At 36.9% G+C, this 256662-nt stretch overlaps 2 protein-coding genes and 1 non-coding gene across 10 annotated transcripts in view; 2 read left to right on the top strand and 1 right to left on the bottom strand.

The window, feature by feature from the left end:
• Nucleotides 1-13128: 13128 nt before the first annotated feature.
• Nucleotides 13129-144625, top strand: FNIP1 (folliculin interacting protein 1). 4 transcript variants are annotated; one of them, XM_029219192.1, is made up of 18 exons: nucleotides 13129-13310; nucleotides 66855-66981; nucleotides 77167-77301; nucleotides 80902-81002; nucleotides 81266-81340; nucleotides 82671-82762; nucleotides 88699-88782; nucleotides 89994-90065; nucleotides 93122-93257; nucleotides 95485-95686; nucleotides 99363-99448; nucleotides 117173-117319; nucleotides 118205-118374; nucleotides 121192-122608; nucleotides 123445-123613; nucleotides 128410-128607; nucleotides 139331-139446; nucleotides 141869-144625. In XM_029219192.1, the coding sequence occupies exons 1-18, from the start codon at nucleotides 13219-13221 to the stop codon at nucleotides 141945-141947; spliced, it is 3498 nt and encodes a 1165-aa protein (XP_029075025.1). In that variant the 5' UTR covers nucleotides 13129-13218; the 3' UTR covers nucleotides 141948-144625. The 4 variants fall into 4 exon arrangements, with proteins under 4 accessions (XP_029075025.1, XP_029075027.1, XP_029075023.1 ...); XM_029219190.1 differs by lacking the exon at nucleotides 13129-13310 and adding an exon at nucleotides 34553-35378; XM_029219194.1 differs by lacking the exon at nucleotides 88699-88782 and having other exon boundaries at nucleotides 13150-13310.
• LOC114893558 lies at nucleotides 110996-111102 on the bottom strand. The gene has a single exon (XR_003792975.1). It is a non-coding gene; the product is annotated as a U6 spliceosomal RNA (small nuclear RNA).
• A 6153-nt stretch (nucleotides 144626-150778) lies between the features above and the next one.
• Nucleotides 150779-256662, top strand: part of RAPGEF6 (Rap guanine nucleotide exchange factor 6) — a 221043-nt gene continuing 115159 nt past the window's right edge. The window contains exons 1-6 of one of the 5 annotated variants that reach the window (XM_029219185.1): nucleotides 150779-151061; nucleotides 176805-176875; nucleotides 177825-177881; nucleotides 183635-183718; nucleotides 208011-208080; nucleotides 230694-230837. In XM_029219185.1, the coding sequence (XP_029075018.1) occupies nucleotides 150993-151061; nucleotides 176805-176875; nucleotides 177825-177881; nucleotides 183635-183718; nucleotides 208011-208080; nucleotides 230694-230837 (495 nt within the window). In that variant the 5' untranslated portion in view covers nucleotides 150779-150992. Of the gene's footprint in view, nucleotides 151062-176804; nucleotides 176876-177824; nucleotides 177882-183634; nucleotides 183719-208010; nucleotides 208081-230693; nucleotides 230838-255836; nucleotides 256160-256662 lie in introns of those variants that run through there. The other 4 variants (XM_029219189.1, XM_029219186.1, XM_029219187.1 and 1 more) reach the window with 4 other exon arrangements.

Genomic DNA, 256662 nt, shown 5'->3' with positions numbered 1-256662 from the left:
CCTTTCATGCTACCATTAAGACCATGTCAAATTCATAAGCAGATTCTTTGGTACAGTTGAAAAGCGGAATTGTATGGATTTGTGGTGTGGAACTGAAATATAGAATTATGTTTCTCATCTGCGGTAATCCTCACCCCCAATTCTCAAGTACCACCCAATTTTCTTTGCATTTTTACAGAATTCTGGGGAAAAAAAAAAGGGAGGAAAAAGACGCTGGCATTGTAACACTTCCTCCCCTCACAGGAGGTCTTCACGCTCTCAGATGAGGTCTCCTAAGACTCTCTGTATGGTCACTGGCTCTCAGATGGCCTTTGACAATGACTTGGACACTTTCCAAATCAAATCCCAGATGTTGCCTAACCTTTCCTACTCTTATCTCTGTCATTGCTGGTAAAATTTCCATGAGCGCGTTTTTCCCTTATGGAGAAATCAGACCAAAATTTTTAGTTTAATTCACAGAGAGCCCCCTGATGCCTATTGAACTAGTTGTGCCACCTCCTGGCTTCTTCCTAGGCTCTCACCTCATATAGCAGCCTCCTTATTTAAGTAATTCCCTTTCAACCTCTGGGCACTTGTCTCTGTCTTTCCTTCAGTAAAAATAGCAAAGCCCCAAGCTAACCGTGAGCGTGTTATTTTAAACATGCAGCAGGCTATTTTTAGTCCTGGCATTTAACAGTTTAGCTAGTTTGGCAGTAATCTAATCAGGACTACAGAGAGAAGCTCACTTTTGATGGTCTAGGACCCTTGTTCAGTATGCTGCTTGTTCATTAATAACTGGCACTATGCTGATTAAAGAAAAAAAATTGGTGAAAGTAATCCACTAGAGGAGTCCAAAAGAGATGTGGTAGAGGAGGTGATGTGGGTAAGTAGAGATCTGAGAATGGTGACAGACAGACAGATAGAAGAGGCCTTAGAAAACATCCAGTCCAAGGTTTCTCATTGTGTGGTCCTCTGACCACCTGTAGCAGAATCACTGCAGACCTGGTAAATTACAATCTCTAGAGATATGGCACAAGAATCTACAATTTGATGAGCTTTCAGAGTGATCCCAATAAGCACTAAAATTTGAGAACCATATAATAATCTAGTTTATTTTGCTCATTTTGTGTATAAAAAAATGACCTGACCATATTGATAAGTGACTTGCCCAAGTTCACACAGCTAATTACTGGTAGAGTCAGAACTAGAACTTAGTTTTCCTGGTTCTGAGTTTGACTGGGTAGCTGTCAAATAGGGAATGTGGGGTAGAGTAGATAGGGCTCTGAGTTTCTCAGGTCATCCAGACTGAGCAGTTTTGATTCTCTTTGCTTTACACATTGGACTTCTATATCTATTTAAACAGAGACTATATTTTTTTTTTTTTGCCAAGAAGAAGGTTGGACAATCATTGCTTCTGTACCTCTTACAGTTACAGCAATGGATGTCTAATTTATTGGTACTTTAATTCAGCCAACAAGCATGCATTATGCTCTGCATTATTAGCTAGGGATAGGAGTATAGCCTTTGCTCTCTGGGGCTCACAAATTAGTGATGAAGTAGACCTCACAGTCTTCTCTATAAGGTGATCAGTTAGAAGTGGAGCAAAACACTCTAGGAGCCCAGGAGAGGATGCTTTTAACTTTGAAGTGTCAGAGAAGACTTCCAAGCTAACAGTACATTTTGGAAAATCAGACAAAACCTGTAGCTATCCTTATAGTAAGATTTTTATTTTCATCTCCAGAAGAGATGATAAATGGTGTGTTATAAATTCATATCTTAAGCTAGTAGAATAACAGCCTTTACCTGGATACATATATATCTTTAGTGAGAGTTTGAGTTTTTAGATAATAATAGCAGGCAGAAGTATCACACAGAAATATGATAAAGTGTGGTGCTCATACCACATGGGGAATGTATAAATAATGCAAATTCCAGGGTCATTGCTTCAGCAGTCTGATTCAGGATTTCTGGGGATTGAGAACCAGTGTAACCTAAAAATGTTTATCAGTATAATTGCCAGGGTTTAGTGACTGCTTAGGTACTGGTACAGGGTAGTGAGCGAGAAGGACAGTTAGAGGATGACTCCTAGGTCTCTAGTATTGTAAAGTTTTAGAAATGATGTGCTCTAGGTGATGTCAGGGGAAAATATAGGGCATGGCCCTGGATGTATATATGAAGGCAGAGGAGGGATAGGGGAGACTACATAGTTGGGTGGGTTGATTGCCACTTGGAAAGTTACTCAAAAATTGGTATGGGACTTCCCTGGTGGCGCAGTGGTTGGGAGTCCGCCTGCCGATGCAGGGGACACAGGTTCGTGCCCTGGTCCGGGAAGATCCCACATGCCGCAGAGCGGCTGGGCTCGTGAGCCATGACCGCTGAGCCTGCGCGTCCGGAGCCTGTGCTTTGCAGCCGGAGAGGCCACAACAGTGAGAGGCCGCGTACCGCAAAAAAAAAAAAAAAAAAAAAATTGGTATGGAGAAGATGGCTGTGGCCCAAAGTCTTTAATAAATGAGCAGATAGTATCTGAGGTCAGTGAAGACAACAATAAGGAGGAATAGAGGGTAGAATAGCCAGTACTTCCCAAACTTTAATTTATTTGTGAATTGCTTGAGGATCTTGTTTAAAATGGAGATTTTGATTCAATAGGTCTGGAATGGAGCCCAAGATTCTACATTTCTAATCAACTCCTAGGTGACATTGAAGTTACTGGTCCATGGACCACACTTTGAATATCAAAGATATAGGTCTCTGGTGTTCCAACAGCTGCACATCAGACTTTCCTGGATATTTGAGTCCCTTGTCCAGAGGTTCTGTTCTAATTGGTATGGAGTATAGCCTGGATATCAGGATTTGTAAAAGCTCAGATAACTCTATGGTACAGCAGAGTTTGAGAACCTATTGATATAGGCTGATTAGGCTAGCGGGTGAGGTATATCATAGTATGAAAGTGGCAAGGGGAATAGGTAAAGCTGACTCCACTCTGGATCTTGTGGTACAAGATATTGGGGGAGGGGAGAAGGCCCCAGAATCCTGTATTGGAAAGAACCTGGGTTCATCTACAACAAAGGGTAGGAGAATGAAAAGGAGAGATGGGTAGGAAAATGTGAGGAGGTTCTGACTAGGTGGTGGCTGAGGAGGACTGGGATGAGAAGCACAACTGGATCCATTCCACCAGGTTACAAGGCTGGAGTTAGCGACCTGTGATGGCCGCTAACAGCTGTCTTTGCTGGGCTTTCCATTGGAATGTTATTGAGCAGGTCTCTTTGTGTCTCCAAAGAGAAGAGAAGCATCTTCAGTATGTCCAGGAAGGAGTGAGCCAGCTATTCCATTTTTTTTTTTTTAAATGACCTCTGGATTTGTTTCCTAAGGCTCGATGGAGTGAAACTAGAGTTGCTTGGACATCAAGCGTTCTCTCCCCCAGGGACTGATTATTAATAACTATTGAACACCTGCTTGTGATGCATATGAAATAATCTATTGTTATTTTTTTCTCCAGATATTATAATAAAAACAAGTGGCAGGATGTAGCAGCTGTGGCTGAATTTTCACTACTTTGAAGACTTGAATGTGAAGTCAAAGTCCGTGAAGCAGAATGTCTGCCTAAAATTACATGAAATTCAAAAATCAAAATTCTCTGATTATTTGTGATATATCCTGATGTTGAAATTCTGTTGAGTCTTATAAATTACTTTTAATGAGCTGAGAAACAATCTTCTGCCTGCTTCTTAAATATATGTATTTGTATTATAAAATAACAAATCGCTTATATTAGAAGACTGTACACTAAATAGATGACTTCAGCTATTTATAAAGACCCAACACCAGGATACTAGGTAACTTCCTTTGATGGTTTTTTCCCAAGTTTATCCTTTGTATGGATTAAAGGTAGCAAAATTGTTGATGCTTATATTACGAGCTATTTTTAACAGAACTTAATTGAAACCACATGAGTGAGAGACCTAATTCCAGGTCTGACTGAAAGAAACTCTATACTTAAGGTTTGCTGAAGCAGGGAACGTATAATACGTACAATCAATCACACACTAAGTATTTAATATATTACCTCATCCCCAAACAACCTTTTTTAGCTAATGCTATCTATCTGTAGGATTTTTTTTTTGGGGGGGGGGTAATATAGCTTATTGTGGCATCTTGGAAATGCCCTTCCTAAAAAGGAACAATCCTGTTGTCAGTGAACACAGTGTATAACGGTGAGATTTTAACTCTGTTGGTTTTACTAATGTTATTAGACATAAAAGTAAATGAGGCCAATTTTCAAAGCTCCTTCAATATGAAAGAAAATTGTAAAATTGAAGAATTAACTGAGGTTACATAACCCATATAGTACTCATTTTTAAATAGGACTCCCATGAAAATATTCTTGTAAACGATTTGACAAGGTCTTAAGCCACTAACAAAACTATTTGTGATTTCAGTTCCACATTTTAATCTAGAGGTGAAATATGGGAAAGTTGTTAGGAAATGTAGAAGAGATCATTAATGCTGGATGTTAGAACCAAATTTAGACCTGAATTCTAAATCAGTACTCAGCTAAGTCAGCAACTCCTGTGGTAGTTTTAAAGCAGAAGTGTGATAAGCAGTGGGGGAAGAAGAAATGGAATAGAAGGCCTATTACCTGCCTTCAAGGAGTTTATAATCCAAGGGGGAGGAGTGAGAATGAGAACAAAGTATTTGATAATTTATAAACAGGTGGTAGGTTCTTGTGAGAAAAAATGACACCTGATTCTTAGACTGGGCCTAGTGGGGCTGGAGGAAATAACATTTGATCGTTCCATATTGCTGATAAGAAAAATATAGCTACCTTAGAAAGATAAATACTTGGCCAGGCTGATGTGATTTAGAAAGCGAGAGAGCCAGGATGTGAAAGTAGGACTATGTGAGTCCAATATTTTTATCAGCTTGAGCTCAGGGCAAGGTGGGAGGGAGGAAGGAGTTCCAATTGGAGTTGAAGGCTTAGTGGTAGAGGACATAACTTCGATTATGATTAAGAGGAAGGAAAGTAAAATAAGCCTGCTTACTGTCCGGTGGACATTAGAAGTTCCAAGAGGATTCCTGTTGGCAAATCCTAGAAGAAGGTTATACTCTTAACTTTACATTGGTGGGTAGGCCACAGACGTCTTTCAGTGAACCTGCCTGGAAGACCATCAGAAAGGACCATCTCTTTCTGGGGCGAGGGTCTCCATAGTTTTCATCATATTTTCTAAGTGGTCTGTGATTTTTAAAAAGTTAACAATGGGACTGGATCCCTTTACTTTAGCATATAACTAATTACATTTCATTTTTAAGCACTTAAAATTATATTTTCAAATTACACTTCGTGAAAAAAAATCTTAGGTCGTAAGTGTGACAATCCAGTTAAAAATTCATGAAAGGCCAGGCATGATGCCGTTTCCATTTTAAAAAATTTAACTCGAGTTTTTTTCGCCTTTCCCAGGTGTAATCCATCATGGTTTGTTCAGTTATGAATAGCCTCTTTATCTCATATTGTGTATACAGGATATGTGTTTATATGAAGGGTGTGGTGCCCAGACTTTCCAGATAGATGTTATCTTCAACCTCTCCTGCTCTACTCTTGCTTTCTAACCTGCATTTTAAAATGTTGAATCAGCTTATATCTTAAATACTCCCTTGATTCCATATGTTCTTCTACCTACCCAATAATTTTTTACCTGTTTACATCCATGCTTCCTAAAAAGAGTGCTTTCTGCTTTCTCACTGATTCCCTCACTATTCAGCCCTTTCTCCTCTTCCTTCCCCTGCCCCAATACACATAAAGTCTGGTTTTAGCTCTGATCCTTCACTGACACTGGTCCCCTCAAGGCTACAAGCAACTACTTTGATGCTAATCTAAGGAGTATTTTTCAGTTCTTGTCTTACCCAACCTTTCCCAGCTAATGATGTTGTAGACTATTACTCTCCTCTTGAAAGCCTCCAGTAAGGAATGACCTCTCTGAAACATTATTCTCCAGTCTTTCATCTCATGTATAGCTCTTTCTCTTGCATTTCTCCTGAAGGCTCATTTTCCTCTGTCCAGTCTTTAAATTTTGTTGTTTCTTCGGGTTCTATTCTAGGGCTTCTTCTTATGTTACACAGTCTCCCTGGGTGATGTCATCTACCACTGCCATCAGTTATCATCTCTGTTCAGTTGACCCCAAATCTTTGTCAGTAACTGCCATGGATATTGGTAGTGGAGATGTGTTGTGACTGGCCCTGTATCTGTCCCCCAAAATGTTTGCTGTCTTTCCTTGTATTCCCACAGCATCCTATACTTGCCCACGTCATAGCATTTATCACAATGTACTGTAATTGCCTTTCAAATTCTACTTTTTCTCCCTTAGATTGTAAGCTTCTTGAGTGCAGGAACTACATCTTGTTCATCACTGTATTTCTGTTCCCCTCTACCTCCATTGTAATTGGATTTTGAGTTTCCAGGTCACATGGTTTAGGTGGGATTGATCCCACCCTTAGTTCCAGGGGTGGGCCTTTAATGGTTTAAGTCAATTACCATGGCCCTCCTAACTCAGGCACAGTGATTGGTTCAGGAATGGGTGCAAGGCCTAAAATAATCTATTGGATTAAATCTCAGAGCTTTTTCTGGGAATGCTGGGATATAGACATTTTACTTTTCCTCTTGGATTTTTATCTGAAAGGATTTTTACCTGAGAGGAGAGCTTCTGGCAGCCATCTTGTGTCCACAAATGGAGGCCCTGCCTGGGAATGGAGTTCATACAGAGAAATTAGAGCTGGGATAGAGAAATTGGATTCTTGATATCATTGTTGCAGTCTCTGGATGCAGCTGTACCTGAACTGTGCTCTACTTGAGCTCCAGTTATGCGAACGAATCACTTTTTTTTTTTGCTTAGGCTAGTTTAATTTGGGTTTTCTATCATGTGCAACACAGAACATCCTAATTGATGGACTTACACAAGACCTTTCAAGAGTTCTAAGTCTGTGTAGCCAAAAGCTTACTTGTCATCACTACAGGGATTCTCATGGTATCTCATATTCAACATATCCCAAACTCAACTTATCTCCCCCTTGAAGCAGTTCTTTCTCCTATCATCTGTTTCAGTGTTATATATCTTCATCTATCCAAGTTACCTGAGCCAGAAATTTGCCGTCACCCATGACTCCTCTCTTTCTCTTACTTTCCCACAGGCAGTCAGTCATGAAGTCCTGTTGATTTTGAATCCTAAAAGCCCTCATTATTTTCCATACCCCTCCATTCCCATGGCTATTCTCTGAGTTCATGTCAGTACTTTCTTGCCTGGCTTAGAATGAGAGCCTCTTCACTAGTTTCTCAGTCATTATTCTTGTACCTTATAGTCAGCTTTCCACAACGTATCCAGAGAGCTTTCTAAAATTCTCATCTGATCATGTTTTCTGCTTAAAATTCCTCAATAGCTCCCCATATCCTCGGGATAAAGTCCTATCTTTTAAGTGATTTTTACAGTTTTTTTTAAAAGATTTATTTTATTATTTATTTATTTTATTTATTTTTGGCTGCATTGGGTCTTAGTTGCAGCACGTGGGCTCTTCGTTGTGGTGCACAGGCTTCTCTCCAATTGTGGCGTGGGGGTTTTCTCTCTGTAGTTGTGGCGTGCGGGCTCCAGAGCGCGTGGGCTCTGTAGTTGGAGGCACGTAAGCTCTCTAGTTGAGGCACGTGAGCTCAGTAGTTGTGGTGTGCAGGCTTAGTTGCTCCGCAGCATGTGGAATCTTAGTTCCCTGACCAGGGATCAAACCCGCGTCCCCTGCATTGTAAGGCGGATTCTTTACCACTGGACCACCAGGGAAGTCCCTTACATAGTTTTCTTAATCCAGTTCAATTTTACCATTAGATTATATTGTAGGTCACTGAATTTTTATATTCTCTTTTGCCTCCACCAGGCAGATGGTATGTGCTGCTCCATCTGCCTGAAACACTTTCCATGCCCACATCCTCTTTTCTTTAGCATATCCCGTTTTAATTCCTATTTATTTCACCCTTCAGAAAACTCCCTGTAATTCTCCCAAAAGGTTAGTTGCGTTTCCTTGTTTTCCCCTGGCATCCTGTACTTGCCACATCATAGCATTTATCATAATGTAACACCATGTAATTGCCTGTCAAATTCTGTTTTTTCTCTCTAGGCTGTAAGGTCCTTGAGTGCAGGAACTACATCTTGTCCATCATTGTATTTCCAGGTTCTAGCACAGCTCCCAGACACATAGTAAACATATTAAGTGTTTGAAAAATACTTGTTGAAAGAATGTTTGTCATTCTTTCCATTATTCTTGCATACTTCTAATAGAATTCAAGATGAGGATTTCAAGCCAATTTTATATTGAAGATAAAAGTTTGATTCTTTAAAAGCACTTATCACAATCTGTAATAACTTGTTTACTTGCTGGTTTCTTAAGGGTTAGGGCTGTACCTGTCTTGTACATTATTGCATTCTGGAACATAGCAGGTATTTGATTTCAGCATCTCTATTAGATTATTTCTCTTAGCATATGAAATTCTCTAATATCTTCCATCTCAAAAAAAAAAAAAAAAGAGGAGGACAATTTTCCCTCCTTCCGTCTCCTCTCAATCCTCATTTTTCTGCTCCTTATCTCAGCAAAACGGCGTAGTTGTCTATACTTGCTTTACCACTCCCTCCCTACTCTTTCTTTTTTAGTCCACTCCATTCAGGCTTTTGCTCACCCTTCCATTGAAAGAAACTGTTCTTGTCAAGATGTCCATGTTGACAAATCTAATGGACACTTAAATTTTCAGTAACATTCAACACAGTTGACCCCTTCGTCCGTTTTGGGTTATTTTCTTCTCTTGTCTTGCTACTACTGCTCATGCTCATCCTTCTTTCCTGGATCCTTCTCTTCAAGACTTGTAAGTGTTGCCTTCTTTGAATATTAGTGCTGGACTCTCTTCTGTATTATACATTCTTTCATTTAAAAATTAAAAAAAATTATTTTTGGCTGCATTGGGTCTTCGTTGCTGTGCGCGGGCTTTCTCTAGTTGTGGTGAGCGGGGGCTACTTTTCGTTGTGGTGCATGGGCTTCTCATTGCAGTGGCTTCTCTTGCTGCAGAGCATGGGCTCTAGGCACACGGGCTTCAGTAGTTGTGGCACATGGGCTCAGTAGTTGTGGCTTGCGGGCTCTAGAGTGCAGGCTCAGTAGTTGTGGCACACGGGCTTAGTTGCTCTGCGGCATGTGGGATCTTCCCGGACCAGGGCTCGAACCCATGTCCTTTGCAGTGGCAGGCGGATTCCTAACCACTACACCACCAGGGAAGTCCCATACACATTCTTTCTAGGTAAAGTCACTCATTCTATTATTTTAAATTCTGTGTATTAGCTGATGCCTACTGAATTTCTCTTCAATCCTGGATTCTCCTCATATATTCTCAGAATCTCCACATGGATATCTAATAGCCAATTCAAACTTAATATATCCAAACTTAATATGCTTGATTTTCCTCTTCAAACCTGTACTTTCCCTGGTCTTTCCATCAGGAAATGACTTCCATTTGGTTGCCCAAGGCAAAAACGTAGGAGTCAATCCTTAGTTTTCCTTTCTTTCACTCCTACTACAAATCGTGTTAGTTCTATCTTCAAAATAGTTAGCCAACATCAGCTCTTGCCTAAAATACATGGTAGACTCCTATATGGTTTCTCTCCTTCCATTCTTATTCTTTTATAATCCCTTCTCCACAGAGCAACCGATCTTCTAAAATCATAAATTCTATCACGTCCCTCTCCTGTTTTAAACTCCTACAATAGTTCCCATCACAATGTAACCTCCTTTGCATGATTTACAAGGTTCTACATAATCTGGCTCCTTGTACCTTTCTAGCCACATCTCAAACATCTTCCCCCTCCCACAGTGTGTTCAGCTGTTTTGGCCTCCTTTTTCTTCTTCAAACAGGAGAAAACCATTCCTGCCTCAGTCTTTGTACTTTTTCTTCTCTCTGCTACAATGTTCTTTACCATCATCTTCCCGTCACGGGTTCCTTTTCATTCTTTAGACCTCAGTTCAAATACCGCATCTTTGGAGAGGATATTCCTGACCACTCTATCTAAATTTGGCCCCACCAGTTGTACTATTAACTCTTTTTTTCCTAGCTTTTAGGACTACTTGCAAACATCTTGTTTACTTTGCCTCTTCCCACTAAGAACTAAGTTTCTGAGAGTAGGAATAGACTACCAGAACAGAGTCTGAGACCTTTGAGGGACTCAAGAAATATTTGTTGAATAAATGATTGTTTGTTTTCTGTTGCCTCAAACCACTGCCATTCCCTTATTATATAGCGGTAAATCATTGGTTGGCTTAAGAGTTTTTAAAACTGAGGTACCGTCATGAGTCCATCTAAGTGCCATTCAGGAAGTTTTACTTTATCATCTTGATTCTGACTATCTTGTTCTGAGATGTTATCAATGAAAATTTAACTTGTTTCAGGAAAATTTAGCACAACTGAGGTTGTGCTTACTAGCATGGTGGTTAAGGGAGCAAGATTCCAGTTTTATTGCCACCTTTTGCTATATTTGATAACTGGAAAATGGCTGTAGTGAGAAGTGCCCCTGTCTTCTATGTTACTGGAATCAGTTGGACAGAGCCCCAAAGGCTGTTGGGGTTTGTGGGGAGGCTAAATCTTCTACTCCTGAGTGAAAGTGTAGGCCTTATGTCTAATTTTCTAACCCAACAGTTCCACATTCATATAACATTGATGAATAATTATTTTCTTTCTTACATTTCCTCCTTGCTCCTAAACTTAAAGAGGCTACTTTAAGACACCTCAGCTTCTCTGTGGGAAGAGGTAGCGTTAAGTAAAAGGGGAAAAAAAGATAATATACAGTTATTGAAGTTGAAAATATTTTCATTTTAATCTGCATAATTATGTATATGTCCTCTTTTATGACAAACTTGTATCATTTCAGTGCTCTCTGAGTCTATAATTTGAGTATTACACAACAACATAAAGGAAATGTGATGAATGATAGTAAGTAAATTTTGTTTTTTTCTGTACCTTTCAAGTATAAGACCACAGAAATGAAACCTTTACATGATTAGAGAACACTAATACAAAGTATCTCTTATGCAAGTCCTAATGTTCTTTCCCTTACTATTAATATCTGTAATTATCCATGAAGTGACTTTTTGCCAAGATGAAAGCACACAAGATTATTGTATTTAGAAACTTCATTCTGAGGGGAACTGGAACTACTCTGTGCCAGCCACGGAGCGGCCATGATTCCTCCTTGTGTCTTTGGTCAAATATAGGCAGGCTTGAGCCCGTTTCCACTTGCACTCATTTAGTGATACTTGCTAGTGTCAAAACAAAACTTCCCCAAATGATCGCTTCATTAATTGACTTATAGGATGCGCGTTTTCTCACTTTAAAAAATTTCAGACTTCACTTTTTGTTTACAAAATTCCATTCCGCGTTCATATTTTGTGAGAGAAATATACATAGCTATTTTGCCTCATTAGAAATCTTTCAGCGTTTGGTGCCAGAGAATTATCTTAAGTTTATAGGGGATACAGTCTTGCTATTTTGACCTTGTATTGCTCAGTAATTCTGGAGCTTGGGCAATGTACGGAGCAACTCTGAATGACTCTTAACCTGAGCACCTCAAATGTCACCTCCTCAGAGAGACCTCCCCCACTCACTTCATTGTTTCTCATTCACAACACTGGCAATTTCAAATTACCTTTTTTACTTATTTACTGTTTCCTCATATAGAAAGTTAGCCCTATCTTTTTAATTTTGGATCCCCAGTGCCTAGACCAGGGACACTTAGACATTGTGGAAGGAATAAATTAATTTCTTAATCACCTATAAATAGTGCTTTAAAAATTCTTGTAACATTGAAACTGAACAACACGTTGTTACATGACCACTGAAATTCTCCAAGATATATACTCTGGCTATTACTTTTCTTGTTTCTATATAAGACCACTTATAGCATAAACTCTAGCTGCAAATCAGTGGGAGCTGGCAGCCACTTAGAGACAATTTGATTTGTATGCCTTATTAAGTGAAATTCTCAAAAAAGTATTTTAATCTAACCTTCCAAACCACATACCAGTAATTTCCAGACATTCATATCTGTCAGAGAATTGCGTCCCATGGTACAAAATTCCTCCTGCTGGAGGGGCAGTAGGGGAATGAGTAGGGGAACTGAAGATCTGTAAGACCAATTTGATCCAAACCCTGATAAATTTTGGTTCCCTGGGTTTAAGTAGACTGTACGGTCATTAATGAGCAATGTTTTTCTTTGGAAAGGGTTTTCCGCCTATTAAACTCATTTGTTCAGTTTCACAGTTCCTCTCTCTCTCTCCATACCCAGACATTGAGTGTAAATCCTGAGCCTCCTATGGCTAGCTCTTCCAAGGGGCTAATTCCCGGTGTGTCAGGGTTCGAGGCGCAAGTGATAAACACCTAGGGCCGCTGCCCTCAGTGCCTGGCCGAGGCCGTCTCTGCCGGGAGGCATGGCTGCGGGGAGCGTCTTGGCAGATCCTCCACCAGACCCGTGAGCCAGCGCCGCTCAGTCAAGCTCTGAGCCCAAACCTCTCGCGGCCCAGCGTGGGCGGGCCTGTGGTCCCGGGCTTAAAGTCCAGCATGTGCCGCGGCCCCACGGGTACCCTCGCGCACCTGGTCTGCTCCGGGGGCCGCCGGACTCCGCCAGGCGCGGACGGAGGCGCGAAGCCGCAGAGACTGAGGGGAGGACGACGGGGGAGGGGCGACTGCCAGTGGGGCCCTGAACTTCTTTGTCGTGGGTGCGGGAAGCGGAAGGTTTCTACACTCCAAAGTCCCTGGCGTCGTCCCCGCGGCACCCTGCTGTAGACTCAGGTAGCAACTAACACCGTCACGGAGAAGGACCGGGACCGGTGCATGTTCCTTCTTCACGTCCCCAGCCACCCCAGTTTCCCGCCCCTCCCCTCCGCGCATGCCCCGCCCCGTGAGCTGCCACGTGAGGACATCCACTGGCCAGCCTATGGGCGCCAGCTCCGCCCCACGGCCCCGCCTTGCACCCTGCTCCGCGCGCCACCACGTGATGCGGCTCACCGCCAGCCAATGGACGCCGGCCTTGCCTCGCGCCCCGCCCCGCGCGCCGTGGCCGTTTGAAGTGACTAATTTCTGTCATATGACTGAGGCGCCTATGGGGGTGGCGGGGCAGCTCTAAGAGCGGGGGCCTGGCGAGTGCCCTGTGGAGCGACCCCGGCCTGGCCGTGGCCATCATGGCCCCTACGCTGTTCCAGAAGCTCTTCAGCAAGAGGAGCGGTCTGGGCGCGCCCGGTCGGGACGCGAGGGACCCGGATTGCGCGTTCAGGTAGGTCGCTGCAGGGCGAGGGGCGAGCGGCGAGGGGCGCGGAGCCGATGGCCTAGTGGGCTTTGGCTTCCAGAGGCGCTGGGGCTTTCGGTGCTTACGCTTGAGCGGCAGCGTCGCCCCGGGACCGGGATCAGGGCCGCGGTCGGGAGGGGCCGGGCAGCTGTAGACCTGCGCTGGAGGGTTCGAGCGAGGTCCTGTCTCGCCTACCCCCCTCTCCCATGGTTGCCCCTTCCCCCTCGTCCGGGGCTGTTTGTTTACGTCCTGCTCGGCAGCCACGCGCTACTCTGCCCCTCCGGACCCAGCATCGCGGCCTGAGCTTAGGGTCCACACGCCTTCCTGGCGACGCGTAGAGTTGGGCGCGGGCTGGATTGGACCTCTGCCGCCGTCCTCCGGGCCGAAAAGTTCTCCCCTCCTCCCCGCGGCCAGTCGTCCTCTGGGTGCTCCGTTCCAGCTTGGTTGCTCTTGTGGAGAGAGCCGCACGTTTTGGCCAACCTTCGGAGTAGAGAACGCCGGAGGAGCGTGTAGGCAAGCTGCTGTTATTTCAGATTTGTAAACCTAAATTGGAGGTGTGCAGATACCGGACCCAGTGGCCTTAATGTTGCCGAAGGAGAAATGTGAAACCTAAGAGTTTGTGGTTTTTACTGACCAGAATGAAGCTGCGCTGAATCAAATGAAGCATGGCCGTAGAATTGACCATCCCCTTGGAACTGTTACTAAAAACGAGTTTTTAAAAATTGAGAACGGTAGCAACATATTTTGTGGTATTACAGGCTTTGTTAATTTTTGGTTACAGTACCTGTTGCTGATAGAAAAACTTTTTAAAATTGTAAGAAAATAGAATATAAACCTGAATTCTAGGTAAAATTTAGTTTCGAAACTTCATTTGAAGAAGAGATTATGTCTTTCAAACAGCCTTCATACTTGTTGCCGTGTGGAAACTTGTAAATGTAACTAGGCTAAATGTCAAATATCACTCAAACCTGGTAGGATAACATAGAGCCCAGTTGTACAGTAGTAGTAGGAAGAGATGAGTATCTGTTAAATTTTGCAGTAGCCAGAGTCTGAAATGAGTGTACCACACTGGTTGAAAAGGTTTTGATAATCTTAAAATTATCCACTCTCTCTTGCTAATGCAGGTCCCATTACTAAACATTCAGTAACTTGTGGAATTGAAGTATTAAATGGAAAGAAATTTGACTTTTAGAGGAAGAAAAATCTCAGTGGTGAACATCTTGGAACAGTACTTAGTAAAAGTTATCTAGCTTTTGGTCTTTTCTACTGGGAAATAAATGCCTTGCCATGCTTATCTAATGACTTTAAAGATTTCTTTAGTGTTTTTCTTTTGAAAAATGAAAGTGCAGTATAGATAGTACTACATTGAGCCATATAGTAAATCAAGGGTTAGTAGAAAGCAAGTTCAGGAGGGATATTAAAAAGGTGACATTTGAATAGGTTTTCTATTTCTGGGTAAAGATTTACTTTGGGGTACCCAAGTTTCCAAGCATCTCAAGTTATTCTTGGGAAAAAAAGTTTATTTTTTTAAAATGTAAACTCTACTATATGTTTGTGTAGTACTACTTTAGAGTTGCCAAAGCACTTTCTCATCAGTTATCTCATGTGATGTTTCACAACAACCTTGTGAGATAGGGCAAGTAGCAGTATAGATAACTACATGATCCTTTTTATGTGTAAGAATTATGTGTAAGCACAAAAACTGCAGTACAATATGGAAAAATGCGTAGAAGTGTACATGTGAGGAAATGAAAACTGGGTAATGTCACACACTTAGTAACTTGCAAATTTAATCAACCCAATCTTTTTTTTTTTAACACCTTCATTGAGCTATAATTTACATACAGTGAAATCGAGCCATTTGAAGTCTATAGTTATATGAATTTTGTTACATGTATACAGTCGTGTACCCACCGCCCCAATGAAGTTTTAGAACACTCCATCATCCAAAAAATTCCCTCATGCCCCTTTGCTATCATTTCTTAATGCCTTCTCACCCAGGGCAATCACTGACTTGCTTTTGGCTAATGACAGAGGTTTTGACTTTTCTGGAATTTCATATAAATGTAATCATACTGTTTATAGTCTTTTGTGTCTGGCTATTTTAACTCAGAGTGATGATTTTGAGATTCATCCATGTTGTTGCATTTATCTGTAGTTCGTTCCATTTTTTGCTGAATAGTGTTCCATTGTATGGGTATACCATGGTTTATCCATTCACTGGTTGGCAGACTTTTGGGTTGTTTTCAGATTTGGGCTGTAATAACAATGCTGCTGTGAACATTTGTGAACAAATCTTTATGCGGAAATACATTTTCATTTCTCTTGGAGTGGGATTGCTGGGTCATATGCTAAGTGTATGCTTAACTTTTCAAAAAAATTGCCAAACTTTTCTAAAGTAGTTGTACCATTTGTATTCCAACTAGTAGTGTATGAGGTTACAGTTGCTCCAGATTCTCTCCAAATCCAGATATTGTTAGTCTGATTTTTTAAATTAAAAAAATTTTTTGTATTGTAAAAAACACCTAACATAAAATATACTATGTTAACCATATTGGAGTCTCTTTAAAAATTTATTTTTATTATTTATTTATTTATTTAAAAATTTTAAAATTGAAGTATAGTTGACTTACAATGTTGTGTTAGTTTCAGGTATACAGCAAAGTGAATCTGTTATACATATATTAATACACATATCCACTCTTTTTTAGATTCTTTTCCCATACTAATGGGTATAGTGGTATCTTGTGTGGTTTTAATTTGCATTTTCCAAATAATAAACGGTGTTTCGCATCTTTTTATGTAACTCATGTTTTTGAGTAGACTAAAATTTAGTTTTTATTCCAGTATACCATGGTTTTCATTCTAGAATACTTTTTTGGTTTTGTTTGTTTTAGTCAGTGTAAGTTGTTAAATAAGGCTTGGACACAGCCATTGGCAACTAACTATAGCTCAGCCTGTGAGAGTCAGTTCCTAGAGTAAACAATATACGAGGCCCAATAGTCATAAGCCATAATAGGGCTCTTGGGTAGGAAAGACCTGAAATAGAGAAGTCTTAGGAGCTTTTCAGTATTGTTTTTCATGGTTACTCCACTGAAAAAGATAAGTCAGGGATTACCCCCTTCCATTCAGTCTGAACTCCCTTACCTTATAGGTTTCTGGTGTTTTGTCCTATCTAAGGTTCTTGAGCTGGAGGTAAGTGTGTAGGGTATCACAGGGAGAATATTATTTTAATCATATATAGAACTAAAACAGTAATTTGTTTTAATCTTTTAAAGAATTTGGGAAAGACAGGGAAGATACTGCTTTATGTTTTCTCCATCAGGCCACTTTCCAGGGGAAGTAAGATTTAAGTGTAAGTCTAATAACTGCAGTACATATAAAATGATTGCTTTAAAAATAAAATTCTCTTCATCTAAAAATGATGTTAATAATGGCAACTGTGCAGGGTTGTCATGAGGTATATTAGTGAAGGTAACACTAAACTGCATTGTGTTAATAAATAAGCTAAGTCTCAAAAAAAATTTCTTGAAAGAAGCCTAATTTGACGAAGAAGATTGTTTTAGAGTTATATATCTGTAGGACATAATTCATGTTTTGTTCAAAAAACAGTTTCTGTATTTATATTTTATTACTAATACATGAACGTTTGCTCTTTTTGTCTGTATCAGTTAACAACCTCTTAACTGGTCTTTCTGTCATCACTCTTGCCTTTCTCCAAACTATTCTCAACACTTCATCCTTTAAAAAAATGCTAATTCTGATCATGGTCAGCAGGCAAAATGGTATAGAATTTAAAATCTCCACAACACAGAGGTATTTTAAGGATTCAAAGAGATAAATCATGTTGAGCAGTTAATGCAGTGCTTTAGTGCATGGCTTTCACAACCAGAAGTTGTTTTTGCTGTGATGATCTCATGCTTATGTATAAAACCATTCAGTTTAGGACCAGACTCCTTAACATAGCCTGTGGTGGAGTAGCTTCTGTGAAGTCTCTAGTCTTGACCTTTTAATTTTTTTTAATAAGGTCATTTTTTAACATAGCCATTAATCTACTATTATCCCTTATATTATCTATTAATATTATATATCTAGGGACTTCCCTGGTGGCGCAGTGGTTAAGAATCCGCCTGCCAATGCAGGGGACACGGGTTCGATCCCTGGTCCGGGAAGATCCCACGTGCCGCGGAGCAACTAAGCCCGTGTGCCACAACTACTGAGCCTGCGCTCTAGAGCCCGCGAGTCACAATTACTGAGCCCGCGTACCACAACTACTGAAGCCCACGTGCCTGGAGCCCGTGCTCTGCAACAAGAGAAGCCCCCACAATGAGAAGCCCGCACACCACTACAAAAAATAGCCCCGGCTCGATGCAACTAGAGAAAGCCTGTGTGCAGCAACGAAGACCCAATGCAGTCAAAAAAAAAAAAAAAATATATATATATACATCTATTAATATTACCTACTAGTCTATATTCAAATTTTCTCAGTTGTCTCAGGATGTCTTTTTACAGTAGGTTTGTTTGAATCAGTCTGCATATTGAATTTGCCGTTATGTGTCTTAAGTAATTTTTATTCCACAACGGCCTCCCCCCCTCCCTTTAAAAAATAGCATTTGTTGTTTTTAAACTGGGTATTTTTCCTATGAAATTTCCCACATTGTCTATTTGCCTGTTTGCTCTCTAATGGTTTCCTTTAATTCACTGGTTCCCAGCAATCTTTTAACAAGACCCTCCAGGTGATTCTGAATGCTCAAGTTTGAGAACCACTGCTATAACTTATTCTCTCTTTCCTGAAAACTGGTGGTTAGATAGTTTACTAGATTCAGGTTCAGTTTTTTGTTTTTTTTTTCTTTTTTTTGCGGTACGTGGGCCTCTCACCGCTGTGGCTCCTCCCGGTGCGGAGCACAGGCTCCGGACGCGCAGGCCCGGTGGCCATGGCCCACGGGCCCAGCCGCTCCGCGGCACGCGGGATCCTCCCGGACCGGGGCACGAACCCGTGTCCCCTGCATCGGCAGGCGGACTCTCAACCACTGCGCCACCAGGGAAGACCCATTTTTTTTTTAAATTAAAATATTCCAAAGATTTTGCAGTGTACTTCGTATCCATACGTAATGTCTGGTTGTCCCATTTTTTAGTGCTGCTAAGATTGATTAGTGGTTTCAGGTGGTATCAGCTTTATTCTTCCATTATAAAGTTCACCCTTCACTAATGGTTTTAGCGTCTTTTGTTGGTTATTGCCTGAATCCATTATCTTGTTAGGGGATGCAAATGGTAATATTCTGATTCTTTAATTCTTTCTGCATTTATTTCCTGGAAGAACTTTCTCTTACTACTTATTTGGTTATTTGCTACAGGAAAGTCAGCATCAAAGTTTATCACTTTTGAGAATAATTTATGATGAGTTCAATGAAGGTTTTCATTTTAATTATCATTTTTTAGTATTACCATCACCTCTTGGATTTTAATGTGTTTTAATCCATTACCATCAAATTGTCCCGTATTTAGCCAGTGGAAGACTTTTCAAGTTGACTTCTGTGCCCTTTGACATGATCTGATCTCATTAATCTTTGATAACTTGTTGCTTTCTTCTGGCCTTGTCTTAATCTAATCACCTTGCTTTTCTATGATTTTATCACCTTGGATTTGTTTTAGGTTTTGGGATGTGCCATGCTGTGCTGTTCTTTGTTTTTGGCATAGTTTTATATACCTTTTTGTTTAGCTTTTTGTACTGATCATCTGGGCTTATCCTAATTATTCTTTCTCCAGGAAGCCATTTCTGATTTCTCCCTGAGTTTGGTTTCACTGTAATTTTCTTCCATAGGTTTCTGTATTTCCTGCTGTGACATCTATCACAGCTGTCATTACTTGTCCACACCTCTCTTCTTTGCTTGCTTGAGAGCCCTCTTCAACTTCAAGGTGTATTTTGGAGTTAGAACTTTGTAAGCCACATGATGGGTTGTTTGTGGGGAACAAATGCCTAGGTTTCTGTTTGGAGCAGCTAGGTAGACGCCGTTTTCGAAGGAGGGACTATGATACTGTGGAGGCCTATCTTGAACACCTCATCAAAAGTAGCAGCTCTCTCCCCTATTCTCTGTCAGAGCACACTGTTTATATACTTCATAGTTCTTTTTACAACTTAATCATCTCTCTCCCTCAAGTTCACGTTGTGAGTCAGTGTATACAGCACAGTGCCTGAGCTTGTGCTCAGTAAATATTTGTAGAATGAATATATTAAATAATTTTAAGGGCAGAAAGAGTCAGAAGTTCTGTTTTGGACATTTGGTCTAGTGTTAATTACTAATGAGATATTTATTTGTCAGTTTAATAAAGTAAATCTGGAGTTCACAGTAGAGCGTGGGCCTGGAGATAATGAACTTGGGCTTAGGGTCAATGGTCAATATTAAAACTAAGGGAATGGGTGAGATAATCTAGGAAAAGGGTGTATGTAGGTAGAGAATTGGAAAGAACAGGTTTTGTACTGAGGAAATCTAAAATGTACAGATGTGGGGGAGGAAAGTCTACAAAGAAAGAATGGCCAGAGAGATAGGGGGAAGGCCAGTAGTGTGTGGCGTTAGGAAAGCTCAGAAAGGGAAGTGTTTAAAAAATGATGGAGTGATAAATTATTTTGTATACTGGTTGCTGACAGGTCTTATGAGATCAAAAACAGAAAAGTATAGTTGGAGTTGTCAAGTTGGAGATAACTGGTGATCTTAATGTTTTTTTTTTTTTTTTTTCTGAGGGGGCATGTTTGGGGGAAAGTGAGATGTGTATTAAATGAAAAGGGAGGAAATGGTTTCACTGCTAAGGCTTTCTATTTCTGTAGGGGAAGCAATCTGTAGTGCTGCGTTATCTTTTCACTTTCAGTATTCTGATTTTATGTCACATTTTGAGCTTCTGAAGTTTTTAAAGGCTAGCTTCTCAATATTATCAATGTTTGTAAGAATCATACTTAAGAAGTTTTTATTTAATGTGATTTTTAAACATTTGTTCATTCACAAGTTGTTTTTTCTTTTTTTTGGGGTACGCGGGCCTCTCACTGCTGTGGCCTCTCCCGTTGCGGAGCACAGGCTTCGGATGTGCAGGCTCAGCGGCCATGGCTCACGGACCTAGCCGCTCCGCGGCATGTGGGATCTTCCTGGACCGGGGCACGAACCCGTGTCCCCTGCATCGGCAGGCAGACTCTCAACCACTGCGCCACCAGGGAAGCCCACAAGTTTTTTCAAATTAAAAAAAAAACACCCCTTCATAAACTGTACCTTTTAATCTTATATTAGAGATAGTTATAATATTCTTTACAGAGACTCCTGTGAGAGCGTATCTTATTAAAGTGAGAAGCTGAGAATTTTAAGTTAATTTCATGTTAATGAAATCAATATTTGGTTCTAAGAGTCTAATTTGGAATAAGAAATACAAATTTTTTTTGTTTTTTTAAAAACATCTTTATTGGAGTATAATTGCTTTACAATGGTGTGTTAGTTTCTGCTTTATAACCAAGTGAATCAGCTATACATATACATATATCCCCATATCTCCTCTCTCTTGCATCTCCCTCCCATCCTCCCTATCCCACCCATCTAGGTGGTCACAAAGCACCGAGCTGATCTCCCTGTGCTATGTGGCTGCTTCCCACTAGCTATCTATTTTACATTTGGTAGTGTATATATGTCCATGCCACTGTCTCACTTTGTTCCAGCTTTTTATTGTTAATTTGATTTGCTTTTCCATCTCTAAGTAGTGGTATTAGATTTGTTTTTTGGAACCATGTTTATTGAAAGAAAATAGCTTAGTAAAAAATGCAGCTTTAATATTCAACTTATAAAACTTGGACCTCATTTCTTACTAATATAATAACTATTGTCTTAAATCTTGATGAGTTTAAGTTATCTTTTAGGAGAGACTTGTTTAAAAAAAAACTCCCCCATGTAAAACATAACAATCTTCTTTATTTTTTTTAAATTAATTTTTATTTTTTTAACATTTTTATTGGAGTATAATTGCTTTACAATGGTGTGTTAGTTTCAGCTTTATAACAAAGTGAATTAATTATACATATACATATATTCCCACATCTCTTCCCTCTTGCGTCTCCCTCCCTTCCACCCTCTCTATCCAGCCCTTCTAGCTGGTCACAAAGCACTGAGCTGATCTCCCTGTGCTATGCTATGCGACTGCTTCCCACTAGCTAGCTATTTTACATTTGGTAGTGTATATATGTCCATATATACACTACCACTCTTTCACTTTGTCCCAGCTTATCCTTCCCCCTCCCCGTGTAGAATCTTCTTTATTAAAAGGAGTCCTAAACTAGTCTTACACAATCTTACTTCTGTTCCTGGCACTACCATTCTCTTAGTCTACCAAGTTGAAAGTCAGAGAATCATCTTTTACTCTTTCCTCTAATTGCCTCATTTGGTCATTTGTTAAGTCCTGTTGATTCAAATTCTGCAACATCTTAGTTCTTTTTCATTTTCCACTGCCATCATCTCATTTAGACCTTTAATGCTTTTCGTAAAAATTTGCCATAACTTTCGCACTTTGTGTGTGTTCCCCTCTATACTATCCTGCTAAATTACTTTCTTAAACCATAATTCTGGTCAATTCACTCAGAAATCTCCTTTGACTCCCTGTTGCTTAATAGAGGATTGCTCTGTGCCAAGCACTGCTCTAAGCGCTCTACACATATTAATTCATTTAATTCTCACAATAGCTTTATTATAAAGTAGGTCTGATTATCCCTATTTTGTAGATGAGAGAATAGAGGCACAGAGAAGTTAAGGACCTTGTCCCAGGTCACACATTTAGTAAGTGATATAATTAAGATATAAATTCAGACATTTGAGTTCCAGATCCTTTTTTTAAACGAAGTCCAAGCTCTTCAGCTTTTCATGTCAGCCTCCTTTAGAGTTGTAACTTACTGTAATGGACCTGGGTTCAAATCCCTGCCCCAGTGGTTCCTGTATATATAACCTTGGGAAGCAGTATCATGTCATCATTAAAGGTGCTGTGGTGTATGCATGTCACAGTGGGGGAGAGGATGCTGAAGAGATTGTCCGTTGTACCTACCATCTTAGAGTTGTTTTGAGGATTAAATGGCATGGTAGTCTCTCAAATGTTAAAGTTCTTTCCCACACTCCCTCATCCTTCAGTTTATTCTTTCCAGTCTTCCTTCTAATTTTTCCTCTAGCTGTGGGCTCTGAATCAGATTACTTGATGTTTCTTGAGAATATTCTGGTTCATGTTTGCACACTGCTTTAAATTACATGGCTACAACACATCTCCCTTAAGGCTACAATAGAAACCATGTTTTCGCATCAAGGCAGTTATTTTCTTGGGTTGTAATTGCTTCTTTATGGACCTATATACTTCACTAGACTGTAGGTTCCATAGGGCACAACCATGGCCTAACTTGTTTAGTGCTGTATTCCTGGTGTTTGACTCACAGAAGGCATTCAGTAAATATTTGATGAATGAGTGAATGAATAAAAATAGTCACTGATTGAAAAAATTTTAATTTCTTTAACCAAGGATGTTTCTGTTTTGGGTTATTTGTCTAAAGTAGTTATTTCTCTGTACTTTGAGCACATTTTTCTTTGACATCAGTGTTTACCAATTTAAAGGAAAATTCCATTGTTATTTTGATCTTTTTAAGATAGCGAGAATGGTCTGATTTTCCAGAAATAGGTTAGATTCTCTATTTATATCTCTTGTAACACCTCATACTTCCCCTTCGTACCATTTTTCACGTTCAGAATATGTGTGTGTATATGTGTGTGTACACAGAGTCTTCTCTGACGTACTCAGTATATGCTGAATGGATAAAAGAATGAGTAAATGAACTCATTCTTTTATCCACTGAGTAATGTATTCTTTCTGGTAGTGGGAGTTTATTTCAAGAACACAAGAGGTTTTGAGGTACCATGGAATTTCTTTTCCCCTTGAGCATACTAGGTCCTTAGACCTTCTGATTGTTAAGCAGAACTTATGGGGAAGTGGAGCAACAATTTAACCTGGCTCTTTGGGGACACAGCCAGAGCTCTAGGGATCTGCTTCCTTGTACTCACGTTGCCCAGTATATAGTATCCCTTGACACAACGGCATTTTATCCCAAGTCACCCCAGAGAGATTACACCCTAGTGTAATCCTAATAGAGTGGCAGAGTTGGTTTTAAGGGCATGTGGGTTTCAGTTTATACTGTTATGATCCCATTTGTAGGATGCAGCTGTCAGGCTCTTTGCAGCTTTTTGGCCTGCTTTCCCACCCTGTTGTGGTCTGTTACATAATTTTTAAAGTTTTCCATTTATATCAAGAAACTACAGATTGTGACGTTAATGAGAAGGTTAATGAAATCGAGTAGTGATATGATTCCCACAAATAGGGATTTTGTATTAAGTTTTATATTAATTTCTATTAATTCCTAATTACTTTAGAATATAAAACATATATACTATACATTTATTGAATGCAGAAATATAATAAATATTATTTGTGAATAATCAAAGAAATACCTGAACATAGTTTAAACATTAGACAGTAAAACCCCATGTTAATGCATCCGCTGTGACATAAGTGGCTCCTGGACCCATGGAACTTCTGACTGGCTGGCTCACAGGCCTAGCCGCTCCGCGGCATGTGGGATCTTCCCCGACCGGGGCACGAACCCACATCCCCTGCATCGGCAGGCGGACTCTCTACCACTGCGCCACCAGGGAAGCCCATAGACAAGCTTTTTACATGTGAATCTGACTCTAAATTTATGTGTTGAATTTTTTGCCCCCAGCCCAACAACATTATGGCAGGCATTTACTTAGAGTAAGTTCCTCCAACCCAGTCCTGAACCTAGATGCAACTGCTTTTTTAATTGTTTGGTGTTTGCTTAAATATTTGCTTTTATATTTATAAATTATATGAATAGACTGTTTTATAAAAAATTTATTCATCTTAGACATTAATTTCTTATATTGGTAAAGATTTAGGTCTTAAACATGCACACATATACACACACTCATGCATACCCTTCCCTTTCTTCTTCATTCTTCCAATATTACAATTTTTGGTTAGTTTAGATAATCAAGGTTAACTATATTATTGTATTATAAATGTTTACTGCTGAGCTAAATATATTTTATGTTTTATTGTTCTTTTTTTTACTTATCTCTTGGAGTTAATTGCCTTTTTTTCTTTTTCTTTTTTTGGTTTGCCCTGTTTTCTTTGAAATCTTTAGCTAAGTATTACAGCTCCATAAAATACCTCTCAAAACAACTTCTCTCTCTTAGTTAAACCTAGTCGATAATTGACTTTTTAAAAAATATTTATTTCTTTATTTGACTGTGCCAGGTCTTAGTTGTGGTCTGTGGGGTCTTTGGGGATCTTCAGTTGTGGCATGCAGGATCCTAAGTTGTGGCATGCGGACTCTTAGTTGCGGCATGTGGGATCTACTTCCCTGACCAGGGGTCGAACCTGGGCCCCCTGCATTGGGATCATGGAGTCTTAACCACTGGACCACAAGGGAAGTCCCTAGATAGTTGATAATTAATATTTTTTCCTCCTGGATATGTCCATCTTGGAACCATCTGCCCTTCTCTGGGTCTAGTTTGTACTTCTTGCCCTGTAGGTCTGCTCCACAGCAACATGATGAGCCTTCCTTTGCCTTCCTCCTGGAAATTCCTTTGACCTTTAAAAGTTAGGATCTTCTGTAGACTGGCTTTCATGACTTCTTCGTTTTTGGATTGTTCCCTTGTTTTGGTGCTGCCTATCCCTCTTGGAGCTTCCTGAGAATGATGGTTTGAGATAAATTTTTTGAGACTTCGCACGTGTGAAAAAGTGTTTATTCTATTTTTGTGTTTGGTTGGCAATCTAGTAGATGCACAGTTCTATGCTGAGAATCATTTTAATTCAGAAATTTGAAGGTATTGCTCCCTTGTCTTCTGTCTTCCAGTATTGATACTGAAAAGGCTGGAGCTATAACTCTCAGCCCCCAGGAAGCTTTTGGAATTTTCTGTTTTCTCTATTTTGTTCTGAAATTTCACAGTGATGAACCTGTACCTTTGTTTTTTAAAAAAATTCATTGGTTTATACTTGATGGGCCTTTCAATCTGGAGACGCCCTGAGGCTGGTGCAACTCTGACAAGTTTCCCAAGAACATAAATATTTGTTATGTATAAGGGGTGGGTTAAGAGAGAAGATGAAGGACATTTTGACATCCTGTGGAGGATATGCTTTTTGTTCCTTTGTCTCTCCTCTACCTTCCAAAGGGCCTTACGTTTCCAAGGCCTTTGCTTCTCAGGGACTCTGAGGAGATGAATCGTTCGGTTGCTCCTAGACATTTATTGACATTTAGGTTGTAGCTGCTTATGTTTTTGAAAAGTTAGTTGCTACTTTTCATCTTTCAAATGTTTATTGCGGTCTCTTTATGCTTGAAATTTTTCCTCTCATATTGTCTTTGTCTTAAATATGTACGTATATATGTATATATTTGTGTGCATGTGTGTATATATATGTATACACACACGCACACATACAAACACACACACTTCATTTACTGTCATTTGAATGGGATTTGAATGTATCAGTGTACCAGTGCTTAACCTGGATTTCCTAAAAAAGTTTTTAAACTTATGAAATATTTCGAACCAAAAAGTAAAGAGAATGTTATAACAGTACCCATCTTTAACAGTTATCAACATTTTGTTTCTTTTTGTTTGTTTCATTCTCTCTTCCCCCAACTTATTTTAAATATTAATACTATTATTTGTTGTTGTTGGACTATTTTAAAGTACACTCCAAAAATCCTGTCATTTCACTCATGAATACTTGAGTATGAATCTCTAAACGATTACTATCATTCCTGAAAATTAACAGTGATTCCTTAATATTTAATACTCAGTCCATGTTCAGTTTCCCCTGATTGTCTCAGAAATGTCTTTTTAGAGTTTGAAGTTGGATTCTAATTTGTCTGTAGAATATTGCATATTTGGATTTGGATCTGATTTCATCTTCACTGTGTCCTTTACCTTGTTCCTCTCTCCACCTTATTTTCTTTAAATTGGGAGTTAGATCTCAGACTTGATTGGATTTAGGTGCAGGGTTTTGTTCTGTTTCTGTTTCCTGTCTGTTTTGTATTGTTTCCTGAGACTACTTCCTAGGGGCGCTGTGTACTTCTTACTGCATTTTATCAGGAAGCACATAACCTCTGGTTGTCCCACTTTAAGTGGTGATAAGGTTGATCAGCAGGTTCAGGTGGTGTGAGCCTGATTCCTCCATTTTAAAGTTGCCCATCAACTGTTCACCTAATGGATTTAGCTTCTATTTATGCTGATTATTAGATAATTTCAGTGATTCTCAAACTTTAGTATGCATCAGAATCTCTTGGAGAGCGGGTGAAATTTTTGTAAACAATAGATGGTCCTTGGAAATTTGAGGACTGATGTTGATGTTTGAATGCCGAAGTGGTTCTTTGTACCACAACTGTAGCTGTGATCTTCAGTTTTACAAGCTTCTAATAAAGCTAGTTAATATAGGCTGTATCACTCATTTCTTGTGCTTGTATCTGGCAAATGTGTCTGCTATTTTTTAAAAAATATATAATAGCTTCATTAGATATAATTTACACTTTATATAAATTATAAATTTATAATTCACCCGCTTAAAGTGTGTAATTCAGTTGTTTTTAGTTTATTCACAAAGTTATGCCGCCATCACCACAATCAATATTAGAATTTTTTTTTTTTGGCTATGCTGCATGGCTTATGAGATCTTAGTTCCCTGACCAGTGATCAAACCCGGGCCTCCTATAGTGGAAGAGTGGAGTCCCAACCACTGGACTGCCAGGGACTTCCCAATATTAGAACGTTTTTATCACCAGAAAAGAAACCCTGTACCCATTAGCAGTAATTCTCAATTACCCTACCCACTACCACCCACATTCCCCCAGCCTTAGACAACCACTAATCTACTTTCTGTCTCTGTAGGTTTTCCTGTTCTGGACATTACATATAAATGAAAGTGTACAATATATGGTCTTTTGTGACTGGGTTCTTTTACTTAGCATATGTTTTTAAAGTTCATTCATGTTATAGCATGTATCAGTACTTTAGTCCTTTATATTGATGAATAATATCTCATTGTATGGGATATCATATTTGTCCGTTCATCAGTTAGTAGACATTTGGGTTGTTTCCACTTTTTGGCTGGCTATTATGAGTAATTCTGCTGTGAACTTTTGTGTACAAGTTTTTGTGTGAATGTGTTTTCACTTCTCTTGGGCATATATTAGGAATGAAATTGTTGGGTCATACGGTATGTGTAAAATTTTGAAGAACTGCCATTCTGTTTTCCAAAGAATCCACTGACATGGCTTTGTGCTGCTGAGACAAAATATCAACCTAGAATTGATATATAGTGAGACTTGTTTGAGAGTCTAACATACATATATATGTGACAAACAAAAGGTGAGGGAATTCCACTAATAGAAAAATGTTTGCAGTGCAAGAATAAATGGTTAAGATAAACAACAAGGTCCTACTGTATAGCACAAGGAACTATATCCAGTCTCCTGGGATAAACCATAATGGAAAAGAACATTAAAAAAAGAATGTATATATGTGTAAAGCTGAGTCACTTTGTTGTACAGCAGAGATTGGCACAACGTTGTAAATCAACTGTACTTCAATTAAAAAAAATAAATGGTAAGGAAAAAGAAACGGACAATATAAAATGAGACACGTGGGTAAATCTACACAGATATTGGTAGTATAAAAACAACAGACATGTCAAACAGAGCTTAAATATTGGAAAATAGTACCATGCTAGAGGGTAGTTGAGATGGAGAGAATGAAGTAGAATTAAAACATTCTTTGGCCATAAACAAGGCCAAAAGACAACCCTCAGAATGGGAGAAAATATTTGCAAATGAAGCAACTGACAAAGGATTAATCTCCAAAATTTATAAGCAGCTCATGCAGCTTAATAACAAAAAAACAAACAACCCAATCCAAAAATGGGCAGAAGACCTAAATAGACATTTTTCCAAAGAAGATATACAGACTGCCAACAAACACATGAAAGAATGCTCAACATCATTAATCATTAGAGAAATGCAAATCAAAACTACAATGAGATATCATCTCACACCGGTCAGAATAGCCATCATCAAAAAATCTACAAACAATAAATGCTGGAGAGGGTGTGGAGAAAAGGGAACACTCTTGCATTGCTGGCGGGAATGTGAATTGGTACAGCCACTATGGAGAACAGTATGGAGGTTCCTTAAAAAACTACAGATAGAACTACCATATGACCCAGCAATCCCACTACTGGGCATATACCCTGAGAAAACCATAATTCAAAAAGAGTCATGTACCAAAATGTTCATTGCAGCTCTATTTACAATAGCCAGGAGATGGAAACAACCTAAGTGTCCATCATCGGATGAATGGATAAAGAAGATGTGGCACATATATACAATGGAATATTACTCAGCCATAAAAAGAAACGAAATTGAACTATTTGTAATGAGGTGGATGGACCTAGAGTCTGTCATACAGAGTGAAGTAAGTCAGAAAGAGAAAGACAAATACCGTATGCTAACACATATTTATGGAATCTAAGAAAAAAAAATGTCATGAAGAACCTAGGGGTAAGACAGGAATAAAGACACAGACCTACAAGAGAATGGACTTGAGGATATGGGGAGGGGGAAAGGTAAGCTGTGACAAAGTGAGAGAGTGGCATGGACATATATACACTACCAAACGTAAGGTAGATAGCTAGTGGGAAGCAGCCGCATAGCACAGGGAGATCAGCTCGGTGCTTTGTGACCGCTTGGAGGGGTGGGATAGGGAGGGTGCGAGGGAGGGAGACGTAAGAGGGAAGAGCTATGGGAACATATGTATATGTATAACTGATTCACTTTGTTATAAAGCAGAAACTAACACACCATTGTAAAGCAATTATACTCCAATAAAGATGTAAAAAGCAAAAAACAAAAACATTCTGTGGTTCTAGGGGGCTTCCCTGGTGGCATAGTGGTTAGGAATCCGCCTGCCAATGCAGGGAACATGGGTTTGAGCCCTGGTCCAGGAAGATCGCACATGCCGCCGAACAACTGCGACCGTGCACCATAACTGCTGAGCCTGCACTCTGGAGCCTGTGATCCGCAACTGCTGAGCCTGTGTGCCACAGCTGCTGAAACCCGTGTGCCTGGAGCCCGTGCTCTGCAGCAGGACAAGCCACTGCAATGAGAGGCCCGTGCACCAAAGCGAAGAGTAGCCCCGCCTCGCCTCAAGTGAAGAGGGCCTGCGTGCAGCAACAAAGACCCAACGCAGCCAAAAATAAATACATTAATTAAAAAAAAAAATTCTATGGTTCTTTTATCTTTTGAGGATGAAGATAATAAAGTATGAAGTATGCATGTTAAAATTTCAAGGTTACATGGTAAATTGAAGTATGTAACTTCCAAATTAATAGAAGAAATGGAATGTAGAAAAAAATGTATGAAAGGATAGGAAAAGAAACAAGTCACAGGACAAGTGCAAAGAAAGAGAATAATGTACTAGTGGAAATAAATTCCAGCATATTATAAGGATCGTATTAAGTGAAGGCAGACTAAATAATGCAGTTAAGCAAAGATTTGATAGGCTGGAAAAAAATTAAATTCAGCTGTATGCTACTGTTTAAGATACATACCCTAGTACACCAATACAGAAAGATTGAAATCAAAAAGGTAGAAAAAGATATCTAGAAAACCAAAAGAAAGCTGGTGTAGCTCCAGTCATACCAGATAAAATAGAGTTTAAGACACAAAAATTATTAGTGATAAATACAATAATAAAAGGTTAATTTACCAAGAAGTTTTGATATGTTTTGATAATATGTAAGCAGAAATTGTCAAGGAGAAATGCATACACTTACTATAGTAGGTGAGTTTTAACATACCTGTCCTAATTATTGAAGGTGAAGTAGAAAAAAATTATTAAGAATAAAAAAGATTTTAAAAACACAGTCAACACTTGATTTAATGGACATACAGAAATCTGCAATTGGAAGTTGGAGATAACACATTCTTTTCTAACATTTATAGAACAGTTATGGAAACAACTTATGAGTCAAAGGAGAAGAAATCCTAAATGAAATTTTAAAATAATTAGAAGTGAATTGTAATAAATGCCATATTACAAAACTTGGGATGTAGCTAAAACCTCACTGACAGTAAATTTATAATTTTTACATAAGAGGGAAGGTTGAAAGTTTAATGAGTTGAACAACTGCCCCTTCTAGGGCTAGCTAATTCCTAGAGATAGCAAAGGACTCCTCCAGAAGTGTGCCTTTCATGTGCAAACCAACCAATCCTCCTTTGGTTGTACCCTCCACCTACCTCCTATATTGAGCTCTTACCCTCCTGGGCCACTACTTCCCTGCTCTAATCACCCCAGGGCCAGGTACCAACCAACTAGGGGCAGTTTCTGTACCATGGAGACCACTGAAATTATTCCAAGTAGCCAATCCTAAACCTGATTAGCTTGTTTACTTTGCCATTCTTTCCTGTGAAAACCACAATAAAGGTTCTTGCCTCATTTTCCTCCCATTCCTTCTGCCTCCTGACCCACCCTGGTGCTTCCCCATATGGCCTGTTGTGGTCTGGCATTCTTCCTAATTCCAGGGAATTGTGAGTATAAATTTCTTTCTTCATGGCAGTTATTTCCATGTCTGTGTCTTACCATACCTGATTAAAACAAATCCTGGGTTCATTTTAAAATCAGTATAGCTTTATGAGTTTGGACAAATGTATACAGCTGTGTAACAGCCACTACAGTCAAGATGTAGAACTTTGTATAACCCTCAAAAGTTCCCTTGTAGTCAGTAACCAATCCCTGCTCACCCTGCCCCCAGACAATTTCTGATCTGCTTTCTGTCACTACAGATTAATTTTGCATATTCTAAAATTTCATGTAAATGAAATCCTACCCTATGTACTCTTTTGTATCTGGTTTCTTTCACTCAGCAGAATGTTTTTGAGATTCATCCATGTTTCTGCTTATTTCAGTAGCTCATTGCTTTTTATTCCATTATAGTATTCCAGTATCCCATTATATAAATATACTAAAATTTGTTTATCCATGTACCAGTTGATGAATATTTAGATTACTTCTGGCTTGTGGGGCCTATTATGTATAAACCTGCTATGAACATTCATGTATAAGTCTTTGTATGAACACGTTTTTGTTTCTCTTGGGTAGATACCTAGGAGTGGAATTGCTGGTTTGTAAGCAAGTGTATACTTAATAAGAAATCACCAAACTGTTTTCCAAAGCACTTGCACAAGTTTACTTTCTCACTAAAAATGTGTATGATAATTCCAGTTATCATCAGCACTTGTGGGTGTGTAGTGGCATCTGACTGTAGTTTAATTTGCCTTTCCCTTATGCCTGGTGATGTTGAGCATATTTTTTGGTGTTTATTGGCTGTTCATATGTATTCTTTTGTAAAATGTCCAATTATTTTGTCCATTTAAAAATTGAAGTACTACTTATTATGGGTTGTAAGACTTCTTTATGTATTCTGGATAAAAATTCTTTGTTAGCTTATTTTCTCCAATCTCTGGTTTGCATCTGTTTTTTAGTGGTATCTTTCAAAGATCAGAAGCCTTAAATTTGGTGAAGTTTCTTAGTTTATTATATTTTAAAGATTTTATATATATGTTTTTGTGTGTGTGTTCTAAACAATTTTTGCCCTACTCTAAGGTCAAGAAGATTTTCTCCTGTTTTCTTTTATAAATTTTATAGTTTTTGAGGTTTTATGTTTAGGTCTATGACTTATTTTTAGTTAATTTTTACATATGGGGTGAGCTCAGTATTTTCCGTACGAGTATCTAGCTTATCCAGCACCATCTGTGGAGATGCTTGCTTTTTTTTTTTTTTTTTTTTTTTTTTTTTTTTGTGATACGCAGGCCTCTCACTGCTGTGGCTTCTCCTGTCGCGGAGCACAGGCTCTGGACGCGCAGGCCCAGCGGCCATGGCCCACAGGCCCAGCCTCTCCACGGCATGCGGGATCCTCCCAGACCGGGGCACGAACCCGTATCCGCTGCATCAGCAGGCGGACCCCCAACCACTGCGCCACCAGGGAAGCCCGAGATGCTTTCTTTTGATTTTTGCTTAATTACCATGTGTTAACATGTCTTTCTCTTGTATTGATGCATTCTGGTTCAGAAGAAATTTCCCAATAAACAATAATAAATGCCATCTATCATATACTTGAAATAGTGTAGTATAAGATTATGCATGTTTTTGAAATGTAGAAAAAGATAAATTATGAGGTTTTATTGTAATAATCAGCCAAAGTACAATGCACTTTTACATAATGAGTGTCGTAAATAAGAATGTTTACTTTGGGCCTTAGTCTTAGCTGCACATAAAAACTGAAAATATTTTTATTCAGCTATTCTAATCAGTCTAGGGAGTGAAAGTAGTAGAAGACTGCTTTTAGTAGAATTTCCAACTCCAAGAAATGTTGAATCCAGTGGTAGAGGTTCTGTGTATATCTAAAAACAGAACACATATTTGGTAACATGTCGGAAAAGGAATGACCTTTATTTATTATTTATTTATTATTATTTTTTTACATCTTTATTGGAGTGTAATTGCTTTACAATGGTGTGTTAGTTTCTGCTTTATAACAAAGTGAATCAGTTATACATATGACCTTTATTTTCTAATTTGCTGATGTGTACCTCAGAATCAACTGTGGATTTCTTTAAAAAGCCTTCAGGTTGCCCTACTTGGAATTAATTCTCAATCTTCTATGATTTTGGGCAGGTGATTGTTTTGGTTTGTTTTGAAGCTCTCCAACATGATTTTGATGTACAGCCCAACTTATCAATCCCTGATTATACTCCATTTTCTCATTTGACCTCTCAGTCATCCTGTGAGACAAGTAGTGTTAGCTCAGTTTTGCACATGAGGAAGATGAAGCTTAATGTGATTATATACCTTCCTCCACAAGGGATATAAACAAGAAACTTAACAGAAAACATTTAAAAAATGACCTTTAAACATTTTGAGTGATGCTTAACCTCAGTAATTAAAAAATACAAATCAAGATGTCATGCCTATAATTCACTAAGCTGTCTAACAAAGGTTAAAAAGAATGATATATTGTTATGGTAAAAGAGTGGTGAAGCAAGCCCTATTTTATGATTGTGGAGTGTAGGTACAACTATTTCGGAGAGCATCAGTTGTGTAAAAGTGATCATGTAAGCATATTCTGATGTTTATTAAAGCATTATTTGAAGTTGTTTCCAGTTTAAGTTGTTAACTGTGACCATAATTAGGAGATCGATTAAATAAGTTATGGTATATACATTGGAACACTGGGTAGCTCTGTAATAGAATATGGTAATTTTGTATTCCCTGGTAGAGATTTACACATATATTAAATTTTAAAAAGTTGCTGGGTAGTATGCAGTGTGATCTTGCTTTTATAAATGCATGAGAGTTAAACATTGAATTCTGTTAACGTGGCTATTTGTACATACTTATAGGAAAAAGTCTAGATGGAAACAGAAAAGTGTTGAGAGTGGTTAGGTCTGAGAAGAAGGATTGGTAGGGTGGGTTTTTCATATTTTATACCTGTTTGTTGTTTGTATTCACCTGGCTGTTGCAAATAAGGTCTGTTGTTTCTGTAATTTTAAAAAGATATAAATGTGAAAAATGTAACTTGGTCAAGATCAACACAACTGGCAAGTGGCATAGCTAAGACTTGGAATTCTCAGACTCCAAAGGAGAAATTTTTCAGAGAAATATTAACCCATGTGATAATGAATTTTAACTGATTTGTAGTAGGAAAGCATTAAAATTTTTTTGTTTTTAAAATTTACATACAATAAAATTCCCTTTTTGTGGTATAAAGTCCTATGAATTCTTTTTAAAACAAACTTTTTATGGAAGAATAGCATACTTAAGAAAAGTGTCCACCTTTTAACCATTCAGCTCAATGAATTTACACGTGTTGCCAGGTAACTGGTACCCAGTTCAAGAAACAGAACATTGCTTGTGTTTCTGAAGTCCTCCTCATGACCCTTTCAATCCCCACTCTCCTGACTTCAAACACCAGGATTAATTTAGCCTGATATTGAGCTTTATATAAATGGAACCATACATATGCTCTTTTCTTTGTCTGGCTTCTTTTTTGCTCAACATTATGTTTGTGTTTATCCATATAGTGTATGTAGTCTAGTTTGTTTTCATTGCTGTAGGCCAGGATTTCTCAGATGTGGCCCTATTGACATTCTTTGTTATAGGGGAGGCTCTTCTGTGCATCAAAGGATGTTTCCCAGCATCCCTGACCCCAATCACAAGATGCCAGTAGCACGCCCCCCAGTTATGACAACCTAAAATGTCTCCAGATGTTGCTGAATGTCCCCTGGGGAGGCGGGCAGAGTCTGGTTGAGAACTACTGAAGTACAGTATTCCTTTGAGTATGCCACAATTTATTTACCCAGGCTACTGTGTTGATGGATATTTGGATCATTTCCAGTTTGAAGCTGTAAAGAATAATGTTGCTATGAACATTTTTGTACAAGCTTTTTTGGGAGGGTATATCCACATTTCTGTTGAGCATGTATGTTGGATTGAATTTATAGGTTATAAGATATGTGTATGTTCAGCTTTGTTAGATTTTGCCACATTATTTTCCAAAGTGGTTGTACTAATTTTTACTTTACCAGTCATGTATGAGAATTTCGTTTTTCCACATTCTCATGAGGCTTAAATTTGAACTATGATATTTTGAAGTTTAGGGCCTGAGTTTTCTTCTTTTTTGTGTACCCACTGGTTGGCACAGTAAATGACACACAGAAGATTCCAGTTGCTGAGTGAATGAAGGCATGAGTTCTGGCCCTCTGCTCTAATGTCCTGTGATCTGGATGACATATAGCTCAGCTCTGGCATTTGGGAAGCAGTTACCCATCACAGTTGCTCTTTCCTATGTTGATGACAAGGTCTCCCTCCCCACCATCACCAACAGCTTATGGTCTCCAGACAAGGCCATGTTTTCACTTTCTTGGTGAGTTTCATGAACTGACAGCTGTCAAAGCCAAATGTCAGTAACTGTGATATCAAAGGTTTACTGTAATTGTTTTTAAGGTTTGTCATTTAAACAAGACTTTCTGGTCAAATGAGAATCTGTTTTTCCTTTTATACTGTAACTATATTTTCAGAGGGATGGAACTCTTTTTTTTTTTTTAAGTGATTGTGTTTAATGGTTACACATGTTCTGCATATACCGTAAATACTAAGTATGTTGAAGGCAGATACTATGCCCTCCCAGGTTTTTTGGAAGCACATATCGCTACCACTGTATCATCATCATCATTTTCATTAGCACCATCATTAGTGTCATCATGTTGCTTCTGTATGAAGCTTCATATATGTGTATATGTATATAATTTACTGAGGTGAAATTCATATAACATAAAATTAACCGTTTTAAAGTGAACAATTCAGTAGCATTTAGTGCATTCATAGTATTGTGCAATCATCACCTCTATCTGTCTACTTTTAAGTAGTTCCAAACATTTCCAAGACTCCAGAGCAAACCCTTTATCCATTAAACAGTTTCTGCTTCCCTTCCACCTTAACCCCTGGCAACCACCAATCTGTTATCTGTCTGTGTGGATTCATCTATGTTGGATATTTCATATCAGTAGAATCATATGATATGACCTTTAATGTCTGGCTTCTTTCACTTAGCATAATGTATTCAAGATTCATGCATGCTATAGCATGTTTCATTGCTTTTTATGGCTGAATAATATTGCATTGTATGTACATACCACAGTTTGTTTATCCATTCACTTGTTGATGGACATTTAGGCTTATTCCACTTCTTGGCGATTGTGAATAGTGCTGGTAAGAACATATACATATATTTATTTTCATTCCTAATACATGACTAGATTATTGCAACCACCACCACTGATACGGAACAATTCCAGTGCCCCAAAGAATTCCGTTGTGCTGCTCCCCTGCAGTCAGACCCTTCTTGCCTTCTAACTGTTGGCAACCACTGATAGTGGATTTATAGCAGCAAGAAATCTAAGTAATATCTCAACTATGTAGTCTGGCTTTCCTTAAGTATATAATGGATATCTGAAAAGTTAAATTTTTAGAATTAGAGACGATGTTTTAGAAGCTGGAGATTAGAAATACTTTTTATGTGTTTACTAAATTCAGTTTTTCCAACTTGTTAATTATGATGAGGAGTAAATAAAAATTACTAGCATAAAACTCTGCACTTACCTAGAGAGCAGAGCTAACTATAAAGAGTGCTATCTTAAAATGTTTTATAAATACAACATGAAATTATTAGATTAGATAGGTTTTTGTGTTGTTTTAGTGAACTGTTTCTTATCCTTAACCGTTTTGTTTTGTTTGTGTACAAAAGATGTCTTGGGATTTTATGTTTTATTCCCGTCAGATCTTCAGTTAAATATACACTGATATGTTTTATATGTTAATTTTAAAAGCTCAGAGGAAAGATTATTCAGCTTTCTGAAAACATAACATGCACAATAAAATAACTGTTTGCTGGGGGAGGGGGAAAAAGTCCTGTTGTCTTCTAGTACCAGTTGGTATTACGTAGGTTTGTTTGGTGTCTCATGTCTTATTTATAGTAGTTTGGAGCTGGAACTAAATACTAAACAAACACTAATGTTCCACTGTAGCTTAACTATGCATTAGAGTCTTTCTTTGATCATAATTATTTTTACTTGTGCATATACTTCTATGAAACTAGGAACTTCTGAGAAACTGGCAACTTGCTTGAATCCAGTCCATTTCTATATACCTTAATACAGAAGCAATATGTAGCACACTTAAATTTACTTACTTGTTTAGGTGATATTTATAAAAGCTTTATAATTCTATGAATAAGTTATGAATTAATAGAAGATACTTAATGATCTTCAGTAATTAACTGAGAGATTGTGAGGAAACATTTATCAGTACTGTTTGTCTGGCTGTAGAAGCTTCTCAGACTCCTCCTTCCTCTCAAGAGAAGAGCTTTTGTTGGATTGTGAAAATGACTATACTACCCAAAGCAATCTACAGATTCACTGCAATCCCTATCAAACTACCAACGGCATTTTTCACAGAACTAGAACAAAGAATTTAACAATTTGTATGGAAACACAGAAGATTCCAAATAGCCAAAGCAATCTTGAGAAAGAAAAATGGAGCAGGAGGAATCAGGCTCCCTGACTTCAGACTATACTACAAAGCTGCAGTAATCAAGACAGTATGTTACTGGCACAAAAGCAGAAATATAGATCAATGGAACAGGATAGGAAGCCCAGAGATAAGCCCATGCACATATGGTCACCTTATCTTTGATAAAAGAGGCAAGAATATACAGTGGAGAAAAGACAGCCTCTTCAATAAGTGGTGCTGGGAAAACTGGACAGCTACATGTAAAAGAATGAAATTAGAACACTCCCTAACACCATACACAAAAATAAACTCAAAATGGATTAAAGACCTAAATGTAAGACCAGACACTATAAAACTCTTAGAGGAAAACATAGGCAGAACACTCCATGACATAAATCACAGCAAGATCCTTTTGGACCCACCTCCTAGAGAATGGAAATAAAAACAAAATAAACAAATGGGACCTAATGAAACTTAAAAGATTTTGCACAGCAAAGGAAACCATAAAAAAGACTCAAAGACACCTCTCAGAATGGGAGAATGGGAGAAAATATTTGCAAACGAGGCAACTGACAAAGGATTAATCTCCAAAATATATATATTGAGCTCACGCAGCTCAATATCAAAAAAACAAAGAACCCAATCCAAAAATGGGTGGAAGACTTAAATAGACATTTCTCCAAAGAAGATATACAGATTGCCAACAAACACATGAAAGGATGCTCAATGTCGCTAATCATTAGAGAAATGCAAGTCAGAACTACAATGAGGTATCACCTCACACCGGTCAGAATGGCCATCATCAAAAAATATACAAACAATAAATGCTGGAAAGGGTGTGGAGAAAAGGGAACCGTCTTGCACTGTTGGTGGGAATGTAAATTGATACAGCCACTATGGAGAACAGTATGGAGGTTCCTTAAAAAACTTAGAACTACCATATGACCCAGCAATCCCACCACTGGGCATATACCCTGAGAAAACCATAATTCAAAAAGAGTCATGAACCACAATGTTCGTTGCAGATCTATTTATAGTAGTCAGGACATGGAAGCAACCTCACTGACACATAAATGGCTAAAGAAGATGTGGCACTTCTATACAATGGGTATTACTCAGCCGTAAGAAGAAATGGAGTTATTTGTAGTGAGGTAGGTGGACCTAGAGACTGTCATACAGAGTGAAGTAAGTCAGAAAGAGAAAAACAAATACCGTATGCTAACACATATATTTGGAATCTAAAAAAAAAAAAAAAGGTTCTGAAGAACCTAGGAGCAGGACAGGAACAAAGACGCAGACATAGAGAATGGACTTCAGGACACGGGGAGGGGGAAGGGGAAGCTGGGACGAAGCGAGAGAGTGACATGGACATATATCCACTGTGAAATGTAAAATAGATAGCTAGTGGGAAGTAGCCATATAGCACAGGGAGATCAGCTCGGTGCTTCGTGTCCACCTAGAGGGGTGGAATAGGGAGGGTGGGAGGGAGACGCAAGGGGGAGGAGATATGGGGATATATGTATATGTATAGCTGATTCACTATGTTATACTGCAGAAACTAACGCACCATTGTAAAGCAATTATACTCCAATAAAGATGTTTAAAAAAAAAACTGCTTTGTTGGGATAAATCACAAACCTGATGGCTGTATTTCTTAAAATTTTTCAAGTATTAAATTTTCTAGAGCTCTGAGAATTTGCAACTGTTTAAAAATCATATCACTAGATAATTTTAATTTTGCATTTATTCTTTCCTTGGTATTCTCTTTTTTTTTTTGTGGTACGCAGGCCTCTCACTGTTGTGGCCTCTCCCGTTGCGGAGCACAGGCTCCGGACGCGCAGGCTCAGCGGCCACGGCTCACGGGCCCAGCCGCTCCACGTCATGTGGGATCTTCCTGGACACGGGCACGAACCCGCGTCCCCTGCGTCGGCAGGTGGACTCTCAACCACTGTGCCACCAGGGAAGCCCTTTTCTTGGTATTTGTTATCTGACTTTGCTTACCTCCTTCAACATGCAGACCTATGCTTTGGGATGCTTTCATTTTATACTGGGAGTGACGTTTATTAGTTGGCTTCATTACTCCTTCACAGTAAAAAAAAAAAAAGTGTGAATGAATTTTACATAAAATTCTCATATAACATAATTTTACATAACAATGGAAAAGTAAGAAATTAAAAAAAAAGATATCAGGTGCGTGGCTTTCAAAGTTGATATTAGAGCTCTTAAAAGTCTATCACTCAAGACTTGTTCAATGTTGCTTTTTTAGAGGAAACATGAGTTGTCTCTGATAAACTGCTTTTGCACTATTTGTAAAATAAAGACTATCTTGACTTTGTTTTAAAAATGTAAAGGAGCTAAAAAATTGACTTCAAACATATACTGGGGTCTCCCTGGTGGTGCAGTGGTTAAGAATCCGCCTGCTAATGCAGGGGACACGGGTTCGAGCCCTGGTCTGGGAAGATTCCACATGCCGCAGAGCAACTAAGCCCATGTGCCACAACTACTGAGCCTGCGCTCTAGAGCCTGCAAGCCACAACAACTGAGCCTGCATGCCACAACTACTGAAGCCCGTGCGCCTAGAGCCTGTGCTCCACAACAAGAGAAACCACCGCAATGAGAAACCCGCGCACCTCAATGAAGAGGATCCCCCTTTCACGGCTACTAGAGAAAGCCCGCGTGCAGCAATGAAGACCCAACACAGCCATAAATAAATAAATAAATAAATACATACATACATACCAAAAACATATATTGGTGCATTCATTTGGTAAGCAAATTTTGTGCACTTTTTTTTTTTTTTTTTTTTGAAATGCCAGACATGGTGCTGGGCCTATGGAAAACAATGAGATTCTCTAGGGCAGGGATTCTTAATCATTTTTCCTGCCAAGTATCCCTTTGGCAGCTTGGGAAGGCGTATAGATCTCTTCTTAGAGAGATGTTTATAAACACATAAAACAAAAAACATAGGATTATAAAGGAAACTCACATTGAAGTCGTCAAAATGTTAAGTTTGTGAGATAGTAACATTCTGCATATTAACTCATTAAATACTGAGAGCTATTATCGGATCTAGTAAGTATGGTACTTTTGAAATAATGAGGGTAAACAATTTTTCTACGATATGTGCATCAACTGTAGTGCGTTGGGACTATCTGTGATTCCTCTTGATGATCAAAGTTATAGGAACTACTAATACCATTGAGGTTTGTTGCCTACATTTTAATGGAAGGAAATGTTAAATTGTGGTTAGAGTTAGTGAAAGTAAATATGCCATTTTTTCCTTTATCCAAGTTCCTTTTGCACACCGAACTACAGATCCCTTGTGGGTTAGTAAACTTGACTTTAAGACTCCTCCTTTAGGAGCTCTTAGTTTAGGCTGTGAAACTGATACTTGAATAGGTAGTAAAAGCTGAAATCTGAGCAGGGATTTTGTCTCATCCATCTTTGTATTTTCATAATCCCACAATGACAAGTAAGTGTTAATTAAGCAGATGACTATAATATGCTCTAATAGAGCTATGTAAATAATTCTGAGCGTGCATAAGGGGACGTTACCTCTGTTTAGAGATTGCCTCTGTTTTTGTTAGAGGAGGTGGCATTGAGCTGCATCCTAAATTTAGGATACCCTGAATTTTCAGGTTGAATGAAGTAAGGGGGGGTGCTTATAGTTGAGGCATGCTCATAGGCATAGCCTAAGGAAAGGCTATGGCAAATTTAGTGATTATTGAGTTTTGGGATATGCATATAAGGGAATAGCAGGGAATGAGAAGTTGGGATCATGCTGGAGCTCACATTATAAGCAGAGTTTTGTGTAATACTAGGCATCTGGGAACTAGCGGTGTGTATAATGTGATCAGCTTTGTGTTTTAGGATGTAATCTCAGATGGCATTGTGACAGACAGATGGGACAGAATGGAGAGAGACTGGAAGCAGATGCCAGTAAAGGCACTGTTATATTTGTTACAAGTTAGAGAAGGTAGGTCATAACAGTAGCAGAAGGATGGGAAAGGAGATGCTGTATATCTGGGAGAAAAGGATTCAGTGTTTGGATATGAAATGTGAAGGAGAAGTTGTGGCTGAATCTACTCTGTTGGGAGATTGGGACATGGGTGATGGTAGTGCCATTAACCAAGGTAAGGAATACAAGAGGGAATAGTACGCATGGTGGAGAAGATAAGGAAGTTCAGCTGTACTTAATAAGGTTGAGCTACCTTGAGATTCAGGTAGAGGTTTCTCAGGCAGATAGTTGGGGCTAGAAATAGAGATTTTGAAATCTTTAAATTAGTGCATTACAATCATCTGTGAATTTTTTTTAAGGTTTGTTTTATTGAGATACAATTTACATGTATTAAAATTCTGTTTTTTAGGTTTGTAGTTTTTTTTAGGTTTGACAAATGTATAGTCATATAATCACCACCACAATTGAGATATAGAACATTTCTGTCACATCAAAAAGTTCCCTTGTACCCCTTTTGTAGTTATTCTCCCCTCCTCCACATCCAGTTCCTGACAACCAACCATTCATCTGATTTTTGTCCCTGTAGTTTTGTTCTTTTCAGAATGTCATATAAATGAAACCATATATTATGTAGTCTTTTGTATCAGGCCCTTTCACTTAATATAAATGCTCTTGTGATTCATTTGTGTTATTGCATGTAGTAGTAGTTTGTTTTCGTTGCTGAGTAGTATTGCACTATGTGTGTGAAGTTTTTTAAAAAACACACATACCTGGGCTCCAAATACTGTGTCTGAATTCAGAAAGATAGCTAGAAAATGGTAATGTGTTGGAAACTGGATGAGATGAGAGTATCAGGGAATAGAGTGCAAGGAGGTGACAGTGTCAAATGTGCACATTCAGAGGTTGAAGAGGGCATTAAAGAGGCTGTGCTTAGGTAACTTTTTCAACATTCGTTTAGAAGGGAAGGAAATGTGGCAGTAACATAACATGGAGATTTTTAGAGATAAATGGTTGGAAGAAACAAACTAGAGTTATAAGAAAAAGGAAAGATTGAACAAGAGACCAGAAGGGGTGGAATCAACTCTGTAGACTTGGAGAGGAAGAGGAACATCTTTCCTTTTAAGGTAAAAGGGAAGGTGATAGGATTGGGCTCTGTTACGATGATGGGGGAATGGTTATTTTTGAAAATTTGTGACCATTGATATGAAAGGAAATAAAGAGTCATTAATAGTTTTGTAGTAATGGAATGACCTGATGAATCATTATACTCCTGCAAGGTGAGTCTGGGATGAATTGGAACAGGAGAGCCTACAGTTAACAAAATGGCTATATCTACGTATGACATCTTGAGGGCTTGGACTTTTAGGATTGTCATGAGAAATGAAAGTGATAGATACTAGAGATATTTAATTTTTTGTTTGTGTGGTTTAGAGGTTATTTTGAGAATTGTTAGCCATTTAAACTATTAGCTAAAAAAATATTTGAAGGAAGATTGAATGACCTAATGGAATTGGTGTCATTGAGATGATGCTTAATTTTCCAAGCATTTGCTTTTACTATATATGCCTGTAGAATCACCACTGTGATTCTAAATTAACTTGTTTTAGTTCTTATTTGTGAATAATCCATAGCACAGTGACTCTTCTAAAACCTGTTTCTGTATTTTAGACAACCTCTCAATTTTCAAGGATTAACTTTAGGCTGATAATGAAAAATGAATAGTTTTAATTTTTCCTGTTTGAGAATTCATAATGCTTTAATATGATGATTGAGTGATGTTTGCTTTCTTTTAGATAACCTCTTGATTCTCATAAGTCCAGAAGCATTTTGTGAAATAGAAGACCATTCAGAACAATGGCCTTCAGGTTGATTATTAAATATATAAAATTCCAGCAGGCTGGTTTTAACACTTCTGTTTCTTCTATAACTTGGAAGTTAAACTTACTGACAAGCTACTAGCTAAAAAAAGGATGGTACGAGGTTTATCTGTGTATTTTGTGCAGTTCTTCATATTCTCAAAAATGCTGAGATTTTCTCAACCTAAAAATAGATAAAAACCTGTTAGTGTGGAGATCATTTTAGAAGTGGAGGGGAAGACAGAGAAAGAAACAAAAAAAGACATTACTGTTTTTTACTGACAGTAGAAGCTGTCAGTTCTCTGCTGGTGATTTTCAAAATCGTACCTCTGTCCCTGACTTTCTAGCAGAGATACACCCAGACACACATTTTAGCTTCCTTTAGGACATCTTAATTTTGACATCCCACCAGTGCCTTAGGATAATTACAAAATCAAATTGTGTAGGCTTCTTATTTCTACCACTTATTTGAGTCAGGAATAGTTAACACTGTGTTAGTACCACATTTAATTATCCACTGAATGTTTTTGATTTTTGCTCTCTCAACTCCTTTTTTGACCATTGCCCTTACCATCATCCTTGGTCCAGTCCTGGTAATTTCAGGCTGGTTCTCTCTGTTACTATTATTATTTTTTAATTAATCAATTAATTTATTTTTGGCTGCGTTGGGTCTTCGTTGCTGCACGGGGGCTTTGTCTAGTTGCGGCGATCGGGGCTACTCTTCATTGCGGTGCGCGGGCTTCTCATTGCTGTGGCTTCTCTTGTTGCGGAGCACAGGCTCTAGGAACGTGGGCTTCAGTAGTTTCAGCACGTGGGCTCAGTAGTTGTGGCTCACAGGCTCTAGAGCGCAGGCTCGGTAGTTGTGGCGCACGGGCTTAGTTGCTTCTCGGCATGTGGGATCTTCCCAGACCAGGGCCAGAACCTGTGTCCCCTGCGTTGGCAGGCGGATTCTTAACTACTGCGCCACCAGGGAAGTCCTCAGTTATTTTTCAATAGCACCTATACTGTGTCACTCCCTTGCTAAAGAATATGTGATGTTTGTGGTTTTGGGGGTTTTGTTTTTTTGCGCATACCTGAAAGTTTTAGAATTCTTGTATGTGAAAATTTCATTGGGTGAATTTTACCTCTCCATTCCTATTTTCGAAATCTGTATACAACCTTTGGGTTTAGTAAGCCAGTGAAACTGCTGCATATATATTACTCTTACCTTACAAGGCCTAGTCAGTGCTGTGCCTGCCTCCTCATATCACAGTACCCCCTCAAGTGTAGAAATTTCTGAAGAATTTAGGATATATAATATATTGTAATACTTCATCATATAACAATTAATATTTTAGTACATACCCTATCTTCTTAGGTTATAGGCTTTTCCAGGGCTGGGCTGGCCATTTTTACCTCTGCAAAAGCCAGTTTTGACTTTTATGTATAATAATAATAAAGATAGATACTTGTAATGCTAATATTTCTGGAAGCATAGAATAAAGATAAGTATTTTTATATCTTAAGCTTATTTTTGTGCCTGGCACAAAATAGGTCCCTAGTTTAGGTGTGTTCAGTGAGTAAAATGCAATTAATTAATCAGTTAATAGTCACTTTTTATTGTATATTTATAATATGCCATGCATTGTGCTGTATGCTTCATACATATTAAATTTCTCTAAATCCTTACAACAATTGCATGACATAAGTATTGTTATTTACATTAATAGTTGTAGTATTTAACAATACAGCTAATAAATGACTGAGCTTGGACTTGTACCTTGGTCTTTCTGTTTTAAAACCACTTAATTGCTATACTCCTTCCCATAAAATGTGTTTATGTGAATTTATGTTTATAAGATTTCTAAATTTATGTTAGGCATCCTAAGACACTCTCATATTTAAGTGTTTGGTCGTAAATATGAAGCTTACTCTGTAAATTTACAGTCCTGAAATATAGCATAGTGATCTGTCCTGTACATTGCGCTCTTAAAAACTCTGAATTGACAAAAATTAGAGGGCAGGGTATACCCATTATAACTTCAAAATTGGAAGTGGTCTTCTAGGATTCTGATCGTAGAAAGGGAAAACAACTTGCCTAAGAAGTGAGGCTCAAACCCAGACTATGTAACTGTGTATTGGGGTGTAAGCAAAGGTTTATAACAGAGACTGCAAAGTACAGTAAAGTAAGATAAAATGATCTCTCTCTCTTATATATTAATTAAAAAAAAACAAGAAGTAGGTAGGTAATTCTTGGTCTGTAGACAGTGCAGTTGCATGAAGTCATTTAATGATCCAAACTAGTAGGTGTGCTAGGACAGCTCTGCCATGTTTATCATGTGGTTTCCCTTTCTGAGTCCAAGGGGGCTGCACTAATTGTTGCTGTTTCCCAGCTATCGGGAGGGGGCAAGGAGCGAAGAAGGAAAGCAGTTTGTATTTAGGGAGATGGCCTAGAAGTTGCACATGCTAGTTCCTCTTGTAGTCCATTAACTTGAATTTAGTAATATGGTCATGCTGAGATGCAAGGGAAGCTGGAAAATGTAGTCTCTAGCTAGGTAACCATGTGCCTCTGAAAACTCTAATAGTTCTATTATTAAAAGGAAAGGAGGACAAAACCCTAGGGAACAGTTGGTAGTCTTAACCTACAGTCTTAGTTTAGTTTTCAATATGAATGACTGTAGAGATTTTAGGATATAATGGTGAAACCTTAATAGTGTCCAATAACAATGATAGGGCTAAATATGGGGCATTCGCTAGATAATGAGTAAGAGGCAAATTAGAGGTGTGCCAGGCAGCAGCAGTGGTTCATTAGGCCACTCTGTGATGTTTCAGTTTTCTAATAGAAAGTCTTTTCAGTTGAAAAAGCAAGATTATGATGGGGAGATATGGTAGAAGTACGGATTCAAGATTGGAAAGCACAGCCAGGAGGTTGTCTTGAAGGTATGGGATCTAGGAAAATGTAGTTGGTAGTAAAGGGAACATTGAAGTGTCAGGCTGCAGAAAGTCTAGCTTAGCCAGAAGGCTTCTGCACTGGAATGAATGAACTAGAGAGCTTGAGTAACTGGAGGGACAGGGTAGGATGGAAACAGTTATTTATTCTACAACTGAACAGAAAGATTTTTTTTTTGGATTAATTAGTGTCTTTTTTTTTTTTTTTTTTTTTTTTTGCGATACGCGGGCCTCTCACTACTGCTGCCCCTCCCGCTGCGGAGCACAGGCTCCGGATGCGCAGGCCCAGCGGCCACGGCCCACGGGCCCAGCCGCTCCGCGGCACGCGGGATCCTCCCGGACCGGGGCATGAACCCGCGTCCCCTGCATCGGTAGGCGGACTCTCAACCACTGCGCCACCAGGGAAGCCCAATTAGTGTCTTTTTAAAAAAAATTTTATTTCTTTTTGGCTGCATTGGGTCTTTGTTGCTGCGCGCGGGCTTGCTCTAGTTGCAGCAAGCGGGGGCTACTCTTCATTGTGGTGCGCGGGCTTCTCATTGCGGTGGCTTCTCTTGTTGCGGAGCACAGGCTTTAGATGCGCAGGCTTCAGTAATTGCAGCACATGGGCTCAGTAATTGTGGCGCGTGGGCTTTAGGGTGCGCAGGCTTCAGTAGTTTTGCCTCGCAGGCTCTAGGGTGCTCAGGCTTCAGTAGTTGTGGCGTATGGGCTCAGTAGTTTTGGCTTGCAGGCTCTAGGGCGCTCAGGCTTCAGTAGTTGTGGCTCATGGGCTTCAGTAGTTGTGGCTTGCGGGCTCTAGAGTGCAGGCTCAGTAGTTGTGGTGCATAGGCTTAGTTGCTCCACAGCATGTGGGATCTTCCCCCACCAGGGATCAAACCCGTGTCCCCCGCATGTGCAGGCGGATTCTTAACCACTGCACCACGAGGGAAGTCCCAGTGTCTTTTTTTTAATTGAAGTATAGTTGGTTCATGATATTTTAGTTTTCGGTATAGAGCAGTGATACAGTATTTTTTATAGATTATACTCCATTTAAAGTTAATACAAAATAATGGCTATATTTCCCTGTGCTGTACAATATATCCTTATTGCTTATTTATTTTATACATAGTAGTTTGTATCTCTTAATCCCTTATCCCTATCTTGCCCTTCATCCTTTCCCTCTCCCCACTGGTAACCACTAGATTTTGCTCTAAATCTGTGAGTCTGTTTCTATTTTGTTATTTTCATTGTTTGTTTTATTTTTTATGTTGCACATATTAGTGGTAACAGAGTATTTGTCTTTCTCTGACTTATTTCACTATCCACATTGTTGCAAATGGCAGAAATCCATTATTTTTTATGGCTGAATAATATTCCTGTGTGTGTGTGTGTGTGTGTGTGTGTGTGTGTGTGTATCACATCTTTATCCATTCATCTTTTTTGATGAATACTTAGGTTGCTCCGTATTTTGGCTATTGTAAATGTTGCTGCTATAAACATTGGGACACATGTATCTTTTTGAATTAGTGTTTTTTATTTTCTTTGGATATATGCCCAGGAGTGGGATTGCTGGATCATATGGTAGTTTTTTTTTAATTTAAAAAAAAATTTTTTTTTGGGAACCACCATACTGTTTTCCATAGTGGCTGCACCAATTTACATTCCCCACTTTTCGCTTTTGTTTTTTAATGATACTGGACAAAAGAGGACTACTTCTGTCTTTGTATTGCAGGCTGTATCCCCATTCCAGACAGATAGACATTGTACTTTGTGAATACATTTTCTTTATTGTGTTGGGAGTGCCCAAGACCACCCCAGGTTCATTGATTCACTGGAAGAACTCACAGGACTCAGCATATAGTCAAACTCAGAGCTAAAGTTTATTACAGTGAAAGGATACAAAGCTTATACAAATCAGCAAAGGCACACGGAGCAGGGTCCAGAGAGAACCAGGTGCAAACTTCCAAGTACCTCTTCCCAGTGGAGTCTCACAGGATGCATTTAAATTCTTCAGCAATGACGTGCTATTTACTAGGGACTGATCAGATAGTGCCCAACGTTTTTATTAGATACTGGTCATGTAGAAATCTCTGACCAGCATGCACCAAAATCCAGACTCCCAGAAGAAACGCAGGTATTCAGCATAAACCATATTTTGTACAGTTGTTTAGTTATAGTAAACCACACTTATCACTTAGAGGAAGTTTCGTATGAGTGTAGAAAACTGTTTACCAGTCAAGTTCCCAGATGCCAGCTAAAGGCCAATCTTACAAGCAGGCCTTTCTCAGGATCGCAGACTTAGACTTGCCATGTTAACTCCTTTCTGCACGCTCTTCTCTGGCTTTATTCATGCTGGTTTTCTAGGTTTCTTGTAGAATGAATGCCATGTCCCCAAGTAGGCAAAGCCAGAAGTAATAGTTTATAGATTGCTTTCTTGTATATTATTTGATTCTCCCCACAACTCTTGATTGAGGTTGGTAGAGGAAAGAAATTTTATTAACCAATTTATGGGTAAGCACATAGGACCTTAAATAAGGAGCTTAAATGATGTCCAAAGCTGGTAAAAGTTGGAGGCCAGGTTATGTGAGTTCCAAATATTTTAAAAACTCTTTAAAAAAATATTTATGAATTTAAATTTGATCAGCACTGAAAGGGAAAGTTAAAGGAGAAAAAGGGACATTTAAAGTTAAACGTTCTGTTAGCTTCACATAAAATCCCCCTAATATTTATGTCTGGGACCCCTTTCCCCCAATTTTGGCAAAAGAAAAGAGGATTGTATAGTCAGTTTATATTATGTTTAGAATAATTATTCTCTCTTTTAAGGATAAAGAGTTGGGAGGGAATACTGAATGCATTACCCCCCTGAAATGACAAGTAGGTACTGAGATATTTTTTCATTCTCATTAAAAAAAAAAACTAAACCAAAATCCTATTTCATGTTTTGTTAACATTAATAATCTCAAGATAAAAAACATTTCATGAGAGTTCATTCAAACATTAGTTTTTAGTTTTGATCTATTGACAGGCTACTAAATGTCAACCATAGAATATAGCTATGCACAAGAGAAGTATGGTCCCATCCTCACAGAGCTTATGGTCCAGCAGAAATGGAGACAATAAATAGGCAATTACGACAGTAGTCTCTTCAACACCAGAATGGAGGATGTACAGAGTGTCAGTTTAGAGCTCTATTGAGGTAGAGAGAGGAATGCAGTGGAGGCACATGGGAAGGGAACCTATTCCAGATGTAGGGTGGAGGATTGGAATGACGAGGAAGGCTTCTTGTGGGAAGTAACATATAAGCTGAGACCTGAAAAATGAACCAGGCTAATAGGGGAGGACAGAAAAAAGTGTGCTAGACCAAAGAAAAAACACAGTGAAGAAGCTTGAAATGAAAACGTTGCATTTAAAGAACTGATTGAAGTGGATATGACAGGAGGTGGGAGGAGAGAATAGGTAAGAACCAAATCTATTAAGAAGTTAGATCTTTATCCAGAGAGCAATGAGGTATTAGCCAGGAATTTTTAAGTTAAGTGAGTGACATATTAAGGTTTTCCCACTTTAGGTACACTGTGGAGAATAAATTGGAGGAAAGCAGAAGAGACTGGGAGACTAATTTAAGCAGTGAGATAGTATGGTAGCTCACACTAAGATGGTGGCAGTGTGACAGTGGTTGTGATCTGACTCAAGACATTTAGGAGATAGAATAAACAGGACTTGGTGACCTCTGGATTTTTGGTTGAGCATCTAGGTGAATGGAGACTTTTGTAGGTTGACGTTAGAGAATTAAACTTTTAATCAATTCAGCTATTGGCTTTCCTCTTTTTTTTTTCCTGTTTTGGAACACGTCCTTTTTCTTCCATTGTTTCTTAGTGTTATGGTACTTTGCTGGTTTTTGAGCTAGTGGACATCAGACTTTTCTCTGGCTAGTTCTTTTCTATCCTGAAACTTTTCAGTGAAAAAACACATCATGTTCTGCCATAAGATTATGAAGGTTATCAAGTTATTTTGTATTCCTTGGAGGAGAGTCTGATGGTATACATGTTGTTTTGAACCTTGTTTTCTTCAAGGTTATATATATCCTCCAAGGTATATAAAGATCTTGGAGATCTTTATATACAGCTCTGTCTTACACTTTTAAAGGCTTACACAGTGTTGCACTGAATGAAGGTACTGCAATGTATTTATCAAGTCTCTTATTGATGGGCATTTTAGTTGTTTTTGTTTTTTCCCCTTAATACATTTAGTGCTGCAGCAAACATGCTTATATCTGATTATATTAAACCCAGATTTGTATCACAAGTCTGTCATGAATGAGCCCTGAAATGTTGGATCTGTAAATTTATTCAATTTACTTTTATGTCTTTATGCAGGCTTCTAACTTAAATAATCGAAGACGGATTCTTTTGGTTCTGAAGAAAGTAGGGGCAGGACAGGAATAAAGACACAGATGTAGAGAATGGACTTGAGGACATGGGGGGGGATGGGTAAGCTGGGACGAAGTGAGAGAGTGGCGTGGACATATGTACACCACCAGATGTAAAATAGATAGCTAGTGGGAAGCAGCCACGTAGTACAGGGAGATCAACTCGGTGCTTTGTGACCACCTAGAGGGATGGGATAGGGAGGGTGGGAGGGAGACGCAAGAGGGAAGAGATATGGGGATATATGTATATGTATAGCTGATTCACTTTGTTATAAAGCAGAAACTAACACACCATTGTAAAGCAATTATACTCCAATAAAGGTGTTAAAAAAAAAAGATAGATTTTTAAAAACAGACTTACGTTTTAAGTGAAATAAGTCAGACAGAAAAAGGCAGATACTGTATGATATCACTTCTGGGTGGAATCTCAAAAATAATACAAATTAATCTATTTACAAAACAGAAACAGACTCACAGACATAGAAAAACAAACTTATGGTTACCAAAGGGGAAGGGTCGGGAGGATAAATTAGGAGTATGGAATTAACAGATGCACACTACTGTAAAATAGATAAACAACAAGGATTTACTGTATAGCACAGGGAGCTATATTCAATATCTTATAATGACCTATAATGGAAAATAATTTGAAAAAATATATAAATATAACTGAAAAAAATAAACTTAAGTTTTTAGAGCAATTTTAGGTCCCAGCAAAATTGAATGGAAGGTACAGAAATTTCCCATATATCCCCTGTCCCCCACACATGAAAGATGGATTTTAAAAGTTTCTGCCTAATGAATTGTGGTGAAGCTCTAGAACCACTGTGGCAGATTTTATATATCTTTAACAAGTACCAGGACTATTAGAATTAATTATAAAGTATTACAATTAAAATAAAGTTATAGTTTTTATAACTAGGACAAGAAGGCATTGTACTTGGAAGAGATACTTCTAGTAACAGTGTCAGTAATTCACCAAATGTTTATTGAAATCTTGATCTGTGTGACAGTGTTTTAAGTGTTGAGATAAAACACTCTCCCTATACTAATCAAAGAGATAGTCCTGTCTTATAGATGAGGAATCTGAGGACTAGAGAAGTTAAGACACTTTTCTAAGCTCACAGTCAGTATGTGGCAGAGTTGGGATTTAAATCCAAGTTTGGCTTATTGAGAGCCCATTCTGTTTCTGTCATGTTGGATGTGGGGAATGATTCTTGGTTTTAGCATATTGTCTGTTAGGATTTGGTTTAATAGCTCATTATATTAAGGCATTTCTGTTACTTACTGCATTTGTCACATCAGCATAATACACAGATGCACCCTCCATGTTTTCTGGAAGAATATGCTGATATATGTTAAAATGCAAAAACCCAGAGAAAGACAGTGTTTTTAAAGCAAGCTGAAATGTTTCTTTTTCATGAACCAACCAAGTAATGTAACTTGATAGATGTATTGAAGTTTATAAATTCAAAGGTAGTATTTTGTGTTAGACTTGTCTATGTGAATTCAACGTAGAGTTCAGATTTGTGAACCAATTTTCATATTGACCTTTCTGGGTCCTGTGATCATTAGGGCCTGCTTTTTAGTTGTGTGTCATCTGGGTAGAACACAAACTTGTGGCTTTTAAGAATGTGTGTGTGTGTGTGTACTTGTTTGAAATGACAAGAGTTGGGACACAGGGAAGTTGACAAAGGCGCTATTCTGTTTTCTTGTTTATTAGATGACCCTGAGTTCCTCATAGATGGGGGTTGTTAAAGAGTTGGGTTCTAGCTATGGTTGCCTGAGTACTCTGCCTAGGACCTGCCCTTTTTGAGTTAAAGAACCCTTAAAACAAGTTGGCATTCCTAGTCTGTACCACTTGCCAGGACGGCACTTGGTTTATAGAATACTCAGGTTGATTTTCTTCATATATTTTTAGTAGAAGAGATAAAGGAATTGAAAAGTAGTCAGTCATAATTTGTTTCTGTAAAAATCCCAGATGCTTTGGTGAAACAAAAGAACAGGATGTCACTTAAGAAATGGTAGGACTGGATAGATGGACCTTTTGCAAAAAATAGATTTTGTTATTGGCAGTAGATTTCTTAAAAGCTCCCAGTGTCCCATGGTCTTGTTGCTAGGATTAAGCCTTTTTGCATTGCAGCATGGAGAGGCTTTTATTTGAGTTAAATTCAGGCTTGTTGGTATGTCACCTGACAGTCTTGTGGTTTCAGATGAATATGGTTCATTGCTATTATTAACCTGGGTTGGCAGTTGTACATAACTGGAGTTTTTAGGGATTTTGAAAAGCAGAATTGCTTAAGAGAAATAGAGATGCTACTAACATACAGCTTAAGATTTTATTTTCAAATGTTAATGTCAAAATCAGCCAAAATCTAGTTATAAATTTAGTGATATAACAATGTTAATGCTGCGATTTTAGATAGACTTATTTTATGAATAATTGATTAAAGTTATGGTTATAAATTTAATTAGAAGGGCTTGAGAATGTTTTGAGCAGGTGGTACTCATTATTTTAAAGTTTCTAATTTATAAATAGTACATTTTAGTCTGGGCGTTATGTGTGTCTTACTCTCTGTCATTTACTGCTCTTCTTTCTCATCTGTATGTAGGAACGCTCAATACAGCTATTTGAAGAGCAGTGTACTTTTGTTTATCTCATATACATATTTATAAATAAAATTTAAATTGAAAACTTGACATTGTATTAGCTTATTGATTATAATCCAGTTATTTTATAGTTGATGTTATTCTTTAATTTTACTGATATAGACCTGAATTTATCTGGTAGTTTTTTTGTTTTTTTTTTTTTGCGGTACGCGGGCCTCTCACTGTTGTGGCCTCTCCCGTTGCGGAGCACAGGCTCCGGACGCGCAGGCTCAGTGGCCATGGCTCACGGGCCCAGCCGCTCCGCGGCATGTGGGATCTTCCTGGACCGGGGCACAAACTCGCGTCCCCTGCATTGGCAGGCGGACTCTCAACCACTGCGCCACCAGGGAAGCCCTATCTGGTAGTATTTTTGATGCTCTTGTAAACATCTTAATTGTGTGTCGCCACACATTTATGACTAGAATTAAATGATTTGAATTAGTAGTGAATTTAGACTAAGCTACAGTGATTTTATATTTTAAATAAATCCTACTATGAAAGTAGGATTAAAAATACTTTTTCAATATGTGTAACCCAGTTGAACAACATGGATACTGGCTCTCTCAATTGTTTTAGCTCTTTTAAACATTCTTCCAGTGTTTCACTGCAGTTTAAGTTCTCAGGTATGTAGAATTAATGTCAGAAAGTTAAAAAACACATAGGTCAGGTGTATTTCAGTTGGGCCTAGGTGTTGCTGAAAAATACTAAGTAAAATATGATAGCAGATATGATAACATGGTATCCTTTCATGGTATGGAAATTTGCTGTTGCTGAGGTTCCATTTCACAAAGAATTCATGTTATACATTGTCACTTTTTCTTCTCTGAAATACTTTATGTAAATTTTATTTTGTGCATATTATACATGTTAGATTATGGGATAAGTATAAATGGATTTGGGGATTTTACCTAATGCTGGTAATAATTTATATTTTTATCTTACGGTATTTTTCACATGTATTACCTAATTTGATTAAATGAAGATAGTAATCCTATAGCCAAGTAGCTGACTATACTTGTCATAGAAATGTATTTTTTCACATGTATTACCTAATTTGATTAAATGAAGATAGTAATCCTATAGCCAAGTAGCTGACTATACTTGTCATAGAAATGTAAATGACAGTCATTAGGATTTCATTAATATTCTGGGTATAATTGAACTTAGTATGACTGAAAATAATTAAAATATTAAAGATTAACTAGTTTTGGGACTTCCCTGGTGGTCCAGTGGTTAAGACTCCACATTCCCAATATAGGGGGCCTGGGTTCGATCCCTGGTTGGGGAACTAAGAATCCCACATGCCACAGCTAGAGAGCCCATGCACTGCAACTGCTGAGCCCACATGCTCTAGAGCCTGGGTGCCACAACTAGGGAAGCCTGCATGCCACAACTAGAGAAGCCCGCGCACTGCAACGAAGACCCAGCATAGCCTAAATAAATAAATACAAATTTAAAAAATAAAGATTAACTAGTCTTATTATAATATTTAGTTTATTAAAATGTAGTTGGAGAAGAATCATTAGATGTTAGCAGCCTATATGAAAATCAAGATTTTTCTGAGAAGAAAAAGACCTAAATTGATACCTAAATTCTTTGGAACTGAGATTAATAAATAAATCATGGGATTATTTTTCAGTCAGGTTAGAGGATTATAATTCCTTAGATACAGAAATGATTACTCTACATATAGTCTATAATGTAGGCTTCCAGCATTAAAATGGTATCTCCTGAAATAGTCACTCATTCACTCATTTGTTCAGTGAATTAATTGAAGTTCTGTTATATTGCTATCTCTCTCAGCTTCTAACTATAGTATTCAGGAAGATATTGAAACATGAAAAGCCAAAACAAAATATAAACTAAAATGATTAGCAAGTTGTTAATCTGGGAGGAATTTCCACTGTTTACAAAATCAGTTAAATTATATTGAAAACAAAATTGGTGCAATAACAGCACCTTGTCACTGGTGATCCTATGTACCCAAGAAAATTAATTATTTTAAGCACTTCTTTAGTGTGTGACTCCTAGCAGAAATGCAGTAATACTCTGAATAGTGATCAATATTTTCCATTCTTTAAAAACTTTCTGTAATGTAATGTTTACATGTATTTTATGGTTCCTATTATTTTCTGTATATGGTTCCTCTAATTTTGTATATATTCTGACATTAGGTCTTTCAACCCTTGATTTGGGGTAGAGTTATCATATTGGGTCCTTAACTCTACAAAAACATTGAGTACTGTCTATAAACTGAGTAAGCAGTTGTCTGATGCATATGTAATTCACGTGTATTTATGTTCTTTTATTAATACTATATTGAATTTATAGTAGCTTTCAGTCATTTTCTCAGTTACTGGATGCTAAAATTTTTTTAACATTAAAAAGGTGTCCTTTTACTAGAATGATTGGAAATTGCTGATATAGACTATATGTTCACAATGATTATTTTTTTAAATGCACAGTAAATATATCAAAAGGAAAATAAGAAGCTCTCTTATCTGATACAATTGGGACTTAGAGTTTAGTGGAAAAGTCAGTTGAAGTGAGGAATTTATTGTATACATTGTAACATTTTATTTTCAGCTTAAAGCATGTAAATATGCATTCGTTTGCCAGTCCTTTGCTGGTCAGTGTGTTTTACAGAGGGAATAGTGAATGTTATTTCTCCATCATGGGACCAAAAAATTAAAATGTTATCTAAAGTAAAAAGCATTGTAAGACTTATATACTTTGCTTTCAGGAGATATATTTAAACATTGGCTAGTTAGCAGCAGAGTTTTCTAAAGCAAAATCTGTCTGCAGGTTTTAAAAAACTCAGATCACTTTCCCCATGTACAGAAAATGTTTCTCCAGTTGGCTCTGGTACTTTTGGCTCTGGTGCTTTGCGGTTCTGATGGTGACCAGTTCTTGGCTTGTCGGTGTTAGGTTTGGAAAGCTTTTTGCTTGTCACTTGTAGCCTAATTTAGCATTCTTCCTTCTCTTTCTTCCTCGCACCATTGTTTCCTTCCTTCCCCAGTAATTTATCCTTTATCAAATTCAAAATGTTTTCCAGTACTGAGGCAATTAATCTATCAATACATGCATAGCTTTTGAAACTGGGCTGCCCTCTCCATTTCTCGCAAGAGGACAGGTTGTTAATGTTTTCTCAGAGTTGGTCTTCATCATCTTGCATGTTTCCATTTCACTGAGACACCAGTGATGGATAAGGCTCAGGAGAGAACAACTAACATAGTGCCAGGTACATAGTAGGCACTGTACAAATAATTATTGAATGAATGAAGTTAAAATCCATAGGTTTGCTGAATATACTGTTTAGTAAGAGATTATTAAAGTTAAAGTGAAAATGTCTTATTTAGGTAATGTGTTGAGATACAAACTAGTGTTTAGTCTGGTGTTTCTCAGTCTTTTTTTTTTTTTAACATTATCATCCCGCTAGAGAGCTTTTTTTAGACATTTTTTCCCTTAATTGCCACCCTCCCCACTTGAACTTTTAATACCACAGATAGATATACTGTGTATTTTCTTACGTATTTTGGCCTTTTGGAGGGCCACACCCATTGTAACACCCAAGTTTGGTTTTGGTCTTCTTTCCCCCTTCTCCCCCCCATTAACCAAATTCGCTTCTTTGGAAGCCATCTTGCTCTCATTGAGAATGCATGATTTAGCTTTAATTTCATAGCCAGTAACATGTATTATAGAAATTCATATGGTCTTCTGAGTTGCTCTGTCATTGTGTAAAGGGAGATGTCTATTCTAGCATGTTTATTTTTCATTAACATTCTTTGAAGGTGTCAGATAAAAGGCATACAGAGCAGATAAGCTGACATAAATTATAAATAACATCTGTGTAAAGTCAAAATAATTTGTGGTTCATCACTGAACAGTCTTCTTACTAATGTTTAATATTATGCTGAGTACAATAGCTTAATACTGAAGATAACTTTGCTGTAGTATATAGACAGTTTTTGTGAATGGTTATAGTGTGCTTACCACTGTTAATGATTAGGCTTAATTATGTCTTCAGTTAAATTCTGATAAAAAGAGGCAATGCAATGAGGTGGAAAATACGGTGAATTAGATGTCAGAGTTTGGCTTCTAGTTAATAAAGGATCATTCTAAAGTCTTTGATTTTCCATGTCTTAGTTGTTGTAAATAGTGCTGCTGTGAATATTGGGGTGCATGTATCTTTTTGAATTAGAGTTTTGGGGTTTTCTTTCCAGATATGTACCCAGGAGAGTGGGATTGTTGGATTACATGGTAGCTCTATTTTTAGGTTTTTAAGGAACCTCCATAAATGTTTTCCATAGTGGCTGTACCAGTTGACATTGCCACCAACAGGGTAGGAGGGTTCCCTTTTCTCCACACCGTCTCCAGTGTTTATTTTTTGTAGGCTTTTTGATAATAGCCATTCTAACCTGCGTGAGGTGATACCTCATTGTTGTTTGATTTACATTTCTCTAATAATTAGCGAAGGTGAGCATCTTTTCATCTGTATGTCTTCTTTTTTTACATTTTCCCTGTAAATTAATTAATTAATTTATTTAATTTATTTTTTTTGCGATATGCGGGCCTCTCACTGTTGTGGCCTCTTCCGTTGCGGAGCACAGGCTCCGGACGCACAGGCTCAGCGGCCATGGCTCATGGGCCCAGCTGCTCCGCGGCATGTGGGATCCTCCCGGACCGGAGCACGAACCCGTGTCCCCTGCATCGGCAGGCGGACTCTCAACCACTGTGCCACCAGGGAAGCCCTATTTAATTTAATTTAAGTTTTATTTTTTTATTTTATTGGAGTATAGTTGATTTACAATGTTATGTTAGTTTCAAGTGTACAGCAAAGTGATTCAGTTATATATATACATGTATTCATTCTTTTTCAGATTCTTTTCTCATATAGGTTATCACAGAATATTGAGTAGCGTTCCCTGTGCTATACAGTAGGTCCTTGTTGCTTATCTGTCTTGTATATGGTAGTATGTGTATGTTAATCTCAAGCTCCTGATATTTCCCTCCCCCCCCATGTTTCGCCTTTGGTAACCGTAAGTTTGTTTTTGATATCTGTAAGTTTGCTTCTATTTTGTGAATAAGTTCACTTGTATCATTTTTAAAAATCAGATTCCAACATATGAGTGATATCATATGTTATTTGTCTTTCTTTGACTTAGATCACTTAGTATGGTAAGCTCTAGGTCCATCCATGTTGCTGCAATGTATGTCTTCCTTGGAGAAATGTCTATTTAGGTCTTCTGCCCATTTATTATTTATTTATTTTTATTTTTGGCTGAGTTGGGTATTTGTTGCTGTGTGCGGGCTTTCTCTAGTTGCGGTGAGCGGGGGCCACTCTTCGTTGCGGTGTGTGGGCTTCTCATTGCAGTGGCTTCTCTTGTTGCGGAGCATGGGCTCTAGGCACATGGGCTTCAGTAGTTGTGGCACATGGGCTTAGTTGCTCTGTGGCATGTGGGATCTTCCAGGACCAGGGCTTGAACCCGTGTCCCCTGCATTGGCAGGTGGATTCTTAACCACTGCGCCACCAGGGAAGCCCCTTCTGCCCATTTATTGATTGGGTTGTTTGGTTTTTTTCTGATACTGAGTTGATTGAGCTGTGTGTGTGATTTGGATATTAACCCCTTGTTAGTTGCATCGTTGGCAAATATTTTCTCTCAGTACATAGGTTGTCTTTTTGTTTAGTTGATGGTTTCCTTTGCAGTGCAAAAGCTTTTCAGTTTTATTAGGCTCCATTTGTTTATTTTTGCTTTGATTTCTTTTGCATTGGAAGACTGATTTAAGAAAACTTTGCTATAATTTATGTCAAAGAATGTTTAGCTTATGTTCTCTTTTAGGAGTTTTATGGTGTCATGTCTTATACTTAGGTCTTAAAGCATTTTGAGTTTATTTGTGTATATGGTATGAGGAAATGTTCTAATTTCATTGATCTACACATAGCTGTCCAGCTTTCCCAACACCACTTGTTGAAGAGACTGTGTATATTCTTGCCTGCTTTATTGTAGATTAATTTACCGTAGATGTGTGGGTTTATTTCTGGGCTCTCTATTCCGTTTCACTGATCTATGTTTTTGTGCCAGTACCATGCTGTTTTGATTATTGTAGCTTTGTAGTATAGTCAGAGGTCTGGAAGGGTTATACCTCCTGCTTTGCTCTTTTTCCCCAGGATTGCTTTGGCAATTCTGGGTCTTTTGTGGTTCCATGTAAATTTTAGGATTATTTCTTCCAGTTCTGTGAAAAATGTCATAAGTATTTTGATAGGGATTGTATTAAATCTGTAGATTGCTTGGGGTAGTATGGCCAAGACATGGAAACCACCCACGTGCCCATCAACAGACAATTGGCTTAAGAAGCCAGTGGTTTTCAACTCAGCTGGGCCCTCTCTATGGCTTGATAGTGCTTTTGCTTTTCTTAGGTTAGCACTTTTCCTAATTTTTTGATGACTTTGCCAGACCTTTATCTCTCAAACCCTGTACCCCAGTTCAGACCACCAATCTCATATATGCTTGTATACATTCTTGATTCTGCTTTTCAGAGAAAACAGAAATCAATGTAAATGCTCAATTTGTTGTCTCCTACTTGCACACCTATCTGCAGTAATTTTCATTTGTAGGTCTTTTTTTTTTTTTTCTGCCTTATTAAGTGCTTCTGTAGTTCATTAGCCTTGCATATAGTGCTGTGTCCTAACTTGTTTGGGATCTTAGTCCAACACTCCTCTCTGGTTACTTTTAGATGCTTTGTCTGATTTCTTCCATTCAGTTTGGAAATACATATCTTTAAGTATATACCTTTTCCCTTTAGATAGATAGATGCATACATACAAACAATAATATATATATATATGTTTTATATGTATATATCTTTTTCCTTTAAGAAACAGCCTTTTGTAGCGCCACCTCTTCTTTACTTATCTGGGGTGACCATAGATCTTGGTTGCCCAAGATAATCTCAGGTTTCTCTTGTGTGTTTAGGGCTGTCTTTTACTTTCAAAACTCTGCAGTTTGTTTTTTTTTTAATTATTATTATAACCTCATTAAAAAAAATATTTATTTATTTGGCTGCACTGGGTCTTAGTTGCAGCATGAGGGATCTTTAGTTGTGGTATGTGGGATCTTTAGTTGCGGTATGCAGGATCTAGTTCCCTGACCATGGATCAGACCCAGGCCCCCTGCATTGGGAGTGTGGAGTCTTAACCACTGGATCACCAGGGAAGTCCCCAAACTCTGCAGTTTAGATGGTCATTTGTATGGTCACATTATTTCTCTCCCCCTTTTAAAGGGAAACCGTTGTGAATAGTATATATAATACTTACCATCTTACTTTCTCAGCTCTTTTCTCTTCATCAATTGCTACTGCTGTGTAACTACCCCCACCCCCACCACAACTCTCCACTGAAATGGTTCTTGCAAGAGTACGAAAGACCACCAAATTGCTAAATCCCATGGACGCTTGTAGTCTTTATAAAAATTTTGGCTTTTTGCAGCCTTTGGCACTGCGCATTATTCCTTTTTCATCTTCGTCTTCCTTGACTTTTGAAATAATATTTTACCATTGGTTTTCTCTTTTCTCTTTTGTGGTCTGTCTTTACTGATCTTCCGTGACTTCTCTACTCTCTGTCCTTAAAATATTGCTATGTCTTAAAATTCTAGTTTATTGATCCTTTGTTTTCTTTTACCTTTTCTTTTTTTAAAATTTATTTTATTGAAGTATAATTGATTTACAATGTTGCATTAGTTGTTTCTGGTGTACAGCGAAGTGATTCAGTGTCTACACACACATGCACACACTTTTTCATATTCTTTTCCATTATGATTTATTACAGGATATTGAATGTAGTTCCCTGTGCTGTATAGTAGGGTCTTGTTGTTTATCCATATCTTTTCTCTTTTTGATTAATGTGTTCTTCCTGAATAATTTCACTACCAACTATGTGTGAATAACTCCTGTATCTAGAACTCTAGTCTAAGCCTTTCTCCTGAACTCCAGAGCATTTTTTCATCAAAATATCAGAGGTGTTTCTGCAGCTGTCTCACAGGCCCCTTGAACTCAATCTATAAACACTCTTATCCCAAACTTGCTTTCCCTCCTGTATTCTCTACCTCTCTCTTTTCATCAAATCTGAAACCTAAGAGTCAGGCATCCTCTTCCCTCGTTCCCCATATCCAGTCCCCAAGTCCTTTCTCTGTCTCCTAAATAACATCTAGCTCTGTCCCTTTCTATCTTCAGTGCTATTTTTTGGTTCAGGTTAGAACATTATTCTTAACCTCCAGGCCTCCTTCTCTAGTCATTTCTCTAAGTTTCTGTCAGTGTGATTTTCTAAAAGGCACAAAATGATCTTGTTACCTATTATTTCACACCCTGTTTACTCATTGCCTGAATGGTGAAGTCCTTACATGTTTGTGTGAAATGGTTCTGAGTGTTGATCTGGCGCCAGCCTGCCTTTGTAGCTTTTGTTGCTTCACTGCACACTCCAGAGCTAGGGTCACTAAGAATTACAGCCTATGATGTTTTCTTCTTGCAGGAAAGAGAATACCCTTCTTCCCAACTTGAAGCTGAGAGGCTTTAAGTACTTAATCGATAGTACAGAGTAATGGTTATGGTTGTGGACTCCAAAGACACACTGCCTGGAATCTAAACCCAGCTTTGCCGTTTACCATGTATTTGGCTGTGTTATTTTGGGCAGGTTACCTAATCTCTCTATGCCTTAGTTTTCTCGCGCATAAAATAGTAAAGTTGTGACGATGAATCAGTGGTGTGAAGGGTAAATGAATTAACATACGTAATGCCCTTAGAACAGTAGCTGGTATACAATAATGTATAACTGTTAGCTATTATTTATTATTCATTGTGTATCATTTATTATTGTTCTTCAGTGAGTCCATACCTGACCTCCCTATGCAGACCTCTTGTCTACATTATAAGTTTGCTCAGTCGTAGACTGTATCACAGTGATAAAATTATTTATATGTCTTCCTATTAGACTGTGAACGTTTTCACAGTCATGTTTTTCTTTTCATACTTAATGAATGCTTTTAAGTCAGTGAATGAATGCCCAGAAATATTCCCAGTGCCTGGCATTGTGCTTTGAGCATGGTAAATGCTCAATATCTCTGTTTTAGTGAGATCTCTGTAATGTGAATCCATGGTTTTGATGTCTATAATGTAAATAATGTAAATACACTATATATATACCATATATATAGTGTTTTCTCCCACAATCCTCTCCTTTTAAAAAATTGAGGTACAATTTACTTAAAAAGCACACTTTAAAAAAATTCATTCATTCATTCATTCATTTTTGGCTGTGTTGGGTCTTTGGTGCTGTGCGCAGGCTTTCTCTAGTTGTGGCAAGCGGGGACTACTCTTTGTTGTGGTGCGCAGGTTTCTCATTGTGGTGGCTTCTCTTGTTGCGGAGCACAGGCTCTAGGTGCGCAGGCTTCAGTAGTTGTGGCACATGGGCTCAGTTGTTGTGGCTTGCGGGCTCTAGAGCACAGGCTCAGTAGTTGTGGTGCACAGGCTTAGTTGCTCTGCAGCATGTGGGATCTTCCCGGGCCAGGGCTTGAACCCATGTGCCTTGCATTGGCAGGCAGATTCTTAACCACTGCGCCACCAGGGAAGCCCCAAAAGCACATATTTTTAAGTGTATAATTTGATTAATTTTGAAAAATGTATACATTTGTTTAACTACAACCCTAGTAGATATATAGAACATTTCAGTCACTCCAGAAAGTTCCTTCGTATACTTTTCTAGTCCTTTGCCTTCACACCCTGCCCCTGCCCAAGCACTGCTTTGGTTTCTATCACCATAGATTAGTTTTACCTGGTCTAGAACTACATATAAATGGAATAACCAATATGTATGCTTTTGTGTCGGGATTTTTTTCAACATTCTTTCAGAATTCACCTATGTTATGACTAGTAGTTCATTCCTTGTTATTTCTGCATAGTATTTCAATGTAAAATGTATCATAGCTTGTTTATCCATTCTCCCATTGATGGTCATTTGGGTGTTCCCAGTTTTTTGCTATTAGGAATAAAGCTGCAAGAAACATTTTTTTTTTTTTGCGGTACGCGGGCCTCTCACTGTTGTGGCGCACAGGCTCCAGGCGCACAGGCTCCAGATGCGCAGGCTCAGCAGCCATGGCCCACGGGCCCAGCCGCTCCGCGGCATGTGGGATCCTCCCAGACCGGGACACGAACCCATGTCCCCTGCATCGGCAGGCGGACTCTCAACCACTGCGCCACCAGGGAAGCCCTGCACGAAACACTTTTATGGAAGTCTTTGAACATATATTTTCATTTCTATTGGATATGTATCTATGAAAAGAATTGCTGGGTCATAGCTGCCAAATAATTTTCTAAAATGGTTGTACCCTTTTATATTCCTACCAACAATGTATAAGATTCCACATGCTTCATATTCTTACCAGCAACTAATGTTATTAGTCTTTTGTGGAAGGGTTTTAATTTGCATTTATCTGATGATTAATACTGTTAGCATCTTCTCCATGTGCTTTGTTCCTTCACCATTCATATATCTCTTTATGTGAAATGCCCAAGCCTTTCACCCATTTTAAAATTGGGTGAATGGTTTGTCTTATTGCTTTGTAGGAGTTCTTTGTGTAGGCTGTTTACAAGTCCTTCGTCATTTATATATATCGCAAATATTTTCTTCCAGTTTATGGCTTGCCTTTTAAAAAAATTTTGCCTTTTGATATGCAAGTTTTAAATTTTAATGAAGTCCAATTTATCAATTTTTCTTTTATGCTTAATAACTTTTGTGTCTTTTTAAAGAACTCTTTGTACTCTATGATTGTATAGATACTCTGTGTTTCTTTCTAGAAGCTTTATAATTTAAGCTTTTACATATAATCTTGTTTTGAGTTAACAGAGAATACTTTACAAATGCTTAGATAAGTTCAGGAGCAAAGCATTCTAACTTTTTCATTAATTGTTGAGATAAATTTCACATACTGTACAATTCACCTGTGTATAGTATACAGTTCAGTGGTTTTTTAGTATAGTCACAGAGTTATGCAGCCATAACTGCTATCTAATTCCAGAACATTTCATCACCCCACATGCTTATGAAGTAAGTCAGACAGAGAAGGACAAATATTGTATGATATCACTTATATGTGTAAATAAAACATACTAGTGAATATAACAAAAAGAAACAGACTCACAGATACAGAGAACAAACTAGTGGTTACCAGTGGGGAAAGGGAAGAATTTCCAAGAAATCTTACGTTTCCCAGTCAACATATTTTCTTTTGCCACAAAGACTGCTCTCTTTTTACTCTCTACTGTCCCCACATTTTACAACCTATCCTTTATTTTCCTTCACGTACTTTACAAAGAATATAGGACTCTTAGACATGAGTCCCCTCATCCTTACGTTCATATCTATAAATCTTTCTGTATCCATGTCCATGTTTGCTTCCTTTTTATACTAGCAAAGGGGTTATCATTTCTTCTGAGGTTAACCCTTTCATCTGTACTCTGTATCCTGTCCTCATCCGCTTCCTTAGATGCCTTACTTTGTCAATCACCATCTCCCTTCCACTTCACATTCTTTGTCATCAATATGTAAACATGTTCAGATGTGTCCTTTTTAATAACAAAATAGCTGTCACTCTACTTCATGATTCCTTTTCTTTTTCTCTTTCCTTGACATTTGTCTTAAACTCACTGTTTACTCTCATTTAGTCCTCAATTTTCTGCAGTTTGACCCCAGGACTCTGTCCTTAGAACTGTCCTTGCCATGGTCACCAATGACTTCTTTGTTTCTAAAGCTAGTGGATGCTTTTTAGTAACAACTGTGGTATTTCTTCTTCCTCTCTAAAGTGCTCCTCTTTCTTGGTTTCTTTGAGGCCAGCTTCCTGATTTTAATTCCAAAACAGTCTGTCCTTTTATAGTTTCCTTTGCATAACATCAAAGCACAGTTTAGTAAAAGCTGTTCAGGGGGATGCAAATCATTGTGGTCTAAGGATGAATCTCTGGTTTAGCTTGAATGTCTAGGATAAGTCTTTCATCAATTCATAGACATTTGCTAAGGATTAAATACAGGAAAACTAAAATTGTATTTGCTGTCAAGATTTCGGATGAAGATGTGTTATGTTGCCAGTTATGGATTTTTAAACATGCATCAATAGGGTTAGGGTTAAGGTTCTCTTAAGGAAATGAAGGAACGCAATCAAAAGCTGTGACTGATGAATTGTGAGGAATTGACCATTCAGCCTAACAACAGACAGCTCCTGGAACGACAGTTCTCTTCTTTCTTGGCAACTGTCCTACATGTTGTAGTGCCTTCAGTTCACCAGATTCTTATCTCCATCATACAATTCATTGTTTTCTCTCTCTCCCTCTCCTCCTCATCTCACTTACTCCATTAGTCTTTTTAATTGTGAAATATAATGTACACAAAACAAATGCAGTGGACTTTCTTTTTTTTTCCTTTGGGTACTGTATCTGTGTAAACATTATCAAGTCAAAAAATAGAACATCATCACTGCCCCAGTCCTCCTGGTATAACCCCCACCACCCTCACCTAACTCCCAGATATAGCCACTCTCCAAACTTTTGAAGCCATCATTTCCTTTGTTTTGCTTATAGTTTTAAAAACTAAATATTCATCCCTTGACAAAACTTTACCTGATTTAAATCTTTCTATAAATGGCAAAATACAGTAACTGTGTTTATGGGTGTCATTGTGTGTCATTGTCTAATTTCTTTTGTTTACAGTCCATTTATGTTTTTGCCTGTAGCTGAAGTTCATTCATTATGTTTGTTGTGTGGTGTTTTATAGTATGAATATTTACCCATTTGGTTGGTAAGTATATGAATAGTGTCCAGTTTTCAGCTATTATGAACAGTGCTGCTATGAACATTCTTGTATAATGGCATACTTTTCTGGAATGGAATTGCTGGGTCAACTTCATTTTTACTAGATTTGTCTAATTAGTGTACATATTTAAAAAACTATTCTCTAAAGAGATTATGCCATTTTCACTCACACCAACTATATATGAGGATTTCTACCCCATTTTGTTGTTCATCACTTTTTTACTTGTTTTTGTTTTATAAGGAATTAGCTACTGTTATTTAAACTGAAAGCTGTTTCTGTTTTTTCATTTTGATATTAAAGTAACAAAAGTATTTAAAAATCTGGGTTAGCCTTATGCCATCTGAGCCCATGCCAGGAAATTAATATGTATTTTCATTATATTAAATGTACTGACATATTTTTATTGTTAGCTATTTTTAGATTCATGTGGGATGACTATATTTTATATACACTGAGTGATACTTGCCACAGATTTTATTCTTTCTTTTTAATCTAAAATGTCATAGCTGTGTAAATTTTCAGTCCTAAACTAAATGGTGAAACTAAATGGTGGTATTTTATATAAAGTTCTTCTGTGTTATCTTGAGCAGTAGTACAACTTTGGGTTTCATTATATAGATTTTATTTCTAGGAGTTTATGTGGAATATTTATTAAAGTAATTCTAATGAATCTTTATTTTTCTTTAAAGTTGGCCTTTGCCAGAGTTTGATCCAAGCCAAATTCGACTAATTGTATATCAAGACTGTGAAAGACGAGGGAGAAATGTCTTGTTTGACTCCAGTGTTAAGAGAAAAAATGAGGACATATCAGTATCGGTGAGCATCATTATTGATTTGGTTCAAATTTAATGTCAGATATTCTAATTCAAGATGGAATGAGTAAGATTTCAGTTATGGTACTTTTATTTGTCAGTACAAAACATTTTTACCATGTTATTAAAATTTAGAACACTGGTTTTGAGAATTTTTAAAGGAAAAAACATTTGCCTTATTTGCATTGGTCTAGTACCAGAGAAAATTTTAGTTTGACATGTATTTACTTATATACTTGTATTATGAGATATGGCTAGAGCTACAGGGATTGTTAAAGTGGATCTGGTACAAACCTCTCACCTTATGACTGTGGAAAGTGTGACCTGGAGAGGTGAAATTATTTGTCTGAAGGTACAAAGCAAGTTAAATCTGTAGCCCTTAGTTCATCATATTTTCCCATACTATACAGCAGTAGCAAGAACATCTATCCTGTTGACTTTCAACATCATATTTTGAAATATTTTATGACTAGTTTAGCAGTAACAAATGGCCTTTCACTTGGTCATCCAAGAAAACCCAAGTGATTGCTGTTGTTTTGCTGCTGCTACTTCTATTAAACTTTCAGATGTAAAAACTGTCCATCGCCTGGATCTATAATCTGGAAATGGAAGCCTGGAATTGTGTTTTCTCTCCTTCCCTAAACTGACAATTTTCACTAACATTTCAGTAAACTAGAATTGACTCTTAATAGACAAAAAGTTATTTTTTAATAGGCAAACTATTTATTTTTCGAGACTTGGGAGTTTGTACTTGAGATTTTGTGTTCTTAGAAAAATTTGATACATTGCACGTGGTCTGTTGTCTTATAATAGCATCCTCATCATCTACTTAGGTGGCATATAATAAGTACTTGCCTAATTTTTGAGTTATTTTGATTGTCAGGTTTTATGATGTTCTTCTGATTAGTAACACATTTCTTAATTTTCTGGAGATTGTGGTTTGTTTAGATTTCTTAGCCATTCTCTGGACACTTTTTTCAATCTGACAAGAAAAAAACATTGCAAACTTTTCTTAAAGTATTGTTTGGTTGTGCAAATGACTAAGTATCTACAGAGCACTAGGCTCTTGGAGATTTAGCAGTCTCTACCCTCTTGGTGCCTGCAATTAGACATTCTTAGGGAGGTGAACACTGAACAAACAAACAAATAAATGAATATTTCCAAATTGTGATTGGGTACTGTGAAAGAAACACACAGAATTCTTATGAGATTCCACAGGAAGGAACCCATTTTTTTAATTTGTTTTGTTTTGTTCTGTTTTGCGGTACGCGGGCCTCTCACTGTTGTGGCCTCTCCCGTTGCGGAGCACAGGTTCCGGACGCACAGGCTCAGGGGCCATGGCTCACGGGCCTAACTGCTCCGCAGCATGTGGGATCTTCCCGGACCGGGGCACGAACCCGTGTCCCCTGCATCGGCAGGCGGACTCTCAACCACTGCGCCACAAGGGAAGCCCAGGAACCCATTTTTTATCAGTTTGGTTGTAGGGGTATTAGGAAGGTCTCACTGAGGTAGTGACATTCAACCTGAGATCTCAAGAAATTGAAGGCATGGTGTAGGGGATGGGTATTCCTTTAAGCAGGACCAGCAAATGCAGTCTACAGGGTGACTTAGGAGCTTAGTGAATTGCAGGATCTAAAAGAAGGCCAGTTTGGCTGGAATGATAGTAAAGTAGTATGTGAAGTAACTAGAGATGAAATTGGAGAGAGATGGAACAGGAGCCAGAATATTCAGGGCCTCATAGGTCTCTGGGTTAGAAGTGTAGATTATATTCTAAATGTAGTGGGAAGCCATTGAAGGGATCTGGTTTATGTTTCAAAAAATCACTTGGGTAGAGAGTCCAGAAATAAACTCACACATACGTGGTCAGTTAATTTACAACAAAGGAGCCAAGGAATATGCAACGGGATAGGACAGTCTCTTCAATAAATGGTGTTGGAAAAACTGGACAGCCACATGCAAAAGAATGAAACTAGACCGCTTTTTAACACCATACACAAAAACTAGCTCAAAATGGATTAAAGACTAGAACATAAGACTTGAAACCATAAAGCTCCTAGGCTAAAACATAGGCAGTAAACTACTTGACACTGGTCTTTGCAATGATTTTCTTGGATGTGAGACCAGAAGCAAAGGCAACAAAATAAAAAATTAACAAGTGAGACTACATCAAACTAAAATAGTTCTGCACAGCAAGGGAAACCATCAACAAAATGAAAAGGCAACCTACCAAGTTGAGAAAATATTTGTAAATCAGGTATTGGGTAAGGGGTTAATATCTGAAATATATGAAGAACTCATACAACTCAATAGCAAAAAAACAAACAATCTAATTGAAAAGTGGGCAGAAGATCTGAATGGACAGTTTCCAAAGAAGACATACAGTTGGCCAACAGGTACATGAAGAGGTGCTCAGCATCACTAATCATCAGGGAAATGCAAATCAGAACTGCAATTGTGTATCACCTTACAGTTGTTAGGATGGCTATTACCAAAAAGACAAGAAATGACGAATGTTGGTAAGGGTGTGGAGAAAAGAGAACCCTTGGGCACTATCTGTGGGAATGTAATTGATGTAGCCACAATGGAGTACAGTATGGAGAATCCTCAAAAAATTGAAAATAGAATTGCCATATGATCCAGCAGCTCCACTACTGAGTCTGAAGAAATAAAAACACTAACTTGAAAAGATCTATGCACTCCAGTGTTCACTGCAGCATTATTTATAATAGCCAAGACATGGATGCAACCTAAGTGCCCATTGATGAATGAATGGATAAAGAAAAAAATACATATAATTCAGCCATAAAAAAGAAGGGAACCTTCCTGTTTTTGACAACATGGATAGACCTTGAGGGCATTATGCTAAGTGAACTGAGTCAGACACAGAAAGACAAATACTGTATGATCTCACTTATACGTGGAATCTAAAAAAAACTGAACTCGTAGATACAGAGAACAGATAGGTGGTTGCCAGAGGCAGGTGTAGGGAGTGGGGAAAATGGGTGAAGGGGGTAAAAAGTATAGGTTTCCAGTTATAAAATAAATAAGTCATGGGAATGTAATGTACATATGGTCACTATAACTAATAATACTGTATTGTATATTTGAAAGTTGCTTAAAGAGTAGATCTTTTTTTCTTTTTTTTCCTTTTTTTTTTTTTTTTTTTTTTTGCGTTACGAGGGCCGCTCACTGTTGTGGCCTCTCCTGTTGCGGAGCACAGGCTCCGGACGCACAGCCTCAGTGGCCATGGCTCACGGGCCCAGCAGCTCCGTGGCATGTGGGATCTTCCTGGACCGGGGCATGAACCCGTGTCCCCTGCATCGGCAGGCGGACTCTCAACCACTGCGCCACCAGGGAAGCCCAAAAGAGTAGATCTTAAAAGATCTCATAACAAGGAAAAAATTTTTTTGTAACTATGCATAGTGATGGATGTTAAGTAAAGATTATGGAGATCATTTCATAATATATATTACAAATACTGCATCATTATGTCATACATCTGAAATGAATATAATGCTGTTGTCACTTATGTCAATTTTTAAAAAATAGTGAAAAAATCACCTTGTTACTTACAGAATGGTTGGATGTGGGGGGATGAGGGAGAAGGAAGCGTTTGGTGAATTCAGCGTTTTGGTTTGAATAGCTGAGTGGTGAGATGCCTAAGAGTCATAGAATTGTAGATGGTCAAGCAGACAGTTGAAATCTAAGGCTAGCTGCAAGTGTGATAAGCATGTTTTTTTTGTGTTTAGACTGCTAATAGCTCAGCAGAACTTGGCTAAGACTGACAAGTTGACAATCAATACTCTCTTGATGATTTCTTTAGCAAATATTTATTGAAGTTTTTTTGTGTGCTTGATGATGTTCCATTGAATTGCAGCATATAACTTCTCCTTTACTATTTCTCTTGATGCTATTCATTGTGTTTCTTTAGCATTCTTCCCTTTTGTCTTAAACAGCCTTGTGAGTGTCGTGTCATGCTGTTTCTTGAACCCTTTCTGCCCACCTTTTCTGAAATGATGCTTCATTAGTCTTATTAGTCTTCTCTCCATCTGATATCTCCTTCTTCCCTCTGTTAGCTTTTTTTCTTTGCCTGCAAATCTTCACAAAGCCTCTTTACCCAACACCAACAAAATAATTATCCTTTTACTTTCTCCTTTATTTATATGCCCTTCTGTCTTTTTCTGTCTCTGTCTTTTTTTGTCCTTCTCAGTGTTTGTTGATGTCTCTTAGTCTCTCTGCCTCACTCTCTCTCCGGCTCTCCTCAGTGTCTCAGCTCAATCTCTCCTTTGTATCTCTTAGTCTCTTCTCTGTGTCTCTTAGTCTCTCAGTAGTAATCTGTCTACCAGCTCGAAGCTCATACCATCCACTCATTGCTCAGTCTTCTGAAATTTTCCTGTAAGCCTGCTTCTTCTTTTTCAAACTTTCCTCTAGACTCATCAGTGACTAGAAATCAAACAGCTTTGAATATTTCCAGTCTCAGTTGTTTTATATATCCTCATGTTACGTGCTATCTCCCTAGATGAAGATTTATCTTCTTTCAAGGTTTATTGTATCACAACTTTATGAATCCTTTCTGATTGGTGAATTCAGCGTTTTCTGCTACATAAGAATTCTCATAGTCCTCTTTTCTGCTACATAAGAATTCTCATAGTCCTTTGTTTATAGTCTTTCACAGACTTCTATATTGGAGCTGTATTTGTATGTTTATTTGTTATTAAATTGCAAAAAAAAGTAAAAAATTTGTCTGTTATTCACCTTTGTTTCCTAAACGGCACACTGCCTCACACATGGTAAATACTCAGGACATATTTTGATCAACTTTAATTAAAAGTTAGGAAGTTTATTATCAAAATCCTGTAAATACTTTAATGAAGATTTTATATGTTCCTTTTGAACACTACAGAACACATGATTTTTTCCCAAATTGTGAGCTGTTGGAATCATTAAGTGATTTTTTTCATCGACTTTACTGTACTTATACCTTTGGAACATCAAATCATGTCAGTTCTATATAGGCAAAGAGGGACTGTGTGATGTAAATGATCATTTTAAACTTCCTACACAATATTTTGGGTCTATACATAATGATGCTTTCTCAGAACATTTATTTTTCCAACTCTATTATATTCTGTGAAAAATGACTCTTGACGATTCAGTGATTGTAATCAAGAAACTTCTCTTTTTTTTTTTTTTTTTTTTTTGGCGGTACGTGGGCCTCTCACTGCTGTGGCCTCTCCCGTTGCGGAGCACAGGCTCCGGACGCGCAGGCTCAGTGGCCATGGCTCATGGGCCCAGCCGCTCCACGGCATGTGGGATCTTCCCGGACCGGGGCAGGAACCTGTGTCCCCTGCATCGGCAGGCGGACTCTCAACCACTGCGCCACCAGGGAAGCCCAAGAAACTTCTCTCTTTTGTAAAAGTTTATTTTTTTACTTTTGATCCTCAGACCTTATTCAGCATCTAGCTGAAATGTAAAAATTATTGAGATGTGGTTTCTTTGAACACTGATATAGCCAAATGGATCAAGTGTGATTTGATCATATGATACTATCTTTATCTTGGACATTATTTCTGTGTTAACAATAATCCAGTGCATGTGTTCCCAGTGAAGTTACATCGTCACTCACATGTTTCAGCCTTCATTGGTTATATACAAGAATAAAGTTGTACATCAGCAGATTCAAATAACTTTGGAAAGGTGAATACAAATTTTAATGTGTTAGAGTTTTGTACACTCAGAAGCATTGTACAAGTGCTAGTAGTTGAATTGTAATTGTGATATCAGATTTGGAACATAAGATTTGGTTAGGTAATTGAAGCTATATAGAAGTTAATATACAGAAATCAGTAAACTCAGTATATACAAATAACTTCCAATTGGAAGTATGAAGGAAGCTAAGGCTCCATTTAAAATAGCAATTTTGTGGGATAGGGAGGGTGGGAGGGAGACGCAAGAGGGAGGAGATATGGGGATATATGTATATGTATAGCTCATTCACTATGTTATAAAGCAGAAACTAAGACACCATTGTAAAGCAATTATACTCCAATAAAGATGTTAAAAAAAAAAAAGAAGGAGCATGGGGGCTTCTAAGTAAAAAAGGACAAGTGCTTTAAGCATTTGGGAACTCAATAAAATTAATTTATTTTTTAGCACCTTAAAAAAGTAAAATAGCAATTAAAAAAATGCCTTTTCATAAACTTAACAAAATCTATATGTTTAGAACTTTAAAAATCTCCTGAGGTACATAAAAGCTTACTTGAGCAAATGAAAAGGCAAAATATATTTTTGGGTAATACTCAATGTCATAAAGTTGTCCATTCTCTCTAAGTTGCTTTGTAAAATAATGCTATCTCCATAAAAATGGCAACCTTATTGTTGTTGTTATTATTATTATTATTTTTGGTGGGTGGTGGTATCTGGAATTAGATAGCAGATTCTAAAGTTCAAATGGAAAGAAATTAGCAATAATAGGTTGGAAAACTGAAAAAGAAAGAGTAGTGAGGTTGAGTAAGTTCTACCAGATTTGAAAAATATATTGTAAAGTCTCAATAATTAAAAGAATATATTATTGGAACATAAATAGATCAATAGACTAATGGAATGAAATAGAGGATCAGAAGTAGATCTAAATACATGCAGGAATTTAATATATGATAAAGGCATCATCTTAAATCAGTAGGGTAAAGGTTAATAAATGGTATTAGATAATTAGCCAATTATAAGAAAGATAAACTTAGATTCATATCTCAAGTATATCAAACATTTAAATGTAAAAAAAATAAAACTGTGACATTACAAAAAGATAACATGAGTTCCTATGTATCCGTGGAGTGGAAAACACCTTTTAGCTATTGCTCAAAATGTAGAAGCCATAAAGTTAAAAGACTTACACATTTGACAACCAAATAAAAAAAGAAACGGAAATAACTTGGATGGTGAGCAAAACAAAGCAAAAGCAAACAAAAAAGAAAAAAACTACCATGAGGAAAATCAGAAGATAAACAGTATGGGAAAACATTTTTATAGGATATAAAACCAGCTGGTAATCTTTCTATATAAAAAATTCCTAGAAATCAAGACAGGAGAAACATTCAGTAGAAAATTAGGTGAAAGATAAGACCAGGGAGTTCACATACAGATGGCCATTACACATTTAATAAGATTCTTCTTCTCATTCATAATAAGGAAATTAAAATTAAAACTATGTTGTGATTTTAGTTCTTTCCTTTTATATTGGCAAAAACCCAAATGTTGCATGACAGTACTTTGCTGTTAAAGTGAGTGAGTGAAATGACATCCTTGGAGAGGTAGTCTGGCAGTATCTACCAAAATTATATGTATTTATGTTTTGACCCAGCAGTTCCACTGGCAGGGTTATTAACAGATGACTGGTTAAATAAGCTATAGTATATTCACACACTGGAATACTATGTAGCTGTATTTTTTTTTAAAAAAGCAATGAGGAAGATTTCTAAAGATAGATGAAAAGATTCTCTATGATATTAGTGGAAAATAAAGCAACGGCAGAACTGAATCACTTTTTCTGTAAGAGAAAAGGAAAGGGAATATGCTTATATTTGAAAAGAGATACTGGAAGGATAATAGTAAACCAATAAAAATGATTTTACTTATTAGCAATGTGTGGAGTGGGGAAAAGGGTAAAGAGTGGGATCTAGATTTCTTTGTGTCGATGAAAATTCAATTAACAATTAAGCTAAGAAGAAATAAAGATAATTTTATTTGAGCCAAATGAGGATTGTAACGTGAGAGACAGATTTTCAGAAGCTCTGAGAATTGTTCCACTGGTCAGGAGTTAGAGAGGCGTATGTTTTTGAGAGAAAGAATCATGTATCATATTGACAAGTTAAAATTATAAATAAAGTTCATCAGAGATTTTTTATAGTCAGGTATGCACATACAGAATGAGCCTTTAGTCAGTGTGATCCCCTGTACAGGATGGGAAAGGAACATTAATTTTAAAAATTACAATGCTGGCATTAGAAGAAAGAGACTGTTTTTCTCAAAGTTGATTACATCCTCCTACCTTGAGGGGATCTGGTTAATGTATAATGCAGATGCACATTGAACATTGGGAAAGGCATGTTATGTGTATTTCAGTTCTGACTTAGTTTGGTTGTCCTGTTGTAGAGATTTTAGATCTATAAGACATTGTGCATAGAAGTGTATGTAAAAGCTGTGAGACACACACACACACACACACACACACACGCACCCCTACCCCTTTCTCTGTACAGTGTCTTTTCTCTTTCCCATTCTTAAGTTATGGCTTTTTTGAAACCAAGCAGCAACAGGTTTGTTGGAAGATGGTCTAGTGAGGGGACATGGCACCGTAGATATTGGCCTTCTAGGAGCAGAAATTATGCTTCAGTCCTGGAATTGATATATGTTTGTCCCTTTCTTCCCTCTAGCAAATTGCTTCTTGTTTCAGAGATTGGACATGTATAGTTACCTCAGCCTGGAATGCCTTTCTAGCCCTCCCATTCTTCTTCTTTCACCTTAACTCCTATGCTTTTTTGTAGTTCCAGTTTAAATATCATTTCTGATCTGCCTAGACTAAGTTAAGTCTTTCTTGGACAGTTCACATAAACATCATTGCTCCTTAATCTCTTATCTGTAAAATGGGGATAATAATAGCACTTACTTCATAGAGTTGTTGTGAGGAATAAAAGAGTAAATATATGTAAAACAGAAGAGTACCTGACCAGATACTAGGTGCTATGTGAGTTAACTGTTGCTATCATTATTATTTTTATTAGACATATCTGAAATAGTGTATTTAATTATACTAATTTGTCTATTTGTTAAGTATCTCCTTCTCCTGTTAGATTGTTAGTTCCACGAGGAAAAGAACTGTTTTATTCACTTCTTTTCGCTAGTGCTTGGTACACATAGTATTCAGTTACTTTTGTTGACTGATCAATGGTGGTTTGCAATAGTAGATAAGTCAGGCCAGCTGGGTTTTGAAGAATGAACATACTGGTAACTGTGGTAAAGCATTGCAATGTTTTTAGGAGTATCAGAGAACTTGGTGGATTGCAATTTTGGTAGTTGTGAGCAGTGAAAGCTCTAGACCCTGTTCAGGAGGGAGAGGAGAACAAGAGGAATAAAGCAAAAAAAATTTTTTTTATTTATTAATTTTTATTGGCGTCTAGTTGCTTTACAATGTGTTAGCTTCTACTGCACAGCAAAATGAATCAGCCATGCATATACATATATCCCCTTCCTTTTGGTTTTCCCTGCCATTTAGGATACCACAGTGAACTAAGTAGACTTCCCTGTGCTATACAGTATGTTCTAATCAGCTGTCTATTTTATGCATAGTATCAATAATGCAGTAGTGTATATGTGTCAATCCCAATCTCCCAATTCCTCCCACCCCACCCCTTTCCCCCTTGGTATCCATACATCCATACATTTGTTCTCTATGTCTGTGTCTCTATTTCTAAAGCAAAAAATTGAAATACATTCTTCTTCCATGCTAGACAGTACAGCCTTCTGGTCCTAAGCTCAGCTATTATTAAAAATGTAACTGTCCAATACATGGATGCATTCTCATATCAAAAGATTAAACTTACATATATATGAACATACATTGAAATATGTCTTATTTGCATTTCTCTTCCTATTCCTACATCTCCCCAGTTTTTTTCCATTAAAATATGTTACTTACATTAGCTTGTAATGGGTATATTGTTATATTTAAATAAATTTATAAATATTTTAAAATTCCTCAATTTTAATTTCTAATATGGGAAAATATTGATACATACATCACACATAAACAAAATGCCTTTGGGATCCTAAATAATTTTTAAGAGCATGAATAGGTTTTTGAGATCAAATAATTTGAAAACTGCTGCAGTATATAATTAAGTCCCAACAATGAACATTGTGTAGACCATTGTAATATAGAAAAATTCCTGTGATTTAATAATTTTGGTGAGAAAAGTACAGTTAAAAAATGCCACAAATATTATTATAGCTATGAGACAAAGAATAGAAAACAGTACTGGAGAAAATACAGTAAAATGCAAATAGTCATTATATTAAGGTTATGTTATTTTGAATTATTTCATCCTTGGTTTTTCCAAAGGTTTTTATGCTATAATTTATATATGGTGGAAAATCTGTTAAAATATGAATGGGAATAATGTCTCCCTTTCAGAAGCTCTGTAGTGATGCTCAAGTTAAAGTCTTTGGGAAATGCTGCCAACTGAAACCTGGAGGAGACAGTTCTTCCTCTTTAGATAGTTCCATGACTTCATCTTCTGATGTAAAAGACCAGTGTCCTAAGTACCAGGTAAGATCACTGATGTCTTTTATTCATTCACAAGTATTTTTTTTTTTTTTTGCGGTACGCGGGCCTCTCACTGTTGTGGCCTGTTGCGGAGCACAGGCTCTGGACGCACAGGCTCAGCGGCCATGGCTCACAGGCCCAGCCGCTCCGCGTCATGTGGGATCTTCCCGGACCGGGGCACGAACCTGTGTCCCCTGCATCGGCAGGCGGACTCTCAACCACTGCGCCACCAGGGAAGCCCCACAAGTATTTTTGAGTGCCTACAACGTGTTGTATACCATCCTAGGGACTGAGGATGTAACAGGGACTAGTGCTTACCCTCCTGGAGCTTACAGTATAGCTGGGGAGACAGATAATTAAGTAGGTAAGTTTATGAACTTTGATAAATCTTAGGATAGGGGAAGCATAGAGAGCTTTGGGCACAGGTAGCAGGGGCATTTTCTCCTTTTTATTTCCCATTTCATATTTTTTAGGCTACCAGAATAATGTCTTATTTTATATACTTTTTAATTATTGAAATATGAAGATAAATATAATACAAGTCAGCTGTAGTATGAAATTAAAATATGGCTGAAGTATATGTTATCAGAAATGTACATTTTCATTTTTCAAAATTAATGTGGCTGTTCTTTTAAAATATGGAATTAACCAATCATTTGACTATATAGGAACTTCTCTGTAAACTTATGTTATGTTGTTATATTTTACATAGGATCAGTACTTGGTTTCAAATAAGCAAATGTCATCTAATATGAATTTGTGTCATTCAAGCTTGCATGAATGAATCACAGGTATTTTACATTTAGCAGTACCAAAATAGAATCCTGGACCTTTAAATTATTTATACTTAGGTAACTGTTTTTGGATAGAAACTAACCCTTATACCATATCAACATGACAATATATGTGGAACAGCTTCAAAGTTATAAAAGTCCAGATGTTAGGACTACCTACATAGTATGTAGTCCTAATATCTACATAGGTCTGCCTGCCCTCCTCTATTCCTCTTCCATCTTAAGCATGTTACCCTAACAGGTTCCTAATAGTGCTGTGCTATGTAGGATCATTATACTTATGCCAATGTACAAGTTTTCTAATTTGATCAACTGTACAAACTTGCCTTTCTTCCTAATGTTATGCAGTTAAATAGTATTAGCAAATGGATCCAGACTGTAGAAACCCTGAAACAGTGAGTGATTATAATTCTCATTTTGCATCAAAAATCCCTAGAGTGTTTTTTAAGTACAGGTTCCCAGGTTATATGTCTAGATATTCTAGTAGTAGGTTCATTATGGTCTTGGAAATCTGCTTTTTTAGCAAGAAGGCATTGAATTATTATAGCATATGGTTCACTACGCTTGATAAAGTGTTATTTCAGGTAACTAGAACATTATTTTTGATTTATGGGGTATTACAGATTATTGCTTTCAGCAATGAGTACTTACAAAGAATTGAACTTTTAAATAAGAGCCTTTTAAAAAAGCATTAAAGATAATAGCATTTTCTTAATTATATTCTTCATTATAGATTATGTCACATTAAAGTATATAACATGTCAGTGACATTCATGATAACTATTTGGTATGTATTAGAGCAGGCAGAGAGAACCTTTAATAGCAAAGTATGTGGTTTCATAAAATTTATACACCAATTTATTTTTACTGTATTTTGCCTTCTGAGAATTCTTTTTTAATTATAATATTAAAATGTTTAAATGACTTGATATTTAATATAAGCTTGTTTAATATAAGAAATATTATTTTTAGTCAAAATAAGAATGGAGTTAGATGCATTGTAACAAAAATGAGCTTGTAAGAGAAGGTTCTCATTTCTCTCATTATCCAGAAGCAGTTTAGTTTGCCAAGTAAGATTGGTATTGTTGATCTTAAAAGAAAAATAAACTACTTTATCATTTAAAAAATTATTCTACTCTGTTTCTAAAATGTTTGTAATACCTAGACTTCTGGAAATAAAAACTTTGTCTTAACCAAATCCCAAGAATAAATGAGTTGCTTCTTGTAGTAACCTAGGTATATCAGAAGTGATTTTTTCTTAAAAAATAACTTTGTGCCTTTATTAAAATTAAGACTATAGCACTGAGAAAGAAAAAACAATATGTCAATGAATGTATTAAAAAACGAATGTGAACATAGTATGTATAATGAAATGGATTGCTATTTGAAGATGTTCTTTTTAAGAAAGGTGACAAAATGTAAATATATAGATTTTTTTTTAACCCAAGGCAGGTAGTAAACAAGCAAACGAGTAAAAGAGAATCACATTATAAAAAGAAAAGTAGTATGTAGATGTATTCCCTGGCTTTCACTTGTAAAATGGGGGTCCTCATCACTTTATTGTTATCTTCAGAAGAATCTTTTAAGTATTTTTAAAAACTCCTAATTCTTGATTTCCCATGGTAGAATGGCATAGTGAAATTTGTGCATAATCCTTATTTACTATCTTAGATAGTTTTTTGGTCTTCTTTCTCATCAGTTTTATTATGTTAATTGTATTGGTTAGGAATTGCATTGGGATATGCTATGAAACAGTGGCTTAAACAAATCAGGGATTGGTTTCTTCACATGACAAGTCTGCAGAGAGGCCATCTAGGCACGATAATTTATGGGCTTCAAGATGGCCTCAGAGACCAAGGCTTCCTTATCTTTCTACTTAGCCAAAGTTACTGTGTACATACTTGTTGCCTTGTCGTCCTCTTATGGTGTCTTCATCTTCAATGATTTCCATTTATATTCCATTGACCAGGACTGTGTTGAATGCATGTAAATGGATAGTTCTGAAAGCTACCACTCCAACCATTGGTTTAACTCTTTGAATATAGAGACCAACTCGAAATCCCCTATCTGCAAGGGAGGCTCTGAAATGCAGTTTTTTTCATTTGGGCACATTGTTTCCTTGAAACAAATTGTACTTCAAAAAATAAGGAATAAGATATTTGGTGGTTAACTAGTTGTATTTGCCACAGTATATAAATGGTAACCAAATGGATGAGTCAATTTTTAGATTTTTTTGACTCCTATGAGGACAATTAAAGAATAATGGAAAAGAATAACTTTTTAAATCAGAATTCTTTGCAAACAAGACATTCTAATGCTTAAGATAAGTCTTTTAAAAAAAATGCAAAATATGTCCAAGTTACCCCTTTTGCGAATGCTTCTTTTTGCACAATAGGAGCGGTAAAATCTGTTCAGCATGTTCAGTGAATTCTACTTCTTGTTATCTGTCCTGGAGAAGCATTGCATATGCCTAAGATGTGGCTAAGAATGTTTATTTGAGCGTTATTTGTAATAGCAAAAAACAGGAAGTAAGTTAAATGCCTGTCATTAAGGGGAACAGGCTTGATAAACTGGTATTTTCATATAGGAGAATACTATGCAGCTCTTAAAAGGAATCTATGTATAACAATATGCTTAGATCTATAAGACATTGTGAAATGAAGAAAATCAAGCTGCAGAACAGTGTATACAACGTAAAATCATTTAAAAAACATTACGTAGAATACAGCAAAGGAATTATTAATAAAAATCAGTTTTTGAAATAGGTTTTAAATTCTGCAATTTTATTAATGTTATGCTTATTGTTTAGGGTTCTCGATGCTCTTCTGATGCCAATATGCTTGGAGAGATGATGTTTGGCTCAGTAGCAATGAGCTACAAAGGCTCCACCTTAAAGATTCATCAGATCCGGTGAGGGATTTTCTGATTTTTCTTAATGAATCCATTTTAGAATGTTTAGTTTTTTAAAGATGGGAGAATTTCATATAGTCTTCACTCAGATTGAGAATGTCAGATACTAAGTTTATGATGTTTTATGGGTTTAATGCTACTTCATGGCTGTTGTAACTATGCTGTGACATCTCTGTGACTTAAACATTTTTATTTGTAATAAATTGGAAAGGTCCTTGTGTTTCAGTTTCGATGTCTCTCTATCCCTCTCTTTTTCTTCATAGTTCCCCTCCACAGCTTATGCTCAGCAAAGTTTTTACTGCACGGACTGGCAGCAGCATCTGTGGAAGTCTCAATACGTAAGTAGTTATGGATCAAGGGAGAAATGAATTCTTTAAGATCTGCAAAGTATGAAAACGAATAAGCTGCTTTCAGGATTGCAGCATAAATTCAGATTTTATTCCATCCCTTCAGTTTGAAAGTTTATGGAGGCCAGATTTTTTCCCCCAGCTTTGTTGAGATATGATTGACATACACCACTATGTAAGTTTGAAGTATATGGCATGTTGATTTGATACATTTATATATTGCAAAGTGATTACCACCATAGCCTTAGCTGCTACCGTCCTGTCACATAATTACCATTTCTTTTTTGTGGTGAGAATATTTAAGATTTACTCAGTTAGCAACTTTCAAGATATAACGCAGTATTATTAGCTATAATTAGCTTGCTGTGTATTAGACACCCAGAACTTGTTAATCTTATAACTAGAAGTTTGTACCCTTTGACCATTTTATCTCCATTTCCCCTACTCCCAGTCCCTGGTAAGCATCACTCTGCTCTCTGCATCTCTGAGTTCGGCTTTTTTTTTTTTGCGGTACGCGGGCCTCTCACTGTTGTGGCCTCTCCTGTTGCGGAGCACAGTCTCCGGATGCGCAGGCTCAGCGGCCATGGCTCATGGGCCCAGCAGCTCCGTGGCATGTGGGATCTTCCTGGACTGGGGCACAAACCTGTGTCCCCTGCATCGGCAGGCGGACTCTCAACCACTGCGCCACCAGGGAAGCCCCTGAGTTCGGCTTTTTAATTTCTTTTTAATTAAACAAAATTTTTAAAGTTATTTATTTATTTATTTATTGGCCATGCCTTGCGGCTTGCAGGATCTTAGTTTGCCAATCAGGGATTGAACCCGTGCCCCCTGTAGTGGAAGCACAGAGTCCTAACCACTGGACTGCCAGGGAATTGACTTTGTTAGATTCCACATATAAGTGATATCATACAGCATTTGCCTTTCTCAGTCTGACTTATTTCACTTAGCATAATGCCCTGAGGGACCAAAGTTGTTGCAAACGGCAGGACTTCCTCTTTTTTTCTTTTCATGGCTGAATAATATCCACTGTCTATATATATACATGACAGTCTTTTTTTATCCATTCATCTGTTGACAGACACTTGGGTGTGGCTGTATTCCAGTAAAACTTTATTCACAGAAATAGGCAGCAGACTTAATTTAACCCTCAGGGTGTAGTTTGCTAACCGCTGATTTAAATGATTAGTTGGTTTATAGTACTAATAGGGAAGCTTAAAACTTAAAAAAAAAAAGTTTTACACTTAAAGTTTGAGGTATACAAAGAATTGCCATTAAGAGCATAAAACGAATTTGGAATTTATTTTTTTCTCCTCCCACTTAGGCTGCAAGACAGTCTTGAATTCATCAATCAGGACAACAGTACATTAAAGGCTGATAATAACACAGTTATTAATGGATTACTTGGAAATATAGGTAAAACGGTTTTATACATTTTAAAAATGTTAATAGTGTAGATAATAATGTTCTTAATAATGTTAGAAGACCAAAGAATTTCAAATACTAGAAGTGGAAAAGGGATTTAAATTGCAAGAATGTGTAATATTTATATTATTTGAAAAATTTAGTTTTCATATATTTGAACATAATGTTTATTTTGTACCTGATAAAAGAGAACTGCTGAAGAAATACCTAATTTGTTTTTTGGTTTTAATTTCGATGCATCTTTGAAAAGTACTTTTGTTGATGTAAAAAGCCCTTACTAACTCTCTTGAATATTTCAGCTGAGGGAGACAGGTATTATACTTTCTCCCTTTTCTTTTCCCTAACCATAGAGTAATTTTAAAATGGTGCTTGTTTTTTTGACCTGTAATTCAGATGAGCAGATATTCAAATTTGATGTTTCTTAAGAGATTTATTAAAATAGCAGCTTATTTAGTAATTTGGTTAGTTTATTGTTTGTTAAGTTCAACATTTTAAAGTGACAAACTGTTTCTAAAATTTCTGGTCCTTTGTTTTATCTTAGAAAGATCAAATAAATTACTGCTGACCATATTTCCAGTGCAAAACGAACTGTAGTGTATTAGAGAGTGGACAGCAGTTAGAATAGGATGAATGTATGCTAACACATATATATGGAATCTTAAAAAAAAAAAAAAATTGGTTCTGAAGAACCTAGGGGCAGGACAGGAATAAAGACGCAGACGTAGAGAATGGACTTGAGGACGTGGGGAGGGGGATGGGTAAACTGGGATGAAGTGAGAGAGTGGCATGGACATATATACACCACCAAATGTAAAATAGATAGCTAGTGGGAAGCAGCTGCATAGCACAGGGAGATCAGCTCGGTGCTTTGTGACCACCTAGAGGGGTGGGATAGGGAGGGTGGGAGGGAGGGAGACGCAGGAGGGAGGTGATATATGTATATGTATAGCTGATTCACTTTGTTATAAAGCAGAAACAAACACACCATTGTAAAGCAATTATACTCCAATAAAGATGTTAAAAAAAAAAAAAGAATAGGATGAATGTTTCACTCATTCCCTGTTTAGTAGAATTTTTTTTTTTTTTTTTTTTTTTTTGTGGTATGCGGGCCTCTCACTGTTGTGGCCTCTCCCTTTGCGGAGCACAGGCTCTGGACGCGCAGGCTCAGCGTCCATGGCTCTCGGGCCCAGCCGCTCCGTGGCATGTGGGATCTTCCTGGACCGGGCACGAACCCGCGTCCCCTGCATCGGCAGGCGGACTCTCAACCACTGAGCCACCAGGGAAGCCCTAGTGGAAATTTTTATTTGTAATTAATTTTAATAAATATCAGTTATACATATTAGTAGAAAACAGTTTTTTCTCCCACCTTTAACAGTATAGCATCCTATTATTTTTTATAATTCATGTTCATTCAAATAGCAGCTATTAATTAAGTACCTACTATGGGCTAGTTGCAGTGTCAGACACATGTTTTAGAAAGCATGCATTTCATAGAAAAATAGAAGTTCTACTTTTTCTTAACTTGATTAGTTCATTCATTTTAATAAAGCAAAAATGTGACAGAGAAATGTGTTTTTCTTTATAATTTGATACTTTTCAAAGCTAAAGGGGCTTATTAAAAGCTATTTTAATAATACAAATCCATTATGTATAAAGGTAAAGTACACTATAGTTGCTAGATATACTCAACTTCTGTTTTAACATGGAATAGGAAATTAATGCATTTAACAAAGCACAGACTTTGTTATGAACGGCTTTTTCTTGCACATCCTTAATTGTGAATCAAGGATATTTGAGCACCATTTCTTATTTTCTTTAAATTTCCAGTTAATCAACAGGTACTTATCAAGCACTTATTATATGCCAAGCACTCTGCTAGGCCCTGAGAATATAGTGGTGAACCAGACACAGTTCCTGCCTCAACAGATTTTTAGTTAGTGGAAGTCAGACAAGCAATACAATACAGTATACAATTACAGTATACTGTAGTTAATTTTTGGACAAGACTAAGAGCATGTTGTGATAGAAATGAGGAGGAACACCCAGTTCAGTCTTGGAGTATCCCAAAAGGCTTTTTTAAAGAAGTCAGCCTAAACTTGAAGAATTAGCCTGACAGTTGGGAAGAGAAATGTTCTAGGAAAAAACAGTAGCATGTGCACAGACCTAGTGCAAGAGATCATTGAGTGTGGAAAGAATATGAACAAATCAGTGTGGGTGGAGCACAGTGTGGATATAAGTAAAGGAAGTAAAAGGAAATAAAGAAGTGAGCAAGAGCCAGATCATGAAGGGCATTGTGGGTTACACTGAGGAATTTGGACTTATGCTTTGGATAAGCAGTTGGGTACCAGTGAGAGCGTGTTAGTTTGGGTCTTCCTCCTGGTTTTTAACAGGTGCCAAGACAGGTTTAAACATGCAAGGATTTTATTATTACTAGGTGAGAGAAATGAAGAGGGAGCTGGGAAGGGTTCAGAGAGCCCTCAGATTGTGGTGCAAGTTTGCCTTGAGTGAAAGAGAGGAATAAAAGCTTGAGTGGACATGTTCCAGCCTGCCATATAGTCCAAGGAAGGTTTGATAAGGCTGTGGATGAGTCTTTGAGTCAGAGTTGGTTGTCAGAAGTGACCCATGTCTTGCCAAAATGGGCCTGCCTTACTATAGCTACTGTGTTTAGTCATTGGCTAGGCGCAGCCTGTGGGATATGTGGCCCTGCACAAGCATGGCAGTGAATTTAAGAACACAGCAGTTGGGGTGCTTGGTCATTTGCAGTTCTTATAGCTGGAGAGTTTTGTGGTGCATTCTCAAGGCAACAACAGAAGAGTTTTCACAATATAGAAACATGATCAGATCAGATTTTTATCTGCAAAAGAATATTCCAATTGCTGTAGGAATAGATTCAGATGAGCCAGTGGGATTGAGAAAACACCCAAGTTAGAAGGCTGCTTATGATAGTCCAAGTGACAGATAATGGGGATGTAGAGTAAAATTGTGTCCATAAGGATAAAGAGTTGTTGAGAACTTTGTTGGGAGAAATAGAGTAGACGGGACTTGGTAATTAGGTAGAAGAGGTGAGGGGAGAGGGGGAGTCAGGGATGGCACTGAGCTATTGGGTTGTGTAATTGCATGGATATTGGTTCCATTCACTGGGAGGAACATGAGAAATTGGGAGTTGATGATTTTAGGTTTAGGCATGTCGAATTGGAATCATTGGTAGGATATCCAAGTGAAGATACCCATTGTAGTTAGAGAGAGAGAGAGATGTATTCTGGTGGTAGCTGCTGGAAGATAATGAATGTATAACAGTTTTAAAACAATAGAGGTTTTTTCTCACAATTTTCCTTAAAGCAGTGTTTTAGAGGTCCAGTCTCCTTCCTTCTTGGAGTTCTACCTTCTTTACAATATGGGCTCCAAGGTTGTGCTCACCTACACAAAGCCAGTGGAAAGATTGAGTATGGAGAAGGCACATTCCCTTCAAAACCACCTGAACCTGAAAGTGATATACATCACTTTTGCTCATATTCCATTGGTGGTAACTAATCATACAGCTTCACCTGTATATAAGGAGGTTTGAGAAATATGGTCCCTAGCTGGCCAGCTGCTTCCCACAGACTACTTGATGTTATGCAAGGGAGAACACAGTCCTTTTTTAGATTGTTAGCAGTTTCTACCATGGATTTGAGAATTATTATCATATAAATGATAATTGAAAGCATAAGAATGAATGAGAAGGAAATATTGTTGAGGATAGAACCCTGGGGATGCTGGCTTTAAAGATGGAGTAGGAGAAGAGAATCACATAAAGGAGACTAAGAAAAAAAAAACTTAGTGTGTGTTATCACGAGAACTGAGGGAAAAAAGTTCAAAGTGTAATGTAGTCAGCATCAAATATGATGTAAGGTAGTGTAAGATAGTATGGAGTGCATTAAGTAACAGGAAGGCTTTTGGTGGTGGCCTATGTGAGTAGTTTCAGTGGGGAGAATAGAAGCCAAAGTTGAGGAAAGACTCAGAGGTTAGTCTTCTTTTCTAAGATGTAAGCAGACATCCTCAAACTTCTTGGTTTCAGGACCCTTTTACACACATAGAAATTATTGAGGACCACAGAGAGCTTTTGTGTATGTAGGTTACGTTTATTGATATATACTGTATTAGAAATTAAAATTCAGAAAATTTTAAAAATATTTACTTAGTAACTCATTAAAAATAAAACTAATAACCCTTTTTATGTTAATATAAATAACATGTTTTGAAATAACTATACTTTCCAAGACAAGAAAACTTCGAGTGGCATTGTTTTACATTGTTGCAAAACTTTTTATTGTCTGGCTCAATAGAAACAGCTGGATTCTCATATCTTCTTCTGCATTCAGTCTTTTGTAATATGTTGTTTTGGTTGAAGTGTGTTAAGAGAGTATAGTTTCACATAGATATGTAGCTAGAAAAAGGAATGTCCTCAAGAATCCCTTGAAAGGGTTGCAGGGTCCCCTTAGGGGGTCCTTGGACCACATTTTAAGAACTACTGAACTATAGGATTAGATATAGGGGAGAAGGTAGAAGAGTTCTGACTGTATTTAAATGTTGATGGAAAAGGAGGTTATAAGGAGGATGAGGTTGGAGATAGAGGTGATACTGGTAAAGTGGAAGGGCCTAGCTGACTTAGAAGAATTAGCTTTGGAAGGGAGGAAGGGAGGTACCTCTCAGGATTTTTCACAGATAGTCCCTGCACATAAAGGGGACTTGAATAATGTTACTTGTTATTACTGCTCAGGCATGAAGGAGGCAGGGATGAAAGTTGATTAAGTTTGGAGATTACGTTTGGATATAGCATGGTAGGAGAAGGAGAGTTCCCTTATGGTGATTCTTCATGTGTACAAACGTATACATATGCATACTGTACGAGACAAAGTCATGTGCTGAGAGTAAGAAGAGGTGGTAGGGCAGGAGATTAAAGAGAGCAGGTAAGTTTTGAGGTAACTAGGAAAAAATTAAGAAGGAACTGAACAATGAAAATGGAAGGTTTGCTGCACATGCACTATAATTATAGAAACTCTTGTTATAGAAAAATACCTATTAGCAATTTGAAAAATACATTTGTCACTTTTTAAAACGGAAAAGTCCCCAGTTCTATCCTAGATAAACCTCCTAGATGGCTATTTAGGCCATCTTGATGAAGCATAACTAACAAGTAACTCAGCTGCTTGCTTCCAGGCTGGAATGTTACCCTCTCTGGGTCTTCAGACTCTTATATTCTCTTGGTCAAGTGTGTGACAGCTACTTATCTTGGGCAGCTGGGAGTCTGGCCCTGACAGGCTGCATTGGCTTTCTTGCTTCCGTAGTGGCTGACCCCTGCTCTAGGAACTTTGGTTTCTTCTGTTACTTTATAATTTACCACTAGTTTAGAAAAACCAATTTTATACTTATTTGTCAGTAGACCCCTTTTCTTTATTTGCTCTTTGTTTTATTTTGTGTTCTGTTTTTTCAGCCAAGTGCTTAGGTGGTTTTCTTCTTAACTGTAGTTGCACAATATTGTAATCTTAAAACTGACTTTTTAAAAGATAAATTTATTTGGCAAATGTCAAATTATATAGATAACATTACTGTGCTGTTTTGAATCTTTAAAAACATTGTTTTAGATGAGAAAGGATTGAACATTTTACCTTGTATAGTGGAAGCTTATTTTTATTATTTATGTTTTATTTTAATTATTATATGTGGACTTATTAGTAAACTGTTATGTTGACATAAGCCATGACCAGAGGGAAACCATCCTGTTTCAAAAATAGGAAGCCAGCTTGAATTATTCTTACTTGTTTAAAGGTTTCCATCCATATCTGTTGGTCTGCTTTTGTACTTCCTTAGCTCACCTTTTATTCCTGACGCATTGTGGCTTCTCTAACAGCCCTCTTTCATATGTATTTTACGTTTCTGCCATGTAGGTCTTTCACAGTTCTGCAGCCCCAGGCGGGCATTCTCTGAACAGGGTCCGCTCCGCCTGATCAGGAGCGCCTCTTTCTTTGCAGGTTTGCCATGTGCTGTGTGGGTAGACTAGTTGGTGTGCCCCAGCGTCTAGAATTCATAGTTAAGCTGTGGAAACAAGAGAGTAGAGAAACGCAGTTGGGGAAGGTGTAGTTGAGAAAACATTGCTTAGGAAGTTTAAGAACTTAATATCTTTCTACTGAATATGTTCTTAAAGTTTCCAGAAACTAAGTTATCAGTGGAATTGACATTTTCATGAAATTTCAGTTTGTCATTTCTTATTTTGTTATGTAATAATGATTTTAACTTTAGAATCCTAAACCAAAATATAGTATGAACGTTATTTCATATAATACCAGTGGAATTTCTAATGTGACACTATCTTGTTTCCATGGCTGAGTAGCTTCTGTATCATGGTTCATCAATCGCAGAAAATATCCTATCTTACTATTATTGTAAAATTTCTGATCTACACTATTCCATAAGAATGATTTCTCTTGGAGCTAAAATTTAGATGAACAAGCACCGTTATATTCTGTAAAAGGCATATATGACTATGTTTGTTTACATCATTAAATAGATGATTGTCGGGTGTGTTCATGCTTCTGTATCCAGGAAGCTGTATCCAACTTCTTGTTTTAATTAATATTTATTTTTCTTACAAATGTAAGATACAAACAATGTATATATATTATAGAAAATTTGGAAAATATGAAAAATAGGCAAAAAAATATATTAGCCATCTTGTCAACTGGAAATCACCTTCTTATTTTTTTTGTTTGTTTTAAAACAAAATTGGGGTTATACTGTTCAGCTTTCTTAAAATTTTTATTATGGAGAATTTTTAAACATACATTTTTATAGGCAGAATAGCAGACAACCATCATATACCAGTCACTTAGCCCCAGCAACCATCATTCTTACTGGTCAGTAGATTGCCTTTTTTTCATTTAGCAGTATATTGTGAATATATTCATATATCATTGAATATGCTTCTGAAATACTTATTTTAGTCATTCCTTGCTTCTTTAGGTATTATACCATAGATTATTTCATATTATATGTCAAATCTTCAGAGAGATCTCAAAGCTTGTTCAACTGAGTAATAGCTCTTGGTGTTGGGTTTGTGCCATGCTGTTGAAAAAAATAAAGGAATGCAATGAGATGAGCATGATTTAGTTTGCTACATAAAAGGAACAACATCAACCTGAACAGCACTGTATTTTATAAGTCACAGTTTTGTCTTGATTTGCAGTTCACAGCAACCCAATGGACATGCCTGGAAGAGAGCTGAATGAGGACAGAGACAGTGGCATAGCACGCTCTGGTAATGACAGGTTCATGTATTAATCCAATTTTTGATGAGATCACTGTTAGCTGACATTGATTTCCTTTTTTATCTTTGCTTTTATCATCCAGTTTTATGTGCACAGTTTGTTAGTATTGATATTAGCCTTACAAGAGGATGGTAGAAACAGCAGAGATAAATATTTTAAATTAAAAAATTTTCATGTTTAATAGTAAATGTGCCTGGTGGAACACGGCCTGGATGAATACACGCTGGCTTAGGCTTAGCCAGTATAAGAAAAATAATATTGCTCAAGAGACTGCTTAGATAGCATAGTAGAAAAAACACATTTGCTTATATCTGTTTTCTCCTAACTAGGGTTTAAAGTGTCAGACTGTCTCTTGCCCAGAGGAGCTTAGGCATTTTGAGCTAGTGTTATACATATTTCTTTGAAATACGTACTCTTCCAAAATTTGACAAAGTTTTATTGAAACATTGTGAGGATTAAAAAGAAAAAAACAAAAAAACCCCCAGATTCTATCCTTAACGAGCACAGCTTCTAATGAGAGAATAGCCAGGAAAATCATCTGTCATAGTTTATTGTTTGAGGTGTTCTGAGATAGACCTGTGCAGAGGTTCAGAAAAACGGCACCTAACTTAGCCTGGGCAAGGGGCAGGGTGTGAGTAAAGCTTTACAGAGTGTTGATACTTGAAATAAATAGGAGTTATCTGGCCAAAGGCATGAAAGAAGGACATTTCAGTTAAAAGGAAAAGTGTCAGGGCTCAGAGATCAGCATAAGAGAAAGGTGGAGTACTGTTAAGTTTGAATTATTGTTAGGTATGAGAAACTTTATCCACTGTGATTATCTGTATGTGTTGTCACATTGCATGGCTCTGCTATCTAAATTGTTCACAAGTCAGTTTTGAGTCTGGAGATTCCGAACTTCCCATATATTGTAATCCCTAGTTATGCATGAGAAATTTCAAGAAAATTTTTCAGATACCTGGGCTCTACTCTTGAAGATTCTTGATTTACCCTAGAGAAAGGCTTAGGCATCTGTATTTGAGGAACAAAAAATGAAAAACTCAACCACTGATTCTGATGGACAGCTCGAGTTAAGAACCACTACTCTAATAGGAGAAGTCTCATCTTTCAAATAATCTCACCCTTCTTTTCTAATTGAGTTATTTTTGTTCTTAGGAACTAATCTGGAGTGTATTTCTCTTAATACTGTTTGCATCTATGTAATCTAGAGATTTAGTTTTCTGTGGCAGGAATTTAGTTTTCATTATTTATCCAAGATTTCAGAAGTGATAAATTAATGTCTCTATACTTCATTTTCTTCATCTGTAAATTGAAGGGCCTGGCAAGACTGATCTGTAAAGCTTCTTCAAGCCATTGAATTCATATATGCTGTTTAAGTTAATTGTATATTTTCTTCCTTTTTCTGATTGTGTTATTTTTAATACCAGAATTTGATAAAACAGAGCTTTTCCAAATTTAGAGTAACATTTGATTTCTCACAGAAGCCATACCCAGATTAGTTATACATGCCTAATCTTAGACTACAAAGTTTTATACTACTAATTGATAAAATGTGGTATTTTCAAGAAAGTAGTCCAGAATTAATTCATTGGCGGCCCTGATGTTTGCATGGCACATAGAGCTCTCCCCTTTACCGTTGAATTTGTCAGAATTCAAATGAACATATTTTCATAATGATAATCTCTTAGTTTTCAGTCCCGGTATCCAAAATAATATATCATCTGGCATGTATCTTTTTCTAGATGATAACAATACTTCTCTTTTGATTATTTTACAAATTTTCAGTGTGTGTTTATAATGATGAAAATGGGAATCTATAATATTTTTAAACAAAAGCAAGCCCTTGAGGTCTTTTTCTCTCTAGATTAAGTGGAGAGAAGGAGAGAATCCCCCCATAAAAGAAAGGATTTTAGCTTTTAATACCCCAGGCAGGAAACAGAGCTTTTGGATTGCAGAGAAGGGTTTTCAGAAGAGAATAATTTCCATAGTTAGGGGATTGCAGCACTTATAATCAGAGTGGACTCTATTGGGATGTGTCTGTTCCAGAGAGCATTGTTCCAGAGAGCAGTGTTCCAGAGAGCATTGTTCCAGAGAGCAGTGTTCCAGAGAGCAATGTTCCAGAGAGCAATCTATAGGATTTACTCTTTCTTGGAGCTTGATAGGTATAGTCATGACTCTTGGTAAAAGTACCCAAGCATTCAGAGGTGGCTACCTATGCACAAGTGATCCATGAGTACTTCTTTTTTTTTTTTTTTTTTTTTTTTGGCTGCCACGCAGCATGTGGCATCTTAGTTCCCCGACCAGGGATCGAACCTGTGCCCCCTGCATTGGAATTGTGGAGTCTTAACCACTGGACCGCCCCGGAAGTCCCTCCATGAGTACTTTTTTTTTTTTTTTTTGTGGTACGCGGGCCTCTCACTGTTGTGGCCTCTCCCGTGGCAGAGCACAGGCTCCAGACGCGCAGGCTCAGTGGCCACAGCTCACAGGCCCAGCCGCTCCGCGGCATGTGGGATCTTCCCGGGCCAGGGCACGAACTCGTGTCCCCTGCATTGGCAGGTGGACTCTCAACCACTGTGCCACCAGAGAAGCCCCCCTCCATGAGTACTTTTAAATGACGTTTTAAATGGCATTCAAACACTTATTTTCAAATTAGCTTTTGTTCTTAAAATCCAGCTGCTGCATTGGAATTGAACTGCATCGTATTTAATTTAAGGACTAAGGATTCAGTTAAGCTAGGAGACAGTGTCATGGCCAAAGGAATAAAGCTTTATTTCAAAGTAGCATTTTCGTCTGGGGTGGGGGTGGGGAAGGTAAGGATGTCAAAAGGGGATTGTATCAGGGTCTCTTGCCAGCTCACTTTTAGTATGTGATATTTTTCTGGGACCTTGCTCCAACAATGATGTATTTTTTTAAATGGAAATTTTAGAGCCTCATTCAGCAAAATGGAAAATTTGAGTCACCACTCTTAAATTTGTTAAAAAGAAATCTGTTCTTGTTTTTAGTAATTATTAACTTATACATTATACTTGTTCTTACTCTGACTTGACAGCATCTCTCAGCAGCTTGCTTATTACACCATTTCCCTCTCCAAACTCCTCACTTACCCGAAGTTGTGCCAGCAGCTACCAGCGACGCTGGCGACGTAGCCAAACAACAAGTTTGGAGAATGGGGTGTTTCCTAGATGGTAAGTTGGGACTTTTTTTTTTTTTTTTGCGGTACGCAGGCCTCTCACTGTTGTGGCCTCTCCTGTTGCGGAGCACAGGCTCCGGATGCGCAGGCTCAGCGGCCATGACTCACGGGCCTAGCCGCTCCGCGGCATGTGGGATCTTCCTGGACTGGGGCACGAACCCGTGTCCCCTGCATCGGCAGGTGGACTCTCAACCACTGCACCACCAGGGAAGGCCGGGACTTTTAATTTACCACAAGATTGAATAGTTCCTTTAACACAATTGTGTATGTTAAGAGCCTGGACCTTGTATTTTGTATTTTTCAAGTCTGGAACTGGAAACTTTTAAAGTGTACTACATTTTTTAAAATTGTGGTAAGTTATGCATAACATACAATTTACTATTTTAACCATTATTAGCTGTATAGTTCAGTGGCATTAAGTACCTTCACATTGTTGTGCAGCCATAGCCATTCACGTCCAGAACTTTATCTCCACAAACTGAACCTTTATACACTTTAAGCAATAATTCCCCATTCCTCCCTCCCCTTAGCCCCTGGGAACTACTATGCTATTTTTTTTTCTCTGTAAATTTGATTGCTCTACATACCTCATATAAGTGGAATCATAGAATATTTATCCTTTTATGTCTGCCTTATTCCACTTTAGCATGCCTTCAGGGTTCACCCATATTGTAACATGTATCAGAATTTCATTTTTTTTATGACTAACATTCCATTGTATTCCATTGTATATACATATACATTCCATTGTATATACATTTTGTTTATCCACTCATCTGTCCTTGGACATTTGGATTGCTTCCACCTTTTGGCTGTTGTGAATATGCTGATATGAACGTGAGTCTACAAATACCTTTCAAGTCTCCACTTTCAATTCTTTTGGTTATATGCCCAGAAGTGGAATTTCTGGATCATATCATAATTCTCTATTGAAGTTTTTAAGGAACTGCCATACTCTTCACCACAGTGGCTGTACCATTTTACTTTCATTCGCCCTAGAAATGGCCAGGGTGTTTTTTTGTTTTTGGCCACGCTGCATATCTTAGTTCCCTGACCAGGGATTGAACACGTGTCCCCTGCACTGAAAGCGTGGAGTACTAACAACTGTACCGCTAAGAAATTTCCCTGACTAGAACTGCACAAGAGTTCTAATTTCTCCACATCCTCACCAGTAGTTAATTTCCTTTTTTTTTTTTTTTTTTTTTTAGTAATAACCATCCTTATGGGTGTGAAGTGGTATCTCCTTGTAGTTTCAATTTGCATTTACCTGATGGCTAGTGATGTTGAGCATGTTTTTGCTTTCTTATGGGCCATACGTATGTTTTCTTTGATAGTCTATTCAAGTGTTTTACCCATTTTTTAATCAGGTGTTTTTTTTGGTGGTTGTTGTTGAATTGTAGGAGTTCTTTATATATTTCTGGATATGAATTCCTTATCAGATATATGCTTTGCAAATATTTTGTCCCATTTGATTAGTTACCCATTCTGTTGATAATTTCTTTTGATACACAACAGTTTTTCATTTTTATGTAGCCCAATTTATTTATTTTTTTCTTCTGTTGCCTTTACCTTTGGTGTCATATCCAAGAAACCATTGCCATATCCAGTGTCATGAAGCTTTTACCCTATGTTTTCTTCTAAGGGTTTTATAGTTTTAACTCTTCTGTTTTGGTCTTTGATCCATTTAACTGCATGTTTCGATATTTCAGTTTTTCATGTTTCTATTTTGGCAAGTTAATTCATTCTTGATAGATTTTTTTTTTTAGTCTGTGTTAAGTACAGCTAAAGATGATGAAGCTTCTTGTTTCCTTTTTTATTCACTCCCTTTATTCCTTCACCTTTGATTTTATTCCTGGAATCTAAAGGGGAGATAAGTAGATTCTAGAACAGTGAAGAGATTATATCAGACTCATCTATAAACCTTAAAATTCAGGCTCTTTTAGGTTGGTTATACATTGGGATTATCTACTTTTTTAGTGACTTCTAATTGAACAAAAATATTTCCAATCTGACTCTCTATTAAAATTTCTTACAAAAATATGAGTATAAAGGAATAGCCAGTAGATTTCTCAAAGAGATACACAATTGGTATGGATTTTTAGATTTACTTGATAAAACACTGGAAGACCTTTAGCTTGCCTACATTTAATTAGCAAGGGGATTGAATTGTGAATTTAATTATTTTTATATTTTTTTAAAATGAAAAACCATTTATTTTTAAGGTCTATAGAAGAAAGCTTTAATCTGTCAGAGGAGAGCTGTGGCCCTAACCCAGGGATTGTGAGGAAAAAGAAGATTGCAATTGGGGTAATCTTTTCATTATCCAAAGATGAAGATGAAAGTAACAAATTTAATGAATTCTTTTTTTCACATTTTCCTCTGTTTGAAAGCCACATGAACAAATTAAAGAGTGCAATAGAACAGGTAAGCATAGTCATGTTTATGGTTTATTTATATTTTTTATTTTATTTTCCTTTGAATCTTATTCTCTTGTTTAAGCATTGTGTTTATTCATTTGGCAGAAAAATTAACAGAATCTGTGCAGGTACCCTACAAAGTGATCTGAGAGATGCAAAGTAGACTTCAGCTCCTTTTAAGAAGCCTACTACCTAAAAAAAAGATGTAATGTCATTTATCCATTCAATAAATAAGTATTTGAGGGCCTAGAATGTGGCAGGCACTATTCTAGCAACTGAGGATAAGATGTGAAAAAAAGCAACACTCCTGACCTCATGGCATAGAAAATAAACAAATGAATATATAAGATTTTAGATGGTAATAAGTGCTATGGAGAAAAATAAAACAGAGAAAGCTTTTTAAGGAATGCTGGATGGAAGGATTACAAATTTTTATAAGATAGTCAAGAAAGCTCCTGATAAAATGACATATGGTCCAGAGATATGGAGGAAGTCAGCTATAACCATCTGAAAGGAGTAAGCCTGATGCTTGAGCATCAGCAAGGAGGAGTAAGGATGCCAAAGTGGCTAAGTTAGAAATAGGACCAGATCATGTAGGAATTTATAGGATACCATGGTATGAGCATTGGCATTTACTCTTAAGAAAGATGGGAAACCGTTGGAGTGTTTTGAGCAGGGAAATGACATTATTCATGAGAATCACTCTTACTGCTGATGGAGAATAGATTTCAGGGGCAAAGGTGGATGCTTTGGGATCAGTTACAAGGCTGTTGAAGTAATTCAGGTGAGAGATGGTGGATACTTAAAGCACTTTCGTGATGGAATTGGTGACAAGTGGTTGGATTCTGGATATTTTTGAAAATAGAGCTAAGGAGATTAGCTGATGGACCGAATTGGGGTTAAGAGAAAGAATAATAGAGGTTGACTTGGGATTTTTCTTTTGAGCAGTAAGAAGGATGGAATTGCCAGTACTAAAATGGGAAAACTACAAATGGAACAGGTTTGGTGGAGGAAGATCAGCAGTTTGTTTGCAGTGCCTCCTGTACATCCAAGTTGTTGTGAGTCTAGAGTTTAGGGGAAAGGTCCAGGCTGGACAGTCACCAGTGTATATATGGTATTTTAAACCAAGAAACTGATTGAGAGAGAGAAGAGAGGAGAGGAGATCCTAGGCCTGATTTGTAGAGCATTTCAGTAGTTAAAATTTGAGGAATTGAGAACCAGCAGGGGAGACTGAGGATTGGCCATTCAAATAGGAGGAAAAACAAGAGAGAGTACTTTTAGGGGTGAGCCAGGTGAAGAAAGTAGTTTAAGAGGTTAGGAGTGATCAGTTGTGTCAAATGCTGCTGATAGTGCATGTAATAAATTGATGTAAAGTAAGAAAATTGTGAATATACGATAGAACATAAAGATAACTAAAAAAGAAGGAAAATCAAAGTTTTTTAGGAGTTCATAGGGAAGAAAAATGACTTCCTACTGGGAAGATGTTTCATTTGAACTGTATCTTAAAGGATGTGTAGGGTTTTTTAAACAAAGTTTTGAAAAATGGATATTGCAGAATAACAAGAAAAATTAATATCCTTGTTGCCCAAAGATAACTCATTAACATTTTGCTGAAAGTCTTACCCAGGCCTTTTCTATGTGTATTGTACTTTTACTTGATTGGGACTGTGCTGTGTTCATGCTGTTTTAATTATGTGCCCATTTTGAAAAATTCATCATTGTTAACATACACATTTCTCATTTTAAATGGTTCTTGAATATATTTTAGTGGCTTTCCTCCATTTAAATAACTTTTTTATTAGGTCATTTCTGCTTTTTCACAGTTATAGCTACACTGCAGTTAACATCTTGGTGAATTTTCCAGATTATATTTTATAAGAGATTCCTATAAGTTGAACTATCAGTGGGTGTAACTAAAGTTCTTAATCCCTGTGACAATATGCAGAAAGGAAAAGATACAAAGAGGAGTAGTGAGTGATACGGCTGGCAGAGTTAATGGTGACCAGATCACAGAGAGTCTAGAATGCTTGCCAGAATTTTTGACTTTGTTAGGCTGTCTTCAAATTGTACTATAGGAACATTATTTTGGCAGTATGTTTATAAGAGACTAGTAAAAGAGAGTAGAGATGCGAGACCAATTAGAATGTTCTAGAAAGCAGAGGATGCATTTCAGTAACTCATTAGTGTCTGAGGATCATCTGCCTCTAGAGAAGACACTATATTAGTTATTTACATTAAATCTGTTAAAAGACAAATAGATTATTAGCAGTACCATTTTACTGAGCAGATGAGTAAAGTACATTTTCATTTACTTTTTCAGAAGTTCAGCACTGGTGACATTTTCTGCAGTTTGCTGCTGTCTCTTTTTGTAGTCTGTTGTTGCCAAAGTCAATACATGGAATATTAAGCTGTGGTTGAACTGACATTTCAGTTACTTGAAGAAGTGTTTAAACTTTGTATAAAACTTGAAATATTCAGGCACTATAGAACTCATTAAACATTACTTTTTAAATGTTTTAATGTTTTGTTCATTCTATACCGAAAGTGCACATTGCAGTACTTAGAGTTGTGTGGATATTTGTTCAAGTTTAACATCTTATTTCTTAATAAAGCTGAAAGATAAAGCTGAGTGAATACTTTCATATACATGAATAGGACTTAGTTTAGAACGTTCTGTAGTTGGTAATTAATCATAGAATGTAGTAAACACTGAACCATCCAAATAAGTTATGTTCTAGGGCCAGTTTTCAAACTATCACTTACTTATTTTTTTAATGAAAATCTATGGATGCTGTTTCTGAGCACTGTGGGAATTATTTCAAAGTCTGTGCTACCTTTTGAGATCTATAATGTAAAATTTTTTATTGTTGGTAAAATTAAGGAAGAATACTGCTTGATTCTAGCTAAAGAATATTTCTTTATAAATTGGGGGTCTCTCAGCAGTTAGTGAAAACATAAAGTTAACTGTCACTTTTACCCTATTGAAGCTTTTGGATGAACGTGAACGATTCTGGCCTGAAGTAGTCTAACATTTTCTTAAATATATGTTTAAACATTTAAAAAATAGTGTGTAATTACATAAGTAATGCATAATTACATATTTTTGATAAAGTTTTAAAAATTTCAAAGTTCTTTCTGATCTCCATATTCTAATCCTGATCCCCTTTTTGTCTACCTAAAGCAGGACTTATCAACTTTGGCTAAATATGTTTTTAAGAAAGCAAATATTACTAATAACTTGATACATCTTTCAGTAGCATCTTTATATTTTAGATTTTAAAAAAGGATTTAGTTAACAGAACCATTGTTTATGAAATATTAGTGAAACCCAGGAGCTGTTGTTACTGACTTATCATTTTATGATCTGTTTGGGAGAAAAAAGTTTTACGTAACCCAGAAACTGTCAACATCATCCTCGTTGTGTGTTGACATTCTGTGGTTTGACAGTTAAGTAAGAGGCTTACCATTGGAGGAATTTGAATTTTATTATACTCATTAAATGACCAAAGGTGCAAAAAAAAAAAAAAGAAAGCCACTAGAAATATGTGTGCCTTCTTTATGTATATCTACTTAAGAATGATGGGTAGAATGTTGTGGAAATATGTGACTTTGTCTTTTACTTTTTTCCCCCCCATATTTTGCCCATGATCAGTATAAGAATTAACTATTTGATTGCTTTCAAGGCTATGAAAATGAGCCGGAGATCAGCTGATGCCAGTCAGAGGAGTTTGGCATATAATCGAATAGTTGATGCCCTAAATGAATTCAGGTACCTATTCTCCAGCTTTTCATAATATAGAATTGTTTCGCAGTGTACACTGGAAAATTTATTTATTTTTTTAACTTATTCTAATAAAATTTAATTCTTTAAATTTCTCTGTCCCATAGTCAAATGAGGGTGTAATTCAGTGGGCCATTGACTCCTTTGTTATTAAATATGAAAGTGCTTCGAATTCAAGCACACGTGGGAGGAATCAGTGGTATGGTTTCTAGCACTGGACCACTAGACAAGCAGATATGACCAGAAGAGACCCTTGTTTTAGCAGAAATGTGCTTTGTCCTTTGTTGGGCTCCTAGATGTAGGGACTGATTAAGTGTTATTTAACCAGTGATGGTAATCACATGTTCTTAGATACGTGGAATACAAAGATACATGGATATAGGGAATATGAACTTGATGTTCCATATTACTCTGTTGCTTAATCCTTTTTCTAGCAGTATTTTCTGACACAACAAAGCTTGGAGCCTGAAGCTCCAGCAAGTGCTGTAACTGCACTCTAATTATGGCAAGGAAACATATTACATATGAACTTATGTTGGGAATCACGCTAAGTGACTGATGTGTTTCTGTCTCAAAGAGATTCATTTCAGTTTTACTTCATCCTCTCATCCTCTCAGTCTTTCCTCCTTTAGACTGGAGAAATAGCATAACACTTAGCCCAAGAACTCAGACTTTAGTACCTGACAGACAGACCTGTGGGCTAACCCTGGCTCTGCCTTTGATTTGTTAGCATTTTTGACCCTTAGTTTTCTAATGTAATACCTGTGAATTCAATTTAGTAATAATCTAATAGATTGTTGTAAAGATAGAATTAGATAATGTATGTAAAGTACTTAGCAGAAGACCCAACATTAATGTGACCGCTGTTTTCTATGACAAATATAACCTACAGCAGTGCTTCTTAAAAGTCATTCACAGCTCACCTTCGCAGTATTGCCAAATCTGCATATCATCTATGCCATTTTAATTTGATGTTTCTCTTTAAATTGACCCTATTTTATACCTAAATAAGTGTATTTCAGAATGTGTGCATTGTTACCCTAGATGGGGAATCAACCTTCTTTGCTGTAATAAGCAAGCTGTAAAAATGAATGCATAATAATTAAAATTAAAAATATGTATCTGTGTACACATAAGGTTTATTATCACCAGTAGTCCATGTACCTCACTTTTATTCATTGGCTTGTGTTGTATGGTCCCTTATGGGTTAGGGGTCTTCTGAATTGTTTGTTTAAATGTGAACTGTTACATTTTGAAGTGAAAGCCTATTTTAGCCTGTGATATTGCAGGGTTGCTATTGTGAAACTGTAGGCATGTCATGTAATATACTTTTTTTTTTTAAATGGAAATGACTAAGGAGTTGTGTATTTAGTAAATTTGACAGTAAGAGAGAACTCATGTTTATTTTCAACTTTGATCCTTTTTTATTCTTCATTTTTCTCTTTTTGTGTTAAACCACAGTGAAAGTAAATCTGGTTTTTTAAACCTCTCTCAAAAGGAGAGATTTCATTGCCTCAGCCATATTCTAGAATCTTTGAATTTATGATAAAATAACTTATTTTCCTAAATAAAAGGTATGTTTTATAGAAGTGTTCTGTATGATTTTTGAGGTAGAATTATAGGTAAGCATTAAATAGCAATTGTATGGTAAAAATAACCTAAATTAATATGGAATATTTCATCATGTTTTTAATTTATTTCAATTGAAAATGTTTACTTGGCAATTCCCTGATGGTCCAGTGGTTAGGACTCTAAGCTTTCATTGCCGAGGGTGCGGGTTCGATCCCTGGTTGGGGAACTAAGATCCTGCAAGTCGCACGACGTGGCCAAAAAGTTTTGTAAAAAATTTTAAAAAAAGTTTGCTTTATGACTGTTGTGTAATATTCATTGGCTGGATTCAGTTATTGAGGAGGAGAAGATTTTCTAGTCATCTGTTATTCACCATAATTTTTAGGATAAAAGATGTTAAACGTGAGTTTTTAAATCTTTCTTGTGCAGTAAACACAGTGGTTAGAGGAAATGTACAGAAAAACACATTAGAGAATTAAATTTCAGGCTTTATTATTTCTTTTTTTGTCTTGCAAATAATTTGTACCGGTGAAAATTATGTTAGAGCTAATATTTTCTGCCATATATTTTTGTTAACATATTCATTTTAGGCCTTTCGTAAGTTATCAAATGAAGGATGCTAACAAACAATACAGTATTAAAAAAACTTTTTTTATTGTGGTAAAAGTAAAACAACATTAAATTTAACATTTAACCATTTTTAAGTGTACAGCTCAGCAGTGTTAAATACATTCACATTGTGTAACAAATCTCTATAACTTTTTCATCTTACAGTGTTAAAACTATAAACACTCAACACTAGTTTAGTAATATAGTATTTTTAATCCGTCTGTTTCTTTAGTTCATTGGCATCTTCACTCTTTATATATGAATTATGTGTGAAGTTATTCATAATTTCATTTGTTCATACCTTAAGAATTCAGGTTATTACATTTCTGGTGCCATTCATGATTAAATCAAGTTTTATATACATAAATGTTTCTTATAGATGAAGTATAGAGGAAATGAAGTACATTCCCTCAATATTTCTAGATGGAATTTCAAACAAATTTAATGAGCTGACTTTGCTTGGCTGTCTGTATTATCTTCATAACTTCTCAATTCATGTAGACCTCTTTGTATGTTTCTGAAAGCTTTCATGTGAAAGCTCAAAATTTGATCGTTTTATGAACATACGATTATATAAATAATTTTATGTCAGGATGTTTGCTTAAAATGAGAATTTCTTTGAGGTGTTTTGTTTTTTGGCCGCACCCTGCGCATGTGGGATCTTAGTTCCCCGACCAGGAATCAAACCCGCGCCCCCTGCATTGGAAGCATGGAGTCTTAACCACTGGACCACCAGGGACGTCCCAAGGTGTATTTTTTTGTTTTGTTTTGTTTTTTTGTTTTTTTTTGCGGTACGCGGGCCTCTCACTGTTGTGGCCTCCCCCGTTGCGGAGCACGGGCTCTGGACGCGCAGGCTCAGCGGCCATGGCTCACGGGCCCAGCCGCCCCACGGCATGTGGGATCTTCCCGGACCGGGGCATGAACCCGTGTCCCCTGCATCGGCAGGTGGACTCTCAACCACTGTGCCACCAGGGAAGACCCTCCAAGGTGTATTTTTAAAAATTAATATAAAGATACTTTTTGTATGATTCAAGAGGTAAATTATACTGAGTTGCTTAAAGCAAATGTTAATGATTTAGGCTGCATTGGATAAATTTTCTATCAATAGATTTGATATTTCAGTAAGTGTTCTACAGTTAAAGAAAAAGAGGGGCACATTAGGCTCAACATAAATGCTTTTCTATTTTATCTATGTTGAATAAAGTTACTGAGACCAGGTTAACAGGTAGGTGAGAGAACTCCAGCCAGCACACATTTTACTTGGCCTCCTTGTTTTTTACAAACATTTGAACCTTTAGGCCTTTAAGCCAGACAGGCTCTCTCTAGTTTGCCATAAGCTCTATCTCTGCCACTTGTATTAACCCATATATCGTATAATTTTGTAGCGTCCTGGCCACTGAGCATTATTAAAATTTAAACGTCTGTTTTAGGGGTTGGTGATTTATATCCACTAATCTAGACCCAATTCTCTTTTAGTCTGTAAATTCAGTCTGATTCTCTTCCATTTTCTGAAACTATCCATGTTTGTATCTTTGGAGCAAGCGCAATACAGGCTGAATAATGAACCCTCTTCTGGAGTGTTGGGAATGGGAATGAAAAACAACAAAACAAACCGTGAACAAAATGGTAGATTTGGAGACGTGGCTATCTGTTATATCCTCTATTTCTTGGCCACTCTGTATTATTAATTAAGAGTGTAAATAGCTTAATTTCACATATATATGTGTATGTACATATGTAGATATATATGTGTATATACACATGTAATTAATAGATTTAATTCTAACAGTGTCAGAGTTACAGAATAATTGAGCTAACAGTTCAGAAAGTTTTTGCATATAGCTCTCTCCCCACTACCCATAGTTTCACTGATTATTACCATATTTCATTAGTGAGGTATATTTGTTACAATTAATGAACCAATATTGATACATTATTGTTAACTAAAATCCGTAGTCTGCATTGAGTTCCATTCTTTGTATTGTACAGTTGGATGCGTTTTGAAAAATGCATAATGTCATGTTTCACTATTACAGTATCAGACAGAGTAGTTTCACCACTCTGAAAGTCGCCTATGCTTCACCTATCTATTCTTTCTCCCTTCCCACCAAACCCATTGACTACTGATCTCTGTCTATAATTTTGCCTGTTTCAGAATGTCATATTCTGGGAATCATATAGTATGTAGCCCTTTTAGACTGGTTCTTTGACTTAGCTATATGCAGTTAAGATTCTTCTATGTCTTTTTTGTGGCTTATGGCTCATTTATATAAAAAAATTCACTGTGTAATATCCCACTGTGTGGATGTACTGCAGTTTCTCCATTCACCTCAATTGAAGGACATCTTCTTGATTGCTAGTTTTTGGTGATCTTCTTGATTGCTAGTTTTTGGTGATTATAAATAATGTTTCTCTAAACATTCATGTGCGGGGTTTTGTATAGACTTAAGTTTTCAGTTCAACTGAGTCAGTACCTAGGAGCATAATTGCTAGATGTTCACAGAAGACTGTGTTTGGATTTGTAAGAAACTGCCAACTGTCTTCTAAAGTGACTGTATCATTTTGCATTCCCACTAGCAGTTCATTAGAGTTGCTGTTGTTCCATATCCTTGTCAGCATTTGATATGTCAGGTTTTGTTTTGTTTTTTTTTAACTGTACTAATAGATGTGTAACAGTATTTCATTGTTTTAATTTGCAGTTTCCTAATGACATATGAGGTTGAGCATCTTTTCAAATACTTACTTGCAATGTATATATCTTTGTAGGTGAGATATCTGTTCAATCTTTCGTCCATTTTTAACTTGGTTTGTTGCTTTTATTATTGTTCAGTTTTTAGGTTTTTTTGTGTATTTTGGATATCAATCCTTTATCAGATACATGTTTTGCAAATACTTCCTCCTAGTCTGTGGCTTGTCTTTTCATTCTTGTAATATTTTCACAGAGCAGAGTTTTAAATTTTAATGAAGTCCAACTTAACAATTTCTTTTTTTCCCTGAATAGTGCCTTTGGTGTTTTATCTAAAAATTCATTACCAAACACAAGATCATTAAGGTTTTTCACATGTTATGCTCTAGAAGTTTTATGATTTTGCATTTACATTTAGGTCTATTATCCATTTTGATTTTTTTTTTTTTTTGGTGAAAGCTGTAAAGTCTTTGTCTAGGTGCATATTTTTGCATATGAATGTCCACTTGTTCCAGCATCGTTTGTTGAAAAGACTATCTTTGCTCCATGTATTGCTTTTGCTCCTTTATCAAATATCAATTGAGTATATTTCTGGGGCTCTATTTTTGAGCTCTCTGTTTTGTTTCATTGATCTATTTGTCTATTCTTTCAGCAGTACCACACTGTCTTGATTACTGTATCTTTATAATAATTCTTTTTTAATATAAATTTATTTATTTTTGTCTACGCTGGGTGTTCATTGCTGTGCGTGGGCTTTCTCTAGTTGTGCAGAGCGGGGGCTACTCTGTGTTGCAGTGCACGGGCTTCTCATTGCAGTGGCTTCTCTTGTTGCGGAGCACAGGCTCTAGGTGCGTGGACTTCAGTAGTTGTGGCACACGGGCTCAGCAGTTGTGGCTTGTGGGCTCTAGCGTGCAGGCTCGGTAGTTGTGGCACATGGGCTTAGTTGTTCCACGGCATGTGGGATCTTCCTGGACCAGGACTCAAACCTGTGTCCCCTGCATTGGCAGGCGGATTCTTAACCACTGCACCACCAGGGAAGCCCCCATCTTTATAATAATTCTTCAAGTCAGATAATATGAGTCCTCCAAGTTTGTTCTTTTCCTTCAGTGTTGTGTTGACTATTCTGGATCATTTGCCTCTCCAAACTTTAAAATCAGTTTGTTGATATCCACAAAATAACTTATGGGATTTTGATTGAGATTGCATTGAATCTGTAGATTAAACTGGGAAAAATTGACATGTTAGCAATAGCAAGACTTCCTGTCCATGAACATGGAATAGCTTGCTGTTTATTTGTATCTTCTTTGATTTCTTTAATCAGAGTTTTGTAATTTTCCTCCTATAGATCTTGTACATTTTTAAAAGATTTATACCTAAATATTTCAGATTTTTCTCTTTTTTTTGGTTAATATTAATGATACTGTGTTTATAATTTCAAATTTGAACTGTTCATTGATGGTATATAAGAACGCAATTGACTTTTGTATATTAACCTTATATCCTGCAACCTTCTATAACTGCCTCTTTATTCCAGGAGTTTTTTGGTCACTTCTTTCAGATTTTCTGAATAAAGCAGTCATAAGCAATCATGGCATTTATGTCTTCTTTCCTAATCTGTATATCTTTTATTTCTTTTTCCTGCCTTGTTGCATTAGCAAGGGCTTCTAGTACGATGTAGGAAAGCAATGGTGAGAAGGTTCATCCTTGCCTTTTACCAGATCTGAGTGAGAAAGCTTCAAGTTTCTCACCATTAAGTATGAAGTTATGTTTCTTATAGATACACTTTATCAAGTTAAAGAAGTTCCCTCTTTATTCCTGGTTTGCTGAGAGTTATTGACTATTGATTCAATTTTTAAAATAGATATAGGACTATTCAGGTTATCTATTTCTTCTTGTGTGAGTTTTGGTAGTTTGTGTCTTTCAGGGAATTGGTCTGGTTCATCTAAGTCATCAAATTTGCAAGCATAGAGTTGTTCATATTACTTCTTAATTATCCTTTTAATGTCCGTAGATCAGTAGTGATGGATCCCTCTTTTATTCCTAATATTAGTAATTTTTGTCATTTCTCTTTTTTGCTTGGTTATCTTGGATAGAAATTTATCAATTTTCAAAGAATCTTTGATCTTTTCAAAGAACCAGATTTTGTTTTGTTTATCCATTGATTTTTGTCTTTAATTTCAATGATTTTTTAATCTTTTTATTTCTTTTCTCCTACTTGCTTTAGTTTTATGTTACTTATCTTTCTCTAGTTTCCTAAAGTTAAAGCTTAGATTATTGCTTTCAGATCTTTCTTTTTCCCTAATCTGTGCATTCAGTGCTATGAATTTCCCTCTAAGCACTACTTTTGCTGGATCCCACAAATTTTGTTAAGTTGAATGAAAATTTAATTCAAATTATTTTAAAATTTCTCTTGAGATTTCTTCTTTGACCCTTATGTTTTGCAGAAATGTATTGTTAAAATCTCCAAGTATTTGGGGCTTTCCCATGTATCTTCTTTTTCTTTTTTATTTATATTGGAGTAAAACAATGTTGTGTTAGTTTCAGGTGAACAGCAAAGTGATTCAGTTATACATATACATGTATCTGTTCTTTTTCAGGTTCTTCTTCCATTTAGGCTATTACAGAGTATTGAGCAGAGTTCCCTGTGCTATAGAATAGGTCCTTGTTGGTTATCTGTTTTAAATATAGCACTGTGTACATGTCAATCCCAAACTTTCACTCTGTCCTTCCCCCACACCCTTACCCTGTGCTAACCAGTTCATTCTCTAAGTCTGTGAGTCTGTTTCTGTTTTGTAAATAAGTTTTGTATCTCATGTATATATATTTTTTTAGATTCCGTATATAAGCAATATCATATGCTACTTGTCTTTCTCTGTCTGACTTACTTCACTTAGTATGATAATCTCCAGGTCCATCCATGTTGATGCAAATGGCATTATTTCATTCTTTTTTATGACTGAGTAATATTCCACTGTGTATATATACCTCATCTTTATCCATTCCTCTGTCGATGGACATTTAAGTTGTTTCCATGTCTTAACTATTGTAAATAGTGCTGTGATGGACATTGGGATCAATGTAACCTTTCAAACCATGTTTTTTTCCAGATATATGTCCAGGAGTGGGGTTGTTGGATCATATGATAGCTCTGTTTTTAGTTTCTTAAGGAACCTCCATAGCTGCACCAATTTACATTTGCACCAACAGTGTAGGAGGGTTCCCTTTTCTCCACACCCTCTCCAGCATTTATTGTTTGTAGGCTTTTTGATGATGGCCATTCTGACTGGTGTGAGGTTATACCTCATTGTAGTTTTGATTTGCATTTCTCTAATAATTAGCGATGTTGAGCAGCTTTTCATGTGCCTCTTGGCCATCTGTATGTCTTCTTTGGAGAAATGTCTGTTCAAGCCTTCTGCCCATTTTTTTATTGGGTTGTTTGTTTTTTGTGATATTGAGCTGCATGATCTGTTTGTAAATTTTGGAGATTAATCCCTTGTCAGTCACATCATTTGCAAATATTTTCTCCCATTCTGTGGGTTGTCTTTGTGTTTTGTTTATGGCTTCCTTTGCTGTGCAAAAGTTTTTGAGTTTGATTAGGTCCCATTTGTTTATTTTTGTTTTTATTTCTCTTAGTAGGGACAGATTGTAAAAATCATTGCTGTGATTTATGTCAAAGAGTGTTCTGCCTATATTTTCCTCTAAGAGTTTTATAGTGTCTGGTCTTACATCCATTTTGAGTTTATTTTTGTGTATAGTGTTAAATAATGTTCTAATTTCATCCTTTTACACATAGCTGTCCAGTTTTCCTGGCACCATTTATTGAAGAGACTGTCTTTTCTCCATTGTACAGTTTTGCCTCCTTTGTCATAGATTAATTGACCATAGGTGCATGGGTTTATTTCTGGGCTTTCTATTCTGTTCCATTGATCTATATTTCTGTTTTTGTGCCAGTACCATACTGTTTTGATTACTGTAGCTTTGTAGTATTGTCTGAAGTCAGGGAGCCTGATTCCTGCAGCTCTGTTTTTCTTTCTCAAATTTTCTTTGGCCTATTCAACATCTTTCATGTCTTCATACAGATTTTAAGATCTTTTGTTCTAGTCATGTGAAAAATGTCACTGGTAATTTGATAGGGATTACATTGAATCTGTAGATTGCCTTGGATAGTATAGTCATTTTGAAAATATTGATTCTTCCAATCCAAGAACATGGTATACCTTTCCATCTGTTTGTGTCATCTTCGATTTCTTTCGTCAGTGTCATAGTTTTCACAGTACAGGTCTTTTGTCTTCTCTGGTAGGTTTATTCCTAGGTATTTTATTCTTTTTGATGCAATGGTAAATGGGATTGTTTCCTTAATTTCTCTTTCTGATCTTTCGTTGTTAGTATATAGGAATGCAAAAGATTTCTGTGCATTAATTTTGTATCCTGCAGCTTTGCTAAATTCATTGATGAGCTCTGGTAGTTTTCTGGTAGCATCTTTAGGATTTTCTATGTGTAATATCACGCCATCTGCAGACAGTGACAGTTTTACTTCTTCTTTTCTAGTTTGGATTCCTTTTATTTCTTTTTCTTCTCTGATTGCCATGGCTAGGACTTCCAAAACTATGTTGAATAAAAGTGGCAACAGTTAGCATCCTTGTCTTGTTCCTGATCTTAGAGGAAATGCTTTCAGCTTTTCACCGTTGAGTATGATGTTAGCTGTAGGTTTGTCATATATGGCCTTTATTATGTTGAGGTATGCTCCATCTGTGCCCACTTTCTGGAGAGTTTTTATCATAAATGGGTGTTGAGTTTTGTCAAAAGCTTTTTCTGAATCTATTGAGATGATTATATCGTTTTTATTCTTCAATTTGTTGATGTGGTATATCACACTGATTGATTTGTGGAGATTGAAAAACTCTTGCATACTTGGGATAAATCCCACTTGATCATAGTGTATGATCCTTTTAATGTGTTGTTGTATCTGGTTTGCTAGTATTTTGTTGAGGATTTTTCCATCTATGTTAATTAGTGATATTGGCCTGTAATCTTCTTTTTTGGTGTTACCTTTTTCTGGCTTATGGCATCAGGGTGATGGTGGCCTAATGGAGTGAGTTTGGGAGTGTTCCTTCCTCTGAGATTTTTTGGAGTAGTTTCATAAGGATAGGTGTTACCTCTTCTCTAAATGTTTGATAGAATTCGCCTGTGAAACCATCTGGTCCTGTATTGTATATTTGAAAGTTGTTAAAATTGTAGATCTTAAAAGTTTTCATCATAAGAAAAAATTTTTTTTGTTACTCCGTGAAGTGCTGAATGTAAAAACTAAACTTACTGTGGTAATCATTTCACAAAGTATCCATATATCAAGTCATTGTGTTGTACATCTTAAAGTAATACCATATCGATGTCAATTATATCTCAGTAAAGCTGAAAAAAACTCACCTATATGTTAGTGATTTTCTTCCTGCTGGATATGTCATTTTCTGCTAGAGAAACCTGAATTTTCTAAGTATAATAGTGTATTTGCCTGTCAGTATTTTTTTCTCCCAGTTTTATTGAGATATAATTGGCATAAAGCACACTGTATAAGTTTACAGCATAATTATTTGACTTATATACATCATGAAATGAGAAAGTAAACAGTAAGTTTAGTGAACAACATCTTCTGTAGATAACAAAATTAAAGAAATTAAAAATATATTTTTCTTGCGATGAGAACTTAGGATTTACTCTCTTAACCGCTTTAATATATAACATACAGCAGTATTAATTATATTTGTCTTGTATGTTACATCTTCAGTATTTATTTATCTTGTAACTGGAAGTTTGTAGTACCTTTTTTTTTTTTTTTTTTGCTGTATGCGGGCCTCTCACTATTGTGGCCTCTCCCGTTGCGGAGCACAGGCTCCGGACGCACAGGCTTAGCGGCCATGGCTCACGGGCCCAGCCGCTCCGCGGCATGTGGGATCTTCCCAGACCGGGGCACGAACCCGTGTCCCCTGCATCGGCAGGTGGACTCTCAACCACTGCGCCACCAGGGAAGCCCTGTAGTACCTTTTGACTGCCTTCATTCAAGTCCCTCTCCTCCCCAACACCTTACGTTATGTCATTGCTCTCTTCTTAAGTGCATACGTGTTAAGGTTTGTTATCTTCAATTATTGCCAGGATGGATGTCAAGGAGCTCACCCCTTTGTTTTGTTCTAGGAGCTTTATGGTTTCAGGTCTTGCGTTCAAGTCTTTAATCCATTTTGAGTTGATTTTTGTTTGTGGTGTAAGATAAGGGGTCCAGTCATTTTTTACATGTGGTTGTCCAGTTTTCCTAGAACCATTTATTGAAGAGGCTATCCTATCTATATTGTATGTTCTTGGCTCCTCTGTCATAAATTAATTGACCATATGTATGCCTGCATTTATTTCTCTGCTCTCTATTCTGTTCCATTGATTTATATGTCTGTCTTTATTCCAATACCATACTGTTTTGATTATTATAGCTTTGTAATATAGTTTGAAATCAGGAGGCATGATGCCTCTTCTTTCTCAAGATTGCTGTGACCATTCAGAGTTTTATGTGGTTCCCTACAAGTTTTAGGATTGTTTGTTCTATTTTTGTGAAAAATGCCATTGGAATTTTGTTAGGGATTGCATTAAATCTGTAGATTGCTTTGGATAGTACGAATGTGGTTTTTTAAAAAAATATGGAATGCTTCACAAATTCACGTGTCATGCTTGAGCAGGGGCCATGCTAATCTTCTCTGTATCATTCTAATTTTATTATATGTGCTGCCGAAGTGAGCATGAACATGGTTTAATTCAAGTTGTTCAGTTGACTTTGGACTGGAATTATTATAAATATATGTTTTGAACAATTCTTTTTGTTTATTTGCCTAAAAGAGTCCTGCACCATTATTTTGCGTTTCACATTTCACAGTATTACAAGGCACTAAGTCTTTGCCCTTGCACTTTGAGCTGTGTCGTACATTATTGGATTAGTTTCTTTTCTGCGGTCACAAGCTTTGTGGCAAAAGGCCAAGAGTCTGTATTTGAGCTCTGAGGAAACACTGTTATCATAGATCCAGCTGAGGTTACCAGGATAGTAAACATTGTCATGAGACTCATCCTGGTAGAATACTGATCTTGCTGTTAGGTATACCCAGCATTTGTATTTATGAATTTTTTGAGTTAAATACCTATGAGGTAATTGCTATGATATAAGGTAGTATGAATGGCCTAGCCTTAAAATTTTAATATTGCCTGGAATTCACAACATGTATGAGTTATAAAATCATTGTAGGGAATTCCCTGGTGGTCCAGTGGTTAGGAGTCTGTGCTCCCACTGACAAGGGCCCAGGTTGGATCCCTGGTCAGGGTAAAAAGATCCCACATGCTGCAACGCACAGCCAAAAAAAAGAGAAGAAAACAACATTGTAAAAGTATATTCTGATTGTATACCTTCCTTTTTTGTATTAGTTTATTTTACTTCAGTCACTGTGCAAATCTGAGAGACTATATAAATTAGTTAGGCGTCCTTGCAATATTTTAAAAGTACTTTATAAACTTTTATAGTTTTTATTTAAGAAGTCTATTTGTAGAAGTACTTTAATATGTACAGTTGGTCCTCACTGTTTACAGATTCTGTATATGTGAATTCACCTGCTTGCTAAAATTTATTTATAAACCTAAAATATACTTACAGTGATTTTATGATCGTTTGTGGACATATGCAGAGAAGTGAAAATTGAGTGCTCTGACACACATTTGTAGATGAGGTCAAACAAGACAGTGCTCTGCCTTTTTGTTTCAGCTCTCATTCTGTACACAAGTGTCCTTGTCATGATCTATGTAGTGCCACTTTTTTTTAAGTGTTTTTTGCTTTTTGTTAGTGGGGTTTTTTTTGGTTTTTTTTTTTGCGGTACACGGGCCTCTCACTGTTGTGGCCTCTCCCGTTACGGAGCACAGGCTCCGGATGCGCAGGCTCAGCAGCCATGGCTCACGGGCCCGGCTGCTCTGTGGCATGTGGGATCTTCCCGGACCAGGGCACGAACCCGTGTCCCCTGCATCGGCAGGCGGACTCTCAACCACTGCACCACCAGGGAAGCCCCTTGTTAGTGGTTTTGCAATGAAAATTGGCCCTTGAAGACATTTTTCCAATGAAGACATACAGATGGACAAGGGCACATGAAAAGATGCTTAACATCCCTAATTATTAGAGAAATGCAAATTGAAAGGGCATGGAGGTAGTACTACCTCACACTGGTCAGAATGGCCATCATTAAAAAGTCTACAAATAACAAATGCTAGAGAGGATGTGGAGAAAAAGGAACCCTCCTACACTGTTGGTGGAATGTAAGTTGGTGCACCCACTATGGAAAACAGTATGAAGTTTCTTTGAAAAAGTCAAAATAGAATTGCCATATGATCCAGGAATCCCAATCCTGGGCACACATCCAGAGAAAACTCTAATTTTGAAAAGATACATGTACCCCAATGTTCATAGCTGCACTATTCACAATAGCCAAGACGTGGAAACACCTAAATGTCCATTGACAGATGAATGGATAAAGAAGATGTGGTACATATATATACAATGGAATACTACTCAGCCATAAAAAAGAATGAAATAATGTCATTTGCAGCAACATGGATGCAATATAGATTATCATACTGAGTGAAGTAAGTCAGAAAGAGAAAGACAAATACCATGTGATAATCACTTATATGTGGAGTCTGAAATATGACACAAATGAATTTATTTACAAAACAGAAACACACAGACATAGAAAACAAACTTATGGTTACCAAAGGGGAAAGGGGGAGGGGAGGGATAAAATTCAGAGTTTGGGATTAGTAGATACATACTACTATATAAAAAATAGGTAAACAACAAGGTCCTACTGTTATATCCCAGGAAACTGTATTCAATATTGTGTGCCAGAATGGAAAAGAATATATATATATATAAAATGGAACCACTTTGCTGTATACTAGAAACTAACACAACATTGTAAATCAAGTATACTTCAATTAAAAAAAAATTGTGCACAAGCATAGTGTTGAAATTCTGTCTAATGTTTCTAAGTGCAAGAAGGTTGTGATGTGCCTTACAGAGAAAAATACGTGTTAGGTGAGCTTTGTTAAGGCATGAGTCATAGTGCTGTTGGATGTGAATTCATTATTAACAAATTAACAGAATATTAAAGTGTCTTTAAACAAAAACTCACATAAAACAAGATTATGTATTGATGGATTGACAAAAATGTTATGACCAGAGACTCACAGGAACGTAACTCTGTATTTCTCTCAGGAACAGTGATTCACAGTCCACTAATTCAGTGTTTGTGTTGACTTTATAGAACATTACTGCAAATAATGAGAAGCTGTCATACTTAATTTTTAAATTAAGTGTTTATTTATATCTAGCAGTTAGGTAATTTTTAAACTATGTGATTATTTGAAACCAGATGATTAATGAATTTCGGGTAGTTGAGAAGAGGAAGGACATGTAGACGCAAATCCTGAAACCTAGAGAAGTAAAAAGTATGTTTAGTTAGCATTGGTGCCTGGCAGAGGTGAAGTACTTGGATTTTTACTTAGACTTCATGCATATCAGTGAAAGCTAAATCATGTCAACAGTTTCCTGCCAACTGAAGGAGTGTTCCATTCTGTAGGGACAGACCAAGAAAAATAAAGGGTCAGATGACTGAAAATACTTGCCCTTCTTACCATTCATGGGTAGGGAATAACCGTTAAAGGGGGAAGAGAGCAAGCATCATTATTTCTTCGTTGTTAATGACAGCACAGAGTTTGTATAGTGAGAAGCACTATTGCGTAATTAATTTTTTTGCCGCCTTTGCACTTGATACACTCCAAGGTCATGGTACTTTTTTTTTTTTTTTTTGCGGTATGCGGGTCCCTCACTGCTGTGGCCTCTCCCACTGCAGAGCACAGGCTCTGGACGTGCAGGCCCAGCGGCCACGGCCCACGGGCCCAGCTGCTCCGCGGCATATGGGATCCTCCTGGACCGGGGCACGAACCCGTGTCCCCTGCATCGGCAGGCAGACTCTCAACCACTGTGCCACCAGGGAAGCCCCATGGTACATATTTTTAAACAGCAAAACACTATAAAGCTAATGTCCTCAGTGACCCACTATGCTAATGTTAGTGATATAACTGGCCCATGACACATAGACTTGTAGTAGACAATATTATGCTGAAGAAACTCATGGAAAATGAATTGATCAGCTTGTTCATTCATTTAATCAAAAAGTTTATTTTATTCAAAAGTACATTCACGTGGTTAAGAAGCAAAAAATATATATATACTGACAGTTCTAATAATGAAAAATAAATGAGCCCTGTCCTACCTCTCCCATCCCCATTCTTACTGCTGAAGAACATTCTCTTTTAACTCTTAAATATTCCTTTTGTTGTTTACCTCCATATTATTAAATAGTATACCTAGTGTAGCTGTTTCTTGATTTATCAGTTGTAGAGCATATTTATCTCCTGCCGTAAATTCATACCTGATGCTTGGTCCTTTTAGCCTTTCAGTATAGTTTTAGCACTATCTTGTCTTTCAACTTTGGTAAATTATCTGTATTCTCTGATAATTTATTTTCCTCTATTTTCTCTTCAATATATTTTGTTAGAAACTGACACTCCTGGATTGATCTTCTATGTCTCTTTTCTTTCATGTTTTTCTTCTCTTTTTCTGACTTTATTATTTCCTATTTCCTCTGGAGTCATTTTGTGTGTGTGTGTTTCTTTCTGTTTGTGCCCCTCTTTCCTTGGAGGCTTTCTCTATATATCAATATTTTGGTTGCCCATTAAGAGTGAGAATGAGACACTAAAATACAAGTTGGGAATGCAGATTGGAGAACCTCACTTTAGAGCAGTGTTGCTCAACTTTTTTTCATTTTCACAGCCTGAAGGAGCATATTTAAACATTTTTCCCCATAATTGCTGCCTCTGCCATGGAATTTTAATAGCACAAGATTTACTGTATATCTGTTTGTGTATTGTGAAAGATTCAAATATCAGGGAGGATTTGGGCATGTCATTTCTCTGGGATGGTCAATTGCTACATCTGCTCTCCTATCTTTGTTATTCTGTGGGAAAATGGGGTGGAGGGTAGGGGGGTCACCAACCATTTATGGCCCTTGAATTAGTCGCTTAGTTTATAGTCCTATATAGCTGCTGCCCTCCTTTTTAGCAGGCACTTTTGAGTCCTTAGACTCTTCTTGCTTCAGTGGGGTAAATTAGCTCCTCTTTGTACATCCCCCCGCCACCATAACCCATTATCTTCCTCTACCCTAGTACTTCAGTTAACATTCCTCTCTGTGTTTTGTCTTCTAGAATTGTATTAAATCTGTAATTTTAATTTTCACTAAAGTTCCTCTTCAGTTCTATTTGTTGTAGTGATTCATTTGTTTTTAAATCATTAAGTAGTGTTCATTTGGGGCATTAGAACTGAAAGGGGATACACATTTGTGCTCAGTTTTCCATCCTATCTGGACATCTTTAATAGTCTTTAAAAAATAAGCATTTTCAATATCGCTAGTTTATATTCGTCATATTTATCTCTGTAAGATACCTGTAATTTTTTTCCATTCATTTATTTTTAAGTTCTCAGCAGTCATTTTATGCCCTACTAAAAATTCATTAATGTGACCTGTATTTGTCACTTTTATCTATGGTAATGTATCATGTTCATATTGGGTTGAGATTTAATAAAACTTGTACAAGCAACAGAATTCTTTTCCTTTTTTGAATTCTGGGTATTAGAAAATTATACTGAGGTAGGTATCAGAGCTTTGTGGAGATCTCAGAGAACTTTCTAGAGCTGTACTCTCTAATACAGTAGCCATTAGCCACATGTGGTTATTTAAATTAATTTAATTACAACAAAATAAAATTTTAAATCCAATTCCCCAGTCACACTGGCCACATTTCAGGTATTCAGTAATCACATATGGCTAGTGGCTACCATGTTGGACAGCACAGATATAGAACATTCCTATCATTGCTAAAAGTTCTGTAAGACAGCACTATTCTAGAGAGTAGAAAGTAGGACACCATTCTGTAGCTTCTAAGAGATTGACTAGGTTCTTAAGCCCCAACTTTGCAGGAGTTGCTTCGTGTGATGAGTGTATAGGACTCTGCTGAACAGATATTAATGTAAAAGGAAAAGAATTGACATCTTAAAGGTATCCTTTAAAGCCGTTAGTAAAGAGTGCAAGTCACAAGACTAGCTATTATCTAAATAAATGCAGGAGACAGCCAGAAAAGCACTGTGATAACTGCAGTAATCCTCTTTTGTGTTGATTCAAGGGAAAACTTCAGAAAATTGAGTCATATAGCTTACATATATAGTGTCCTCGTCATTCTTCAGAACTTTACTAAGGAGTCTCAGCATAGGCAATAAAATGATGCTGATAAACTATTGTTGTGAGTGGATATTATCCATAAGCTATTACCCCACTTAATATTTTTGTTTTCTATGTTGATTATTTGCAATATATTTAGGTATAGCTTATAACCTTGGAAACGTAGAACTGGAAAGGTTCTAGAAATCACCTAGTCCTTTCCTTTTATAGGTAAGGGAAACTGATGCTTAAAGTAGGGAAATAATTTACCCAAAGGCACACAGCCTTTGAGGGCAGAGCCAGTGCCAGAACCAACACATTTTGAGGTCATGTATAAAACCTTTCCCTTGGTACTATGCTGATGACAAAGAAAGAAAGACTTGATTCATTGTCTTTCTCAAAAGCTTTAATAATCTAGATGTAAGACGCAAGCCAGCAACATTATTATAAAGAGTATGTAATTCTGGGAACTATGAATTTTATAATGTATTTTCCTCTTTTTAGAACAACAATTTGTAACCTTTACACAATGCCACGAATTGGAGAGCCTGTCTGGCTTACAATGATGTCGGGGACTCCAGAAAAGAACCAGCTTTGCCATCGTTTCATGAAGGAGTTTACTTTTCTAATGGAAAATGCTTCCAAAAATCAGTATGGCCCGCCCTTCCTCCCTCCCTCCCTTCCTTCCCTTAAATATCTTAGCTATTGTTTACTATAACTAGATATCTAGATTGTGATCAAGTTCAAGTACAAAGGTGAAAGAATTAATCATTATCTTTGGAATTATTTCATATTATTAATGAGCAAGACAGAATTATAAAAGATAACTAAGATAATTTCAAGACAGGGTATGGAAGAAGACCAAAGAACCTTATGAATGAGAAACAGTAAAAATGTCTTTGTGTGTTAAATTAAAATTCCTGACATCTTACAGAAATCTCTGAGGCTTCCCATTTTTCGTGAATTGTATCCATGAATGCGGTTTCATTCTATAGAAAAGAAGTTTAAAAATATATAGGGAAGTGCCAGGATTCCAATAATACATTTTTAGTGTGGTACTTTATCATATTGTTTTCTTTTAATCATCAAATTCTTAGAATCTAGATGAGTAATTTGGGTGTTTTTATTCTCTTTGATGGTAAACAAAGTTTTCTTAATACGTTCCTTCATTTTCCTTTTCAGTAATTTGGATATGTATAGACTTCCTGGTTGATTCATTAATATATGTGTATTTTAAACACTGAAAAGAATCCATAGTTTCTCAAGTAAAATGGCATTTTTGTTTTTTAATTATGAGTAGAAATAGCTCCTTGTGAATGCTGTCTTTATTTTAAGGATTTTTCTTTTAACTCCTACCCAACCAAAAAAATTTATTAACTTTTGTTTTCATCCTGGTGATATACCTATCCTTCCTTCTATCCTCTCGTTTTTTATGATGTTTGGCCATGTACCCTCTCTGCTTTATTCTGTCACTGAATTTTGCTTGAGGTTTTATGAAAGCAGATTAGAATCTGATAGGATGAATTTTGTTTTCAGATTCTTGCCAGCACTCATTACTGCAGTTCTGACCAATCATCTTGCCTGGGTTCCAACAGTCATGCCAAATGGACAGCCACCTATAAAAATATTTTTAGAAAAACATTCCTCTCAGAGTGTGGACATGTTGGCAAAGACTCATCCGTATAACCCACTTTGGGCACAACTGGGTATGTATTCTGAAAACGCTTACATTTATGCATTATACTTAGACTTTTGTGTAACTGTCTGGAGTTACTTTATGGCAAAAATAAATAGAAAAAAATTAAGTGCTCTCTTTTCCCCCTTCCTTTCTAAAGTATTTCTTCCTTACTTGTTATTTCATAACTGCTAAATTGTGTTATCCCCATCTTATGTTTACTATCATTCCTTATAGTGACCTGCAGCTGGAACAAAAGGAGCAGGATGATGGCTGGTTTATTAGTAACTTCAGGATCTTCAGGGTGTTTTGTGTTAGGTACTTTGCCTAGAAAGAATGAATCAACAAAGTCACCTATGATCGCTAGAATAAATCTGTTTAACTGAGAAGCAGTCATTGAGGTTTCCATTGTTCCACCTTTGTTGAGTAATTTTTGAAAATCTTTCTCTTAGTGCTTGGTACCCCACTAAATAAATGGGTGACAGGAGAGAGGGGTTAGTTGATGAGTTGACAGTTATTAGGAAGTCAGTGTAGCATGGTGCTTAAATTTAAGCATAGGCTGTGGAGTCAGGCAGACCATGTTTGAATCACAGTTTCCCTATTTATAAAGTGGGGATAATAGTAAATAGTACAGGGAGTTCCCTGGTGGTTTAGTGGTTAGCATTGGGTGCTTTCACTGCCTTGGCCCGGGTTCAGTCCCTGCTTGGGGAACTGAGATCCCACAAGCCGTGCAGTGTGGCTGAAAAATAAAATAAATAGTAAATACTTCATAATGTGAAAAGTAAATGAGATACTGTGAGAACAGTGCTTAGGACAGTGGCTGGTAAATGTAGTTGCTGTTACTCCAACTCTTAGTCTATTGCTATTTGGTGATGTGGGGAGGAGTGTGGTGAGAATGTTTTGGTGACCTGGTAGAAACTTAAACTTCCCTTAGGTTGTTATGGTGAGTGAGCTTGCCAGGCAGATTGTAATGTGGCTTATTAATTCATATAACCAACCAATGTCCCTCTCTCATTCCTACTCTTTCTATTTCTTCTCTCCCTCCCTCCCTTTCCTCCCTCCTTTTCCTTTCCATATATATTTTGATATATATGTCAAAATGTATATGCCTCTGAAACCATCACCAAAATCAAGATGGTGAACATATTCATCACTACAAAAGTTTCCTCATGCCCTTTGTAATCCCTCCCTCCTATTCCTCCCTACTCTGCCTTTTCACTGTTCCTTATACTCAGGTAGCCACTGGTCTGCTTTCTGTCTCTGTAGATTAGTTTGTATTTTCTAGACCTTTATATAGATGGAATCATACACTTAAGTGCTTTTGTTTGGTCTGAGTTCTTTCATTCAACATAATTATTTTGAGATTCACCTATGTTGTATGTATTAATAGTTCATTCCTTTTTAATGCTAAGTAGTATTTCATTGTATGAATATTAATTTACCTTTTTTCAAACCAAGTAATTCAGTAGGTTTTTTTTTTAATTTGAACATTTCAAATCTGTTTTCAATTCTACAGTCATTTATTGAATGCACAATATATCTAAGGCTCTGTGCAAAGAACCCTGGAGGGTATAAAGACGAATGATATCTAGTCCTTGCCTTTAAGAAGTGACAGTCTTATACTGTAGGTAAAGTATATGTGGACAATAATGATAATTCAAATAGGAACTATAAGAAATGAAAAGTTTAGTGGGAGTTCAATTAGGGAAGCTTACTTTTGTCCAAGGGAGGATGCTTGGGTGGGAAACTTTGGACTGGCAGAGATACAGAGGGAAGGGAAAGTACATAGCATGAGTAAAGGGATCTAGGTGTTAAAAGTGCTGAGCACATTCAGGGGTCCAGTTTAAGTGGGACTTTGGGTGAATAAAGGTAAAATAGGGAAACTATCAGAAGATAAACCTGGAAAAGTAAAGTGGAACCAGTCATGAAAGACTCATTTACCATACCAAAGCAGTTTCAATTTATTTGGTTGTTAGTGGAAACCTTGGGAGTAGTTTTGAACAGTGGCATGATGGTACTAGAGCCAGTTTCTTAGCCAAAGGAGAAAATTTATCATAGTACAGTCTGTAGTATATTATTTGAGACCTATTTATGTTTGTTCCTTTAAAAAGTATGGGGTTCTTATAAAGTAAAAATAGAGATTCTTTAAATGGGTATACTGACAACTTGCAAAACTTGAATTAAACCCCTCTCCTCCTTTTTTAAATGTAATGGCTCTACATGTGTAATATGGATAACAGAAGTGAAAATGAATCACAGGGCTAAATGTGTTGCCCTTTTGGGTCTATCCTGAGTACCCAACCCTCTAGGGAATGGAATGGAAAGGAAAATGGGCTTTTAAAAACACGGGAGCTAAGGTGAGGTCTTTGGTAGGGCAGCAACAGGCGAAGTTCAGGAATATGATTTAAATCAAGGAAGGTTAAGTGTGTGATGTGACTACTTCAGCTCTGTTCCATTTCACTACTACTCCTTTCCTCTCCTTGGTCCCCAGCAGATGTGCTTTTGCACATAATACTTCAGTCAGTACTTCTCCACCCATATAAAGTGCTCTGCAAGGGGACTGGCACAGAGCATGTTCTTGGTGACTTTCACAACTGACTGTTTGCTATGGTTTCAGCACCTTATTAGCAGCTGCTTAAGGAGGAAGGTAGAAAGCCTATCCATTCACCTTTCTCTTTGGTTAAGACCATTCATCTCATCCTAGTCCTGAATAATCACTAACCTATTAAGGAACCAAGAGTAAAATCTGAACTACCCCTCATAAAATAATAGTGGGTTTCTGATAATTGAAAATAGCCTGCTTAGTATGAGTAGAGGATGTGTCCATTAACTGATTTTTCCATTTCAGGAGACTTGTATGGCGCTATTGGCTCTCCTGTACGGTTAGCAAGGACTGTGGTAGTTGGTAAACGACAAGACATGGTCCAGAGGCTGCTTTATTTTCTTACTTACTTCATAAGATGCTCTGAACTTCAAGAAACCCATCTTTTAGAAAATGGAGACGATGAAGCCATTGTTATGCCAGGCACAGTAATTACAACCACTTTAGAGAAAGGTGAAATCGAAGAATCTGAGTATGTGCTTATTACAATGCATAGAAACAAAAACAGTTTGCTCTTTAAAGAGTCAGAAGAAACAAGGACTCCTAATTGTAACTGTAAATATTGCAGTCATCCACTCCTTGGGCAAAATATAGAGAATGTTTTGCGACAAGAGAGAGAAGATTTTCAAAACAGCTCTAAGGAGCTGCTAGGAAATTCAAACGAGTGCCGAATGATTTCTCCTTCTTCTGACTGCCAAGAAGAAAATGCTGTTGATGTTAAACAGTGCAGAGATAAATTAAGAACTTGCCTTGACACCAAGTTAGAAACAGTTGTTTGCACAGGATCTGCTCCAGTGGACAGATGTGCATTGTCAAAGTCAAGCTTAGAGCCTGCAGAGGAATCATGGCAGAGTGAGGAATTGCTAGATTCAGGTAATCACACAGGTAAAGTGTTCAGATCCACAGGAATGGTTGTGGAAAAAAAACCTCCGGATAAACTTGTGACAGCTGCATTTTCTTGTGAGGCAACCCAGACAAAGGTTACTTTCTTGATTGGGGATTCTATGTCACCCGACTCAGATACTGAACTCCGGAGTCAGGCAGTAGTGGATCAGATTACCAGGCATCACACCAAATCACCGAAGGAGGAAAGAGGGGCTGTTGATCAGCATCAAGAAACTGCACAAACAGCTAAATCTGGAGAGCCTGATATACTGAACATGGTATCTGGTGAGCCCTGCGAACTTCCCTGCTGGAATCATTCAGACCCCGAAAGCATGAGCTTATTTGATGAATATTTTAATGATGATTCAATTGAAACCAGGACTATTGATGATATTCCAGTTAAAACAAGTACAGACAGTAAAGAACACTGCTGTATGTTAGAGTTTTCAAAAAGATTTTATACAAAAAATAGCAAACAGAACAATGAATTTTGCAAATGTGTAGGAACAGTTCACCAAGATTCATGTAAAACCTGCTTTCCTCAGCAAGACCAAAGAGATACACTCTCCATTCTTGTCCCCCATGGGGATAAAGAGAGTTCAGAGAAAAAAGTTGCTGTGGGAGCTGAATGGGACATTCCAAGAAATGAAAGTTCAGATAGTGCCCTTGGGGATAGTGAAAGTGAAGATACAGGTCATGATGTGACTAGACAAGTAAGCAGTTATTATGGAGGAGAGCAAGAAGATTGGGCAGAAGAAGATGAGATACCTTTTCCTGGGTAAGTACGAAGTTTTAACCTTTTGTAGAACCTATAAAAATATGTACCATTCTTTTGTTTAGCTCATCTCTGAAAGTTGGTAGTAGCTAATATAAAAGAAGAGACCATTGTTCTGGACAAATACTCTTTTATTATCACATGCTCCTACTTAGAAGAAGGATTAAAGGGTAAGCCCCACAGGTGCCCCAGAAAAGCTTTGTGAAGGCATTAGAGAAAAGTTGTGGTGGTGTGTGGGAGATTGCTTACTGCCTAGGAGTTTTCATTTAGCAGTGAGTTATGCTGCCCAGAAAGGACCTGTGCTGAGCCTGACAACTAGGGAGAGGTAATCACTGAGAGAAGGTAGGAAATAGCTGTTAGAAATAAGTTTGGAAATAAGAGGAAAGCATAGAATGGATACTCTTGGTCAAGAATACAAGGAAAAGATTCATACATGAGAAATGTTATATACCAAGCTTTGGGTTTGTGAGTTATTTATACTTGGCTTTGGATGATGGTTTCCATAATTTGATTGTATTAAGAATGTGTTACATACACAAGGGACAGCATTCCTAAAGTCTGTTATGAAAGATTTATGTTCACCTCATTACAGAGTTGTCCATTACAGACCCTTTTTGGATAGGAAGGAGTATTTTGTGGTCTCATTGAGCCCTTAAGCCGGTTTTTTGTTTTTTGTTTTTAGCCAGTTTTTATTTAAGGATGATTTTACTATTAGTATATTTTATAAAGAATGATGGTACTGGAAATGTGGACTAGTAGAGTCCAATTTTTTGTGTGTGTGTTGGTAAAATATATTTATTACTGATTAGGTATGCCTTCTTTTGGAACTTTTCTTGCAGGTCAAAGTTAATTGAAGTGAGTGCTGTTCAGCCCAATATTGCCAACTTTGGGAGGTCCTTGCTGGGTGGCTACTGCTCTTCTTATGTGCCTGACTTTGTTCTTCAAGGAATTGGGAATGATGAGAGGCTCCGTCAGTGTTTAGTGTCAGATTTGTCTCATGCTGTGCAGGTAAGTGACCTTCACTGCTCTTAAATTTATTTAGGACGAACTCTGTTAACCAGTAGAACCCAAAATTGCCTTATTTTTGGTAACACTTCAGTGTGTAATACAATTGTTGTTTTCTAAATCCATCACTTTATATGCAAAAACCTGCATGTTTGTACCTGTCATTGTGAAAGCAAGTAGAGAGTTCCAGGAATCTATCAAATTGGAAATCAGAAAATACTGTATGTATTCATAGATGTTCATCACTAGGTTATTTATAATTTCAAAATATTGCAAATGCTTAAATGTGAATGGAATTAATTTTCATTGCTGGTATATAGTGCAATTGATTTTTGTATATTGCTGTTGTATCCTGCCACTTTGATGAACTCTTTTATTAGTTCTCATAGTTTTTTCGTGTGGATTCTTTAAGATTTTCTACATACCGGCTCATGTTATCTTCCTTTCCAGTCTGGGTGCCTCTTTTTCTTTTTCTTGCCTGATCGTACAGGCTAGAACCTTCAGTACAGTATTGCATTGAAGTGCTGATAGTGGACATCCTTGTCTTGTTCCTTTTCTTAGGGGGAAAACATTGAGCCTTTAATTATTAAGCATGATGTTAGCTGTTAGATTCTTATAAGATGCTCTTTATCAGGTGGATAAAGTTCCCTTCTATTCCTAGTGTTTTGAGTTTTCTGTCCCCCACGCCCTTAAATCATGAATGAGTGTGGGGTTTTGTCAAATACTTTTTCTGTGTCTATTGAAATGATCGTGGTTTTTCTTCTTTAAACTGTTAATATGATAGATTGCATTGATGGATTTTTAGATGTTAATCCAATCTTTGTATTCCTAGGTGGGAAAAAACCCACTTGGTCATGGTATATAGTACTCATATAGCATATGAGTTGACTTTTGTGTATGGTGTAAGATAGTGGTCCAGTTTCATTCTTTTGCAATGTGGCTGTTCAGTTTTTTTTTTTTATTAATTAATTAATTTATTTATTTTTGGCTGTGTTGGGCCTTCGTTGCTGCGCGTGGGCTTTCTCTAGTTGTGGCGAGCGGGGGCTACTTTTCGTTGTGGTGTGTGGGCTCCTCATTGTGGTGGCTTCTCTTGTTGTGGAGCATGGGCTCTAGGCACGCAGGCTTCAGTAGCTGCAGCACGCCGGCTCAGTAGTTGTGGCTCCCAGGTTCTAGAATGCAGGCTCAGTAGTTGTGGTGCAAGGGCTTAGGTGCTCCACGGCATGTGGGATCTTCCCAGACCAGGACTCAAACTCGTGTCCCCTGCATTGGCAGGCGACTTCTTAACCACTGTGCCACCAGGGAAGCCCCTGTTCAGTTTTTTAAGCACCATTTATTGAAGAAACTGTCCTTCCTCCATTGTATATTCTTGGGTCCTTTGTCATAAGTTAATTGAGCATATATACATGGGTTTATTTCTGTGTTCTCTATTCTCTGTTGCTCAACTTTTAAAACAACTTTTCTTCATTTTATTGTTATAAATAACACTGATACTCTTGCTGTGTTTTATGAATTTAAGATGATTTCTTTAGGCTAGATTCCCAGAAATGAAGTTACTGGCCAGTTTTTAAGATTAGAAGTATTTTCATGTTCTTGTTGCATGTTTTGTGGTTTCTTTTCCAAAAGACAATACTAGTTTGAACAGCAGTTTGTAATGTCCCTAAAACCTGTTCCCTTTACAACATTGGGGTTCGCTCTCTTCTTTTAAAAAAAAGATAACTGAAGAAAACTGCCTAGCTTTGAGGAAGGTACACTGAAGTTGATTTGGTAAATTTTGAGTTTAAAAGTGCATTCTGCAAGGCCATGTTTGAATGCCTAGAAGGCAACTGAAAAAATCAGGTTTTGTAATGTGGTGGAGATCTAGGAGTATCTGCTAGAGAGGAGATACTTAAGGATTTGGGAGTTTATGTATTGAGATTCTGGAAATGTCTGGGAGAGAAAAAGGGCTGGTAGGATTGTGGATACATTCGTATTGTAGAAGTTATGGAACTCAGAGAAAAAGGTTTAAAAAATATTAAGCTTTAGATTCACTGAATTTAGGTTCATATGAATTCCCATTCATGTACTTTAGATTCATATGAATTCCCATTCATATACTTCCTCTTTTGTGACTCGGAAGTATTTGAGGCTGGATACAAACTTAGTATTGTGGAGGAGACTACTATAATATGTCCGTTGAGAATATGCTCCCATGGGGTGTAGGCTGTTTTTTCCAGAAGTTGATGATGAAGTGAAAGGACTGAAATTGGTTCAATTGAAATTTTATCCGATTAGGACATTGCTTATAATAATCCATTGTGTGAAAACAAGCAATTTCAGAATGAATGACTGGCACTGCCCCCTTTTTTCTTTAACAGCTCCTAAAGTGAGTTTGATTTGGATTATTTCTAATCTCAAACTTGGGATTTAGACCCTTCTTTCTTGGGAAACTACTGATGTGGGCTCATTTTCCTTTTTCTTACCAAAAAAATAGCTTTTAAAATCTTAGCCACGTGACTTTTTGATTGAGGAGCTATAAAGTTAATTTCTAAAGTGCTTTTTAACCCTTTAAAATAAAAGGTGTATTTCATAGCAGTTTCCCCATTATCGGTTTAGACATTTCCTTGTGAGGATAGTAGATGAACACCCATCATAATTCTCATCTCCTAAAGATGCCCACTGCTTCTGAAAGTAGTATCTTCCTTTAACAGTTTGTTTTCCACTTTAATTATTTGATCATATCTCCTGTCTTATTTTTCTTTTATAACCACAGAGGTAGTTATGTTAAATATATATTCACTATTGTTTCTTAAAAAAGTAAGATATACCTTACATCTTTAGGTATATATACCATTTCCAAAATTATGTTTCAGTAATGAAGTTGATGAATAGAAAAGTGTTATATCCTTGGTAAGAGTTGAATAAGAAACATTTAAGTACGATTTTATAAAAACAAATATAAAGTTTAGAGTTCCATGGAAAGTCTTCACAATGTATCTTTCCACGCTTCTTACTTGCCGTTCTCTTCTTCCCCACTTCTCCGTATCATTTTTCACAAATTTGGTTACATCCATCTACTTCTATCTTCGAGTCTTCTCATGATATTCCCTCTTACAGAATTATCCATATTCCTCTCCCATTTTTCGCTAAGAATCCTATTCATCCTATTCAGTGTCATATCCCTATGTCCCTTCCACTGTGTAACTACCAGTCACACAGAACCCATTCTTGCCCTCCTCTGGTACCACAGCACTTGGTTACTATTTTGTCTATTATGCAAGTATTTTCATAGCCACATGTATTTCTTTTTATCTCCCTCATAAGACTGTGAGCTCCCTTCTCTTTGTTTCCTTAGCATTGAGCAAAAAGCTTTATTCAAAGTGGTTATTAACTGGGCAAAGGGATATCCTTTGGGGGTGCCAAACTTGGGTTTATCCAGGAATAAACTTACATTCTTGCTATGAAATTTTAGTAATAGTAAAAGTTATAAAGGAAAAAGGCCATTGGGTTCAAGATTGTAGTTTATATTTCAGTCTTATTGTTGTTAATTCATTTGTCCAGTGGTGAAGAAATCCTTACCTTTCCAAATACAAAAAAAATTAAAGTATTGAGCATTTCTTTCTTATGGTGGTGCTGTGTACTTAATTGTCATTTTTGGTCTTTGTGTGTAAACTGTGGGAAACCAAGGGCACAGCCATATGCCTGTGGTCCTTTTATCCGTATATGTGAGTTAAAAATTTTTTTTTCACTATGTGTTAAATTTTCTAATTATAAAAGTATCCTTTAGGTGAATGCTAATGATAGAAATTTAAACAATATATACAAAGCAAAAAGTAAAAATCCTTCTTCATACTCTTAATATTCCATACTTCCTCACAAAGTTCTTTATGATAGTTTGATTTGAGTATTTTCATTCTTTTTTCTATACATTTGCATTTAGATATAGATGGGAATTTTTTTTAAAAAAATATTTATTTATTTATTTTGGCTGTGGTGGGTCTTAGTTGTGGCATTCGGACTCTTAGTTGCAGCATTCATGTGACATCTAGTTCCCTGACCAGGGATCAAACCCAGATCCCCTGCATTGGGAGTGCAGTCTTACCCACTGGACCACTAGGGAAGTCCCCTGATTTTTAAAAACATAATTGGGGTATAATGTGTATGTGTGTGTGTGTGTGTGTGTGTGTGTGTAGTGACTTTTTTTTTTTTCCATTTAACCATGGATCCTGGAGAGACATGTTAGTACCTGTTGATTTGTCTCCTTTTGAACGGTTATATCCATACTCTGGATATACATCTGTAAAACAGAAAAAACCTGGCATATGTAGCCAGGAAGGGATAATCAAGGGATAGCCTCTGAGGTGCTCAAGGAAATTAATGCCTGACTGGATGGGGTAGTTAGCACAGAACCTTATCATTGACTTCTTCATATGAATTTATTTCCTACTGATTTTTAAAATATTTAGCTCTCTCAAGGTAAAAACATTTTCTTTCAGTTGCCTGGCACATAGTTGGCACTCAGTAAATTTGTTGAATGAATGAATGATCAAAATACTGGTGAACTTCAAGTTCTGAATTAAAGAATACAAAGTTCTGGTAATGAATCTCTACCTATGATGACTTCTGTAAAATATCTCAGGGTATTTGTTATTAAGTTACTTTACTATTTCACTCTTCACTGTCAAGGTTTCTTTGGCAGTAGCTCTCAGAATTTCATATTCTTTTATTTTGTTTTTGTCTAGTATCTCTTCCTTGCCCATCCCATTAACATTATCTTTGAAAACTTTATTTATCATAAGATGATGTCTTCTTTTTTTCCCCAGCATCCAGTATTGGATGAACCAATAGCAGAAGCTGTCTGTATTATAGCAGATATGGATAAATGGACTGTTCAAGTGGCCAGTAGCCAGAGACGAATGACAGATAATAAATTGGGAAAGGAAGTGTTGGTTTCCAGTCTTGTTTCCAATCTGCTTCATTCCACTCTTCAGCTTTATAAGCATAACTTGTCTCCAAATTTTGTAAGTATCTGTAAGCCTTGAATTACTGTGAGCACTGTGATAGCTAACTTAACCCTATTGTTATGTATGTGCCTACATTGAATACTACTGTTAGCTTCATCATTGTTTTCCTGAAAGAAGGTGTTATGGACTGAATGTTTGTGTTCCCCTAAAATCCATATTTTGAAGCCATAACTCCCCAGTGTGATGGCCTTTGGGAGTTAATTAGGGTTAGATTAGATCATTAGAGTGGGGCCTTCATGATGGGATTAGTGGCCTTATAAGAAGAGGAAGAGAGAGATTGTGCTCTCTCTACCATGCGAGGATGCAGGAAGAAGGCAGCCATCTACTAGCCAGGAAGAGAGTTCTCACTAACAGTCAGCCATGCTGGCACCCTGATATGATCTCAGACTTCCAGTCTCCAGAACTGGGAGAAAATAATTTTCTGTTATTTAAGCCATTGAGTCTGTGGTACTTTGTTGTTGCAGCCCAAGCTGACTAAGACAGAAAGGGATGTGTACGTGTCTATATAGTCTGTGATTTCAGCAGCCAGAATTTAGTGCCTTACTTAGTATCATGTGAGGTATGGCAATGCAACATCCCTAAGCTCTGTGCAGAATGCCAGTGAATTCTGTATCCTCATTTTTGTGTTAGGACTTTGGATGATCGCTCTTTATAACACTGGTAACCTCTTACTGAAGACATCATTTCCAACTTTCAAGATTCTTTCCTTTTCTTGTTAGGAGAACTATAATATAGCATAGTTAAAAACCTTTGTAGATCAACATGACAAAGGCCATATATGACAAACCCACAGCTGACATTATACTCAGTGGTAAAAGACTAAAAGTTTTATCCCTAAGAACAGGGACAAGACATGGATGCTCACCTCCACCACTTTTATTCAACATAGTATTGGAAAGTCATAGCGAGAGCAGTTAGGCAAGAAAAAGAAACAAAAGGCATCCAAATTGGAAAGGAAGAAGTGAAATTATCTCTGCTTGCAAATATGATCTTATATGTAGAAAACTTAAAGATTCCACCAAAAAAACGGTGTGAGAGCTAATAGATGAATTCAGCAAAGATGCAAGATAAATCAGCATGCAAAGATATTTGCATTCCCATAAGCTAGGAATGAACAATCTTGAAGAGGAAATTAAGAAAGCACTTACAATAACATTAAAAGAATAGATTACTTAGGAATAAATTTAACCAAGGAGGCAAAAGACTTGTACACTGAAAACTATAAAACATCTCTGAAAGAAGTTAAAGACATAAATAAATGAAAGACATCTCATATTCATGGTTTGTAAGACTTAGTATTATTAAGATGATAGTACTGAGATGAAGTTGGAGGACTCACATCTCCTAATTTTAAAACTTAATACAAAATGACAGTAATCAAAACAGTGTGATACTAGCATAAGGACAGACATAAAGACGAATAGAATATAGTATCCCCAAAATAAACCCTCACATAATATGGTCAATTGGTTTTTGACAAGGAAGCCAAGATTGTTCAAAGGGGAAACGAGTCTTTTCAACAAATCATGCTGAGAAAACTGGATATATACATGCAAAAGAATGAAGTTGAACCCTTACTTTATTATGCCATATACAAAAATGAACTCAAGCTTAAATCTAAACTTAAACCTAAGCTCAAGTACTAAAACTATAAAACTCTTTAAAGAAAACATAGGGGGGCTTCCCTGGTGGCGCAGTGGTTGAGAGTCTGCCTGCCGATGCAGGGGACATGGGTTCGTGCCCCGGTCCGGAAAGATCGCACATGCTGCGGAGCGGCTGGGCCCGTGAGCCATGGCCACTGGGCCTGTGTGTCCAGAGCCTGTGCTCCGCAACGGGAGAGGCCAGAACAGTGAGAGGCCCGCGTACTGCAAAAAAAAAAAAAAAAAAAGAAAACATAGAGGATAATTTTCATGATATTGGATTTAGCAGTGATTCCTTGGAAGTGGCATCAAAAGCACAGGCAATATGGGCATCTGGAGCTTGTGCTCCGCAGCGGGAGAGGCCGCAGCAGTAAGAGGCCCACGTACCGCCAAAAAAAAAAAAAGCACAGGCAATAAAGGGAAAAATAGATAAATTGGGACTTCATCAAACTTAAAAACTTCTGTGTATCAAAGGACACTATCAACAGAGTGAAGACAATTGACAGGAGAAAATATTTGCTAATCATATATCTGAAAAGAGATTGATATCCAGAATACATAGAGAACTCCTACAGTTCAACAACAGCAAAGAAACAACTCAAGAATAGCCAAAGCAATCTTGAGAAAGAAAAACAGAGCTGGAGGAATCAGGCTCCCTGAGTTCAGACTATGCTACAAAGCTACAGTAATCAAGACAGTATGGTACTGGCACAAAAACAGAAATATAGATCAATGGAACAGGATAGAAAGCCCAGAGATAAAGCCACACACATATGGTCACCTTATCTTTGATAAAGGAGGCAAGAATATACAATGGAGAAAAGACAGCCTCTTCAATAAGTGGTGCTGGGAAAACTGGACAGCTACATGTAAAAGAATGAAATTAGAACACTCCCTAACACCATACACAAAAACTCCAGATGGATTAAACTCAAAATGTAAGGCCAGACACTATAAAACTCTTAGAGAAAAACATAAGCAGAACACTCTATGACATAAATCACAGCAAGATCCTTTTTTGACCCAACTCCTAGAGAAATGGAAATAAAAAAATAAATAAACAAATGGGATCTAATGAAACCTAAAAGCTTTTGCACAGCAAAGGAAACCATCAACAAGACAAAAAGACAACCCTCAGAACGGGAGAAAATATTTGCAGATGAAACAACTGACAAAGGATTAATCTCCAGAATTTACAAGCAGCTCATGCAGCTCAATATCAAAAGACAAACAACCCAATCCAAAAATGGGCAGAAGACCTAAGTAGACATTTCTCCAAAGAAGATATACAGATTGCCAAAACACATGAAAGAATGCTCAACATCAGTAATCATTAGAGAAATGCAAATCAAAACTACAATGAAGTATCACCTCACACCAGTCAGAATGGCCGTCATCAAAATATCTACAAACAATAAATGCTGGAGAGGGTGTGGAGAAAAGGGAACCCTCTTGTACTGTTGGTGGGAATGTAAATTGATGCAGCCACTATGGAGAAAAGTATGGAGGTTCCTTAAAAAACTAAAAACAGAACTACCATATGACCCAGCAATTCCACTACTGGGCATATACCCTGAGAAAACCATAATTCAAAAAGAGTCATGTAGCACAGTGTTCATTGCAGCTCTATATACAATAGCCAGGACATGGAAGCAACCTACCTGTCCATCGACAGATGAATGGATAAAGAAGATGGGGCCCATATATACAATGGAATATTACTCAGCCATAAAAAGAAACGAAATTGAGTTATTTGTAGTGAGGTGGATGGACCTAGAGTCTGTCATACAGAGTGAAGTAAGTCAGAAAGAGAAAAACAAATACTGTATGCTAACACATACATATGGAATCTAAAAAAAAAAAAATGGTTATGAAGAACCTAGGGGCAGGACAGGAATAAAGACACAGACCTACTAGAGAATGGACTTGAGGACACGGGAAGGGGGAAGGGTAAGCTGGGATGAAGTCAGAGAGTGGCATAGACTTACATATACTACCTAATGTAAAATAGATAGCTAGTGGGAAGCAGCTGCATAGCACAGGGAGATCAGCTTGGTGCTTTGTGACCACCTAGAGGGGTGGGGTAGGGAGGGTGAGAGGGAGATGCAAGAGGGAGGAGATATGGGGATTATATGTATAGCTGATTCACTTTGTTATAAAGCAGAAACTAACACACCATTGTAAAGCAATTATACTCCAATAAAGATGTTAAAAAAAAAAAACAACTCAAAAAATAGGCAGAGAACTTGAGTAGACATTTCTCTAAAGAAAATATACAAATAGTCAATAAGCACATGAGAGAATGTTCAACATCCATTAGTCATTAGGAAAATGCAAATCAAAGCCACAGTGAGATACCACTTCACACTGATAAGGATGGGTTTGATCAAGCAAACCCTGAAAATAAAAAGTATTGGATGCGGAGAAATTGGAAGCCTTGTGTGTTGCTGGTGGGAATCTAAAATGGTGCAGCTGCTGTGGAAAACAGTTTGGCAGTTCCTCAAAAAGTTTAACATTGCATTGTCATGTGGTCCAGCAAGTCTTTTTCTAGGTTTATAATCAAAATAGCTGAAAGCAGGGACTGGGACAATTGTATGGTAATGTTCACAGCAGTATTAACTTGCAGTAGACAAAATTGGAAACAACTCGTGTCCATCAACAAATGACGTGTAATACATAGAATGGAATACTTCAGCCATAAAGAGGAATGAAGTTTTTTTTTTTTTTTTTTTTTTTTAAATATACATATTACCACGTCTGTCCCTGGTGGGTCTTAGTTTTATTTTATTTTATTTTTCTTCACATCTTTATTGGAGTGTAAATGCTTTACAATGTTGTGTTTGTTTCTGTTGTACAACAAAGTGAATCAGCTATATGTATACATATATCCCCATATCCCGTCAGAAAGAGAAAAACAAATACTGTATGCTAATGCATATATATGGAATTTTAAAAAGCAGTACCAGTGAACCTAGTGGCAGGGCAGGAATAAAGACACAGACATAGAGAATGGACTTGAGGGCATGGAGACATGGGGGAAGGGGAAGCTGGGATGAAGTGAGAGAGTAGCACTGACATATACACACTACCAAACGTAAAATGGATGGCTATTGGGAAGCTGCTGCACAGCACAGGGAGATCAGCCCGGTGCTTTGTGACAACCTAGAGGAATGAAATTTTGATACATGATACAACATGGATGGAACGTTACAGTAAGTGAAACAAGCAAAATACAAAAGGACAGATACTGTGTGGTCCCACTTACATTAGGTATCTATAATAGGCACATTCATAGAAACAGAAAGTAGATAGAGGTTCCCAGGGGTGGTGGGAAGGAGGGCATGAAGGGTTACTGTATACTGGGTACAGAGTTTCTATTTGGGATAATGAAAAAAAGCTCTGGAAGTGGATAGTGATGATGGTGCACAACATTGCGAATGTACTTAAATGCCATTGAATTATATACCTAAAAATGGGTAGTGTGGTAAATTGTGTGTGTATGTGTGTGTGTGTATATATATATGGATGAATTTTATTATAAACATTTTATAGATTTTTTTTTCGCTTAAGTTATTTTCAGCCTACATGAGCATTATACCACAAAATATGTACCAAAACAATGTATGCCAAGAAATACATTCAATTGTTTTTTCTCAAGAAAAACAAACTGTGTTTTTCTTAGAAGCTTTAACAGCAGCTGGTTTCCATTGGGAAGAAATACTCTGCAAGAATTTAGTGTTTTAGCACCTGCACCTCATGCCTTTTTCCTCATACATATATATCATCCATTCACATGAAAAATCACCTATTAGTGAATTGACCAAGTTAATTGACAGTAAAAAAAATGTATATGTTTTAGTTTTTAATATTCCAGCTTAGAAACATTTCTAGTAAGGCCTATAGAGCACTCTCTGTGAGCTGTTGCAAAGTTTTTTTCTTTTGCTCTTCACAGGAGAATGCAGCCTTTCTAATTTAAATACATTTGTAATGTATTAATTTGAGCGTTTTATTTATCAAATTTGGAATAAAAACGTATTTTTTTAAGTTCTGGATATGGGTAGTGGTGATACTTCCACAACATTTTGAATGTACATAATGCCTCTCAGCTGAACACTTAAGTATTTAAAAGGGTAACTTTTATATGTAAAATGGTAAATTTTATATTATGTGTAATTTACCATAGTACAAAAATAACTGTAGACTCTAAATCTTTGATATGAGCTAGAGAAGGTTTACACTCCTTTAGCTAAGATTGCATGCTTTAAAAATGTGCTCCAGAAGGCAGACAGCAGAAGCAAGAAGAACTACAATCCTGCAGCCTGTGGAGCAAAAACCACATTCACAGAAAGATAGACAAGATGAAAAGTCAGAGGGCTGTGTACCAGATGAAGGAACAAGATAAAACTCCAGGAAAACAACTAAATGAACTGGAGATAGACCACCTCCCAGAAGAAGAGTTCAGAATAATGATAGTGAAGATGATCCAGGACCTCGGAAAAAGAATGGAGGCAAAGATCTAGAAGATGCGAGAAATGTTTAACAAAGACCTAGAAGAACTAAAAAACAAACAGAGATGAACAATACAATATCTGAAATGAAAAATACACTACAAGGAATTAATGGCAGAATAACTGAGGCAGAAGCACTGATAACTGACCTGGAAGACAGAATGGTGGAATTTACTGCTGCAGAACAGAATAAAGAAAAAAGAATGAAAAGAAATAAAGACAGCCTAAGAGACCTCTGGGACAACATTAGACACAACAACATTCGCATTATAGGGGTCCCAGAAGGAGAAGAGAGAGAGAAAGGACCCGAGAAAATATTTGAAGAGATTATAGTCAAAAACTTCCCTAACGTGGTAAAGGAAATAGCCACCCAAGTCCAGGAAGCTCAGAGAGTTCCACACAAGATAAACCCAGGGAGAAACACGCCAAGACACATAGTAATGAAATTGGGAAAAATTAAAGACTAAGAAAAATTATTGAAAGCAGCAAGGGAAAAACGACAAATAACATACAAGGGATCTACCATAAGGTTAAGAGCTGATTTCTCAGCAGAAACTCTACAAGCCAGAAGGGAGTGGCATGACATGTTTAAAGTGATGAAAGGAAGAACCTACAACCAAGATTACTCTACCCAGCAATAATCTCATTCAGATTCGATGGAGAAATCAAAAGCTTTACAGAAAAGCAAAAGCTAAGAGAATTCAGCACCACCAAACCAGCTCTACAACAAATGCTAAAGGAACTTCTCTAAGTGGGAAATACAAGAGAAGAAAAGGATCTACAAAAACAAACCCATAACAATTAAGAAAATGGTCATAGGAACATACATATCAATAATTACCTTAAACGTGAATGGATTAAATGCTCCAACCAAAAGACACAGGCTTCCTGAATGGATACAAAAACAAGACCCATCTATATGCTATCTACAAGAGACCAACTTCAGATCTAGGACACATACAGACTGAAAATGAGGGGATGGAAAGAGATATTCCATGCAAATGGAAATCAAAAGAAAGCTTGAGTAACAATACTCAGATAAAATAGACTTTAAAGAATGTTACAAGAGACAAGGAAGGACACTACATGATGATCAAGGGATCAATCTAGGAAGAAGATATAACAATTATGAATATATATGCACCCAACATAGAAGCACCTCAATACATAAGGCAACTGCTAACAGCTATAAAAGAGGAAATTGACAGTAACACAGTAATAATGGGGGACTTTAACACGTCACTTACACCAATGGACAGATCATCCAAACAAAATTAATAAGGAAACAAGCTTTAAATGACACAATAGACCAGATTTAATTGGTATTTATAGGACATTCCATCCAGAAACAACAGAATACACTTTCTTCTCAAGTGCACACGGAACATTATCCAGGATAGATCGCATCTTGGGTCACAAATCAAGCCTCAGTAAATTTAAGAAAATTGAAATCATATCAAGCATCTATTCTGACCACAATGCTATGAGATTAGAAATCAGTTACAGGGAAAAAAAACATAAAAAACACAAACACTTGAAGGCTAAACAATATGTTACTAAATAACCAAGCGATCGCTGAAGAAATCAAAGAGGAAATCAAAAAATACCTAGAGACAAATGACAATGAAAACACGATGATCCAAAACCTATGGGATGCAGCAAAAGCAGTTACAAGATGGAAGTTTATAGCTATACAAGCCTACCTCAAGAAACAAGAAAAATCTCAAATAAACAATCTAACCTTACACCTAAAAGAAGTAGAGAAAGAAGAACAAGCAAAACCCAAAGTTAGTAGAAGGAAAGAAAAGATAAAGATTAGAGCAGAAATAAATGAAATAGAAACAAAGAAAACAGTAGCAAAGATCAATAAAACTAAAAGCTGGTTGTTTGAGAAGATAAACAAAATTGTTAAATATTAGCCAGACTCATCAAGAAAAAGAGGGAGAGGACTCAAATCAATAAAATTAGAAATGAAAAAGGAGAAGTTACAGCAGACACCGCAGAAATACAAAGCATCCTAAGACACTACTACAAGCAACTCTCTGCCAATGCAATGGACAACCTGGAAGAAATGGACAAATTCTTAGAAAGATATAACTTACCAAGACTGAGCCAGGAAGAAATAGAAAATATGAACAGACCAATCACAATTAATGAAATTGAAACTGTGATTAAAAATCTTCTAAGAAACAAAAGTCCAGTACCAGATGGCTTCACAGGTGAATTCTATCAAACATTTGGAGAAGAGCTAACAAAAAAAAATTACCAATATCACTGATGAATATAGATGCAAAAATCCTCAACAAAATACTAGCAAGCAGAATCCAACAACACTTTAAAAGGATCATATACCATGAGGAAGTGGGATTTATCCCAGGAATGTAATGATTCTCCAATATACGCAAATAATCAATGTGATACACCATATTAACAAATTGAAGAATATGGTCAAACCATATGATCATCTCAATAGATGCAGAAAAAGCTTTTGACAAAATTCAACACCCATTTATGACAAAAACTCTCCAGAAAGTGAGCATAGAGGGAACCTACCTCAACATAATAAAGGCCATGTACGACAAACCCACAGCAAACATCATTCTCAACGGTGAAAAACTCAAAGCATTTCCTCTAAGATCAGGAACAAGAGAAGGATGTCCACTCTCACCACTGTTTTTCAACATAGTTTTGGAAGTGCTAGCCACCGCAATCAGAGAAGAAAAAGAAATAAAAAGAATAAAAATTGGAAAAGAAGAAGTAAAACTGACACTGCAGATGACATGATACTATACATAAAGAATCCTAAAGATGCCACCAGAAAACTACTAGAGCTAATCAATGAATTTGGTAAAGTTGCAGGATACAAAATTAATGCACAGAAATCTCTTGCATTCCCATACGCTAGTGATGAAAAATCTGAAAGAGAAATTAAGGAAACACTCCCATTTACCATTGCAACAAAAATAATAAAATACCTAGGAATAAACCTACCTAGGGAGACTAAAGACTTGTATGCAGAAAAGTATAAGACACTGATGAGAGAAATTAAAGATGATACAAACAGATGGAGATATATACCATGTTCTTGGACTGGAAGAATCAATATTGTGAAAATGACTGTACTACCCAAAGCAATCTACAGATTCAGTGCAATCCCTATCAAATTACCAATAGCATTTTTTATAGAACTAAGCAAAAAATCTTAAAATTTGTTTGGAGACACAAAAGACCCCGAATAGTCGAAGCAGTCTTGAGGGAAAAAAACGGAGCTGGAGGAATCAGGCTTTCGGACTTCAGACTATACTACAAAGCTACAGTAATCAAGACAGTATGGTACTGGCATAAAAACAGAAATATAGATCCAAGGAACTGGATAGAAAGTCCAGAGATAAACCCATGCACCTGTGGTCAACTAATCTATGACAAAGGAGGCAGGGAAATACAATGGAGAAAAGACAGTCTCTTCAGTAAGTGGTACTGCGAGAACTGGACAGCTACATGTAAAAGAATGAAATTAGAACACTCCCTAGCACCATACACAAAAATAAAGTCAAAATGGATTTGAGACCTAAATGTAAGACCAGACACTATAAAACTCTTAGAGGAAAACATAGGAACAACACTCTTTGACATAAACCACAGCAAGATCTTTTTTGACCCACCTCCTAGAGTAAGAAATGAAAACAGGGCTTCCCTGGTGGTGCAGTGGTTGAGAGTCTCCCTGCCGCTGCAGGGGACACGGGTTCATGCCCTGGTCTGGGAGGATCCCACATGCCACGGAGCGGCTGAGCCTGTGAGCCATGGCCACTGAACCTGCGCCTCCAGAGCCTGTGCTCCACAGAGGGAGAGGCCACAACAGTGAGAGGCCCATGTACTGCAAAAAACAAAAAACAAAAATAAACATATGGGACTTAATTAAGATTAAAAGCTTTTCCACAGCAAAAGAAACTACAAACGATGAAAAGAGAACCCTTAGAATGGGAGAAAATATTTGCAGACGAATCAATGGACAAAGGATTAATCTCCAAAATATATAAACTGCTCATGCAGCTCAACATTAAAAAAACAAACAACCCAATCCATAAATGGGCAGAAGACCTAAATAGACATTTCTCCAAAGAAGGCCAAGAAGCACATGAAAAGCTGCTGAACATCACTAATTATTAGGGAAATGCAAATCAAAACTACAATGAGGTATCACCTCATACCAGTTAGATTAGGCATCATCATATAATCTACAAACAACAAATGCTCGAGAGGGTGTGGAGAGGAGGAGCCCTCTGGCATTGTTGGTGGGAATGTACATTGATGCAGCGGCGGGGTGGTGCGGGTGGTGGGATGAATTGGTAGACTGGTACTGACATATATACACTAATATGTATAAAATGGATAACTAATAAGAACCTGCTATATAAAAAAATAAAATAAAATTCAAAAAATAAAAATGTGCTCCAAATTTTAGTTTATGTTGGAATAACTAAATAGAATTGTCAAAACATGTTGCTTTGGAATTTGCATTACTTAAGAGTTGTCCATTTTCTGACTTGATTCTTGTTTCCCTCCTAACTGCAGTGTGTAATGCATCTTGAAGACCGGTTACAGGAGCTATACTTCAAGAGCAAAATGCTGTCTGAGTACCTGAGGGGACAGATGCGTGTTCATGTCAAGGAGCTGGGAGTGGTTTTAGGGTATGTTCCTGATTCCTTTTCCGGCTTTGCTTTCTCGTTTCACTGTGTATATTTAGGCAAGGAATATTCCTAAGAATTGCCTTTTTTCTTTTTAAGTTTTTTGTCTTGTTAGAAGCTGTATACTGTTATCAGCTGGGTTGTTCTATACCAGCGGTCTCCAACCTTTTTGGCTCCAGGGATCGGTTTCCATTTCCACCAATGGGGTGTGGAGAATGGCTTAGGCAGTAATGTGAATGATGGGGAGCGGCTGATGAAGCTTTGCTCGCTTGCCCGCCGGTCACTTCCTGCTGTGCGGCCTGGTTCCTAACAGGCCACAGACTAGTACCAGTCCACGGCCTGTGGGTTGGGGACCCCTGTTGTATACAGTATAAAAGCAGAACCCTGTCCTACACTGATCTGAAATGCACTTTCTCTTGTGCAATTACAGTAGGTTGAGAATATAGTCGAATAAAAAGGAATTAAAGTCTAAATTTTTGCATTAGAAAAAAATAAGTAAGTATTCGTTTTTATTTATTAAATATGTTGTAAACTCATCATTCCCAGCATCTGCCCGGCCTTCCAAATGATCTGATTGAAGTAATGGCACTCTATGGATGATGGTATATTATCTACATATTATTACTCCTTCCCCATTATCTATATATTATGTCTTTATACTCTGAAGTTATTCCTGGGAAGAAGCTAATTATTTAAAATGCTAACTGAAGGACAAACAGGAAATTGGCGAGAGGCATAGTATAGCCCCTTTCATTATGTTCTGTAGTCGCTTTCCCTGTGTTCTATGTCCACTTTGTGTGTGTGTATGTGAAAATTATTTCTTGAAATGCTGGTTGAATAAATTAAAACAAGCTAGAACTTTTGTCTAATTTCAGCTTTTATGAAGGGAGAAAGAGCCAACATTGAGTTGCTACTATATGTCTGAAACCAAATTAAATTCATTCATTAATGTTATTGCTTATTATCCAGATTAGAAATAGATGATTCTCTGCCTGTAATGCCTTTATTTTTAGAAAATTTAAACTAATTTTTAAAGTAATGTACATATAATGAAAGTTTCAGTGCATTTTGGCATAAAGTGAAAAGTAAGTCTTTTCCTCAACTTCCAGTCCTCAGTCAAGCACAGTTAATGGATTGTTTCTTCTTACAGAATTTTTAAATGTGTAGGGTTAAAAATATAAATTAATTTGTACTCTATATATCTTGGTGCAGCTTGCCTTTTAATGTATCTTGAATGTTTGTTCATTTAAGCACATACCACACACACTGATCTATATCATTTTTAATGGCTGTAATGCATTCCATTATATGGTGGAATTTATTTTCAGTGTTTTGCTGTTACAAATCAATGCTGGAATAAATATAAACCTTTGAGGTTTATAGGATAAATTCTTTGATGTAGAATTTTTGAATTAAAGGCCATATGTGATTAAATTGTTGGTATTTTGACAGTAATAGTAAATGCTATCCAGAAAGTACCAGAATAAATTTTCACGAACAGTGGGAAGCACACTCTTCTTACTGCTATTTATTACCAAACTTTTTAATCTTCTCCAAGCTACTAGCTGAAAAATGAAATCTGATTTTATTCAGATTTATTCTCTAACGAGGAGTGTGTCTGCATAACTTATTTTGATATTTATTGGCCATTTTTCTTTTCGTTTAAGTTATTTGTGGTAGGTTGTATTTTTAAGAGGCTTCCATTATGTCTTCCCAGTAAATCTTATTACAGAAACATTTGTATCCAAAACAATATGGTTGCACACTATTATTCTGTTATTATACTATATAATATTTCTTTTTTTTAAAAAAATAAATTTATTTATTTATTTTTGGCTGCGTTGGGTCTTCGTTGCTGGGTGTGGGCTTTCTCTAGTTTTAGCAAGCGGGGGCTACTCTTCGTTGTGGTGAGCAGGCTTCTCATTACAGTGGCTTCTCTTTGTTGCGGAGCACAGGCTCTAGGCACACAGGCTTCAGTAGTTGTGTCATGTGGGCTCAGTAGTTGTGGCGCACAGGCTTAGTTGCTCCGTGGTATGTGGGATCTTCCTGGACCACGGCTCGAACCTGTGTCCCCTGCATTGGCAGGGGGCTTCTTAACCACTGCGCCACCAGTGAAGTCCCTATATAGTATTTCTTAGACATTATCCCTTGCCCTGATGCATGGTCCATCAGCACATCAGTGAGATGGTTTCCTGCATTCGTGACTTTGTTACTGTTGGGTTTCAGAGGCTGATTTAAAAATCTTTAGTTATAGTTTTTACTTACTGAAAAATTTCTAATTTTCATTATCTTCAGCCCTCTTACCCTTTTCCTTTTGGCCAGGGTGGCCAAGCTCCTTGAGTGGAGATGTATAGTGACTTTATAGATAGCAGTCATTGCCTGTAGGAATAAACCTGAACTGAGATTTTTTTTTTTTTAATTTCAGGATTGAATCCAGTGATCTTCCTCTTCTGGCTGCTGTAGCAAGCACTCACTCTCCATATGTTGCTCAGATACTACTTTAACAGAAAGGCTGTTGGAAATTAACTTTGGTGGAAAGTTAAGTAGAAACCAAGGAAGCAGTCACAACATGCATTTATGGCAATTTTTTTTCTCTGTCAGACCTTCATCTGAATGAGTCAGTCACCTGGGTGGGTATTCTGCATTGCAGTGCATATTGTGTCATCACTGGATGGCTTTTTCATTTTGATTGGACTTCTGGATGGTGGCAGACTTTTAACCAAGTGAAACTAAAAACAGCATTTGGGAGGAGAGCATTTGAAGAAGCCAAAGTGTAACTTCGACGTTTCTACAAAATGAATAACATTGAGGAATTTCATTATGATCACTACAGTCTTGCCACAACCCATAAGTAGGAGGAATGGATATCTCATGATTAAATGGCTCAGAAAGAGTCATTTCATTAGTTTTAATTCTTTATTTCTAAGGTACAAAGATCTATGAAACTTTTGTGTTTTTTTGTTTTTCAATTCAAAATAGCCGATTTCTGGGTATTTCTCAAAATTTTAAACAGCTTGTTAATTAGAATAAACTCAGAATAAAGCATATAAACCTGTGTTATGTTATCCATCCAAGTGTACATATGTATCTATTTTTTAAAAAAGCAGAGGTAGAAATACAAGATTGGTAAACATGCCTTTTTAAAAAATATATTTTCAACTAGGATTAATTGTATATAATGTTGAAATATTACTTTCTGGTGATTTTTCTGTTTCACACACTCTAAAATATAAGTAAAGCCAATCTTTTTTTAAGGCTGAGGAATGTAGATTCCCAAAATAAGAATACTACTTTATACCATTTGTTTTGTTTATAAGTATAAGCTAATTCTTATAAATGTTAATATTTACATATTTGCATTTAATTTAATAAATTAAAATTAGGATTAAAAATTGCACCAAAGCATTGGCAGAAATAATACTATTTTCTTTAAAAGTGCTCAGGTAGCCGAGGCCCTTGGTTTCGGTATCAGCCCTTCTTGAACCCATAGGAACTGAATATTTGTTTCACTGCTTCATAATATTCAGTTTACACTAAAATAACTCATTAACTCTTAAGATTTTTTTTTTCTAATAGCTCCTCTCTTCCAAAAGCTAACTTTTTTCAAAGATTTCAACTTTTCAGTTGTTATTGTTTTTGTATATATTGTAGAGTGTTGCTTGTGAGAAAGGCTAATATGGAACCAAACTCTTGTAAGTAATGTAAATAGAAAGATGGGTAGATAAAGTTTTCATTATGCTCTACTACCTCAGTTTACTTGAAATACTACATTATAGTTTATCCTTTACTTATCTGGTCTAAGATGCTTTTAATGCTAGAAGTGAAGCTGGTTTCTGCTTTCATGAACTGTTTTCATCATAATTAGTTGATTAGCTTAAAACAGAAAACCACTTGCTCATTCTGTTTCTAGGTACATTTTGTCTATAATGCATCTATTCTTGCTATTTAAGTTTTCAGTAATTAAGGAAGATTTCTGTGATTTATTTAGTCTTTGACCTTGAATTTATAGCATTGGGTCACATTTTGTCTTACTCTAATCTCCAGCTAGACTAAGAAGAAATGGTTATTTTAATGGAATGTAAACCTGAAATTGGTGTGCTTGCAATTGCTTTGGCCCCTGTGTCCTATCAGCTGGTCCCAGTTAGTACCAGAGTCTTCCATGGATGACTTGCTGTCAAAGAGTGTTTATGGATATATTTTTGTTAGCTTAATTTTTTTAGTCTATTCATTAATGAAGTTCTTCTCTCATCTGTTGTTTGGAATTTTATGAATCAATCTCTTTAGCAGAATTCAGAATATAGAAAAGATCATATGTGGCCACTGTACATTTTTATTTTTAATTGTAGTTCAGAATATGTAGCAGGTAGACAGTGTCTTTTTTATGTGTGTTATTGTTTAAATTAATCATTGAACTATTCACAGTCCTGTCTATTTGAAATCTCTAATAAATTACCATTTAGGAAATCTAGTCTTTAATAAATGGATGGCTCATGCTACTGTAATTCTTAAAACTAAGCTTTGCTTGAAAGGAAAAGGCCTATAGTTTCTTATAGAATCATCAATCCTTATAGGATTCCTGAGTTTTATAATTTGCAGTTCTTCTGTAATTTCTGCTCCTTCGTCATAGTCATTCTTGCATTACACAAAGCCCAAGGAATGAGCTGCTACTTCTTTAAAGTGTGATCATTATGATGAATGTGAAAAGAATTTTTGGCCTGTTCAAAATAATTTTTTTCAACTTCTTACGGTACAGATAGATATGTTACACATTTTAAAAACCTATTTGTTGCAACAGGAGATGAAAAAGGGATCTTTTACATTATAGATTTAAAACTAATTTTTCCTGTATATAAACTAATTGGTTTGATTTTAAATATTCCTGGCTTTTATTAATATGTCTTAATTTTGAGTTTGAAAATGTTAAGTGCAATAAACATACTAGCACAGATTTCATTTTGTTGCAATTGGCATACACTGGGGATGATCACTTTAAAAAGAAACAGATTTTACACAATGCCTACTTCTGGTAGATGTCTTATGAGATTATTATGCTTTAAGTTATTTAGATGGTGGGAGATGTAAAATGTAAATACTTGTTTCTTGTTCTGTATACATTTCTCAAATGTACGCCTGTATTATAATAACCTCCCAGTTCTAGGGGATATTTGTGCAATAAATACACATGTCAATTTGATGGATGATGTTCTTTCTTTCACATTTAATAAGGTATATGTAACATGGATTCTGGTGCCAGCCCACCTGGATTGTTTTCCCAAATGTGACACTTCTAGGCATGTGACCTTGTTCATAATGTCCTTCTCTAATCCTAAATTTCTGAATTGGTAACTTAGTAGAATCTACTTTATGAGGTTGTGAGAGTCAAATGAAATAAGGAATGTCAAGAATTTATCTCAATGCTTGGCACACTCCAAATGCTCAGTAATTTTGGGGTGCTATGGTTGCTAGGTAATCTGTCCAGCCTTTGCTGTACAGCTCCTGTCTATTTTATTTTGGGGGAAATTTAACATTCTTTATTTTTTTTTATTTTTGGCTGCGTTGGGTCTGTTGCTGTGCGCGGGCTTTCTCTAGTTGCAGTGAGAGAGGCTACTCTTCGTTGCAGTGCACGGGCTTCTCACTGCGGTAGCTTCTCTTGTTGTGGAGCATGGGTTCTAGGCGCGGGCTTCAGTAGTTGCAGCACGCGGGCTTAGTAGTTGTAGCGCACAGGCCCTAGAGCGCGCGGGCTTCAGTAGTCGCAGCATGTGGGCTCAGTAGTTGTGGCTTGCAGGCTCTAGAGTGCAGGCTCAGTAGTTGCAACGCACAGGCTTAGTTGCTCCACAGCCTGTGGTATCTTCCCAGACCAGGGCTCAAACCCGTGTCCCCTGCATTGACAGGCGGATTCTTAACCATTGTGCCACCAGGGAAGTCCTAACATATATTCTTTTGAGTTAAAGTGTAGTAACCAAAAAATATGGTATATTCTTACATTTGACCGAATCTTCACGATGACAAATTGAAATTTTCTTTAAATGCTTTTGTGAAAACAAACTGAGTATCAATCATTTAAAACTAGAAGAAGCCATGTAAACTTGTCAAGAACATTGTTTCTAATTAAAATTACTACTGACTTTATTATTTTATTTATTTATTTTTGGCTGCATTGGGTCTTTGTTGATGCGCATGGGCTATCTCTAGTTGCAGCAAGTAGGGGCTTCTCTTCGTTGAGGTGCACAGGCTTCTCATTGCCTTGAGAAGGCAATGAGAAGTAGCTTCTCTTGTGCGGAGCACAGGCTCTAGGCGTGCGGGCTTCAGTAGTTGTAGCACATGGGCTCAGTAGTTGTGGCTCACAGGCTCTAGAGTGCAGGCTCAGTAGCTGTGGTGCACGGGCTTAATTGCTCTGCGGCATGTGGGATCTTCCCAGACCAGGGCTTGAACCTGTGTCCCCTGCATTGGCAGGCAGATTCTTAACCACTGCGCCACCAGGGAAGCCCCTGACTTTAAAATTAAACAAAAAATTGGCCTGTTGGTTTGGATTCTAATCCTGTTCTGTTCACGGATTTGCATGTCCCTCTGAGCAAGTCTGTCGTCTTCATCTGCATTGTAGGGAAGTCACCTCTTCCATCAGTCCTTAGCGCCTGCTCTGCAGCAGTGATTCAACCCTGAGTAGGCTGTTGGGAAGCTGCCTTACTCAGGTTGGGTTGATTTGGGCAGAGTTACGCCAGGAGGCAGGATTAGGCCAGGGGCTTTTTGCAGTGCCTGTTTTTATATTATTTTACATTTATCACTCTTACATTTGACTGAAGAGACTAAGTGCACTGTTTTAAAGCAGAAAGGAAGTATCAAGTATTTGGGAAGCATTTATCAGATAGTTTAGAGGTTTATAATTGCCTGTGTTTATATATGCTGTTCTCTGATAAAAATTTAAAGAAATCTTGCAACATTTCTGAGAAGCATAGATTCTGCTAATGAGAAACTGAAATACAGAGAATTTAATCTGAGGTCATATACTCTTTCCTGTCTCAGAACAGAATGTTTCCAACTAGGATGTGGTGACAGATGTGTTGTAAAGATACCTGAGATTTCTTTGTCTCTGCCATTGTAGGAGGTGTAGGGGTGGGGTGGCAAGTGGGACCAAACATGAGCTGAAGGTGCACTGGGGGCTGGGGAATTGTAACTCTGAGTGAGAAGGACTTAGGCAGATAGGAAAGGGGGAAGTTGGAGACTGTAATGCTTCTTGTCCTTGCTTTATAGTGCAGACTGTAGACTTGGCCATGTTTGCTGTAGAGTTAAGATTTGAAACTTCCCTAAAGAAAAGAAAATACAGGCAATCCAAAAGAGAGTTGTAAAGAATTTTCTTTTAAATTTTTTAAAAGAAATTTTTAGCAAGAGAGTTTTAAATGGATGAAATTTCCATCCATTATTTTTTCAGGAGAACTTCTGGTCTTAAAGCATATGCTCGGGTCAGGGGCTTCTTTCTTGCCAACACCCCAGGATTTGGTCCCCTTATAACGTTTCCTTTAAAAGCGACTCTCCTTTTCGTAAAAGTATGAGCCTAGACCTATCCCTTCATCAGGTTGCAGACAGCTCTCTGCCCAGGTTAGCACTATCTGATTAGACCTGCCCTAGGTATAACTGTATTTAAGGAGAGTATTAAGTTGAAGAGGTTGGAGATTCCTTCCTTTCCAAGTGACCATTGTAACAAGGACAGTCCCAAAACATGTTTTTATATTCACCTCAACAGTCAAAGTAAAATTGTTGATAAAAGCAGTGTTACCTAAATTGTCTCAAAGGGAATGACCTTGTTGAAGTGTTGTGTAAATATAAAGAAGATATTATTTCCTCAAGAAACTTGTGATGCCACTTTTGTGTCATACATTTGCTTCATCACTCACAAGTCAATACCCTTCACTGTGTTGGAATTAAGATGGGTCAGACTAGTCCAAAACCTGAGTTAGTTTAAAGTAGTTTTCAAACCTGGTTGCATATTAGGAACACCTAGATAGTGTTTGGAAAGTATTAATTCCTAGACCCCACCCTCAAAGATTCTTATTCAGTGATAGAAATTGGGCCAGCAAGTGCTCTTAGTTTTCAACTAGTAGTGACTCAGTTTCCCAGCATACCCCAAATCTGAATTCCTTACTCCATTCTAGGTGCTATTAAAACCAGTGCTCTTAACTTCAGTCTTTTGATGGTTTGCTGTTGTTCTACAAAGATGGTCATATAATTGTGTGTGCCTAATAAGTATTCAGTTTTGCATAATAGAACAGTTGTCTAGCCAGATATCTTTCTTTGCCATTGGAAAGCAATCAAGTGTCTATCTTTTTAAAAGCAAAATCCCCTCTTAATCACTTAGTCCTTAGATAGATCAATTTGTTCATTTAGCAGATATTGATTGAGCACCTGTTATGTGCTGGGCACGGGTCTGGGTGCCAGGGATAAGTCAGTAAATAACACATACTTTCTCAGGAAGTTTACATATTTCCTGCTGGTGGAGGAGATAGACAAAGATATTATGCTGTCAGGTTGTGGTAAGTATAATGACAAAAATTAAGGTAGGGTAAGCAGTTAAGCTACTTTTTTTTTTTAAAGACTTAACCATCTTTTTGTTTTCCTATAATTTAGTAAATTACTTGCATTCAGAACCATTACTTTTTTGTTTCAGATACATGTTAATGTTGGTGAATCCTATCGTAGAGGTTGGCTTTTCTCTGAAAATAGCTATTAGAGCTCTCACTGTCTCCTCACTTTTTTCAGCATACCAAAGCACAATACAGGATAGGAAAGGACAAGATAGATTTTGAAAATATGTTTAAATTTAGGTGTGTATAGTTACTGTGGATATTAATATACTGTTTTTACTGTTGCTGTCTTATAAGGTCTATATTAATGTTACTTTTATAGACTTAATTTTTTCTTGTCAAGTATTATATAAAATTAATAAATGTACACTAATGTAACCATCACTTAGGTCAAGAAGTAAATCATTTTCAGTAATTCAGGATCTCCACCCCTCCTCCACGTGCCCTATCCTGATCATAATACTCTCCCTTCTCATTTTTGTAAATTCCAACATGATTTTCGTGAACATTCCCTTGCTCTCTTTTAATAGTTTTGTGTATGCATCCCTAAGTGATATACTTTAGTTTTGCTTGTTTGAACTTTGTGTAATTATACCCCATATTTTTTTTTGCTTTTTTTCTATCAACATTATGTTGGAGTTTCATTCATGTGCTATGTAGGTGGTATTTCACTGAATGAATATACAGCAATTTACCCATTCTATAGTTGATGGACAATTCGGTTATTTCCAATTTTTGGCTAATATGAACAGTGCCCATTTTTGTTCATCTTTTCTGGGTATTCTTTAGGACATATATCAAGGAGCGGGCTTGCTAGTTTCAGCTTTACTAGATACTTCTTTTTTTTCTAACTGGTTTCCCAATAGACACTTAACTGGCAGTTTGTGAGAGTTCCTGTTGCTCCACATCTTCATGAATACTTAAATGTGATTCTTAATAGTTCTAATAAAAAAGCAGTAAAGGAAAAACCTATCCAATTCTTCAAATTTGAATATATGCTTTAGAGAAATCACTTCCTAGAGGTAAAGTAATAGAAATAGTAAAGAGTGCCTGGATTGTGCAGGCAACATCCTAAATGCTTCACATAAATTATCTCATGTAATCTTAAGAGAATTCCAAAGCAATAGGTCTTTTACTATTCCCATTTTACGGTTAAGGAAACTGAAGTTTAGAAATATCAAATAACTAAGTCATTTAACTAGAAATGGCCTATTAAAGACAAATACAGATGTTTGCCCCTAAAGTCCAAGCTCGTGGTCATCATGTTTTAATGCCTTTTCCCTCTTTTGAAAATATTGATGTGGCTTTGGAAACATGCTTCAAAAATGGAAGGGATAACCTTTGTGATCTTACGCAGACTTTTGAGAGGATATGTTTATACACAAAAAAATGACGAAAGTGACAATGTCACAATTGTGATCAACTGAAAATTTCCTTCCAGAGTGGCTGAGTCATAACTCCCTGGTAAGGTTTTTGTCCTATACTTAAAAACGAAATGTGCTAATATTATGTTGTAAACTTCAAGTTTGGGCAAGGTGAATGACCAACGGAAAACAAAACCCTTATTAACATCAGCCATCATTACTAGGTCCCTGAAACGGTGAATGTTGCAGCCTGAACTCTCCTTTCCCTTTTGTTACTCTAAAATATAATTTTCTTATTACCATGTCATTAAAAATTAATGTGAATAACATCATAATTTTAAATCACTTCGAGTTATTTAGTGAACCATGTCAATTGCTGTAAGAAATACTAAGATGTATTCAGTGGAAAGGACATGCTTATGAGGCTCCAAAGTAAGGAACTGTGTAACCTGTACGGCTTATCTGTACGCTGACATAGGACTGTTTAGAACGATGGATTCTGGAATTCTGTCAGTGACCTTAAGGCAGAAACAGCCTCTGCAGGTGTGTGGCTGCCGCAGAGAGTAGTCGAGATGTTTTTCTTACCAAGGGACTAGTAAATAAACGTTAATTTGCCTTATTCGGCCTGTTGGGAAACAGACTAGTATGTAAAGTGTAGTGAGAGAGCGGTCACTCCTGAGCCAGGCAACCCTAAGGCCCGCTGCCTGAGAAGGGGTTGGGCGGAGGGAAGGCTGTCCTGGGCATTGGTTACGTGAACGTAGTCTAGACTGACTTCGCAAACCAGCAGTAACTCTTGAGCTGGCTGCAGGCACGGTGGCTGCCCACCCCTGCTCAAGGCCACGAAACTTCGGTTCCTCTGCCCTGATGTCAGGGCGTCCGTCTTAGACAAGGCAGGTAGTTCTCGGCGGGCCCCTTCCACAAGAGATTCGTTTTATTAGAAGACAGGGAAGAGAAGCTGTGAACTTCCTTGTTTGCCGAATGGCCGCTTCGACTTCCGCACGTTCCCCTAGGGAGCGGTGTCGGAGTTGCAGACCTGGAGCTCCGCCCCGGGCTTGGCCATGCCCCGAGCTTCCGGATTTTGGCACAAACAGAACTCTCCACCCAGAACACCTGCCGCACGAGTTCGATCCCCAACACGCTATTCTCGTTCAGTAGGTCACAGCGCGTTTTCAGCCCCCCCCCACCGGAAACTGGTGCGGCGGAAACCCCAACTCCGAGGCGGATCCCGTGACGGGCTTGGGTGATGTCTCGCGACGTTTCTTCAAATCTCACGAAGAAGGGTTGGAGGAGGCTTCACTGCACCGCCCAGTTTTTACGTCATTTCAGAGTCACGCCCTTAGGCGCCCGTTTGCGCGCTTGCGCGTGCTGCGCACGCGCACTCGCCTTTCCTCCGCCCCCGCGCGGGCTTCTCTGGCCAGTCGCGCGTGGGCTGAGGCCCTGGGCGGGCCGTGCGAAGGCTTGTTTGCCAAAGCGGGGTCCTCGCCGCAGCCTGGAGCTCCCTTCTTCAGGGGAGGGGGAAAAGGGTGTAGCCCCCCCCACCTAGGGTGAATGGGCTGTCGCGTGGGCTGCTAAGGGCAGGCTGGGGAGCACGGGGGCCGGGGCCGCGACCATGAACTCACCCGTGGACCCCGGAGCTAGGCAGGCGCTGAAGAAGAAGCCGCCCGAGCGGACGCCCGAGGTAAGGCCAGCTGGCCCGGCGCGCCTCCCGCTGTCCAACGGACAGCATCCCTCTGTCGGTCCGAAACTTGCGGCAACTGCCCCCTTGTCAGAGCCTCGCACCTGCTGCCAAGGTAGCTGTTCTGAGTCCCCGGCCCTGACCCGGGCCCTTGTCGCGGGCGGGTGACGACCGTCTTTCCCGCTCGCTGTGCCGCCTTCCCCGCACACCCGTCCTTGCCGGTGACTTCGCAGTGTTTTCGATAAAAAAAGCACCATTACTAAATCGTATTTTCTCAGGGTGAAATGTGGGTCTCGGACTGAGATTGTCCCGTAGATAGGTAGACTATGAAAAATTATAAGTGAACTATAACAGCCGTGTTATTAAGAAATAACTTAAAGTTCTTTGAAATGCTGTTCAATTGCCTAAAGAAAGATAAAGTTTTCAATATCAGTTTAAAACTTTGCATCCAGTCAGATGATGAATTCTGGTGGAGAATTATGCGTATCTGAAGATAAGTTCTGGGGAGGTAGTTTTTTGTGTGTCACTGGGAAATGTTACAGTATTTTGTGCTTGGATCCAAAACCTGCTTATTGAGTTAAATGATTTTCACTTGAGCTGAAGGCTGGTGTTCGGGCAAATAACTGAAACCTGTTAACCTTGGCAATCCCTATAGAGGCTTAAATTGGGGGTGGGGGGGAAGGTTTTCCTTGGTTTGGATAAGTTTCCATAATAAGTGGTATGTTTCCTAAACCAAAAAGCAAAAACTAACAACAATGTGAATGGATTGTTGGATTGTCTTGTGTGTAATTGCAATATATAAAATGAAGTGCTTTGGTTAGTTCTTCCTAAATCACTTTTGTGTTTTTCAGATTAATAATGTTTTGCATAGTAAGTCTCAGTAATTTGGGCTGACCTTTTGTGACATGATATTAGTCAAGCTGTAATTGTAGCTGCTGGGTCAAACTTTGTTATTGGAAATCCTGATCTTTGCATAGAAACAAAGCAAATTCTACCACTTTCCACAGTCCTCTTTTTAAGACCTGCATTTGTAATCCCATGTGTCTTAATTTTCCTCTGATAATTCTTGAGGTCATTGTGAGTTAATTGAAAGCATTCACTTTGAACAGGTGAATCTACCATAGTTTTAATATCATTAGAAAGTATCATACAAGGCTTACAATGTATAATGTAGGTTTTACTTTTAAGTATTACTTATGATAAATTCACATTTTAATGGGAAGATCCTAATTTTCTTTAATAACAGAATTACCTACTTTGAAATTGCTTATTTTTGAGTTTTAGGAAAATTTCTAAACTGTTCACAAAGTTATGGTGGCCAGTGCGTGCTGTGTAAGTACTTTATCTTGTTTTACTGGAACAGCAGCGTTGTTTAAGGAAATGCTAAACAGCTGCCCACAGTACACAGACTGGAGCTCTGACATCTAGCAGCATAACTTGTTAACTGCTTGAATCAGTGGCAGTGCTTTTTAAACTTTTATTTATTGATTTATTGGTTGCTTGACTGCCACGCCACGTGGCTTGTGGGATCTTAGTTCCCCCACCAGGGGTTGAACCCGGGCCCTTGGCAGTGAAAGCGTGGAGTCCTAACTCCTGGACCGCCAGGGATGTCCCATCATTGGCAGTGCTTTTGAATGAGTGTAGAATTTGTTCGGGGTACAGAAGTATCAATAAAGAAGTGATAAATTGAATCCTAGTTTTGAGCTATTTGTGATAAATAATTTGATGAAATTCTCATAGGGTCATGCCTGCTTTCAGAAGATCCTTATTCTTTTTAGTGGACTCTTAAGGGTCTATTATAAATATATTCACTCAACAATTATTTGTTGAAAGCTTACCAGTTCAAGGCACTATTTTGTGCACTAGGATGTATCAGTGAACAAAACAGGCATGCCCTATTGGTGTTTACATTCTAACAGAAGAGAGAGGGGAGTAGGCAGATAAATATAATAAACAAGTATGTTACATAATATGTTAGCTGATAATTGCTAGTTAAAGAAAGAGCAGGATAAAAGAATTGGAAGTAAGGGACAAGGACTGGGTGCAATTTAAGGTAGTTGGTGTCCTGGTTGAGATGAATTTTGATTAAAGTCTGATTCATGTGATAGAGTTAGCCATGGGGATATATGGGGAAATAGCTTTCCAAGTAGAATAGTCATTGCAAAAGTTCTAAGATGAGAACGTGTCTGATGCATTCATGGAATAGCAAGGAGCTCTGAGTGACTGGAGAAGAGTGGTAAGAGATGAAGTCAGAGAGGTGATAGTGGTGGTGTAGGATGGAGCTTATGCAGGACTTTCTAAATTGTAAATTATTTGACTTTTACTTTGAGTGAAAGAGGGTTTTGTTTTCCACCAAAGTGTTTTGAAGCAGAGGAACGATGTTATCCTAGTTTTTAAAGCATCCTCTGGCTGCTTGCTGGGTTGAGAATAAACTGTGTGGGAGCAAGGGTAGAAAGAAACAGGAACATCAGTTAGAGGTTATCACATTAAAGCAGGGAAGAGATCATAACTCAGAGTAAAGTGATAGTAATGCTGGTGGTGAGTAGTAGTCAATTATGGAAACAGGATTTAGCCAACAGGATTTGCTAATGGATTAGATTGTGCTTTGAGGAAGAAAAAAAAATCGAACATGATTTCAAGGTTTTTGGGCCGAATAACTGGAGTGTTGAAGTTACCATTGAAGAGAGTTTGAGCTGCCATCAAAGAGACTGGGGAGGGCTTCCCTGGTGGCGCAGTGGTTGAGAGTCCGCCTGCTGATGCAGGGGACGCAGGTTCGTGCCCCGATCCGGGAAGATTCCACATGCCGCGGAGTGGCTGGGCCCGTGAGCCATCGCCACTGAGGCTGTGCGTCTGGAGCCTGTGCTCCGCAACAGGAGAGGCCACAGCAGTGAGAGGCCCGTGTACTGCAAGAAAAAAAAAAAAAAAAGAGACTGGGAAAGCTGCAGGAGGAGTACTTTTGGGGAGGGGAGTGGATCAGAAATTCAGTTTTGAACATGTCACATTTGAAATGTCTGTTAGAAATGTCAAGTAAGGAGTTGCGTATACAATTTATAATTATTTCTAAAGAGAAGGCTGGGTTGGAAATAGAAATTTTATAGTTATTAGCTTACAGATAATGTCCAAAGTCAGGAGACTAGATGAAATTACCGAAGTAGTGAGTGTACATGGGAATAGAAGAGGACCAAAGACAGTGCCCTGGGGCACTTGATCACTACAAGGTCAGGGGAGAAGAGCAGAAACCAGCAAAGGAGAAGGCATGGGAGCAAACAGTGCAGAAAAAGAAAAACTAGGATAGAGTGGTGCTGTCCTGGAAGCTAAGCCAATAAAGTGTGTAATAGAAGGGGATAAAGCATTGATTCAGCTTATTTTTCCTTGAATACGTACTGGGTACAAAGCATTATAAAAAAATATACAAATAGATAAGAATCAGTGTCTTATAATCTTGTAATCAGATGTTTGCATCATATAATTAATTAATAAAGAACTCTTCTGTTTCTGGGACAAAATTAATGGTTCTTTTATTTTGACCCATCTGTTGTCCTTACATGAAACTATCAACTCAAGCATAATCCTAGTGAGCCAGACACTGAGAATGGAAACTTGTGTAAAGTATGCCATTTAGAACTGTGTTCTAACACAGTTTTTACTTTTCTGGCCATTTCTCCTACTGTGTAGATTCAGCTTCCACAGCACATTATCTTTCCTGAGCTGGTTCTCTGATTTCCTTTCCCACCTTACAAAGATCTTTTTTTTTTTTAATGGAAAATTTTAGACTTAAATACTCTGGGGGAAGCTAAGTGCTCTAAAGCAAGAAAAGCTGTTAAGGTACTCATTTTGAGTCGTTATGCCAAAATTAAAGATGCCACAGTCAAAACTGAGACCTTGAATTTGGCTTTTTCTCAACTCAGTCCATATTCATTGCCATTCTTTTTTTTTTTTTTTTTTTTTTTGGGCGGTAAGCGGGCCTCTCACCGCTGTGGCGTCTCCCGTCGCAGAGCACAGGCTCCGGATGCGCAGGCTCAGCGGCCATGGCTCACGGGCCCAGCCGCTCCGCGGCATGTGGGATCCTCCTGGACCAGGGCACGAACCTGCGTCCCCTGCATTGGCAGGCGGACTCTCAACCACTGCGCCACCAGGGAAACCCTCAGTGCCATTCTTTCTCTGTAATCTTTCTTTTTTACCTCGGAGTGAACACCTTATTTCTCTTATATTTCTGTCTCTAAGTGCTTAATACCATGTTTTGTGCATATTAAATGATCAATAAATATGTTAAACAGAACAAAATTTAGAATTAATTTTTTAAAGTCCTCATGTTAAAAAGATAATACTTCTGTTCATTAGAATTGCTGATTTTGTACATCCTGGGTGGTCTCATTCTGCACCGTGACTTCAGTTAATTTTTATAGGCTGTATAGCGCATGTTACCCCCTTCCATGTGCTTCAGATTCATATATCTAACCAGTAAATTGTCCTCCAGGTTCTTCAATCACTAGTCTCAAATTGAAACCATCATCATTCCTCCTCTTTAATATTCTGCTGGTGACTGCCCCAGTTGCTCAATCCAGAAATTAGTGTTTTTACTCTTGATTCCCCCTGCTGTCTTCCTCTCTATATCTAACTGGTCACTAAATCTTGTTTGATTTTACATCTTGAATCTCTCTCTTCCTCTTCCTATCCAGCTGTACTACCCTAGTTCACACTTCTATCGTTTCACCCCTGAATTTTTCCTTGAGTCTTTTTATTTATTGTCATATTATTGCTAGAGTGATCTTTCTAATACTCGGGTCTGATCATCTTCTATTCTTGCTCAGGATTTAATTATTTCCCACTGCCTAGATAGGTTAGCAATATAAGTTATCATCCAGATCATTTTTGAGAATTAAAAGAGGTGGGTTAATATTTATACCAGGAAAACAGATTAAAGGTCTGTCTCCAGCAAATTGAGATGTATGGTTACCTCATGCAGATGATAACATTAATTTATCCATTCAGTTAACAGATGATATGTTAGGCACAATACTAAAAGCCAAGGTAGTAGAGAGAAATTGGACATGGTCCCTGTTCCTCAGTGACTTAGGAGACTGACATGAAAACATTAGTAAAATGTTAAGGTTACTAGTGACAAAGGTATGGATAGGGTACTTTACAACTGCAAGTGGGGAAAGGACAGGCTTCTTGGAGGAGCCTTAAATTAAAGCTTAGATATCGTGAATAGCTGTCTGGATGATATCCAGAAGGGAGGTCATTCCAGGCAGCGAGCAGCAGGAGCAAAGGCACTAATGGTGACAAGCCAGGTACATTTGTAGAACAAGAAGCCAGTCTGTAAGGCTAGAGCATGCATTCCCAATGGGGATGATGTCATCCCCAAAGGGACAAAAATTAGGTCTTCTGGGGGGAGTGAAAAAAAAATCTTAGATATTACTATGGTTTGTGTAGTAATATCTACACAAAACTCATCCCTACCTGACAAAGTCTTATTCCTTAATATTTAATTGGAGATGGGGTGGCAATTATGAAAAATACTCTTTGGAGGGACGTGATAATGAAAAAAGGTTGCAAAACACTGGGCTAGTTAGTGTATGGGGTGTTTGTGTGTGTAAGGGGATGGTACATCGTGGTAGATGTTAAATGTTGAAGCTGGGTATAATAGCAGGATTGGATCATTTCAGGGATTTGGACTGGATGTTGTAAATAAAGGAGAACTATTGGAGGGTTTAAAGCCCAGAAATAAGATCAGTTTTACAAAGATTACTCTGTGGGCACTGTTGAGGATGTAGGGGGGGGCAGGGGGTGGGTCAGGAAGGGCACAGGCCGGCTACCTTAGAGGCAGGGTGGTTTACAGTAGGATGAACAAATAACATTTTGTCCAAACCACGATATTTTTCTGTGTGAAAGGCAAGACTGTTAATGATTATATCAGGATAACCGGGAAATCAGGAGATACGGATCTGGTTATAGGAAACAAATGCAGTAGTTCAGGAGTGAGATAAGGTAGCAGAATATTTGATAGTGGAATAGTGAGGAAGTAAAATTGGCCCAACGTGGTCACTGGTTGAAACGGGAATTTGTACATCCCACCAGAGTTTTTTTTTTTTAACTTTGAAATTGACTGTAATACACATACTGTAAAGTCCGCATGCTTTTAAGTATAAACCAGCTTAATTTTCACAAATATATTTTGCTACCATGCAAATCATGATAGAGAATATAACCAGCACTCCAGAAACTCCCCCTTTGCCCCTCCCAATCAGTATCCTTTCCCAAAGGAAACTGTTCTGACATCTTTCACCATAAATTAGTTCTGCCTGTTTTTGAATTTCATTTGAGTGGAATCATACAGTGTGTATTCTTTACAGCAACCAAGAGGACTATGAAACTATCTTGGTTCTTTGCATTTTATCTTTGGACTGGACTTTGAAGCTCCTCTCTTGGCTTTCCTTGATCTTCATGTACTTATCCTTTTTTATACCGTGACTCACCTACCCTTTTGGATTGACCACCTCATTCTGTCCAAGCCTACTCTTGCGGTAACTGCCTCAAACCCCAAATGCTGCACTTGAGGCAAAGATATACTCTGTCCTTATATTCTTCTCAAGTGTCTGCAATAGCTCTGGGGCAAATCTGGCAAAACTTTTCTGTCTTTTGCTTGTTGGGACAGACTTGGGTTGGGTCTCTTCAGAGTAATGCAAAAGTTCAGATAATTTCTGAATTTCTCATTTGAGTAACTGTGTATAAGAGTACGTTATTAAAGAGCAGAATTAGGCTAGAAAGAGAATTCAGTTTTGGAAAGGGTTTGAGGCTCTCTACAGGAGACACAGATAGAGATGTTCAGTAAGCATTTGGAGCTTCAGGTCAAACCAGGTTATGGGTCTGAGTTGGTCTGAGAGTCTACAGCATATGGGTCATAGGTGAAGTCATGGAATTGGTAGGAATACTCAGAGTGAGAAAACTAAGTGAGAATAGAAGGGCAGACCCTTTGGGTGCTCTAATATTAAAGGGATGGGGGAAGGAAAAGAAAACTGCCAAAGAGAATGAAAAGAAATTGTTTATAGAGGTAGAAGGAGAACAGAAAAGTGGTGTTACAGGAGGACATTTCATAGAGAAATCCCTAATCATTAATATCAGGTACTATAGAGAGTTCAAGAAAGGTGAGGACTCATAAATTCTTCAGGTTGCATCCATCAGAATGGTTTCAGTGGACTGAATACAGAGCCTGACTGCAGTGGATTAAAGTGAGAATCAGACCCAAGAAAGTGAAGGCAGTAAGTTTACTGTTTGTGTGTTTGGCTCTGAGAGGAATGGGAAAGATGTAAAGTCCTCCATTATCTTCTGCCTTATCGACCCCCACCCCCAAACACATGCATTTTAAACTACTTATATAAATATCCTAACACAGTACTTTTTAAAAAAAATTTTTATTGGAGTAAAGTTGCTTTACAGTGTTGTGTTTCTGCTGTATAGTGAAGTGAATCAGTTATATGTATACATATATCCCCTCTGTTTTAGATTTCCTTCCCATTTAGGTAACCACAGAGCATTGGGTAGAGTTCCCAGTGCTATACAGTAGGTTCTCATTAGTTAACCTGTTTTATACATAGTAGTGTATGTATGTCAATCCCAATCTGCCAGTTCATCCTACCCTCCCCCTTCCCCCCTTGGTATCCACAAGTTTGTTCTCTACATCCGTGTCTCTACTTCTGCTTTGCAAATAAGTTCATCTGTATCATTTTTCTAGATTCCACATATAAGCGATATTATACGATATTTGTTTTTCTCTTTCTGACTTTCTCTGTATGACAGTCTCTAGGTCTATGCACGTCTCTGGAAATGGCACTATTTCGTTCATTTTTATGGCTGAGTAATATTCCATTGTATGTATGTACCACATCTTCTGTATCTTTTTGAATTATGGTTTTCTCCGGGTATATGCCCAGGAGTGGGATTGCTGCGTAATATGGTAGTTCTATTTTTAGTTTTTAAGGAGCCGCCATACTGTTCTCCATAGTGGCTGTACCAATTTACATTCCCACCAACGGTATAGAAGGGTTCCCTTTTCTCCACACCCTCTCCAGCATTTATTGTTTGTAGATTTTTTGATGATGGCCATTCTGCCTGGTGTGAGGTGATACCTCATAGTAGTTTAGATCAATAGAAAAGGATAGAAAGTCCGGAGATAAACCCACGCACCTATGGTCACCTAATCTATGACAAAGGAGGCAAGAATATACAATGGAGAAAAGACAATCTCTTCTATAAGTCGTGCTGGGAAAACTGGACAGCTATATGTAAAAGTACGAAATTAGAACACTCCCTAACACCGTACACAAAAATAAAATTAAAATGGATTAAAGACCCATATGTAAGGCCGGACACTATAAAACTCTTAGAGGAAAACATAAGCAGAACATTCTTTGACATAAATCGCAGCAAGACCTTTTTGACCCACCTCCTAGAGTAATGAAAATTAAAAAAAAATAAATGGGACCTAATTAAACTTAAAAGCTTTTTCACAGCAAAGGAAACCATAAATGAAATGAAAAGACAACCCTCAGAATGGGAGAAAATATTGGCAAACGAAGAGACCGGCAAGGGAATAATCTCCAAAATATACAAACAGCTCATGCAGCGCAATATCAAAAAACAACCCACTGAAAAAATGGGCGGAAGACCTAAATAGACATTTCTCCAAAGAAGACATAGAGATGGCCAACAAACACATGAAAAGATGCTCAATATCACTAATTATTAGAGAAATGTAAATATCCTAACAGTACTTTTCAACCTGGGCTACATATGTTTTTCAACCTGGGGAATTTTTTTTTAATGCCCAGGCCCACCCTTCATTTCTTGAATTAGAACCTTCTGGAAGGGAGTATCAAGCATTGGTATTTATAGAAGGCTCCTTAAGTAATTCTAATATATAGACAGAGATTAGAAGCATTGTCCATTGTGCCATATTCTTTCTGTGTGCTTTATATAGGGTGGGAAAGTGTTTAGGGCCCTGGAATTTGGATTTGGACAAGCCTACTTCAGATCTGGGCTCTAGCAGTGAGAATTTGAGTGACCCTAGGAAAGTTACCTAACTTTAAGATTGAATATCTTTGGGGGATTGTTACATGGACTGAATAAGATAATATATGTAAGTATTTATTTAGCAAAGTACCAGTCATAATGAGCACTCAATAAATGTAGCCATACATATTAGTTTGCTATTTCCTTTGTCTAGAACACCATCCTCTCATTTGACAAATCCAGACTCCTCACTGAAATCTCATCTTCCACTCCTTCTCTGTGTCCCTTCCTCTGCCATAGCAGTTACTGTACTGTGTTATGATTACTGGCATGTTTGTCTCTCTGGCTGGACTGTAAGCTCCTTGAAGACAGTGACTATTTCCTTATCTCCCAGCTTCCATCATGCAATACTTGTTACATAGTAGGTAGCCAAATATTTGTAGCGTAAATGACTTTAAAGAGAAAAGGAATCTGAAAAATACTGTTCCCCTATTTTTCTAGTAGTGATTTTTGTTGGTCTGATACTTGAAGTGCTGGGGAAAAAAGACTGATGAAGTTTGGCACAATGGCAAAATTTGCCATTAATATCCTCTTATTAAAATAAGAATAATGTACAATTACCATAAAGAAACTATGTGTTTTACCTGGCAGTTCTTCAGAGACAATTCAGATAGAGGAACTTAAGTCATACCTTGAAACAGGAACTTCTTTTTTATATGGCTTTGAAACACATTTCCAGTTTTAACTGCAATGCCAGTTTTAACTTTTCATGTGTTTTTAACCAGGTGGCTTAAAACTTTTGCTGGGCAAATATTTTATGCTCAGCTAGATGTTAGTGTAATTGCCTATTCACAATCCAGAAAAGGGTTTTGTTAAAAAACAAACAAACAAAAAATAGCTTATTTTTGTTACCAAAAGTTAAAGAGGGAACTTGGACTGAAAGAATGTAAACTTTAGTATTCTTGTAATTATTTGTGAATCTATTTCAGAACTTAGAGTAATGGTTTTTAAGTGTACATTGTAGAGATTTTTTCTTAATTGGCGAAAATGCACCATTGTACTTGGAGTCATTTTTGAGTGAGTCACTGTGTGCATCCTTGAGGGTGGCAGAACAAAGATTCTGTTGTGCTTTTCTACAGCAGATGCACATTCAGAGGGTTCCTTGGAAAATAAGAGAACTTATTTATGCTTCTGGGCCCCTCTGACCTTCATTTGTAAGCTAAACTGTATAGAAAGGGAATACTAGATATGGATGGGGCCTTTATTAGACGGTTCTTTTGCATGACACCTCATTTTACGTGTATTGGAGATTCCCAACTTGAGAAAAAAGCTGTGACCATTCAGGAGTTTAGACACCATAAAATCTTGTTTTTGAGAGATGAGGATCTTCCCTGAGAGAGAATTCTGCAAAGAGGAGGAGCAGCCAGGCATGGTGAACTTGACTGACAAAGTCATGTTCTTTGAAAGGGATGTAGGATTGTGAGCTCTGTAACATTGTAGTTATCATTTGGCTTTACCTTGAACTGGCCTGTATAAACTGAGGTCTCGCTGTAAATAAAAACTGAATGAGCCACTTTATTAAGAACTTGAGGTTATGGAGGCATAAGCAGCCCCCATTTGATGTTCACTACTACCAGACATTCTCCACTACTTTGCCTCAAACTGAAATTTTGGCAGCCCTAGGGCTTCTGGCTTTGACATGTGGCAGAGGCAGTGGGACTCGTTGGACAGGACACTTAGTACATAGCAGAAGTAGCAGCACCACCTAGCATGTATTTGTGAACGTATGTATATGTAGCTCTTCCAAAAATACTTTAGCTGATGGTTCAAGAGCTAGTGAAATGGGTTGCATACAGATAAAGGAACTGAACTTGAGAGAGGTAAAATGTCTTGCTCAAGGTCACATGCTTCATCAGTCACTTCCTCAGTCCAGTAGTGCCCCACTGCTTTCTCTTTATCAGTGAACTTTAGGTTACATTTTAAGCTTTGAACTGTGTTTTTTTACTGACATCTATATAGAGGCCTAATATTTTCCTAAATAAATGTCTCTCATTTAATTGTGACTGTACTATATGAAGTATAATACTTTAAGATGCATGTGTCAATTTAATGGAAGTTTATAATTCTCAAGTTTTATGTAGAATGAAAACAGGTGTGCTTGATATGTGATTTTTTTTTTTTTTTATACCATTCTGTTTTATAACCTGTTTTCAGAGGATGGTAGCCTGTTCTAGTTTGGTTTCTTAAAAGCATTCATTTAATACGAGAAGGCTTCATCATAGTATATTTTTTAGAAAAGAGTTTATAAGTGTCACAAGTGGCAACTGAAGTTTGGATTGCTTATGAGCTCCTTAAATGACTCTCTGAGGCAGAGTTGAATGCATACTTTTTTTGTGGAAGACTGCCTGATGAATGTTTGTGTGGTAAATATTTTTAAAGTCCTGTTTTTAAATGCTAGGGTTAAAAGATTAAAGTTCTTAGGGGAGGAGATGGGCAAGTACACAGACAAAATACAGCCTGGTTAAGTACTGTGATAGTTGCACATATCAGGTGCTCAGGAGTTTTGTAGGAGGGCTGTTGGGAGACAGGAGTAAAGGGTAGGCAGGTGTCATTCAAATTGTTTTAGAAAAGGGAACCCTGACATGAGTATAGATTTGAATATATAAAAGTTAGGTGAAGAAGGAACAATGTGTGTTTCCTGAAAAGGGAACAGCATTTTCCAAGGCCACAAGATGAGCTTGGTATGAACATGCAAGTTGCCTGCGTAGCTGGAACATTGGGACAAGAATAAGTAGTAAAATAGGTGAGGCTGCAGGCATGGTCAGGATCCAGAACATGAAGGGCTGTGTTCTCCTTGTTAAGGAGTTTGCATTTTCTTTTTAGAAAGATTACTCTGGCAGCACTCTGAAGAATGGATTACAGGGGGCCAGACTAGAGGCAAGAAGGCTGTTTTCTGTTATCCAGTAAGAAATAATGAATCCCTAAATTGCTCCAGTTGAGATGGTGAGCAGAGATGTTTAAAGTAGGATTGATAGATTTCTTACCAGAGCCATTGAAGGTGAGTACTGTCACCTAAATCAGGGAACCGAGGAGCAAGACACAGCTAGGGGTGCAGATAATCAGTTTAACTTTGGATATTTGCACTTGAGTTGCTGAGGAGTCACCCAGGTGAAAGTGTTCAGTGTTCAGTAGAAAGTGTAGGTTGTTTATTACTTCTCCATTAATTAGCTGGTATTCTGTATAGAAGAACTTTCCCCACTTGCCCCTCTCCTCTTTCTCTAAAAAAAAAAATCACTGAATTCAAGGATTATTTTTGTATTATTAATATTGTCATTATTCTTTTTGATTCTTAGGTTGCCCCAACTTTAGCCACTGGGAGCCCTTTCTAAGTCAGCTCCTTTTGGCATGAACCAGTAGTCTTTAAGTAATACTTCACTTTCTGGCCCAAAAAGGTGTTCCAGGCTTTTACTTTCCTTGCTCTACTACTGAAATCAGCCGTTTATGGGATTGGCCAAAAAGTTCGTTCGGTGTTTTCCGTAAGATGGCTCGCTTAGTTGTCTTTATCTTCATGTGAAACAATTTTGTTAGATTGTATTGTGATAGCTGTCATGTCAGCATGCATTTTTAAAAAAACATCAAAATTGGTGAATTTTTGTGTAGCCATTTTAATATTGAAGATGGAAGAAAACAACTTTTTTGGCATATTATGCTTTTATTATTTAAAGAAAGGTAAAAACACAACTGAAACACAAAAAAGATTTGTGCAGTGTATGGAGAAGGTGCTGTGGCTGATCGAACATGTCAAAAGTGGTTTGCGAAGTTTGGTGCTGGAGATTTCTTGCTGGACGATGCTCCACGGTCACGTAGACCAATTGAAGTTGATAGCGATCACATCGAGACATTAATTGAGAACAATCAACGTTATACCATGCTGGAGATAGCCGACATATTCAAGATATCCAGATCTTAAGCATTGAAAATCATTTGCACCAGCTTGGTTATGTGAATCACTTTGATGTTCCACATATAAGTTAAGCGAAAAAAATCTTCTTGACTGTATTACCGCATGCGATTCTCTACTTAAACATAATGAAAATGTTCCGTTTTTAAAACAAATTGTGATGGGAGATGAAAAGCGGATACTGTACAATAATGTGGAGCAGAAGAGATCATGGAGCAAGCTAAATGAACTACCACCAACCACACCAGAGGCCGATCTTCATCCAAAGAAGGTGATGTTGTGCATATGGTGGGATTGGAAGGGAGTCCTCTCTTATGAGCTCCTTCCAGGAAACCAGACGGTTAATTCCAACAAGTACTGCTCCCAGTTAGACCAACTGAAAGCGGCACTCGACGAAAAGCGTCCAGAATTAGTCAACAGAAAGCGCATTATCTTCCATCAGGATACCACGAGACCACATGATTTTTTTTTATGACCAGGTAAGAACTGTTATAGCTTGGCTGAGAAGTTCTGATTCATCTGCCGTGTTCACCAGACATGGCACCTTCAGATTTCCATTTATTTCGGTCTTTACAAAATTCTCTTAATGGAAAAAATTTCATTTCCTGGAAGACTGTAAAAGGCACCTGGAACAGTTCTTTGCTCAAAAAGATAAAAAGTTTTGGGAAGATGGAATTATGAAGTTGCCTGAAAAATGGCAGAAGGCAGTGGAACAAAACAGTGAATACATAGTTCAACAAAGTTCTTGGTGAAAATGAAAAATGTGTATTTTATTTTTACTTAAAAGCCGAAGGAACTTTTTGGCCAACCGAATATCTGAGGAACCTGGGTTCCTTTTAGTAGGAAATGGTATTTAGAATCCATGGTCTGGGCTCCAGGTGTGGTAAGTGTTATATAGCCCTTTATTGCCATTTTGCAGAATATATTTACACCTTCATGGATGATAAAACCAATGGAATGGAGTTCTGTGTTTAATGTATGAGCTTGTTAACTTGGAGATATTGTTGAAAATCTTTAAAATAGCTTTAATTGTCTGCTGAACATAATTTAACCTTTGTTTTGTAATTTTATAATACACATTTGTTACCATGTGATAGTGTCCATGCTACACATTTAATAGGTATTATTTTATGTTTAAAAGGAAGCAGTTTGTCATTCCTGTTGTACAAAAAATAAATGTTAAGCAAATTATCCAATGTTACATGGTTAGTAACTGATAGAGGCAGAATTTGAAACCACAGCTGTCTCCACAGTCCAAGTTTTTAACCACACTGTTAGGCTGAAGGCAGCCTAACGATAATTTGGGGAAGATTCTTCAGCATAAGTTTTGATTATACAACTACAGCTGCAGAATATGTATATCTTGGGATTGAATCTGTACTAACCATAGAGATCCATCCTGAGAGTTTTTTAATTGTTAAAATTGCTGGGATAACGAGTAAAATATCTTGGTTAATGAGTGTTTTAGATACTTGATGTTGTATTGAAAGTTATATGTGATGACTTAAGCCTATCATAGGTAAGAAATAAACTAGTTTTAGACTTTGAGAAACAAAAAATTCAGAATTGCTCTAAGCATTCCACTTTGAGTTTTCCAAGTTTTGGTTGGTTTTATAAGCATGTGTAGAGCAGCAGTCAGCCGAATTGAGAGATGGAGTTGCTGAGAGAAGCATACTGCTTGGTGCAGTGTTGACGAAGGGGTTAGAAATCCCAAAGTGCTTAATTAGAAGTGTATACTTAGCAGAATTATTAATTCCTCATACATACAGAGCTGCAAATATGAATTGAATATTTCATTTAACAGTGAAATTGAAAAGTCATAGAATATGCCTACAGTGAATGCATTAGGTATGGATCACTTGAAGGGCAGTTTGTAGGATGGCAGTGGTCTCCCCCACCTCAGCTTACCTTCACTCATGTAACTGACTGGCTGAGAGGGTATGGCTGATATGTTTTAGGAAGCACTGAGTCATCACCGCTTCCTCACCTTCTTTTTGCCCAAGTAGAACTTATTATTTTTATTCTCTAATCCTGAGTTGGTATTTGTTCTTCTAATACCCCTGGATAATTTCTGCAGTATTTTGTAGTTACAGAACCAGTGGCTGATCTAGGTGTTACTGATCTGGAATGTCATAAATTCTGAGTTTTTTCATCTTCCTCATGATTTCCCTCTTTCACATTGAGTAGAGCAGCTTTCAAGTGCACACTGAATAATTAACGTCACTTTGAATATAGCATTTAAATTTTTTATTACCAAGAAATATCTGCAAGACTTCCAGTCTGCCTCTGTCAGGGTTGTTTGTTTGTTTGTTTTGGCTTTCTATAATAGCTTTTATTGATCTTGGACATACCAGAAGCCTAACAGTGCAGTACCTTTAGCCTGTCTCAGAGATAATTGGTACAGAAACCACAAGAAACCCGTTTCTTTTTTTTTTTTTTTCCAGGCAGGAATTAACACTTTTTTTTTTTTTAACATCTTTACTGGAGTATAGTTGCTTTACAATGGTGTGTTACTTTCTGCTGTATAACAGAGTGAATTAGCTATATGTATACATATATCCCCATATCCCCTCCCTCTTGCGTCTCCCTCCCACCCTCCCTATCCCACCCCTCTAGGTGGTCACAAAGCACCAAGCTGATCTCCCTGTGCTCTGTGGCTGCTTCCCACTAGCTATCTGTTTCACATTTGGTAGTGTATATATATCCATGCCACACTCTCATTTCGTCCCAGCTTACCCTTCCCCCTCCCCGTGTCCTCAAGTCCATTGTCTACGTCTGTGTCTTTATTCCTGTCCTGCCCATAGGTTCTTCAGAACCATTTTTTTTTTAAGATTCCATATATATGTGTTAGCATACGGTATTTGTTTTTCTCTCCCTGACTTACTTCACTCTGTATGACAGTCTCTAGGTCCATCCACCTCACTACAAATAACTCAATTTCGAAGAAACCCCTTTCTAAGACCAGCATTACACAGTCAACAACTATCAATACTTGCTGTCCTGCATAAACCAAAACCATAACCACTCACATCATATGAGAGAATCAGTTTGCTACTACAACCATCCTTTGTTCTGGGAGATTATTTTCTGTCCTTTCATAAATGCTTAACATCTTGTGACCCTAAAACCAGGTGCACCGGAGGGACCAGGATTTACTAGACATCTCAGTGCTTGCGTTCCTCCTCATTAATAGGTTATCAGCCAAATAGCCCGAGTGGCATAGATCCTACCAATAAGCCACTTGTTCTAAACTTTCTGTGCATCAGAACCACCTGTAGGGCTCATTAAACCACAGATAGCTAGGTCTTACTCCCAGAGATTCTGATTCACTAGGTCTGGGATGGAATCTGAGAATTTGCATTTTTTGCCGAGTTCCCAAGTGATGCTGATGGTGCTACTGTAAAGGTCTTTCAGGGTTGTTACTTACATGTAGCGGAACCCAATTCTGGTCAATTTAAAGAAAAGGAATTTATTAAAAGGATAGTGGGTAGCTACAGAATTGTTGGGAGTGCTGGAGAAATAGACTTGGGGCTAGACAACTATGATCCATACTCTTTATCACATATTTGGTAAAGATACTACTGCTGCTAGCACTGAACACAGTGGATACCACAGCTTGCACTGCTGAACATCTATACTGTACACTGCATGTGTTCACAGACCCTTCAACCACTAGCTGCCAAGGTGGATTCTGGATAGTTCTTGCTTCTCGGTATCACTAGATTAACAGTTTATGATGAGTATATGTGATTGGTAGTGCTTGGGTCATTTGCCTGTGCCATAGTTTTATGGAAGGTTGGAAAAGTGAAAATCTGATATACTCAGTTTCCACCAAAACTCATAAGTTGAGGTATTTGCTAAAGAGGTGTTTATTCATGGCTTGACTTCTTTGTTAGATATTTTGACCATATGCAATAGGAGTTGACAGGGTATTGCCTGGGAACCAAATTAGCCTACCAACTATTTTGTAAATAAAGGTTTATTGGAATGTGCCCACACCCATTCATTTACATTTTTTTTTTTTTTGGTTGTTTTCATGCTACAAAGGCAAAGTGGATTAGTACTTGTGACAAAAACCATATGACCCAGAAAACCTAGAATATTTATTATCTGACCCTTTATAGAAAAAGTTTGCCAACCCCGGATAGGAGTAATCCTAATACTTCTATTCAGATCCATGCAGTCACCATTTATAGATGCTGTTGGAGAACTGCGTGTAAAATGGCCAAATTGTCAAAGATTGGAGACAAATAAAGGGCAAACTTTTAGATAATTTGAAGGACTTTTAGAATCTAAAGTTCATCAACTTTGTCAGACTTTCTTCAGGCAGAGAACTGGAGAACCATGTGTATATTTCAAAACTTGTAAATTATGTTCTCACTTAGACTTTAAAATTGAAAAGTGAATTCCTAATTCTTTGTCAGCTATTCATGGCATCATCAGTGATGTACCAGAGATGTCCTCTGACTTGAAAACAGAGGAAATGATATGACATAATTCAGTTGAGGATCTCAGGAAATTCTGGGACTCCTGGACTCTAGCCTACCCTCATTGGGCAGGTCAAGTTATGGATTTCTAGTTCTGTTTGTCAAGACATAACCTTTCTAGTTTTCAGACCTTGTTTGCCACTAAAACAAAATTGTCTTGATGTTAGAAAATCACAAGCACATTTCCATGGGATAGGCATTTTGTGGGTGTCTGACCAGGTTATGATGACTCTTAATTCAAAGGGTGGGGCCCCAGCAGCTGTGTTTGTAGTATATGACTACACCTGCCAACCACTGTTTTGGAAGTTCTAGCTCATGCATTAAAGCTAGCGGGGGAAAAAATATGTACATACATAGATTGGGGAGGAAATACTAGTGTTCTTGTTCACAGGAGATGTTACTGTATATGTAGAAAATCCAAAAGAATCTACAAACTGTGAAATTTATTAAGGTTTATAGTATACATCTTAAACTTATCACAATCAACCTTCAAGTGATATACTATTTCTTATATAAGAACCTTACAATTACTATACTTGCATTTTTACCTCCTGGCCTTTGTGCTGTTGTGATGCATTTTACTTGTACACATAAATAAACCTCATAATTCATTGTTGTCGTTGCTGTTTCTTTAAATAGTCAATTGTCTTTTAAATAATTAGAAAAAAGATTTATATTTACCCATGTAGTTACCATTTTCCAGTTTTTCTTCATTCCTTTGTGTAGCTCCAGATTTCCATCTTGTATCGTGTTCTTTTATGAATGACTTTTAACATTTTTTATAGAGCAGGTGTGCTGGTGATTGACTGACTCAACGTTTGTATATATGAAAAATATTTTGCCTTCCTCTTTGAAGGGTATTTTTCTGGGAATAGTATTCTAGATTGATAGTTTTTTTCTTTTGTGACTTTAAAGGTGTTACTACAGTGTTGTCTGGATTGCGTTGTTTCTGACTATTCTGTATTCTAATGATCTCGCTGTGTAATTTATCTTCTTTAGCTGCTTTTATAATTTTATCATTTTTTAAGCAATTTGATTATGATCTCTGCTGTTGTTTATTTCATATTTCTTGTGCTTGGGTTTTGTTGAGCTTCATGGATGTGCAAGTTTATAGTTTTTATCAAATATGGAAGATTTTCCACCATTCTCCAAATTGTTTTTTTGTTCTTTGTCTTCTTCACAGTGACTCCAGTTATACTTCTGTTAGGCCTGCTTAAAGTTGATGCCTGTCCTACTGTTCACATTTTTGTGCTCTGTTGATATTTTTTCCATATTTTCTCCCTGTGTTTTATTTATTTATATTTTTTAATTGAAGTATAGTTGATTTACAATATTATGCAGTGTTAGATCATACATACAACATAGCAATTCAGTATTTTTGTAGATTATACTCCATTTAAAGTTATTATAAAATATTGGCTGTATTCCCTGTGCTGTACATTACATCTTTGTATCTTATTTATTTTATATTTAGTAGTTTGTACCTTTTAATCTCCTACCCCTATCTTGCCTCTCTCCCCACTGGTAACAAGTAGTTTGTTCTCTATATCCATGAGTCTGTTTCTGTTTTGTTATATGTATTCATTTGTTTTACTTTTTAGATTCCACATGTAAGTGATAACATGCAGTATTTGTCTTTCTCTGTCTGATTTATTTCACTAAGCATAATACTCTCCAGGTCCATCCATGTTATTACAAATGGCAAAATTTCATTCCTTTTCGTGGCTGAGCAGTATTCCATTGTGTGTATATATGTGTGTGTGTGTGAGCGCACACATACGTACGCATATTACGTCTTCTTTATCCGTTCATCTGTTGATGGACACTTAGTTGCTTCTGTATCTTGGCTGTTGTAAATAATGCTGCTATGAACATTGGGTGCATGTACCTCTTTGAATTAGTGTTTTAATTTTCTTCAGATGTATGCCTAGAAGTGGAATTGCTGGATCTTAACGGTAGTTCTATTTTTAGTTTTTGAAGGAACCTCCATACTGTTTTCCGTAGTGGCTGCACCAATTTATATTCCCTTTCCTTACTAGGGCTCCCTTTTCCCCACATCTTTGCCAGAATTTGTTATTTGTGATCTTTCTGCTGATAGCTGTTCTGACAGGAGTGAGGTGGTATATAATTATGGTTTTGACTTGCATTTCTCTGATGATTAGTGATGTTGATCATCTTTTCATATGCCTCTTGGCCATCTGTATATCTTCTTTGGAAAAATGTCTTTCATGTCTTTTTCTTGTGCCCATTTTCTCATTGGGTTGTTTCTTTGATACTGAATTATATGAGCTGTTTATATATTTTGGATATTAACACCTTGTTGGTCATATCATTTGTAGATATTTTCTCTCATTCAGCAGTCAATTGTCTTTTTGTTTTGTTGATGGTTTCCTTTGCTGTGCAAAAGCTCTTATGTCTAATTAGGTCCCATTTGTTTATTTTTGCTTATGTTTCTGTTGCCTTAGGATACAAAAAAAATATTGCTGTGATTTATGTCAGAGTGTTCTGCCTATGTTCTCTTCTAGGAGTTTATGGTTTCAGGTATTACAGTTAGGTCTTTAATCCATTTTGAGTTTATTTTTGTATATGGTGTGAGGAAATGTCCTAATCTCATTCTTTTACATGTAGCTGTCCAGTTTTCCCAGCATGACTTACTGAAGAGATGGTCTTTTCCCCATTGAATATTCTTGCCCCCTTTAACTTAGATTAATTGACCATAGGTATGTGGGTTTATTTTGGGGCTCTCTATTCCATTTCATTGATCTATGTGTCCTTTTTTTGAGCCAGTATCATCCTGTTTTGATTACTGTTACTTTATAGTATAGTCTGAAGTGAGGGAGCATGATACCTCAAGCTTTGTTCTTTTTTCTCAAGGTTGCTTTGGCTATTCAGGTTCTTTTGTGGTTCCACATAAGTTTTAGGATTATTTGTTCTAGTTCTGTGAAAAATGTCATGGGTATTTTGATAGGGATTGTATTAAATCTGTAGATTGCTTTGGGCAGTATGGACTTTTTTTTTTTTTTGCGGTATGTGGGCCTCTCACTGTTGTGGCCTCTCCCGTTGCAGAGCACAGGCTCCGGACGTGCAGGCTCAGCGGCCATGGCTCACGGGCCTAGCTGCTGTGTGGCACGTGGGATCTTCCCGGACCAGGGCACGAACCCGTGTCCCCTGCATCGGCAGGTGGACTCTCAACCACTGCGCCACCAGGGAAGCCCAGTATGGACATTTTAACAATATTAATTCTTCCAGTCCATGAGCACAAGATATCTTTCCATTTCTTTGTATCATCTTCAGTTTCCTTTATCAGTGTTTTATAGTTTTCAGCGTATGGGTCTTTCACCTCCTTGGTCAAGTTTATTCCTAGATATTTTATTCTTTTCATGAAGTTTCAAATGCAATTGTTTTCTTGCTTTCTCTTATAGTTCATCATTATGAATGTATAGAAAAGCCACATATTTCTGTATATTAATCTTATATTCTGCAACTTTATTGAATTCATTTATTCTAATAGTTTTTTTGGTGGAAATTTTATAGAGTTTTCTATATAAAATATGACATCATCTGCAGATAGTGACAGTTTTTCTTCTCTTCCAATTTAGATGCCTTTTATGTCTTCTTTTCTTGTCTGATTGCTGTGACTAGGACTTCCAATACTATGTTAAATACAAGTGGCAGGAATCAGCATCCTTGTCCCAAGTTTCAAGGGTTCGAGAGCAGAAGTCCTGAAGGTTAGATCTGAGCTGGTTCCATTTTCTCTAAGTGTGTGCTCCCCCCCAGCAACCTCGGCATTTTCACCCCAGAGGGTAGCAGTGCTGGACCATGAGAGGCCAGAGTGGGCAGTCGATGTGGGTCAAGGTGCACACTGGGGCAGTCCCAGCACACTGGAATTCCAGACTGCTTCTGATCTGCTGTCCCCACGAATGCCAGTAATGGTTGCCCTCACCCCATTCAGATGCAGTGCTGGGTCTGGGCAGGCTCTGTCTGCCACAGCTGTCTACTCTACTTGGCTATGGCAGCCTTCACCCTAGTGGGGAGCTGTGCCATGGAGCAAGAGGGGCTGAAGCGGCCCTCAGCATGAGCCAGGGTGCATGTTTGGGCAGATGCAGGAAGCCAGCTAAAGTACCTGGCATTTTCAATTGTTTTCTCCACCCTGTTTTGAGAGAAACCAAGCACGTGGGTGCTCTTCACTAGCAACGTCTAGATTTCTCACAGCCCCTGATAGTCCCACTGGTCTTCAAGTCAGCCAAGAAGAGGACTTATCTTTCTGGTGTTGGACCCCAGGGCTGGGTTTCCTAATATGTGGTTCACACCCCTCACTGTTTGGGGAGGGTCTCTGAGCCCATGCAGTCCCCCTCCTCTGCTGTATCCCCTCCTAGGGGCACAGGTCCTCACCTGATTGCTTCTCCTCTTTTCTTACCTGATTTCATGTGGATCTTTCATTACAGCCTTGGTTGTATAAGAGCCTTTCTGCCAGTCTCCAGTTTGTTTTCAGTGAGAGTTGCCCCACATGTACAATAGATGTATTTTTGATGTGTTCATTGGGGGAGGTGAGCTCTGAATCCTCCTACTCCACCATCTTGATCTCCTTTCCCCATGTATTTTATTTTTTATTTCTATTTTTGTGTCTTTAAGTTTTTAAATCTTTTCTTCTACAATGTCTTAATGTGTCACTTATCCCATCCAGTGTATTTTACATCTCAGTGTTGTTTTCATCTCTGGAATTTTTTTTTAGTGTCCCTTCTTATATAGTTAATCTTTTCTATATTTTCTTGAACATATGGAATATAGTTTCAGTAAGTTTTTAAATATCTTTTTGTATTAATTCTGTTATCTGGTAATTACTGAGTTGGTTTTGATTTTTTCTCTCCTTATGGGTCATTTTTCCGGTTTCTTTTCATGCCTGGTGATTTTTAATGGAGTACCAGAGATTGTGAATTTTACTTTTTTATGTGCTGGGTATATTTTATTTCCTGTAAATATTCTTCTGGGACACAGGTAATTTGGAAATCATATGACCCTTTGGGGCTCTTTTTTGAGCTATGCTACGTAGCACCAGAGTAGCATTTAGTGCAGTGTTAATTTTGCCCAGTACTGAATCCAAAGGCTTTTGAGTACTCTACTAAATGCGTTCTGAATTATGAGATTTTTCCACTCTCCCTGGTGGGAATAGTAACTCTTCTGGTCCCTGTGTGAGTTTTGGGTATTGTTCCCTTTAATCCAAGAAGTTTAAACCTCAGAACTGTTGATGTTTTGGCCCAGAGAATCCTTTATTCTGGGGCCTTGTCTTGGGCATCATAGGATATTTAGCAGCATCTCTGGCTTATAGTCACGTGATGCTAGTAGTGCCCCGCCTTCCCCTCTGAAAATTATGACAACCCCAAATGTCTCCAGATATCACTATGTCACCCAGGGGGCAAAATCAGTCTTGATTGAGGACCACTACTCTAATCCTTTCAGATGGTTCTTTCCCTGAGTTCAGGTATTTCTTCATGTACATGGAAAGATCAGTACTCAACCTAGACTCAAGTAAGACCTTCTGTAGGTTTTCAGAACATTCTTTCTTTCTGTGTAGTATGCGCTCTCTCCGTCTGGCTCTGCAAACTTGAGCTACCTTCTACTCTGCAGGTGGCTAACTACTTCTTCTCAAGATACAACCAGGTAGTAAGGTATGATAATTATATGAATCACCTCATTCGTTTCCCCTCTCTCAAATGCCACTGTCTTTTTTTCGTAATGTCTTATCTCTTGAAAAATGTTTCATTTATTTATTATGATTTTTAGTTGTTTTAGATGGAAGGTAAGTCCAATCCCTCTTATTCCATCTTGAATGAAAGCTGAAGTCTCAAAAGTTGTCTTTTACTTTTGAAGGGATGTTTTGTAATACTTCTGACACTGCACCCCCGAAAACATTGAAGTGGCAGGTCTTTGAGCCCTCATAGAGTTAATATCTCACTTCCAGGAGTTCAAGTGTGTTACCCAAGACTCCAGGGTACCAGCCACTCCTTGCTCGTTCTCTTGTTCATTCTGTTCAGTCAGCAAAATACATATGTAATGTCTTAGGTGGTCTAGATGGCTTCAGGTTATATTATGGTAGAGACTGAGAAAGTTGCAATAGCCCTTAGGCAAAACTGTAAGTTAATATTGTCCTGCACAACTGCCAGCTGTTTCTTGTACTTTTTACTTTAGTAACTGGAATGGAAAAGAATACATTCACCAAATCAATACCTGAAGCTTAATTAATCATTCCTTCAACAATATTATGTCTGGGACTTGCAGCTGTGCCCAGAGCTAAATTTTGGTTAAGTCTATGACAGTCTGTAGTCATTTTTTAGGATCCGTCTGATTTTTGCAGATGATGCATGAGAAGGACTGTCACCCCTGCATACTTTTAAGCCTTTACTGGCGGCCCTAGTCTTTGCTTCTTTGCCTCTTTGGAAAAGCAATACTGTCTTTTATTTACTATCTTGTTCTGGGGAATGGGGCAGTTTCAGAGGTTTCCACTTGACTTTTTCCACTATGACAGCTTTTACCACATAGGTTCCTTTGTGGGAGTTATTCTAACTGCCAGATAAATAAATTCTAGTTATAAACTTGGGGAGTGGAGAGAGACAAGACTATTAGGTGGGTCTGCAGGCTCAGTGAGCTCACTATGAGCCAGACTTTTTCCAGGACTCTGTTTCTGACCTCAACTCAGAAAGTTTTGGCTAGGAGGTTGTTTCTTTTGCCCCACAGAACCTCGACTTGGATCATTCTCTTAGTTCTATTCAGCTGGTAGCTGGTCTGGTCTAAGAACGAATCACATATCCGGTTCCTTGGTGCTGTTTCATGTGGCCTTTCTCTTTCAATGAGGCTATTTTGGGCTTCCTCACAACATTGGTGCTCTCAGGGTATTTGAATCTTAGAAGTTACACGACCTCACTTCTGGCACATTCTTTGGGTCAGAACAAATCACAGGACCAACCCAGATCCATGCGGAGGGCACCTAGATTCCTACTTTTGATGAGGGAGTGACAAGGTCTCATTGCAAAAGAGCATATGGGATAAGACATATCATTGTAGCCCTCTTTGGAAGTACAGTTTATCGTATCACTGCTCCATCTGCTGTCTTATAGAATTTTACAGACCTTTTTTAGGTCTATAGACTCATTTGCTGTGGTTTCTTCTTTTAATCTATTCATCTCTTTTTAATATATATATATGTACTTAAAAATCTTTTTCCCTCTTATTTTGGTAAGGAGTTAGCAGAGATGTGTGTGGTCATTGAATCCATCATGGTTAATTGGCAGTTGTAAGCTTTGGAATCAGAGATTATTGCTTTTTTTCTTAGAGCTTCCTTGTTGTCTTAGTAGCATATTGGGGAAAAAGGTTGTCTTATGTGTCTTTTCTTTTTTTCTCTCTGTCATTTGATAATTCTCTTGTTATATATCAAAGAGAGTAGTGTTTGGGAGCAGTCTGCCCTGGTATAAAGGCATTACTCCTTGTAAGAGAATAAGGAGGTAAATTTTACATAGAGAATTTAAGCTTCTTTATAATCACCGTGCATCAGCGTTCTGTGGTAAAATACTCTTTTCTGTCAGGAATGTTCCCTGCTTCCACACTTTCCTTTTGCTATGCCATTGCTCTTAGCTGAGGTTATACTATACTACTGTACTTTATTAACCTGGGTTTATTAATATCTAATTATCTGAATGAGGGCTAGAGAAATGTTCCCCAGTTCTTTCGGAGAGTGAACAATAGCATTGTCCCATTGGACGTCAGTTTTGTTTAGTGGTAGATTAATACCACCTTGAGTCTGTTTGAAAAGAGTTTTTTTTTTTAGAAAATCATATTTTAAGAGGAATATTGACAAACAGAATCATCTCCAGAGGAGATCAGTTAGGATGCTTAAAGATCTGGAACCTGCAAATATTTAGACTTTGTTATTTGGAGGAAAAAAAAAAAAAAGACTTAAAAGAAGACAAGATAACTGTTTTCAAATATTTGGAGGTCACTAAAGAGGAAAGATTGCATCTGTTTAGAAATGAAATAGACTTTTATATGAAATAATGAGTTTTTTGGCATTGTTTGAGTAGAGGTTGTCAGCCATGCTGAGGAGGGGTTCCTGTGTGAGTTGAGGGAACTCTTCTAAACCTTTTCAGATCTATTGTAATTCAGAGATTTTGTGACTCTTCTGTAGTTAACAGTTGTGTCATAAATGGTTGTTTGCTTAAAATCAGAATTGTGGGATATCATTATATTTTTAAAAGTATATTTGAAAATTAATCTAAAGTCTTTTCTGTTCTACAGGACTTAAATACTATTTATTCTTATCTTCATGGAATGGAAATATTATCAAATCTCAGGGAACATCAGCTTAGGTAAGTGTGATGCTGTGTTTAAGAGCATGTGCTAAGGAGTTATTCAAATGAGTTTGGATAGATAGTTGCAGGGACCAAATCATTTAGGAGCTTTTTATAGGATATGCAAAGAAATTGGCCTTTCTCATTCCAGTTTTCCTTAGCCCTGGGACTTTGAGCAAGTCTTAACATCTAAGCTGCAGTTTTGTCTTCCATAAACTAGGGATAAAAAGATTACCTTTGTTGCAGCATTTCGAGGATTAAATGAGAATATTTAAAGCAAAGTGCAGTGCTCAGTTTGTGCTAGCTAGTGAAAACAGAACTTTCTCTTTGTAGTTTGTATTGATATTTATTGTATCAAATGCTTGAGATGGGCATGGTATGATGTAGTGTTATATTAAAGTGGAAGGAGCAAGACTCTTGATTTGGCACAAGCTCCTATGGACAGTACCCATAAACTTTCCAAACCTCATTTTTCTATTCTGTAAAATGAGTTTTCTCTCCTGCTACCTTGTCTCATTGTGATTATATCTGTAAAGATACTTTTGAGTGCTGTAGGCACTATTATAACTTTGCATAGTATTTTAATTAAACTGTGTTTTTCTTCCATGACCAGCTTACTTATCACTTTTTCTGGCTATTCTTTAAGTTTCTGGCTATGGACCAGATTCTAAATATAATTGTTTGGAATTTATTATTTTCTGTTTTCTGTGTAACATAATTTATATATTAGTATATGTCAAGTAAGTGTATCAAGAAGAAAGAAAACCCTAGGGCATTAGTAGTAAAGTATTTTTAAATACAAGCAAATTTATATTTATTCAACAGATTTGTGTGTGTGTGATATTTTTAAACTCCAGTGAAAAATTTAGTGATAGATCTGATAATTTTCTGTTGTAATTATAACAATTTTTGAGACAATTCAAATAAAATAATTAAAAAAATTTTTACTTTTTAAAAAATATGTTAGATTAATGTCTGCAAGAGCACGCTATGAGAGATACAGTGGCAATCAAGTTCTTTTTTGGTAAGTATTTCCATAATTAGCTTAAATTAATGTTTAAAATTTAGATTGTTAGCATTGAAATTCATTTGATTCTGGAACAGTTTCTGTAGAGGAGATTGAAATATACTCCTAAACTATGAAATATAATGTACGTAGGGCTCACAAAAGGTGTACAGTGCAATGAAGTTTAATAAATATATACACCTGTGTAACTACTATGCAGCGAATATGTAGAACATATCAGCTCTTCAGAAGGCTCTAGTCAACTGTCTTGGAAAGGTAATCTAGTTCTGATGTCTGTCACCTTAGATTAGTTTTGTCTCTGTAAATTTCATATAGATAAAAATCTGTTGGTCAGGCTTTTTATACTTCACAAATGTTGCAGATTCTTCCATGTTTTTGCATTTATTCTTTTTCAGTGCTTTACAGTATACAGTTATGTGAAAATAACATAATTTGTTTATCCTTCCCACTATTAATAAATATTTGGGTTGTTTCCAGTTTTTCCCTATCATGAATAGTAAGTTTCTATGAATATTTTATTCATGTGTTTTTGTACCTCTATTTACTCATTCTTCTTGGGAATATTCTTAGGAATAAAAGCATTGGAAATGCACATGCTCAAATTTAAGATTCTTTTTTTAAAATAAATTTATTTATTTTATTTATTTAGTTTTGGCTGTGTTGGGTCTTTGTTGCTGAGTGCAGGCCCTCTCTGGTTGCAGCAAGCAGGGGCTACTCTTTGTTGCGGTGTGTGGGTTTCTCGTTGCGGTGGCCTCTCTCGTTGCGGTGGCCTCTCTATGGGCTCTAGACACGCATGCTTCAGTAGTTGTGGCTCATGGTCTCTAGAGCTCAGGCCCAGTAGCTGTGGCGCACGGGCTTAGTTGCTCCGCGGCATGTGGGATCTTGCTGCCTTCATTGGCGTCGCCTTCATTGGCAGGTGGACTTTCAACCACTGTGCCACTAGGGAAGTCCCAGGAGCTTGTAACATTAGAATCTAAAATATGTATTTCATTTTATCTCGTGATTTTGTTTTTTGTTTTCCTGCTTACTAATGATGATGAATGATTTTCATGTTTTTATAGGCTATTTGGATAGCTCTTTTATGATCTCCTGATTCAAGTTTTTGACCATGTTTTAGTTGGGCTATCTTATTTCTGTTGATTTGTAGAAAATTTTTATGAATTCTGTATCTGAGTTCTTTGTTGGGTACATAAGTTGTGAATATCTTCTCCCACTGTGTGGCTTGCTTTTTTTACTCTATTAATGGTATCGTCTGAAGAGAAGAAATTTCTTTCTCAGTTTTTCTGCTTGTGATTAGTGCTTCTCATGTCCTGTTTAAAAAAACAAGATCTTTCCCTTCCTCAAGGTTATGAAGATATTCTTCTCTGTTTTTCTTCCAAAAATTTTGGCAACAGTGATCTCTTTCATTATATGTATGCAGCTGGTATAGAGAAATGGTATTAACTTCAGTGTTTCATTGCACACTGTGTTTGTCATTATTTTTAAGTATTTACTGGATTCATATGGATTTTAATAGCTTTATTTGTTCATTTGTTGATTCATTCACTTACTATTAAATGTTTGTCTGCTATACATTATGCTTAGCCTGGTGTAGAGTGGTGGGAAGAAACGGGATTTGTCCTTATGAGTTTATTGTATAGTGGGGGAGAGGAAGTTAATTAAAACAGCTACACATATTTAAGTGCTATCAAGGAAAAGTACAGATTTATAGATAAGTGGAACAGAATTGAGAACCCAGAAATAAACCCTTATATTTATAAACAGTTTCTGTGTGTTTTTTTTTTAATGGCCTTGTAGCTGTGTAGCTAAGATGTGCACACAATGTGGGTATAACACAACTGAGTATTAAAAAGGAACCACCAGTGAACAGTTTATTTTTGATGAAGGTACTAAAGCATTTCAATTGGGAAAGCATAGTTTTTTCAACAAATGGTGCTGGGGTGATTGAGTGTTTATATGCAAAAACTTAATTTAGATTCTTATCTTACACCACACACAAAAATTAATGAGATATTCACTTTACACCCATTAGAATAACTACAGTTGCAGGCGTGCGAAATGGGTATGCGAAATGGGTATGGTAATGGATGGAAACTAAATTTTTGATAGTGAACATGCTATAGGGTATACAGAAGTAGAAATACATTGTACATATGTTTTTTTGTTTTTTTTGTGGTACGCGGGCCTCTCACTGTTGTGGCCTCTCCCATTGAGGAGCACAGGCTCCAGACGGCCATTGCTGTCCGGCCAGGCTCAGCGGCCATGGCTCACGGGCCCAGCCGCTCCGCGGCATGTGGGATCTTCCCAGACCGGGGCACAAACCCGTGTCCCCTGCATCGGCAGGCAGACTCTCAACCACTGCGCCACCAGGGAAGCCCTGTACATATGAAACATATGTTGTAAACCAGTGTTACTTCAATTAAAAATATATTTTAAAAATATTTTTTTTATTATTGAAATATATTTATTTCAATATATATTTAAAAAGTAGCTGCAGTCAAGGGTAAAGAAGATGTGGCACATATATACAATGGAATATTGCTCAGCCATAAAAAGAAACAAAATTGAGTTATTTGTAGTGAGGTGGATGGACCTATGGTCTGTCGTACAGAGTGAAGTAAGTCAGAAAGAGAAAAACAAATAGTGTATGCTAACACATATATATGGAATCTAAAAAGAAAAAAACAAGGTCCTGAAGAACCTAGGGGCAGGGCAGGAATAAAGACGCAGATGTAGAGAATGGACTTAAGGACATGGGGAGGGGGAAGGGTAAGCTGGGACGAAGTGAGAGAGTGACATGGACATGTATACACTACCAAATGTAAAATAGGTAGCTAGTGGGAAGCAGCCGCATAGCATAGGGAGATCAGCCCGGTGCTTTGTGTCTACCTAGAGTGGTGGAATAGGGAGGGTGAAAGATGCAAGACGGAGGAGATATGGGGAAATATGTATAGCTAATTCACTTTGTTATAAAGTGGAAACTAACACACCATTGTAAGCTATACATATTTCCCCATATAAAGCAATTATACTCCAATAAAGATGTTAAAAAAAAAAGTATCTGCAGTCTAAACATAACAAGTGTTGGTGAGGATATGGTGACACCTGGAATCGTCATATATTTGTGGTGCAGATGTAAGTATAGCCACTTTAGGAAACAGTTTGGCAGTTTCTTAAAATTTTACCATATGACCTAGTAATTTCACTTTTACATATTTACCCAAGAGAAATGAAAACACGTGCAGAGACTGTACATAGATGTTCTTAGTAGCACTATTCATACTAGCCTAAAACGCGACATAATTGTTCAGTGAATAGATACATAAAACGCTCTGCATCTGTATAGTGGAATACTATTTGGCAGTGTAAAAGGGAATAAAATGCTGCTACACACTACAACATGGACAAACCTCAAGCATATTATGCTAAATGGAAGAAGTAAGATAGAAACATCACATATTACATGATTCCATTTATACGAACTGTCCAGGAAAGACAAATCTATAGAGACAGAGCAGGTTATTGGTTACCTGGGGCAGGGATTGACTGCAAACGAGGCATAAGAGATCTCTTTGTGGTGATGTTTGCACAGTTCTTTTCAATATCATAAAAGTCATTGAATTGTGCACTTAAAATGAGTGAATTTGTGGTGTATTGATTATACCTCAGTTAAGCTGTTTAAAAATTAGTATAAAGAGTTACCCAAATCTGTATTTGGCTAATCATAAACAAAGGAATTTCTAAAAAATGAATGTGGAAGTTAATTAAGTAAAGAGTTTAAATTCAGAGATTAGTGGAAGCAGAGAAAAGACTGTGTATAGTTGACCTTAACTGGGAAGCAGCATGATAGAAAGAGTGAAAATAAACCACTATGTTCAGTGCTTCGAGCAGAGAGGAAGAAACAGGAAGAGAGGGGTGTGGAGAGCCAGGTGGAGACCACCTTAATAGTTTTTGTTCTTTATTTTAGGAGCAGTGTGAAGCCTTTGAAAGGAGTAAGATCTGACAAGATTAAATATGCCACTCTTCTCTAGGCTAAATTATTCTTAGATTCATTTGCTTGCAAAGAGAAAGGAGATAGCATGGCCGCATGTTAAAAGACTTTCACTTTCCTTGTGTTTACTCATCAGATGCATTGCCAAACTGCTCTGAGAGTGGAATTCTCTGCAAGGTTTGAACAGTTTCTGATTCGTGAGCTGGCATGGCTCTCTTGGTAGTAGGAGTGAATTTCAGGATTTTTCCTCTGTTTATAGTAGAATTTCCTGACAACTTTGTGACTGTTTCAGCAAAGTGAGATAAAAATTAGAGGCTTATGGTAGCATCCAATCATAACTTTCTTCTGTCTTGATTTTGGGCAGAATTTTCTTTTACTGATTTTTATTCCTTCTTGTACAAAAGTCATGTTTCAAAAGAATTAGAAAGTAAAATTTCCAAACAAAGAACCTTAAGTAGGAGATTTTCAGCCATTTGTATCTTCCTTCTGTGAAGATGGAAGGGATGGATATAAAGAACTTTAAAGTATCTTCTGGAAACTTGATGATACTTTTTTCTTATGGTAGGCAATAGGATTCACCCAGAAAGCTCATCCTGGGTGCTATGTAGAGTGGTCTGGAGGCTTAGTTTTCTGGGTGGAGGATGGTACTATTCATTGAGAATGAAAAAAATGAAGCTTGAAAGAAATGATAGGTAGATTTTGAACATGTTGAAGTTGAGTTGTGTGTTAGATATACAAGCTAACATGTCAAGTCGCTAGCCAGATAGATATACAGTTCTCCAGCTCAGAGGAAATGTTTGTTTTATAAAATTAGAATTGTCTACATATTGGAATTAATTGAAGTTTTAGGTATGGTAAATTAAAAGTACTTTAGAGAAAGAGAAAAAGATTAGATTATAAAGTAACATCTAACAAGATTCTTGGTTTCCATTGGAGATTTAACTGAACTAAAAATGATGATGGACTTAAGTCATCTGATATTCTTTTATCCCTCAGACACACATAAAGTGAAAGATTGGGTAGGCATTTAATGTATTTCTGTCAGAATAAAATTTAAGAGAAAGAGGTAGATCCAAATTATAGTTGAACATGAAGATGGAACATTGATAAACTTGTGAATTCCAAACAGTATTGTCTTTAATATACAATAAACTTGTAATATACATAAAAGTTATCAGAAATAGAATTTTTTTTTTTAAGGTTTTTTTTTTTTTTTGCAGTGCGCGTGCCCCACACTGTTGTGGCCTCTCCCGTTGTGGAGAACAGGCTCCGGACGTGCAGGCTCAGCAGCCATGGCTCACGGGCCCAGCCGCTCCGCGGCATATGGGATCTTCCCAGACCGGGGCACGAACCCGTGTCCCCTGCATCGGCAGGCGGACTCTTAACCACTGCGCCACCAGGGAAGCCCTAGAAATAGAATTTTTTAATATGCACATGTAGTACAATATTTAAGTTAATCTTCATCAAATGTGGTGATCCAGTACACAAAAATGAGGAATGGGAAGTTACTGATATAAATTAATAAGATAGAGCTAATAAACATACATTTCTGAAGCCTATATCTTAAGCTAGTGATTATGTAAGATATGAACATGGTCTGTATGAAACCTTAGGCAATAGGCAAAATTTCCAAGGAGAGTTAATTTTTAATGATTTATGATATTAGAATATTTTTCATGTTTTGTATTTTGTACTGAATCCATATACATGTGAGTGTTTGTATTTATTTACTCATCTATTTACTTATTCATTTAAACAGTTCAGAAACTATTGCCAGATGTTGGTATATCCTGCTTTCTGGATCTGTGCTTATGAAAGACTCCATGGTTTTGCCTCCTTGCAGGTATGTTTACATTTGCTGTTTAGTGCATGTGGTAGGCAAAGTTAGATTACAACTAGTTATTTTATTTCTTATGTTAAACTATTTTTATGTAGATGTGTATTTTCTCTTAGTAGGTGATACATTTTAGAAATGTCCCTTTTGGTACTATTTGAAGTACTTGGCAGGAATCAACTGATATTTCATATTTCTTGGGGGTATAATCTGTAGTTTACACCATGGCATATTATACTGCTATTTGATCTTTAGTTGTATGTGAGATTTGATCTCATTTATCTGATGGTTTTGCATTCATTGCTGTTAGTTATAGGGAGGCAATATATCTTTATAGTTAAGAAATCGTTTTTTAGAGTAATGCGAACTAGGCTAGTATCCTGATTTTGTCACTTATTAGTTTTATGACTTTGGACAAATTATAGTTTTCTTGTATGTAAGAGGATAATAATAGAACCTATTTAAAGTGCCTTATGAGGTTATAGCAAGCTACTACTCAAAGTTCTCAATGGAACTCTGTAAAAGTTGACATTCTAGAGCCAGACTGCTTGAGTTCACATCTTTACTCTACTGTATAATACTTTTTGGACAAATTACTTAATCCCCTTGTGCCTCAGTTTCCTCATTTGTAAAATAGGGACAATAATAGGATGTATTTCATAGGCCAGCTTTGAGTAATAAATGAGTTTATATATATATATAGAGAGAGAGTTCTTAGAACAGTGCCTGGCTGTTACAAGTAATTGTTAATTATCATCATCAGAATTATTAGGTAAAAGAGGAGTGGTTGGAAAGATGATCAGATATAGTATTCTTAGAGAATTTGGTCTGTTAGTAATTCTTAAGATTTTGGGGCCTCAAATTATAATTTTGTGACATAAAAATGTAATTTTTTGGTGACTTTCCCAATAATGTTGAGAAGAGATTTTTAGGCTTTTAAGGTAAGACTTCTAATTGCAGCTAAATTAATTTAGTTGCAAAACTATTAAATTTAAGTATCAAGGTACATTCTACTTGACAGATGGTACGAGACATCTCAGTTTTGATGCCATTTTTAAAGCCATGTCTTTATTCTTGAAACTTTATATCATCAACTTTTAGTTAAATGAAATCTGTACTTCTTGATTAGTAGTATAAAGCATACTGTTGACTGTTTTTACAAATAAAATACATAATAGTTCTTGGTTATTTAAGCCTTTTGGGTATTGTTCCTTTCTACTATGTTTCTGAAAGTCACTTTAGTGATTTGTAATGAGTTAGCTACTTACACAGAATAAGCTGGGTTGATACTGACTACAGTTATATTTTAAGATTATTAGTATTGTTCTTTTGAATATTTTATCACCCTTTTCTGCTGTTAGGAATAGTCAAGGACTTTATGTAGCCATTAATCAGCCACAATAATTCACCATGAGTTTGTGATCAAGACAATGAAGTTTATCTTTTAAATAATTGATAGTATGAGTTTGTTTTGTTTTGTTTTTTCTTTTTTTGAGCTGTACCACTCAGCTTGTGGGATCTTAGTTCCCTGACTAGGGATTGAACCTGGGCCCACGGCAGTGAAAGCACCAAGTCCTTACAACTGGACTGCCAGGGAACTCCTGATAGTAGGAGATTTTAAAACAATAAAGTCATGGAATGCTTTAATGTAACCATCATGAACTTCAGAGCAAACATGATTGTAGAAGTCTATTTAATCGTTATTTAGAGACCAGCTCCTAGGTAGGAGATTTATATTTGTGTTTGAGAGATACTTGTATTAGGTTATTGTTAGGATTAAATGAGTCAATACAAATAAAATACGTAGAATAATGCTTAGCATATATTAAGCATCAAATAATTTTTGGCTTCTGTTCATTATAATAGTGTTGGGATATGATCATTATGGTAATCAACAGATATGAGCACTACCTAGTATAAGACAAGGAATAATAGTCGTTTTCTAGGTTATAAAAATAGAGCCTATTTCTCTAGATATTAAGGTATTTGTTACTCCCTTATCAGTGAGTAGACAGAAACCACACAGTAATTTGAACAGGGACAGTTTAAAGAATTATTGACTACTTTAAGAAGTTAGGTACTAAGAAGGATAAAGGAACTAAGGGACAGAGTACCCAAGGAAGGAACAAACTTGAAAGGGGAGCCCTCTCCCCAAAACTGAAATTCAGAACTTGTTGGTGAATATGTTACTTGTAGCCCAATAGCTAATGGAGAAGTTCACTTGGTTGCTCTGGACCAGAGCTGTCCACAGTTACTGAGTCAAGGCTGGCAGGAAGAGATCCTCTGACCAGGACCGGTAAGCAATAAAATCCTCCCTCACCCTCACCCGGCCCAGGGTGCAGATGGGCCCTGAGGCTGGAGATAGGACGTCCCTTTGCTTTACACACACATACCCCATAGAGCAAAGAATACTTTCCTACTGCGGTGTCCTGATACTAGCACCCTTTACTGACAGAGCTTTAACATTTCCAGCTGGCCAAAGGAGAATCTTGACTAAATCCAGATGCTTTATTACAAAGTAAATTTGAAACTGAGAGCAAATACATTTGAACTTGAGAGGCAATAAATGAATGGTACAGTCCACTCTCTTGGTTACTCAGTTTTCATTCTGAACACATTTGAGCTTCCATCCAACTCTGTTTCCACCTAACAAGATGTAGCTATCGTTCATATAAGTAAAGAAGTTCCTACTCTCTCCCCAAAATAAGGAGATGCACAGTCCCAACAGTCATTACTCGCTGTTGATTACATATTCCATCACAGTACTCTGAATATTCTATTAACTACAAACTACTTTGTAAAGTTCACCTCCAACAACTTATATATAAAATAAATATGGGGAAGAGAGGGAAGAAGAAAATGGTTAACGTTTACACAACTCCAGACATATACACAATATATAGTCCTTGTTTCTGTAACTGCTCACAAGCCCATAGTTGGTATCTCTCGCTTCCTTTTTTTCACCACCCATTCAGTACTTCCGGCCTCAGCCAGAATTTCAGCTGTTCTGTGTTCTTTACCTGATGATGGGCACGAAACTTTCATTTCTGAAGGATCCTTAATTATCCTGCCCACCCCACCCCCTGTCTTTTGGTTGCCGTTAGTTTTCCATTAACCTTTTTTTTTTTTTTTTTTTTTGGTATGCAAGCCTCTCACTGTTGTGGCTTCTCCCGTTGCGGAGCACAGGCTTCGGATGTGCAGGCTCTGCGGCCATGGCTTACGGGCCCAGCCGCTCCGCGGCATGTGGGATCTTCCCGGACCGGGGCATGAACCCACGTCCCCTGCATCGGCAGGCGGACTCTCAACCACCACGCCACCAGGGAAGCCCTTACATTAACCTTTAACAGCGGACTTGAAAGTACTACAAGGAGCCTAAATGAACCCCCTGGGCTTCAGATGTAGTTCTCCTGGCCCCCATTGTATGCAGCAACTCAGTTTCTCCTTGGTGATTGGAATCAATCACTCAGGCCAGTAGAATAACCCCTTTTCCTGCCTTTTGGTTCAGTGGCCAGGTGGAAGTCTCTAATTCAGTGGAACCGTTGCTGTGTTTCCATAGCTAGACATAATCTAAGACTAAGAATCAAAACCAGCAGAGCTCACAGTTTTAGGGAGGGGAAGTAAAAGTTCTGTGAATGAGTTATTAAGTATAACACTGAGAAGAGCCACTCCTGTTTCCACGCCTTGAATATCAGACCCATGTATTCTGGCTGTTGGGGGAGACAAACCATTGCTGTACTTCTGCTGCTGCAAAATGAGTACCTTGATTGAAAATGATGCTGTCTAGAGTGCCGAGGCAATAGATAGGCATTTTGTGAGCCTGTGGATAGTGGTGCTGACAGAAGCATTACGGGCAGGAAAGGCAGATCATTTCCAGAATATGTGCCTGTTCCAGTGAGGATGAATATAGTCCTTCTCCATGATAGAAAAGGTCCAGTGTAAATAATCTGCCACTAGGTGACTAAATAGTCCTCCTGAGGAATGCTTCCATATCAGAGACTCAGTATTGGTTTCTGCTGTTGGCAGATTAGGTACCCAGCAGTAGCATTGGCAGTTGAGCCGCTGCATATTTTCCATCTCTGTCACAATAGCCACTTCATTTGTGGGCCCATTGAACAAGCACTGACTGGGGAGAAAGAGTTTGATTGACATCCATAGAGCATGTTATTTTGTTTACCTGTACAGTGGATGCCCTTTGTGCATTCACAGGGGACACAGGTATCTTGAAAGTCTGTATCCATTTTGAAAGAGGTCCTTCCATATACCTCTTCCCAGACTTCCTTGTTACCAGTCTTCCAGTCCTTTTCCTTCCAAGTCTCTGACTATTCAACCAAACTGTTAGTAACTGCCCCCATGAATGTCTAGATATTGATCTAATAATTCTGGCCTCTCTCAATCCAGATAAAATGGACAACCAAATGTACTGCTTGAAGTTCTATTCCCTAGAAGGATTTTCCTTCACTACCTTCCTTCAGGGTCACCTTTGAGTAGGGCTGTCCACTTTGGGGTAGTACTAGCATGTTGTGCAGACTTATCTGTGAAATAGGCTCAAGTTTTTTCTTCTTCAGTCACCTGGTCATAAGGGACTCCCTGGGTGGGCATAGGCACAGATTGAGGTGGAGGAGGCAATGCAACAGGAATTGGTGTTGAAGGAGTCTGAGCCACCTGCTCATGCAACTTATTCTGGACCTGGGTAAACTTGATCTCTTATATACCATATTTATTTGATAATAGATTGCTACTGCTCATGCCCAAGCCTTATGGCTAGGAATGCAGTTCATGATAGGAAGTTCAGGCTGCATAGTCACCTGATGTCCCATGGTTAGGCATTCAGCCTCTACCAACGCCCAGTAGCAAGCCAGAAATTGTTTCTGGAAAGTAGAATGTTATTTGTAGAAGAGAGCATGGATATTTCAGAAATTCTAGAGACCTGTACTGTCATTCTCATATTAGTGCTTGTTGGACACTCCCTAGAATATCACTATTTGCCATGAACACTAAATAATCCATCATTGGATATGCTGGATCATAAGGCCCAAGTAGTAGAGTGGCTTCTACTGTGTCCTGAACTTGGCGGCAGCCTTATGGGCAACTCTGAAGATGGGTCAAAGTAGCACACTTTATGTGTTACCTCCAGAATCTGAGAAAACTAACCAAACATTGTGTCTCTTCTTTTGTGCTAGATGGTATGCGGTGCAGCAACTTGTATTTCACCTTGTAGGTGATATGTTGTCATGCCCCAAATTACGGAACTCCCAGAAATTTGACTGAGGGGGCAGGTCCTTGAATTTTTATAGCATTTATCACCTAAACTCTAGTTTGCATATATTTTAATGAAGCATCTAAAGTGCAGCCCCTTATCTTGTAATGAAGTTTTATATGTAATTTAAACCAATAAAATATATTTTACAGTTTACAGTAAACAAAGGAGAAAAGGAATAAATCAAATCTGAAATATCATTGTTTTTCTTTTGAAACGGATTTAGTTTTTTCTAGAATTGAGTCAGTTTTCTGTTTGTCACCATAAATTTTCAGTGTAGCTCAAGAAAACAAGGACTTCATTACTGTGATATTTATTTATTTATTTTTAAAATAAATTTATTTTTAAAATTTTTGGCTGCATCGGATCTTCGTTGCTGTGTGCGGGATTTCTCTAGTTGTGGTGCGTGGGCTTCTCATTGCGATGGCTTCTTTTGTTGCGGAGCATGGGCTCTAGGCGCCCGGGCTTCAGTAGTTGTGGCATGCAGGCTCAGTAGTTGTGGCTCACGGGCCATAGAGCGCAGGCTCAGTAGTTGTGGCGCATGGGCTTATTTGCTCCGCGTTATGTGGGATCTTCCCGGACCAGGGCTCGAACCCGTGTCCCCTGCATTGGCAGGCAGCTTCTTAACCACTGCGCCACCAGGGAAGTCCCATACTGTGATTTTTAAATAAAATTTAATGCGTGTATTCATTGAAACATTCATTTATGCAGCAAATAAGCATTGATGGTCATCTCCATGTAAGACACTGGCATTAAGAAAAAAAGACTGACTTAACTTGGTGGAATGGGATGACTGCTTTGTTTATTTTTTTATTTTTTTTGACTGCTTTGTTTAAAAAGGGCCCTTGTTGTGTGACACGAGAAGAAAACTTTATTGGGGAGGCAACTGTGGAAATGGATTCTACAAATAAGCAGGATTAGGTTGGCAAAGAAGGAGGGAACAGGTTCTTCAGTCAGAATATCTCAAGCACTGAGAGATAATTCATTTAGAAAATATTTATTGAGTACCTGCATGTGTCAGGCACTCTTCTAGTCATTGAGGTTGGGAAGGGTTAATCACCTTTCACCAGCACTGTAAATAGCATTGTCCTTTTTCTAAAGACGTAATTTTTAGAATAATATTTTTTTGACAAAGTAATGAACTTGTACTGTTCGAAAGTCAAAACAGTATAACAAGTTGTACTTTAAGAAGTATTTTTCCCACTTTTATTATTATCCACGCCATTCAACCCACCCGTGTAGAAAGCTAACCACTTTTATTAATGTCTTACATATCTTTCTAGATTTTTTAAATATATGTGAACAAAAACAAATGCATATTCTTATTTTTCCTATTTCTGACCCAAGTAGGAAGTTTATTCAGTAGTTTTAACTCCTTTATTGTGAAATAAATGGGGAAAAGTGCAGATAACCTAAATGTACATGTTAATAAATTAGTATAAATTGAACATTTGCCTAATCACTACCCTCAGATCAAGAAATTGAAATTTGTCAGCACCCTGGAAGGATCCTTGCTTGTCGTTTCTCAAATCACCTCTCTTGCTTTCCCCCCAAAGATCATCATTTTCCTAAATTTTAATCAATCTTGAATAGCTATAGAATTTTAGCCTGAGGATATGTACTGTAGTTTAGTTTTGGTTACTTTTGAATTTAACAGGAATATACTCTTCCATTCTTTTTATATGCCTTCTTTGGCCTAATGTTATGTTTATGAGATTCATCTGTGTTATGCATGTAGTTAGTTCATTCTCATAGAGTATTTCATTGTTTCCATAGTTGAGGGCTATTAAAAGTAAAGCAGCTGTGAACATTCTTGTACATTAGACGCACATGTTACATTTCTGTAGGTATACCTATCAGAAAATTGTTGGCTTATAGGATGTGCCTGTTTTCAGCTTTAATTGTTCATTGCAGGTTGTATTCCAAAGTGGATGTACCAATTTACACACCCAGGAGCAGTGCATGAGAATTCCTATTGTTCCACATCCTTAACAGCACTTAGTATTGTCATTTTTTATTTTTTTGACTGCTTAATTTCAGTTATTCTGTTGAGTGTGTTGTGTGTGTGCGTTTGTGTGTATCTCTTAGTTTTGCTTTGCATATTACTGCTTGTTGATGAGTGAGTACATTCTCATTTAACCTCTTTTGTAAAGTGCTTCTTCAAGTCTGTTCCTCATTTTTCTAATGCATTGTGTTTTTGTTATTGAGATGTGGAAATTCTTTGTGTATTCTGAATAAAAATTCTTGCTTGGTTATTTATATTACACATATCTTTTCCCTACTCTGTGCCTTGTATTATTTATTCTTTTAGTAATGTCTTTGGATGAGCACAAGTCCTTAACTCTAAATAGAGCAATTCAGTCTTTTCCTTTTTGTCTTCTTTGCTTAAAAGATATTTCTGTAGCTGAGATCATGAAGGTATTTTCCTTTTTTTACTTTCTAGAATTTTTCTCGCTTTTTTTTCACATTTAGACCTGTAGTCTACTTAGAATTGGTTTTTGAGTATGGCATAGTGTTGCATGATTTTCCATGTGGATTCCTGTATGTTCTTCTCCCACTCTCATTCAGTGTCACCTTTTTCAAAAATCAAATATCCACATGTTTGTGTGCCTATTTCTGGGCTCCTATTCCATTATGTTTTGTTTATCCTGCTTGAATACCACATTGTTGTAATTATCATAGCTTTATAATGTGTCTTGAAGTTTAATAGAGAAACTATTAGTGAGAAACTGCTTAACTGTGTTTCACAGTGGTTGTACCATTTTAGACTCCTACCAGCAATGGATAAGAGTTTTGTTCCTGTTTTTACGTAGTCATCAACATGTGGTGTCCCCAGTCTTCGTTTAGCTATTCTGGTCACTGTGAATTAGTTCTAATTTTCATTTTCCTGCTGAATAATGATATTGAGCACTTTTCCTTGTGCTTATTGGCCATTGCTTCCCCTATATTCTTTTATGAAGTATCTCTTTAAGTTTGTGTTTGTGTGTGTGCGCGTGCGTGCCTGTTTTAAGGTTGAGTTATTAGTCTTTATTATTGTAGAAATCTGGAACACATTCATGATGCAAGCTGACAGGTATTGCATGCATTTTTATCTCATTTGATTTGCATTTTCAGTTTCTTAAGTTAGTCCTATTTAACAACTTTATTAAGGTATAATTGACATAAACTAAACTGCACATATTTAAAGTTATAATTTGATAAGTTTGACATATGTATACACCCATAAAACTACCAATAAAGATAGTGAACATGTCCAACCCCATCAAAATTTCCTCAGGCCTCTTTGTAAACCTTGCTCATCCTTCCTTGCTCTGTCCCTTCATCCCTAGAGATCACTGAATCACTGATATTTTTTGGGGGGGGTGTCACTATAAATCAGTTTACATTTTTTTAGAATTTTATGTAAGGTGAAGCATATAATATGTACTCGTCTCTGGTTTCTTACACTCAATAAAATCATGTTGAGGTTTATCCATGTTATGCATATCAATATTTAACTTTTATTGCAGTATCCTTTTTTTTGGATATATCACTATTTGTTTAGCATTCAACTACTGGTGGACATTTAGGTTTTATCCTATTTTTAACTAGTGTTGCTATGAACATTTGTGTCCAAGTCTTTATATGGACATATGCTTCCATTTCTCTTGAGTAAATTTTTAGCAATGGAATAGCTGGGTTAGAAGTCTTCATGTAGACACATACTTTGATTTATTTTGAGTATATACCTAGGAATAGCTAGTGATGTTATTATAGTCTATAGTTAAACATCCAGCAGCACATGAGAGTTCCAGCTGTTCCGCATCATATCCTTACTAACACTTGGTAAGGTCAGTATTTTTAAGTTAACATATCGTAATTTGTATGTGGTGATATCTGATTGTGATTTAAATTTGCATTTTCCTAAAGACTAATGATGGTGGGCATCTTTTCATGTGCTTATTTGTCAATCATACATCTTTTGTGAAGTGTCCTTTTGAATCTTGCCCATTTGGGGAAGGGTGGCTTATGTGTGTGGGGGGTGGGGGCGTTGGCAGAGTTGTTTAATTTCTTATTTTTGAGTTTCAGAAGTTCTTTATATATGCTGTATACAAGTCTTTTTTTTTTTTTGGTACGTGGGCCTCTCACTGTTGTGACCTCTCCTGTTGCGGAGCACAGGCTCTGGACGCGCAGGCTCAGTGGCCATGGCTCACGGGCCCAGCCACTCCGCGGCATGTGGGATCTTCCCGGACCGGGGCACGAACCTGCGTCCCCTGCATCAGCAGGTGGACTCTCAACCACTGCACCACCAGGGAAGCCCTACAAGTCCTTTAACAGATGTGTAACTTGCAAATATTTTCTGCCAATCTGTGGATTGTGTTTTTCATCTGTTAATTGTTTTTCAAAGTGCTGAAGAACTTAATTTTGATGAAGTGTAGTTTATCAAGTTTTTTTTTTTCTTTAATGAACTGTGCTTTTGTTGTATGTAAGAAATCTTTTATTAACCCAAGGTCACTAAGAATTATCTTCTATAATTTCTTCTGCAAGTTTTATAGTTTTAGATTTTACTATAATCTGTTTAGGTCTGTGATCTACTTAGAGCTAGTTTTTTTACATGGTGTGATATATGGATCTAATTTCAGTTTTTTACCTATGCATATTCAATTAGTCCAGCAGTATTTGTTGACAAAGCTATCCTTTCTCTGAATTACCTTTGTATATTTGTTAAAAATTTTTTTGGGGTGTGAACTTTTTTTTTTTGAATTTTTGAGTTTACTTTTTTATACAGCAGGTTCTTATTAGTTACCCATTTTATACATATTAGTGTATATATGTCAATCCCAATCTCCCAGTTCATCCCACCACCAACACCACCCCACGCCAGTTTCCCCCATTGGTGTCCATACGTTTGTTCTCTACATCTGTGTCTCTATTTCTGCCCTGCAAACCGGTGATCTCAACTTTTTATTTTATATTTGTTTAAATTCAATTGATTTATTTTTCTACCTGGTGCCAGTACCACATTATCCTGACAACTGTAGCTTTATCATAAATGACAGAATAAGGTAGTATGGGTCCTCCAACTTCGCCAAGTTCTTTTGGTTACTATAGGTTTTTTATAATTCCATATGAATTTTGGAATCAGTTTGTTAATTAAAAAAAAAAAAAGCCTGGGATTTTGTTGGGGAATGCATTGAATCTTTAGACCAGTTTGGGGAATGTTGACATTTTAACAGTCAACTCTTGAACCATGAACAAGGTGCATCACTCTTATTAACTTAGGTCTTCTTAAATTTCTCACGGCAATGTTTTGTAGTATTCAGTGTTCAGGTGTTGCATATGTTGATCTTATATTTTGTATCCTTACTAAATTCATATATGAGTTCCAGTAGCTGTTTTATAGGTTTTTAGGATTTTCTAAATAAGTGATTTTGTCATCTGTGAATAGACAGTTTTGCTTCTTTCTGTTCCTAATGTGAATGCCTGCCCCCTCTCCCACACCTGTTTTCCTGCCTTGTTGCACTGGGAAGAAACTACAGTACAATGTTGAAGAGACATAGTAAAAGTAGACATCTTTTACTTGTTCTCAGTCCAAAAGGGGAGTTGGTGATGGAAAGGTGGAAACATTGAGTTTTTCACCAAGTATAATCATAACTAAATTTTTTGTAGATGTCCTTTATCTAGTTGCCTGTTTGTAATCTCTGCTTTCCTGCACCCTCATCATTAGGCAACCACTGCTCTGCTTTCTGGCATATAGATCAGTTTACTATTTTATATAATTCCTACTATTTTATATAATTGGAATAATATGTTGTATAGTTTTTTATAGCTAAGATTTTTCACTTAGCATGATGTTTTGGGGATTCCTTCATGTTGCTGTGTATATCAGTAGCTCATTTTGTGAATTTGCTCAGTATATTCCATTGTGTGGATATACCACAAGGTATTTATCCATTCATCTATCGAAAGACATGAAGTTTGTTTCCATTTTTTGGCTGTTACAAATAAAGCACCTGTGAACATTTATGTACAAATCTTTGTACGAAAAGGTGCTTTTTTTTTCCTTAAGTAAATACCTAGGAGTACAGTGGCTGAGTTGTATCGTAGATATGTTTAACTTTTTAAAAAAACAGCCAAAATGTTTTGTTGAGTGGTGTTATCATTTACATTCCCACTACCAGTTTTTGAGAATTCCATTTGCTCAGCATCCTCTTCAGCACTTGAAATGATGGTCAGTCTTTTAATTTTAGCTATTCTGGTGTGTATGTAATGAGATCTCATTTTGGTATAAATTTTCATTTCCATGATAACTAATCATATTTAGCATTTTTGCATGTAGTTATTGACCATTCATGTATCTTTTGTGGAAAGTTGACTCAATTCCTTTGAGGTGGTCTTTTTATTTTTGAGTTATATTAGTTATTTATATATCATACATAAAAGCTCTTTGTGAGTTATGTGTATTGCAGATATTTTTCCCAGATTGTGTCTTGCCTTTTTATTTTTCAGTGGTAACTTCTTTAAGTGTGATAACGTCCAAAGGATGATTTTTTCCTTTTATTTGAAGTACTTATGTGTTTTAACTAATCTTTGCCTACTCCAAGTTTGTAAATATTCTCTTTTGTATATTCGTAGTTTTCTTTTTTTTTTAATAAGAGTTTTATTTATATATTTATTTTTGGTTGTGTTGGGTCTTTGTTGCTGAGTGTGGGCTTTCTCTAGTTGCATCAAGTGGGGGCTACTCTTCGTTGTGGTGCACGGGCTTCTCATTGCGGTGGCTTCTCTTGTTGCAGAGCATGGGCTCTAGGTGCGTGGGCTTCAGTAGTTGCAGCATGCAGGCTCAGTAGTCGTGGCTCATGGGCTCTAGAGCACAGGCTCAGTAGTTGTGGTGCGCGGGCTTAGTTCCTCCACGGCATGTGGGATCTTCCCGGACCAGGGATCGAACCCGTCCGCATCCCCTGCATTGGCAGGCGGATTCTTAACCGCTGCATCACGAGGGAAGTCCCAGACAGTTTTCTTAAAATAGCTTTACTGGTGTGTAATTTACATAGCATAAAATTCACCCATCGTGGGCTTCCCTGGTGGCGCAGTGGTTGAGAGTCCGACTGCCGATGCAGTGCCCCGGTCCGGGAGGATCCCACATGCCGCAGAGCGGCTGGGCCCGTGAGCCATGGCCGCTGAGCCTGCACGTGCGGAGCCTGTGCTCTGCAACAGGAGAGACCACAGCAGTGAGAGGCCTGCGTATTGCAAAAAAAAAAAAAAAAAATTCACCCATCATAAGTTTACAGTTTAATACTTTATAATTAATGTATACATTGGTGCACCACAGTTTTAGAAGACTTCCATTACTTGAAAAAGTTCCTCATGCTCTTTTGCAGTTAATCTGATACACTGTCTCAATATCTACCTCCTGCAAATATTTAAAAGTGGTATTTTGTTTTGACTTTTTTCACTTAGCATAATGTTTTTGAGGTTCATCCCTGTTTTAGCCCATAACAGCTGTAGCTTTTCCTTTTTTTAAATTGTTAAATTGTATTTTATTCTATAAAGTTTCACATTTTGTCTAGCCATTCATGAGATGAAAATTTTGAAAGTTTTTATTGTTTTATTTTAGGGGCTTTTATGGATAATGCTGCTATAAAGATTCACATACAAGGCTTTACATGGGCTGTGTATTTTTGTTTCTTTTGTAGATATCCGGGGGTGGAACTTCTGTGTTGTATAAATATATATTTAAGTTTTGAGGAAAGGGGCAAATTGCTTAAAAGATGACTGTTATTTTACATACTGACCAGGAACATATCATGGATCTAGTTTTTCTACATCCTCTCCATCACTTGATATTGACAGTCTTTTGATTATTACAATTCTAGTATGTGTTTAACAGTATCTCAGTGATTTAAACTTGCGTTTCAGTAGTGACTAGTATTGTTGAGGATATTTTCATGTGCTTATTAAGCATTCCTATACCTCTGTTGAATTGTCCAAAGTGTTTCTCCATTTTTCATTTATATTGCCTGTCTTATCAAGTTGTAGGAATTTATATGCTTTGGATACAAGTTTTTTATGAGATGTATGATTTTTAATTGTGTTTTTTTTTGTCTTATCAAGTTTTAAGAACTTAGATGTTTTGGATACAAGTTCTTTATCAGATATATGATTTGTGTGTATTTTCTTTTTTCTGTGGCTTGTCTTTTCCTTTTCTTCATAGTATCTTTTGAAGCACAAATATTTTGCATTTTGATGAAATTCAATTAATTGTTTTTTTCTTCAGGGGATTGAGGTTTTGGTGTCATATCTAAGAAATCTTTGTTTAACCTAATCTCACAATTATTTTCTCTTATGATTCTTTTCTAGAAGGTTTTCAGTTTCAGCTGTTATATTTTGGCCTGTGTCTATTATAACTTCACTTTTGGTTTTGTTTTTGTTTCTGTTTCTTTTTGTTTTTGCTTAAGGATAGCCAGTTGACCCAGTGCCATTTGATGAAAAGGCATTGAATTGCCTCGGTACCTTTGTTTAAAATCAGTAGACCGTATATATGTTTGTTTATTCTGAACTAATATTTACTCTGTTCCATTTAACTATTTTTCTATCTTGGTACCAATCTGCTGTCTTAATTATTGTGGCTTGTTGTAAGTTGTCAAATCAGTATTGTAGGTCTCACAACTTTGATCATTTTTAGAATGGTTTTGATTATTTTAGGTCCTTTGTTTTTCCATATAGATACAAGGATCTGCTTGTTGATTTATAAATCCTGATGGGTTTTTCATAAGAAATGATTTATTGTTTATTTCAAAATAGGCTGTGTTTTTTACAGCAATTTTAGGTTTACAGCGTGGAACAGAAGGTATGGAGATTTTTCATATACTCTCTGCCCCTACTCATGCATAGCCTACACCATTATGAACTTCTCTCACCGAAGTGGTACATTTGTTATGGTTGATGAACCTGCATTGCCACATCATTATCACCCAAAGTACATAGTTTATGATAGGGTTCACTCTTGGTATTGTACATTCTGTGTGTTTGGACAAATATATTTCCACCATTATATTGGGTTGGCCAAAAGTTTAATTCATTTTTTTCTCATAAGATGGCTCTAGTAGCACTTAGTTGTCTTAAACTTCATTTGAAGCAATTTTGTTAGATTGTATGTGACAGCTGTCATATCAGCGTGCATTTTTTAAAAACTTATCAAAATTGGTGAATTCTTGTGCAGCCATTTTAATATTGAAGATGGAAGAAAAAAGCAACATTTTTTGTCATATTATGCATTATTATTTCAAGAAAGGTAAAAACACAACTGAAACACACAAAAAGATTTGTGCAGTGTTTGGAGGAGGTGCTGTGACTGATCGAACATGTCAAAAGTGGTTTGTGAAGTTTGATGCTGGAGATTCCTTGCTGGATGATGCTCCACGGTCAGGTAGACCAGTTGAAGTTGATAGTGATCAAATCGAGACATTGAGAACAGTCAACATTATACCTCGCAGGAGATAGCCAACATATTCAAAATATCCAAATCAAGTGTTGAAAATCATTTGCACCAGCTTAGTTATGTTAATCGCTTTGATGTTTGGGTTCCACATAAGTTAAGCAAAAAAAACCTTCTTGACCATATTTCTGCATGTGATTCTCTACTTAAACGTAATGAAAACGTTCCATTTTTAAAACAAATTGTGATGGGAGATGAAAAGTGGATACTGTACAGTAACGTGGAACAGAAGAGATCGTGAGGCAAGCGAAGTGAACCACCACCAACCACACCAAAGGCCGGTCTTCCAAAGAAGGTGATGTTGTATATATGGTGGGATTGGAAAGGAGTCCTCTATTACGAGCTCCTTCCGGAAAACCAAACGATTAATTCCAACTAGTACTGCTCCCAGTTAGACCAATTGAAAGCAGCACTTGATGAAAAGTGTCCAGAATTAGTCAACAGAAAGCGCATTATCTTCCATCAGGATACCACAAGACAAGACCGCATGTTGTTTTTTATGACCAGGCAAGAACTGTTAGAGCTTGGCGGGGAAGTTCTCATTCATCTGCCGCATTCACCAGACATGACACCTTCTGATTTCCATTTATTTCGGTCTTTACAAAATTCTCTTAATGGAAAATATTTCCATTTTCTGTAAGACTGTAAAAGGCACCTGGAACAGTTCTTTGCTCAAAAAGATAAAAAGTTTTGGGAAGATGGAATTATGAAGTTGCCTGAAAAATGTCAGAAGGTAGTGGAACAAAACAGTGAATACGTTGTTCAATAAAGTTTTTGGCGAGAATGAAAAATGTGTCTTTTATTTTTACTTAAAAGCCGAAGGCACTTTTTGACCAACCCAATAGTATCGTACAGAGTAGTTTCCTAGCCGTAAAATTCCTCTGAGTTCTACCTGTTAATTCCTCCCTTCCGCCAACCCCTGGCAACCACTGCCTTTTATTGTATTCATAGTTTTGCATTTTCCACAGTGTCATATAGTTGAAATCATACCCGTATGTAGTGTTTTCAGATTCGGTTCTTTCACTTAGAAATATACATATAAGTTTCCTCCATGTCTTTTCATAGCTTAACAGCTCATTTCTTTCAGCACTGAATAATAGTCTGTCATCAGAATGTACCATAGTTTATTTATCCATTCACATGCTGAAGGATATCTTGGTTGCTTCCAAGTTTTTGCAGTTATGAATAAAGTTGCTGAAACATACAGGTGCAAGTGTTTCTGTGGACATAAATTTTCAACTCCTTTGGTAAATACCCAGGGAACATACTTACTGTCATGTGGTAAACATATTTTTAGTTGTGTAAGAAATTGCCAAGCTGTCTTCCAGAGTGGCTGTACCATTTTGCATTGTTAGCAGCAGTGAATGAGAGTTCTTGTTGATCCACATCCTAGGCAGCATTTGGTGTTGTCAGTGTTCTGGATTTTGGCCATTCTCATAAGGCGTAGTGGTATCTTGTTGCTTTAATTTGCACTTCCCTAATGACATATGATAAGGAACATTATTTCATGTGCTTACTTGTCATCTGTATATCTTCTTTGGTGGAGTGTCTGTTAAGGTCTTTGGCCCATTTTTTAATTATGTTGTTTGTTTTCTTATTGTTGTTTTAAGAGTTATTTGTATGTTTTAGATAACAGTCCTTTATAGTAAGTCCCCTACATATGAATGAGTTCTGGTCCAAGAGTGCATTCGTAAGTCCAATTTGTTCTTAAGTCCAACAAAGTTAGCCTAGGTACCCAACTAACACAGTCAGCTATATAGTACTGTACTGTAGTAGGTTTATAATACTTTTCACACAAATAATACACAAAAAATAAAGAAAACATTTTTAATTTTACAGTACAGTACCTTGAAAAGTACAACGGTACAGTACCAGCTACATCACCGCTGCTTTTATGCCTACTTCCGGACATCCTGGGCTTGAAATAAAGATACTGTACTACTGTACTTTATACAGTACTATACAGTAAAGTACACAAAAGCACAACCACTTGTAGAGGATGCACGCACATGACAGTGTATGCCAGGCATGTAAACTAACTTATGTGATTGGACATGCAAACCCATGTTCCCATCTTTGAAATTTCACAACTTGAAGGTTTGTATGTAGAGGACTTACTGTAAAATGAAAAATGTAAAATATTACTAAGTGAAATTAAAGAAGATATAAATATATGTAGAAACAATCCATGTTCATACACTGGAAGATGAAATATTATTAAGTGCAAGTCTCCCCAAATTAATCTGTAGATTCAAAATATTCCTGGACTTCCAGTTTCCACTAGGCCATGTAAGAATCTTGGAAACTGCCACTCTGTCCTAATAACAAGTAAAAAGTTGAACTGAAAAATCAGTAACCTTTCTTAGATCCATAAGGGAAGTGAGGTAACAAGGGCAATCTGCTGTCCCCAAATTAGAATGACAGACAAATACAGAAAATCAAAATTTAAAGCAGCAATCTCTGAGGGAGCTAGTGCCAGGGTAGGGAAAATTGAACTGTAATTGTTTTTTGTTTTCATGGTATGCGGGCCTCTCACTGTTGTGACCTCTCCCGTTGCGGAGCACAGGCTCCGGACGCGCAGGCTCAGCGACCATGGCTTACGGGCCCAGCCGCTCCGCGGCATGTGGGATCTTCCCGGACCGGGGCACGAACCCGTGTCCCCTGCGTCGGCAGGCGGACTCTCAACCACTGCGCCACCAGGGAAGCCCCAATTGAACTGTAATTGATGAACTGCTGGAAGCTCAGTATGGACTACTCTGAGAGTTAAAAAATCCAGGGAGACACAGTCATTGAAGGGATCTCCACACTTTGAGTTTTACCTCACGGATCTCTGCCAGGTTCTCATGCTGAATAACAGAGAAAAAGCCCATGTGCTCCTGGCAGGGGGAAGGAAAAAGGAACCATTTTGAAATATGCCAGAGCATTCTTCTTAAGAATGTCTGCTGTTAGGAGAAACTATCCCACCAGAGCCTAACAGACCTGCAGAAAAGGAATACCCAACTCATGTTGGCTCTAGCTTTTTGCACGGAGAAAGGGAAGTAACTCAGCGCTAGCCCACTCTAGCAATCCTGTCCCACCTAAAAGAAGGAAAAAAACTGAGAAATGTGTGAAGTTCACAATCCACAGGCAAAGGCTCACTAAAGGAATGAGACCTAATCATAGAACTGTAAAGTGCTTCCCCTTCCCTCGCACCTTACTGGCATATGACTAAAGGCCTAATTACAGCAATTCTTTTTATCCAGTACATCATGTCTGACTAGCAAGAAAAAATTACAAGGACTTCTGAAGGGCAAAAGACACAGTTGAAAGAGACAGAGGAAACATAAGGACCAGATTGAGATACGGTAGAAATGAATAAAAAGAATTGCACACTGTAACCAAGTGGTATTTAACTCAGGTGTACAAGGCTGGTTCAACAATCAAAAATCAATTAATCCATCACATCAATGGACTAAAGAAAAATCACATAATCATATCAACAGTTATGGCTGAGATTTGAAAACTCTACTCTCAGTAAGTGATAGAACTGCTAGACTGAAAAATTAATAAAGATAAAACTTAAATATTATTAACTACTTTGATCTGATACGTAATTTTTTTTAGACTTAAGAGATCATTCTCCAATATAGAGCATATTCTAGGCCATAAAACAAGTCTCAGTAAATTAAAAAGGATTGAAATCATACAGAGTTTGTCCTCTGAGTATGTTGGAGTCGAATTATAAATATCAACAGAATGTGGAAATTGAAACAGTGCCTTTGTAAATGACCCACAGGTCAGGGAAGAGTTGACAACAGAAATTAGAAAATATTTTGAAATGAATGAAGATGAACATGCATCGTAATTGATGGAATTCAACTGAAGGACCTTAGAGGGAAATTTATAGCACTTTTATGAGAAATGTATGGTCTCAATTCAATCATAAGTTTACAGCTTAACAATAAGAATAACAAAGTAAACTCAATGAACAGAAGTAAAGTTTGAGTGGAGATCAGTGAAATAAAAAACAGAAAAACAGTAGAGAAATCAATGAAATGAAAAGCTAGTTCTTTGAAAAGATCAACAAAATTGTTAAACCTTGAGTTAGACTGATCTTTTAAAAAAGAAGACACAGATTTTTAAAATCAGGCATTGAAAGGGGATATTACCATCCTACAGAAATTAAAAGTATTGTTAGGGGATTTTATGAGCCAGCGTATACCAACAAATTGGGCAAATCTTAAAAAGATTACTGTAAATGCACTCAAAAAGAATTAGAAACTTTGAATATACTTATAAAAAGTAAATAAATTAATAATTATATATATTCCCACAAAGAAACGCCTAGGCCCAGATGGCTTTACTGCTTGTGTTCTCAAATATTTAATGAAGAAATAGGGGAAGAAGGAACATTTTCAATCTCTTTTATGAGTATAGTATTGTCCTGATGATGTAGTATCATAAGAAAACTGCAAATTGTTATTTCTCCTGAATATACATGCAGAAATCATTAACAAAATAACACCAAATCAAATCCAGGAATGTATTAAAAGTATTAGACATTGTGACCAAATTGGGTTTATCCTAGGAGAGCAAGGAATTTTAACATCCGTAAAACAATTAATGCAGTATTCTCCATTAGTAAAGAAAATAGACAAAAACTACATGATCTTTTCAGTAAACAGAAACAAACCCAAAACAGATAAAACCCAAAACCCGTTCATGGTAAAATTTTTAACATATTAGATATGTGGAAGGAAGCTTCCTAACCCTTGTCTAGGACATGTACAAAAAGTCTGTTGTGATGAGAATTTTATAATTTCCGTTGTTTCATTTATATTCTCCGATCCATTTCTAATTTTTGTTTATGGTGTTAAGATCTTTTTTTCTGTATTGATATCTGGTTGTTTCATCACCATTTGTAGAAAATAATATCTTTTCCCGCATTGAATTCCCTTGGCACTTTTGTCAAAAAATCAGTTGAACTTGTATATATGGGTCTGATTTTGTTTTCTCTCCTGTTTTATTGATCTATAAGTTAATCTGATGCCATACTATCTTGAGTATTCTAGCTTTATAAAAGTATATCTTGAAATATAAAATATTCCACCTTTGTTCTTGTTTTCCAGAATTGGTTTAGCTATTTTAGATCTTTTACATTTTTACATAAATAGAATCATTGTGTCAGTTTCTCTAAGGTAACTTGTTGATTATATTGAATTTGTAGAACGTTTCAATCCATAAACAGGATATATCTTATTTTATTTGGGACATCTTTAATTTTCTTGGCAATGTTTTATAGTGTTTTAGTTGACAGTTTTGTACAGGTCTTGTTCATGTTTTGGTAAATTTATCTCAAGTTTTCTGTGTTTTTATTCTGCCTTTAATGAAATTAAAAGATATTTCAGATTTTTCATTGCTAACATACAGTAAAAGGGTTGACTTTTGGATATTAAGCTTGTATCCTTCAACCTTGGTAAATTCACTTCTTTCTTTCCTTTTAATACTTTATTTTGTTTTATTTTGGCCACGCCATGCTGCTTGCAGGATCTTAGTTCCCTGTCCAGGGATCAACCCAGGCCACAGCAGTGAAAGCACCAAGTCCTAACCACTGGACTGCCAGGGAATTCCCTAAAAACAGAATGTATAGAATTTACTTAATATACAATCATGTCATCTCCATTGCAGCTTTTCTCATGCCTTTCTTGTGTAAATTATTGTACCAGGAACTCAAATAGTTGATGAAGGAGTGTGTTGCTTTTTTAAAAAAAATATATATTTGGCTGCTTCGGGTCTTAGTTGCGGCACACGGGTTTCTCTAGTTGAGGTGCGAGGGCTCAGTAGTTGTGGCGTGCAGGCTCTAGTTGTGGTGCACAAGGGAGTGTTTCTTTATATCAGTACTCTAGCTGATAAATTCAGTAGGAATACGGTATTTGTTTTTCTCTTTCTGACTTCACTCTGTATGACAGGCTCTAGGTCCATCCATCTCACTGCAAATAGCCCAATTTCATTTCTTTTTATGGCTGAGTAATATTCCATTGTATATATGTGCCACATCATCTTTTTTTTTTTCTATTTTTTTGGCGGCACGCGGGCCTCCCACTGCCGCGGCCTCTCCCGTTGCGGAGCACAGGCTCCAGACGCGCAGGCCCAGTGGCCACGGCCCACGGGCCCAGCCGCTCCACGGCACGCGGGACCCTCCCGGACTGGGGCACGAACCCGCGTCCCCTGCATCGGCAGGCGGACTTGCAACCACTGCACCACCAGGGAAGCCCTGCCACATCATCTTTATCCATTCATCTGTTGATGGACACTTAGGTTGCTTCCATGTCCTGGCTATTGTAAATAGTGCTGCAGTGAACATTGTGGTACATGACTCTTTTTGAATTATGGTTTTCTCTAGGTATATGCCCAGTAGTGGGATTGCTGGGTCATATGGTAGTTCTATTTTTAGTTTTTTAAGGAACCTCTATACTGTATGCTAACACATATATATATGGAATCAAAACAAAAAAATGTTTCTGAAGAACCTAGAGGCAGGACAGGAATAAAGACACAGACATAGAGAATGGACTTGAGGACATGGGGAGGGGGAAGGGTAAACTGGGACGAAGTGAGAGAGTGGCATGGACATATATACACTACCAAATGTATAATAGATAGCTAGTGGGAAGCAGCTGCATAGCACAGGGAGAGCAGCTCCGTGCTTTGGCCACTTAAGAGAGGTGGGATAGGGAGGGTGGGAGGGGGACGCAAGAGGGAGGAGATATGGGGATGTATGTATATGTATAGCTGATTCACTTTGTTGTACAGCAGAAACTAACACACCATTGTAAAGCAATTATACTCCAATAAAGATGTTAAAAAAAATTCAGTAGGAACAATTAGAATTATAAAATGCCTTTTTCAGTAGCCCCTAATAATACTTTAGGTCTAGGCACTGATCAAAAATGGATGCTAAAACTAATAGATGGAAAATTGAGAGGAAACTTTATAATGGACATATCAAGTTGACACTATCTGAAACCACTCACGATTATTTATTTATTTATTTGTTTTTGACTGCGTTGGGTTTTCGTCGTTGTGCGCGGGCTTTCTCTAGTTGTGGCCAGTGGGGGCTACTCTTCGTTGTGGTGCGCGGGCTTCTCATTGTGGTGGCTTCTCTTGTTATGGAGCATGGACTCTAGGTGTGCGGGCTTCAGTAGTTGTGGTGCGCGGGCACAGTAGATGTGGCTTATGGGCTCTAGAGTGCAGGCTCAGTAGTTGTAGCGCACGGGCCTAGTTGCTCCGCGGCATGTGGGATTTTCCTGTGTCCCCTGCATTGACAGGTGGATTCTTAAGCATTGAGCCATCAGGGAAGCCCAACGATTTTTAACACTACTAAAAAATGGGAATACCAGACATTGTGTCTACATATGTGATGTGGTAGAACATTCCATTAGGTCTTTTTTTTTTTTTTTTAAGCTTCTGTTTCTCTGTTGTATTCATGTTTATCTCTAGTTTCTTAAACATTTGGAGCATACTTAGAAATAGTTGTTTCGGTGTTCTTGTCTGTTGATTCCCTCACTGCTGACAGCTCTGGTTCTGTTTTTATTGATTGGTTTTTCTTTGGCTGTGGATTATATATTCCTATTTGCATGCCCGTTTTTTGTTTTGCTTTACTGGATGTCGGACTTTGCAACTTTTATGTTGCTGGGTTCCAGATTTTGTTGTATTTCTTTAGGTAGTATTAGGCTTTCTTCTGACATGTACTTTAGCTAATTGGAATCCATTTTGAGTCTTAATATTTGTTTGAATGAGTCCAGCACTTCCTTAATGTAGGACTAATTTATCACATTACAAAGGAAATGGATTTCTGAAGATTCCACCTGATGCTCCATTTATTATGTGGTCTTTCCACTGTGGCTAGTATTTGTATTTTTCTCATATTTTCATATTATTCACCCAAAGATTCAATGGAACCTTTCTGAAGATCACCAGAGCACATATGTGCACTCATGCATGCCCTCTTGTGCACATTCTTGTTCTTTCTGTCTCTCTTCCTCTCTCTCTCTGCTGCTCCCTCCTTTCCTTTATCCTGCCCTATAAATGTTAAAGATCTTTCCTCCATCACCTGCACCCCAAAACTGTCTCTGTCTCTTCAATTCAGTGAGATTGGCAGGCTCTGTTAGGTTTCTCCCTTCTTGCATTGTGGCCTAGAGATTGCCTGTACTTAGTAAAATTGGGATATTGTAGGGGTCATTTTAGTTTTTTAATTCCCTCTCTAAGGAATCACATCCCTGTCCTGCCTGCTTTCCGAAGTCTTGAAACCGTTGTTTAATATGTTTTGTCTGATTTTCCAGTTTTTTCACATAGGCGAGTAAATCCAGTCCCTGTTATTCCATCTTGAATGAAAGCAGACTTTTGCAAATTTCCTTTTCATTGTTTTATGTATTAGATGAGGTAGGAATATTTTGGGGAAAATACAAAAATAATACAGGCTACTGCTTAAGAAAAAACAGCAGTGGCTTTTTTGCTATGTTCAAAAGTAAGTTCATTTGGATTTTGATTAGGATTTGGCTATAAACTAGTATTTGTATGTAACCTTATACTTTGTGGAGAATTGACATTTTTGTAATATTGAGTTTCTTTGTAAGTGTATGTTGTATCACTTCTTTCATTAAGCCCTATTTTCAGTCCATCAATAAAATTGTGTAGTTGTTTTTTATAAATGACTTCTATATTTCTTTATTAAGTTTATTTTTTATAGTTTTGCTTGTGTTATTGGAATTTTATAATTATTTTTGTAATAATAATATATTTTATAATTAGCCGTGGTACTTCCATTTTGTAATATTTTAGAGTGCTTTTATAATTTCTTTTATGTACACTCTGCATATTAAGTATGTTGACCTTTTGTGTCTCTAGTATTTTTTTCTATCCCACCTTTTAAAAAATTCAGTTTGTCTTTTAAAATGAAAACATCAATTTTTTCCTTTATGAGTGCTTTCTCTTTTGATTTGCTTAGAAATCTTTCTCTCAGACAAATAACATAAAAATACTCAAATTTTCTTTTAGTACTACTGCAGTTTCAATTTTTTCCAAAGAGGTAGCCAGTGGCTCCAACACTGTTTTTTAAAAATAAACCACTTCTGCATCTCAGTACATTTTTTAGTATATTCAAGTGTAAGTATTTTTAAAGTTTTTTTTCTATCTGTTATCTAATATCACTCTCAAAAATTTACTTTTTAAAAATATTCCATAATTGTGGCTTCACTCTTTAGTAAGTATGGTTTTACCTGAATTCAACACATATTAATAGATGTTCAAAATTTGAGATTAGGCAGATATCTTTTATAATCAGTTTTAGAGACTAGTTAAAGGCAGAATTTTTAAAATAATTATGACCCAACTGTGTATTGAGACCACTTATATATATCTCGGCAAGTAAAAGGAAGTTTTTGTTTTGTTTTTTTAAAAAATCTTATTAGTGTACCTGATAGGATCAGAATTTCTTGGTTAACATGTAGGGGTTTTTTGGTTCATTTTTTCTATATTGATGCATTTTATTTATAACCTTTGCTAAAGAAATTATTTTTCTGTTTTTATAGTTTTGGTAAGCAGTTTGGAGGAAAAAGAGGATGTGATTGTCTTGTATTAGAGCCTTCAGAAATGATTGTGGTAAGAATTTTAAAGAATACTGAAATTGTTTTTTGATATGCTTCATTTTCAACTTTAAATGTAGTAGGCTTTTAAACACTCAAGGAAGTTCCATTACTGTGACTTTTTAAATATTTTACTAAGTAGCATCAAACTATATACCAAGTTCGATACATTTTCATCCACTTTAAAGTTTTTTCTGATCCTTGAAAGGGATGCAATTATATATAAAATGTTGCAAATTTGGTAATTTCTTTTACTACTTCTATCAGAAAACTTAAATAAGAGCTCTGAAAGGGGATCCTGATTTTCCTATTCAATTTAGTCAATAGTCTTTGAGCATCCATGTTCTGTACCCTGGACTTGAAGGAAAGAGGTAGAAAAAAAGAGATACAGTTATATCCAAGTAAGAAATGGTTTAGATCTTAATAGTTTTACTTTCAGAGTGTATTTAAGGAATAATTCTTTACTTTTTCCTGAGAAAGCTAGGTAGTTGATGTAACTATAGAAAATAAGACTTTTTTTCCTTACCATTTGAAGAATCCAGAACACAGCGGCCTTTTGCCTTGTTCTGAGATGACCTTACTAGAAAATAGTTAATACTGAATGGACTCTTTGTCCTACTAGCATCTCATGTAAATGATCATGTCATCTGATTTGATTTAAACTTGAGAAACGAGGTTGAATTCTTAATGAAGTCTTTTAATATCAGGGCTCAAAACTAAACCACTTTTCCATTTCATGGTGTTACAGTCAGATTGACATCTTCAGGTAGATTCTGTTTTCTCTTCCCTAAACTGGGTCATCTATGTTATCGTGAGCTTAGTGTCCTAAATTTCATATAAACCACTGATTTTAAGCTCCTAAAAGGCAAAGATTATTTCTTGTTCTGTTTGTGTCTTCCATAGTATTGCAGAGTGCTATCTGCATAGTAAATATTCAGTGAATGTTATTTGTTTTCAGGTTTGTTCAAGGCTTAGACTATGTATTGTTTTACATTTATTTTCTTTAAGTGTTGGTATACATGGCATATCTGTTAAGTTCTCAGAACCCTTTCCTCTAAATAAATGCATTGAGGGACATGGCAAGAAAACTGCCTCAGGCAGTACTGTTTTCTCAGTTATTTGTCTGTTGATGTATTTTATATTTCTCGTACTTTATGGGAAAAAAATAGTGCTTTTGCCATAGTGTTCTCATATACAGTTGACCCTTAAACAACATGAATTTGAACTGCTCAGTACCTTACATTCAGATATTTTTCAGTAGTAAATACTACAGTACTACGCAGTCTGTGGTTGGTTGAATCTCTGAATACAGAGGGTGGACTATATACGTGGATTAAGCTCCATCCACCTTGTACATTGTTTTTTTGTCTTGTTTCATTGTGGTAAAATACACTTAACATGAAATTTACCATTTTAGCCATTTTTATTATTTTTATTTTTATTTTTTTGCGGTACGCGGGCCTCTCACTGTTGTGGCCTCTCCGTTGCGGAGCACAGGCTCCGGACGCGCAGGCTCAGCCGCCATGACTCATGGGCCCAGCCGCTCCGCGGCATGTGGGATCTTCCCGGACCAGGAACGAACCCGTGTCCCCTGCATTGGCAGGCGGACTCTCAACCACTGCGCCACCAGGGAAGACCCCATATTAGCCATTTTTAAATGTACAGTTTAAGATATTAAGTTAATTACTAAAGTTATTAACAATTAAATTAATTTTCCTTTTAGATGAGTTGTACTTTTCTTGCCCCAAACTGGGAGTTAGCCGTTTCTGTTTCTAAAGCAGTATTTAGAAACCAAGATCTGGCAGCCGGCTGTTTTCATTGCTCCAGGTGCTTCTGGACAGAGCTAGAAAATGTACGTTTGAGTGTATGTATACACATACATACACACATATATACATCTCTGTATTTATTTCTTTGTTTCTGTGTACCTGTGTTTAAAATCTAGAGTTCATTCTGTTTTTCTCATTTTGCTTATTTGTACCTCCTTTCACTAACAGTGAGAAACTTGGTTTCCATCATCATCAAAACATTTACTGACACCTAAGACAGTTTTAAAATTGCTTGCTCATAACAATGTAGAAAGCACTACTATCTAGAGTATTAACATACTCTAGATAGTATTTTAAGTGTACATATTTTAAGTGTACAAACATATTTTAAGTGTACAATTCATTGATATTACAAATGTATGCCACTTAAAACCTTCCTCTGTCAAAATATGAAATACTTCCATCACCTACCTTATAAAGTAAGGAAATATTCAGAGAATTATAGGGACCTGGCAAAAGGACAGAGGAACGAGATTGAAGGGAGTCCCATTGGCCAAATCTGGGACAGTTTGAGAATCCAAATAAAAATGTATAGTGATTGATGGTACCCTACTGTATAATAAAGAATTTGTTAATTTCTAATGGTATGAATGAATGAAAAGGAAGAGTTCTTCCTGATAGTTAAATGCCAACTAATAAGTCTAGAAGGAATGATTAAGTTAGAAAATCGTTGATGAATGCCAAAACTTGTGACTAATGTTTGTTGAGAAACAGGATACTTACGTAGTCTCATTGTATTTCCCCACAAATCATTTATGAAAGGAAAAATTACCAAATTTCTGATGGGGAAATGTGGAGGAAACCACTATAACAAAAATTATTGCTACCACCATCAATATAGGCAAAAAGTGATACACTACTCATGATATGATGCACTGAGGAGGACAGAACATCACCTCTGAGACATATTCCTGCCAGAAATGCCTGCCTGCAGCTAATCAGTAGTAAATAGCTGACAAACCAAATGGAAGACATTCTAAAAATTGAGGTCCTATACTCTTTAAATATCCCAGTGTCAAGAAACATCACAGAAAGACTGAGGAACTGTTTCATATTAAAAGAGAAAAAAAGAGATATAACTAAATACAGTGCTTTTTATCTTGCATTAAATCTTGGAGGCAGGAGAGGGGAGTAACTATAAATGATAATGTTGGCACAGTTGGTGAAATTTGAACATGGACTGTGGTTTAGATATTGAGTTTACTGATTTTGATTATTGTAGTGGGGTTATGTAAGACAAAATTCTTGTTCTTAGGAAATACATGTTGACATATTTTAGGGTCAAGAATCACCCTCTCTTCAATTTATACCCAAATGTTTTGGGAAAAAAAAGTATGTGTACATATAAAATTTTTAAAATCACCCCAAATAATCACATCAAGTGTATATATTTATGATTGGTAATTTTTAAATTCCAAAACAGTATTTTATTGATGATCAGCATAGTTTAAAATGCTCTATGAGTTATAGGAGAAAATAATCTAAAATAATTTTAAGATTTTTGTTCCTGAAGTTTCTGAGGATTTTGTTTTTATTCCACCATATTGATGAATCTTGATTTTTTTTTCAGTTTTTCACTGTTATTACATCCTTTGAAATACAAAATTGTACTGAACATTTTGTAATAGCATAAATCTTTGATACCTAAGTGTATTTTTTAGGTGAAATGATTTAGAATTCATAAAAATGCTTGGTCCAAGTATACATGTTTATAAGTAATGCTTACTATTTTGATAAGTTCTATCAAATACTTTTATTACGTGTGTATTTCTACAAATTTGAGTAACCACTGGTGATTGGGAATGCCTGTTTCTAAACACCTTGCTCATCACCTGATAGGTTAGTCATCTTAATCTGACACATTATAATGAAATCTCGTTTTAAATTACCTGTGCATGTTCTCATATGCTTTATGGAGGGTTTATTTTTCTTATTATCCGTTTATTATCAGTTTATAATATTTCTTATTATCTCTTGCCCATTTTTCTACTTGGATTATTCCTTATTTGTTCATGAGAGCTTTTTATTACTAGGTAAATGAACCCTTTTGTTGTAAGAAGCTGTTTATCAGTTTTTAACTTTAGTCTGAAGTAAATTTTATGTCAGTTATAATTTTTTTTAATCTGTTGAGTTTTTTTCCTCTTATGACTTTTTGAAGTCATGCTTATTAGAAAGACCTTCCCATGACAAGATTATTGAACTTTTAAAATCTGTATTGCTTTATAGAATTTTATTAGTTCATTGTTTTAATTAAACTTTTAAATCTTTCTTCTTCTGGGTAGCTGAAGACAGCGGTAACCACTTAACTACTTGTCTCCCAGTATTTCCTCTAAAAACAGTGTAGAACTACAAGAAGGGTATAAGAAATCTATACACAAACCATGCTCACAGCATAACTTGAAGACAGAGGATGCTCAAACTTGAAAATAATTGTAAATAAAAAGAGAGAAATCACCGTTTCCCAGCATGTTATTTCTCACACTCCATCTCTACTCCCAACCCTTATCAAGGGTTTGTGATGAACAAAGGCCAACCAAGCAGATCTGTAGAAAACACAGAAAATGGAAGCTAGCAAATGGACCTAGGGTTGACCTGTACTGTTGGAAAGACTAATTCCACGCTAAGTTTAAAATTAAATATGTGTGTGTGTATGTATGCATATGATAGATCAGAACAGAGACTACAGTGAAGTTTTTTAATATTATGAATAATTTTCAGAGTAGTCATCTAAATGCGTAGCTTCAGGGTTAAGATAAAAGGTAAAAAGGAAACAAGCTCTCTTTGGCATTTAAGTGGTGAAGAAGCAGCACATGGGTAAGTTTTAGGTGCCTACAAGCCAAAGTGAACACAAAATCAGAGTCTTACAACCTCTCCTTCCACTAGCAAGACAAAAAGAAAAAAGTATCTTAAAACATCTGGACTTCAAAGTATTTGGCAGAAGAGGTGCTGTTAAACTAGGAGTTTTGTAAGACATCCTAATACCACAAAAAGGTAAAAAGGGGAACTTGATAAATCCATATGTAGGTATTATAAAAATAAAAGAAAATTATTACATGTCAACTGAGAAAAAAACTCCTCCCCACCGCAGAAAAACCATCATGCAGATGTAGAGTGTGGCCACACTCCAGAGTTAAATATATTCAATCAACCAGTTGAGGACACTGAAAAACAAAAACAAAAAATATGTAGAATCAGTAATGTAAAAACCAGGAAAAGAAAATCCACCCCCCCCAAAAAAAAAGGAGTAAAAAGAATATGAACTTAGTAAAGGAATGGGAAACAAAGAAAAAAAAATATTTTAGTAATAAATAAATTATAAGGTCCCCCGGGGGGAATAGAGTCAAATGAAAATTTAATAAGGTTCATTGAAGAAAGGCAGGAAAAGAACCAAGTGAATGAAAATGACACAAGAATGAAGTAAAAGTGTCAGAATTACTGTGTTAGATAACTTGAAAGTCGCTAAGAGAACAGATCTTAAACCATCTCACTGCAAAAATGGTAACTGTGACGTGATGGAGATGTTAGCTAAAGCTATGGTAGTAATCATCTTGTAATATGTAAATGTATCAACACTGTTTTATACCTTAAGCTTATACATTGTTCTGTGCAGTCTTAAAGCTGGAAAAAGTGTCAGAGAAAATAGTGGAAATTAAAGACAGGCAATGGAGGGATAACATTCAGAATTTTAGAGTCCCAAGAAAGAAAAATCAGTGAAAAAGAACTAATATTTAAAGCTATATTCAAAGAAAATTCTCCAGAAATTGAAAAAGATTCACATCTATATATTGAAAGGGTCCACTGGATATTGGGGAAAGATAAAAAATCTTATGCTTCCAAGCAAAAAACATTACATAACTTCTAAAGGCAAAAGAACGGCACTGGTTCAGACATTTTAAATTTCACTGAGGCAACCAAAACAAGGCAGCCGTGGAGCAGCATTTAAAAAGAAAACTCCAAGAAAAAGTATGAACCAAAGTTTTTATGTTCAGCCACATTCTGTTAGATATCAAGGTTGAGGGAAAACAGCTTTCAGTATGTAAGTTTTTAGGGAATTAGGTACTCTTGAGCTGTTTTTTTAAGGAATCTCCTGGAGGATGTTTTATCCAGTTGAGAGATAACTGGGAATACCTCAGCAAAAGAAGTGAAGACGAGCATTTAAAATACATGGATGTACTGCTAAGACTAAAACAAAGGTAGGGATGTGAGGGGAAGACTACTGGACATACATTTTATGTTGTGACAAAGTAGAAATAATACAAATAAAAAAGGAAAAGGGAGAGTGAAGTAGGAAAAAACATTCTTACTGATCATCTGTTGCATAAAAAAAACGGAAGAGAGTTAAAATACCAATAAAAACTGCTAAATTAGATAATATCCAGCCTAACATTTGATTTTACTATATTTAAAAGCTAACAGTTTACTAGTTATTTCATGGATGTTGGCAGAAGACACGAGACCAAAACATGTCTTGGGTCAGAGACAGAGAATTCCATTACTCATGGTATAGTGAGCAGCATAATAATTAGCATATTTCTGTAGGTTCCCCTTGTTCCCTAGGTCTTGTGTAGGTTATGCTGGATGGCCCAGGTGGATGGATGCCTTGCATATAGTAGGTTTGTACTGCAGCTAAGAAACACTGAGCTTGTTGAATAAATATGGTGCTTTTATAGTAAGTGGGCTTTTTGTTTTTCCAGTAGGAAACATTACTTCATCCTTCAAGATTGCTTGCTACAAACACAGCTCTGAGAAATGGCCCACATAATGAGTGGTTAGGATTTTCATTCTTGGCAAACCCAGCAAAATGTGTAGAAACACAAGATGCCCAATGAAGATTCTTTGCCAACACGTAGTAAAAGGGTAATAATAAGACAGGTGGACAGTAACAGGTATTGGCAAGGGTGTATAGAAATCAGTCTTCATACATTGCTGGTAGAAATGTAAAATGGTGAAACCACTTTGGAGAATAGTTTGACAACTCCTCAAACAGCTAAAAGTAGAATTACCATTGACCCATCAAGTATATACCCAAGAGAATTGAAAGCATTCGTTCACATAAAATCTTGAACACTAATGTTCATAGCATTATTTATAATAGCTAAAAAAGTGGAAAAAAACAAATATTCATCACCTTGATAAGTGAATAGACAAAATGTTATATGTGCACATGATGCAATATTATTCTATGGTAAAAAGGGATCAAATATCAGTACATGCTACAACATGGATGAACCTTGGAAACATTATTCTGAGTAAAAGAAGCCAGACAGCAAAAGCCATATATTGTATGATTCTGTTCATATGAAATATTCAAAACAGGTAAATCGATAGAAAAAGTAGTTGCTAATGGGTGGGTATGAAGTTCCTTTTTGGGATGTTGAAAATGTTGTGGAATAGATAATGGTAATGACTGTATAACTTCGTGAGTATATCAAAAATTACTGAATTGTATACTTTAAAAGGGTGAATTTTATGGTATGTGAATTATATCTCAATTTTAAAAAATTGTATGAGAAAAAGGAAAAGAATACAAAGACAAAGGGCATTTAAACGGTTTAAGTACAGAAGTAATCACTAAAACAAAAATACAGGTCTTCCTAAGTACCAAAAAAAATTTTTTTATTAAAAAACAAAGAACACACGTTTCTTAGAGAAACAAGTGTAGTAAAATACACATAATTATAAAATGTTATCACAGAATTGAGACTGAAAATATTAGTCATACCAGTAAATGTGAATGTGCTTCATCCACCTATTATTAGGAAAAGATTCTCAATTTGGCTCACAAAAGGAGACGCAACAACTATATATTGTTTATAAGAGACACTTCTGTGATTCCTGAATCAAATGATTCAGTGGACAATGGTATTCTAAACAAGTGAAAATAAAAAGGGGGCAGATAACAGTAATCTTAATACCAAAGTAGAATTCAATCCAAAAAGCATTAACTGTGACATAGAAGGGGGCATATTTTTTGATGCTAAAACTCACAATTTACAGTAAAGATACAACACATGAATTTCTATGCAGCACATTACACAGAAACCCTCTGTATAAAGCAAAAATTACAGGAGATTCAGTGAGACAGAAATGTGCTACAAAATAGAATATAATTCTCTGTTCTTAGTATAAAATAGATCAGGTAGACAAAAAATGAGATAGAAGACCTAAACAGAATAAACAGTAAGATGGATTTTATGAATATATGTTGTATTCTACAGCATTATACTACACCATCTCAGGTGTCCAATGCACATTCACAAAAATTGATCATATGTTCACCAAAAAAAAAATCAGTGATTTCCATAAAGTAGATATACTGAAAACACTTTCTGATTATATGCAGTGAAACTTTACTAATAACAAAAAATATATAGGCTACACCTTAAAAATTTTAAACCTATCAAACAACTTTGTCAAAGGGTAAGTAAATACATACTGAAATTACAGAATTTGCAAAATAACAATAGTGAAAATATACTACATATCAGGATCTATGGAATACATCTAAAAGTGGTCAGAAACTAAAGAGAATAAAAAGCAGACAATGCCAACAAACTCACAGGAGATCCCAAATATCAGAGATAACATATATACATTTCAGTAGAAGATTAGAAACTATAAAATGAAAGAATTAATCCCAAATTCTACAACTAGAAACATCTATAACTGAAAATAAAATCTCAGATTAAACAGAAGGTAAAACTTGGCTGAATAGAGATTTAGGGAATTGAATGATAAGAGGGAAGAAAATAGAGTGGCCCCTTTGAACAACACTGGTTTGAACTCGGCAGGTCTTACACACAGGGTTTTTTTGGTTTTTTTAATATTTATTTTATTTATTTTTATTTTATTATATATTATTTATTTATTTATTTTAATATTTATTTACAGTTGTGGCACATGGGACCTTTGGTTGCAGTATGTGGGATCTGTAGTTGCAGCATGTGAACTCTTAGTTGTGGCATGTGGAATCTAGTTCCCTGATCAGGGATTGAACCCGGGCCCTCTGCGTTCAGAGCATGGAGTCTTAGCCACTGGACCATTAGGGAAGTCCCACATTTGGGTTTTTTAAAAATACATACTACAGTACTACACGATCCACAGCTGATTGAGTCTGCAGATGTGGAACTGTGGATACAGAGGGCCAACTGTAAAGTTATACACAGATTTTAAACTGCATGGAGGGTCAAGCACCCCTAACCCCCACATTGTTGAAGGGTCAACTGTAGACAGATCCAAGGAAAAATCAAATATGATGGAGGGTAGGAGACAAGCAATAGAGTGAAAAGGTCTTTTTTTTCTTTTCCAAATTTTATTTTTTTTTCTGGGCTGATTTCTTTTTTATTGAAGTATAGTTGATTTACAATTACGGCTGTATGGCAAAGTGACTCAGTCATACATATATACATTCTTTTTCATACTCTTTTTCCGTTATGGTTTATCAAAGGATATTGAACATAGTTCCCTGCACTGTACAGTAGGACCTTGTTGTTTATCCATTCTATATATACAAGTTTACATCTGCTAATCCCAAACTCCCAATCCGTTCCTCTCCCACCACCTCCCCCTTGGCAACCACCAGTCTATTCTCTATGTCTGCAATTCTGTTTCTGTTTCATAGATAAGTTCAATTGTGTCATATTTTAGATTCCACATATAAATGATATCATATAGTAGTATTTGTCTTTTTCTTTCTGACTTACTTCACTTAGTATGATAATCTCTATTTGCATCCATGTTGCTGCAAATGGCATTATTTTGTTCTTTTTTATGGCTGAGTAGTATTCCATTGTATATGCGTACCACATCTTCTTTATCCATTCATCTGTCAGTGGACATTTAGGTTGCTTTCATGTCTTGGCTATTGTGAATAGTGCTGCTATGAACACAGGGTTGTATGTGTCTTTTTGAATTATAGTTTTGTTTGGATAGATACCCAGGAGTGGGATTGCTGGATCATATGGTAATTCTGTATTTAATTTTCTGAGGAATGTCCATGCTGTTTTCCACAGTGGCTACACCAACTTACATTCCCACCAACAGTGTAGGTGGGTTCCTCTTTCTCCACACCGTCTCCAGCATTTGTTATTTGTAGACTTTTTAATGATGACCATTCTGACTGGTGTGAGGTGGTACCTCATTGTAGTTTTGATTTGCATTTCTCTAATAATTAGCGATTTTGAGCATCTTTTTATGTGCCTGTTGGCCATCTGTATGTCTTCTTTGGAGAAATATCTCTTTAGGGCTTCTGCCCATTTTTCGATGGGTGTTTTTTTTTGTTGTCGAGTTGTATGAGCTGTTTGTATATTTTGGAAATTAATCCCCTGTCAGTCACATCACTTGCATGTATTTTCTCCCATTCTGTATGTTGTCTTTTAGTTTTGTTTATGGTTTCCTTTGCTGTGCAAAAGCTTGTAAGTTTGATTAGGTCCCAGTTGTTTATTTTCATTTTTATTTCTATTGCCTTGGGAGACTGAGAGTGAAAAGGTCTTATCTATGTGTAATTGGAGTCACAGAAGGACAGGAGATAATGACCGTATTATTAGAAAAGGTAAGAGAATTTTCCAGAAGTAAAAAGATGTCAACTCACAGATTTTATAGTTGGCCAGAAAGTTCATTCAGGTTTTTCCGTATGATGTTACAAACTCGAATCAGTATAAACACAAAGAAACTTAATGCATAAGCACATCATAGTAAAACTACTAAGAACCAAAAGTAAAGGGAAAGTCATAAAACTAGTAAGACAAAAAGAAACATTACTTCTAAAGGAGCAACAGTAAAACACAGCGGTAATTTTACCTTCATTAGTTAAGGAATTTAAAGATTTTCACACAGAAGCTAAGAAAATTTTTCATCAGTAGACCAGTACTCAGTTTACTAAAAGAATTTTTCAGACAGGAGAGAATCTCAGATGGAAGCACAGAGATGTGGAGCAAAGGACAATGGAAAGAATAAATATATGGGTTTATCTAAATACATGTTGACTATAGACACACTTTGTTTTATTGCACCTTGCAAATACATTTTTTTTTTTAACAAAGGTTTGTAGCAACTCTACATCAAGCAAGTCTGTTGGTGCCATTTTTTCTTATTATATTTGTTACCGTGATCTCTGATGTTACTATTATAATTGTTTTGATGCATCATGAACCACACCCATATAAGATGGTCGGTAAATGTTGTATGTGTTTTGACTGCTCCACTGACTGGCTGCTCCCCCATCTCTCTTCCTATCCCCAGGCTTCCCTATTCCCTGAGACACAACAGTATTGAAATTAGGCTAGTTAATAACTCTACGATGGCCTCTAAGTGCTCAAGTGAAAGGAAGAGTTGCACATCTCTCAATTTAAATCAAAAGCTAGAAATGATTAAGCTTAGTGAGGAAGGCATGTTGAAAGCTGAGACAGGCCGAAAGCCAGGACTCTTGTGCCAAACACTTAACCAAGTTGTGATTGCAAAGGATATGGTTTCGAAGGAAATTAAAAGTGTTACGACAATGAACACATGAATGGTAAGGAAGTGAAACAGCCTTATTGCCCAACGGGTGAAAGTTTTAGTGGTCTGGATTAGAATATCAAACCAGCCATGACATCCCTTAAGCCAAAACCCAATCTAGTGCAAGGTCCTAACAGTCTTCAATTCTATGAAGGCTGAAAGAAGTGAGAAAGCTGCAGAAGATAAGTTTGAAGCTAGCGGAGGTTGGTTCATGAGGTTTAAGGAAACAGCACTCTGCCTAATAGACATATAGAGAACACTACATTCATCAGTAGTAGAATACATCTGCTTTTCAAGTGCACATAGAATATTTTTAAAAGTTGACCATAGGCGAGACATAAAGCTCAAAAAAGAAAAGATTTAAAATTTTACAATTTATAGTTTTTGACCACCATGGAATTAATTTAAAAAAAAAAGTTACAAAAACACAACTGGAACAAAATACAGCTTTTGAAATTCAGGAGTATACGTTAAATCACTTGTCAAAGAAGAGTCACTATGAAAATGAGAAAATATTTTGAACTGAATGAAGGTGGCATACCAAAACATGAAATTCATTTTAAGCCTTTCTTGCTGAGCAATTTAAGCCTTAATGCTGTTAGAATGAAAGGCTGACATTAGATGAGTTAAGTATCCACGTCAGGAAATTAGAAAGCAGCAAACTATACCAACAGAAATTAGAAGCCGAGCAATAATAAAGATAAATATAAAAATCAGTGGCATGTCAAGCAAACTTAAGAATCAGCAAAGGCAAAAGTTTGTTCTCAGAAAAGGATAATATAATTGATAAATCCCTGCCAAAAATAAGAATGAAACAGATACTACATAACCAGTGTCAGTAGTGAGAAAGGATACAGTACTCTATGGATCTAATGAACTTTAAAAAAAGTAACAAAAGAAAGGATATTATGAAAATTTTAAATAAGTTTGAGATTTTAGAGAGTCAAATTCCTTGAAATACACAGCTTACCAAAACTGGCACACACCCTCACACAAACAGAAAATCTGCATAATCCAATATATAGAAAGAAAGTGAACCTGTAATTACAGACCTTCCATTTAGAAATTCAGACCCACATGGTTTCACTGGTGAATTTTTCCAAACATTTAAAGAAGAAATACATAAAGTCTAACTGGAAACAGAAAAAAATTGAATATGTTCCCTTAATGAGCCCAGTTTAATTTTTTTTTATTGAGATACTAGTGACATATTGTGTAAGAGCCCAGTTTAATTTTGAGAGCAAAACCTAACAAGGATATTACCCAAAAGCAGTATTACAGGTCATTTTTTAAATGAAAATAGATTTTAAAATCTTCAAATATTAGGAAATCAAATCCGAGTGATACATAAATAGGATAAAATATCATGACAAAGTTGAATTTATTTCCATAGTTGCAAGATTGTTTTAGTATTTGAAAATCAGTATGATTCATCGTATATATATTTTTATATGAATTTATTTATTTATTTTTGGCTGTGTTGGGTCTTCGCTGCTGCGCGTGGGCTTTCTCTTGTGGCGAGCGGGGGGCTGCTCTTTGTTGCAGTGCGCGGGTTTCTCATTGCGGTGGCCTCTCTCGCCGTGGAGCACGGGCTCTAGGCGTGCAGCATTCAGCAGTTGTGGCACGTGGGCTCAGCAGCCATGGCCTCCGGGCTCCAGAGCACAGGCTCAGCAGCCGTGGCACACGGGCTCAGTAGCTTTGCGGCATGTGGGATCCTCCCAGACCAAGGATCAAACCCGTATCCCCTGCATTGGCAGGCGGACTCTCAACCACTGCGCCACCAGGGAAGCCCTGATTCATTATATTAATATAATAAAGAAGTCAAATGATCATCTCTATAGATACAAAAAAAAGCATTTGATAATACTCAAAACCCATTCATGAGGATTTTTAAAACTTTTAGCAAGCTAGAAAAAGAGGGAAACTTTCATAATCTTATTAAAGGTATCTGCACAAACCTTACAATAAACATTGAAAACCTTTTCCTGGCATTAGGGAATATGTCAAAGCTCACTCCAAACCCAATGTCTAAAAAGTCCTATATAGTGCATTTAGGCAAGGGGAAAAAGATAGATTAGAAATGAAAATATAAAACTGTCACAAATGACGTGATTTGCATATAGAAAATCCATAAATAACTACATGTGAACTTTTAGAATTAATAAGAAATTTCAGCAGGGTCACTTGGTACTTGTTCATATACAGAAATCAATTGTATTTATATTTATGAGCAACAAAATGTTAGAAAAATAGAATTTAGTAAGAAAACCATTTATAAATGTCAAAAACATCCATATACATCAGAATAAATCTAACAAAAGTTATAGGAGACTCCTTACACAGAAAACCATAAAAAATTTTTGAACTCTTCCTCAGCTCTAGATCAGTTGAAAGAATCAATATTTTTAAGATGTAAATTGTCTCCAAATTGATGAAAAATTAAGTGTAATCCCCATGAAAATCCCAGCAGATTTTCTTATGGAGATCAAGAAATTGACCTGTGACCTAAATAAATGTCAAATACGAGAATATATTTACAATAACTACGTAAAATACTTTAGCATAAACTTAACAAATTTGCAAAGACATTGTTTTTAAATGCTCTGCAAAAATATAAAATGCAGCTTGAACAAAAAATGAGATACCATGTTCTCAACTAAGGAGTTATCATCATAAAGGTATTCATTTTCCTTAGATTATCTTGTGAATTTAATGAGATTCCAATGAAAAATACCATCAGAATGGTTGTTGTTTTGTGCCTAATACATTTGGAACAGTAAAAAATCAAGAAGAGCCCGAAAAGACCTGAGAAAGATGAGCTGCTTAGTGGAGCCAAGTAAAGTTTTTAAATACTTAAAATAATTCAAAAAGGAGAAAAATATCTCTTAAAAAAAAGTGAATTTATTATATGTAAAATTGTTGGTTTAGGGGCTTCCCTGGTGGCGCAGTGGTTGAGAGTCCGCCTGCCGATGCAGGGGACACGGGTTTGTGCCCCAGTCCGGGAAGATCCCACGTGCCGCGGAGCGGCTGGGCCCGTGAGCCATGGCTGCCCGTGAGCCATGGCCGCTGAGCATGCGCGTCCGGAGCCTGTGCTCTGCCACGGGACCACAACAGTGAGAGGACCGCGTACCAAAAAAAAAAATTGTTGGTTTAATTCCCAGGAGTTTTTATTTCTGGTGACTTTAAAAACAATTTTTTTTAAAATTTTTTATTTATTTATTTTTTGGCTGCGTTGGGTCTTCGTTGCAGTGTGGTGGCTTCTCTTGTTGTGGAGTACAGGCTCTAGGTGTGCGGGCTTCAGTAGTTGTGGCTCATGACTCAGTAGTTGTGGCTCTCAGGCTCTAGAGTGCAGGCTCAGTAGTTGTGGCGCATGAGCTTAGTTGCTTCGCGGCATGTGGGATCTTCCTGGACCAGGGATCAAATCCATGTTCCCTGCATTGGCAGGCAGATTCTTAACCACCGCACCACCGGGGGAGCTCTGGTGACTTTAAAAGACAATATTTTGTCTTTGCATTTTTAATGGGGTATCTCATGAGGACAGAAAGGGTCAGTAGTTTCATTTTTAGTAGTAATGACAGTATTTAAAAAGTTTTATGTAGATATGTGTGTGTGTGTGTGGAGACACATTACATATACTTACATGTATGTAACTTATGTGATGATAATATATACTTACATATATAATCTTATATACATAAATCATTAGGAGCCAATTATGTAGTATCAGGATGTTGGTGGTAATGCTGATGCTGTTAAAGCTATTATATATGTATATATAACATACATGTGTATAGATAACCTAAGTGTATAAAGAGAAATTTTTTGTTATTAAGATACATTTAATTTAATTGGATGTAATTAAATTTATTTTACAATGATTATAATTAATGTAATGTTAATATATGTATATATTATTGTCATTAGGAATTATTTTTTCCCAATATAAAAGAAAAAGAGTTGTACAAAATAAAAGATTAAGTAAAACTCTAGTGCAAAATTTGAATAGAATATGTCAGCATTTGTCTTAAAAATATTTCCCAAGTTGGTTCACTTTATGAAAAAAATGTATTTCTTAGGGCTATTCATTGCAAAAGCTTAGAAGCAGCAACAAAAAAGTAATTTTAGTGATTACTAGTGTTTATAAGAGCCCAGATGGTGAGTAAATAGTATTTCCCCACTAAAACGATATAAGCCTCCATAAAATAATAGCTTACATCACATGTGGAGCAGGAAATGTATTAGACTAGGATTTCTTGTGTCAGAAAGCAAAGAAATATCAAAAAACTATTGGGAGTCTCTCAGAAGCTCATAACTTAAAATGGTATCTTGAGTATCAAAAAGTAGTGTTAAAATTTTTTATCAGGAAAGGTTACTGAAATTGATTAGAAACTTTTTCTGCCTTTGTTACAGAGATCTGTGCCCTTGTCTCCTTTGGTCTCTTAATTTGATTTATATTTATAGATTTTTATAATATTAAACTACCCTTACATTCCCAGTAAATGCTCAGCCTGAGTTATTTGTTATATTTTTCTGAGTTTCTAGGCTTAATTTGATAATTGAGTTTAGGATTCTTGCATTCATTATTTCTTAGTGAGATGTTAGCTCGTAATTTAATTTCTAGTACTCTTTTGTCATCTTTGTATCTGGATTCTGTGGGCCTCAGTACTTGGAGGCTGTTAACTAACTCTTTTTCTGCATTTGGTATAAGATTTTTTTTTAACCTGAGAAGATTCTTCCGTTTACATTCTTTGTGGTTTCTGACAGGTTTTGATTTACTTTTACTTTTTGGATTTACTTTTATGTGCTTTGTATATACTCTACTTTTTTTTCCTCTTGTTATTTTTACTCTCTCTATATAATATAGTAAGTTCTTTTTTTCCACTCTCAACTCCCTCCCCCAGTACTTCCTTAGATACTGTATTTGGTCTATTCTTTTCTTGCTAATTCCAGGTTACTTAAAAGTAACCCAAGTTAATAAGTAGTAAAGTTGATAAAAGTTTAATGCTGGCCACTACATCCAAATGTAATTGCTGTTGACCAGTATTTTAGTTCTACTTACTTATTCCACAAATTTTGTCTTACTTTATTGTTTTATACAGTTGTTATTTGCTCAGATTTAACCATGTATTTAGCATTTCTTTGCTTTTAGTTATTTCTTGGATTTGAGACCTTACTTATGGGACCATTTGTGTTATATCTGAGGCACACTCTTTAAATTTTTCTTTAATAAAGGGGTTTTGTTGGTAAACATTTCAACTGGGTGTATTGTTCTTTTTCTTAATTTTGCCTGAAAATAGCTTTATTTTGTATTATTCTTAAGGATTGTTTTGCTGTGAATGCAATTTTAGGAGAAAAATCCTTTTTTTTCTCAGCAGTCAGTACATTCTGTTTTGTGGCATCTGTTGTTTTTTGAGAAGTCAGTTATTAATTTAATGCCCTTCCTTTATAGCTGATCTATCGTCCTTCTGGCTGCGTTGAAAGTCTTCTGTTTATCTTTTCTGTGTGGATTTGTAGTTGTAGTTTTTAAGTATCCTGATTTGGATTTGTTGGAGAGCTTTGGGCTGTCTTTTTTTTTTTTTTTAACTAAAAAAATCTCATTTTCTCTTTGGACATTGTCTTCATTTTTCTATTATCATTTTCTTGAACTTTGTTTAAATATATGTTAAATATTTTCATCTTCTCTATATTTCTTTCTTCTTAATAAATTTATTTATTTTATTTTTGGGGGCTGTGTTGGGTCTTCGTTGCTGCACGTCGACTTTCTCTAGTTGTGGTGAGCGGGGCTACTCTTCATTGTGGTACATGGGCCTCTCATTGCGGTGGCTTCTCTTGTTGCAGAACGTGGGCTCCAGGCTCGTGGGATTCAGTAGTTGTGGCTTGTGGGCTCTAGAGCGCAGTCTCAGTAGTTGGGGCGCGTGGGCTTAGTTGCTCCAAGGCATGTGGAATCTTCCCAGACCAGGGCTCGAACCCATGTCCCCTGCATTGGCAGGCGGATTCTTAACCAGTGCACCACCAGGAAAGTCCTATTTTCTATATTTCTTAAGATTTTTTTCTTGTTTTTCATCTTATCCTGACTTTGTGGTACATACTCTTTTATTTTTTTTAGCTCTGTTTTCCCAATTCACTAATCCTCTTTTTAGTTATATCTTAATACACCATTTAATTCCTTCATTTTTCTTTTTTACTTTCTCTCTCTTCCTCTCTCCCTGCCCCACTTTCATTTTGGGTAATTTCTGTTGACCTATGTTTAAGTTCATTGATTCTTAACTTGATTATATCCAGTCTACTGATGAGCTCATCAAAGGCATTCTTCATATTTAGTACCATGTTTTTTGTTTCTGACATTTTCACTTTACTGTAATACTTTTCTTATGTCTGCTCCATCTGTCTAGTTATATTGTCCACCTTTTCCACTGAACCATTACCATATTATAGTGGTTTTAAATTCTGTCTGATATTCATCTGGGTCATCTCTTAATTTTCAGGAATTGCTCTGTTGATTGCTTTGTCTCTTGGCAGTGGATTGGGTTTTTTTTTTTTTAATCCTTTCATTTTTATGTGAGTCGTTATTTTGTATTTGATACTAGATACTGTATGTAGAGCAATAAAGACAGAGGGTAGACAGTGTTTAGGCCTGGAGATGAACACACCTCTTCTGCTAGAATTGAGTTAGGTTTGGATTTTTGTTGTTGTTATTGTTAGCTTCAGCGCACCATCAAATTCCTCTAGTGTTACTTTGTGCTTAGGGGTGGGACTGGTTTTTTGGAAGATTTTTCTAAGTGTTCCTGTTCCACCCTCAGTTTTAGGCCTTCTCTGTGCTCTTGTGTTTCAGACAGGATATATTTCCATGTTCTTATCCCTCTTTTGAAGGTAGATGGCTCTTTCTTGTTACTGTGTATTTGCTAGCTTGGCAGTGGGGAGGGAGGGCACTTGGGGAGGAATTTTTTTTTTTTTTTTTTTGTCCTGGTGAATCCTTACCTGTTTGGTTGCTATTTATAATCTCTGGCTCATTTTCAAGTTTCTTTTTGTTTAAAGTTTTTTTTTTTTATTATAGCTTTATATTTTCTGATACTTCCAATATTGGTATACTTGCAGGTGTGATTCTGCTACCGTTTTTCTGTCCATTATTGCTCATTAATGTCTCTCGTGATTGGGTTTTGTTGTTGTTGGGGTTTTTTGTTTTTTGTTTTGGGTTTTTTTTTTTTTTGTATATTTGTACATGACTTCATATGTGTTGAACTTTGGGTGTGGGAATTCCTTGAGGTTTGGGTTAAAGTTGCATTCTTACAGAGAGGTTTTAGATTTGTTTTTTCCAGTTGCATGTATGTTTTTAGTCCTGAACTTCTTTAAATTTTTTTATGCGCTTAAGGTACTATGAATTAAAACTACAGACCTGCATGAAGGATGGCTTCTGAATTCCCTCCACCCCCAGCAGTCCTTTTCTCAGTGCTAAGCAAGTTTTCTTCCTCTCCCTTCTGCAGGATGGGCTTAAAGCTTGCAGTGAGGGTGTAGCTCTTTGGAATGAGTAAGTCTCCTTTGGATTCCCTGCCTTTGTTGGATTCTCTATTTTATTTCCTATCTCTCTTGTTCCCTACAACCATCAAGGTGGAAAGTCTTGTCTCTAAAGTTGAGAAATCATCTGCTAGATTGGGGCTTTGTTGCTAGCCTACTTCCTGGCATTTTGTTTTCACTTCTTTCTTTGCATTTGGATTCCTTATTTTTCTGCCATTTCAGTGTGTGTTTATGAGGTTTCATTTTTAAAACTCACATTTCAGTTGTAATCAGCGGGAGCTTTACTAAGAGTGCTTAATCCTTTTTCCATTGTTTGGTTTTTCCTTTCATTTGGTACTTTTCCCCACATTTTTAAGGCTAGAAACTCCTTTCCTAAATTTAATTTACTACTGTTTCTATTTTGAAAAACATTTATTGTTTAAATTTCTGCTTTTGCTCAATAAATGGTAGCTATTGAAAGATCTAAGAATATGGATATGATACTGGAATTTTACCTAAAATAAATAATCTAGTTCATCCTGTGGGATAGGGCAGTATGAAGGAGATGAACTTCTTAGTCACACTTGGTCTTTTCTTTAAATATTCATTCATCCATTTATTTATTTTTGGCTGCACTGGGTCTTAGTTGTGGCAGGTGGGATCTTTGTTGCAGCATGTGGGATCTTTAGTTGCGGCTTGCATGCGGGATCTAGTTCCCCAACCAAGGATTGAACCTGGGCCCCCTGCTTTGAGAGTGCAGAGTCTTAGCCACTGGACCACCAGGGAAGTCCCCACACTTGGTTTTTGAATTGTTACTCACACACTTCTGTGAAATACTTAAGTTTTATGAGACTCTGTACCATCCGTTAACACAGAAAGAGTAGCTATGTTGTGAGCCTTAAAGGACATAAGTAATAGTTTCTGGTACTTGGCCTAGTATAGTGATTTAGAAAATACAGTGGTTCTCCCATCATTTTTTAGAAAAGGAAATTGAATCTCAAGGAGGTAACATGTATTTGCTACCTATACAAAATTCTGTAGTTTTAAGTTGGAAATCAAGCCCCTGTCTCTTCTGGATTTTACTTTTCAGAAGAGTAGTATTCAGTAACTTATTCTGCCTGCCTGTATATTTCTTGAGTATCTTATACATACTTCCAAGGGCTTAAGATATTTGGAGAGAAAGAAAGAATTTAATGTAATGCCCACTTTGGCAAATGTTTTGAATAAGTGAACAAAGATGAATGTAAATACAATGCACTTCCTATACTAGGTAGCTTGTAGTGAGGTAGGCTTATCTAATAATTATGGCCAGTATGCTTAGTGCTATGGAAGGGGTAGCACCTACGTCTTGAGGCAGAGGTAGGGTTGTTTGAACTGGGTCATGAGGTATGTGTAGGATGCTGAGATGTTAGCAAAGGAGGCATGGGCTTTTAGGCAGAAATAATGCATATGTATGTAAAGGCCTGAAGGCAGTCCTGTTTATGAGAAGTCCAGGTTGTGTGCACACAGTAAAGCAGTCAAAAGGAATGTCTCTTGTGGTTACGGAAGAGATGGCAGTTGAGATGTGTCTTAAATGATTGGTAGTGTTTCAGCATATGAAGATAACATGGATAGGATAACAGAAATTGAGTAAATAAGTAAAGTTACTTAGCAGAATGTAAGTTATTTATGTATAGGGACCCATGAATAGTCACATTGACTTGGCTGCCACTTACTCTTGAACTCTCAAACCTACAAAACAGCTTAGACATCACCTCTTTCTGAGAAATCATCAGGAAATTGTGCATATCTCATTAGAGCTTTTATGTGAGAGGATTTTTTGTGGGGAGGAGGATACGGGAGCAGTTTTTCCAGGCTTCCATGTATAAGATAAAGTGATAAAAATATTTTGGGAATGGAGCATGTATGACTTGGAATATCAAATATAATAGTTTAAAATTTATTTGGTAACCATTAGAGGTCCATTGTAGCATTTTGAACAGGAGACCTGACATAATGATGATTTATCTGACCATGCTGGATGGAATTGGAGAGGAACATGACAGAAGCAGCAAGTTCAGGACTGAAGTGATTAAGACTTGAATAAAGAATGGTGGTAATGGGAATGAAAGAAAAGGCATTGTGAAAGGGATTTCTAAACAAAGATTTGACAGGTTCTAAGAAATGATTGAAGATAAGATATGGAAGACAAGCAGGGGAATTGGAAATGTTGGAATTTCATACTTGGGTGACTAGGAAATTTTTGATATCAGCAAGAGATATGACATTAGCAGGAAAAGTAGTTGAGGGAAAAAGCTGAAATTACCATTTGTTATTTATTGGATGTGAGGTTAATTATAAACTCTACTTTAGAGCATATCAATATTCTTTTGTAAAAGTAATTTCTAAAAATTATGCTATACTCTGTCATTAGATGGGAAAGGTAGTCCTTTTTTTTCTTCTAGTTTTACTGAGATATAATTTACATACAGCACTGTATCAGTTTAAGGCATAATGGTTTGACTTACATACATCGTGAAGTGATAAATCACAGTAAGTTTAGTGACCAACAATCATCTCATATAGATAGAAAATTAAAGAAATAGAAAAAACTTACTTGTGATGAGAACGCTTAGGATTTGCTCTCTTAACAACTTTCATATGTAACATATGACAGTGTTAATTATATTTATCATGTTGACATTATATCCCTAGTACTTATTTGTCTTATAACTGGAAGTTTGTACCTTCTGACTGCCTTCATCCAATTTCTGCTCCCCTCAGCCCCCACCTCTGGGAACCATAAATCTGATCTCTTTTTCTATAAGTTTCTTTGTTTTTGAACTGTAATTGACCCAGAACACTATGTTAGTTCCTTTTACCCAAAGTAGTGATTTGGTATTTCTGTACATTTCAAAATGATCACCACAATAAGTCCATTTACCATCTGTCATCATACAAAGATATCGATATTATATAACTATTGACTATATTCCTCATGCTGTATATTTCATATCTATGACTCATTTATTTTACAGCTGGAAGTTTGTACTTGTTAATCTCCCTCACCTGTTTCTTTCCTCCCGTTTCCCCCCCTCCCCTGGCAATGTAGTCTTGTATCAGTAGCATAAGTTTTGGAAACAGGCCTGTATGCCAGGTCACCTTTAATAAGTATCACTGTTGTGAGACTGAAAAGTCGCTGATCTTTTTGGATTTTACTTTGTTCACGTATAAACTAGAAATAGTAATACCTGATTACAGGGCTGTTGTGTAAACTAAATAGTATAATATATATCCATGCTGTCCTATTATAAGCCCTCAATTAATGTTAGTTTTCCCTTCTTCCTTAGAAGATGCCAGCCTTATTTATTCTTGACTGTTTTCACACATTAAGATGGACATCAAAGAATAATGCATAAAGCATTTTTGTTTCACTGTTTAGGAATTCACTGAAGTCATAACCATGATTGTTTGCTAAATAAAATATGTGTATAATCAGGCAGTTTGTAATTAGACTAACTCGGAAGTTGTAATTATTGAATGTGTAGGTGTAGTTAACATCCTTCATTTCTGGTAAATGACTTTACTTAGAGGATGTATGTTTATGTGAGCAAGAGGGACTATTTCCTGGAAGGAAACTGTGGTCTCCAGACCTTTATAATAACGTCACCTTTAGTCTTTTTGAAGTCATGAGCATTGTCCTATACAGACTGTTTCCTTCAGGCAGTTTCGTGCAAGTAGTAAATGAAGCCCTATGCGCCTGTTAAAACTTCATAGACTGTCAGTAATATGGAAAAATTGGATGTTTAATCAGGAATGCGAACATGTGTTTCAGGTAGAGAATTCCAAAGATAATGAAGATAGTATTCTACAAAGAGAAATTCCTGCCAGACAGTCTCGACGAAGGTTTCGGAAAATTAACTGTAAAGGAGAACGTCAAACTATTACTGATGATGTGGACATTAACAGCTATCTTTCTGTGAGTATATTTAGGAACATTTCATGGGTATTTCTTAGTTCATATGCAGTATACTTAATTTACATATATATATATTTTAACATCTTTATTGGAGTATAATTGCTTAACAGCGGGGTGTTAGTTTCTGCTTTATAACAAAGTAAATCAGCTATACATATACTTATATCCCCGTATCTCCTCCCTCTTGATTCTCCTTCCCATCTGCTTTATCCCACCCCTCTAGGTGGGCACAAAGCACTGAGCTGATCTCCCTGTGCTATGTGGCTCCTTCCCACTAGCTATCTGTTTTACATTTGGTGTTGTATGTATGTCCATGCCACTCTCTCACTTCATCCCAGCATACCCTTCCCCCTCGCCGTGTCTTCAAGTCCATTCTGTACGTCTGTGTCTTTATTCCTGTCCTACCCCTAGGTTCTTCAGAACCTTTTTTGTTTTTTAACATTCCATATATATGTGTTAGCATACAGTATTTGTTTTTCTCTTTCTGACTTACTTCACTCTGTATAAGACTCTAGGTAAATCCACCTCATTACAAATGACTCAATTCTATTTCTTTTTTTTTTTTTTTTTTTTTTTTGCGGTACGTGGGCCACTTACTGTTGTGGCCTCTCACGTTGCGGAGCACAGGTTCTGGACACGCAGGCTCAGCAGCCATGGCTCACGGGCCTAGCCGCTCCACAGCATGTGGGATCTTCCCGGACTGGGGCACGAACCCACGTCCCCTGCATCGGCAGGTGGACTCTCAACCACTGTGCCACCAGGGAAGCCCCAATGCCCCAATTTTGTTTCTTTTTATGGCTGAGTAATATTCCATTTGTATATATGTGCCACATCTTCTTTATCCATTCATCTGTTGATGGACACTTAGGTTGCTTCCATGACCTGGCCATTGTAAATAGAGCTGCAGTGAACATTGTGGTACATGACTCCTTTTGAATTATGGTTTTCTCAGGGTGTATGCCCAGTAGTGGAATTACTGGGTCATATGGTAGTTCTATTCTTAGTGTTTTAAGGAACCTCCGTACTGTTCTCCATAGTGACTGTATCAATTTATATTCCACCAACAGTGCAAGAGGGTTCCGTTTCTCCACACCCTCTACGGCATTTATTGTTTGTAGATTTTTTGATGATGGCCATTCTGACTGGTGTGAGGTGATACCTCATTTAGTTTTGATTTGCATTTCTCTAATGATTCGTGATGTTGAGCATCCTTTCATGTGTTTGTTGGCAATCTGTATATCTTTTTTGGAGAAATGTCTATTTAGATCTTCTGCCCATTTTTAGATTGGGTTGTTTGTTTTTTTGATATTGAGCTGCTTGTAAATTGTGGAGATTAATCCTTTGTCAGTTGCTTCATTTGCAAATATTTTCTCCCATTCTGAGGGTTGTCTTTTCATCTTGTTTATGTTTTCCTTTTCGTGCAAAAGCTTTTAATTTCATTAGGTCCCATTTTTTTTTTTTTTTTTATTTCCATTTCTCTAGGAGGTGGGTCATAAAGAATCTTGCTGTGATTTATGTCATAGAGTGTTTTGCTTATGTGTTCCTCTAAGAGTTTTAGAGTGTCTGGCCTTACAGTTAGGCCTTTAATCCATTTTGAGTTGATTTTTGTGTATGGTGTTAGGGAGTGTTCTGATTTCATTCTTTTACATGTAGCTGTCCAGTTTTCCCAGCACCACTTACTGAAAAGGCTGTCTTTTCTCCATTGTATCTTCATGCATCCTTTATCAAAGATAAGGCAATCATATGTGCGTGGGTTTATCTCTGGGCTTTCTATCCTGTTCCATTGATCTATATTTCTGTTTTTGTGCCATTGCCATACTGTCTTGATTACTGTAGCTTTGTAGTATAGTCTGAAGTCCGGGAGCCTGATTCCTCCAGCTCCATTTTTCATTCTCAAGATTGCTTTGGCTACTCGGGGTCTTTTGTGTTTCCATACAAACTAAAATTTTTTGTTCTAGTTCTGTGAAAAATGCCATTGGTAGTTTGATAGGGATTGCACTGAATCTGTAGATTGCTTTGGGTAGTATAGCCCTTTTCACAATGTTGATTCCTCCAAACCAAGAACATGTTATATCTCTCCATCTGTTTGTATCATCTTTAATTTCTTTTATCAGTATCTTATAGTTTTCTGCATGCAGGTCTTTTTTCTCCTTAGGTAGGTTTATTCCTAGGTATTTTATTCTTTTTGTTGCAGTGTTAAATGGGAGTGTTTCCTTAATTTCTGTTTCAGATTTTTCATCATTAGTGTATAGGAATGACAGAGATTTCTGTGAATTAATTTTGCATCCTGCTACTTTACCAGATTCATTGATAAGCTCTAGTAGTTTTCTGGTACCATCTTTAGGATTCTCTGTGTATAGTATCATGTCATCTGCAAACAGTGACAGCTTTACTTCTTCTTTTCCAATTTGGATTCCTTTATTTATTCTTCTTCTCTGATTGCTGTGGCTAAAACTTCCAAACCTATGTTGAATAATAGTGGTGAGAGTGGAAAACCTTGTCTTGTTCCTGATCTTAGAGACAATAGTTTCAGTTTTTCACCATTGAAAACGATGTTGGCTGTGGGTTTGTCATATATGGCCTTTATTATGTTGAGGTAAGTTCCCTCTATACCTGCTTTCGGGATGGTTTTTATCATAAATGGGTGTAGAATTTTGTCAAAATCTTTTTCTGCATTTATTGAGATGATCATATGGTTTTTCTCCTTCAGTTTGTTACTGTGGTGTGTCACATTGATTGATTTGCATATATTGAAGAATCCTTGTATTCTGGGATAAACCCCACTTGATCATGGTGTATGATTCTTTTAATGTGCTGTTGGATTCTGTTTGCTAGTATTTTGTTGAGGATTTTTACGTCTATGTTCATCAGTGATATTGGCCTGTGGTTTTCTTTCTTTGTGACATCTTTCTCTGGCTGGGCTATCAGGGTGATGGTGGCCTTGTAGCATGAGTTTGGGAGTGTTCCTCCCTCTGCTATATTTTGGAGGAGTTTGAGAAAGATGGTTGTTAACTCGTCTCTAAATGTTTGATAGAATTCGCCTGTGAAGTCATCTGGTTCTGGGCTTTTGCTTTTTGGTAGATGTTTAATTACAGTCTCAATTTCAGTGCTTGTGATTGGTCTGCTTATATTTTGTTTCTTCTTGGTTCAATCTCGGAAGGTTGTGCTTTTCTAAGAATTTGTCCATTTCTTCCATGTTGTCCATTTTATTGGCATATAGTTCCTTGTAGTAATCTCTCATGATCTTTTGTATTCCTGCAGTGTCCGTTGTTACTTCTCCTTTTTCATTGCTAATTCTGTTGATTTGATTCTTCTGCCTTTTTTTCTTGATGAGTCTGGCTAATGGTTTATCAGGTTTGTTTATCTTCTCAAAGATCCAGCTTTTAGTTTTATTGATCTTTGCTATTGTTTCCTTCATTTCTTTTTCATTTATTTCTGATCTGATCTTTATGATTTCTCTCTTTCTGCTAACTTTGGGGTTTTATTGTTCTTCTTTCTCTCATTGCTTTAGGTGTAAGGTTAGGTTGTTTATTTGAGATGTTTCTTGAGATAGGATTGTATTGCTCTAAACTTCCCTCTTAGAACTGCTTTTGCTGCATCCCATAAGTTTTGGGTTGTCGTGTTTTCATTGTCATTTGTTTCTAGGTATTTTTTTATTTCCTCCTGATTCCTTCAGTGATCTCTTGGTTATTTAGTGTATTGTTTAGCCTCCATGTGTTTATAGTTTTTACAGATTTTTTCTTTCAGGTGACATCTAGTCTCATAGCGTTGTGGTCGGAAAAGATACTTGATACGATTTCAGTTTTCTTAAATTTACCAAGGCTTGATTTGTGACCCAAGATATGATCTATCCTGGAGAATGTTCCATGAGCACTTGAGAAGAAAGTGTATTCTGTTGTTTATGGATGGAATGTCCTATAAATGTCAGTTAAGTCCATCTTGCTTAATGTATCATTTAAAGCTTGTGTTTCCTTATTTATTTTCCTTTTGGATGATCTGTCTGTTGGTGAAAGTGGGGTGTTAAATCCCCTACTATGATTGTGTTACTGTCGATTTCCCCTTTTATGGCTGTTAGCATTTGCCTTATGTATTGAGGTGCTCCTATGTTGGGAGCATAAAAATTTACAATTGTTGTATCTTCTTGGATTGATCATTATCTAGTGTCCTCCTTTTCTCTTGTACTAGTCTTGATTTTAAAGTCTATTTTGTCTGATATGAGAATTGCTACTCCATCTTTCTTTTGATTTCCATTTGCATGGACTGTCTTTTTGCATTCCCTCATTTTTGGTCTGTATGTGTCCCTAGGTCTGAAGTGGGTCTCTTGTAGGCAGCATATATACGGGTCTTGTTTCTGTGTCCATTCAACCAGTCTGTGTCTTTTGGTTGGAGCATTTAATCCATTTACGTTTAAGGTAGTTATCAATCTGTATGTTCCTTTTACCATTTTCTAAATTGTTTTGGGTTTGTTATTGTAGGTGTTTTTCTTCTCTTGTGTTTCCTGCCTAGAGAAGTTCCGTTAGCATTTATTGTAAAGCTGGTTTGGTGGTACTGAAATCTCTTAGCTTTTGATTGTCTGTAAAGGTTTTAATTTCTCCTTTGAATCTGAATGAGATCCTTGCTGGGTAGAGTGATCTTGGTTGTAGGTTTTTCCCTTTCATCACTTTAAATATGTCCTGCCACTCCCTTCTGGCTTGCAGTTTCTGCTGAAAGATCAGCTGTTAAACTTATGGGGATTCCCTTGTATGTTATTTTTTGTTTTTCTCTTGCTGCTTTTAATATTTTTCTTTTCATTTAATTTTTGATAGTTTGATTAATGTGTGTCTTGGTGTGTTTCTCTTTGGATTTATCCTGTATGGGACTCTCTGTGCTTCCTGGACTTGATTGACTCTTTTCTTTCCCATGTTTGGGAAGTTTTCAACTATAATCTCTTCAAATTTTTTCAGTCCCTTTCTTTTTCTCTTCTTCTTCTGGGACCCCTATTATTTGAATGTTGTTGCGTTTAATGTTGTCCCCGAGGTCTCTGAGACTGTCCTCAATTCTTTTCATTGTTTTTTCTTTATTCTGCTCTGTGGTAGTTATTTCTACTGTTTTTTCTTCCAGGTCACTTATCCGTTCTTCTGCCTCAGTTATTCTGCTATTGATTCCATCTATAGTATTTCTAATTTCATTTATTGTGTTGCTCATCGTTGCTTGTTTCATCTTTAGTTCTTCTAGGTCCTTGTTAAATGTTTCTTGCATTTTCTCTATTTCCAAGATTTTGGGTCACCTTTACTGTCATTATTCTGAATTCTTTTTCAGGTAGACTGCCTATTTCCTCTTCATTTGTTAGGTCTGGTGGGTTTTTATCTTGCTCCTTCATCTGCTGTGTGTTTTTCTGTGCTCTGATTTTGCTTATCTTACTCTGTTTGGGTTCTCCTTTTTGCAGGCTGCAGGTTCTTAGTTCCCGTTGTTTTTGGTGTCTGTCCCCAGTGGCAAAAGTTGGTTCAGTGGGTTGTGTAGGCTTCCTGGTGGAGGGGACTAGTGCCTGTTTTCTGGTGGTTGAGGCTAGATCTTGTTTTTCTGGTGGGCAGGTCCACGTCTGGTGGTGTGTTTTGGGGTGTCTGTTGCCTTATTACGATTTTAGGCAGCCTCTCTGCTAATGGGTGGGGTTGTGTTCCTGTCTTGCTAGTTGTTTGGCATAGGGTGTCCAGGACTGTAGCTTGCTGGTGGTTGAGTGGAGCTGGGTCTTCGCGTTGAGATGGAGTACTCTGGGAGAGCTTTCTCCATTTGACATTACGTGGAGCCGGGAGGTCTCTGCTGGACCAATGTCCTGAACTTGGCTTTCCCGCCTCAGAGGCACAGCCCTGATGCCTGGCTGGAGCACCAAGAGCCTTTCATCCACACGGCTCAGAAGAAAAGGGAGAAAAATAGAAAGAAAGAAAGAAAAGAATAAAATAAAATTGAGTTATTAAAATAAAAATTTTAAAGTAATTTAAAAAATGAAGGAAAGAAAGAAGAGAACAACCAAACTGAAAAAGAAATCCAACAATGATAGCAAGCGCTAAAAACTATACTAAAAAAAGGACAGACAGACAGAACCCTGGGACAAATGGCAAATGCAAAGTTATACAGAGAAAATCACATAACGAAGCATTAACATACACGCTCACAAAAAGAGAAAAAGGAAAAAAATATATATATCTTTTGGGAAGTCTCAGGTCTTCTGCCTTTGTTTAGTAGGTGTTCTGTAGGAGTTGTTCCATATGTAGATGTATTTCTCATGTATTTGTGGGGAGGGAGGTGATCTCCCCATCTTACTCCTCCTCCATCTTGAAGGTCCCCTACATATATTTTTGATAATATCAGCACTTGTGGCTCTACATGTAAAATCTGGGGCAGGTAAATATATCTGTATAATTCTTTTAAATACTTATGCTATGTTGAGTTGGGTAGAAATCCTCTTACCAGTGCATGATTTGTTATTGTTTAAATGGTGTAAAAGAATTTTCTTAATGTATCTTTTTAGACATACTTGTGGATTTTCTTAGTTTTTTTGTTGCTTGAATGGTATATGTATGTATTTGAGTCCTGAGAACCCAGGGAAATAGACTCATTGGCAGCTTTTTTTCTCTTATGCGGTAAGGTATACAAAAGAAATAAAAATATGTCAGTTCTTCCCTTGAAGTGTGGGTCAGTGATACCTACTGTGTGCCAGTGCAGAAATATATCCAAGTGTTAAAGGTACATTTTCACATGCAAATATTGAAAAAGAAGATGATGAAATAAATAACTTTCGTGACAGCGGAAGAAACATGAGCTTTTTCTTCAGAAGTCTTTTTTTTTTTTTCCCACACACACACTGTATTTTATTTTTACAAGAGATAAACTGACACCAAGCATTGTAAATGGATGACCACAGCAAAGGCAACAATGACTGCAATTACCAAACACGAAACACACTCATACTATATCATAATATTGACATTCAGTCCAGTAATCCTCTACTGTAACACCTCCTTTAGTTTGCAGTGAAAATTGATTTGTATATTTTTTGCCTGTGAATCCTTGTGGGGTTTTTTTTTTTATTCAAAGAGAAAGTCACAAAGATTATAATCATCCTCATCAGTTCACTCAGTCCCATGTAATTAATTTTTTTCCATCTTGGTCTTTTGTTAGCACTTTTATGGATTCATCAGTTTTCCATTAGAGTTCTGAAAATGCTTATTCATTTAGTTCAGCAGTATGGTCAGTTACCAGAAACCTGTACTTGTCAGTCTTTTCCATGAATTCCTTGAAGATGAAACCCTTTTATAGGAACATTTTTGCAAAAGCAACTGAGTACACCCGGAACTGTCTGTAAATGACAAAAGACTTAAAAATGACCATGGTTAAAGATTTGATGAAAGTTCATAATAATGCAATTGACAAGGAAATTTAGTTATTTCTGAGATATACATTTTAAAGTAATACCTAGAATTATGACTTATAACATTATACCAGAACATATAAGATTTTTAGAAATTTCATGTAATGTTTGAAGCATTTATATTAACATATTTCCATACAAATAACCCAAAGAAAGTTTAGTATTAGTTGTTTTGTTTGTTTTTTTATACTGCAGGTTCTTATTAGTCTTCAGTTTTATAAACATCAGTGTATACATGTCAGTCCCAATCGCCCAATTCAGCACACCACCATCCCCACCCCACCACAGTTTTCTCCCCTTGGTGTCCATACGTTTGTTCTCTACATGTGTGTCTCAACTTCTGCCCTCCAAACCGGTTCATCTGTACCATTTTTCTAGGTTCCACATACATGCGTTGATATACGCTATTTGTTTTCCTCTTTCTGACTTAATTCACTCTGTATGACAGTCTCTAGGTCCATCCACGTCTCAACAAATGACTCAATTTCATTCTTTTTTATGGCTTAGATTATTCCATTGTGTATATGTACCACAACTTCTTTATCCATTCGTCTGTCGATGGGCATTTAGGTTGCTTCCATGACCTGGCTTTTGTAAATAGTGCTGCAATGAACATTGGGGTGCATGTGTCTTTTTGAATTAATGTTTTCTCTGGGTATATGCCCAGTAGTGGGATTGCTGGATCATATGGTAATTCTATGTTTAGTTTTTTAAGGAATCTCCATACTGTTCTCCATAGTGGCTGTATCAATTTACGTTCCCACCAGCAGTGCCAGAGGGTTCCCTTTTCTCCACACCCTCTCTCTCATTTGTTGTTTGTAGGTTTTCTGATGATGCCCATTCTAACTGGTGTGAGGTGATACCTCATTGTAGTTTTGGCTTGCATTTCTCTAATAATTAGTGATGTTGAGCAGCTCTTCATGTGCTTCTGGGCCATCTGTATGTCTTCTTTGGAGAAATGTCTAGTTAGGTCTTCTGCCTCTTCAGAAGTCTTTAATTTTGTAATTCAACTACTGAGAAGTAGTTGAATCAAGAAGTAAGGATAGGCTAATAAAGAATAAATCCAGGTGTATTTTATAAGTTTTCAAAGGAGTCATGATCCCCCAAAATATACAAACAGTCTAGAGATTGATGGCAGCCAAATTCCCAAGGGTGTGTTTAGTTCTGTTGTTTGTCAGAAACAGAAAATTCATTCATTCCATGTTAGGAATAAAGAGGATTATTTAGGGAGTTGTTTGTATTAGAATAAGCGTTAAATTTAAGCAGCTCTTAGGAGTTAGTTACATTTGCCTAATTTCATTGACTGAGCACATTCTGTTTCTGACATGAAACAATAACATATGAGATGGTCCTCAAATTTTTAATTACATAAAGTTCATTTCCTTTTTTTATTATTTAATGATTTCTTTATTTTTTGGCCATGCTTTAAGGCTTGTAGGATCTTAGTTCTGTGGCCAGGGATTGAACCGAGGCCGATGGCAGTGAAAGTGCCGAGTCCTAACCACTGGGGTGTCAGGGAATTCCCACTTTTTCTTTTTATATAGTAAATTTCCCTGTCACTAATTAATTTAAGCTAATTTAAGTTTTGCCTTATTACACAAATGAAACTTGTCTATTTTTTAAAAAGTAAAAGTTGGTTAGTTCAGTTCCATCACTCAGTTATGTATACCACTGATGACATTTTGTATATTCTTGGATAAAACGGTTTTCAACATGTAGGTAGATATGTAAGCTTTTTGGCTAACTTCATAAAGCTTAAATATATGATCTGATTTGTAACTTTTAAAGACTTATGTATATAATGTGAACATCTTTGAATGTTACTTTTCTTTTAACAACATTTTTCTCAATAGTGTTGTGGTACTCCATTGTAAGAATTGCCATAATTTATTTACTCGGTTCCCAGTATTTGGTCATATAGATTTTCCTAGTTTTTTGTTATTTTTCTAAAATAAAGTGCTAAGTAATTTTGTGGTTATATATGCCCTTATCTTGGTTTCTTTAGAAAAAATTCTAAGTTGAATTGCTTAATTAAAGTATCTTTAATTTTACTATTTGGTTCTCCTTGTATAAGGCAGAATGCATAGTTTGTGTGTGTGTATTGATTACTTGCTTACTCTAGTCTCAACTGTAGTGTGTTCTTTTCTCAAATTTTTTTACTGTCATGTCATGAAGTCTAGCCAGATTCCATATTTTCTCTTGGTAGCTGTGGGTTGTCCTCTCTAGGATATACTGGTTTCCTGATTGGACCAGAAAGCAATAGGCACACTACTTGGTATTCTTTCCATTTGATGACTCTGAGTGTGGCATTTTCACATGTAAAGGCTTGATTAGCTAGTTTTAAGTGGTTATCTTACTGAATACTGTCAGAGATTTGGCAGCTCATGGGAAGGGGAGGACTAAGTTGATTCCACATAGACAAAACTGACTTTTTAACTATTAGACGGCGTTAGAGAATGATATTTGGTCATGTTACTTGCATATGCTGTTTCTTAAAGTACTAGGGTTTTGTTTTGTTTTTCTTCTGAAAGGGATATGTTTCAGGCAACTTAGAAAATGCAGCATTAAGATGTTTTACTTTACTTTTGCCAAATTTCTACATATTCATAGTTAATCTAGATAAGGTAGTATAGCAAAAATCTTTTTCTTTTTTTCATTTATTTTATACTATATTAGTTTCAGGTGTACAGCAAAATGATTCAGTTATTTTTTTCAGATTATATTCCATTATAGGTTATTACAAGATAGTATAATTCCCTGTGCTATACAGTAAATCCTTGTTGCTTATCTATTTTATGTAGAGTAGTTGTATCTGTTATTCATACTGCTAATTTGTTCCTCCCTTGACCCAGGGCCCTGGTCCCTTTGGTAACCTTAAATTTGTTTTCTATGTCTATGAGTCTGTTTCTGTTTTGCCTATAGATTCATTTGTATTATTTTTAGATTCCACAGGTAAGTGATATCATTTAATATTTGTCTTTCTCTGACTTACTTCACTCAGTATAATATTCTATAGGTCCATCCCTGTTGCTGCAAATAGCAATACTTCATTCCTTTTTATGACTGAGTAATATTCTCTTTTATCTATCTATCTATGTCACATCTTCTTAACCAGTCATCTGTTGATGGCTATTGGGGTTGTTTCCATGTCTTGGCTATTGTAAGTAGTGCTGCTATGAACATTAGGGTGCATATATCTTTTAAAATTAGAGTTTTGTCCTTTCTAGATATATGCCCAGGAGTGGGATTTCAGGATCATATGGTAGCTCTATTTTTAGTTTTTTAAGGAACCTCCATATTGTTTTCCATAGTGGCTGCACCAATTTACATTCCCACCAACTGTGTACTAGGGTTCCCTTTTCTCTACACCCTTTCCAGCATTTATTATTTGTAGACTTTTTCAGGATAGCCATTCTGATTGGTGTGAGGTGATACTTCATTGTAGTTGTTTTTTTTTTCTTTTTCTTTATCTATTTTATTTATTTATTTTTGGCTGTGTTGGGTCTTTGTTGCTGCATGTGGTCTTTCTCTAGTTGCAGCAAGTGGGGGCTACCCTTTGCTGTGGTGCGTGGGCTTCTCATTGCGCTGGCTTCTCTTGTGGAGTACAGGCCCTAGACCCTTGGGCTTCCGTAGTTGCAGCACGCGAGCTCAATAGTTGTGGCTTGCGGGCTCTAGAGCACAGGCTCAGTAGTTGTGGCTCATGGACTTAGTTGCTCTGTGGCATGTGGGATCTTCCTGGACCAGGGCACAAACCTGTGTCCCCTGCATTGACAGGCGGATTCTTAACCGCTGCGCCACCAGGGAATCCCTTCATTGTAGTTTTGATTTGCGTTTCTCTAATAATCAGCAATGTTGAGCATCTTTTCGTGTGCCTGTTGGCCATCTCTATGTCTTGTTTGGAGAAATATCTGTTTAGGTCTTCTGCCCATGTTTTGATTTTTTTTTTTTTTTTCATACTGAGTTGTATGAGCTGTTTGTATATTTTGGACATTAACCCCTTGTTGGTCACATCATTTGCAGATATTTTTCTCCCATTCCGTAGGTTGTCTTTTTGTTTTGTTGATGGCTCCCTTTGCTGTGCAAAAGCTTTTGTGTTTAATTAGGTTTCATATGTTTATTTTTGCTTTTATTTCTTTTGCCTTTGGAGTTTGATCTAAGTAAACATTGCTATGATTATGTCACAGAATGTTCTGCCTATATTCTCTTCTGGGAGTTTCATGGTGTCATGTCTTATATCAAGGTCTTTAAACCATTTTGAGTTTATTTTTGTATATGATGTGAGGGAGTGTTCTGATTTCACTGATATACTTGTAGCTATCTAGCTTTTCTCTTCACCTCTTGCTGAAGAGACTGTCTTTTCTCCATTGTATATTCTTGCCTCCTTTATTGTAGATTAATTGACAATAGTTGTGTGGGTTTATTTCCGGGCACTCAGTTCTGTTCCATTGATCTGTATGTCTCTTTTTGTGCCAACACCATGCTGTTTTTATTACTACAGCTTTGTAGTATAGTCTGAAGTCTGGAAGGGTTATGCCTCCAGCTTTGTTCTTTTTCCTCAGGATTGCTTTGGCATTTTGGGTCTTCTCTGGTTCCATATAAATTTTAGGATTATTTGTTCTAGTTCTGTGAAAAATGTCATAGGTATTTTGATAGGGATTGCATTAAATCTGTAGATTGCTTTGGATAGTATGGCCATTTTAACAGTATTAGTTCTTCCAATCTAAGAGAATGGGATATCTTTCCATTTCTTTGTATCATCTTCAGTTTCCTTTGTCAGTGTTTTATAGTTTTCAGTGTATATGTCTTTCACCTCCTTGGTTAAGTCTTAGGTATTTTACTTTTTTTGACACAACTTTAAATAGAATTTTTTTTTGTTTGTTTTTTACTTTCTGATATTTCATTATTAGCGTAAAGAAATGCAACAGATTTCTGTATATTAATCTTGTATCCAGCTACCTTGCCAAATTCATTTATTAGTTCTAATAGGGTTTGTGTGTGGAGAGTTTAGGGTTCTTAATAGAGAGTATCATGTCATCGGCAAATAGTGACAGTTTTACCTCTTTCCTTCCAATTTGGACACGTTTTATTTCTTTTTCTCGTCTCATTGCTGTGGCTAGGACTTCCAGTAGTATGTTGACAAGAAGGGGTGAGTGGGCATCCTTTTCTTATTCCTGAATTTAGTGGGAAGGCTTTCAGCTCTTCACTGTTGAGTATGATGTTGTCTGTGGGTTTGTTGTAAATGGCTTTTATTACGTTGATATATTCCATCTATACCCACTTTGGTGAGTTTTTTCATGAATGGATGTTGAATTTTGTCAAATGCTTTTTCTTTTTTTTTTTTTTTTTTTGCAGTACACGGGCCTCTCCCGTTGCGGAGCGCAGGCTTAGTAGCCATGGCTCACAGGCCCAGCCACTCCGTGGCATGTGGGATCCCCCCAGACCGGGGCATGAACCCACATCCCCTGCATTGGCAGGTGGACTCCCAACCACTGCGCCACCAGGGAAGCCCATTAAATGCTTTCTCTGCATCAATTGAGATGATCATGTGGGTTTTTTCTCTCCTTTTTTTAGCGTGGTATATCACATTGATTTGTGTGTGTTGAATCATTGTTGAAACCCTGGAATGAATCCAACTTGATCATTGTGTATGATCCTTTTTATGTATTGTTGGATTTTGTTTGCTAATATTTTGTTGAGGATTTTTACATCTGTATTCATCAAGGATATTGGCCTGTAATTTTCTTTTTCTGTGGCATCTGTATCTGGTTTTGAATCAGCATGATGGTGGCTTAACACAGTGAATTTGGGCATGTTCCTTCCTCTTCTGTTTTGGAATAGTTAGAGAAGGATGGGTATAAGTTCTAGTAGCAAAAATCTTAAGTAGTACTTGTGAAAGCATGCAGTAGATAATTGGTTTTATGACTACTATAAGGATCTTTGTTTCTTTCATTCTACTGTCTTGTTTTTGTTTATTTTTGGCTGCATTGGGTCTTCATTACTGTACGTGGGCTTTCTCTAGTTGCTGCAAGCAGGGGCTACTCTTTGTTGAGGTACGCAGGCTTCTCCTTGTGGTGGTTTCTCTTGTTGCGGAGCACGGGCTCTAGGCGCGTGTGCTTCAGTAGTTGTGGCTCATGGGCTCAGTAGTTGTGGCTTGTGGGCTCTAGAGCACAGGGTCAGTAGTTGTGGTACACGGGCTTAGTTGCTCCGCGGCATGTAGGATCTTCCTGGACCAGGGCTTGAACCCATGTCTCCTGCATTGGCAGATGGATTCTTAACCACTGTGCCACCAGGCAAGTCCCTCATTCTACTGTCAGCAGTTCAGAGAGATCAGGAGAATCATTACTTTAGATAGCAGTGGAAATCTGACATTTTCTTTTTTCATTTGGAAACCATCATCAACTTTTTCTTGCTAGAATGCTGAAAGTCAAAAATTCTTAAAGATGTACAGAATATTTCATTAATATAGTTTTCTTTATCTTAATTATTATTAATCCAAACCTGTACATCAAGATTTTGTGAACATTAAAATTTTTGCATGTTTTTCAGAGTTACTTTCTAAGTGAATGCCTAGAACGATTGAAAAAAATGATTTATTCTTATGAAATATTTTCATAGTTTTGTCATATACATTGCTTTGTATAAGGATGAGAACCACAGTCTCAATGTGAAAGGTTTTTTTTTTGTTGTTAAAAAGAGCAGTTCTACTGTATAACAGTAATAACATTCTTAAAACTCCTTTGGGTATTGCTCTCAGAGCTGGCAACAGATTTAAATGTCTTCGAATATTCTCTGTGATTTCAGAGTTTCGATCTTTGGGGAGGATGTATTTGATATTTCAAAATAGCATAAAGGTGATAGGGAGCAATATTCAGTGAATAGGATGGGTAATTAAGCCAAGTAAAAATAGTCTAGTATTTAGATGAGCCATCTGTCTAAATCCTTCCTTCACTTACTCTGTGATTGGGACATTTCACCTAAACAATCAGTGCTTTGGTTGCTTTACCTCTAAAAATGAGGATGGTAATATTGCGTCTGCCTGTCTTCCATGATGGTTGCTGATAGAACATGTGTGCACACTCAAGGTCTAATCAGTTAATGATATCTATAGAGTCTTCCACTCAAATGTTTGTGCCCTCCTCTCAATTTCCCCATGTCATTTCCTTAGTGTTCACTGCCATTCTTTTTAGAAATGCTGTAGTAGCATCTCCCACACTCCCAGCCAGCTTTCATTGTAAAAGCAATATTTTTTCATTTTAAGAACTTTGGGGAATATTTTTTAATTGAAAAGTGTTATATAATCTCTACATTTAAAAATATCTGCTTAATCATTTTATTTGATTTTAAGATTTGTGTTTCTCTTCTCTCTGATGCCTCTACTCCTATTCCTTACATCTTATTCCTTACATCTTCCCCTATCCGCTGCCTCCAGCTAATTCATTCATTTTACTTCTGTCAGTCCTAAAAGAATCTTTTAACAATGTTATTTCTTTTAAGCTCTTAAATCTTTTCATTGCCAAACACCACCTATCAGAAATTCTAATGATCTAGCATATTTATCTGGCATATAGTCTAAACCAGTTCTGTCCAATAGAACTTTCTATAATGAGGAAATGTTTTATATCTGTGGTTTCCAAATGATAGTAACCAGCCACACGTGGCTACTGAGCACTTAAAATGTAGCTGGTATGACTAAGGATTTTAATTGAAAATTAAAAATTTTAATTTAAATAATTTATATCAACTCATGGGAGGAATCTATGATTTTTTCTTGGTAGGGTTAGGTACACATCTCTACATTCCTGTAATATCCCATGCATATACCTGTGACTATTCGTTATATTACATTGTAATTTTTTATTCAAATGTCTGTCTCTCTCATCAGAGTGTACATGCCTTGAAAATGTGAACCATCATCCGTATATCCTCAGAGTGTATTGCCTGTTAAAGAAGCTAGAGTGCCTGTTTTTTTTATAAACTTGTTTAGGTTCTTGTGTAACTTTGGGCAAGTTGTGTGACATTTCTAAGTTTGTTTTATATATATGAAAGGCTCTGCTCGGTGTTTGGTGCCTTGAAAAAACATCCAGTAGTGTCAGCAGCTTCTATTCCTGTTGTTATTGAAATACTCAAAAAACCTTTGTTCCTGTTGCTAACAAAACAATTTTATTATTTATCTATTTCTGGTTATTAAAACGTGTTTACCACAATATGTGTATATGTTAAGATAATTGAAAAATGTAAGCTAAAGAATCAGACAAAGGGAGAATAAAGGTAGGAATGATAAAATCAAGCAGGCAACAATCAGCCAACTATGCCCTTTCCAGTTTTCTTGTAGCCTATACTCACAATGGCTCACTTTAAACAAAGCAGTTTCTTTGTTCAACCCTACAAGGTAGAGTGGTTATAAAATGAATATGAAAGTCACTGAATGAGTTGCTTTACTATATATAATAATAAGTGACTAGAAGCCAGTTAAATGATGACAGGAGATGTCTGCCAGAAACTGATGACTGGTTTTGGAATTATTGCCTTGAAGACCTTCTTTCTTTTAGTAATTGGCAAAGTCAGTAGTTTAGCTCAGGTGTCTTAAAATGTAGTTTGCAAACAGTCCACAGGGCATGGGAAGAAAATAGTAGAGTTTATATGTACTGTTATCTTTTTAAGTTTCTGTGGATTTTTGTGTGTATTTCATAATGAACACAAAATACTTTTGCTCGTAGTACATGTATTAATTTATAAATAAATTATGTATCTTAGAAATACAACTCAAAAATATTTAGTTTTTAAAGTATTGAGATTATATGATATATAAATCCCTTTGTCATCTGGCCCCAGTCTACCTGTTCACCCTTCTGGCCCCATAAGGGTGCTCTGGCCAATTTTGTTTATGTCTTTAAAGATCCGGCTCTTAGTGTCATTGATCTTTTCAATTGTCTTTTAGTCTCTATTTCATTTATTTGCACTATGATCTTCTCCTGCCATGTCCTCCTGACAAAGTCCTGCTCAACTCCTAAGAGTCCATTCATCCATGAACTCTTTGGAGAAGCCTCCCCTAACACTTACTGTTTGTAGAGTGCTCTTCTCATTGATCCCATAAGATGTTACACATACTTACATGCAGTGTGCTCATATAATCATGCCCTGTTCTGAAGATAGCAGAAAATAAAATTAACAATTTACTTAAGAATTTCTTAAATGTCTGTATTTTTTATAGAAAGTTGATTTGTGTTTTAAATAGCGTACAATGGTGAACATTTTTCATATGTAGTGAGTTGAAGTTTTAATATTGGTATATACGTAAGGTTAAATGGTAAAAATAAGCCAGGACCAGTAAGGGGGAAGTGTTTTGGTTTCACAAAGGTCAGGCAACAAGTATGCCTTTATTTAACTTGAAATGCATCTCTAGATTATCAGACAACATTCATCCTTGGTCATTTTATGGAAACATTGATCCAAATATAAATCTGGACATTCTTTAAAGGTTTAAAAAATATTGTTGGTGTTTAGGTACTTCAGTTATGAAGTTATAGTTCTTCTCATTGATATCTCCTTTCTTCTTCTGCTATATATATTTTTTTTAATACATTTATTTATTTATTTATTTATGGCTGTGTTGGGTCTTCGTTTCTGTGCGAGGGCTTTCTCTAGTGGCAAGCGGAGGCCACTCTTCATCGCGGTGTGGGGGCCACTCCTCATTGCGGTGCACGGGCCTCTCACTGTCGCGGCCTCTCTTGTTGCAGAGCACAGGCTCCAGACGCGCAGGCTCAGTAGTTGTGGCTCACGGGCCCAGTTGCTCCGCGGCATGTGGGATCTTCCCAGACCAGGGCTCAAACCCGTGTCCCCTGCATTGGCAGGCAGATTCTCAACCACTGCGCCACCAGGGAAGCCCCTTCTGCTATATTTTTGAACAACAAACAGTCTGGGTGTTTGATGTGCTGTTATTGGCTCTTAATTAGATCCCACATTCCTCAGTAGACTAAATCTTAATTTTTTTTTTTTTCTTGTTCCTTATGTCACCTATGGTGCTTTTTACATTCTCAAGCACAGGATAATCTACTACCCTTCTTCCTCTTTTTCTCCATCATAGCACCTGCACAAAAGTGGACCCAGCCAACTCTTCCCAAGGGACACCTGGAAAGAGGGATTTCCATGGCAGCATCATGGGTCATGATTTTAAATTTGGAGGGCTTCCTTTTGCTCACCCTTCTTTACATGTGTTCTTCCTACACAGTTCATTGTTCTGGCATAGTATGGCAGGTGGTGAGCATGGTGTGACACTCTAGAATCTACTGTTTGATTTTAGGCTCACAAATTACTAATGCAACAAGCATCTCTTTCTCTTTGCTTCTTCTATGATTGTGCCTTATGTTCCCTGCTCTCCTCCAGCGCTCCATGTTTTGTTTGGATTTAGTGCGTACAGAGAGAGATTAAGACGTTTGTCCGTACAGCTGAGTAAGAATTCAAGTGTGGTTGCTGAGATCACCTCATGGGTCGTGTCTTAGTCCGTTCAGGCTGCTCTAACAAAGTACCACAGACCAAGTGGCTTATAAACAACAGAACTTTTATTTCTCACAGTTCTGTAGGCCAGAAGGCCAAGATCATGGTACCAGCAGCCAGCATGCCCCAGGTCCTGGTAAAGGCCCTCTTCTGGATTGTAGACTGCTTACCTCTTGCTGTCTGCTCACATGGTGGAAAGGACTAGGGAGCTCTGTGGAGCCTCTTTTATAAGGGCACTAATCCCAGTCATGAGAGCTCCTTCCTTATGACTTGATCACCTTCCATAGGCCCCACCTTCTAATACCATCACCTTGGGGATTAGAATTTCAACATACGAAATTTGCAGGAACACAGACCTTCATAGCAGCATCTCAACATTTGTCTCAGGACAACCCATTTGAACTTCCAAAGAAACTAGGTGCAAATAAGTTAAATCCTTGATATGGGCAGGTTTATAAGAGCCAGATTCCTCAGTTTGATGTGATAGAGTAGACATTAAACTAGGAATCGGATGATACGCATTCCTTTTCAATTTCAAGCGCTAATTTGCAATGTTAAGGAATATTTAAGACCCTCAGTCCCTGCGTCATGTGGCGGAATTGAACTAGCTACCAAGTCCCTTTTAACTGTGGACTGCCAACCCCTGCTGTGTCCACATGGTAGAACAGGGCTAGGAATCTCTCTGGGGCATTTTTTATATGGGCATTAATCCCAGTTCCAGAGCCCTCATGACCTAATCACCTCCCAAAGGCCCCACCTCCTAATACCATCGTTTTGCAGATTAGATTTTAACATAGGAATTTTGGGGGTGGGGGGCGACACAAACCTTCAGACCATAGCAGACCACCAGTAAGCAAATAATTTAAACATTTATTCAAGTCAAAATGGAGGAGGTGTGCACACTCTTGTTGCATATATTATCAGAATTTCAAGTTTGGACTGCTAAAGTCACAGTCACTGATTGATAAACCGTCAACAGTGTGAAGTTTATTTGTGCACTTGATGGATCCTGATTATTTTAAATTATATTTTGTGTCTGATAAATACTTGTAGAATGAAAGGATGAGTGAGTACACAATCTTCTATTACTTCTAAAGTAAAGAAGATTGTGTATCTGGAAGCTTTGCCAATCTTATTTGTGTATAAGACAGTGAGTGTTGATCAGACTGCTACTGAGAAATTTGGAGCCCAGCCTCTGAGAATCTGCAGCTTTTCAGTGTTGCTTGTCCTCTCACCCTATTTACAGGCCATAGTGCTCTGGACAGATATGTTCTTTATTGTGCTTTATACCTTAAAATCAGAAGAGAACTTTTCTCCTTTTATTCATGTGTGTCTAGCATCTCCTGGGAGAATTCTTCTCATTTGTCTTCTGGGAAATAATTTAGAATTCTCAATAGAAGGTTCTTGTACCTAGTTACAGGGTCATGAGTCCACAAATGGACAGAGAAAAAGCAGAGGGGTGTAATTGTAAACAATCTAAGTAGGACAAATGCCTGCCTAGAGCAGATTAAAAAAATGTTTGTGTGTGAAAAAAAATGTTCCTTAGAGTAATGTAGAAAAATATAGAAGAATATTAAGAAGGAAATGCTGTAATCCTCAAAACCAGAGATAGCTAGTGTGGCTAATGATTTTTAAATGCATGTATCTCGATTAAATCATTGAGATCTTTTTTAATTTAGATAATGCTGAATATTTATTTATCCTGCCTTTCTACTTCTCATGCAATTAAATTTTTCCCTGAACATTATTTTTAATATTACTAACAAAGTATTCTCATGCAGTTTCCAATTTATCTCCTATTACAACTTGTATGAATATATCTGTATGTGACTTTGATTTTTTCCCTTAAGATTGATCCCTAGGGTGTGAAAATTATTTTTCATAAGGTATGAAAATTATTTTTAACGCTCTACATAAGTACTGCTAACTTCTAAGTAGTCATCTTCAAAAATTGTTTTTATCATTCACTCTGTGTGAGCTTCAGGAGTGTTGGGAAGAGGGCAGGGGCATGCCCTCTGGTTGTCTGGGACGATTCTCCCTCGCTTAAAGGTGACACTGATTCATATGGATCTGCCCAGGGAACCAGAATAGGAAAGATTTTTATCATACGTGAAACACTTTACAGAAAGCTCTTTTGAAGATCGTTTGAAACAACTCTGATACTAATGTATATACCAGTGGCCTAAGACAGTGATTTTTGAGAGCATTCCAGATGGAAGGGGAATAACTACTCAAACATTTCAAACAGATTAATGCTGATTGTTACTGCCTTTTAATTTGATTTGTTACCTGTTCAGTAACTAGGCATTTAGCTTTTATAGTACTAGAAAATGCAGTATTTAAAATCAGAGAAGGGATACAAAGGTAATCTCTAATATAATCCAGGAATTTACAGATGGAGACAGTATTCTCAATTGTTTAATTTTTTTAGTGAGGTTTCTTTTTTCAGTCATGTTTATATATAGATACAGGTATTTATTTTAATTATTGGGCAAATCTTGTTTTTTTGTAGAAAATAATACATTATATTAAAACTACATTAACTTTGCATATAGTATGTAGCATACTTGACTATATATGCAAAGTGTATTTTTTTTGTGTGTGAGTGAAAAATGCTTGCTACAATTGCACTGTGTAGTGGAAAGTAGAAGCATGGTGGTGCCTTTTTATTGTTGCTTCGGTTTCACTGATTCTAATTATAGAAGCTTACATCACCTTAGTTGATGATGAAGGCTTCCCTCTTTCTCTCTGCTTTTTCTTCCTCCATCACTCCCTAAGGAAGGATCATATTTCATAGTGCATATGTGGCCCACTGGTGGCTCTGATAAGGTTTTCAACAGCGTGGTGCTGATCATTTAGTGGACATAGATGACAGTGTGCTGAAGCACACTGTTTCTTACAGAATAGGAGGAGAGTGTTGGTAGTCTGGCTTTCTTCAGAAAGTCTGAGAAATAGATAGGATGCAGTTTGAAAGCAGGAATTCCTGAGGGGCACCAGTAATTAGAGTTAACCATGTCTGGTAACTACAGAGATTCATTTCAGATGTTCAAGTTAATCAAGGGGCAGGAGGGGGGCAGGGAGTAGGAAAGCTTACTGTGATCCTTTAAAAGGGCTTGTATGTTACCTCAGATATTATGGTAGTGTCATTTATTCATTCATTTTCCAAAAGGATTAAAGTGTTTTTACTATATAAATCAGTACATTTAACAGTTTATATTTTAAAGGCCAAATGCTTACAACTAAAACACAGAAATGAGTGGCCTGTTTGTTTTACTATTTATATATTTTGTAAAACTACATAATTTTTCTTTGGTCTCCCTCCTTTTGAGTTTGGCTTCTCTACATTGTGATTATAATATTTCACTGTGCAGATGGGGAATAAAGTGTATGACTGTGCCTGAGATTACTATAAACCTGGTTTTTGTTAATGTTGTTTTTTTGTTTTTCATAATGTCTAGAGTGTAAATTCTTTGTTAACTTACCTTTATCCACGATTACCTTTTTTTCTCCTTTTCAGTGTTGTTACCTATTGACATAAAAGGTATATTTATAGGTTAGTAACTATTAGAGCCTCATATTTGGCTTTCTATACAATATGATTTCAAATGTTCTGCTTTGTATTTTTGTTTAGAAATAGTTTATATAGTTAATGTATTTTATATTAGTTTATACAGTTTATCATGTGTTCATAAAATATGAATACATAAAATAATTTATAATATGAATATATTAAATTTATATTATGAATATATAAAATAATTTATAATATTTATATTATGAATATATAAATAATTTAATTATTAACTATATAGCATTTACATTTTTATAAGACTGTTTTATAATGGTTTGAAGTTTTGCAAATGCATACATTGATTGCTTTATTTGGTGGTAGTTTGAAAGACCTTTTTAAAGCTAAAGATTTCATCAGTGTGGCTTAGCATCATGGCATTTCATATGCAGGGGAAATGTATTCTTAAATGGTTATCCTGTGGTTATGATTCCTAGACAATGTGTAGATCAGGGCATTCTCCCTTTCTGCAGTTACTTCATTTGAATTGGTGAGGTAATGGAATGAGATCATGATAAAATTTTTAAAGTAATAGAAGTGAAAATTCATTTATTCACCTAATCATATATTTTAGTTATTTGATAAATTACTGACTTTTCTAAAGATGTTTATAGTTTTCAGTTATTGAGAGTAAGTCATTCTTACTGAAGAAACAGTGTGGTATAGTGTATCATCAGAGTGGTGGTGGGTTCACATGCTGAATATAAAATTTGGCTTGTTTGTTTCTTTCATGGTATTGTTGCACAGGGAGATTTTTCATGCCAGACTCACCGTACAGTTCCCTAGAATGGCAGATACTATGAGATGATTGGTAGAACAAGGAAAAGGATGATGTCATCTTCACTTCCAGGCCAAACTAAAGGAAAAGAGAGTTGCTCCTTTATTGAGCTGGTGTTTACTACAGTTGTTCTAACATATGGTATTAGTGGATTGCATTTCATACACAGGGCAGAGTGTTTTTTAAAGTAGTTAAGAGATGGCTGTCTCCCTTGCTCAGCTTGAAGTCCTTTGTGTGCTATCAGCGTGATTTATAAAAAAGGAGGAAAGGTGCCCTTTAGGGTTTTGCTTTTTGATTTGGTTGTAATTTATCCTGTTGGTTCTGTACATGAATATAATTACTGTCTTGCGTTGAAACTGAAATGTTTTTCAGTCACGTAATGTTTACATACAGGATATCTTTTAGAAATTTATCTTTAGGAAATGTTTGGCTTCATTTACATACAAGGTGCCTACTATCATTTTTCTGTTTTTAAATATGAGTGTTAAAATTAGATTTCAGTTAATTTATTCTTAAATACTTAACATTTTGTTGAAATTCCAACTCATAGGTTATTTAAATTAATTGAGTTGAAAAAATACATTGGTGCTTGAAAATTAACCTGTGCATAATTTCCATGTTTTAGGGTTAGAAAACTAGGGTCATGTTTATTTCTTAGATTTAGTTTTATATTTAAATGTAAATTTTGTGTGTTCCTTTGAAATTTTTTCAGGAAACAGATAATTCTTAAGTTTTATGGAAATCCAGATTCATAAACGGTCACTTATTGTGAAAGTATGACTTGTCTTTATTCAGAATAAAACCTAGTTTTACTAAAGTCAGTTCTAGTCTTATAAGTAGCAGCGTAGTTCAGATTGGCAGCATAGTGTTGTTCAGAAAGTGACTTATAGTTTGCTCCGGTGTATTGAAGAACTCTTTGTTTGTTTGCTTATTTGTTTGTTTTTGGCTAATAACAAGGTGTTCATCTCTTGACAGTAAAGTCCTTTGTAATAACACCTGTCTCTCAGGTAATAATTTCTCTTATGTTGCACACCTCTTCCCTCAAAATGGTGGTAGGTAAATAAAGCAAGATAATTCAGTTACTTTGATTTATTCATTGATGTTATTCTCATAATTTTGCTGCCTGGAGGGGTATTAACTGTATTTTACCATTGGAAACTGTGTCTTACTTTGGCCATTGAGAGGCACCATTGCAACCTTTAGTGCAAACTCTTTGTGGTAGTATCTGCACTAGATGCCTTGTGGCAGAATCTTGAAGAATAGGGTGGGTACTAGAGGAATTGTGTTTTCAGATTGGAGGAGGTGTGGCAAGAATTAAATTTTTCCTATAATTTTTATAGAAAAATATTTCCTTTTAGTCCAAACTCAATTTGGAAGCAGGTTGAATCATTTTCTTTTCTGATTCCTTCTGAGTTTTACTTGCTTCTGGTCTCTTTCTAGGAATTTAGCATTGGGCTGTAGGAAAGTACCATATTGCATAGATTATTCTTCCTCAGAGGGGTTGGTGAATGCCGCACGTCAGCTCTTGTGCCTGTGATTTTTTTTTTTCCCAGCTTTTCTTTTGGGAAATGAAATTGTTTCCATTTCAATGTACTATTTACATACAAATCTTAGTACCAGTTTTGATTTTTAATGTTAATTTAGAGTGGTCTTGAAGGTTATACCTTTCAGAACAGTTATTTGATAAATAGGAAGTTTTGCAAGCAGAATACATATGTGACATCTGAGAACTAGGCTGCCTTCTGTATTTGCAATGCAAGAGTATCTTACCAGAGCTAATTATTTTCCCTTGGGAGGACAATACTGTGTTAAATTTGAATAGTAATATGGCTTCCCAAATAAAGCTGTGTATCAATGCACAGAATTAAAAATCAAAATGGATTTTTAAGACTGAAACAGAGAGATGCTTTAGCCAGTTTTTTTCTTACAGAATTTAGCTTGCTGACACGTTTCACGGGAAGGGTGTGTGTGTGTTTTCAATAAATTGCTCTTTGGGTTACATCTGCAGATACAGTAGCCAATTGATCTAATGCAGTTTCTGAAGGCTTTCTATACAGGTGATGTCATCCTTTTAGCTCTATTCTCCTCCCACTCTCTTTCCTTCTTATTAGATATTTCATCTTACTGCAGAGCATAGAATCAATAGGAGCTTCTCCTTAGGGAGCTGCTGTGAAACAGGCAAGGACAGTAGGAATTAAAACACTAGCATACAGTCTTGCTTTAGCAGAAGATGTAGTGTTTTTGTACCATATCATATATAAATTTTCAACCAGAAAGCCAGACTTAGATCCACAGTACTATCTTACTGATGCATTAGAACAAGGAGCAATGCTGCAGAGCCGTAAATAGTGCATGTGAAAAGAGAAATTTTTAATTTTGGAGATTCTCAAGCATTCTACAGGACAAACCTGTTAGAGCATATATCTTCTAACTACCACTTGCTCAGTGGTTGATTTTTTTTTTTTTTTTAAACCTCTGGTGGTTAACAATATAAAGAAGAAACTTTCATCTTAAGGATACAGTGTTCTGGTTTGCTTCTGATGCAGAAGAATTACTGCAGTGCTTACTCTACAGAATGAAATAAGTTGAAGAAAAGACAAAGCTGTCTTTGGAAAGGTTTCTCAGAATCAAGCAACACGGATTTGGTGCATGTTGCCTTATTTGCTTTGATTGATACAGTATTAACTGTTCAGTTACCACTGTGCATGCCTGTGCCAGGTGCCTGAGGAAGGATGTGTCTGTATGTTTTGAGCCAGAAATCTAAACATCTTGATTTACTGTGATTTGCTTGTTAAAAGTGAACATTTTGTTGAAAAGTATTCCAGTTATTTAGAAGCTAAATTCTAAGCTATTGAAAGCTCCTGATATCAGTTTGAAAGGGATTTGGAGAAGCTGTCTTTACACTGCAATTTACACTGCAAATGGTGTATGATTTATAAGAAAGAAAGTTAAAAGAATTTTGTCAACATACTCATCGGTGTGGCTCTGTTTTGAAAAGGAAACTATCCTTTGCAGCTCAGGAAATGGCTTTTCTTGTTCGCTGTTATGCCAACTGTCTTCAGCCATGGGCCTCCAAAGTAAGTAATTATTTTCTTTGAGATTGATATAATCTACCTATTACATTTAAATTCTACCTATTGTGAATTGTAAATGAGCTGTATTGTACTATTATATTTTCCAAACTTTAAAAAAATAAGAACTACAAAACAGTCTAAACTCATTCTCATGGCCATTTTGTTTTTCAACTTAAAGGAACCTCTAAAATATTCTAATATACCTCTAAGAGGATTTGAAAAATACTTTCTTAATTAATCTGTAGACTTAAAATGCAATGCATTTGAAGTATATTGTTTTCAGACTGAATCATCATTTGTTTATGCCTATTTCTGTACTTCTCTGTGATCATACTCTAACTTGAATGTATTGTATTTCCTCATTTCCTTAAAGGGTTGATGTATTTGGCTATGTTAGTCTAATTTATAGTCTGTGTTATTACAACATTTAGTAAACACTTTAATTGTAACAATGACTGTGTTAAGATTGCTTTATGGTTGTGTTGAATTAGATACAGGCACAATAG

This window comes from Monodon monoceros, unplaced genomic scaffold (assembly GCF_005190385.1).
Source record: "Monodon monoceros isolate NGI ecotype Baffin Bay Population unplaced genomic scaffold, NGI_Narwhal_1 Super_Scaffold_12, whole genome shotgun sequence".
NCBI lineage: Eukaryota > Metazoa > Chordata > Mammalia > Artiodactyla > Monodontidae > Monodon > Monodon monoceros.
This window is presented reverse-complemented; position numbering and strand designations above follow the sequence as displayed.

Bases quoted from the DNA above. Each gene is read 5' to 3' on its own strand.
- FNIP1 (XM_029219190.1), top strand. From the start codon at position 35,239: ATGACATATAGCTCAGCTCTGGCATTTGGGAAGCAGTTACCCATCACA. The intron at 66,982-77,166 runs GTGAGCATCATT...TCTCCCTTTCAG, and splicing joins ATGAGGACATATCAGTATCG to AAGCTCTGTAGTGATGCTCA. The intron at 82,763-88,698 runs GTAAAACGGTTT...TCTGCCATGTAG, and splicing joins TGGATTACTTGGAAATATAG to GTCTTTCACAGTTCTGCAGC.